The sequence below is a fragment of the Lithobates pipiens genome, unplaced genomic scaffold (genome assembly GCF_037356315.1).
Source record: "Lithobates pipiens isolate NorthernLeopardFrog02 unplaced genomic scaffold, aLitPip1_a1.2 Scaffold_10, whole genome shotgun sequence".
Taxonomy (NCBI): Eukaryota; Metazoa; Chordata; class Amphibia; order Anura; family Ranidae; genus Lithobates; species Lithobates pipiens.
Genome location: NW_027507686.1, coordinates 195,105,613 through 195,393,970, shown reverse-complemented (window position 1 = coordinate 195,393,970; position 288,358 = coordinate 195,105,613). Strand labels below are relative to the sequence as shown.

Below are 288,358 nucleotides of genomic sequence, written 5' to 3'. Positions count from 1 at the left end.
TGGTGCAAGTTCAAATGCCCATTTTTCTGACCAGGTAGGCTGCGCACTTGCACATGTGTGGCATTTCTCCCAATTGCTCTATACTCCAGTTACCCATTAAAGTATTTAGCTAGGATGGATGTCCCTGGTCTCAGTTTTAGTCTTTGCTCTTGTTATACTGTCCCTAAAGCTTTACTAGTTCCCCAGTCATAGTCTAGTTTCAGTCCCTTTACTCTACCAGTTTGTTCTCACTCCTGGCTTTTGACTGTTCTCTGTCTAATCTCTAAACCTGCCTATACTGTTAATCTGACCCTGACTCCTACTGCTTGAGCACCTCCTGCCTTGACCTTGGTTTTGGTATTGATTATGCCCCTTCCCAACCTTACAGCTTAGACCAGGGTTTTTCAATCAGGGTTCTGTGGAACTCCAAGGTTTCTCTAGAGGTTGCTAGGGGTTCCTTGAGCAATTTCCACCTCACACATAAGTTCCCATTGACACCATTGATATATTTTAGCTATCTGTAAGGGGTAATTATTCCCAATGTCCACAAGTATAAGGAGCATGCTTCCCACTGACTATCACACTAATTTATCATGAGTATAAGTTATAATCAAACTACCTACTGGCCCTTTGTGCTGATTCTTCCTACTACTTGGTTCACTCACCTGAGAACCTCTTTAGCGCCCAGGATGGGAGTGTCCGAGGCATAGAGAGTGACCACACTGACACTGCGTGAAGACAGGTTTTCTCCACTCACGCACTAGGAAGGCCGCGAGCTCCCCCATAGTTGGGTGACCACAGCCTCAACAGTTGTAAGTGCATTTGACCTTTTTTCCTTTTATTGTGAAAACACTGCAATCTAATTCAAAAACAAGTCTACTACACTATAAGGGCTTTCCTGCCTCACATTCTTTTCTTTTTGGTGGATAGTCTGAGCTTTACCAGAAACCCCTGGCCAGCTCATCAGGATCCTTTGGTCCACGATCTGCCACCACACCCCAGACTTTTTTTGCAGGGCTTCCCTGAGACCGGAAAATTAAATCAAGGCTTCTGTGTTGAAAAGGTTCAGAAAGGCTGGCATAGACGCTTGGCTTTTGTCACTCCTGGCGATGATTATAGCTAACTACCCTGCTACTCTAGTCCTTGAATCACTATTGGGAAACGGTTTCTTGTGGAGGTCTGATAATCCAATGTTTTCAGCTTTGGTGCTCAAGTCGTAGGGGCACCAAAGTGCTAGTGACGCATGTAAAGGCTTAATGCACACTGTATTCTATTGACACTTTTTTTTTCCCCTACCGGTGTTTAGTAGCAGCCAAAATGCGATAAAAAGCTCAGTTTTTGTGCGTGTGTAATGACATATGACGTTAATTAATTTTATTGCCCAGAATTCTTGCCATTAGAATGCATTAACACGGGAACACACCTTCACGCGCCTAGCATTAAGGTGTATTTAGGTATTAGCTGCCCTATGTATTTTTGATGCATTTGATACCTTCTCGGGTATTAGAATAAACTGGTCCAGGTTGGTTCTGTTCCCCATAGATGCTGATGTTGTAAAGACGACTGCCTCCTCTCCCTTGCAGTGGGTGGATTAATTATGTTACTTAGGAGTCATAATGACAAAATACCCCACTGAATATATGGATAAGAACTTTCTCCCTCTGCTGACAACCCTGAGCTAAATGTACCTCCTGAGCCCACCTTCCACTTAATCTACTGGGATGGATAAATCTCCTTAAAATGGTCTTACTGCCCAAATGTAACAATTTTTTCTGGAACTATCCGATATAGGTCCAGATTTCCCTCTTTAGAGAAATTTAACAATGGTTGAGGTCCTTCCTCTGGCGTGGAGGCATCCCCAGACTGGCACCTCTACCCTGTGGCTTCCGGCTCACCTGGGGGGCCTGGCCTTGCCCAATTTTAAGGTTTACTATTGGGCTGCGATGTTGGTAACAGTCCAGTGGTGGTTCAAGGGATCGAGATCGAATGCGGTCACCTGTTTGGAAGCAGTTTGGGCTCCTTGGCTGATCTACGAAATTTTGCATTTAGAGGCCCAAAGACATATACATAGGTTCCTGGCCAAATGAGAACCACCTGGAGGGTGTAGATAGCTGCCAGATGTAGGTTTGTACATTCCAATCAATTGTCGCTGGCCCAACTTCTTTGGGGTAATCCCAGCTTGCAACAGTTCCATACCCTGCCTAATCCTCAAGTCTGGGCCAAGTGAGATATTGTCACCCTGGGCGATGTTATGCATCAGGGAGTTTTACTCCTAATGGATGACAAATTTCAACTGCCCCAATGGATGCGGTTTAGCTTTTTTCAAATGCAACATGATGCTAGAGCACAGTTTCTCCAAGTTTTCATTTAAACCAGGATATTGTTCTGCCTTCATTTTTTCCAGAACCTTGTTCTGGTGAAGAGAGGTCACTACATTCTCTTGATGTGTTGAGAGCGGCCAAGGTCTGTTTGAAAGCGACTGCTCAGATTTGTAAAACAGATGTTTTGTTTGTGTTGCCAGATGGTCCTAATAGAGGACAGGCAGCGTCCAAATCTACTATTTCTAAATGGATTTGCCAAGTGATTGTTCAAGCTTATGGTTTAAAGAGGAAAATTCCTCCTTTTCATATTAAAGCTCACTCCACCAGGGCTCTTAGGGCTTCTTGGGCAGTGCATCACCAAGCCTCCATGGCTCAGATCTGCAAGGCCGCAACTTGGTCTTCAGTCCATACATTTACCAGATTCTATCAAGTAGATGTAAAAGGTCACGAGGATATCGCCTTTGGGCGCAATGTACAGCAGGCTGCAGTATAAGTCCTCTTGTCTCTTGGTGCCCTACTTTTGTTGTGTCTCCCTCCCTTCAATTGGCATTGCTATGGGACATCCCACATAGTAACTACTATGGCTCTGTGTCCCGTGATGTACGATAAGAAAATAGGATTTTTATAACAGCTTACCTGTAAAATCCTTTTCTTTGAAGTACATCACGGGACACAGCGGTCCGTCCCTTCTTTGGTATACACGTGTATTGCTTTGCTACAAACCTGAGGTACTCCCAGTAGTGGGAGGAGTTATATAGGGAGTGCATTTTTTGTCTTGGAGCGTGCCAGTGTCATCACCTGAAGGTGGTCTATAACCCACATCGTGACTACTATGGCCCTGTATCCCGTGATGTACTTAGAAGAAAAGGATTTTACAGGTAAGCTGTTATAAAAATGCTATTTTCTTTCATATGTTCTAGGAATGCCCAATTATAACATAATTTTGGTCAGAGGACTTTAGCGAAATTAATCTTGGGTTAAAGTTGTCCCTTCCAGTTACACCTGAGTTGGCACTATTGGGGGTTCATGATGATGCTCAGCATTCCCATCACTTGAAACTGCTGATATCCTACCTCCTGTTCTATGCAAAGAAGGAGATTCTCCTGAAGTGGCTATCCATCCCCCTCTTCTCTCTTCTCCTGGGAAGCCTTGATAAATGTAGCCCTGCCCATGTATAGATTGACCTACATTAATACAGGCTGTCAATGGAAATATAACAAAGTGTGGGCCCCTTGGGCAAACATATAGAGGCTTGAAGTGAGGGGGATGTGTATGTGTATTAGCTATGAGTTTTTCTCCTGCTCAATCCTGCAGCTGTTTTTTCCACTATTGCTATTGAATGCTTAATCAATTACTCTGTTAATTACGATTGTGTCCGTCCCTATGATATCCAAGCATTTTGTAAAGTTTTGTTCTAAGCTAATTTGTATGCTCTGTCTTGTCCATTTTGACAACAATAAAGCACCTTTGTTCTGTAAAAAAAAAAAAAAAAGTGTGTTTAGGTGCATTTGAGCACTTTTTATGCTCAAAAGCTTGTTTCCAGAATGTACGTGATTTATTTTTATTTTTTTCTGTTTCTGTATGTCCCTGCCACTAAACTCCTGTGTGTGCATGGACACATAGATTAACGTAGAGGAGCATTTAGAGGCAGAAAAAAGCTCAAGTGCATGTAAAAGCACAATTTTTTAGCTCAAGTGTGTATGAGGCCAAAGCGTTCTTAAACAGTGGTTGCTATGTGTGAAGCACGTTGTACCTGTAATCATCAGACCTCAATGGAGACCCAACATTTACACTTTGGTAACTCTTTGAAGGTACATGTTCTAGGGCTATCATTCTTATCCTTGCCTCACAGAGCCAGTGACCCAAAACAAGCATGCAACCAGTGATATATACATAAATGATTTAAATTAAGTGAATCATGCCATAGTGACAATAAGAGCACTGGAAGCTGTACCTTTTAGGACAAGTCAGCAATGGCAGCTCCCATATTTCTTTTCTGACAGGCTCTTTTAAAGAAACTCCAGTTTTGCTGACAAAACAAGATCCCCGGCAAGGTCATCTATGGACATAACAAGGATGTTGGCAAACAACATGTCAAAACCTTACCTGCTTCTTTTAGGCTTGGTTCACACTGCCGCAACCTGAAAGTCATGCAGGGACTTTGGTGCGACTTGGAAGTAACTTCAGGGAATGCCTGTGTAAACTTCTTGTAATGTCGGATCTGAATCGCATCAGTTAAGATGAGGATGCAACTTGGAGGCAATGTCCATCAAAGTCTATGGGCACAAGTCGGATAGAAGTCACCTTGAAGTATTATTATTATACACAATTTATATAGTGCCAACAGTTTACACAGCGCTTTACAATGTATAAGGGGGTACAGTAGTATAGGAACCTTTTCTAAAGTCGGAGTGACTTCAGTAGTGCTAATTAAGACAGATCTCAGTAAAATGGGATTTCACATGTCAAGGACTTGGGGTCTTACAAGTTGGATCCCAAGTCTCGGCAGTGTGAACTGAGCCTTATAAAGGAAATGAAGTAGGCCATTCCTGTCCCATACTTGGAGATTCTGCTTTCCGAAAATGACTTGTTATCAAAGTGCTGTGATATTCCTGTAGATGTGCAACCAGTATTAAACATTCAATGCAACGATATAAACATTGATGACAATACCACGTTCCCTGTAATAGGCTAATTTGACTATGTGCTATGTGAGTATTCTGGGAAATCTTATCTACAGAGTACTTTTACCTTGCTTGTAAGTAAGAATATAACTAGAAAATTCATGATGACTGCAAATAAAATGGAAAGGTTTTTTTTTTTAAACATTAAAGTATGTTGCATCATAATGTGGGGTGGCAATGGTGGGCACGTGGGTGAACATATTTCTAATATAACATGCAAAATAATGTGTTTTTTTTTAAAACAAACAAGCAAAAACATGTGAATAGGATTTTAGAATGCAATTTTTTCTTTTAGAAAGTCAAATGTGCTGTTAATCAGAAATTCTCTGAGTATTGATCACTTTTATGCAGTAATGTAAGAGCTAGGCTTCAGATATACTGATTTATCTTCTTATTGTCTCCTCAGTTGCACAGAGACTCTGAATCACAACATTACAAGAACTGGGAGAAGCTGTTTGTCAGACTAATGGTGGGTATTTTGCTCCTTTTTTCCACCGGGGAGGGAAGCTTTTAATTCAGAGTTAAGCTGGTCATACACTGGTAGAATATCATTCAAACATTGTTTATTAAAAAAACATTTATTCAAATCAACGTTCATTTTCAAATCTTTCAAATCTTGAAGTACTTTCGAATGACATTCATCAAGTCATCGGATGCAGTAAAAATTTTCATACGAATGTTCATTCGAAAAACTACTAGTGTATGGCCAGTTTTATTCTCATGGTTTATTTGACATTTCATCAAAAGCTAGAGATTGGTTTTACACACTTTTCTAATGGAATCCTTTCTTTTAAATTTAAAATGACTCTTGGGTGAAAGTTAATAAATAGAACCCCTGGGGGGGGGTTTTTATTACATTTTTTCTGTTTTCGACTGGTTTCAATTTTGATGTCTTTGTTGTAAGGACAATCTTTAGTTTTGTTGTCGTTGGCGGATGGACTGACTGCAGTATTGTCCTCAGTGGATGATCTGTCTTCAATTTTATTGTCCTTGGTGGGTGGACCATCCTCAGTTTTGTTGTCATTGGTGGAGAGACTAACTTCAGTTTGCTTATCCTCGGTTGATGAATTGGCTTGAACTTGCTTGTCCTCAGTGGATTGACTGACTTGGATTTTTTTATCCTTAGTAGATGGAGTAACTGAAGTTTCCTTGCCATCCATGGTTGCAGCTTTTGTAGTTTTCACCTCCTCAATGGTTGATGGAGTGACTTGTATGTCTTATGCCGCGCACACACGAGCGGAATGTCCGACCAGAAAAAGTCAGACAGAAACTTTTCATTGTATATTCATTGTATATTCCAATCGTGTGTATGCCTCATGGGAATTTTTTTTACGAACTTTCTGACGGACCTAGAAATAGAACATGTTTTAAATATTTCCGACAGAACCAATTCCTATCGGGAAAACCGCTTGTCTGTATGCTGTTCCGATTAACCAAAAACGACGCATGCTCTGAAGCAATTACGAGATGGAGGCTATTGGCTGCTGGCTATTGAACTTCCTTTTTCTAGTCCTGCTGTATGCATTGTACATCACCGCGTTCTTAGCGATCAAACTATGGTGTGATCGCCTGTACGCAATACCGCTTCAGCGGAGCTCTGTCTGAAAAACCTTCGGAGTGTATTCCGACGGGAAAACCAGTCGTGTGTACGTGGCATTAGTCCTCCATAGTTCTGGCCTCTGCAGTCTTCTGGTCCTCATTGTTTAATGGAATGACTTGATTTTCTTTGTCCTCCAGAGTTGCAGCCTGTGCTCTCTTCTTGTCTTCATCAGTGAATGTAGTGACTTGTATGTCTTTGTTCTCCATAGTTGAGACTTGTACAGTCTTCTGGTCCTCATCGGTGAATGGAGTGACATTTCTTTGTCCGCCAACCAAACACATAAGAACAATTACCAAGGGAGTTACCTGGGGGGGGGGGAAAGAAAGGAGAATCAAAAAACAAAAAGGGGGGGGAAAAGGATAAGGGTGGAAAGGGGTAGGGAGAAGAAACCTTCCTCCACTCTCCATACCAGTACCCCCACACCCACCTCGGACTTCTCCTTTTTCCCTTTAATTTCTCTCATTTTTGGCTAGGAAATTAAATCAGCAACATTTCATACTCCTCCGAGTAGAAGAATCCGAGCCAGTAGAACCACTTTTTAAGGAACTGTTCTCTGAGACCCCTCTCTGTGGCCACCAGGTCCTCCATTTTATTATTTATTATATGTGGGCCACCTTTTTCAAACTAACCGCCACTCCCGGAGGCTCCATCTGCTTCCAAAACAGGGGGATACAACTTTTTGTTGCTGTGACCAGTAGAGGTAGGACGGATTTCCTGTAGGCCTTACTCGGGATTCCATGGTGGTGTAAAAGGAAGAATTCGGGAGTCCTGGGAAGCTCCCGGTCTGTGAACTTCAGCAATATGAGGTGAACCTCTGTCTAGAAGGGTGTCAAGGATCCGCATGATCAGAAAATGTGTAACAGGGAGCCTGGTGCCTCCCCACAACTCCAACATAAGTTAGAGCTTTGAGGAAACATCCGATGTAGCCTGGCTGGAGTTTAGTACCACCTAGAAAGTACCTTGAATCCTGCCTCCTGATGGCCAGTGCACACGGAGGTCTTGCTTGTAAAGAGAAATATTCTCTCCACTTGCCTCTCATTTAGCTGGCTTCCCAGAGCTCTCTCCCACCTGGCGATGTAGAGAGGCCTATGTCCTCTGGGGGGGTGTGAGGAGTAGCTGGTATGCTAGTGATACCGTATGACGCACTGGCTCTCGCTCTAAGCATATTATCTCAAAGGGCGTCAGCGCCCTTCCGACGGGATCCAAAGATGGCTGTGATCCTATAAAGTGGGTCAATTGAAGCTTTTGCCAGAAGGTAAGGTTCCCCAAGTTCCTCCATGATGTTTTCTCTTGACATCCACTTTCCATTGACTATGAAGTGGCGTAGTGGCGTCCGATCTCTTTCAGACCTTGCAATCTGATGTCGCTAAGTCCCAGACTGAAGGCTGGATTCCCAATCACGGGAGTGAGGGGGAGAAGGGGGCGCGACTGAATGATCCTGAAAAGCTTTTTGAGCGATCCGCCATGTCTCGCCCACCGTAGGATGCTTTGTAGCAAGACATGGAAGATTCTTCCGGCACCAAGGCAACCCATCCAGCTCTATTCCTGTCATGAGCTGCTTGACTTGGTCCCACTGTTTTTGCGGCCCGTGGCAACACCAGTCTATAATTCGCGACAAGTGACAGGCCATGTGGTAGAAATTTGCGTCCGGCAAAGCCATTCCGCCCAACAGTTTAGGAAGTCGCAAAGTCCCCTGGGCCAGCCGCAGGGGCTTCTGGGCCCAGATAAACTTAAACGTTCTATTCACCGTTCGGGATTCTAACTGGGAGGACCTGCAGGTAATAGAGCTGCCAGGGAATAACGTTCCTGTTTATTATAATGCAGCGACCAAACCAGGAAAATACGCCTTTCTCCCAAGGTCTTTTTTGATGTCTGAGAGCGGGGGGGGGGGGGGGGGAGTTTGGAGGAAATATATCCTCCGTTCTACTGGATAGGAGGATGCCCAGGTATTTAATGTGGGATCCTGCCCACTTTAAAGGGAAATCTGCCCATAAAAGGGTATCTAGAGAGGCCGGCATTGAGACGTTTAAAGCCTCTGATTTCTGATAATTAACCTTGAAGAAGGATAACTCTCCGTACTTTTTCAGTTCCAACATCAGGTTTGGAATAGATATCAGGGGTTTGGTCACGAAAAACAATAGGTCAGCAGCAAAATCCGCTATTTTTGGGGACAAATTGTCACTTAGGCGAAGGCCCCGAGATGTCAGGGTTGTTCCTCACCATGCGAAGGAAGGGTTCAAAGGTCAGTATAAATATCAAGTGGGACAGAGATCATCCCTGTCTCATCCCATTAGCTATGCCAAAGGGGGAGGAAAGGTGGCAATTCACCTTCACTTGAGCCGATGGTCTGGAGTAGATAGCTTGAATCCAGTTCATCATCCGCTGACCTAAACCTATATGGCGGAGGGTCTCAAACATGAATGGCCAATGTACCCTATCGAATGCCTTTTCAACGTCGGACGATAGGAGCAGCATTGGGGTCCCCTCTGTTTTATCAGCATTTATAAGATTAACTGCCTTGGTGGTATTGTCCCTCGCCTCCCGCAAGGAAAACCCACCTGGTCCGAATGGATAAGCGCTGGAATCTGCTCCGTCAGGCACATTGAGAGGACCTAAGTGAAGATCTTCAGGTCCACGTTGAGGAGGGAGATTGGTCTATAGTTCTGGCAGTGCAGAGGGTCTTTGCCCTCTTTAGGAAGCACCGTAATGTAAGCCTGTGGCGTGTCTTTAGGGGGGAGTGCACCTTCCCCAGCGCTGTTATATGCTGCGTGAAAGTGTGGCATCAGCAGATCTCCAAAGGTCTTATAGTATGGGACCGAATACCCGTCAAGGCCTGGGGCCTTATCATTTTGTATCCGGCCTATGGCTAGAGTTACCTTGTCTCCGGAAAGAGGAGCCTCCAGGGCCGACAGAACCTCATCCGATTAACCTGGGGAGGCCGGACCTTTGAATATAATCCCTTATGGCCTCAAGTTCGAGGGACTTCTCCCTCTCAGATGATTTGTGAGGCAGATTGTACAATGATGTATAGTATTTACCAAACCGATCTGTGATCTCATCTGTGTTATGTATCTTAATGTTATCCTCCCCCATAAGTTCAGGGATAAAGGCCTGAGCATGCTGAGCTCTCAGGGCCCTCGCTAATAGTTTGCCACACTTATTGCTATGTTCATAGAAGGTATGTTTACATTTTGCGATGATAGTTTTGGTCCTGATTAAGTCCAGGGATTTCAATTGGTTTCTGAGGATGGTGAGGTCCACCAGCGCCTGAGTAGCTAGAGATTGTTTGTGAGTGGTTTCCAGTGCCCTGATTTTGTCCAATAAGTCAAGAATTTGCTGGACTCTTGCCTTTTTGAGGCGTGAGACAATTTTTATCAGTAGCCCTCTGATGGTGCACTTGTGGGCCTCCCAAATCGTCTGAAGCGCTGTCTGACGCTGTATTGGCATGAAATATAATGCAGAGACCCTCCTAGATACATTTCTTAACACAATTCTATTCTACACTATTTGCATAACACAGCATCTATCTATCTATCTAGCTTTCCTCATGTTGTGTCCTGCTTGGTGTGAGTGTGTGAATTCCACTTAAAGACTATGTGTAAAGCGATCCAAATACTGCTTGGGTTTGATTTTTAAAGTCAGGCCCATGTTTGTTTAAGAAGTATGAGTGATTGTGGTCAAATCTGTGTCTGTAATGTTGGGGGTTAAGTGAGATGTAATCAGATAGCATGGATATTGTGCTTGAGTAGTGCAATGTTGCTTAAGTCACCACCATCTTGGTCTGTCACACACATGCCTAGTTCCTATCCAACCCAGTAGGTGGCCTCCCTCATCCAACTCACAGGACCAGTGATAACAATCCAGCTTACCTTTAACAAAGACAAACTGACAGTGCTGCTCTTCAGAGGACTACAAGAAGTTAATAAAAAAAAAAAAAACTTTTTTATTTTTTTTACACATCTTCCTAGAGCTTAGTTCACCTTTGACACCTTGTGTTTGGACCATTGCTTAGTTACTAACCAATGCAGTGTTTAGCGTAGGAACATGAAGGCTTCACCCTACAATAGTAGCTTGCTCATGTTTTTATTTATTTTTACAGCGTATGGGACCAGATATAAGCTCATCTGAAATACCAAGTGACTTGGATATCAAAAGGTAACTGAGGCATTCATTCTCAGTCATTACATATGCTGGATTAGCTATACCAGGCATATGCTGACTTAGACCTTTCATTTATTCAGTATCCCTGTCATTTTTTTAAAATAGATATTCTACCATAAAGCAGGGGTGCCCAACCAGTGGCCGCGGAGCCCTCCGATGTGGCCCTCAACCTCCTGCTCTAAGACGGCAAGTTGGCAAGCCCAGATCACGGGTTGCCAACCCACCATCCCAGAGCAGCAGTTTTGTGAATGAAGCCACTGGTAGTGGAAGCAAGTGGCTGCGGAGCAGAGCCACAATAGCCAATGCTTCCTGTATAGTGCCTGCTCCTGTCTCAGGCGGAGTGATACCAAATGCATTCCACCTAGGACAGCAACAGCCAGCGATACCAGAATGGAAGATAAAGGTAAGTTTACTACTAAATTCACAGTATATATGGACAGTGGCGTAACTAGAACCTTCAGGGCCCCGATGCAAGAAACCATGGAGGGCCCCCCTGACCTCCAGCCAGGGTTCTTCTGACTGATCCCAGGGGCAGCAGGACCTGGATAGGAGGGGGAACAAATCCTCTCCATTTTCCTCCTGCAGTTACTTAATTCCTATCAGAGGGAGAGGAGGAGAAGCAGACTTTTAGTGGCTACAGGAGAAAAATTGAGGGGATGTGTTCCTCTAAATGCCCCCCTCCCCCATCTAGGTGTTCAGGGGCAACATGTGCGCTATCACAATTGTGAACCCTGTAGTTACGCCCCTGGGATGAGTGCCAGTGGGGGTGGTGGGGGATGGGATTAGTGGCAGCAGTGGTGTTTGAGGAGGGATAGGATCAGTGGCATCGGTGGTGGGGGATGGGATGAGTGGCAGTGGTGAGGGAGAGGTGGGATGAGTGGCAGCGGTGGGGAGGATGGGAAGAGTGGCAGCGGTGGGGAGGATGGGATCAGTGGCAGCAGTGTTGGTTGGGTGGGGATGGGATCAGTAGTAGCGGTGGTGGGGAATGGGATGAGTGGCAGCATGAGTGGCAGCGGTGAGGGTGATGGGATCAGTGGCAAGGGTTGTGGTTGGGGGGTGGGATTAGTGATGGGGGGGTTGAATGGGATGAGTGGCAGATGTGGTGGTGGGAATGGGATCAGTGGCAAGGGTGATGGTTGGAGGGGGATGGGATGGGATGAGTGGCAGTGGTGGTGGGAAGATGGGATCCGTGGTGAGGGTGATGGTTGGGGGGGTGGGATGGGATGAGTGGTGGGGAGGGGAATGGTATCAGTGGCAAGGATGGTCGTTGCTGGATGGTCATGGTGGGGTGGATCAGTGGTGTGGTGGTGTGGGGGGTATAAATGGTGGTGGTGTGGGGGAGGGGGAATCAGTAGCAGTAGTGGTGGTGTGGGGGGTATCAGAGGCAGTAGTGGTTGTGTGGTGGGTATCAGTGGCAGTAGTGGTGGTGTGGGGGTATCAGTGGCAGTAATGGTGGTGTGTGGGGGTATCAGTGGCAGTAATGGTGGTGTGTGGGGGTATCAGTGGCAGTAATGGTGGTATGTGGGTGGTATCAGTGGCAGTAATGGTGGTGTGTGGGTGGTATCCGTGGCAGTTGTGATGGTGTGTGGGTGGTATCAGTGGCAGTTGTGGTGGTGTGGGGGGTATCAGTGGCAGTTGTGGTGGTGTGCGGGGTATCAGTGGCAGTTGTGGTGGTGTGCGGGGGTATCAGTGGCAGTTGTGGTGGTGTGCGGGGGTATCAGTGGCAGTTGTGGTGGTGTGCGGGGGTATCAGTGGCAGTTGTGGTGGTGTGCGGGGGTATTAGTGACAGTAGTGCTGGTGTGGGGGTATTAGTGACAGTAGTGCTGGTGTGGGGGGTATCAGTGGCAGGTGTGGTGGTGTGCGGGGGTATCAGTGGCAGTTGTGGTGGTGTGCGGGGGTATCAGTGGCAGTTGTGGTGGTGTGGGGGTATTAGTGACAGTAGTGCTGGTGTGGGGGGTATCAGTGGCAGTGTGTGGGGTATCAGTGGCAGTTGTGGTGGTGTGCGGGGGTATCAGTGGCAGTTGTGGTGGTGTGCAGGGGTATCAGTGGCAGTTGTGGTGGTGTGGGGGTATTAGTGACAGTAATGCTGGTGTGGGGGGTATCAGTGGCAGTTGTGGTGGTGTGGGGGGGTATCAGTGGCAGTTGTGTTGGTGTGGGGGTAACAGTGGCAGTTGTGGTGGTGTGGGGGGTATCAGTGGCAGTAGTGGTGTGGAGGGGGGATCAAGAGATGGGTGCCACTCACTTGTAGATCACTTGGTTCCCCCTGCTTGCTCGGTCTTGCTTGGGTGAGCAGGGAGGCTGGGCGGGGCCTGTGATTGAAGGTGTGGACGGAGAAGATAGCGGGGCAAGTGGGAAAAGAGTATTTGGGCGGAGACTGTGCGGGCAGAGGGAATGGGCGGAGAGGATGGGCGAAGCGGGCGGGGACTGTCCCCGATGAGTGCGGGAGCAGAGGATGGGCGTGGGAGGATGGGCGGAGCAGTCGGAAAGGATGGGCGGAGCTTACCAGGACTCTGCGTAAATGACTATCTCCCGGGTGGCGGCGGGCCCCCTTACAGTGGCGGAGCTCAAGGGCCCAGTCGCAAATGCGACTGGTGCGACCCTGATAATTCCGCCACTGTATATGGATATATCTGTTTTGCAGTGGTTACTGGGCTGCTTTCAAACTGATCCACAGGTGCATTGTAGCTGCGGGTTACCTGCATTGAGCGATACACTTCTGTTATTACCTGCGGGTTTGTTGCGCCTTCAGAAAGTTTGCCACACCTGCAGGATATAATAGAAGTTTACGGCAAAGTGCAGCTAACCTGCAGAAAATTCACAGGTTCACTGCGCTGCACCCGCAGTTTGGGCAAATTGCAGCGCATCAGTGTGAAGGCAGTCTAAGGCCCCTTTCATGTAATTGGTCCGACCCAATCAGACTTACTATTCACCTCTATGGAGCAGCAGATGTAAACAGCCTACCTAAAAAAAAATAGAAAGGGATCTGTCCCTTCCATCTGGGCGAATCGGATTGGATCAGAGGGCCCATAGAGTAGAGTGGGCTGTGTCCGTGGACTTGAACCTGTCATCCTCCCACTCCGCTCATTGTGGCCCACGACCAGTTACCAATTCGCTTAAGTGGCCCTCGCTCTTCAAAAGATTGGGCACCCCTGCCATAAAGGGTATGTAAAAGTCATCCCAGTTTCACCCAGGTATGAAGGTTTCTGTGTATTTTTGATTATAACATTTAAAATGATCCTATTCCTGCTCACATTTTGTCAGGAGAACACTAAATAGATAAATTGTCAATATATAAAAGTTCACCAATTGCCACTTTGACTAATGTGACTGCACATTAAATGACTGTCATATTAATCAGTGTCATGGTATGTAATCTGTTACTGACTAATATCGCCATCTATAATCTGTCATGAATACTAATGTAGCACTGACCCCCGAAGGAGCGGCTGATTATTTTTGAGCTTACCATTTACCTGCTGCACCTCGTTGTTCTTGTCTAGGGGTTCCCGAGGTTGATGGCCGAATAACTGCAGAGACCGACACTTGAATTCCTTTTGAGAAATTTTTATTTGCATAAAACGTTGAACAAAACACAGTCTCTCAGTTGGGAATAGAGGGTATGGGTAGGAAAGCTCAGTTACTTGTTTGGTGGCACATAAAGATGTCTCTCTCTAGATGATCCAGGGAATAGCCACTCGCAACTGGACACTTCAGCTGTCGGATAAATCCTGGTTTATGGATTTAGCAGCCGACAAGTGATTCAAACTTAGCAAAGTCTCTGCCACAGACTTGGTTGTAAAACTTTAGATGAACACAGAAAGTCTCTCACAGGAACTTAATTGTACCCGAAGGATGAAATTAGGATTTTTCTTACAGTACCAGAATCTTGCAGCCGGTCCGGCGATACTGTAAGAATGTGGATTTACTTGATGTCCTTTCAGCTCAGCTTCCAGGCTCTTACCGAGCATCCAGCCTTGTGCATGGCCCTCTTCTGAAGAGTCCTCCCCTGGTTGCGTTTTGAGTTGCTGGGCCTCTCCAAACCCGAGACGGCATCGGACCACCTTGAAATCCTCCTTCCAGTTACTGCGCCTCGGACTAGCCAGTCTTGAGACTCGGAAACGGATGGATCTGCGCCCCAGGCCATGAGGGCCCCTGGAATCTGGTCAGGAGGACCAGGACCATGGAGTCAGAACATACTTCTGGACCGGAACCCAGAACCACGTGACCTTTAGCACCTTATGTACCCTCTCCTGGAATACACAGCAAGACAAGGATTGGCTCAGAGAGAGAGATTGGTACCTAATGCGTCCAACCAGACTGCGTTCCAATGCCTGTCAGAGATGATACATGCACCTATGACCAGGCAGAACATAGTACAGTCCAGCCTACCGCCGCTACACTAACATCAAAAATAGAAAGTTTGTCTTGCGCTGACCTGCTTAAAAAAAATTGTGAACTGCTGCAACCTATAAATCCTGGGAACTTAAAAATGGTGCAAAAAAGGTGCGCTGTTCCTGGAAATGTAGGTTAAACAATCAAACCAAACGTTGACAACCAAATGTCATATGAAAAGCAACCATTATATGAAAAGTGATAAAGTGCTAATGCAACTCATGAAAATTATGACGTTCTGCATTTTTTTTGCAGCAGAAGTACATTCTGATGATACATTGGTGTACTAATAAAAATAATGGCACCACAGCACAGGAGCATTTTTTACCAAGCATTACTAGCTCTATTTAGTGTGTGTGTTGATATATATATATATTATAATAAAATGGTATAAAACATAAGATTTCAGGAGATTTCCTTCTTATCTAATTATGACTTTTTTGACGACATGTATTTATTTTAACAGGTAATAAAAGGCAACAAGACTACATGATGAATTATCTCTACTGAAACAAAAGGCTCAGCTGTAGAGAGCAGCAATATTTGTTACAAGGAGTGCTAAAGACCCAAAGTACTTTACTACAATATAATTATGTCAGTAGTTATTAAAGTGGAAGTAAACCCTCCTGTCGTTTTCAGCCAAGGAAGCCCTCTGGGCTTTCACACTACAAACAATGGTGCCGCTTCTTTAGGGTGGATTGCAGGCGCTATTTCTAACGCTATAGCGCCTGCAAAACGCCCTGGTGTGAAAAGGGTGTTAAAAAAAAAAACGTCAAGCACCCCTAACAGCGGCTGTATAAAGGTCCTGTGTGCATGAGCCCTTAATCTACAACTGCCATGGTGCAGCACATGTAATCAAGGTCTCATGCAGACACCAGCTATGATCAGACACCAGCTATTGGATGGTTTGACAGTTTGTTTGAGAGCACAACCAATGGGAGTGTCACATTTCTGGCATGTGCCGGAAATTTAACTTTTTTTAAACTGTTAAATGGATAGGTTTACTTTCGCTTTACTTTACTTATATAGACCCAAGCTGTGTCTCTTGTTTTTTTCTGTTCTTTATGTTTTTGTAACATATATTTTATACATTGGATCCCTAAAAATTGTATGTGTGAATCCCGGGCTTATTCAGTAAATTGGATGCCTAAAGGCTCCATTTAATTGTGTGACTTATTATGCAACTTTGGACACCAGTTGTTCAACAGTCGCCCATTATCACTAGTCAAAGCTTAAGTCGTATCCAAGTTGCACCCATCCAAAGATGCAACTTTGAATTCGTACAAGTGTGAATGAAGCCTAAAAAAATCTAGCCTAAATGTCTAAAATATTTGGTATGGTCTTCATACCTGCTAGATACCACATTTCTTTAATTTAACCTTTATTCATTAAATTAAATGGGACACGTTGAAATTTCTTAGTTCTAAAAATAACTGTACTAAAACCAAGGAGGAACAACAATGTAAAATGCTTTGTTTAATGCAATCACTTGCATCATCATTATTTTTTTTTTCCAATTTCTTGGTATGCTTTCCAGAGAATTTTTTTAAAATATTAAATGACTTTGATGGCAATTCAATATATAGTATGGTGTTGAGCATATTTTTAAAATCCTTTTTGATGGGGGTGATTTTAGGGCAGTCCCAGACACTGTGCTTAAAATACCCCTAATTTGCCCACTTTGATAGCTTTTATTAAACATTTAAACAATAAATAATAGTGCAGCACTCAATATTGTGTATGAATGTGAAGGAATGATAAATGCAATCAACAACTATTGAAATCAACTAATGTGACAATTAAGTCATTAAGCTGGTATAATATATATAAAATTCCAAAATTTAAAGTCCATCAACAAAAAATAAAGTGATGTAAACAGTGCTATGAACAATAAAGCCGCGTACACACGGGCAGACTGTCTGGCCTACTTAGTCCGCCGAAACACATTTCAGCGGACAGTCCGCTCGTGTGTGGGCTTCAGCAGACTTTTTCAGCGTGCAGTCTGGCGGACTAAGTATTTCGGAATTTCCGTAATACTGTCCGTCGTACTCGCATTTCGGCGGACAATCCGCCCGTGTGTGTGCCAGTCCGCCGTACTTTTGAAATGAGCGGACTTTTCCCGCCCAGAGAAAAGTCCGCTCATTTCGAGCGGGTATCCAGGTAGGCGGGGCCCACGAAGGAGACGTCGCTGGCCCCGCCGCCTGGTATGGACTTAAAGGGGACCCCCAACGCTGAAAAAAATCGGCGTGGGGGTCCCCCCCAAGTCCACAACAGACCCTTGTCCGAGCACGCTACCCGGCCGGCCAGGAAAGGGGGGCGAGCGAGCGCCCCCCCTCCTGAGCCGTACCAGGCCGCGTGCCCTCAACATGGGGGGGTGCCTTGGGGAAGGGGGGGCCGCGCGGCCCCCCCACCCCAAAGCACCTTGTCCCCATGTTGATGAGGACAAGGGCCTCTTCCCGACAACCCTGGCCGTTGGTTGTCGGGGTCTGCGGGCGGGGGGCTTATCGGAATCCGGGAGCCCCCTTTAATAAGGGGGCCCCCGGATACCGGCCCCCCCACCCTATGTGAATGAGTATGGGGTACAATGTACCCCTACCCATTCACCTGTAAAATAAAAGTACAAAAAAAAAACACAACACACGAGATAAAATACTTTATTGCACAGCTCCGGGGGTCTTCCGTCTTCGGGGGTCTTCTCGCCGGACTCCTCCGCTATCTTCTTGTAGCTCTTTTACTAGCGGAGGAGTCCGGCTTTCTTCCTCGCCGCCGGTCTCTTCTCCCGACTTCGGGGGTCTTGTCCCCCTCTTCGGTTCTTCTGCCAGGCCACCGCGCCTTCTTATAGCTCTTTTACAGGCGGTGGCCCGGTCTTCTGTCGCCGCCGTCGCCTTCCGTTCTTCTTCTTCTTCTTCTCCAGGAGATGTTACCTCGACGATCTCTCCGGCCGGAATGCCAGAGCCGCGCTGCGCGGCCACTTATATAGTGACAATGGGGCGGTGTCACATGGTATATGTCACATGGGCTGGTCACATGGGTTGATGTCACATGGGGACTATGACATCGTAAGGGGGCGGGGTCACCATGTGACACCAACCCATGTGACATAAAGCCATGTGACACCGCCCCATTGTCCCTATATAAGTGGCCGCGCAGCGCGGCTCTGGCATTCCGGCCGGAGAGATCGTCGAGGCAACATCTCCTGGAGAAGAAGAAGAAGAAGAAGAAGAAGAAGAAGAACGGAAGGCGGCGGCGGCAATAGAAGACCGGGCCACCGCCTGTAAAAGAGCTATACAAATATTTTAACCCTGTGTTGTGTTTTTTTTGTACATTTTTTCACAGGTGAATGGGTAGGGGTACATTGTACCCCATACTCATTCACATAGGGTGGGGGGCCGGTATCCGGGGGCCTCTTCTCCCGACTTCGGGGGTCTTGTCCCCCTCTTCGGTTCTTCTGCCGGGCCACCGCGCCTTCTTATAGCTCTTTTACAGCCGGTCTTCTGTCGCCGCCGCCGTCGCCGTCGCCTTCCGTTCTTCTTCTTCTTCTCCAGGAGATGTTGCCTCGACGATCTCTCTGGCTGGAATGCCAGGGACGCACTGCGCGGCCACTTATATAGGGACAAGGGGCGGTGTCACATGGCTTTATGTCACATGGGTTGGTGTCACATGGTGACCCCGCCCCCTTACGATGTCATAGTCCCCATGTGACATCAACCCATGTGACCAACCCATGTGACATAAAGCCATGTGACACCGCCCCTTGTCCCTATATAAGTGGCCGCGCAGTGCGTCCCTGGCATTCCGGCCGGAGAGATCGTCAAGGCAACATCTCCTGGAGAAGAAGAAGAACGGAAGGCGACGGCGACGGCGGCGACAGAAGACCGGGCCACCGCCTGTAAAAGAGCTATAAGAAGGCGCGGTGGCCCGGCAGAAGAACCGAAGAGGGGCACAAGACCCCCGAAGTCGGGAGAAGAGGCCGGCGGCGAGGAAGAAAGCCGGACTCCTCCGCTAGTAAAAGAGCTACAAGAAGATAGCGGAGGAGTCCGGCGAGAAGACCCCCGAAGACGGAAGACCCCTGGAGCTGTGCAATAAAGTATTTTATCTCGTGTGTTGTGTTTTTTTTGTACTTTTATTTTACAGGTGAATGGGTAGGGGTACATTGTACCCCATACTTATTCACATAGGGTGGGGGGCCGGTATCCGGGGGCCCCCTTATTAAAGGGGGCTCCCGGATTCCGATAAGCCCCCCGCCCGCAGACCCCGACAACCAACGGCCAGGGTTGTCGGGAAGAGGCCCTTGTCCTCATCAACATGGGGACAAGGTGCTTTGGGGTGGGGGGGCCGCGCGGCCCCCCCTTCCCCAAGGCACCCCCCCATGTTGAGGGCACGTGGCCTGGTACGGCTCAGGAGGGGGGGCGCTCGCTCGCCCCCCTTTCCTGGCCGGCCGGGTAGCGTGCTCGGACAAGGGTCTGTTGTGGACTTGGGGGGGGACCCCCACGCCGATTTTTTTCGGCGTTAAGTCCATTCCAGGCAGCGGGGTCAGCGACGTCTCCTTCGCGGGCCCCGCCTACCTGGAGATGCGCTTGAAATGAGCGGACTTTCCTCCGCGTGTGTGGGCGAGTCCGTTCATTTCAAAAGTAGGGCGGATAGTATGGCGGACTTAGTACGCCGTATTAGTCCGCTCAAAAAGTGGTGTGTGTGGTCAAGTCCGTTCATTCGAAAGTATGACGGACTGTCCGTCGGATTGTCTGACGGACTAAGTTGGCCAGACAGTCCGCCCATGTGTACGCGGCTTAACACTCAAAGTTCATAAATGCATAAACGTTCAATGAAAAAGTGAAAAGATAGTCCACCATGAAATTGAAATCCTTGAAGTGAAAGTGAAGACACCCATGTGAGGGCACAGTAGAATAAAACACTTCTCCCTTAATGTGTGGTCCACCACCTTAGAGTAAAAGGGGCACGCTTACCCAGAGGATGTGGACTCATATTACTGGGGTGTATTGAGTCAAACGAGCATATGTGAGGTAATACCGCAACCATGACCAGCTGTATTGGAAAGATGGTATATGAACACCCCATCACCTATTAGATGGTGACATTCCACTTTAAACGAACAGACTCCTAATGCGCACAGCACACATCAATAGGAAAGGCCGCTCCCGGACATATATGTAGGGAATAAATGGCCACACATAGTATAAAACTGTATAAAATGAGTTTTATTGTAAAAATAGATGTACACTTACAAAAATCCACTTGAATAGCGCTAAATGATCCAGAGATATATCAGAAAGGATTGCAATGACATCACGAGCGTCACTCAATGCACTTCATCATATTGGACATCATCTGGAGTTCCTTAACCTCTTGGCGTCGGCGCTATAGCCGAATGACGGCCACAGTGCAGACCTGAATTTCTGGGTGGCTGGCATATGCCGGCCTCCCCTTTGCATGCGCTCTGTGCGGCTCCTGCAGGGCGTGCGCTGTGATCAAGGAGTCACTGAGTTGGGTGATCACAGATCCGGGTAAGGGCCCGATCCCAGCCCCTTACCACGCGATCAGCTGTCAGCCAATGATAGCTGATCACATGATGTAAACAGAAGCTCGGTAATCGTTTTTTTGTTTTCACGCTGATAGCGTGAGGAGAAAAAAAACCGCTGATCGCCGCCTTATGACCTCTTTCACACTTGGGCGTTTTTCAGGCGCTTTAGCGTTAAAAAAAGCCTATAAAGCGCTTGAAAGAAGCTGCAACTGCAATCCCAATGTAAAAGCCCGAGTGCTTTCACACTGAGATCCCTTTCACACTGGGGAGTTTTTCAGGCGCTTTAGCTTTAAAAAAAGCACCTGTAAAATGCCTGAAAGAAGCCACAACTGCAATCCCAATGTAAAAGCCCGAGTGCTTTCACACTGAGGCGCTGCGCTGGCAGGGCGTCAAAAAAAGTCCCGCAAGCAGCTTCTTTGCAGCACTTTTGGAGCAGTGAATACACCGCTCCTAAAGCGCCCCTTCCCAATGGGAAGCGTCTGAAAAGTGATATTGGCAGCAGCGTTTTGTGGACGCTTTTAACCCTTCATTTGGCCATTAGCAGGGGTTAAAAGCGCCCCAATAACGCTAGAAAAATGCTGATAAAGCGCTGATAAAGCGCTGCTAGTTTAAGCGGCGCATTACGAGCATTTTTCAGGTGCTGACATGAAATGGCTCTTAAAGCACTTGGGCTTTCACATTGGGACTGCAGATGAGGCTTCTTTCAAGCGCTTTACATGTGCTTTTTTTTTTTTAAACGCTAAAGCGCCTGAAAAATGCCCCAGTGTGAAAGGGGTCTATGTGCAAGGGGCAATTATGGCTCATCTGTGCCACCAGTACCCCCTGCCAGTGCCCATGAGTGCCACCTATCAATGCCCACCAGTGGTGCCAATCAGTGCCACCTATCAGTGTAACCAACCAGTGCTGATCATTGCCACTTTTTTTTTTATTCAGTCTTTTTAATTTTTTTTAAGAAAAAATAAAACCCACAGAGGTGATCAAATACCACCAAAAGAAAGCTCTATTTGTAGGAAAAAAAATGTTAAAAATGTAATTTTGGGTACAGTGTTGTATGACTGCTCAATTGTCATTCAAAGTGCATCAGCGCTGAAAGCTGAAAATTGGTCTGGGCAGGAGGGGGGTTTAAGTGCCCAGTAGGCAAGTGGTTAAAAGCACCACATAGTAAACACACGCTACTAAGAACATAGTTAACCCTTTGATTGCCCTTGGTGCTAACCCCTTCCTACCCAGTGTCATTATTACAGTGACAGTGTATATTATCACTGATCACTGTATTAGTGTCACTTGAGATGTCAGTAGCATCTGTAAAGATACACATCAGGTCTACATAAGAGAAGGAGTGCTTTGCTTTTAAAGAATAAATATATATTAAGAATTAAAATGTTGGAGACTATGCCATTAAGTAATAACGTGTACTAAATCTTCTTTGGGAATTCAACAAAACCATCTTTGTTTGGGAATTCAGAAAAAATGAAACGTGCCGCAAAAGCTGTGACACCAGAAGATGCCAAGCAACTGCGGATGACAAATTTCTTTGCAAAGATTTCTTGTTCAGAAAGTGCAGTGCAACATGTTACTGCAGAATCAAGTGGCACAAGAGAAGAACAACCAGCAGAGAAGTCCCCTTCAACAAGTTACCCTCAAAATGAAGGAAGAAGGAAGTTTAAACAAGATTGGTGCAAGGAACTCACATGGCTTAAATTTGACCATAATACAGGCATAGCCATTTGTGAGATTTGTGCTTCTTTCCCCGGCATTACTGACTACACATCCAAGATTGTGAAAGGGTTTTCAGGACCATTTAATTTGGAGACCTACAAAAAACATGGAAAGTCACTGCAGCATGACAAATGTATAAAAGCCAAACACGCCGTGTTGGCTCCAGAAGCTACGCCATTGGCTGCATGCATTAAGAAAATGGACCAAGGGATGTTCAACCACATGAAAGTTCTATTTAATGTGGCCTATTATATTGCAAAAAACAACAAGCCATATACTGACTTTAAAGGTTTGTTAGAGCTGACAGGGAAACTAGGGGTTGCTGTGAGAGAGGAGTATGCAAATGACAAGAGATGCAAGGAATTCATCTCACATATTGCAACTGTAATCCGTAAAGAACTCATCTGCGAGCTAAAGGAGGCCAAATATGTTAGTTTGATGCTAGATGGATAAACTGACAAAGGAGGAGTAGAAGAATTAATATTGTATGTCAGATACATCAAGAACAATAGGATCAAAGAAGTATTTCTATCTGTCTTACCTCTTGAAATAGCAACTGCAGATGGGTACTTAGAAACCATCACTAAAGAGCTGAAGACACATGGTCTTTTAGACTGGCTTTTTTCAAACCAGCTAATTGGAATCGGTACAGATGGTGCTGCAAGCATGATTGGAGCTCAAAATGGACTGGTACAGAAAGTACGTCAAAATCTTAGCCATGTAATTGGCATTCACTGTGTTGAACACCGATTAAATTTAAGTGTATTAAGCTCTGTGAAAGATGGAAAATGCATTGATGACCTTGACTCGGTTTTAAAGAAGCTGTACCAATTTTACCAGCATTCACCCAAGAGAATGCGACAGCTAAAGCAGGTAGCTGAAAGTTTTCATGAAAAAATCCAGAAATTTCAGTACTTGCATAACGTAAGATGGGTGTCAAGCAAAGTCAGTGCTCTCTCTGCACTTGTCAAAGATTGGAAATGTGTGACAGTCCACCTCGAAGGTGTTGCTGCAGAAAAAGACAGTGCTTCTGCAGTTGCACATGGTTTGTTGAAAAAACTAACTGATTTTAAATTTGTTTACATGCTCCATTTTCTGCTTGACTATCTAGAAATTATTAAGAACCTCTCCCTTTTATTTCAAAGGGAAGAGCTTTTCTTAAGCACAATTGAGTTGCATGTGAAAAACACAATTTCTTCTTTAAAAGCACTCAAAAATGTGCCAAAACAATATGAGGAGAGATTTCTAACTGGAACATCACTCAAAGGACAGTATCAAGATGTACAGTTGCACGGACTCAGCAATACTGTAACTTCTTTGATCCAAATTTCCAGAAACAACTTTCAATGCCTGAAATGCATGATAAATGCATGCTTGCAATCCACAATGAGTGGTATGAATTTAAAGTTCTTGGAAAAGGAAAGAAACTGTGAACTTCTGGATTTGGCACTCTCCAACACAGACAGGTTTCCAGTTTTGGGAAACTTGTCTATAGTGTGTGTTTTGCCTGTCTCAACCGCATGTTGTGAGAGAGGATTCAGCTTAATGAACTTCGTAAAAAATAAGTTCAGATCTTTAATGCAGCAAGAAAATTTAGGTGATTTGTTGATGACCAACATGAATGGACCATCAGTGAATAATTTTTATCCTGCAAAGGCTGTTGACCATTGGTACTTTAATTGCAAAAGTACAAGGCATATTCATGGCCACAAAAAGCCAAGTGAAAAAAAATGACATTGCATTAAACACTTGGTGTCACATCAGAATATATTCATTACCTACACAAGTTAAATGCCTATATATGTTTGGTTCTAGTTGTCTTTCTGTGTTAAATTAAAGATTGGTTAATTTTTATATTGAAAATAAAGCTGTTGGCCGTTAAAAAAAACCTGGCTCCTAACTTTTTGAGCTGGCTCCTAGATTCCAAGCAAATTTGTCAAGCCCTGCCTTAGGTTGTAAGCTCCTGGATATCACCATGTTCCATGCCGCTGCTCCCAGTGGGCGCTGGTCTCTGAACGCAGACAGTGTGCGTTTGGGGCCCCACACTGGATGTCAAATTGGGCGCAGAGGCTGTGGGGGTTCCTGCCAACGTCATGTAACAACTTCTAAGTAGCATATAGGAGGTGAGGGAGCCTCCCACCTAAGGTACACTGGGTGCCCGTCCATCTCCACTGTGGCATGTGATGGAAAAACAAACACGCTCCCACCTCACTATGTCTAATGGCACCGCTGGAGGGGCTAGTTTGAACATGACGCCAATGTGCTGAAGTCAAACCACCCCCCCGCCCCCCTACGTGATAGATGTTGGGGAGAGAGCTGAGCGCATCGCAACCCCAGAAATGAGAATGCTGGATATCCAGTCCCACCGCCCATAAGCTGGTTTGGCTAACTGGTAGTCAAAGGGGGATAATCCCCAGGAGATCACATGGATAGATAGATAGATAGATAGATAGATAGATAGATAGATAGATAGATAGATATGTCTAATGATAATGGTTCAAAAAGCAGACATGAACTAAAAATACAATTAAAAATATAAATGTAACTAAGGCTGTGAAAACTAAGGAACAGAAAGAACGTAATAATGATAATTTTGTATATTATGTGCGTTACAATGAAAAGCAGGTGTCTAAAACCCATGTATATTGGAAATATTAAAATCAAATGTGACCCTTTGCAACTTTAAAAAACAATGGCAAACTCCCATCCCTAAATGTATTGTAAAGAAATAGAAAATGGACATGGGACTTTAGATGGAGCGTGGCTTTGAAGGATGTTAGGATTTCAACCAAGGGTGCCCAGCTTAGCCTATACCAATCATGAATTTCGATAATATCATTTTTTGTCTGTCATCTATATGATTTATATATGTATAATATGTAATTTTTATTGATCTATATATTTATCTGTAATCAGTGTATTAATCATGTCCATTGATTGTTTGCATTAAATCTGTCATTATGTGAATTCTTTATGATTACATTTGTACTATATATTATTATATTATTTCTTGATTATGCTCTCAAAACATCATGGGCCACCCTGAGGGTTAAATCATATCAAATTAAGATTAAGTATACCTATCCATTTATTCATATATATTATCCACAATGACATGCTCCATGTAAAGTCCCATGTCCATTTTCTATTTCTTTACAATACATTTAGGGATGGGAGCTTGTTTTTTAAAGTTGCAAAGGGTCACATTTGATTTAAATTTTTATACCCAAAGGGTAAGTTCCCCTTTAAGGCCCTAGAACACAGCAGGACCATTCACAATGCGCAGCACAGTGGGCGCCTGGCTGTGAAGCCACAAGCTGTCACAGCCAGGTGCCCACAGTTGAGATGCCAGCGCCAGAATACCAAGGGAAGGGATGGCTCGGGTGAGCATATCACTGGATCCTGGGACAGTTGAACGTTTATTAAAAGTCAGTAGCTATAGTTTTTGTAGTGGCTGGTTTTTAATAAACACAAAAATGACTGGAGCTCCTCTATTCAGGCCAGAGTGGCAGTATGGCAGCCAGGTATGACACCTTTTAAGAATGTCAACAATGGAAAATTCTATCATTACAGCTCTGTCATCATTTATATATCATTAAATGTATATATTTTTTTTTAAATACAAGCAGTGCAACAACCTGAATTTAACTTGGTATCAGCCTTGCAGTTCCTGTACAGCAGAGCTAAAGTGTGAGAAGAAGAAGCAGAAACCAGTTGATGCTGAAGCAAGCTGATAAGAGAAGAAAGTAGAGGGACAGAGATATGAGCTCATCATTGTCCACCCACAGGCTGGAGTGGGTCCAGGAGACTCTGGGCTCAGAGAAAGTGGGTTCAGTGTTTGAAATCAGGCGGACATTTGGCTGTAGAAAAAGGTACTGCAGGAAAAATCTCTGGATTGATGGCAAATATTGCTGCAAGAGTCATTGGTTTTGTTATTTTATCCTTTCATGGGCTATTTATTTTTATCTTATTATTTTTGGCTGAAGTTCTGCTCTACAGAGATGCTGTCATTAAAACACTGCCTCCCGGCCCTTTAAGAACTTCTAGATACCAGGAGTTGGAGGCATTCAGGTCATGTGGCTGCCGCGATTGGTCACATGATCGAAAAGCGCCCGAACGCAAGTATGTATCGGGAGTTTTCCAGTCCCCACCGGTGACTGTGCTGGGATCGGGCAGGGCAAAATTAGAAACAAAAACAACATGCAAAAGACTTCATACTTACCCTTCCTAGAGCCTGCATTCATTGAATCTCTGCTCCATTAAAAAGCCAAGCCATCTGAATCTCCCATTAAAGTGGTTAACCCACTTTTGGTCTGTTTTGTATGTGTATAGAGTGCCCCCTGTCTCTGTGTTTCATTTAAAAAAAATACCTCCATCGTATTTCACAGCAGCTCCCGGCACTCATGTAACCAGCTGTTCCTCCTCTGTTCGTCTTGCATAAACAGGGGTGGGGCCAAGGTTTCCCCACTGATGTCAGCGGGGACACATGGAGAGGGGAGACACAGCCGGTCATGTGATCTCCAGGAAACGCTGTGAGATACGGTGAAAGAGGTATTTTTTTGAAGAAACAGACAGTAGGGGCACTCTATTAGCATACAGAACTGATACTATACCAATGTGTATGTTATTTCTGCAGCAGGAGGGGGGTGGGGCGGTGCCGTCACTAGGTGACATGGGGAGGGGGTGCACAGAGAAGACAGACACAGGATAGCAAGGCTGCAGCTGACAGAGGCACGCAAATAGACCACAATGTCAAGGGCTCAGCATCCATGATTATCGTGGTTTGCATAGGGGAGGGGAGAAACTGGCAGGATCCACCAGGTTTTTTTTTTTTTTTTTTGGCATTACAGTCCAAATTATACAGCACAAGCACTGTGCTGTATAAAATGATTTAAAGGAACAGAATGTGTTTGTTTTTTGGGTTAACAAACACTTTAACATACTTCTGGTAGTGTCAGAAACCTAAACCCCACCGTATGCCATTGTACACCTGCCAGCCGCAGCCACTGCGGTTTCCTGTGATCTATTTTCTTGTCATGGACTGTATCTTGGGAAAGTTTCATTCACATGGAATAGGAATTGTAGTTGAAGGATGCAGGAGTTCTCTTTTTGAAGACAATCCTGTCTTGGTGAAATAACACTGTTCATTAAAACATGATTATCTTCACCTAGTGTGTTTGGGAAGATGCATTTTGCTTAAAATGAAAGAGAAAAATCCACAGTCCTAAAAAAAAAAAAAAAATAGTTTTATTTCAAATCTCACAACAGAATAATCACATATTCAAATGCACAAACATACAACAACCCCTCCCTCCCCAATAAACAGAAAGGCTGCATTCAGTGATTACATCAAGCTGAAGTCTTTTCAGTAGTGAGGAAACACTTAACACTGAATGGCGGCCTAGATGGAAGCCCGTGGCTTCAGTGATTTGCACAGCAAACAGAGATGGGACATTCAGGAGTCCAGAAGAGTGATCCTGGTGTAGGTCTTGTAATACTCAATATGATGGTTCCCTGAATAGATAGAGACAATCTGTTATTCTACGTGGACAGAAAATTGGAAAACTCCAGTGAAAAAAAAACGTTATATAGTTTATTCTTTTTAAATAAAGTTAATTCCAGGCAGATATACAATGCCTTGAAAAAGTATTCATACCCTTTTAAAATTTTCCACATTTTGTCATGTTACAACCAAAAACATAAATTTATTTTATTGGGATTTTTTTGTGACAGACCAACACAAAGTGGCACATAATTGTGAAGTGGAGGGGAAAATTATGAAATTGTTTTAAAAATGTTTTACAAATAAATATGTGAAAAATGTGGTGTGCATTTGTGTTCAGCTCCCTTTTGTGTTTTACCCCTACCTAAAGTGTACTGGAACCCATTGCCTTCAGGAGTTCAATCCATCTTTTGAAAACAGAGTATGGTACAACTGCAAACCTACCAAGACATGGCCGCCCACATAAATTGACAGGCTTATCAAGGAGAGGTTTAATCAGTGAAGCAGCCAAGAGGCCCATGGTAAACTGGAGGAGCTGCAGAGAGCCACAGCTCAGGTGGGAGAATCTGCCCACAGGACAACTATTAGTCGTGCACTCCACAAATCTGGCCTTTATGGAAGAGTGGCAAGATAAAAAGCCATTGAAAGAAAGCCATAAGAAGTCACATTTACGAGAAGCTATGTGGGGGGACACAAAAAAACACGGAAGAAGGTGCTCTGGTCAGATGAGACCAAAATTTAACTTTTTGGCCTAAAAGCAAAACACTAGATGTGGTGGAAAATTACCACTGCACATTACCCTTAACACACCATCCCCACTGTGAAACGTGGTGGCAGCATCCTCTTGTGGGGATGCTTTTCTTCAGCAGGGACAGGGAAGTTGGTCAGAGTTGATGGGAAGATGGATGGAGCCAAATAAAGGGCAATCTCAGAAGAAAACCTGTTAGAGTCTGCAAAAGACTTGAGACTGCGGTGGAGGTTCACCATCCAGCAGGACAGCGACTCTAAACATACAGCCAGAGCTACAATGAAATGGTTTAGATCAAAGCATATTTATGTGTTAGAATGGCCTAATCAAAGTCCAATTAAGAATCTGTGGCAAGACTTGAAAATTGCTGTTTAAAGATGCTCTCCATCCAATCCGACAGAGCTTGAGCTATTTTGCAAAGAATGGGCAAAAATGTACTCTAGATGTACAAAACTGGTAGAGAGCCCCCTGAGACATGACCCAAAAAGACTTGCAGCTGCAATTGCATTGAAAGCTGGTTCTACAAAGTATTGACTTGGGGGCTAAATACAAGTGCATGCCACACTTTGCACATATTTATTTGTAAAAAAAAAAAAACATTTGAAAACCATGTATAATTTTTCTTCCACTTCAAAATGATGTGCCACTTTGTGTTGGTCTATCACATAAAATCCTAATAAAATTTAATTTATGTTTTTGGTTGTAACATGACAAATTGTGGAAAATTTCAAGGGGTATAAATACTTTTTCAGGGCACTGTAAAAGCCAAAGTCCATGTTTCCCTTCACCTTGAAATAGTTTCTTTGGACCAAGCTGGCCCAAACAAACTGTTTACATAACTAATATATTCTGGCAAGGACAGTGCTGTATCACACGGTATTAGTATCAGCTACATACAGCATTCAATTTGGCAGAGGTGAAAAGTATGACATCATGCACTCTCTACCTCAGTCTATTACAGGAAGGCTTGTATTCATAAAAATACAAGACTTCCTCTGAATGGCACTCAGTCTGACTCAATTTTGTTCTGGCAGCAGAGGGGAAGTCACCCATAATTCTGCAGAACACAGTGCTGCATGTTCTATGTAGCTGATGCTAATACAGTAGGATACAGTGCTGACAGCACCAGGATAACTTAGTTATTGAAATTGTTTGGTTGAGTCTGCTTAGCAAAAAACTAACTATTTAAAGTGAAAAAAGTGGACATCACTAAATGTATTTTTTAAATGCAAGCACCTGAATTTGACCAGGTATGAACCTTTTTGCAGTTCTAGGCTTTTGCATCACAATTTAATATCCAAAACTGATGGTTTATAGCAGATACAGCTCTACCATAAATGTTTGTGACCTCATCACGCATTCCCGAACCCGGTCATGGCCTATCTAAGTCTTAGGACTAAGTGTTTACCAATATCAGCAATGTTGATTTATGTTTGTGAGTATTTTACCATTCTAATAAATCCTGAATTTTATGGTTTTACACTATGTGGTACCCTCATTTTCTTTAACCCCCCTAGCGGTAATCCCGAGTCTGGCTCGGGTTGGGAATTTACTAGCAGGAGCGGTTACCCCGAGCCAGACTCGGGATCGCATCGCTGGATGCAGGGGAGGACACAGTGAGACTTACTTACCTTGTCCCCTGGATCCAGCGATGTCCCCTGCGCTGTGTGATCAAGCTGTCCTCCGCTCGATTCACAGTGCCGAATGCCGCTGAGCTCCGTTCCCTGTGGCGTTACGGCGCACGGGAGCGGAGAACGGCGGCAAATTAAAAAAAGTAAAAAGACACAAAACACACACAGCACTGTAATCTTACAGATTACAGTACTGTATAAAAAAAATTACCCATCCCCTTTGTCCCTAGTGGTCTGTGCAGTGCCCTGCATGCACTTTTATATTATAAATACTGTTTTTTCTGCCTGGAATTTGGAGATTGTCCATAGCAACCAGAAAGTGTCCCTTTTTCAGTGTTTTAGGATTTGATTACATTATTGAATAATTTTTATTATTCTTTATTATATTATAAACTTTATCATACCCGGGATGTCTGCTAGACTCTGGTTTGAAGAGATTTAAGAGAGTTATTTCTAAGAATTACAGGACTACAAAATAAAGCGCCAGATTTCCATGCAAAATAATTGTACCGCTTTCCGCACCTAATTCCAGACTGAATCATACCGCCAGGGAGGTTAATGGTGGCATTTGTGACCTTTGAATAATATGAGCCCACACAAGATGACGACAACCAAATACTAGGCTTTGTCTCTTAGTTGTAAGCGTTTTTTAACTTTTTTTCTAAGGAGTTAAAAAGTTCTGGTAAGAGTATTTTGGATCTATTGGTGACTTCATGCTGCACTGATACATGCAGAAAAATAGGATTTTTATAACAGCTTACCTATAAAATCCTTTACTTTGAAGTACATCATGGGACACAGAGCCATAGTAATTACATGTGGGTTATAGGCCACCTTCAGGTAATGGACACTGGCACACCCGAAGACAGGAAGTCCACTCCCTATATAACATCTCCCACTACTGGGAGTACCTCAGTTTTGTAGCAAAGCAATACACGTGTATACCAGAAAAAGGGGAGAGACCTCTGATTCCCGTGATGTACTTCAAAGAAAAGGATTTTACAGGTAAACTGTTATAAAAATGTTATTTTCTTAATTGTACATCATGGGACACAGAGCCATAGTAATTACTATGTGGGATGTCCCAGAGCAGTGCCATCTGAGGGGAGGGAGACAACAGAATTAGGGCAACATGAGCCTAGAGGAGTTATATTGCTGCCTGCCGCACACTACACCCAAAGGCGATATCCTCATGCCTTTTTACATTCACCTGATAAAATATGGTAAATGTATGGACTTTAGACCAAGTTGAGGCTTTGCAGATTTGAACTATGGAAGCTTGGTGATGCACTCCCACAAAGCACTAACAGTTCTAGTGGAGTGCGCTTTTGATTTGAGAGGGTGGAATCCTGCTCATTAAACCATAAGCCTGAACAGTTACTTGCTGAATCCATTTAGAAATAGTAGATTTTGATGCTGCCTCTCCATTTTGTAGGACCTTCAGGCAACACAACAAAACATCAGTTTTTCGAATGTGAGCAGTCGCTTTCAAGTAGACCTTGAGTGCTCTCACCACATCAAGAGAATGTAAAGGCCTCGAATGAAGCCACCACCTTTCCCAACAACCCCATGCAAAGTCGAATAGAAGGATTCTTCTTTGCTATAACCATCTGAAAGGAACTGATTATGGCACTGATCTACGTCTGGAGCAAGAATACCTTTTCCTGGGCTGTATCAATAATCAGACCCAAGTATTCCAATCTCCTTGATAGTTTTTAAAGGAGGATTTTCTCTAGGTTGAGAATCCGACCGTGGTATTGCAGGTAGTTAACTGTAGATCATACTTTGGTCTAAGCAGGCTAATGGCTATCAAGAGCAGATGGTCTAGGTATGCTATAATCATTATACCTTGGGGCCTTAATCCGACTACAGGAGGGGGCCAGACCTTTGTAAATACTCGAGGTGCAGTAGCTAGACCAAAAGGAAGAGCTACAAACTGAAAAAGAAAATGTTCTACCTTGAAATATAGATATTTCTGGTGAGCGGGAAATATAGGTACATGGAGGTATGCATCCCTGATGTCTATTGGCACCAGAAGTTCTCCACCTTGTAGGTCGGAGACCACTGATCGGATTGACTTCCTGGTAGAAAGAGCGGATATTCAGAACCAGTTTAGATATTTGAGATCTAGAATGGGTCTGACATACTCATTTGGTTTTGGTACCATGAAAAGGTTTAAATAAAACCCCTGCTCTTGCATGGGAACCACTAAGATCAATCTTTTGAGACAAAAGATGGGCCAATGCTTGAAAGAGATACTTTTCCTCTGGAGTCTAAGAAAAACGAGGAGATGGGGACATTTGGAACTCAAGTTTGTACCCTAGAGTTATTGAGGAAGTCATCCATCTGCAGCTTACGGCACCTGGCATTCCTAGGAGGTCTCCTATCCAGGTACTGACCAGGCCCGACCCTGCATAGCCTCTGAGATCAGACAAGATCGGGCGCTTCCAGAGTAATGTGGCCGTAGGCTCTGAGACCCTCTTCCTGCCAGACCCTTGAGAACCGCGGAAATCTTCCCCCTAGTCAAGCGAGCAGGTGTGCCCTCTCATAAGGAGGCTTCAGTTTACTTAACTTGACAGCAGAGGCTGTCATGACTGTCTGGAAGCAGATGCTCCTGGCACTGGAGAAGGAGCTCGTTTAAATGAAATACTCCTCTTCCAACTAGCAAAAGGATACTTTTTGCACAAAAACATTTTTGGATGTATTTATCAAAATCATCCCTAAACAACCGTTCACCGTGAAAAGGAATACTAGCCATGAGCTTTGCATGATGTTTCACCTGACCAATTTTTCAACCATAAGCTTATGCACCAGCCAAGCATGAGGCTTGAAGAATAAAACCTTTCATGGTGTCTATTGCCAAACATAATGCCGCTGGTAAATCAGCTAAATCCTGGCCTGCTGATCAGGAATAATGTTGAGCACCTCAGAAAAAAAAAGAAAAATGTAATTTATTTTTGTTTATTTTTTTAGGGGAATGTCCAACTTTTTATCCATTCGATCCCTAAGCATTTGAGCATTGTCTATCGGACAAGTCAAACTTTCATTCATAGGAGGATATGGCACCTGGGAACTACACTTTGATACATGCAGTTGGTCCATGCTTTATTAGCTCAGTTCCCGGAGGAGATCCCACAATTGACAGAAACAGAATTAGAGCAAAGGGTAAGGAAAAAGACCAAAAAAAAAGCAAATTTCAATTTTATATAGCTACTTATCCAAAACTACATTTTCAGATATAAGTAAGCTATGTGAAAGCTGGACAAGAGATGTTCCAACATTAGCAGATAAAAACTGGGAGGAGCTATGGAGATCTCTACTCCAAATACTAGTATCTCTGCGAGATAAATTAATACAATTTAAAATAATACATAGAAGTTATTATATGCCATACAAATTATATAGAATATTTCCAACAAACTCTCATAACTGCTGGAGATGTGCAGGTACCCCAGGAAACTTCATCAACATATTCTGGTCTTGTCCAAAGATAGTTCTGGAGGGAAGTTTTGAGAGTAATTACTATAGTAACATCATCTCTTTAAATCAAGAGGCAGAGATCTGCCTATTAGGACTAGTAGGGATTAATATCATCCCTATAGGATGGAGAATACAGGTTGGTCTGTTGCTTTTTTATGCTAGAAAGACAATAGTGCTGAATTGGAAGAAGGCGCAAGCCCCAACGTTAACACAGTGGAAAAATTTAGTAAATAGTAATCTACCACTATATAGGGAAACATATTGGAGTAGAGGACATGGAGAGAAATATGAGAGTATGGGCGAGTTGGATAGAAAATTCCATAAGGACATCAGGATAAAATATCATGGAGATAGGGCCTCTTTTTAGCTTTTGTGTCTGTCCGACAGCAAAAAATAGAGTCTTTTTCAAAATACCCTCGCGCTGGACACTGCTGCACGCTAACGCCGTGCTAAACAGTGCTCACTCCATGTTCCCACCGTGCCCCCCCATCTCTTTTCAAAAAAGAGCGTTTTCCCACGTGACTGCGGGCCTCCGATCCGACAGGATCGGCGTGTGTGTGGGGGGAGGGCGAGGGCGGCGAGGAGGAGTCCTTTGACTGCTACCCAGAGAGAGATCTGTCAGCGTCTGCTGACATACTGTGAGAAAGCATGACAAGGTACGTGCTCTACACAGCCCCCAGCGGTGACCTTTAGGCATGACAACATTTACTTTTTAAAGGAGACAATTCACAAGAAACTTTAAAATTATTTAGACGTCTCCACTTACCTTTCCCGCCGCAGGGTTTTCTGTGGTAAAACCAACAGACCCAATCTTCACCTCTCATGGTGGGCTCCGTTTAGAAAACCTTCAGGAACTGGGGCCCCCCTTTTTTTTATCGGGGGATTCGCACTCCTGGACTTGTAATAGCACCCCGCCAGAAAGAACTTATGGCTGAAAAAAAACAAAAGCACTGGATCCCAGGGTTCAGCTCTCTAGAAAGAGAAGTGTTACGGGCTAAACCTTGTTTCTTCCGCCACGAGGCCCGGGTACCATTCAGTTCAGCCAAAAAATACACTTTAAACTAATCCCCGGCTGCATAGCTAGACCCAGCAAGGATTGCTCCAGTGGAGCTCAGCACAGGACATCTTTACTCGTGACCAACACCTTAGACACTGGTGAAAAAACTGAGATAATCCCAGTAGTGGGAGGGGGTATATAGGGAGTGGACTTCCCGTCTTAGGGTGTGCCAGTGTCCATCACCTGAAGGTGGCCTATAACCCACATAGTAATTACTATTGCTCTGTGTCCCGTGATGTACAATTAAGAAATTGCTTATGTCTTGATAGGGTTCTATCTACAATCAAATATTAAGCACTTCACACATGTAGACTATTTGTTTTGGACTAGTTCACATTAAGGATGGTTATTTACCTATTCATATAGAATTCTATTTTCACAGTGGATTGTGTTTATTTACACATGGTGAAAGCTATTGTGATTTATGATTTTACTGCTGCACTTTTTGATTTGATATATTAGCTGACATTACCTGCAGAATGTTATAAGTGCAGCACAACTGAGTATAGCTTCTAAAGCATAGAACAGCAGAAGAATACAGCTCAGCACAGTCTCCAGCCGCAACGCATAAGTCTGAAGAAACAGGAAATACAGTGCAAGCAATCCTGCTGGAATGGTTAGGCCCATGCTGACCACAAGGGGGAGCTTGCGTTCACACTGGTTCCCACGACATCCTGGAAAACAAAATAATTAATAGACATAAATGACCATCTGCTTCAACAATTTGAAAGAAAAAAAAAAAAAAAGGAACATTTGAAGTGCACATATCATGTATGCAGATTTCTTGCTAAAAGACGATTTTTTAAATTGAACTTGCATATACCCTAATATAATAATCCTTAAAGCAGATCTTCACCCTCAAATCAAAAGTATCTCTTTTCTACCACTACATAAATATCAGCTTTTTTTTCCTAATGAAATTTGGTTTGGTCCCATCTCCTATACGTGTTTTTTTCTTTTTACTAGGCGAACTATGAGTACTGTGCTCTCTGTGCCTTCCATGCATATCCCAGGGGGGTTTTAATTTTTCATTCACATACGAGGGGGGGGGGGGGGTGTCAGGCCTAGTGGCGCATTATCGGGAAGCCCGCTGGCTGAGTCCTGAAACATGGTGGTGCTGGATCAGAGTGTTGGCTTCATAGATCGAAGATAGAAGAGGATCTCAGCAGGACAAAGCTGGATCTGCTGGGTGGACAAGTATCTAAACTGTGGAGAACCAGCCACAACGTGGGCAGGGGTTAAAAAAAAAAAAAAAAAAGAAGAAGGGGGGGGGGGGCACGAGGTAAAGATCTGGCTGTCTCTCTGCCCGGGGTTCTAGGCTCTTGATTGGATAGACGGATAGCAGCGCAGCCATTGGCTCCAGCTGCTGTCAATCAAATCCAATGACGCGGGGCATTCCTTGCATTAAAGTGGAAGTAAACCCATTGATTTAAACAGTTAAAAAAAAAAAAAAGGCATGCCGGGAATGCTAACTACACATTGGCTGTGCTCTCAGCCAAACTATCAAACCATCCAATGGCTGGTGTCATAATCACATGTGCAGCACCATAGCAGTTGAAGATTAAACAGAGGCAAAGATGGCAGCTTCCTTGGCTGAAAACGATAGGGGAGTTTACTTCCACTTTAGAGTAAAAAATGTTTAGGCGTGGAATGTTATCCCCCCCCCCCCCCGATACTTACCTGCACCCTCATTCGATCCAGCACTGTGCACATCTGCAGCTCTTCTCTCCACTCACTTCCTGGTCTCACTGGCTTTGCTGGGGTACCGGGAGCCATTGGCCAGCCAGTGATGAAGAGAGGCTGAGCCCCACTGTTTGTGTCAATGGACACAGCAGCAGGGCTTGAGAGCGAGCATTCACGAGTGCCCCCATTGGAAGCAGCTTCTGAACAGGGAGGAGGAGTCAGCAGCGTTGGCAGGGGACCCAAGAAGACAAGGTTTGGGGCCGCTCTGTGCAACTCAAATTGCACAGAGCAGGCAAGTATAAAGATATGTGATATTTTTATATATAAAAAAAAAATAATCCTTTACAATTGCTTTAAATATCACCCAGGTAAAAACACAAAGTTCATCACAGCCCAAGTACAAAAGCCCATCCCATGCCAGCATGTTGCAGACAAGGAATATTGCTCTCTGTATGAAGCAGTGGTCTCTCTGCAGAGGTTTGACATGCCCACTGCTGTGTCAGAGCTAGAGCTCTCCAATCAGCAAGCTTTACTTATTTCTGAGCTATAGGTCTGACTTTGCAGGGTTGACTTAGCACAACTGCTGAGTAATAAAGAGGCATCATATCATTAATCCCTTTCCAACCAGTCACACTGTCCCTTTAACAAGGTATGTCCAGGGGGTGGAGAGGACCAGAAAATCATATAACTACTGTGACTGGCTGTCATACTAGTCATGCTGGCAGGGCTGCTGATAGAAATCATGGGGCCCCGTACAGCCTACCTGACGGGGGCCCCCTTCAGTACCGCCCTTGGTCCTGCCCCTGGTTCCTCCTTTAGCCCCACCCCTGGCCCCTCCCCAGACCTCGCGTTGAAAAAAAGTGCAGGCTTGTCTACAAGTGATATTTATTTTCTTGTGGTGGTATTTGGTCACCTCTGCGGTTTTTACTTTTTAATATATATATATATATATATATTAATATATATGCTGCTGCAGTAGTATTAGTAGATCTCGAATCCCACTACAACCCCCCCCCCCCCCCCCCAAGCAAGCACACACCTGTGTTAGCCTGGCCCCAGGAGTCACTTCTTCCCTGATCCTGCTGCTGCCTGGACTAGAGTGCCGGTGTCCACAAACTATTCCAGTCAGATGCCAGCTGCTTCTTATTTTTCTTCTGCCACTGGCGGCCCCGCTCGCTTCACTGCTTCAGAGCAGAGGGAGAGGAATCACTCCGCTGCACCAGGAAACGACATGCTGGCCGGGACTTGAGCCAGCATGAGGAGCGGGCGCGGAAGAGACATTCTTCCGCGCCCGCAATAGAAAAAATAGTCCCTCCCCCTGTAGCCACCTGCAGATATTGAGCTTAAAATAAAAAACTCAAAAAGTAACCGGGGGGGAAGGGGAGGATGACTCCGACAGACAATGTTTGGTCATGGTGGCTGGAGGATTTTTTTTTCACATTAATTAGTTCTGTGGACAGGTTTCCCAGGCCCCCTGCTGGCCAGGCCCGGTACAACAGGGCCAGTTGTACTGGCCTATCAGCGGCCCTGCATGCTGGCTCCCCATGCATATATTATCTTATTCCAAAAGGAGGACAATATCTGATCACATTCACAAATATATTTGTAAAAACTTCAAGACTATAGATTAACCTTGTATTCTTGTCCTTGGTGTAGGTTTCTCTTTGTGAAAGTACAATGAATTAATAATGACTTACATAGCTCACCAGGTGCAAATGTCCTGCAAGTGTTTCACAATGAGATCTTATAGGATGCATCCAGGTCACAGTTTTCAGCTATGCAATTACAATTTAATGAATACTCACATGGGAAATAATTAATCACTTATACATCTTTATTCTGCAGCTTCCCTGGGGACCTTTCATGTTCAACAACATCGAATGCACAAAAATTAACAAGGATACATTATGTTTGACAGAACCCTACAAGCATCGTTTAGCATATTTATCTCCAGGTCATATTGCCGTAATACCATCTGGTGTAATGCACTGTATATATATATATATATATATATTTAGATTCTGTATACACTAGAAAATAGCACAGATATTATTTGCATTCGGATAGCATACTTTTGCACAGATTCCAGCTTAACCACTTGCCCATGGGCACTTTTACCCCCTTCCTGCCCAGGCCAAATTTTCAGCTTTCAGCGCTCTCACACTTTGAAAGACAATTGCCCAGTCATGCAACACTGTACCCATATGAATTTTTTTTCACACAAATAGAGCTTTCTTTTGATGGTATTTAATCACTACTGGGTTTTTTTTTTCTAAACAAACATTTTTTGTAGTTTGCTATAAAATTTTGCAAACGGGTCATTTTTCTCCTTCACGGATGTGCACCGATGGGGCTGCACTGATGGCCATTGATGTGGAGACACTGGTAGGCAGCACTGATAAAAAAAGGCACTGATTGGCAGCACTGTTGGGACTGCACTGATAATCAATGTCTCAATTACCAGATGGCTTGCACCCAGAGTACTTAGGGAACTCAGTCAAGTAATTGCCAGACCATTGTTCCTAATTTTTACTGACAGTCTACTGACTGGAATGGTGCCAGCTGATTGGAGAAAAGCCAATGTTGCACCAATATTTAAAAAGGGCCCAAAATGCATCCCTGGGAATTAGATACCAGTTAGGATAACATCAATAGTATGTAAACTCTTGGAGAAGATGATAAGGGACTATATACAAGATCTTAGTAATGAAAACTGTATCAGTTGCAGTAATCAGCATGGGTTCATGAAGAATCGTTCTTGCCAAACCAATCTACTAACCTTCGATGAGGAGGTGAGTTGCCATCTAGATAAAGGAAGGCCCATAGACGTGGTGTATCTGGATTTTGAAAAAGCATTTGACACAGTTCCCCATAAACGTTTACTGTACAAAATAAGGTCCGTTGGCATGGACCATTGAGTGAGTACAAGGGTGGTGATAAATGGGGAGTACTTGGAAAGGTCAGGAGTGGGTAGTGGGGTTCCCCAGGGTTCTGTGTTGGGACCAATCCTATTTAATTTGTTCATAAACGACCTGGAGGATGGGGTAAACGGTTCAATCTCCGTATTTGCGGATGATACTAAGCTAAGCAGGGCAATAACTTCTCAGCGGCATGTGGAAACCTTGAAAAAAGATCTGAACAAATTAATGGGGTGGGCAACTACATGGCAAATGAGGTCCAATGTAGAAAAATTTAAAATAATGCATTTGGGTGGCAAAAATATGAATACAATCTACTCACTGGGGGGAGAACCTCAGGGGGAAAGCTAGGATGGAAAAGGACCTGGGGGCCCTAGTAGATGACAGGCTCAGCAATGGTATGCAATGCCAAGCTATTGCTAACAAAGCTAAGAGAATATTGGCATGCATTAAAAAGGGGACCAACTCCAGAGATAAAATGATAATTCTCCCACTCTACAAAACTCTGGTCTGGCCGCACCTAGCGTATGCTGTCCAGTTCTGGGCACCAGTCCTCAGGAAGGATGTACTGGAAATGGAGCGAGTATAAAGAAGGGCAACAAAACTAATAAAGGGTCTGGAGGATATTAGTTATGAGGAAAGGTTGCGAGCACTGAACTTATTCTCTCTGGAGAAGAGGCGCTTGAGAGGGGATATTATTTCAATATATAAATACCATACTGGTGACCCCACAATAGGGATAAAACTTTTTCACAGAAGGGAGTTTAACAAGACACGTGGCCACACATTAAAATTGGAAGAAAAGAGGTTTAACCTTAAACTACGTAGAGGGTTCTTTACTGTAAGGCCGCGTACACACGGGCGGACTGTTCGCCCAACTTTGTCCGCTGAACAGTGTTTGGGCGGACAGTCCGCTCGTGTGTGGGCTTTCAGCGGACAGTTTCAGCGGACAGTTTGACGGACAAGGTTTTTCGGAATTTCCGAAAAACTGTCCGCTGAAACCTTGTTTCAGCGAACAGTCCGCTCGTGTGTAGGCTTGTTCGTCAAACAAAGTTGCGCGCATGCTCAGAAAGGATTTTCACGCCGAAAGTTATAATGCAGTGTATAGGACGTCGTATTTTTCGTCCCGTCGTACGTGCCGTTCACGTCATCGCGCATGGTTTCAGCAAACTGTTCGTCCGTCGTGTGTGGCCATGTCTGTCCATGCTAAGTTTGAGCGGACTGTTTGCCGAAACTGTTTGACGGACAAAGTTGGGCGAACAGTCCGCGCGTGTGTACGCGGCCTAAGAGCGGCAAGGATGTGGAAATCCCTTCCACAGGCGGTGGTTTCAGTGGGGGGGCATCGATAGTTTCAAGAAACTTTTAGATAAGCACCTGAACAACTGCAACATACAGGGATATACAATGTAATACTGGCGTATAATCGCACACATAGGTTGGCTTGATGGACTTGTCCTACCTGTCCAACCTCACCTACTATGTAAGTGTAGATGTTCCTTATACACAAGCCGGTTATCGGCTCTCCTCTGCTCATGCTGTCAGCGGGAGGAAAGGAAAGCCGATAACCCGGCTTGCGTTTACATCGTGATCAGCTGTCATTGAACACAGCTGATCACGTGGTAAAAGGCCACTGTGATTTGTGCTTTATTCCGTTCTGTGATCAGCTGTGTCCTAAAGACACAGTGATCACAGAGCACACAGGTAGTGTGATCACAGGAGGATGTCCTGTAGCTATCTTTTGGGTATAGCACAGGCAGGAAGAGGTTAAAGAACCGTCACCAGATTAAACAAATGATCGCAAAAGAATAAAAAAAATAAAGTATTTGAAATATCCTATAAATATAGCTTACCTACAGTATTTTTCTTTTCATAAATGGTTTTCTATTCACTTGCAATGTGCTTTGAACTTGCTAGATAATTTGATACCTCAAGGAAGAATTCATTCTCTAGCATTACCTTCTCCCTACTTGCACATCATAGCCCTTTTCTTCTTTTAGGAGTGTCTATATACTTCCAATGCTGGCCCAGCTCCTCCACACCTTCCTACATAGACTTGTATGTACCCTCCAGGGAAGTAGCAAAGGAGAATACCATAGAGTGTCGCTTGAGTAACAGCTCTGAATTTACTGGGGCTGCTAACATTGCAACCAAGATGGTGGCTCCTAGCATCAGTCTCGGGGGTTTTGGATGTCCACACATGAGAGGCTTTTAAAAGGTAAATGATATCCCAAAGAATTACACTAAACGTTCACTCCGCCGGCATGCCTGGCTCCTCCCCATTGATCAGTGCCCCCAATAGAAAGCCACTTGCTCTGGGGACACTGGCGGATGCTCACTTCCAAGCCTTGCTCTATGCATCCATAAGACACAGAGCTGTGGCTCAGCCCTTCCCCCTTCTCTCTCCACTCGTTGTGATTGACAGCAATGGGAGCCAATGGATTAAGAGGAAGCTCAAGTGAGTATTGGGGGGGGGGGGGGGACAGCACATAGAATTTTTTTTTTTTTACAGTTAATTCTAATTTAAACACTCCTAATGGTGCATCTACTCACCAAGAAACAATCTTGTAACTTCAATTCCAAGGTAGAGAACAAGAATCACCACTTCCAGTATGAGGTTAGAGGTGGGGTAAGGTAAAATAAGTCCTGGGAAAAAAAAATAGATTGTCAACTCCTTTCAAACCATAATGTATTTGATAGCTGGTTTTCACCACTGAATTATTTTACAGTCTGGAGTCCTTTTATATTCCATTGTTTTAAATTTGAGAAATGGTGAGAATAAAGACTAAAAACAACAAATTGACTTTATGTATCAAAATATTAAAATGGAACCCCACCTACAACTGCAGGTCAACTATATACATTATAAAGAGTTTAGACACCTACCTGCTTCTCTCTTCTGAGAGGGCACAAGTGTTAAATGGGCAGGTAACAAAGCACTCCTACACTCACCATGAGAGATATGGGGCCCCCCATTGGTAGCCTCTTGAAAATGTTAGTTGCTTGGCCAATTTTTGGCCTAATTGCAGCTAAAAATTAAAAACAGATTAAAAAAAAAAAAAATCAGCACAAGGGACGCATCCTACGGACTGTAAGTTATGTCCCTTGTGTGGATTTTTCTGGTTTTAATTTTAGCTACACTTAAGTTTTAACTTTGAGTCACAGGCAGAAGCATGCAATAAGTTATTGTAAAATGATTATATTTACACATGTTCCAGGTTAGTGACTCTGAAAGCAAAAAAGAGTCAGGGCACCAGTATGATAGCCAAGCAAATAACATTCTCAACTGGAAAGGTCAGCATGGCTAGCCTACATGACAGATTTCCTGCATCCCCCTAAAGGAAACCTGTCCTGGCAGAAACGCCTATTGCTGACCTCTCCTGAAAATATTAGGCTCAATGATGCAAACTGCGACCAATAAACAGGCCAAAATGCTCACATATTATTTTATTTTTTTAAAGTGGCTTTTTATTTCACTGTTGTCTAGTAATAAGTTAACAAAGCACCTTCTCCACTCTATCACTAAATCTGTATGGAGATGCCCATGAATGAGCAGTTTAATCCCATCTAATAGTGATATATATCAAATATGGACCCTAACTGACCATAGGGGCACACATAATCTGAGAAAGTCATAAATGTGTTGTAGATACTCATTAGAACTTTGTCTTCCAGTAATGTGGCAGATTCATGTACATGTTAGTAAGGTGTCGGACTACATCCACACCCCCAGATATATTTCACAAATACCTTATGGAATCACCCCCATCAGAAATGTAGTGCTACAGAAAGTTTTCAGAGGCCAGAGCCAAGCTATAAGACATGGGTCTCCAAAACTACGGCCAAAGGGCCAAATCCGACCTGCTGCATGTCTTTCTGTCCTCTGATGTAAGGGGGGAACTTCGATGTGGACTCTGATACATGGGAGGACTCCGATGTAACGGGGGCCTTTGATGGGGACTCCAATGTAACTGGGGCTTTTGATGGGCACCCCGATGTAACGGGGGCCTTTGATGGGGACATCAATGTAATGGGGGCCTTTGATGGGGACCACAATGTAACGGGGGAATTTGAGGGGGGCCTCGATGACCCCGATGGGGGTCTTTGATGGGCTCGAGTTTTATTTGGAAAGTATGTGCTTTGTTTTTCGTTTTACTGAAGTTGTTTTTCTGTTGTTCCAAATAATATCTTGCAGATTACAAAAAATTCCAAGTGAAACGTATTCATTCATTTCAAATTGATTGATTTATTTCTGAAACTGATTTATTCTGGCCCTTGAATAGCTGTAAAATATACAATGTGGCCCCCATAATGAAAACATTTGGAGACCCCTGGTCTTTAGAATACCACAAAGCAAACATTTATTTTAGCATAATTCAATGGGCACCACTGCAATAAACTGACTGTGATGGCTACTTACCTTTATATATAAATATGAGGACTTCGATCAAGAAGTAGGAGGCACAGTACCATCCATTGAGGAAGAACAGAACTTCCAGAGGAGTAGAGGACAGCTAATCTTGTAAAGGAAATCTCATTATAATGCTGATAGATCACATAAGCTGCTACAGCGCCTAAAAATATATCAATTGCTGGAAACGTTATATTGTGTGAATTCCAACTACAATTCTGCATGAAAGTCGGTGAGCCGGTGTTCTGCCGAGAAAGCTCCCCCCCCGGCGGATAAGAACCCCCCTGTACTGCGCAGGCGCAGCACTTGCGCAGTACGAACCACAACGGAACCGCCAAAAATAGCCAAAGCTGAACACAGCGAGTCAGCTGTACCAGGCTTCGGGCACTGCCTCGCTGCACTCGGCATATTATTATTCTAACTCTATGTCCACGTGGATGGTGGAGATTGAACCTGGACATAGGGCAGAATGTAGTGCGCAGGCGCCGTGTACAGCTGACTCACTGTGTTCAGCGATGGCTATTTTAGGCTCCGTAGTTGTTGGTGCCGCACATGCGCACTACAGGGGGATCCTTATCTGCCGGGGGAACTTTGTCAGCAAGACACCTGGGTCTGACACAACACAACATATAAAACCTGTTCTATCCATCTGACCAAAATCTCATGTTCATATGTTCTACAACCTGTAGATTACTGGATCCTTCATTATATTACAACATATCACTCTGTGCATTATTAAGATCACAATACTTATCTAAAGCTGGCCATACACTAGAAGAAACCTGTTTGAAAATGTTAAGATCATTTGTTGGACTGGAAACTGTGAAATGCGACTGTAAAAAAAAAACTGATAAGACAAGGATCAGTCACACAATAGGATGATGATCATCTAATTCCTACTATACAGGACATCTTGTAGATCTGTACAATCACAGCACACATTACAATATGCTGAAATCTAATGAAAAACATTGCCGCTCATCACCCTTAAAATAAACTGCCAATTAAGGATGAACTTCTGCATGTTCGCATGCTCCACGTGCAGAGCCCGCGAGGAAGTCACGTTGCGCTAATCACAGGCAGTGAGACATTTCCTGATGTGTGTCTGCAGAGATTGGGCAGTGTCTCACTGCCTGTGATTAGCGCTGCGCCGACTTCCTGGCGGGCTTTTTACGTGGAGTGTGCGAACACGCCAGAGAGGCCAAATTTTCAGCTTTCAGCGCTCTCACACTTTGAAAGACAATTGCCCAGTCATGGAACACTGTACCCATTTGAAATTTTTTTCACACAAATAGAGCTTTCTTTTGATGGTATTTAATCACTACTGGGTTTTTTTTCTAAACAAACATTTTTTGTAGTTTGCTATAAAATTTTGCAAACAGGTAATTTTTCTCCTTCGCGGATGTGCGCCGATGGGGGTGCACTGATGGCCATTGATGTGGAGGCACTGATAATCAATGTCTCAATTACCAGATGGCTTGCACCCAGAGTACTTAGGGAACTCAGTCAAGTAATTGCCAGACCATTGTTCCTAATTTTTACTGACAGTCTACTGACTGGAATGGTACCAGCTGATTGGAGAAAAGCCAATGTAGCACCAATATTTAAAAAGGGCCCAAAATGCATCACTGGGAATTAGATACCAGTTAGCCTAACATCAATAGTATGTAAACTCTTGGAGAAGATGATAAGGGACTATATACAAGATCTTAGTAATGAAAACTGTATCAGTAGCAGTAATCAGCATGGATTCATGAAGAATCGTTCTTGCCAAACCAATCTACTAACCTTCGATGAGGTGCGTTCAGATATGTAAATCGGGTCTGAATGGAGCTATATGGTATTGTATAGAGCCCATGCACAAAGCTACACACATAACTGCACTTGTAAGGATCTGTAAAACCAAAATGTAAAAATCTGTTTCTGTAATTTATGCATCTAAACGCATGTACATACAGTATGTACACATGTAAACCTGACCTAGTAAATGGAAGAAGTTACAGATCTGTACTGTACTGTCAGTGCCCAAGCAGGTGGTCCAGTGATTTGGGGAATAGAAATCTGTGTTCTTCTTCCTCTTCTCTGTGCAGTTTACAGGATAGATCACAACGATGTCCTGTGCTGACATGGACCAATCAGCATTGCTCTGATCCATCTGGAAGCACTGCACAGAGAAGAGTGATTTCAAATTCCCAGACCACTGGACCAGCTACATGGGCACTGACAGCTCATCACCCACAAAGGTAAGTACAGCTGGCAAAGGGGGAGGCAGGGAGGGTGTACAGTGTTCATTTTTCTGCAAAGTTGAATATGCACTAGTAGAATTTCGAACGAAAATTATCGGAATATTTTAATGTCATTCGAAAGTTGTTCAAGATTTTGTTTACTTTTAACATTTGATTTTTGAATGAATGGACTTTACCAAAAAAATTTAAAATATAAAACACATTCACTGTTTGATTTTTCTTGAACCAACAAATTTCTAACTTTTATACTATTAAATTTTCTCGCAACTGAGGTTAAAAAACTAATGTTGATTTGACTCCACTAATTATTAGCAGAACAAATTAACCTTCCTACAATGAAAGAGGTCCAATTAAATTCTTCTAGTGTGTACCCAAAAGGTGAACTAACACATTAAGCCAAAGCCCTTACTGATCATTAGATGTGTTTTTTTTATGCAGGATCCTGTTTAGATATCAGTAAATTAAAGTGAAATGTCACCCAAAGGGGGAAGTTCCACTTGTTCGCATCCTTCCCATCCACTGCCACATTTAGCACTTTTTGGGGATGAGCGAGTACCTGGTTTTGACAGATACCTGTTCCCACTTCTGGTCAGATCGCAGTGGCTGTGCACGGTGTGCAGTAAGGGCTTCCTGGTGGGATTGCCCAAGTGGGTTGGCACTATGACCTGAAAACGCCTGAGCCCATCCTTCTCCATTTTTAGGCACTGCCGAGTTATTTAGGCCCCCTTCACACTGGGGCGGTGCGGGTGTCGGCGGTAAAGCGCCGCTATTTTTAGCAGCGCTTTACCTTTGTTTTAGTGGCAGTATGTGGCCACTAGCGGGGAGGTTTTAACCCCCGCTAGCGGCCGAAAAAGGGTTAAACCCACCTGCAAAACGCCGCTGCAATGGCGCTTTGCCGGCAGCATAGCTGCACTGCCCCATTAATTTCATTGATCTTTCTCTGCTCCAAAGATGTGGCTAGCAGGACTTTTTTCATCGTCCTGCTAGTGCACCGCTCCAGTGTGAAAACTCTCTGGCTTTCACACTGGAGTGAAAGGGGCCGTTTTTTTCAGGCGCTACACAGGCACTATTTTTAGTGCTGTAGCACCTGAAAACCGCCCCAGTGTGAAAGGGGCCTTAGAGGCCAACCTGCTGACAGCCTTAAAGCAGAATTAAACCCGCCTATTCTTTACAGCCAAGGAAGCTGCTTCTGTTTAATCTGCAACTGCCATGGTGCTGCATATGTGATCAGTTATGACACCAACCATTTCATAGTTTGACTGTTTGGTTGAGGAAACAAGAAAATGCGACAGTTAGCAATTCTGGCATTCCAGGAATATAACTTTTTTTAACCACTTCAATACCAGGCAATTTCCCCCCTTCCTGCCCAGGCCAATTTTCAGCTTTCAGAGCTGTCACTATTTAAATGACAATTGCGCGGTCATGCTACACTGTACCCAAACTATATTTTTTATCCGTTTGCTACCACAAATAGAGATTTCTTTTGGTGTATTTGATCATCTCTGAGATTTTTATTTTTTGCTAAACAAATAAAAATAGACCTGAAAATTTTGAAAACAAAATGTGTTTTTCTTCGTTTCTGTTATAAAATTTTGTAAATAAGTACATTTTCTCCTTCACTAAGGAGGCTGCACTGACGGGCACTGATGATGGTCACTTATGTACACTCATAGGTGGTACTGATAGGCATCACTGTAAAGGCACCACTGGCAGGCATTACTGAAGGGTACAGTGTGGCATCATATATGGGCACTGATTGGCATACTTTTTGGGCACAGATTGACATCCCTGGTGGCTATAGATGTCATACCTGGTGGTCATCATTGGTGGCCATCCCTAGTGGTCCTGGATGGGCATCCTCGGGGGTGCTGCACAGATAATCAACCAGCGCACACTGCCCCCCCCCCCCCTCCCCGTCAGGAGAGCAGCTGATCGTCTCTCCTCTATCAGATGCGAGTGAGGAAAAGCCAATAAACAACTCTTCCTGTTTACATCTTGATCAGCTGTGATTGGACACAGCTGATCACCTGGTAAAGCGTCTCTGTCAGAGACTCTTTGCCGAGATCCGTGTTGCCATGTGTCAGACTGTCAGACTACCACCAGCGGGCGCGCGCCAACTGTCATCCTGAAAGTCTTCATATGATGTCCAGTTGACAGCATACACTAATTTTGGTAGCATAATTATGATGCATAACGCATATGAATAAAAGGGTTAAAAGCTCCACCACCCAGGCGCTGCCCATTGATTTCCATGGGCAGGGGTGCTTTAGCCAAAGGGCCCAAAAGATGCTGCTTGCAGGACTTTTTTTGACGTCCTGCCAGCACACCGCCCCAGTGTGAAAGCACTCAGACTTTCACACTGGGACTGCAGATGAGGCATTTTGCAGGCGCTTTACAGGCACTATTTTTAGCACTAAAGCCCCTGAAAAATGCTTCCCATGTGAAAGCGGTCTTAGATACCAATGCCTGCACTCAAAGCCAATTGAAGAATTTAGCTCAGGTGGGACATCACTGGACAGGTAAGTGTCCTCATATTAAAAAGTCCGCTGCTACAGTATTTGTAGCGGCTGACAATTTTTTGGGGGGGAGCCTGGAGCTCCTCTTTAATTACAGTTATGTAGATGAGACCACGTATGACCACCAGGGATGAGCTCCGGCGTGTTCGCATGCTCCACGTGCAGAGCCCGCCAGGAAGTCAGCGCTGTGCTAATCACAGGCAGTGAGACATTTCCCAATCTCTGCAGCCGTACATCAGGACAATGCCTCACAGCCTGTGAGTAGCGATGCGCCGACTTCCTGGCGGGCTCTGCACGTGGAGCATGCGAACACGCCAGAGCTCATCCTGAATGATCACGTATAATCAGGGAGAATTCTGCATTTGGGAATCCCCTGTACTGTGTAGTCCCCCATACACATGAATGGCTGTGTGCGGCTGTACACAGCGTTACTCGTGTATACGGATGCGTAGTATACGGGCGGATTATTCAAACACAGAAATTCCTCATGCTCTGTGTACACGGAAGGCGCAGCAGCGGTGCTCCTTTTCCTACATCTTTTCTGCTATAACATCTCTCTCACACATCATTCTATGTTCACTTTGTGTAATATCATCTCTCTATACAGCAATCAGCACACACAGGGCTAAGCCTGGCAGTCTGCTGGGACTTGTAGTTCTCCAGCCTGTAGGATGCGGTGACACCTCTCTCACACATGTCCTCCTCTGGTGTCACCAGCCTCTCCTCCATCACAGCAGAAGGATACAACCCCGCGTCTTCTCCCTGCAGAGGAGACACAGATCACACTGGTTACATGCTGGAGATCGCCGGTACACAATGACTGCCCGCTGCCTCCAGTATGATGCCTGCCACGGGAGTCTCACTTCACCGGCGGAAATGTCAATAAACATCGTTTTGTATGAATGCTCACCTTTAGACGCCATCTTTGTTGCTCTAAGGACGCGGATTTCGTCACTTCCTGGATACCGCTGACAGATCTGTAGCGATGGGCGGGAGAGGGGCGTGGTCACTGTGAGGCTCCTGTACCAATCTTATTCTGTGTGATCTAGCTGGTTCTTGTGGTGCCCACACACAGCTCAATCTGATTGCTGGGTCTGTGTGTCTGGGCAGACTCAGGCTGATGTGGCAAAGTTCACCCAAAGCCTTTCCTTTACAGGACTTTTATAGTTGTCACCCATCATGTACACAACGTTCTCCTTACATCCATTTACAGAACTGTGTGATTCTTGGGTAAAAACATTGATAAATAGATCCCGAAGAGGCTCATTTAGATCTGTCTTTCGTTTCTGCATAGAGTAAGGGAGGGGTATAACCACCATCAGTTTATTTTTTGTTTGTTTTTTGCCATCTGTGTCCCATTGGGGAGATTTTCCTTCACTTCCTGCCCCATAACCACAACAGGAAGTGAGAGGAAATCCCTCTAAAGTAAGGGAAGCCCTGGTAGCCATCAGAAATAGTGCCCATGTTTCATCAGGTTAGGCGACCCGTTAGATTTTGTAACGGAAGTGACTAGGGTTGCCACCTGTTTGGGATTCAGCCAGACAGTCCAGGTTTTGAATCATGGGTCCGGGTTTCTGCTGGACTGGACCCCGGACACATGATTCAAAACCCAGACTTTCCGACATTATTCAGACAGGCATGTGGCGTGGCTCAGGGCCTCATCGGAGCCTCACCCTACACCGAAAAAACTGTGTGGGGGTCCCCCAAAGGTCTATACCAGACCCTTATCCGAGCACGCAGCCCGGCCGGTCAGGAAAGGGTGTAGGGAAAAGCGAGCCTCTCCCCCGAACTGTACCAGGCCGCATGCACTCAACATGGGGGGTGGGTGCTTTGGGGAAGGGGGGTGCCCTGCGGGCCCCCCACCCCAAAACACCTTGTCCCCATGTTGATGAGGTCAAGGGCCTCTTCCCGACAACCCTGGCCGTTGGTTGTCGGGTGGCTTATCGGAATCTGGGAGCCCCCTTTAATAAGTGGGCCCCCCACCCTATGTGAATAAGTATGGGGTTCATTGTACCTCTACCCATTCACCTGGGGGGAAAAAGTGTCAATAAAAAAAACACACTAGACAGGGTTTTAAAGTAGTTTATTAGGCAGCTCCAGGTGTTTCTTCCGTCTTCGGGGGGGTCTCTTCTGACTCCTCCGCTCTCTGGCTTTCTCTCCCAGTATTCGGGTCTTCTCCCACACTATGGTCTCTTCTCCCACTCTCCAATTCTTCTCCCAGGCTCCTCCACTATCTTCTGCTCTTTTGCCACTATTTTCCTAGCGGTGGCCTGGTGTTTTCTGTTGTCTTCTTCCCTCCGGTCTTCTTCCGATGTTGACACGGCGCTCTCTCCCGCTGTAATGCTGTGTGCGCGGTGCGCTATGACTTATATAGGGGCATGCTGGGACTGTGCCGTCATAAGGGGCAGGGTCACTGGGCATCCTGGGACTGTGTCATCATAAGGGGAGGGGTCACTGGGCATGCTGGGACTGTGCTGCCATAAGGGGCGGGGTCACCTGGTGATATCACCCGGTGACCCCGCCCCGATGCCTATATAAGTCGTTGTGCACCGTGCACACAGCAGGCCGGAGAGTGGGAGAAGAGGCCGGAGAGAGCCAAGGAGTCGGAAGAGACCTCCGGAGCTGCCTAATAAACTACTTTAAAAACCTGTCTAGTGTGGTTTTTTTTATTGACACTTTTTCCCCCAGGTGAATGGGTGGGGAGCCCCCTTATTAAGACCCTGACAACCAATGGCCAGGGTTGTCGGGAGGAGGCCCTTGTCCTCATCAACCTGGGGACAAGGTGCTTTGGGGTGGGGGGCCCGCTGGGCACCCCCCTTCCCCAAAGCACCCACCCCCCCATGTTGAGGTCATGCAGCCTGGTACGGTTCAGGAGGGGGGTTGCTCACTCGTCCCCACCACCTTTCCTGACCGGCCGGACTAAGGGTCTGGTATGGACCTAGAGGGAACCCCCACGCTGTTTTTTCGGCATAGGGGGTTGCCCTTAAAATCCATACCAGACAAGGGACATTGTCGCTTCTCTCTCTCGCTCGCTGCAATAGGAAAATGTGTTTTTCCTATTGCAGCGAGCGCATGATGTACAGTACCATGCAGACAATAGGATCGCGCTGGAAACATTCTCGCGGGCAGGTGCTGTAGCTTCTCTTGCGTCGTATTTTGGTTCATCGGACCAGCATACAGACGAACGGGTTTCCCGATAAGAACTGGGTCCGGCAGAGTTTCGGCGAGAAGATTTAAAACATGTTCTATTTCTAAAGTCCGTCGGATTTTTGGACAGCAAAGGTCCGATGAAGCCCACACACAATCGAATTGTCCGACGGATTTGTTCCATCTGACCTTTGCTGTCGAAAAGTCTGATCGTGTGTACACGGCATAACAGGTTTTCTTCTAAGATTGCCCTGTATTTGGCTTCCCATTAACTCTGACCAGCTTCCCTGTCCCTGCTGAAGAAAAGCATCCCCACAACATGCTGCTGCCGAAACCATGTTCATGGTGTGTTCAGGGTGATGTGCAGTGTTAGTTTTCCGCCACACATAACGTTTTACTTTTAGGCCAAAAAGTTCAATTTGGGTCTCATCTGACCAGAGCACCTTCTTCCACGTTTGCTGTGGCACCCACATGGATTCTCGCAAAACTGCAAACTGGACTTCTTATGGCTTTCTTTCACCAATGGCTTTCTTCTTGCCACTTTTCCATAAAGGCCAGATTTGTGGAGTGTGCGACTAATAGTTGTCCTGTGCGACTAATAGTTGTCCTGTGGACAGATTCTCCCACCTGAGCTGTGGATCTCTGCAGCTCCTCCAGAGTTACCATGGGCCTCTTGGCTGCTTCTGTGATTAATGCTCTCCTTGCCCATCCTGTCAGTTTAGGTGGATGGCCATATCCTGGTAGGTTTGCAGTTGTGCCATACTCTTTCCATTTTCAGATGATGGATTGAACAGTGCTCTGTGAGATGTTCAAAGCTTGGGGTATTTCTTTTCTAACCTAACCCTGCTTTAAACTTCTCCACAGCTTTATCCCTGACCTGTCTGGTGTGTTCCTTGGCCTTCATGATGCTCTTTGTTCACTAAAGTTCTCTAACAAACCTCTAAGGGCTTCACAGAACAGCTGTATTTACACTTAGTTTAAAGTGGTTGTAAACCCTCCTGGAAAAAAAAACACCCTGCAACATAAAGGCATAATGAGCTAGTATGCATAGCATACTAGCTCATTATGAATTACTTACCAGAGCACGAAGTCCCCACAGCCACCCTCGTCTCCCCCTCCAGCCAGCAACATCTATCCCAGAGGTTACTTCCAGGTATCGTGGCTCTGGCACTGTGATTGGCCAGAGCCACAATGACGTCACTCCCGCGCATGTGCGGGAGCTGCCGGGAACGGCACCGTACAACTGAAGCAACGGCACGTACGTGCCGTTGCTTCAGTTGGCTTAAGTGCACATGTGCTGCATGATGTCGGCACATGCAAATACAGGGATATCCCCTAAACCGTGCAGGTTTAGGAGATATCCAGTGCAGCCTGTAGTTTAAAGTGGTTGTAAAGAGTTTACAACCACTTTAAATTACACACAGGTGGACTCTATTTACGAATTAGGCAACTTCTGAAGGCAATTGGTTCCACTAGATTTTAGTTAGGGTTATCAGAATAAAGGGGGCTGAATACAAATGCACACCACGCTTTTCAGATATTTATTTGTAAAAAAAAAATTGAAAACCATTTTATCATTTTCCTTCCACTTCACCATTATGTGCCACTTTGTGTTGGTCTATCACAAAATCCCAATAAAATACGTTTACATTTTTGGTTGTAACATAACAAAATGTGGAAAATTTCAAGGGGTATGAATACTTTGTTATATATGTATACAGTATATATTTATATATACGAAACATATACACACACTCTTATAAATTATTATAAAAACATTTTAAAATGTAGCAGGACAGTGGATGGTGTCAGTATTTGTTTATTTTTTTAGTAGCCCCGTTGGCACACCCCCCTGCACACACCTATTGTCTGTGCCTTTACCAGTCAAACAAGAACAAGTCATTCCTAGAAGATAATTTAGTCAGCACTTATGAAGCAGAGTGTTATCCTTGGAGATCAGACCACTCTTTAGAGGTAAACCCCAAACGAAATAAGTAAAACAAAAAAAATGTAGGGCCCCAAGACAGGTTATTCAATGGAACACTGCTATGGTAAGATCCATTGAAGGTTTGAGTTCAATCGGCATCAGAAGGAAAATTCTTCGTATTGACACTTTGATTCAGTCTTTTTGAAATATAACAGTAATAAAGTTGCATCACCTTAACATAGCAACAGAAAATCAAATAATGAAGTGAATAATAAATTGAAACATCCATGTGCATAAAAACAATGGGGGGTTATTTATGAAAGGCAAATCCAGTTTGCACTACAAGTGCAAAGTGCACTTGAAATTGCACTGAGAGAGCACTTGGAAATAAAGTCGCTGTAGATCTGAGGGGGACATGCAAGGAAAATAAAAAATAGCATTTTAACTTGCACACAATTGGATGATAAAATCAGCAGAGCTTCTCCTCATTTCAGATCTACTCCTCAGATTTACAGCGACTGCACTTCCAAGTGCACTTTCAGTGCAAACTGGACTTGCCTTTCGTAAATAAACCCCAATGTCTCTGTGCCAATGCACGTCTTCAGGGGACACTAGCCCCCTGAAGACATGTGTTGGCACGAAATCCGTTGAAGTGGAGCTATACGCCAATGTCACGTGGGCACTTTCAGTCCCGGAGCTGGCGGCCATCAGAGTAAGTCATTATTTGGCATTTGGATGTTTTCTTTATGATTTTTATGTCATTCTTACAGATTAGTAATAAATTACTACACTATAATGGCCCACTTTGGCATTCAGCTCCTTGCACGAGCGCTTCTATTCCATCTATTGGCATTGTGAGCTTTTCCAAATCTCCCCCCAATGGTGGTCTGCTGCTACAGTCAAAGGACCTCAGGTGGATGGATGGAGCTGGATGTCCAAAGAGTGGAAGCTGAGCTTGATCATTCCCAATGTGCGACTTGCATACGTCCCAACTGTCCCTGATTTCGAGGGACTGTCCCCAATTTGGAACAAAGTCCCTCTTTTCTCCTCATTTGTCCCTCATTTTGGTTTGATCTATACAGTTTCAAATAAAATGCACTATTTATCTATCAAAAAGTGTCTTACAGTAATAAACTTTTCATCTAGTTTCTAAATTTCTGCATTTGTAAACTCTAAAATACAAGCAATATATATATATATTTCAACTCTCTACTTCGTCCTCCACTGCCTCCACCCGCCAACTCACTCACTGCCCAGGAGATTGCTAATCACTTCAAACAGAAGATTGATACAATTTGCGTGGAGATTTCTACTGTTCTGATACCCTCCAAGCTTTACACATCATGCCCACAGGCACAATCATTACTTCCCTCTTTCAACCCCACCACTATAGATGAAGTTGCTAAACTACTTGGTAATGTCCACCTTCCCACCTTCCCTCTGGATCCTGTTCCCTCGCAAATGCTGCGTTCACCCTCTGACTCTATGCTACACTCTCTAACTCACATCTTCAATCTCTCCCTCTCTTCTGGCATCTTCCCCAACTCTCTAAAACATGCACTTGTCAAACCCATACTTAAAAAACCCTCACTGGACCCAACCAATCCAAACAACCTACGCCCCATCTCCTTGCTCCCCTTTTTATCCAAACTACTCGAACGTCTGGTCTACAACCGACTGAGCGTCCACCTCGCTGATAATAGCCTTCTTGATCCCCTTCAGTCTGGATTTCGTCCTCAACACTCCACAGAAACTGCTCTCCTAAAACTAACAAACGATCTACTAACGGCCAAAACCAATCGACATTATTCTGTACTCCTCCTCCTGGACCTCTCTGCTGCCTTTGATACGGTTGACCACCCACTCCTTCTCAAAAAACTCCACACCTTTGGTCTCCGTGACTGTACTCTACGATGGTTCTCTTCCTACTTATCCAACCGCACCTTTAGCGTTTCTTACAACTCTACTTCCTCCTCTCCTCTTCCTTTCTCTGTTGGGGTCCCCCAAGGTTCTGTTCTTGGACCACTCCTATTTTCAATCTATACCTCCACCCTGGGTCAACTGATAGCCTCCCACGGCTTCCAATACCACCTTTATGCTGACGACACCCAAATCTATTTCTCTACCCCTCAGCTCACTCCCTCTGTCTCCTCACGTATCACTAATTTACTATCAGATATATCAGTCTGGATGTCACACCACTTCCTCAAAATCAATCTATCCAAAACCGAACTTATAATTTTTCCTCCCCCATATGCCCCTTCCCCTGATCTCACTGTCAAAATTGATGGCACAACCATAAGCCCATCCCCTCATGCCAAGGTTCTAGGTGTAGTCCTGGACTCTGAACTCTCCTTCAAGCAACACATCCAATCACTGTCCAAATCCTGCCGCCTCAACCTCTGCAACATCTCCAAAATACGCCCCTTTCTAACCAATGACACAACAAAGCTCTTAATTCACTCGCTGGTCATCTCCCGCCTCAACTACTGCAACTCCCTTCTCACTGGCTTACCTCTACATAGTCTATCACCTCTTCAATCCATTATGAATGCCGCTGCCAGACTCATCCACCTTACCAATCGCTCGGTGTCTGCTACTCCTCTCTGTCAATCGCTCCACTGGCTTCCACTCAGCCAAAGAATTAAATTCAAAATACTAACAATTACATACAAAGCCATCCACAACTCTGCCCCCAGCTACATCACTAGATTAGTCTCTAAATACCGACCTACTCGTTCTCTTCGTTCCTCTCAAGACCTCCTGCTCTCTAGCTCCCTCATCACTTCCTCCCATACTCGCCTCCAGGATTTTTCCAAAGCCTCCCCAATCCTATGGAATGCCCTACCCCAATCTGTCCGCTTATCTCCTACTTTATTAGCTTTTAGACGATCCCTGAAAACACTTCTATTCAGAGAAGCCTACCCCACCCACACCTAACTGTATTTTCATTTTCTCCATCAGCTCATCCCCCCACAGTTATTACCTTTTGTTTCAACTTGACCCTCCCTTCTAGATTGTAAGCTCTAACGAGCAGGGCCCTCCGATCCCACCTGTATTGATTTGTATTGTAAGTGTACTGTCTGCCCTCATATTGTAAAGCGCTGCGCAAACTGTTGGCGCTATATAAATCCTGAATAATAATAATAATATATATATATATATATATATATATATATATATATATATATATATATATATATATATATATATAGCAATAGTAGTGTTAAAAAAAAGCACTTGTGGGTCTACTTAATCATTTTTTTTATTTAATTCCCCTTTTAGGGGGTGAGTCCTATACCTACATACTTTTGCTAATTGGTGTCCTTCATTGCCATTTCAGAAAGTTGGGAGGAATGGACCAGCTGTATTGGCAGATGGTGAGCGCAGTCTTACCCTCAGTTGCACATAGTGTTCCCCTTCTTTTGGATGGTGAAAGCAATACACAGACATTTCTGGAGTCAAAAGCTTTTTAGTTTATTTATGCATTTTCTTATGCGATTTTCACCTTCACGTTTTTATGCACATGATTTATAGTGGATGTTTCATTTTATTATTCACTGGATTATTTAATTTGCGTCGGCAAAATGGCACGGGCAGGCAGAATGGCACGGGCAGGCAAAAGGGCATACCCGTCCTTTTAAATTTGGTGCGGGAGCGTGCTAGCGGGTCCCACAAACTCAATGTTCACCAGCGGCCCGTGATTGCGGTAAGGAGAGGCAGAACGGGGAGATGTAAACAAGGCATTTCCCTGTTCTGCCTAGCAACATGACAGGGATCTTCTGCTCTCTGTCATCAGGAGCAGTGATCTCTGTCATGCTGTAATGAGTCCACCCCCCTACAGTTAGAACACATCCAGGGAACACACTTAACCCCTTGATTGTCCCCTAGTGTTTAACCTCTTTCCTGCCAGTGTCATTTATACAGTAATCAGTGGCTATTTTTAGCTCTAATTGCTGTATAAATGTAATTGGTCCCAAAATAGTGTCAAAAGTGTCCGATCTATCCGCCATAATGTCACAGTCCCGATAAAAATCGCAGATCATCGCCATTACTAATAAAAAAGAAATAATGATAAAAATGCCATAAATCTATCCCTTATTTTGTAGACGCTATAACTTTTGCACAAACCAATCAATATACACTCATTGCATTTTTTTTTAACCAAAAATATGTAGAATAACAATCGGCCTAAACTGTGGAAGTAATTTGTTTTTTATATATTTTTTTGGGGATATTTATTATAGCAAAAAGTAAAAAATATTGCTTTTTTGAGGGCCAGATGTGGCCATTTGCTAGCCACTTGCCTACTGGGCACTTAAACCCCCCTCCTATCCAGACCAATTTTCAGCTTTCAGCGCTGATGCACTTTGAATGACAATTGCGCGGTCATACAACACTGTACCCAAATGTAATTTTTATCATTTTTTTCCTCAAATAGAGCTTTCTTTTGGTGGTATTTGATCCCCCCTGCGATTTTTTTTTGTTAAAAAAAAATGTAAAAAGACCGAATAAAAAAATAAATAAAATTTTTATTTTTTTATTTTGTTATAATTTTAAAATGGGGCATTTGTCATTGATGTACACTGATGAGGCGGCACTGATAGGTGGCAGTGATGGGCACTGATCAGTTACACTGATAGGCAGCACTTCTAGGTGGCACTTGTGGGCATTAATAGGTGGCAGTTGTGGGCACTTTCATATGGCATAAACGAGGCATAATTGCCTCTTCCTTTTCGGGACCGATGTCCCTTTAAGATGAGCCGGTGATCAGCATTTTTTTTTCTCCTCCGCTGTCAGTGTGAGGAAAAAAAAAAAAGCGATCGCCAAGCTTTTGTTTTGATCATGTGATCAGCTGTCATTGGCCGACAGCTGATCACATGGTGAGGGGCCGGGACCGGTCCCTTACTCGGATCGGTGATCATCCGAGTCTCAGTGACCACAGTGTGCGCAGGGAGCGTGCACAGGGGAGGCCGTCATATGCTGTGGCCGTCATTCGGCCATAGCGCGGCTAGACTTTATCCGACACTTGGAGCTCTATTCCTCCCACTAATATAATGCACTATTCTTCCCACTGACACCAACAAGAGGGCACTATTTCCTCCACTGCTACCAATGACGGGATACTACTCCTCCTACTAATAGAGGCACTACTCCTCTTACTGACCTCAATCTCCAAGGCCATATTTATTCTCACCTATGCTGGGCCCAAGACATTTTCTACCCTGACTGGCCACAATCCATCCCTCATAAAGTCTGAAGGACAATAAACTGGACATGGGACCTACAGGGAAAACCCTGCTAAACCAGTAGGAAAAGGCAAACCACCTCATCCATCTTTACAGCCTGGAGACAGTGCCGACCCAATGGCCATCCATCAGGAAATCAACAAATGTTACAAAGCCTCCTGAACAAAAGGAAACACAATCTAAACTGAGGATTAAGGGGAGTGGGAGGGGGAGGGGTTTCCTAATTGTCTGCATTGTGTTTCCTGTAGAGAGGAGACCAATCATCTCTCAGGTTGCGGTCTTTGAAGACCATTGGGGAAATACCAATTCCTCCCATGCTTTATGTTCAGAAACTCCACACAGGACAAAATCACCAACTTTTAAAAATATTTATTAAAATGATCAAAACGTGATCTAAAAAAACACAAGCAATTTTCAGGATCTATAAAAAAATACTTTCAATATCTACAAAGTACATTTTTTTCATTGTAAACACAATTTACATAAATATTGAAATCTTAAAAATACTGGAAGAAACATGAAGAACCCATTCACACTACTGCATTGTGGCAACACTTGCAGCAACACATGTTAAATGCGTTGGTGTAATGCAGTGCCATTCATTCAGAATAGGCTGCCAATGCACCTCGTCAATGGATCTGTGCTGCGAGAAATGGTACTTAGGCCGCGTACACACGGGTGGACTGTTCGCCCAACTTTGTCCACTGAACAGTGTTTGGGCGGACAGTCCGCTCGTGTGTGGGTTTTCAGCGGACAGTTTCAGCGGACAGTTTGACGAACAAGGTTTTTCGGAATTTCCGAAAAACTGTCCGCTGAAACCTTGTTTCAGCGAACAGTCCGCTCGTGTGTAGGCTTGTTAGTCAATCTAAGTTCGGCGCATGCTCAGAAAGGATTTACACGCCGAAAGTTATAATGCAGTGTATAGGACGTCGTATTTTTCGTCCCGTCGTACGTGCCGTTCACGTCATCGCGCACGGTTTCAGCAAACTGTTCGTCCGTCGTGTGTGGCCAAGTCCGTCCATGCTAATTTTGAGCGGACTGTTTGCCGAAACTGTTTGACGGACAAAGTTGGGCGAACAGTCCCCGCGTGTGTACGCGGCCTTACACTTTTTTTGGTTCATTATTCAGAGCATTTAAATGAACAGGCTGCCTTAATGTAATGCAGATTAATGTGTGGCATAACATGTGTACCGCAATAGCGTGAAAGGGCCCTTAAAGGGTAACTCCACTTTTGTGGGAAAAAATTTTGCAAATAAAAATAAATAATATAGCATCAAAAAATTGCAACACCGGCTATAGGGGTTGATTTACTAAACCTAGGGAGTGCAAAATCCGGTGCAGCTGTGCATGGTAGCCAATCAGCATCTAACTTTAGCCCGGGTAATTAAAGTGGTTGTAAAGGTTGTGCAGCAACCCCCCCCCCCAGCCTCCTAATAATTACCTGGGCCCCATCTAAATTCATCAATGTTGCAGGAGTGTCTCGGCTGCCCGGGACTCCCCTCCTCACTGGCTGAGACAGCAGTGTGGCGCCATTGGCTCCCACAGCTGTCAATCAAAGTCAGGCAGCCAATGATCAGAGAAAGGGGCGGGGCGACAGCTCCGTGTCTGGTGCTCCAATAGCAAGCTACTTGCTGTGGGGGCACTCAACAGGAGGGACCCGAGAAGAGGAGGATCTGTGCTGCTCTGTGCAAAACCATTCCACAAAGCAGGTAAGTATAACGTGTTTGTTTTTTTGTTACAAATAAAAAAACACCACACAAGACTTTACAATCACTTTAAGCTTTGACAAAAAAACTGGACGCTGATTGGTTACCAAGCAGAGCTGGGCTGAATTCTGCACGCTCCAGTTTTAGTAAATCAACCCCACAGTCTAATTTAATGTCATTACAAATTACCTTTCATTTTCAATCTTCAGCCCCTGTGAAATTCAATGCAACATAGCAACCCAAGAACCTTCTGTACATTGTTGATGTACAGAATTTCCCCAGAAATGTAATTTCCTTTTTGTGTGAGTGGTGAACTCATTTTCCCAGAACTCTGCACAAAGTCAGATTTGAAGCAGCCTCTGCAACAAAATATTTATTTTTTGCTGAGAAACTTCCAAAAGGTTAATTACTTATAAAGAGATGCAGACACTGCACATTTCTTCAATAGAACACTGAACATGCATCGCCTGATTAATAATGAAAAAGTCACCCCCATTCAGATTGACTCTGACATCATCAAAGAGCAGAAAGAGGTGAGAATTAGTAAAAAAAAAAGTTAAAATCCTTATAATGTACACTGACCACCCAGAGGGGATTGTTTATTTTTCTCAACAAAAGTGAAGTTACTCTTTAAGCTTTGATCAGTTTATAAGAATGCATACATTAAGGCATGGTTATTAAAGCAATTTTTTAAAACGGCACTCCACTCAAGAAATGTGCTGACATGTCGTGGTTTAGCAGCTCACCTATTGGCTGTTCCAGCTTTGTGTAGCTTGCAACTGATGGGCTTTTCAAAGCAATGCAGCCCTCACCCCAGAAACAGACCAAAAGCATGAAAGTAGGGAGTCCTATTTGAAATGAATTCCTACTTAAAGTGATAATGCTTCAGCAGTTAAGTATTTCACCAGCACAAGAAAATTCTTGGTAATGGCAAAATCTGATTACATTGCAGGGTCAAAAGTAAAGTACGGTTTCCTTAAAACAGGAAATTCCATATAAAAGATCGTACCACATCATTTTAGAATTCTAAGAAGCTGTTGGGAGAGCTAAATTTGACAACATGCTATTGCCTGCTATCAGCTGATGTAGCACAACCGCACAAGGCTCTGGAAGGATGCCGACAATATTGTCAGGATCTACCTAGCTGCCTGATTGACAGCTGGCTCTGCCTCTCCGCATTGGGCTAATAGCTGGAGCCAGCTGTGCGGACCCCTGACAATGAGTGCAGGAGGGGCAGAGCGGAGAGCAGTGACTGACAGTCACTGCTCTCTGCGCTGAGCAGACTGAGCGATTAGCAGTCACGTACTCACTCAGTTCTCAAACATAGAGCTGGCTGTGGATAGCTGCAGCATCACATTGATGTGGCAAGCATACATGGGAACATAGATGTTTTTTTTTTCTTTAAAGTGAATTTCTACCCCCCAAAAAAAAAAATATTAATGTGCTTTAAAAAAATAAAAAAATACAAATTTGGAGAAAAAAATATTTTTTACTCATCTCTAAATGCCTGTTGCTAGGGGGTCCCTTGAAGTCTGCCTCCTTCGGCGCCTGGGCTCCTGACGTCACTTCCCTCGGCGCAGGAAGGGAGATCGCCTCTCCCCCCTGCCTTATTAATCATCTGAGACCTCTGACAGGTCCCAGATGATTGCGCGGCCAGTCATGGCGCACAGCGCAGCTTGCGCAAGCGCAGTGGGTGCCCGGCTGTAAAGCCACAGCCGGGCACCCACAGATAAAATGCCAGCGCTGCCAAGCTGATGGGGAGATGAGCTGGGCTTCGATCTGCCGAATCGCTGGACCCTGGGATAGGTAAGTGACCGATTATTAAAAGTAATCATCTGCAGTATTTGTAGCTGCTGACTTTTAATTATTTATTTTTTTAAGCAGAACACCACTTTAAAAACCCATATGTCTTCTATAAATAACTAAATTTCTATGTCTCATTGGGCCCATAGTGACATAGTTGTGAATGCCCTGTTTTATACAACAGCTGCCCAGGAATGGAAAGAAATCTATTTTAGGTGGAAAAGAGATACTCAAATATGGAGGTGCAAGAAAAGAGCCAGTTACAATAGTAAGGAAATCATTACACCGGTTCCTATGTGGCATAAGAAGCCATCATGTGACTCAGCGGACCATGCTTTACCTATAAATGACGTTTTGGAAATACAACAGACACCCTTTACACAGAAAAATAAAACTATTTGAAACTGGAAGTTTTCTTTACATCACATGTGTAAAACAAAAGGCCCGGGGGCCGAATCTGGCCCTCTAGGTAATTTCATGTGGTCCTCACACCTCTTCAGCAGCTGCGGCACCCATCTCATCTCCACCCCAACCTCGTCTCAGCAGTCGGCAGCAGAGAGGAGGACAGAACTCATCCAACAGATTCTGTGCAGCCACAGCACCGCCTTCTCTACTCCTCCCCTGTTCTCAGCATTTAGCAGACTCCAGCAGGAGACTCTAGCCCTCCTCTGGTCCTGTACTTTCTGCTTTCCAGCCCCACCTCCAGCTTCTTCCCGGCAGCAGCACATGGTAAGGGGGATGCACTGTGATGTAAGGGAGGGTGGAGGCTCTTGACTTTTGATGTAAGGGGGGGGGGGGGGTGCTCTGGACATCTAGCAACCAGAATGATGTGGCTTGTATTGAAATTGAGCTTGACACCCTTGCTCTAGATTTAGTGAAAAAGTGGGAAATAATCTGCTTCAAACCTGCCATCCACATGTAACAAAGGCAGTTGCCGCACAAGGGGGGCATCTACAAGGTCATAGTCTAAATACAATAACCCCACAATATTACTCTAAAGCCTTGAGTACAAAGTGTAAATGTCTTATGCCTTGGCGATTAATTAATGCCGAAGCTCCTTCATTGGACTTCCAGATAAAGACTAGTTCCTGCATCGACATGTTCTAAAAATTTGAATTATTTCTCCAAAACCACTAGCCTATCAGATTCAAACGTCTATGTTATGTTTGAATCTCATTTTTGGCAATCTCTGATTTAGTGAAAACACCAATACTTCATGCCATTTGTTTTATGGACAGATGAAGTCATCGTAGCAGCTGAACAAAAGCAGGACATGTGTCTCATTATGAAAGGAAATCGTCCTTATTAGTACATAGGTAGGTCTAATGCTGATGGGGTATTTCCATGAGAACTGTACGTAGATAGGGTATACATCATGAGTGCACAATCAGCCATGAATAGGCACATGATACAGGGTCTGGCTCTAGATAAAAAGGAGAAAAAAAAAAAAATCTAAAAACAAAACAAAAAAAGCCCATACATTTGATTCTGCCACTGACCCCACTGGGCAACTGAGCAACCACATGGATGCTGATTGCTCAGTTCTCAGTCTTCACTGAGCAAAGAGTGGTGACAGTAAGTCACTGCTCTGTGCTCTGTCCCTGTAGCACTCACTGGAGTGCTGGGCTGTGCAGGGTGCAGGCTATTAGCAGAGCCTGGACTGGCTCTGTGGCATCAGCCAACAGTGAGCTTTGCCCTGCTGTCAACTGAATTTGGGTCACAGGAATACAGAAATCCCTGCAGTCCTGTGACCAAGAAGAGCTTTTTTTTGGCCATACTTCTATTTTTAACTATGTGTGTGCATAAAGATGTATATTTAAGTTCGGTCTTTCATTGGGGGTTCAAGACAAATGCATTTTCCACAAAATAAGGGTTGTGCTGTCTTCTATGTCTGTGATTAATGAAGTACCCATCAAGACTTCAGCTATTAACACACAAGGCAGAAGATTGTTCTCTTGGGGACCGGGTTCAACCTTGCACTCTTGCAAATTCATTGCGGAGCCAGAGAGAATCGTGATAGAAGCGAGAATCCCCCAGATTCAGAGATGTTCTCTTGTAGAAGTAGAAATAAAACACAGCCGCTGAAAAAAAGAAAAAAAGAAAAAAAAGAACAGAGTTAAGAAACCAAAGTCAGGATAAAACGGCTTAGCTGGCAGGGCAAATGACATCTGTAACTAGGGCCAGATTTACCATAACCATTTTCTTTATTTGTAATTTGGATTGCCATCTCTAAAAACTTTTGGGTAGATCCAGCATGGGAAATGGCAGTTCACTATTTTGGCCCATTGACCAGCAGAGGTGCCCTGGGTGGTTCCTCTCAATCTTCCTTTATTCTGCTGTAGAATCTGCTGTAAATGGTGACAGTAGGCAGCAGGTAAGTTGAGCCTTTGGCGTTATGCGTGTTCTCCAAGCCTGCCAAAACTCAGCTAATTAATGATGGCAGGGGAGATACTTCTTGTTGTCTTTCCCATGTCAATAGCAAAGTGCAGTTCTAATATAAACAGAGCTCATGTCTAACACCAAGGGGAACCCAGCATGAATGGTAAGTGTCCAAATAATTGTGCTCCATGAGCCACTTTCTGTATTGGATGGATGGAGAAGTTGTGGGGGAGCACTGTCAAGAGGAGTATCAGAAGGTTGGGGTGGCCCCATTACACAGACACTGTAGAGGCTCCCTCTTAATGTACTGGGATTCAAGGAAGAACCTATTAGTACAGCTCAAGCTCCAATCCAGCATTGGAGGCTGCCATTACCGGACTCAGGAGCAGTGCTAGTTCTGTGAAAGGCTGTTGCTTCTGGGACTCCACAACAGATCAGAAGCCTCAGCTGTAACAGATAACTGTTGTCCTGACAGGTCTGCTTTGCATCTCAAATAACCTGCTGGGTGATAAAAAGAGTAGAATCTGTATTGTACGGGTGCCAGCATTCCTTTCTAATGAACCACAAATAAGAAATCTACCAACTCAAATTCCAGGCCTGATCTTCATTTTTTTTTTTAAATGATTTAGATTTGAGTGGAGGGAGACTTAGAAAGTTAGAACTACAAGAGAATCAGCACCAAATACATGACTTTCCCTGGTAGTCAGATGGATAATGCTGCGGTTTGGTCACATAGCAGAAACGTATCCGTAATTAGTTTCCGCCGTTGACTCAAATGGATAAAGAGATTAAACAAGGACGTAAGAGACCTGTAGATTTATTTTTCTATTTTAAGTATACTTTTGGAAGATTAAACTGAAGAGATTAACCTCACAGAAACCACCTAACAAACCTCTAGTAAAGTAAAAGAAAAACAAAACAAAAAAAGTTGTAGAAAATATCGTCTAAATCTGCTGTAGAAGAATAAAACAAAAATGATGTCACTACTGAGACCCCAATGACAGCCGGGGGGGGGGGGCAATTTTTTTTTTTTTTTTTACGGGGAATTGAAAGAAACAAATGAATTGGCTGCTCCCCTAGATCAGGTCCTGAATACCTAATACATACAAGAAAAGACAAGCAAAGTGGGCGCCTCCACCTAGGTGCAAACTGTGTATGGAAAGTCACATAATAAATGAGAATATTGCACTCTCTCAGTGAAAGATGATGGTGTGCATATCATCCTATAAACTCCAGGGAGATGTAGCGATCGACAGGTCAGCGGCCACTGCAGGCAGAGTTGTGCTTGGAAGTGGCTCAATGTCTATGTCGGTCCTAACACCACTCATAGGCTGACATCCAGCTGCTTGACCAAGACCATGTTGCAATCACCAATTGTAATATAACTCTTTTTTTCACTTCTCTGCCTATTGGCTAAGATCAAGTGTAGTATCTGTTGTCACCAGTGTCCATTAAGGGGTGCTGCGCCTCTATTTTGACCTTTTGTTAGAAATGGCTGGCCGTATGGTATACCTGCTGGTGTGATGGGCGGCTCTGAAGGTTGGACCAGCTGGAACCGAACTGGGGTACCCACAGGATGTGGGGCATGGGATTAATTCTCACAGGAAGACTGGGGGGGGGGGGTCCAGTGCCTCCTGACTTGAACGGGCTGGTCTGGCCATGGAGTGGGAAGGCAGGGAACCTGCGGTGTCATTGCCTCGCTGGGAGTTGGTCGCCCCAGGGGTGCCTAGGCTCACATGGGCCTGGGAAACCCACGGGAGATTGAGAACATGACCACGTCGCTTAATGCTTTTTTCTGCACAGCACCTCTCTGGGCTAGGCCTTTTGGCTCAGTCTGGTGCAATTTTTGCTACCAGACTGCAAAGTCTACTACATGCACTGGCACTATTTATTTTTCTCACTTGCACTTTTGTCTAAATTTCTTCTTCTCATTGTGATGGACAGCATGGGTCCTCAGGCCTACCTCGAAGACTGTCCATCTTATTTTGATGGACAGTGTGGGTCCTCAGTAAAAGTAGTAATAGGTAGATGTGGCGCTATACATATATAAATCTAAAGGAAGCGATTTACTGTCTAAAAATATAGGAGAAACCTCTATTTATTTTTCACTAAAATAAGAGATTAATTTTTTTTTAATTTTTTTTTTTTTAAGTTTTGCAATTGTGGTGTTGGACCCCCTAGTGAGTTTTTTTGGATTACTTCAAAGGCTTTGGTCTTTTAAAAGCCAACCTCAGGGTTTACTGTGTGAAAAAATCTGTGCAATACCTTTGAAAATTACTATCAGGGATATAAATAGAAATAAATAAGTGTGCAATGATTAAATGTCAACATGTGCTCTTATGATCGGGTCTAAAGAGTGATAATTATGAAAATAAATAAGCTATTATATTCCTGATAGTAATTTTCAAAAGGTATTGTACAGCTTTTTTTACACAGTAAACCCTGAGGTTGGCTTTTAAAAAGACCAAAGCCTTTGTTTGGAGTAATCCAAAAAAACTCACCAGGGGGTCCAACACCACAATTGCAAAACTTAAAAAAAAATTCAAAAATTCATCTCCTCTTATTTTAGTGAAAGTAGACACCCTGGCAAAAAATAAATAGAGGTTTCTCCTATATTTTTAGACAGTAAATCACTTCCTTTAGATTTATTAGGGTATAGCGCCACCCCTACCTATTATTTCTTTTACGTATTTCATTCCAACCAAATTGGTTGTAAATATTTAGTAGAGGCAGCTTTTATCCCTGTAGCATCTACCATCCGTAGCGCAATCCTACCTTCTTTTTCATCTAGTGTGGGTCCTCAGGCCTACCTCCAAGTCTGGGGTGAGGATGTGCAGCCTTAAGGTTCCTTTGAACCTCTGAACTGGGGGGATCTTTGGCTGACCATAAGGAGAGGGCTTCACCAGGCCTTTTGGCTAGGTGGACAATGTTGAACCTTGCCCCTGTCGTGAGCTTTCCACCCCCAAGGGGTCAGGGTAGAGTTCTGCCTCTTTGGGAGGTAAACTAGAGACACACCCTTGGGTGCACTTTTTTGTGTGTTTTTTAACTTTTTTTTGTTACTTGTAGATTTCGGGAAAAACACCGTGGGTTTAAAAAAAAAGAAAATATATATAAAACTGAACTTTCTCAGCAGTATGTAATAGTGGTGAAATAGAAAGCAGGTGCCTAGCTTGACCCACTGACACTCACACCTCTCAAATGACACCTCACCCGACCCTCCTTTGTCACTTGAAGCTTTAAATACCTGGTGCTTTCAGATATGAGGGAGCATGTGATCTCCTCCCATGATGCAGTACTAGGGCCTAGCATCTATTTGCTAATTCCAAGCTTAAAGCGATACTAAAGTTTTTTTTGGGCTTTTTTCCATTTAAAAATAAACTACTGGCGCTTCTGGCCCCGCTTTCCTGCCTCCACAGCAAGCAGCTTGCTATGGGGACACCAGAGCTGCTGCTTGGTTTGTCCATTCAGACACAGAGCCGTAATTCGACCCTGCCCCTCTCTCTCCTCATTGGCTCACTTGCAGCAGTGGGAGCAAATGGCACCCCGCTGCTGCCTCAGCTAATGAGGAGGGAGAGTTCCGGGCAGCCAAAACTCTAGTGCAACATCGCTGGATCAAGACGGCTCAGCTAAGTATTAGGGGGGCTGCTGCGCACTGAAGGTTTTTTATCTTAATGCATAGCATTAAGATAAAAACCTCCTGCCTTTAGAACCAATTTAAGCCCCATACTCGGGGGCCAAATGTCAGCCGGTACAATAGAAACCGGCCAACATCTGGCCCATGTGCTTTGCAGCCGGTCTGACAGTAACCTTCTGTTGAAGGAACATGACCGAAAAACACCTGCCGACTGGCTCCTGATCTGTGCTCTTAGCCAATAGCTGAGATCGCTGACCGGAGTGTTCTGGTGGGGGCGGGGGCATCCCCCTGTCAGAACACAATAGAACAGCAGGGTAGATCGTTGCACTAGTATTGGATTGTTAATACAGAGGCTCCAACCCGAGATGTCTTTTTTTCCCGTTCAGCCTGCTGGGTTAAACAAAAAAAATTAAAAATAGTAGTGTATGCCAGGCTTTATTCTCATGAGAGAGGGGTGACATGACTGCCCCCTCTAGGCTGTGACACCTACAGAAACTGGGTATTCTGGTGGTGGCTGTAACAGTGGGAGAAGCATCCGGGGGGCACTGGCAAGATGAAAATCAGTGATCTGGAGTGCCCCCTTTACAGACACTGTCACTCTGCCCTGAATTGGCTCTATTTAACACTTATATACTAACATTTAAATACACACAGACTCACCGACTCTCTGCAGAACAAACAATGCCTGGAGCCCATCAGACCAAATGAAGGCATTTTCTGTGTTCCACCGTAAGTTCTAAAAAGGAAAATGTACAGCAAATCAGATGTTACACATATCAGCTTCAATAAATTTCTTAGAAATAGAAACCTTGTAATGAAGAGGATCGTACCATGAGCCATACGTGCAATGCCACGCTGAGCCCTAAATGCAGAGCGCACAGGATGACGGTGACCTGAAATCGCTGACACAGGAGGCCAAGGAGACCGGCTTGGAAGACAAAGGTGTTAAACAGCATGAGAAACAAGACGATGGCTGCAAATAGGATGCCCACATCCTGCAATCTGAAATGGAAAAGGACATTGAGATAACCATGATGGCTTCAGAACTAATTTACGTTATTTATTAAAAAAGACAACCATGACTTACATGAAGAGCACAAGCTGGATAACTGGAGCTGAACGCAGCAATTCAGAGAATGAATTGACAAATAAGTCATATATCAGCAATAGGGACTGCAGGGAAAGCACCAGGCTGTAGTTCCCAGGCTGCAGCATCCTCCAATACACTGACCTGCACAGAGAGACATGGAATGTTAGATATGGAGACAAGAGGAGCAAAATGGAAACCAGAGCTGGGTACAGAAAGGAGCTTGTAATGGTAATGACAGATGTATTCTGTTCTTCATGGGACAAAATTCAGGTAGTACTTTGTCCCATCTTCTTATGTGCTGTCTGAGGCTAGCTGTGAGGTCAAAGAGTGCGCTCTCTTCCCTCCAAGCCCATCTGACAACAAAGCTAGAAAACAGAGGGCAGCTTTTACAGGCGGCACTTTTTTTCCATCTCCATGCACTTGCCCAAGTCAAGCGTCTCCCTAGGAGGAGAGGGGGGCTTGTCAGCTAAATGGTCCAGGCAAGAGGACAAGTGCTTGGAGATGGAGAAAAGTGTGATCTGTCAAAGCAGCCATCTTCTTGCTAGCTGTGTTTTCAGATGGCTTTGGGTGGCAGAGTAGTACCCTGTCCAAAGTCACAGCTAGCCTTAGCACATAGAAGATGGGATAAAAGTACTACATTTTTTTGGTTGCAACTTACACAGTTAAAGAGGAGGTCCAACCTGGGTGAAAAAAAATTAAAAGTTAGCAGCTACAAATATTGTAGTTGCTGACTTTTAATATGCGGGCACTTACCTGTCCAGGGATCAAACAATGTCGGCACCCCAGCCGATCTTCGGATGGACTCCCGGGTGCTGACGTCGCCATTCCTGGTAAGGGAACCAGTCAGTGAAGACTTTTGGCTTCACTCCTGATTGCCTACTGTGAAGCTCGCTGCGCTTTCTAATTGACCCGGCAGGGGGAAGGAGGAAGGGGGCTGAACTTCTGGGAGATCGGGCAATGTTCCATCTCCGGAAGTAGGGAAGGGGAACGGAGGGGGGAGGGGCATATAAACAGAAAATTTTCTATCAAATACTGTAATTTTCCTTTACTGATAGACTCCATGGCAGCAACGTGTGGGTTAGCGCCACCTCCATAAGTCTTTGCTCTGGCCTACCAGCCGTGTTTCGTAACTAGCCTACTCCAGGCATCTGGGAGGGAACTCCTGCTGCCATAGAGTCTATCAGGAAAGGAAAATTATGGTAATTATTTGATAGGAAAACTGAAAATTTCCTAACAGACTCCATGGCAGCAATGTGTGGGAAATTCGTCCTACACACCCGGGTGGGAAATACTGAGCAAAGAAAATAAAATGTATTTAACACCATCAACTGACAGTACTTTCAAACCAAAACTGACAGCTACAACACAGCAGTGAGACATAAATGTATTGATGGAAGATCAGGAAGCCACCCTTCAGGAGCGACATGCCGTGAAGCTGCCCAATAAGTCGAGATTCTCCGCGTTGAGCGTGCCTTTACTGCTTCTGAAGGAGCCAAGCCCTTTGTTTTATAAGCTCGTTGAATGGTCTGCACAATCCATGCTGCAATGGATCTAACCGAGGGCCGCCTTCCTCTATTATTCCCGTGGGGAAGGATGAAAAGAAAATCTGATTGCTGAAAGGGAGCCGTGATCTCCAGGTATTGTTTCAGAGTGTGCCCAACATCAAGGGGATGGACATCTTGATTTTCTGTTGATCTAAAAGGTGGGGAGCACAATTTCTTGATTTTAGTGGAAAATTGTGGTCACTTTAGGATTTGACCCCAGCAAGGGAATTACCGTATATACTCGAGTATAAGCCGAGATTTTCAGCCTCTTTTTTGAGGCTGAAAGTGCCCCCCTCGGCTTATACTCGAGTCATCTCCGTCTGACTGCTCGATCAGCGTATCGAGCAGACAGACGGCGGACATACTACAATTTGAAAGCCGCGCCTCCTTCTCCGCCTCCGCCTGTGATAGGCGGAACACTGAATTTCCCAGCAGCCTGTGTTCCGCCTATCACGGACATCGTCTCATCCTCGTCCGTAGTACGAGGATGAGACGATATCGGTGATAGGCGGAACACAGGCTGCTGGGAAATTCAGTGTTCCGCCTATCACAGGCGGAGGCGGAGGCGGGGCTTTTGAATTTTAGAATGGCCGCCGAGGCGATCCTGGCAAGGCACGGGACGGAGGCAAGGCACGGCACGGGACGGGACGGAGGCAAGGCACGACACGACACGGGACGGAGGCAAGGAGGCAAGGCACGGCACGGGACGGAGGCAAGGAGGCAAGGCACGGGACGGAGGCTCGGGACACAGGTAGGCTGGACACACACACACACGGACACACACACATGGACACACACACACAGGGATGGATGGATGGAGACACACACACACAGGGATGGATCGAGACACACACACACAGGGATGGATGGATGGATGGAGACACACACACACAGGGATGGATGGATGGAGACACACACACACAGGGATGGATGGATGGATGGACACACACACACACAGGGATGGATGGATGGATGGATACACACACACACAGGGATGGATGGATGGATGGACACACACACACACAGGGATGGACGGACACACAGGGACGGACACACACACAGGGATGGACAGGCATGTCTCACCCTCGGCTTATACACGAGTCAATAAGTTTGCCAGTTTTTTTGGGGGTAAATTGGGGGCCTCGGCTTATATTCGGGTCGGCCTATACTCGAGTATATACGGTAACACAGCTCTGTCTGGAAAGAAAGTTAGGCCGCGTACACACGTGGCGGACTGTCTGGCCAACTAAGTCCGTCAGACAATCCGACAGACAGTCCGTCATACTTTCGAATGAACGGACTTGCCCACACATGGCACTTTTTGAGCGGACTAATACGGCGGTCTAAGTCCGCCATACAATCCGCCCTACTTTTGAAATGAACGGACTCGCCCACAAGAAGAAGAAGAAGAACGGAAGGCGACGGCGGCGACAGAAGACCGGGAGGGGGACAAGACCCCCGAAGTCGGGAGAAGAGGCCGGCGGCGAGGAAGAAAGCCGGACTCCTCCGCTAGTAAAAGAGCTACAAGAAGATAGCGGAGGAGTCCGGTGAGAAGACCCCCGGAGCTGTGCAATAAAGTATTTTATCTCGTGTGTTGTGTTTTTTTTGTACATTTTTTCACAGGTGAATGGGTAGAGGTACATTGTACCCCATACTCATTCACATAGGGTGGGGGGCCGGTATCCGGGGGCCCCCTTATTAAAGGGGGCTCCCGGATTCCGATAAGCCCCCCGCCCGCAGACCCCGACAACCAACGGCCAGGGTTGTCGGGAAGAGGCCCTTGTCCTCATCAACATGGGGACAAGGTGCTTTGGGGTGGGGGGGCCGCGCGGCCCCCCCTTCCCCAAGGCACCCCCCATGTTGAGGGCACGCGGCCTGGTACGGCTCAGGAGGGGGGGGGCTCGCTCGCCCCCCTTTCCTGGCCGGCCGGGTAGCATGCTCGGACAAGGGTCTGTTGTGGACTTGGGGGGACCCCCACGCCGATTTTTTTCGGCGTTGGGGTTCCCCTTTAAGTCCATACCAGGAGGCGGGGCCAGCGACGTCTCAGTCGCGGGCCCCGCCTACCTGGATACCCGCTCGAAATGAGCGGACTTTTTTCCGGGCGGGAAAAGTCCGCTCATTTCAAAAGTAGGGCGGACTGGCACACACACGGGCGGACTGTCCGCTGAAATGCGAGTCCGACGGACAGTCTTTGCAACATTCCGAAAGACTTAGTCCGCCAGACTGTCCGCTGAAAAAGTCCGCTGAAGCCCACACACGAGCGGACTGTCCGCTGAAATGTGTTTCGGCGGACTAAGTTGGGCAGACAGTCCGCCCGTGTGTACGCGGCCTTAGAAAAGGCTCCTTCGAACCCAAGTTTCTGATTTCCGACACTCTTTTGCTGAAGTAACAGCAACCAGGAAGGTGTTCTTGAGAGTAAGATATTTCACTGAGAGTGGCTTGTCTGGATCTGATCCGAGCTGGAAAGGAAATCCAGAACAAGTACAATACCTGTACTCAAAGTGAGCTAACTGAAAAGAGATAGGTCTATACCTGATTGCAGGAAGCTAAGAATGTCCTGGACTGCTGCAGCACTACAAGTGTTGGACCTGGAGGACATGTGGTCTATGAACCTGGTCCATATTCGTTCATAGACCTTGTTAATGCTCATTGTTTTAGGCCGCGTACACACAGGCGGACTGTTCGCCCAACTTAGTTCGTCAAACAATCCGACAGACAGTCCGTTCAAAATTAGCATGAACGGACTTGACCACACACGATGAACGAACAGTCCGCTGAAAACGTGCGTGATGACGTGTACAGCACGTACGACGGGACTAGAAAAACGACGTCCTATACACTGCAATGCAACCTTCGGCCGTGTAAACCCTTTCTGAGCATGCGCGATACTTAGTCCGTCCAACTTGCCTACACACGAGCGGACTGTCCACTGAAACCAAGTTTGGACGGACAAAACCAAGTTTGAACGGACTGTCTTACGGAAATTCCGTAAGACTTTGTTCGTCAAACTGTCCGCTGAAACAGTCCGCTGAAGCCCACACACGAGCGCACTGTCCGCTGAAACACTGTTCAGCGGACTAAGTTGGGCGAACAGTCCGCCCGTGTGTACGCGGCCTCAGAGTTCAGGAGGGCAGCCATACCTGGCCTTGTTGAGGTCAGAGGGGAATGGGCAGACTTCCAGATGATAGAAAGGCAACAGTAATTCAAAAACCCATTCGTTACAACCAAGGTATGCAAAATACCATCTCTGAAAGCACAATGCATCGAACCTTGAAGCAGATGGGCTACAGCCGCAGAAGACCGCACTGGCTGCCACTCTTGTCAGCTAAGAACAGGAAACTGAGGCTACAATTCACACAGGATCTCTAAAATTGCACAATAGAAGATTGGAAAAACGTTGCCTGGTCTGATGAGTCTCGATTTCAGCTGCGACATTCAGATGCTAGGGTCAGAATTTGGTGTAAAAACATGAACGCATGGATCCATCCTGCCTTGTAGCAACCGTTTAGGCTGGTGGTGGTGTAATGATGTGGGGGATATTTTCTTGGCACACTTTGGGCCCCTTAGTACCAACTGAGCATTGTTTAAACACCACGGCCTACCTGAGTATTGTTGCTGACCCTGTCCATCCCTTTATGACTACAGTGTACCCATCTTCTGATGGCTCCTTCCAGCAGGATAATGCACCCTGTCACAAAGCACAAATCATCTCACCACTGGTTTCTTGAACATGACAATGAGGTCACTGTACTTCAATGGCCTCCACAGTCACCAGATCTCAATCCAATAGAGCACCTTTGGGATGTGGTGGAACGGGAGATATAGCCAACAAATCTACAGCAACTGTGTGATGCTATCATGTCATTAAGGACCGAAATCTCTGAGGAATGTTTCTGACACCTTGTTGAATCTATACCACGAAGAATCTAGACAGTTCTGAAGGCAAAATGGGGTCAAGCCCCGTACTAGCAAGGTGTACCTAATAAAGTAGTTGTTGAGTGTATGTGCCTGCACCAAGTTGGTTTTGTTGAGGCATTCTGCTAAGGGGTACAGGAACGTTCATCAGCAGAGATTGTAATGGGCCTTATAATGGCAACACACAAAAATGCCACATGTCCTAGTTAAAAAGGGCCTGCTCAGGGGGCTGAGGGTAGGTGAATAGGTCATTCTAGTCTAGGGAGTGTGGGGGTGTGTTCTCCCCCCAAAAAACCGACCGTTATAGAGGGGGGGGGGGGTGAATGCACCCAGTCCCCAATTAGGTGCAAGAACCCCAGCAAATAGCTGTAAGGGGCAGCCCCATTGAAAGTGATGGGAGGCTGCCGGTGTTCTGCCGAGAAGTGTCCCCCCATCGGATAGCGTCCGCCCCGTACTGTACAGGTGCATCGCTTTGCACAGTGCAGAGGACAAGGAGACGTCGAAAGTCTCAGAAAATGAATGGCGCCTGTGCACTTAATAGTACCTTCTGCCTGGAGTCCAGGTTCAAGCCCACCATGCAAGTGGACATACGGTATTCACTTAGTAACAGGGCCCCTCGCGGGCTCACTTCGCTTGCCATGCTTCGGCATGGCCTCGCTTCGCTCTGCAATTTTTTCTTTTAACTCTATATCCACTTGGATGGTGGGGCTTGAACTCTGAGACTTTCAGCGTTTCCTTATCCTCCGTACTGCGCAAGCGCCGCACAGGGCAGACAGTATCCAACGGGGGACAGTATCCGACAATACACCGGCTCTTCCAGATATTCACGGCCACTCTCCTGTAAACACTCATTCTGCAATGCAAGTGATTGGCCCTACCACTGGGGTTCTTGTATCTAATTGGAGGAAGGTGCGTTTGCAGGGGTGAATGCCCCTAAAGGTGCGATTTAATGTACAAAACTTCATTGCGGAGATTCATACACATGAAAGAGAGACTAACACACACCTGTGAGGGCTCATTCATACAGAAAGCAATAGGTATGGTGGGGAAGCAGCTTGTCCTACACATTCATATGTATGGGGGTCATTCACACAACATAACACAGGAGACTGCAGGAGAAAACAATGCATGCTTGTCTGATCATCCTGCAGAACACAGAGCTGGGGGGAGGAGTATAGGTTGGGATCTGTCACTCTCTGACTGTTGGAGTACTAATAGCCCCAGCACACCAATAAACCCAGAGCTCACACAGGACACCAGTCCCCATAAAGAAGCAGACACTTCCATTACAGGGCGTAGGGGAGGAGAACAGTCCTGATCTCACATAACATACAGGAGAAGACATGGATACACACGCGATTGTAGTGAACAGCCCGCCGTCTCCAAGGCCCGATCATACAAGCTAAACTTCCACCGCCATCATCCTGCTGTGAGCGATGCCATGACAACAGTGATCCCAAGCCATGTGATCCCGACGCACGGCGACGTTCTCCCGAGGGCGGCCATATTGGATATGGGTACTGCGGGCAGCTGTTTTGTATTTCGTACCCCCTGCTCGATGGAGATCTTGCCATGACCTGTTCCCCTGCCACCGGCGTAACATGCGGGCTGGAAGGGGTTACATCAAGTTAGAAGTAGGGCCAGCAATTGCAGGAAGAAATCCTCCATTTCAGGGGAGCCCTGGTGTGCTGTATGATATGCACTGCATTGCTAATAACAGAGTACAGATCATGGGCAGGGGGACAGACAGTGGGTAGGGGGGGAGTGTCTTCTTATTCATTCACAAACTGAAGCATAGGAAACAGTTTCCTATGCTTCAGTTATGAATAAACACAGTGAGTGTGTTCATTTAGAAAAGAAAGGTGCCAGTAAATTACATATTTACCAGCCCCTTCCCCCGTTCTCCATTCTGAAAGGGGGGGGGGCCCAGGCAAAGAGGGGGAATCTATGCCGCACAGGAGTGATTAGGGTGTGCGCAGGCACGCCCCCTGCACATGCCTATACCTATACCCCATAGCACAATCGATGCATGCCCCATACACTCTCCTATACCCCATAGTGCACCCCATGCATGCCCCATATACTCTCCTATACCCCATAGCTAGGGTTGCCACCTTTCCAGGATTCACCCGGACAGTTCGGGTTTGGAGTCATGTGTCCAGGTTTCAGACTGTCTGCAACCCGGACACATTATTTAGACTGGTCTATGGCTTCCCAGCAGGTTTGCTGGCTGCAGTTGTCTAAGCTGAGAGTGTGTGTTACTCTCTTTCACACTCCCCAAAGCCAACACTAACAACCACCCCCCAAACACATACAGACGGGAGAGGAGAGAGGGCTCGATCTGCACCTCTTCCCCCCCCCCCCCCCACCCCTGCCCCTCTTTGCCTGCCCACACTCCAATCCCTGGCACTGTGCCTCAGAAAAGGAAAATTTGGGCCAGAAATTTGAAGTCCAGCAGTCTCAGATCTAACTGGATGAGAGGCGCTGACTGTCAAGATTTGAGTGAGCTCACCATCCATCCATCTGTGACTGAAGTCTCCCCCTTCACTCTCTTGCCTCTGAGTAAGTACACTAAGGAAAATCAGGGTTCTTAGAGCACCCCTTATATCAGAGTTCCCCTTTACACCAGAGGTTACAGTCTTTCCCCTTACATCAGAGTTCTCAGTGTCCCCCGTTAGATGAGGGTTCCCAGAGCATCCCTTATGTTAGAGTCCCCAGAGTTCTCCCTTACATCAGAGTCTGGAGAGTCCCCCCTTACAGTGAAAGGGAACTCTGCAAGTTCAGATGTAAAGGGAGAACTCTGTGGACTCTGATGTAAAGGGGAACTCTTGTTATTAACTTCATATAATTAGAAATGTTATTTAGTAGCAAAATATATATATATATATATATATAGTTTATACTATAAAAAAAAGATTGCTGTGCGCCGCGAAAGTGTTCGGGTGTGACTTGAAGAAAAGGTGGCAACCCTACCCATAGCAGTATTACATGCATGCCCCATACACTCTCCTTTACCCCATAGCGCACCCCATAGTGCACTCCATTCTTGCCCCATATACTCTCCTATAACCCATAGCGCACTCCATTCTTGCCCCATATACTCTCCTATAACCCATAGCGCACTCCATTCTTGCCCCATATACTCTCCTATAACCCATAGCGCACTCCATTCATGCCCCATATACTCTCCTATAACCCATAGCGCACTCCATTCATGCCCCATATACTCTCCTATAACCCATAGCACAATCCATGCATGCCCTATATACTCTCCTATACACCATAGCGACATTACATACATGCCCCATACACTCTCCTTTACCCTATAGTGCACCCCATGCATGCCCCATCTACTCTCCTATACCCCCAAAGCGCACCCCATATACTCTCCTATAGTGCACTCCATGCTTGCCCCATATACTCTCCTATACCACATAGCGCACTCCATGCTTGTCCCATATACTCTGCTTTACCCCATAGCGACATTACATGCATGCTCCATACACTCTCCTATACCCCATAGCGCACCCCATATACTCTTCTATACCTCATAGCACAATCGGTGCATGCCCCATATACTCTCCTTTACCCCATAGCACAGTCCATGCATGCCCCATATACTCTCCCATAGCACAGTCCATGCATGCCCCATATACTCTCCTTTACCCCATAGCACAGTCCATGCATGCCTCATATACTCTCCTTTACCCCATAGCACAGTCCATGCATGCCTCATATACTCTCCTTTACTCCATAGCACAGTCCATGCATGCCTCATATACTCTCCTTTACTCCATAGCACAGTCCTATAAGCTGACAATGTGTTGAGTTATCTAACTTCTTTGACCATGGGAGCTCGTCTAGTAAGACTGGAGTCACCTGCTATCCAAGAGCCTGATGTGTTAGTATTAAACCCCTTTTTACACTAAAGCCCCATACACACTATCAGATTTTTTCCTTCAGATTTACCAAAACCATATAATATGAGGTCAAAACTTAGGCGTTTCGATTTGTATGCAATCAGGCAAGCCCTTGCACTACATGGTTTTGGTAAATCTGAAGACCAAAATCAGCAGAAAATCTGATAGTGTGTATGGGGCTTGAGGCGTTTTTCAGGCACTTTTGGGCTAAAAATAGCGCTTGTAAAGCGCCTGAAAAACGGCTCCCCTGCAGTCTGAGTGCGAAAGCCCAAGTGCTTTCACACAGGCGATGCGCTGACAGGACGATAAAAAAAAACTGCAAGCAGCGTCTTTGGAGCGGTGTATACTCCACTCCTTTACCACTACTGCCCATGGAAATGAATGGGCAGCGGCGCTTTGCGGGTCTTTTTAACCATTTTTCGGATGCTAGTGGGGGCTAAAAGCGGGCCGCTAGCAGCCAAAAACCCCTGCAAAAACTGCAGTAAATGTTTACCGCCGACGCCCCAGTGTGAAAGCAGCCTTAGACTGTGTGCTTATTAGGACATGTCTCCAGTTGTTTATACCTTGAACCTGATGCCACTCAGTTTCAGCACTCAGTTTCAGCACTCAGTTTATGGGATTTACTTACCAGTTACATGCTTAAAGAGGAAGTAAACCCTGATGAGTTTACTTCCTCTTTCATTCCCTGCAAAGGTAAAGCATAATGGATTACTATGCATCGCACAGTAGTCCATTATGTGTCACTTACCTGACAGAGGAGCCAGCGTCCCCTGTAGTCCGGCGCATCCATCTTCTCGGTGGGTCTCGCCGCTCCGCCGCTGTCATTCGGCGAAGCCGTGATGATGTCACTCCTGCGCACGGGAGCTGCCACGCGCGGCATATCGCCGTTGGTGGGTGCCGCGCTCAGTGCGCCGCTGTCTACGGTGCATGCGCGGTAGACAGCGGTGCCTGTCTTTCGGCAAATATCTCCTAAACCGTGTAGGTTTAGGAGATATTTATTGGACCTACAGGTAAGCCTTAATCTAGGCTTACCTGTAGGTCAAAGTGTGTTGTAAGGGTTTACAACCACTTTAATTTCCCAACAGCCAGCATGGCATTTCTATTCATCCATAGATCTTAAGTTTTTGGGACTATGATTCAAACTACAGAAGTGAACTGTCCGGCTTTGGATATATGCAATCTGCTGTATATATTAAGCCCTACTGGATAACTTACAGAGGAAGTAAACTTCCAACTTTAAGTTATAGGTAGTGTAAATACAGTATCTCCTAAATATGTACAGTTTAGGGAGGAGTGAGAACGGAGCCATCATCGGTGTTCGGTGGCTCGATTCTCAGTGCAGAGACACCGGGGGACAACTGCAGCATTGGTCTGATGCTCCATCCACCTAGGTAAGTAGGATTAGCAAACAAAAAACATACTTCTCTTGTAAGTATTACCTTGGGAAGATGCAGACTAGAATTTTGCAATCACCGAGCAACAAAATGATATCCCCTGTGATGTATTTCAGTTATCTTGCAAACCTGGCGTGTTAGTGCGTCCTGAGGACAGGAGTTGAGAAGCACTGCTATAGAGCATTGTCAGTGTATCTGCTCATATGGACAGGCAGTTACACAGCTAGCTTGTCCATTTACTGCCCTAGCCTGTCTATATACTACCAAAGCCTGTCCATATACCTATAGCTCCCAACTGTCCCTGATTTGGAACAAAGTCCCTCTGTCCCTCATAGCTCCTCATTTTGGTCTGCTCTATATAGTTGTATATAAAATGTACTATCAAAAAGTGTTTCCCAGCGCTAAACCTTTCATCAAATTTCTAAATTGCTGCATTTGTAAATTACAAAAGCCAATATAAAGGAATAGCAGTGATAAAAAGCACTTGTGGGTTTAACCAGTCAATTTCTTTGTATAATTCTCCTTTGGGGGGCGTGGCAGGGGGTGTGTCCTATGCCTACTGTGAGGGGTTAGCTCGGCAGCGGGTGTGTGTGACCCCCTGGATGGGTTCACAACACAAAGTCAGGCACAGCAGACAGCGGTGTAGGTTCAAAAAACAAAAGATCCGGTTTATTTAGGCTACATGCAGTGATACATATAACAGCCAAACAAAATAAAACAAGAAAATAAATCCTGGTCAGCTTGACCTCTAACTACACACGTAGACTCCCTGTCTAACAACTGGGTACAGCCTTGTGCTGTACCAGTCCCTGCCTTTGTTGTAAAGGTTTTGCCACACAGGCGTTAAATCACCGCACAGTACAGGTGACACACTCCCCAGTCTATACAACACAAAACTGGTTCCAGGATGGAGCATCTCCCTATGCATGCTGGGGTTTTTTGTAGAGGCCTTAATGAGCCCACTTGCTTCAGCTGGGCTCATTAACTCTTCCCCTCTAATTGTAAAAGTCTGCATAAAGCCTGAATCTAGGACACACATATTTACCATCCTGGATACAACCAGGTGACTTCACCTGCCTGCTGCCACACTACATACTTTTTCTAATAGGTGTCCCTCATTCCCCTTTCAGAAAGTTGGGCGGTATGCATATACCTGCGGACCATGGCTGGCATGAGGAAGCGAGCTGGTGCCACCACTATTTGTCTTCAGACCGGGTCCAGAGGTGTAGGTGCGGGCCTGTGGACCACAGCTGAAGAAATAGGTGGAGAGGCGCTGCAAAAATTTCAGTCAGGGGTGGCAAAACCCATTCATTTCAATATCATCTGTTCACATCTGAGCGTTTTGTCACCTGAAGCAAAATGCCTGAAGCTCAAAAAAGTACACAAGCTTCTTTTTAGGCAGATAGCAGACGTTTTTCTGCTTTTTACATTGGTGAGCTTTTGACCTGTACAAAATCGCGGTAAAAAAGCTCAGGTGTGAATGCAGCCACAAAGGAGGAGCGTGATTGGCTGACTATAAGAGGAGGAAAGAGGTCGGATTTTTTTTTTTTTTGAAACACTAAACAATATCCTTATTTTTCTGTAAAAATCAATACTCATCCATTAGGAAATGGCCCTATTATCTATTTTTTATTCATTCCTCCATGAGCTCCAGCACCTCTCATTTTCCCCTTCACTTCTGTTTGTTTGGAACAAGCAGTGCACGTTACTTGCAGTTATGTACACGGCCTCATGTAAACTCAGGGCTGGTGCAAGAATTTTTGACACCCTAGTCAAAACCTCATTTTTGCTTGTTGGCCGTTTTCAGGGTTTTTTTTCTGGTGTTTTATGAGCATTTTATGAGCTGAAACCACTCAGGTGTGAATGCAGCCTGTAAGATTTTAACCACTTCAGCCCTGGAAGATTTTACCCCTTCCTGACCAGAGCACTTTTTACAATTTGGCACTGCGCTGCTTTAACTGGTAATTGCACGGTCATGCAATGCTGTACCCAAACAAAATATGCGTCCCTTTTTCCCCAACAAATAGAGCTTTTATTTGGTGGTATTTGATCACCTCTGCGGTTTTTATTTTTTGCGATATAAATGAAAAAAAAAAAAAAAAAAAAAAAGACTAAAAATTTGAAAAAAAAAAAAAAGATTTTCTACTTTTTGTTATAAAAAATACAATAAATTCAATTTTAGTCATACATTTAGGCCAAAATGCATTCAGCCACATCTTGGGTAAAAAAAAAAAAAAAAAAATCAATAAAAGTATATTTATTGGTTTGTGCAAAAGTTATAGCGTCAAACTAGGGTACATTTTCTGGAATTTAAGCACCTTTTAGGTTATAACTGCCTATCTCATTTCTTGAGATAGGCAGTTATAACTGAGGTGCTATAATGGCAAAACGCCCAAAATGACCCCATTTTGGAAAGTAGACACCCCAAGGAATTAGCTGAGAGGCATGTTGAGCACATTAAATATTTAATTTTTTTGTCACAAGTGATTGGAAAAAAAAAACAAAAAACAATTTACACAAAGCTGTCACTAAATGATATATTGCTCACACATGCCATGGTTATATGTGGAATTACACCCCAAAATACATTCTGCTGCTTTTAGTTTTAGTCAGTGCCTTTAGTTTCACTTTACTTTAAAGGCTGGTTTACACCAGATGCAGTCTGGTGCGTCTTCAATCTGAATTCTAGAAGGCACGTACAGTGTTGCATTGACCCTAGTTCACACCAGTGCAGTCCACAAAAGTAGAACCCGATGCATTTTTTCTATATGGAACATAGCTAAATGCATGCAAATGCAACAGAATGCACATTGTCCAGAGATTTTCAGGTGTCAAAAAATAAATAAAAAGAAATGCATCAAAAACATGTGCAAGTCCATATGCAAAAACACATCCATAACACAGAAATTGTGGTGTTAACCAGCCCATAGTGTTGCACCTTCTGTCACATATTTGAGTGTTTTCATTTTAGGATAAATAGGAATATTCAGAGCATTATAGCTGCCTTTTAAAGTTCAGATGAGTGTAGTCAATAATGACATGCACAGCACACCACACTGATGACTGTGGCATACCACAGATATTCAATTGTTAAGTATGTTTCACTGATTTGCAATGTAATATTTATTACCAACTCCAGTGGAAACACTCTGGCTTCTCCCCAGGCTCTCTACCTACCAGTGGCAGGCCGTGCATTAAGGGCGCACGGGCGCCATCCCTATCCATCCTCCTGGCCCCTTTCAGGACGCCAGGTGCATGGATTCCTATGGCGGGGGTCTCTCTTTTTTTTTTTTTTTTTTAAGAACCCGATTAGAGCCAGAGGCTCTAATAGGCTTTAAAAAGGGTGGGCTCTGGGTGCAGAGAGTGTGTCCTGACCCCATCCAATTGTGTGACCATAGCGAATTAATTTTACCTATTTTCACACTACAGTGCCTCCCCGCCAATCAGGAAGGCAGGTTGTGATACCTGTCATTCAGACAGTCGATCCTATTGGATGCCTAGTGCTTTGGCAGAAGGGGAGACACAGAGGGGAGGAAGCATGAGGAGCGGACACTGTAGTCGCTGCTTCTGTCCGCACTGTGGAGGAGAACTATATACCCTATTTTTAATGCTGACCTATATACCCTGATGTGTGAGGCTGAGCTATATACCCTGGTCTGTGATGCTGAGCTGTATACTCCTTTCCTACATGTAAAAATAATATTTTTTTCCAAAACATTATATTTTTTTTTTAGCAGAGACTGTAGGGAATAAAATGGCGATCGTTGCAACTTTTTACGTCACACTGTATTTACGCAGGAATTTTTCATTTTTTTCATGAATAAAAAAAAAAAACTGTGAAGTTAGCCCATTTTTTTTTGTATAATTTGAAAGATGATGTTACGCCGTGTAAATTTATAGCTAACATGTCACACTTTAAAATTGCACATACCCGTGGAATTGGTATTTAAAAATCTCCATAGGCGACACTTTAATTTTTTTTACAGGTTACCAGTTTAGAGTTACAGAGGAGGTCTTGGGCTAGAATGGTTACTCTTACGCACATGGCAATACCTCACACATGTGATTTGAACGCAGTTTACATATGTGGTCAGGACTTAAGTATGTGTTCGCATCTGTGTGCGAGCACACAGGGGCACTGAATTTTTTTTTTTAATTGTTTATTTTACTTTACTTACATTTTTACACGCTTTCATTTTTTTTGATCACTTTTATTCCTTTTACAAAGAATGCAAAACATCCCTTTTAATCGGAATGGTGCATGACAGGTCCTCTTTATGGAGACCCCCAGATCTCTCCTCCAGGCTGGAAAGACCGAGAGAAAAAAAAAAAAAAATAATAAAAAAAAAAAAAAAAAAAAAAAAAAAGGATTGATCCTTCTTTCCAGCCAAGTTCTTGGCTTTGTTTACTGTCGCCGGCCGGACGTGATGTCATATACACCACTCCGAAGGTCATAGAGATGACAGGGGACCATCTGGTCACTGGAAATCTCTATGTTCAACTTCCGTCAGTGGCGGATTCATTCAGCGGCTGAACTGCATGGTGCACAGAATCACTGGCTCTAAAAGATGATATCTGAAGGATGCTGGCATCCTTCACATAGCCCCATTTAAAAGCAAAGACGTCATATGACACCCTTGGCCTGGAAGTGGTTAATAAAATAATTACACTTTTTATATATATTTTCCCTCTATGAATAAATCACAACAGCATGACATTTCAACAGTATTATTTATTGGAATAATGTCAGGAATGTAGCAGAAAATATTATGTTGGCTGATGTTACAAGTGTCAACTGCACAGTTTGGTCTGAAGTATACATTTGGGTCTAATTAAAAAGTATGCATATTTAGAGAGCAATTTCCAGACAGTCATTAATATATATGTTGCCACCTCAACAAAATTATACCAATACATCTGGTGATTTACACTTGCATAGTGTAAGTTTGCAATGTTTGGATTTGTAATCCTTTTTGAAAGCAACAAAACAAATCAATTGTGTGTTACTTCGGATAAAATTTTAAAGAGGAACTGCAGTCTGCTCACATAATTTGTAATAAAAACATCTTTGCCATTCTGAATTTTCCCTCCAACCACTTTGCATATTGGCTACTGAAGTGATAGTGTGATAGATCTATAAAAATAATATAAAAAAGGACTTCTGCGCTATTTTTTAAATTATTATAGGATATATAATATTAATATATATTATTTTATATATACTGAAATTCTGTACTTGCTAAATATGCTGCAGAAATCTCCCTCCACCGAGTATGACTGCATCCATTTTAACTGTGGGCAGCTGAAGCTGCTGCCTGTTCACTTCCTGGATTTATAGAGGCACACCTGCAGCTCTCATTGGTCGTCTTATGACTAACCCCCCCCCCCCTTACTGGCAATCTCACGCTCTCATGTATGTATGTGATATATATAAAAAAAAAAGGAGAGAGGGAGAGAGAGGTGTATGATGTCATAAGCCGAGGCTTTTTACCAGACAAGAAATAGAAAGTGGGCTGTATAAGGTATTTTACGATCCAAGGTTAAAACTACAAGGGCAGAAGATTTAAATAGATGGAAAGTTGAAAAAACTACTGAAGTTCTACTTTAACTATGGGTGGAAATATTTGGTACTCCATTTCGTTTGCTTCTAAAAAAAAAAAAAAAAGACCAAATACATTTTCAAGCCAGAAGAAAGTCAAAAGGGAGAACTCACCCTTAAACCAACTTTGAAAACATGTACTTGCATTTGCACACATGATTTCTTCCATTCACTCCCAGATACCACAATATGCAATTGGTCAATGGTCTGGGAGAGGTCACCATAGCAAAAGGAAGTTATGTTACCAAAGTTATAAAACCAGGCGGACATTCTAACTCTTCCTACTCTAACATCAAGCAAAAATATTTGGCAAGAGTTGAAAAACTGCTAACTATGAAAAGATGAAAGGGAGAACTGGATAAATCAGCAGGAAAAGCAAAAGCCACATTAATGTTAATATGACAACAAAACCATATTCTAAGCATTTTCCTTTAACCCCTCCCATATAGCCTTCAAGATGGCAGCAGCAGCTTTGGCTCCAGGGTCTGGTCGGTTGAGAGTAGAAGATCCGATGTAACTGGCCCTGCCTGCTCCAGCCGTCATGTGTTTTGTGTCTTCCGCAGCATCAGAAGCTCTCTGTAAAGAATGTCATTAGGTGACCACAGTACATTACCAGAGATTGCTCTTCAACATACCGTATATCTGCTTATAAAGGTTACCTTCACTGCATTGCTGAGGGTCTCCATTACATCAGAGCCAGGGTCTTTTAGTGATTTGAGGACACCATTTGCAGCACACAGAGAGTCTAGCTACAATACAAACCATACTGCGTAAAATATTCGGGAGGCAAATGGCCAGAAATAAAAGCTGAAAAGGTACTTACCATCGTCCTATCTCCAACCTCTGCTCCTCCATATCTAAGTGGGCACAGAAAGAAAAACTAATAAGTATACTGCAGCTTAGAATAATAACCATACAAAGGCACCTGCTCCCCTATGAAATATGAAGCTGCCTTCCTTAAAGTGAAATACTATTATAACATTAAACCCAAAAAAGGAAACGGCTCTAACACAACCTCATTACCATATGTCAAAATCAACTATAAAAGTCCATAAATAAATGTGGTATATCCCACACCATGAAATGTGATTTTCTTAAATTCTGGTGAGTGATCTTCTAGTAAAGCACCAAAAGCCAACAACACTGTGAGAAGTGAACACTCACTGTCACTCCAGTGACCTCTAAAATGAATGAAGGTCAATAAGAACTTTGGGATATTTGATGACCCATCCAAATCCAACTCACCATCAGATCTTCCAATATTGTCCTTTATCTGTCATTCTCCCTGCAAAAGGAGAGGACCACAATAAAGTAAGCTGAAGAAAATTGATGGTATAGTATTCTATTGCACTAGATTTTGAGATAACAGAGTATTGCACTTATTTCTTTGGCCGCTAGCGGGGGTTAAAAGCGCTCTGCTAGCGGCCAAAAAGCACCGTTATAACAGCGGTAAAGCGCCGCTAAAAGGGCGCTGTACAGACAACGCCTGCACCAACCCAGTGTGAAAGGGCTCTTACAGTACATGCAACTATGCTCTGACTCTGCACAAATGTATACAGCTTTAATGGTCTAAATACCACCATTTCTCCCTCCCGGGATCGGCGTGCGTTCCACCACCAGGAAGTTCAGTTTGGACATGACGTCAGAAGTAAGCTGGAAGTGATGATGCCCCCGAGGCTTCCATCTAGTTTCACATAAACCGCATCTTCAGGAAAGCCACAGTGGTGGTGGCGGCATTTGGTGCTTTACTGGAAAATCACTCACTAGAATTTAGGAAGATCACATTTTATGGTGTGGCATATACCATGTTTTTTAGTTGATTTTAACGTATGGTACTAAGGTTGTATTAGCGCCATTTCCTTTTTAGGGTTTAATAATTTACTGCAGCTTAGAGTAGGTGACCTGTTGTAAGTACAAAAAAAAAAAAGAAGAAGTGGGGGGGGGGGGGGGGGGGTGGCAGGTTTGTATGCTAGGTGTCCTGGAAAAAATTGTGTACATATACCAGTCTTTGACATACAGGTCTGAAGTACAAGTGCAATGGCATTGCACATGGAACTGTCAGTGTTAACACAAACTCTAGGCCAGGTCAACGAGTGCAGCACCACTAGTATTCCACCCACTGACACATTTCACCCTCTCTCTGCGATTGACCGGGCAGAATTTTTGAGAGGAAGAATGACTCTCGGGAGTTGCCCTTGACCTGAATAATAACATTTATTTCAGATCTTGTGACCTATACAATGAATGTGAGAGCTGATGAAGTCCCTGGGAACTAACACCTACAGCTGCTGTGTATGACCGATTTTTAAAGCACACAAACCATGACTCTGACACACTTACAATTGTCTCTTCAGATATTTCCTCCCTGCAGTTTTTGCCTTTTACCTTTTCATGGCTTCAATCCCAGCATCCATTGCAGCTGCCCAGGCCTCTGCTCCCGAGTCATTCTCCAAAGGCCTAGTTGCAGCCATCAAAAACAGACTATACAGCTAAAGGAACAAATGACATTTTAGTTATTACACATCTACATGCATGATGAAATCTAGAATTTCACATCTCAAATATAGACAATTGTTACTAATCAGTTCAAAAATTATAAAACTACAATTTTTCTGCCATGGCCAAATAAAACTTGTGGGAATGAAATATAACATCAGCTATTTATCACATTTTCTCTTTTGATTTCTAATGTGTTAAAGAAGTGGTGAATGGAAACTAACTTGTTTCATCCACAATGTGGCAGATAGTTCCTGAACACTCAATCTTCTGGGGCAGAGAGAGGGTCCTTATTCTGGTGTAAGCTCACGTGTACAGAATTTCAGTTATTTTTTTTTACTGATAAGGTCTGTCGCTCTTCTGCCTCTTTAGGTACTCTATATGTAAAATTAGACTGCCAACCAAGCTTGGTGGGACAAGAGGCGGATAGACCACACTTGACATCTTCAGGAAAAGTTCAAATTTGCATGTAGATCTAGCTGCACTTATCTCTACATCTACTTAGCATTTTGACAAGGGGTGTCATAAGAACCAGACAAGGTAATAACGAACATCATACATTGCATCCTTCCACCTTAGGTCCACCCCCTAATGCATTTCTCTCAAACAGCTTAAAGCAGATCTCTACCTGGAAGAGGAAGTTCCACTTTAAGGCTTCCTCCCCCCCTCCTCGTTTGGGGGAGGGTACCTGGTTTCCTCTCCCCCTTCCTCCCGGCAGTCATCTGGGACATGTCACAGGTCCCAGAAGACTATGGGACCATTCAAAATGCACAGGATGGTTTGTGCATGCACAGTGGGCACCCGATTGTGAAGCTGCAAGCTGTCACAGCCGGGTGCCCACAGTTCAGATGCTGGCACTAGGGAATGAAGACTGAACAAAGGGACGGTTACCCAGCATGCACCTCTCGATTGGTTATCCGGGAAGAGGTTGCAATTGGGCTTCATATACCTGGGAAAAAAAAATTTGGTGGCCAGAACTCAGCTTTAACCTAAAATAGTAGTAGACACGGCACAAATTGGTATCTTTGTAAACATTCCTAATTCAGTTTGATCTTACCGCACCAGATGTGCCACCCATCTTCTCCAACAATACATTTGACAAAGCAGAAAGGAGGCGCGATGGCTGAGAGGGAAGATTTCCGCTGTGTATCCACTCACCGATAGCTGCAAAGATTCCACATTTTAGCATTTTGTATGCCAAATCCATGTCAAATCCATATTATACAGCAATACCCACCCTGCGCTGCCCGTGCATGTGTGTTTCCACAATCGCCATCACCAGAAGCTCGGTCTAAATCATTCAACTCATCTTTTAGCGCCAGTAGGGAACTGCACACATGCTTCAACACACGCTGGTAGACCTGCACATTAATGGCTAACATACAAGAAAATACTGTATTTTAGTAACATTATAAAGGCACAATACTGTGCTATTTCAGAAAATAGAATAGTAATAAACAACAAAAAGAAAGGCCAATGCAAAAAAAAAAATACTTCACAGTATTTGTAATGATCAGTCTTTTAATGGATTACTTTTGTAACTTTTCTGCAGTCATCAACTCTACCGGTAGGTTCTCCCTTCACTCTTAAAGCGGAGTTCCAGTCATATTTTGTGCTGGAACAGAATGGATTCTCTCCAGTTCCATCACATCCTGAGAAGGGCAACTAAATGAATATGGGGACTGGAGGACCTCAATTATGAGGAACGACTACAAGCTCTAAATTTGTTCTCCCAGGAGTAGAGATGCTTGAGAGGGGATTTGATAGCAACAGTCATCTCTAATATGGGCACCTGGCTGTGAAAGCTTGCGGCTTCAGAGTCAGGTGCCCACTGCACTCTGTGACTGGTCCTGAAGTCTTCTAGAATCTGTGATATGTCCCAGAAGACTATGGGAGGGAGAACTTCCACTTCCTATCGCCTAGGCGACCGGAACGAAAGTGGGTTCAGGTACCTGACAAAATCCGGTACCCCCCCCCCCTCCTCCCAAAAGCTCTGTTTCACAAACAGGAGCTGGGGAGGAGGCCTTAAAGCAAAAGTTCCACTTTTGGGTGGAACTCTGCTTTTTTTAAGCTCACCACACATTACAAATTGGTCTAAAAAATAAAATAAAAAATCTTTTTTTTTCTACCAGATGCTTATATTATATAGTTTTGATGCTTATATTATATAGTTTTGGTAAACCCAACGTTGATTGTACAGTCAGACTGTAATATGTATGGTGAGCTTGAAGTGGTTCTGAAGGCTAAAGGTTTTTCTACCTTAATGCATTCTCTGCATTAAGGTAAAAAACCTTTTTAGAAGCAGCCCCCCCCCCCCCCCAAATACCTGAACCCAAACTCGGTCCAGTGGTGCTGCCCTCAATTTCTTTCCTCACTTTCCTCGCAGCAGGAGCCATTTGCTACTACTACTACCAATCTAATTCAGTGACAAGGGAGCAGGGGACAGGGCTGAGTAGCATTGTACGTGCCAAGTGCGGCTTGGGATCGAGCCCGCAGGGGTCGCGACGGTGGGGGACCCCGTAAGAGAAGAAACTGGGCTGCTCTTAGCAAAATCAACCATTGCATAGAGCAGGTAAGTATGATATTTTGTTGTTTTAGAAAAATAAAATCGGAACCTTTAATATCACTTTGAGCATGACAGGGAGGTCTCTAGTCAGCCAAACTACTGGTTAATATCAGTGAAGTGCATTTTACACAGATCTTTAGAAAATCTGGTAAAGAGTTCAGTATCATCATAGCATTTTTTGATACTTATCCTCCTTATGCAATTATTATTTTAAATTATGTGTACATAGATTAATACAGGGGTCCACTCTAAACACAACATGCAGCTTTACGCACCAATGGGCTCTGTTCTTTCAGGCAGAGCATTTTCAGGAGCACACTGGATAGTGCGCGTCTGACCTGTTACTGGAACACATTGGACACGGGGCCATGCATGAGCAGATGTATCTTTATCTGTAAAAACAGAGTACAAAAAGGGGAATTAGACAATCAGGTGAAATAGAAGATCTGTGTCACTCTGGGACTATAATCAATGCTAACAAAATACACACAGATTCCTGTTATTACCAAAGAGCCGCACAAGCTCTGCTGTCGTCTTCATTATGGTGAGAGAGACGCCACTCATTTCAAGAGCAGTCATGAAAGCTCCAGTCATTGCTCGTTCTATCCGCAGCCCCCGACTCTCTAAAAAGAAAGGCTCAATCTCAAATAGAATCATGGAAGTACTTTACTGATAGAACGATCAGATAGGTCAAATATTACTTTTTTTTAAACAAGAAAATCAAATATTACTTTTACTAACCCAGTAGGTGTACAACTGTACTGGCTACAATCTGCAACTCCAGACAAGATAAGCCTCCCAAATTATTCACAATTATGATAACGGAGTCACCTAAAAAATACAAAAAGCTATCAAAGAAGAAATGCACACAGATATTGTGATCATCTTTAATTTAACTTTTTAGTATGTTAAATAAATAAGATTGGTCACTGGTTTGAGCCACTGTACATCTTGTTTCTTTGTTGTACAACTGACAAAAATATTTTCAATAAAAAATTACTTGATGAAAAAATAAAAAATGTTCAGCATCGGCGCCTCTACAAAGTCAGCAAACACAACTGTTTGTTGTTTCTTTCCATTACAGTACATAGTGTAAAGATGCCCTTTACTTCATTTGCAGTTCACTCACTTATATAGTTACATAGTAGGTGAGGTTGAAAAAAGACACAAGTCCATCAAGTCCAACCCATGTGTGTGATTATATGTCTGTAAAGGAATGTAAAGGTAAGTATAAAATCTAACTTTTTTCTTTTCAGGTACACCTACACACCAGAAAGTGTGAGTGGATCTTGAATTTTACTGCAGGGTCCACGTTGACTAAAGCAAATGCAGTGATGTCCTCACTGGTTCTACATACTTGGTTTCCAGGCCTTTACTAAATTACCATAGTATATAGTTCACTGTATAGTGATGATAAAGCAGAACTAAACCTTTACAACCAACGAAGCTGCAATTTTACTCTCTGTTTGATGATGTTGCACATATGATCAGCTATGATACCAGCCATTTGATGGTTTGACAGCTCAGGTGAGAGCTAACGTAAGCACACTAGTAACTAACAGTTATCATTCTAGGCATGCCTTGAATGTAATTGTTATGGGCGACAGTTAAATTGATGGGTTTAGCTCTGCTTCAAAAAGAATCTAAAGAGTAGAAGATACCATTCTATATGTAGATCTCTGGTTGACCATAGAGTGAGGGTACAATACAAGGCCAGCTCCTTGCTCATACTCACCTGGGTGCAAAACCACTCTTGATTTGCTGGCTTCATTGGTCATGTGATCTATCATAATCCTTACAACCTCATCACAAGACATCATCTGTTAAAGAAAGACAAAATAATGGTGGAGAAACCAATGATCTCAATTAGATATATATATATTTTTTTACTTTGTATATATAGCCATGTATTTTGTCAGATGTTTCCAAGTTGCTAAGACTGTTGACTGCTAGAGCCAGAATGAGACTAAGGAAACCAGCCGATGTCAGGATTCGTATTGATGGCCATTTAGGAGGCAGTCTGAACTTTGCCTGTATGAGCTAGAGCAGGGATATGCAATTAGCGGACCTCCAGCTGTTGCAGAACTACAAGTCCCATGAGACATAGCAAGACTGACAGCCACAAGCATGACACTAATTACATATCCCTGAGCTAGAGCAATCTACAAGACCCATTTTCTGTTTACTGTGTAGGGTTTATCAAGTACTACTAGCTATCCCTCTGAATAGGTCTGCTTTACATCCCATTCAGCAGAACAGTCTGAGCACAAACTCAAACACATATTAAAAGGAAAACAAACTGTGGTCTTTTTACGGTTTTTAGATATGTGAAAATGTGCAACCCAATATAAATAATTATATCTACAATTGTTACAGTTGAAAAACTGTGCACATTTTGTAAATAAATGGATATGGGGCAGCCATATTTCCCTATTATAAATGCAGGCTCCGCTTCCTACCTACGCGTCAGGTTAGAAAGTCTGAAAGGCTATACCATCATTAAGGCCTCATGCACACAGGACATGTTTGACATTTTATTTTTTTCTGCCTCTAAACACCTCTCCGTGTTAGCATATATGTCCATGTACACATAAGCATTCACAGGCAGAAAAAAATCCCTATCACATAGACCCGATACACACTATTAGATTTTATGCAGCTTTTTGTCTTCAGATTTACCAAAATCATGTAGTGCAAACTGCCTGATTGCATACAAGTTGAAACTCTTAAGGTTCAACCTCATATTACATGGTTTTGGTAAATCTCAAGGCAAAAAGCTGCAGAAAATCTAATAGTGTGTATGGGGCTTTACACATTCAGAAGCAGAGTGTCTGGGTGAAAAACAATATAAACGTGCATAGACAACGTATTGAAGATGAATGTTATGCCCAGGTTGCTATACTTGCTACAGGCCTTACCACTCAAGCTTTCTTTCACTAACACTGCGTTCAGCTTTCATACAGTTTGTGTGGCACTGTATACACCCCTGCCTCAGCAGATATCTGTTACTTCGGCCCAAACTAAAAGGTGGCATAGGCTTTCCTGACCCCTGACTATACTACAAGCCAGTCCAGATGACTAGAGTAGTGGAATGGTGTAGACACCAGAATCTTAAACTATAGGTCATGTTGGAACAGGAAGCAGCGGGCGCACTACTTGCAGGGCTGCCATGGGCAGGTAAACAATACGTATCTCACCTTACCAGTCACCCACTAATAGGTCCTATCTTAGCCAAAATAGGTAGGTTTTTTAAATTTTTTAAAACTTCAATGGAGAGCTTCCCTTCTCCTATGACACCGATAATATGACATCCAAGATTTCTACCCGCACTTCAGCTCATTATCACCTTAAGGCCCAATGCGTGCCTCTCAACTCCTAGGTGCCAATGGCTGGCTTGCGACGAGGACTTTGTTCCCCAGTTCGTCCACTTCTTTTCAGCCTTAATGGAGGGCACTTCGGTTGTCCCATTTCTTGGAATCTTTACCTAAACATACACTGTTCCCTAGAGAATTCCTGGCAAAGGACCCGATTTGACGATCTTTCTACTTCTTACAAATACCTTCTGGAACTTCATGCCTGCTCTGACCCCTCCTTCCTTGTTAAATAGAAAAGGGAGCTAGGGGTGACTTTCTCTGGCCCACAAAAGGAGCGTAAACTCTTTTTTGCACATAAATCTTCCCTGTGCAGCAGACACCAGGAAAATACATACAAGATAATGACACATTGGTATAGAACTCCGTCGGGTCTTTGCCAAGTTGTTTCCTCAACAAAGCGATCAATGTTGATGTGGCTCATCTGAAGGCACTCTCTTACACATTTTCTGGGAGGGTCCTGAGCTTTGCACTTTCTGGCAACCTGTGCTAAGACTTATCCAAAAATTTACCGACATTTCTCTACTGCATGACCCAGCTGCAATACTGCTTAAACTCGCACCACTATCAAAGAAGCGTTACTACAAATCTTTACTGAAGCACCTGTTAAGCGCAGCTCAAACTTGCATCCCTGGTATGTGGAAACAACGATCTGTGCCAACAGTCACACAATGGCTCACAAGGGTGAATGATATCGAGCAACTGGAAGACCTTACCTCTGCCCTTCATGACAAAACCGAGGAACACAAGACCAGATGGTTCTACTGGAATCTCTTTCACTTCTCTGATGAATACCTGCAATATGTTTAATACAAACAGTGTCTGGGCCCTTGCTCTTCATTGCGTCATGGTCTAGAGCAGTGATGACGAACCTTGGCACCCCAGATGTTTTTGAACTACATTTCCCATGATGCTCATGCACTGTGCAGTGTGGTTGAGCTTTATGGGAAATGTAGTGCCAAAACATCTGGGGTGCCAAGGTTTGCCATCACAGGTCTAGAGGCTCCCCCAGCGGGTGACCTTCTCTGCTCTCTTCTTTCTTTTTCTTATTCTCTCTATTATACTAACAGGGGAAAAAATAAATAAACTTGGATATGCACAGATTAAGGCACATATAGCCTTATCTGACATCTGTACATTTATATATACTTTACTGTTCACTTTCAACTGAATCCTATCACCTTGTGTAGTTATAATTAATAATGTACCCATCTGTGATTTTTCTGGGTTCTTTTCTTTTTTGCAAATTTGCCTTGCAAATAATTAAGAACAATTGTCAGACTCATGTATACAGTTATGTATTCTTTTGTTAACTGATACAAATCCTCTAAATAAAAATAAATAAATAATTGTGCATAGACATACATTAATGTTAGATGTGTTTAGGCGTGCTTGTTGCTAAATGCATTCTAATGGCCAGAATATATTTATATTCTGACCAATAGAATGCATTAATGCCAAACACTTTAACAAACGTGCATAAACGCTCATGCAAAACTCAGCTTTAGGTGTGTTTTTTAAGCTGCGTCTCCCTCTCCTGAAGCAAAGGCATCCAGGGGAGATAAAAAAAAAAAAAAAGAAAAGTACTGTGTTTACAGGGCCTAAATATGTTAGAAAAATAAACTCTGCAAATACAAAAAAAAAAAGAACTGTTCATTCTACCTGAAATCCAGTAATTGCCTAACTTCCCGAATACCCAAGCAGAGTTATGAGCCTGTTAAATTCTCTTCTATGGACTACAGAAAGCTTTTCACTTTGTTATCAGATGGAGAAAGGGAGAGATATTCTGTGGTCCAAGCACACTTCCTGTACTAGGGTGACAGCCCTGCTTCTCCATAGATAACATTCAATGAGTAAGAACTCTCAACACAAGACAGGAATGGGTTACCGGCAGGATGATCCAGCGATAAAAAAAAATAATAATAACGAACCCAAGGCTGTAAGCTTAAATATATTACATTTCTTTACATTTTCTACATGTCCTGTGTTTTTGGGTTTAGATTCACTGAAAGCAGTGAATGATAACCCCATTATCTGATATAATAATACATAATATCAATGACTAGCAGAGAAAGCATTTATTATTCTGGAGATGAAATACGATAATAAAACGACAGAACAGAACATTTTCAGGCAAATGTTACAACAGAATTAGCATTCACTGAAGTTTCCTCTTAACATACTACACCAGTTGGTGTAAAAGTAGAACCATAGGCAAAACTCCTGTCCGATAGCCAAACAGGAAGTGAGAGGAAAACCCTGCAAATTAGGGAACTCCTTGGGGACCCCATGGTCACCAGAACTAGTGTCCCCAATAGAAAATTTTCTCCCTACTACTTTTATGGGGGCAGCCCCAAATGTGGGATTTTCCTTTACTTTCACTGATAATGGTAAACAAGACAAATGAATCTCCTTAACGGGGACACAGACAACAATAAAAACACGACAGGGGGTCTAATACCACTCCACCCTATCCAAAAACTAAAACAAAAGTTTTGCATTTAGTGTTGAAATCCAGGCAATGGGGAGATTTTCCCTCATTTCCCATTCTGGCTAAAACCTGGCAGATAAGACAGACCGCAAAATTTTTATATATTATATATATATATATATTTTTTTTTTTTTTTTTTCCTTTTTTTTTCTTTTCCTAATCACTCCACAGCCAAAAATACAAAAAATATTTTTGTTTTGAGCTGGTTTTTAATTATTAACAATTCCTGTATAATGACACATATAAACAAGAAGGAGGACACCTATTGTACACACCTTGTATCTTTGTACCCCAGCCTCGCCATGTATACCTGCACAAACAACAAAACTCCAGCCATGAATTCAAAAACAGACATGAATAAATATACATTTAAACAAAAATTCTATTACCAGAACTATGGAAAAGAGCCAATCAGTTCACTAGGAATCAGATACACTGCAGATACGTGTCGATTTGACTGAAGGCAAAAGTACTTTCCTGAGTCGGTTTTAACTGCCAATATGACATAACCTGCTGTGTTCAGCAGGTATAGATAATTTAAATGTATGTTAGTGGCAGTTTAAAAAAAAAAACAAAAAAAACATAAGACCCCTTTCACACCACACCGCCCATAGCGTTTTACCACCGGATTTTTGGCGCATTTCGGCCGCTAGGGGGGCGCTTTTACCCCCCGCTAGTGGCCGAGAAAGGGTTAAAACGGCCAGCAATATGCCGCAATAGCGGCGTTTTGCCAGCAGTATTACAGCGCTGCCGCACTCATTTCAATGGGGAGCAGCGGTGGAGGAGCAGTAAACACACAGCTCCTTCACCGCTCCAAAGAAGCTGCTGGCAGGACTTTTCCCTGACGTCCTGCCAGTGCACCGCTGTAGTGTGAAAGCCCTCGGGCTTTCACACTACAAACAATGGTGCAGCTTTTTTAGGGCGGATTGTAGGCACTATTTCTAATGCTATAGTGCCTGCAAAACGACGGTCTAACTACGTATAAATGCATCAGTTTTTATTTCAATGGAACAATGGACCATAAGGCCCCTTTCACACTTGTACGACTTGGGACTGCAGAGTCGCATGACAAGTCATACCCCATGATTTTCAATGAGTACCATTCATATGTGTGCACTACTTTGGTCGGACTTTGAGGCGACTTGAGGTTCCTAGACCTCAACATTACACAGGCATTGCTTCAAGTCACGTCAGAAAACGATGGCAAAATTGCACGACTTTCAGGTCACACAAGTGTGAAAGGGGCCTAATTGGTCATACATGCTCTATCATTTCCAATGGCTGGCACCACAATAATTATGTTCATTAGCAGCGTTTCTTCAGTTTACACCTGGTATTTCTGGTACTGTGACTAGTCTTAATATTGATATATTTTGCGGGCCTTTGATAAGAGAAAGGCTTACTTGGTTCTTAGCAAGGGGATTCTTGCTACACAAAGATGTTTGGAATAGAGATACATAATTTTTCCCTTCACCCTTTAAACTTTTAAAGAAGAGATGTTATGTTTTTGCATATATCTTTTTAAAACCATATACCCTGGAATTGATAAAAAGTGACACCCTTTAGAATATGGTTGTGCCTCCACACCACAAATGTTGGTGCCTCCAACAAATTCATATACCTGTTGGACACTGGACCCTCTCCATGCTTAGTGCAGGCTTAGCACCTTCTTCCCCCAGCCAACCAATGACTCCTTCCCAGCTCCATTCAGCTGGGTAATGACACCAGCCAGCATCCATGCCCCTGTGTCTACCTTCAGCTTTCAGCTGGGGAATCTCCTGGCTGGCCGCTGAATTTGGCTGGGAATGAATCACTGGTTGCTAGGCTTTATAGCAACAAAATGAGCCATATGTGAGAAGCTGTCATATTTATGACAGCTTCCCAGCACAGACATGCCCCACTCTGAGCAGGATCCCCCAAGTCCCCCCTTATAGTTACCTAAGCTCCATCCCGATCCAGTGATGTGCACTCTGGCCGCTGTCCCCCTCTTTCCTGGGCAAAACCATTGCACAGGGCAGGTAAGTTAAACACGTTAAAATATCATCTCCCCATAGTAGCTTATATGCACTCTGTTTTCCATTTTCCACTAGCAATGTTTACTCAGTCCCTAGGAATGAGCTTCGGCGTGCAAGCGGAGCTCATCCTTATCAGTCACCAATCGCCAAAAATGAAATCCAGCATTGTAACCCAACTGTGTAGGACCACTGCCTAATTTCCCCAAAAATATTAATGAAAAGTATTTTCTTACCTAATCCCAATTCAAACTCATCTGCTGCAAGTTGAAAAGTAGGCCCTGATCCTGGCACACTGCATGGAGATAGACTGACACCCAAGGTACCTAGAACATAGGAGAGACTAATAAAAGGTGAATGCCAAGAAACAAAATGTTAGGTTTTTACCATCATGAAATGCCAGCTAATAACATACAACTGATATAAGCAAGGTCTCATAGTACATGCTAGCTCTGGTATAGATGCTACAGCACCACCTTGTGACACATATTGGATACAGCAATTTTTTGAAGCAAAGAGAAAGATCCTTTGTGAAAACATAACCTGACTCATCCTAAAATGAATATTGAAAAAGAATTCCCTGTAATAGATACCTATACAGCAGAAATTCAGGAAACCAAAAAGGCTTTTTAGGTTATCACATGTCTAGGTCAGTTCCCAGCCCATTTAGCAGAGATCATACGACTATATGCCAATATAGTACAAAAAAAACAGGATGGAGGGGGGGGGGTCACCAGAATGTATTTTTTTTGCTATAGGAGGTTCTGTTTGAAAATGTATTCTCACTTCCCGTCATGCTGAAAATTTTGACAACACAAAAAGTGAGGAAAAAAACTAATGCAGCTTACACACGACCGGACTTTCCGGCAGACTAGGTGCGATGGAATCAGTCTGGACAATCCGATCGTTTTTCATTTAAAAGTCCAACGGACCTAGAAATAGAACATGTTTCAAATCTGTCCGACGGAAAACCGTTTGTCTGTATGCTGGTCCAACAGACCAAATACGACGTAAGGGAAGCTATTGGCTACTGAACTTCCTTTTTTAGTCCCGCCTTACGTCATCATGTTCAAAATGAACAGACTTCCAAATGGACTTAGTTCGTTCGGGTATGGCCAAGTCCATTTGTTAAGTCCGTCGGAGCTCTGCCGAAAGTCCATCGGAAAGTCCGGTCGTGTGTACGTGGCATGACAGCAACACAGAAATAAAAATCTATTCTTTAGTACAGAGGTAATGCTACATTTTTATCTCTGTCTGTGTCCCAGATGCAGATTTACCCTTATTTCCGGTCTAGTAAAAATGTCAACAGGACAGGAAATGGATAAATCTCTCAGAGTCCCAGTTAAAAACTGAATCTGTACCAGTGTAGCACTTACAATCAAAGAAAGCTGTACTATTGACTTCCACAATAAGAAGCGCTCTATGAATGGAGGACAGTTGGATGAATGAAAGGTTCACCTCCACCATTCATAGACTACTTTACATTGTTGAACCTGATAGTATGGCTTCTTTGAATGGAGCAAGCGTGCGAAAAGGACAGACATAGTCAACACTTTTGAAGAGTACCTGTTACAGGTACACTGGCTTTTATTAACCTCCACAGCACCAGAAGATGACAGCTGCAGAGGAATGAAGATTTCAAGCACCATAGGAATCTTCACCACAAGGGACAATTTTCATTCATTGTATTTCCCTGGTGCCAATTTAAAAACAAAAACATTTTAATGAAATGTATCATTTACATTTGTGTAGCTGGTCCATCACAGAAGTTTAGGGAGAGTATGTTGTTTTGCTCACCAATTCCAGTTGCAGCTTGTCTGACAAATGAAGCAATTTCTTTCAAACTTTTTCCTTCTTCAGCCAGGGCTCCAGCAATCTAAATTAAAAACAAAACATGCTAACATAATACCTAAAAAGTTGCTTCCACTTGTGTTTGCTAATCTCATATTAGCTAGTGCTCCATTTATACACATGTGCAACAACCTCTACACCTCTCTGGTTATGCAATTATTTGTATGTCTGCTATACTGAACAATACTTGTCACCAGTTCATGTTGTCAAACTACAAGTCAAAAATTAGTTAATCTTACTTTATGAATCAGGACAATTCCACACAGGCCCCGCCTTCCAGCCTTGCTTGGCGAGATGAAAGCACAGTCATCTGCAATCACTACCATCTCCACTTCAATACCTTCCTGAAGTGCACGCTCTAAAGCCAAGCCAAAGTTCAGGCGATCACCTGTGTAATTCTTCACCAGTAGGAGCACACCGGCTTGGAGGGAGAAAGAGGAATGGAGAAGACACATTTGAAAATACAACATATAGTTTGTGTTTTCTAGTTTACTAAATTGCACGCTATTCCAAGCTAAAAGTAAATGAACAACTCAACCCAGACACATATCACATATTAAAAAGAGGATGCCTAGGTTTACTTTCCCTCTATAAAGTTTGTTGGGCCAAGCTGGTCCACAGCAACTATTTCCTTCACTAACATGTGCTGCCACTGTGTGCTGTATATACTGTATGCAGTCCCAGCTACATACAGTATTGCATTCTGGGTGTGAGACAAGACCTTCCTGTCTCGCACCCGGAACAAAATAGTGTCAGGCTCAGCGGCACTCAGCCACTCATAGGCAGTTTCTACCAAACTATATGTGCACTATAGTCAACATAGGTTATATACTGTATATACTCTTAAAGTGGTTCTAAAACCTAAATTTTTATCTCAATGCATTTCTTGCATTAAGATAAAAAATGTTTTGGCATCAGTATTCCTTCTAACCCCCTCTTTTACTTACCTGAGCCTTCATTCGACCCAGTGTTGTGCCTGCCTGCAGCTCTTCTCTCCCCTCACCTCCTGGTCTCATCGGCTTTGCTGAGGCAGCGGAAGCCATTGGCTCCTGCTGCTTTCTGTCAAAGCCAGTGATGAGAGAGCAGGGGGTGGGGCCAAGTCCCACTGTCTATGTCTATGGACATAGGCAGTGCGGCTAGGGAGTGAGCCTGCACAAGTGCCCCCATAGAAAGAGGCTTCTTATGGAGGCACTTGCCAGGAGGGGAGGAGCCAGGTGTGCCAGCAGGGGACCCAAGAAGAGGAGTTTCAGGGCCACTGTGCAATTCCATTGCACAGAGCAGGTAAGTATTAACCTGTTTGTTATTTTCAAAAAATAAAAAAAATGCACTTACAATCATTTTAGGGATGCAGGTGCCATTGTATATGCCGAGTAAATTGACTACAAATTTTGCCGCAGTCTGAATCCCAAAAGATTACTGAACAGTGGGATTGTAAGTAATTATAACTTATATTGATAATACTGAAGAGGGGGAGGAGAAATATTGGTAGCCTCGTTTTCTAAATAAAGATTGGAAAAATAAAAAAAAGAGAAGAACAGGTGGAATTTGCTGTGGGCAAAACATATGCTTTTTTTATTTTCTAGAAAAATAAATTTATTGGTATTGTACACCAGTGGCCTAGGCATTGAATACCCAGTTGTTTCATAGTTTAAGCAGCTTGCAAGATTTCGTAAAAAATGGTCAGACTGAGTAGCACGATAAGCCTGCAAATGCACAGTGGGACTACTTAGAAAAATAAGGCAGACAAAACCGAATATTAATACCTGCTCCAGCATGGGCCACTGTCCTGACTGCAGCTACAATGCTTCCAACTGGTGGTGATGTGAATACAGGACCAGCAATAACTCCAGTGAGCATTCCCCGACCAACATAACCTATTAAAACGAAGAAGAGCAAGCCATAATTTTACCAATCAAGAAGAAGCCAATGATATATTTGCAGTATGTATTATTCTGAAAAAATGACCTGCATGAGCTGGTTCATGCCCAGAGCCTCCTCCAGACAGAAGTGCCACATGTCCCTTTATATGACTGAGATCTGCACGTAGTATGACACGATGACCTTCTAGCACCTTCAGGTCAGGATTGCAACTTGCGAGACCATGCAGAACATCATCAACACAGCCAGGTACAGAGTTCAGCAGCTTCTTACTGACCTAACACACAGAAGTAGATTATACTTGTTATGGCAGGATAGTGGACAGTGTGTAAGTTGATCATATTAAAACAGATAATAAAACTGGAAAAGAATATGCATAAGACCAGACACAAAGGGGGAGATTTACTAAAACTGGAGCACTCAGATTTTGGTGCAGCTGTTCATGGTAGCTAATCAGCTTCTAACTTCAGTTTGTTCAATTAAGCTTCGACAATGAGCACATGTTCACATCGGTCCGTTTAGACATGCGATTTGCCGGCAACTGCATCGTCCAAATAGGTGCAACGCCGACTTTGATTCTCAAAAGTAGTTCCTAAACGACTTTTGGTGACTTCGGGAGCAATTTCAATGGACATCTGTGCAAAAACCTGCACAGATGTCTCTGACATCACTACCGGAATCGGACCGAAATGCAAGTTTGAAATTGAGTTCAGCTGAACACGCACCATTTCAAACCCGCCTTCAGTGTGAACCCAGGGTTAGGCATTGTTTACACCAGTGCGACTTTGAAGCAGACATCCCTGCGTGACTTCATCGCAGCTTGTCATGCGACTTTGAGCTCGCAAGTGGCATTACAAGTCGTGGCATCGTGAATGGAATCTAAAACCTGAAAGCAAACTGGTTTTTATGCAGAGCAGCACCAGCTAAATCTCCCCCGAAATCTCATACCAGTGTAAAGTTATCGTATGAAGTGCATTTTAACATAAAATAAGTAAAGCAGTCATAGCTGAACAGGTATTGTATACAAAACAGATAAACATGAATAATTAAAGACAGGTTACAAACCTCCATATTTCTAGGGTCTGTTAGGTAGGCCTAGTATGATCTGCAATAACAGATACAAAAGAGATCATACAACATAACATAGTAAATATCACATATCTACAGTATAATATACATATATATATATATATATATATATATATATAAAAAAGACAGTACTCAAATTGTTATGTATACAATTTTTTTTTTTTTAAATCACATTAATTTTATTAGGAATTTTCAAATATAAATACAGAGCAAGAGATCTAGGGATCAAATTTGTGCAGTTATTATACACGTCAGACAATATAACTGTAACAGAATTGCATGCAATAGAGGTATGAGTAATAAACAGGTTTGTAAGCAGTTAAGCATACTACATATCTAGAATTACAAAAATGAAAGTATCTGAAGTCAAGATATAAATCTCAATATACAGTATCTCATAAAAGTAAGTACACCCCTCACATTTTTGTAAATATTTTATTATATCTTTTCATGTGACAACACTGAAGAAATTACACTTTCCTACAATGGGACGACAGCCCTGCAGACCAATTTGATGCAGTATGCAGCGTATGGTCTGAGCACCGACAAGCTGACCCCCCCGACCCCTTCAACCTCTGCAGCAATGCTGGCAGCACTTATATGTCTATTTCCCAAAGACAGCCTGTGAATATGACGCTAAGCATGTGCATTCATTCTCTTTGGTTGCCCATGGTGAGGCCTGTTCTGAGTGGAACCTGTCCTGTTAAACCGATGTATGGTCTTGGCCACCATGCTGCAGCTCAGTTTCAGATTCTTGACAATCTTTATTATAGCCTAGGCCATCTTTATGTAGAAAACCAAAGAAAAGGCGCCTCTAAGTGTAGAATTAAAAGCTGTTTAATTTCCCCAAAAAGGGTTAAACACAAGATATGTAGACTGGCAGAGCATATCATTAATATCCATGTAGGTGGTCCGGCATGAATGCAGTGGTCACTGGCATATACCAGTTCTTTAGGCTGTGTGTGTCCAGTAGCAGGGAGGTCCAGGGGATGCCAACAGGAAAAACAGCAGGGAGCTCCAAGAGAACTGACAGGCCAGTCCGCAATCACAGTCTCAAAACACGAGGATCCTGGAAGTGACATCAGCGGCATTCATGCGGGACCACCTACATGGATATTAATGATATGCTCTGCCAGTCTACATATCTTGTAAGTGTTTTTAACCCTTTTTGGGGAAATTAAAAAGCTTTTAATTCTACACTTAGAGGCGCCTTTTCTTTGGTTTTCTGTTTCCTATTCAGAGATTGCTTCTCTCCATAAGTGCAGCCCTAAGTGTGGAAGATACCCTATTATAGACTTTCTGGTTCATAAAGACATCTGTTTTTTGTTTGGTCCTGAAGTTCAGAGCGCCCTTACAAACTGTATCTGCATCTTTATGTAGAGCAACAATTCTTTTTTTCAGATCCTCAGAGAGTTCTTTGCCATGAGGTGCCATGTTAAACTTCCAGTGACCAGTATGAGAGAGTGAGAGCGATAACACCAAATTTAACACACCTACTCCCCATTCACACCTGGGACCTTGTAACACTAACGAGTCACATGACACCGGGGAGGGAAAATGGCTAATTGGGCCCAATTTGGACATTATTACTTAGGGGTGTACTCAGTTTTGTTGCCAGCAGTTTAGACATTAATGGCTGAGTTATTTTGAGGGGACAGTGAATTTACACTACTATACAAGCTGTAGATTCACTGTCACATGAGAAGATATAATAAAATATTCAAAAATGTGAGGGGTAAGCAGGTGAGATTGTGAGTTTTTTTGGTAGGCAAAGAAACCTCAATCCCTCTTTCTCTTCCCTTTTCCTCCCCTCAAACCAACCAAGAGAGGGGATCAAAAAGAAAAGAAAAAGACAAAATCATAACTTGGTAACCTTGTAGGAAAAATAAAAAAGTTGTACACTGCAGTTAACCACCATGTACTTTACAGATTGTAATAAAACAACAAGAAAATAATTTTTTTTTTTGATAAAATAGAACAACCAAACTCTGCATGTCTGGGTAGGAGAGTTGTAAGGGGTATTACGTCACAAAGCTGTGATTCTGTATGTAATAAACAGAACTCTCAAAGCACAAGATGTAAATTACCATGATAATTATACATGGAATGTGCAGTCAATGCAAAGTAACAACTTTAAAATGTACTTGTTTCAGTATAAATGGTATGGAGTAGGAGGTGGAAAGCAGGGGGAATTTAGTCACAGGAAACATCAAAAAGAAATTAAGTTAAACCAGACTAGCAGAGTAATGGACACAGAATGCATCGCAATGGGGGGCTCCTGACCAAGAATGCTTAGTGACAAGGGACCTAAAAGGCCAAAATACTTATAGATGAGGGACAGCCAGGACACGTTAAGTGACAGCGGCCTGGCAAAGCATTATGTACAGTAACAGGAGTATGAGAGTGGAATACTCAGGGACAAGGAACTGACAGATCAGAATGCACAGTGATAGGGGACCAAGAGCAGAAATATCAGTGACAGGGCGTGGATCAGAATGCACAATGATAGGGGACCAAGAGCAGAAAGATCGGTGACAGGGCATGGATCAGAATGCACGGTGATAGGGGACGGAGAGCAGAAAGATCGGTGACAGGGGGTGGATCAGAATGCATGGTGATAGGGGACCAAGAGCAGAAAGATCAGTGACAGGGCATGGATCAGAATGCACGGTGATAGGGGATGGAGAGCAGAAAGATCGGTGACAGGGGGTGGATCAGAATGCACAGTGACAGGGGACGGAGAGCAGACTACACACTAACATGGAAATAACAGATCAGACTACTCAGTGACAGGGGACTGACACATCAGAATGTACAGTGACAGAGGCTGAGAGCAAAATGATCAGTGACAGGAGGCTGACACATCAGAATGTACAGAGACAGATAGCAGAATACACAATGACACAGGAGGGACAGATCAGAATTAACAGTGACATGGGACTAGCAATTCAGGTTGCACACCGACAAGGGGCTGACAGATCAGAATGCCCAGTGACAGGGAGAACAGAATGCACAGTAACATGGAAAAGATCAGAATGCACAGTAACAGTGGACTAGCAGTTCAGGCTGCACCATGATAGGCAGTGTTAATTTCATCGACTAAAACATTTTAGTAGACTAAATTAATATTATTTTAGTCGACTAAAAAACTACTAAAACAACTGAGATGACTAAAACTAAAATGGCATTTTAGTCAAAAAACTAAAATGGGAGTAAAACTAAAATGGCGTTTTAGTCAAAAGACTAAGACTAAAACTAAATTGAAATTTGACTTCAAAATGAACATTGGCCTGTAGTGCATGTTCATATCTCAATGCCATAATAAATAACAAATTAGACTTTTCACTCCAGCAGTATATAACGAGTTTGAAAATTGTAGAGAAATCTTAACTAATGCATTACAATTTAACTACACCTATTAGATTTTAGATGACTAAAATTTGTTTTAGTTGACTAAAATGTACTGGAGATTTAGTCGACTAAATACAACTAAAACAAATTGCAGAAGACTAAAACTAAAATGCCATTTTAGTCCTAAGACTAAAACTAAGTCGAAATTTGCTGCCAAAATTAACACTGATGACAGGGGACTGGAGATCATAATGCACAGTGACATAGAGAAGAATACGCAGTAACACAGAAATTACAGATCAGAATGCACAGTGACAGGGGACCGAGGGCAGACAGTGACAGGGGACTGACAGTTTACAATGCATAGGGTAAAACAAGTCTGACACAGAATGATGCCCAGTAACAAGGGACTGACAGTGCCATTATGGACAGTGACAGGACTAAAAGCACAAATGTTTTGCAGTGGCAGAGTGGCAGCACACAGGCTGAACCGCTGAGACTGCCATTAATCAAGGCAGCTGGTGGCAGTGACATCGGCGGAGAGCGGTATTCAGACTGATCTCCGCTGAAAACAGGTAACAGCAGTGCAAAACTAATTGCACTCCTGTGACCCAAAGGAGAAGCCCAGCCTAAAAAGCTCAGGCTGGACTTCTCCTTTTAGGAAGACAAAGTAATCCATGCATGGAGGAGGTGCAAGATAGACTGACATAAACTGTGACAGTATTATTATTATCATTCAGGATTTATATAGAGCCAACAGTTTGTGCAGCGCTTTACAATATGAGGGCAGACAGTACACTTACAATACAAATCAATACAGGAGGGATCAGAGGGCCCTGCTCATTAGAGCTTACAATCTAGAACAGAATAGGCTGCAGAGAGACATAAAGTGTAATCACAAAATGTAGTGAACAAAAGATTCCTTGTCACAAAGGGTGCTTCAGTATAAGATGCACAGCGCCAAGAAGCCCATAAAACAGAATATACAGCGATAAAAAAAGGTTTAAACCCTGGATAACAGTGGCAAAAGACTATGAGGGCTGAAGCATGCAAGAGATTGTGTGTGTGTATTATATATTAAATATAATATATATATATATATATATATATATATATATATATATATATATATATATATATACATATATACACACACACACACACACACACACACACACACACACAAATGCAGAGAAGGAGATGGAACTTACTGAACAGAGTTAAAAAGGTCACATTCAGAAATGGGAATCTTCGGTGAAGAAGTAATTGCTGAGGACCTTTACACCTGGTTCAGAGTATGACAATTTCGATACGTGACAGTAAGATTGGACAAGAGTTGTGCAACTGGCTACAGTGCATGCTGGGTAGTTTACAAAGCTCTTCACAAAAAGCCCCTTTTAGTCCTAGAAAAAAATAAAAAATAATAAGAAGCAAATAATAAAAAAAAGCTATTATCAGTTTGATTATGCAGCTGTACAATCCTATATATAGCTATAACTAGGTGTGTTTTCATATGTCCTCCAAAATATGTAACTCATTAGAAGCCGGGTGCAGGTAAGGGCACTGGGAAAAAAAGGTTGTTGTTTTCGTCTGCAGTTTGTTTCTGTATGTCACCTTTGATACTTGGATCATTTATTAAGCTTCAATTAGTCATTGATAATTACCCGCGTTTGCTATTTTTTTTTTTTTATGTTTCCTATTTAAAGGGAAATACAAAAATTAGAATGAACACTAAAGCAGCAAAAGCATTTTAAACCCATCCCTCATTCACCTCTGTAGCCATAGGCATTGTGGGGAAATTACATTTTTGTGCATCTGACTGAAGTTTCTCTTTAAAGTCAGCAGCTGCAAAAACTGTAGGTGCTGACTTTTAATAAACAGACACTCCCCTGCCCAAGGATCCAGCGCCGTCTTCATCCAGGCCAGTTTCTGCATTGGTCTTCAAGTGGTTGTAAACCCTCTTATATTACTTTAGCTCATCTTAATCTATATAGCACAGGCAGCTGATGGCTGCCTGTGAAAGTGCGCTCACAGTTTCGGTTTCAATATAAATCGTCCTATGTGCTGTGACAGGTCCCGCTCTTGCGCACTGTGTATATCCTTTAACGGCACACAATGTGTGCCGTTTTTGTCTCCTCCGCTTTCCAGATCATTAGCTGACAATGAGAACAGCACAGAGCGAAGCCTCGTGATGCTACAGTATGATCCACTCCGCCTTGCTAGTGATTTGCCATCCTCAATGTGTTTGCTCTGTTGCCATAGTAACGGCAATCGAGATAGAGGCTTGATCCCGCCGATACACCACATGCGCAAGATTTCCACAAGGAAAAGAACTAAGGGTGGAAATGACATCCACAAAGACTTCAGCATACAAGAGAATGAATGGCGTGGGCAAAAACCAGAAGAGTCTAAATAATAAAACTGATAAAAAGTACCAGTTACTTACCGGTAACTGTCTTTCTGGGAAATCTTCCAGGACGGCACACCTGAGATGAGAGGCTCCTCCCTACAGGAAACACAATCAATCGACAGCTGTTTTAAGTCCCCACCCTTCCCCTTGATCCTCAGTTTGTAGAGAAGTAACTCCTGAACCAGGTTCACAAGGGAAATCATTCCTCATAGGTACTCACCTTCTAGTGTTCTAGAATTTTCCCTCCTCCAACGGGCGGGAAGTAGGCCTGCCGTCCTGGAAGATTTCCCAGAAAGACAGTTACCGGTAAGTAACTGGTACTTTTCTCAAGTCATCTTCCAGGACGGCACACCTGAGAGGATAAACAAGTACCTCAGGCCTACCTTAGGGTGGGGCCACTGCAAAACCCTCTTGGCGAACCTTGGCTCTGCAGTGAGCTTTACCTCCACTCCATACGCTCATATGCTTGATGAAGGCATGTTAGCTGGATCATGCGGCTGATCTGCAGGTCTGCTCCACAGATGTTCCTGCCTTTTCCGCTTCAGATGCAGTATCTAGGTGAAATGGGCTCTTAAAAATGGAATCAGAAAACATGTTAAACTTGTAGGTTAGCAATGTTGCCTATCTCACACATCTAACAACCATGGCCTATTATGCCTGTAGGTGCTACTTAGAACCACTAAAAAGATAAATAAGAGACCTGTGTAAGACAAGGACACTACATTAATCAATAAGAGGGCCTGTCTTAACACTATCCTGTTGAGGGAAATAAAACTGCTTCCTTTTTATCTTTATGTCAGCAAAAGACTAAAGGGAAGCCTACTTAAGGGAAATAGATTAACAGAAGCTTGAACCCTGGGTTTAAGGCATGCCCAATCTATGTCCTTACTTACGCCTGAGAGCCTTCTTCAGGAGATTAAAGTCCCTAGCAGGAGTAGACTACCCATATTGCTATGTCTAGTTTTGCTAAAAGGGCAAAATGAAGGCCATGCACCAAGCTGAAACCTATTCGATCGGGTATACATCTTTATACTTCATCCTTAGGCCCTAATACTCCTCTGAACAGAACTCTCCAAGTTCTTACTAAACAGGGCGATTCATTATCCCCTTCCTCCAGTGTCCCATAACCCTACAGGGCTTCAACCCTAGGAAATGGTTCTGGCATCCCTGAATGCAAGTGGTCAAGGTTTTCTGACATGTGGCAGCTGCAGCCCGAACTCCTGGCCCCTCCATGGAAAAGAAGGCTGAAATACAAAAGGTGATACATGCATTATTAATATCACAAATAAAATGATCATAGATTGTGGGCACGGCACAATAGATTTAGACAGAAAGGACACAAGCATAGACAACAATGTTGTGTGCCTGAGTGTGACTAGCTAAACCAATATATCAAATATGGGAAGAGACCCAAATCTGAACCTCAACGTAGACAAACAGTCCTCATAGTCTGGTTTTCTGATGTGCTGCCAAGACGTAAAAACATTAAGACTCAAGCAAACCCTAAATGCTGCGTATTTCTTTAGTGCAGCTAGCTAGGTCATAACTGATATATAAATACGGAAAGGACAGGAACCCCCTTTACTGTTGTGCTTTACCTATGTACAGCAAAACAAGGCTATAAAGACAGAAAGACCCAAACTTCTATGTTGTGTATTTCTGACAAACCACCACAGTTATAAGATCAATATGAACACCAACTCCCGTGTTGTGCATTTCTGCTATGCCACAGGGTAAAATATGGAACACAAGACAATCCTTTCTGTCATGCACTTCTGTAGTGTAGTTCAGATAGAACCAACACTGAGAAAGGACACGAGCAACCTGCAGCATTGTGTTTTTCTGAAACAGAAAGCACCAACAAGCTTCAATCTTGAGTATTTCTGCTGTGCAACAACATAAAAGCAGACACTGAGGAAAAAGACAGACAGCCTTTACAGCTGCAATCTTTCTGGTCTGCTGCAAAATAAAACAATAACGCCATGATGAGTATTCCTGCTGTGTAGCAAAACCTCAATCAGAAGGGACAGATAAGTTTAGGGTTCCCACACCCGTGCGACCCAACCTGCGACTTGGGACTGCAAGACGCATGAGAAGTCATATACTATGGCTTCCAATGGGTACCATTTGTGTCTGTGCGACACCAGCAGTCCCTGATTCCTGGATCCACAGACCTCAAGATTACACAGGTCGCAGGGAAAAAAAAAACAAATAGCAATTTTCAGGTCGAACAAGTAAGGGGTCCCCAATGCTGTGACTCCCTGGAGGATTGCAGCCAACAAACCCCTGCTGTGTATCCCTAAGATGCAGAAAGGTAGATCCATGAGAAACACTGCTTAGCCTGATATACAAACGATAAGGCAGTAAATATAGGACATACAGGACACAAACATTCAATCTTTGTGTATGTCTGATGTGTAGTAATATACCAATACTGAGCAGAGAGGCCACCATCCTCAATGTGTCTCTCAGCTGAGCAGCAAAAACAAAATCAGAAAAAGACAAGCAACCTTCACTGCTGTGTCCTTTCTGATATGCAGCCAATAAGGCAGTATATGCAAGACATAAAGGACAGACAACCTTCAATCTTGTATATGTCTGATGTGCAACAATATAACAATTCTGAATAGAGATAGCACATGCATATTGAAGCGATTTGGCCTTGCGACTCAACATGTCAAATCGCATGGCTAAAATCAGCACAACACCACTTTGTGGTGCTACATGGATTACCAAAGGCAGTATATGTACTACACCTGGCAGGGGTTCAATTTGTATTTCTACTATGTAGCCCAACAAATTCGAACCATCAATTTTCACTGCTGCCTTTCTGATAAGGCAGTAATACAGGACACAAAACCTCACAGACCTTAATGCTGTATAAATCTGATGTGCAACAATAAAACACTATGAATAGAGATAGCACATCCATATTGAAATGATTTGTCATGCGACTCAACATGTCAAATCGCATGTTTAAACTCGGCAGCCATTGCTGTTAATAGCACTGTCTGAATCAGCACAGCGCCACGCAAATCAGGACCATCAGACTTCACTGCTGCCTTTCTGATAAGTAACCAACAAGGCAGTAAAACAGGACACAAAGCCCCACAGACAGACCTCAATCTTGTGTATGTCTGATGTGCAGCAATATAACCATTATGAGCAGAGATGTCACCAGACACAATGATGTGCATTTCTGCTGTGCAACACAAAACCAGAAAGTACAGACCACCTTCACTGTTGTATTTTTCTGATCTGTAGCCAAACAAAGCAGTACCTTTAGTATATAAAGGACAGCAAACAAGCTTCAGTGCAGTGCATTTCTGATGTACAGCAATATAGCCCTTATAAGCAGAGATGTCACAAATCTCAATGTGTATTTCTGCTGTGCCACAAAAACATCCCAGCAAGCACAAACCTTCACTACTGAGGTCTACTGGTGTGCAGCCAATGAGGAGTCATGGTCTATCCCTTTATGAAATAACCAACAGGCAATTTATTTCATAGGCATAGCCTGGGCTGTAGATACTAAACCTTCACCACCAGAGAAGGAACAAATCCTAAAATGGTTGGACACCCTACTATTAGTAGTAGTTGTTGTCCTACCTTACCTCCATAGACTGAGCAAACGCTAGCCAGCACATATCCAGGTGGTGCTGATTAGCAACTAAAGTCTCAATGAGCCCAGCCCTAGAGACCAATTTAAGACCTCTCTAGAAGAGGTGGTTACCAGTTTAGCCTGGGAGGTAAATAGCTATTTGCAGGCTTCAAACAATTAATTATGTAGCTCTTGCATAGGTTTGCACAGAAAATCCTCAATTAAAAGGATGTAGGGAGCGATCTATGGTGAATCGCCTTTAGATCTGCCACTGCGTGGATTGTAGCCCAAACCAATAAAAAAAGTTTCTTCTTACCTCCTACACTATAATATAAACACAGTGTAAAGGTGGAGTGGGAGGTTGGAGCTTATGAAAGTTAACTATAGCAGGCAACCCCCAAAAGGAGGATCTGTGACAAGGGAACCCCTACTGTGCCACACAGTAGCTTGGTCTCTGCCCATCCTTGAATGTTAGGTCAGCTTTTAAACATTGTGAAGCAACTTCAGATTCCTAGCAGCTGGGCTAATAGGGCCGGTAACCTAGTGCACCTGCTGACCAGGGGAGCTTCTGAATCCACCAACCACTGCCCAATTAATAACCTGTTCAGTGGTATACCTGGCCTGTAAGTAACTTTGTATCTACCAGGTCCCCTCTGTACGCTATATTCATCCCTACTAAATGTACCACAACTGGGCATGTAGGGAGAGGCTGGCAACCTACTGCTGCGATAACCACAGTGTCTCTGCTGTAAGAGGGAGCTGTGGCTGGTGGTTTTAGCAGTGGCATCTGCGCTATTTGTATCCCGACCCCAGGTTCTGCACTGGGCCAGTCAGTATATACACGGGGAAGGGGGAGCAATGGCCTACCTACCTCTTTCTCATCTGAAGTGGTTTAGGCACACTCGTTCCTCTGCACCACCTGTCCACCATACAGCTTCTCTGATGTAAGAGGGAGCTGCGGCTGGTGTTTTTAGCAGAAGCTTAAGGGCTATTTGAATCCAGACCCCAGGTGAGATCTCAAATGCCCAGAAACCCTCTGGCTGGAATTGGGGATTTTGCAGCTAAATTCCCACGGCAAAAGGAAAGTAAAGTACTCACCGTTGTCGTCTTCCTCTTTTTGCCACAGCCAGCGGGCTTGCTTTTCCATCCTTATGGTCCACACGCAAGGAGGATAGCCGCCAAAGTGCTCCCCCCCCCCCAACTGCTGTCCCCATAGGGAAGTCAGTCTATATACATGGGGGGGGGGGCAATGCCTTCCATTCCTCATTCCCATCTTCATATCTGAGGTGGTTAAGGCAGACATCCACCGTAGTAAACTGGTGCCTCCTCGCTCTATAGAAAGGAGGATGTGGGCGCCTGCTCCTACTGACTCTCAGCCTTCCCTCCTGGGTAAGAACGCCGCTGCCATTTTCCCGAAGTTTGAAAATGACGCGGGTGCTTGTTGCCACGCCCTCTCCGGCAGCCCACGCGAGCTACCGGGGACCCAGGAGTCGGGGACAAGCCCCCTGGAAAGAACCGATGGCCAGCACCCCCGTCTGAACAGCCACCTGTACAGGTAAGGAGGGGGGAGACAGGATAATGGCCCCTGAAGTTCTGGGTACACCACTGTACCCAGGGTCCTTCAGCTCTCAGGGGGGCTCTTCCAATTTCTGCTGCCCGCCCTGAGGAAAAGATAGGGGAACCCCCCAGGAAGGACAAGAATATCCTACCAGACCCAGAGGCTTCCCAGGCTTGTGGTCCGGCTCCCAGGGGGAGACCACCAGCCCCAGGCTTCGGGTCATTTGGAAAAAAACAAACAGTTTCGCTGTGTAGGGAGAAACACAATCAAAAACTGAGGATCAAGGGGAAGGGTGGGGACTTAAAACAGCTGTCGATTGATTGTGTTTCCTGTAGGGAGGAGCCTCTCATCTCAGGTGTGCCGTCCTGGAAGATGACTTGAGAAAAGGGTATTTACAAAGCTTGTTCAGGACAAATTTAAATATATATGGCTTAGCAATGTTTAACACCACTTATACATTTTTAAAAAATGAGATAAGTTACAGAATTTACTTCCTCTTTCAGTCTTGGCACTGGCATGTTAAAATGGTTGTAAACCCATTATGCCGCGTACACACGAAAGGACTTTCCGGCAGACTTGGTCTGGCGGAACTGGAATCCGGACAATTCTATCATGTATGGGCTCCAGCAGACTTTTTTTTCCCCAAAAGTCCGATGGACCTACAAATAAAACATGTTTCAAATCTATCCGATGGACTAAAAATCGGGAAAACCGTTCGTCTGTGTGCTAGTCCGACGGACCAAATACGACACAAGGGCAGCTATTGGCTACTGGCTATTGAACTTCCTTGTTTAGTCCCATTTAAGTCATCACATTCAAAATGAAAGGGCTTTCGAACAGACTTAGTCCGGTCGTGTGTGGTCAAGTCCGTTTCGTTCAAAAAAGTCAGTCGGACCTCCGCCGACCTAGTCTGTCGAAAAGTCCGGTCCTGTGTACACGGTATTACAACCACTTTAACCTATGGGTAAGTCTACATTAAGACTTACCTGTAGGTGCAAGAAATATTCCCCAAACCTAAAAGGTTTAGCAGATATTTGCAGAACTAGCTGCACTGATGTCTACGGCGCATATGCCGTAGACATCAGGCGCAGACACACTGAGCGTGCCGTTTCTAACGGCGACCATGCCGTTAGTGGTGGCACCAGCACGCATGCGCAGGAGTGACGTCATCGCGGCTCCAGCCAGTCACATCGCCAGAGCCGCAATAATCGAAAGTCATTCCAGGGTAGATGGCGGTGTCGGAGGAGGGGAACGAGGACCTCTTCGTGGGCTTCGATCTGAGGTAAGTAATTCATAATGAGCTAGTATGCTATGCATACTAGCTCATTATTCCTTTGTCTTGCAGGGGTTATTTTTATTTTTTTTATTGCTGAGGCTTTACTTCCTCTTTAACTGCGGGCAGCCAGCTGTGATTCCTTGCAGCTGCACTGAAATTTGTGAATAGTCCCGCAGTCTTCTGGGACCTGTGATGTGTCCTAGAAGGTTGCAGGCAGGGTGGGTGGTGCAGGTTTTGAACTTCTACTCAGATTGCCTAGGTGGCCCGAGTGCAGGTGGGAGCGGGTACCTGTAAAAACTAAGTACCCACCAAAAAAGTAATATAATCCAAACACAGGGAGGAAGAGAAGGAAGAAATTCAACATGAATCTTCAAAGTTCACAACAGAAGCACAGAAATGTTAGCTTTTTTCTTTGCGAGTAGATCCTGGCATTCTGTCAGTCTTCTAATGTGAACACACAGCAGACGTTTCTATGCCAGCCTTATACATTCTGCTGGAGAGTTTGAGCTGTGAAAAACAGACTTGCTGGCTGGATTACCAGATGAAAAAAAGAGGAAGGAAGCCTAAAAAGGAAACTAATACAGCCATCACATCTAACAATTGGTAAGCTGCAATAGAATAGAATAATTGCTTTTGGGTTGAATAGTGTTTTAAAGAAGATCTTACATTATATATCCATTAGTAAATGATCATCTTTAGAGGTGAGTGCTTGTACTGGTGAAGCTTTGGTGTCCTGAGCTGACAGTAAGGCCGCGTACACACGCGGGGACTGTTCGCCCAACTTTGTCCGCTGAACAGTGTTTCGGCGGACAGTCCGCTCGTGTGTGGGCTTTCAGCGGACAGTTTCAGCGAACAGTCCGCTGAACAAGGTTTTTCGGAAATTCCGAAAAACTGTCCGCTGAAACTTTGTTTCAGCGAACAGTCCCCTCGTGTGTAGGCTTGTTCGTCAAACTAAGTTCCGCGCATGCTCAGAAAGGATTTACACGCCGAAAGTTATAATGCAGTGTATAGGACGTCGTATTTTTCGTCCCGTCCACGTCATCGCGCACGGTTTCAGCAAACTGTTCGTTCGTCGTGTGTGGCCATGTCCGTCCATGCTAATTTTGAGCAGACTGTTTGCCGAAACTGTTTGACGGACAAAGTTGGGCGAACAGTCCCCGCGTGTGTACGCGGCCTAAGTGGGATAAATGACACTGGGTGTTGTTCAACCTGGAAAAGAGGCAGCACTGGATAAGTGACTAGGTGAGTGTGCGGGGGCAGCGTCAGACTTGGAACGAGTATTGCAGATGGAGCTGCTCTGTTTATGTTCTTCTCTGGATAGAGCCTACACTTGTATTTTGCACCCAAGCTGGAGACACAAACGGGTCAATTCACTAATGTTTACCTCATGCGATAACATGGTCATGCGTCAAATTTGCATAAATTATCGAATGCAGTAAATAAAGTCCAATTAAAAAATATATATATAATGATGATTATGCGGTATTTACCGCAAAAAAGAAAAACGTGTCGGTAGATATAGTAAAAAAAATAAATAAATAAAAAAAATAAAAATAAAAGGATCGTGTTCCCTTAAAGCATGTTACGCAGCGCAGTGCCTGTGCTGTGTAATTTGGCCCCCTGTATTACCTGAAATACCTGGCAGATCCTGCCCGTTTTGCCCTCCCCTTAGCCACTTCAGCCCCGAAAGGATTTACCCCCTTAATGACCAGAGCACTTTTTGCAATTCGGCACTGTGTGGCTTTAACTGACAATTGCACGACCATTACACCAAAACAAAAATTGACATTCTTTTTTCCCCACAAATAGAGATTTCTTTTGGTTGTATTTGAATAACTGTTTTTTATTTTTTGTGCTATAAACAAAAAAGAGCAACAATTTTGAAAAAAAAAAGCAATATTTTTTACTATAATAAATATCCCCCAAAAATATATAAAAAATATGTTTTTCCTCAGGTTGGGCCCATATGTATTCTTCTACATATTTTTGGTAAAAAATATATTTTTTTTTTATTATTATTATTTTTTTATTATTAGCAATGGCGAGTTTTATCGTAACTGTGACATTTAGGGAGTGATTATAAATGTAGGGGGGATGGGCTCATTACAACATGACAGAGATAACTGCTCCCGATGACAGGAAGCAGTAGATCTGTCATGTTGCTAGGCAGAACACGGAAATGCCTTGTTTGCATAAGCTTCTCCTTGTCTGTCGCTCCGTGACATGAATACAGGACACTGGTAGACATCGAGACCCACGGTCACGCAGAACACAGCCAGCGTGGGCATGCCCTAGCCTAATTAAAGGGGACGTACCAATATGCCCATTTGCCCACCGCTGCCATTGTGCCAACGTATATCAGCATGCCGCGGTCGGCAAGTGGTTAAGGCTGGGTTCACACTAGTGCGAACTGGATGCAGGAATTTGCAATAGCAGGAGATTGTGACCAGCTCTCTATGGAGCCGGTTCACAAATCTGCACAGCAGCTCTGGTGTGATTTGTGCGTCTTTTGGTCCGTTTCAGGTCCGAATTCAGCCAAAAATTCGGGCTGAAACAGTGAATGGAGATGCACCGGACTCCTGCTGTGAGATCATATGTGAACCCAGCCTTAAATTGTCCGCGATGTATCATGGCTGCTGAGCCCTGACACTGTGGTCAGTTTACGTGCCTCCTTCAGCCACTGCTCTCTTCTGTCCTCTCCCCCCTCCCTGCCTGTCAGCTCCATCCACTCCCCAGCCCTCCCCTCCTGCTGCTAGCATAATGCAATAACCTTGCTAATCCCCTCTGCTATATGAAATAAGGTCCCCAGTGCATGTGTTTTTTTTTTTTTTTTTTTTTTTAATGCAAGCGTTTACCTAATTTCAGAGCACCAATAGGCGCTCACATGACTGACCGGCTCTGTCCTCCTGGCTGATATCTGTGAGGGTGTGTCCATATACGAAAACTCAGCAGCTGCAGTATTTGTAGCTGCTGACTTTTAATATTTCGTGGGGTGGGGGGACCTCCGCTTTAATCACAAAAGTCACATTGATGATTTTTTTTCCACTTTTTGTTGTCTTTCTAGGAAAGGAAGAAAAAAAAAAACACAGAGACCACAGCATAAATACATCTGAAAAGGCTTAAGATATACAGTATATATAGAGAAACACGCCCCTAGGGGGAGGAGATGACGTAGGGACGTTCTGTTAGGAGGAAGGGGTTCCGTGGAGGCTGCCGGAGAGGTTTGTTCGGAAGTGAAAAACGGGTCAGCCGGAAGGTGAGAGGCTCCGGCAGACCCGCTGAGCGGTAACATGCACTTTTGAAACCACCGCTCGAGACCTCGCAGGTACCCATCTGTCCGCCGGCCAAACAAACAACCACCGCTGACGAAGGCTCTGTCCCCCTCGCTCTCCCCCCCCGCTCCTCCCCCCTGCCGCTACACCTCCTCCGCACAGGATCATCAGTGAATGCCGGAGAGACACTGTTACCAGCACGGAACACAGAGGCAAAAAAGGACATCAGTACGTGGAGGAGCAACGCTTGCATTCAGATAAGTCCAGCTGATATTTTCCATTCTGCTCTGATTTATTGGCTGATGAACTTTGTTTGACACATAGACAGTAAGTTGCTAAATGTGTGCAGTTCAATAGCAACAGGAACAGCAACCTGGAACACCATTAAAAAGGCTATATAGATGGACTTCTAATGTGACGGTCTGTATGTAGTTACCTGGTTGGTGAGAACCGTGATCGCAGAGGGATATCTTGTATGGAAGTGGTGTCGTATCGTAGTACATGTTACTGATGGTTAATAATATCTAGGGGCTGCAGGCTAAGGAAACTGGGTATGAGAAACTTGTTGTGAAATCTTCCTAGTCGCTGTGAAATTCTCCCCAGTTGCCTGTAAACAGATCTCTATGGAGATACTAAAAAGAGGCCACTGGGCTGAGGTTATTATGAAATCTTGAGGAATAATAATTGGAACAAACACGTGTAGTAGCGACTTTGCAGACATAAGATTTATTACTACATGAAGATACACAAATTTGTTAAAAGGCCTGTCAACACCACAGTAACAGAAAAGGAACTACATGAATGACAGGATAGTTTGGAAATTCTACTAGATGTTCCGTAGCTGTATGTAACAGATCATCTTTGGCGATTAACTAGCACATATGCATCGGCCAGCTGATCTCTGAGTAGCACGATAAATCGCATAAAAGACATGACTGGTGGGAAACAATAGGTATGGCGCAATAGCTGGAAAACACCTACCGCCGATAAGTTAGAGAATTTTAAAACCCTGAAACGTTATATATCTAATTGACTGACTAGATGGAGGGAATACCTGGCTGTGAACATTATATCTGATATAATTACCTAGGAATCTCTCCGAGCGACTGGACCGCAGAGCAACGCGATAGATCTGCATAAGAGACTACCTGGTCTTTAGTTCCCTGGAACGAGAGGAATGATGCCTAGGCCAGAGAAACCTAATACAGCGGCTGTCTATTCGGATAGTATCAGGAAACGCTGTGCGGCAACGCAGGAATAGCCTGGTCCGGTCTCTGTTTTGAATGTTTATCTGCCTAGGTATGAACTATATTTAATCGTCAGATGGTTTACATAATAGTAAAATGCGGGAATTGTACGAATGATATATCTGGGACACCCCCTGGTAGATGGTGACTGGAAACTTATAGTTGAAGCACATAGGGGGTTGTTAAACACTGGACTCCGCCTCAAAATATAAGTCACGAGGACTCAACAGACAAGGGGGATATAAAAAGACCATCAAACTGGGGAGACGACCACGGGTGATAAAAAAAAAAAAAAAACATCATGAGTAGAACCTCAAAACAAACCGCTAAGGGAGGTGGCCCTAAGACCCCAAAAAATAAAGTTACCGAAAGTACTATAAAACAATACATGACCCGAGGAGCTAGCCCGAAGGGTGGAGGGAAGGAGAAGCAGTCCTCTAACCCTGAGAAGAGTAGGGGGATGGAGGGAATCTCAGATCATTCTAGAGAGGAATTGATGACAGAGAGTGAACCAGAATTAAGTAAATCTGAAGACCCCAGACCGGATGACTATGGGTTAACAAAAGAGGTGATGAGGGAGATGCTCCTAAAATTGGAGAATGCCATAAAATCAGAGATAAGTAAGCTAAGATGCGACTTGGGACATCTATTAATAAAGAGTCGAGGCAGCAGAAGAAAGAATTAACACCCAGGCCCAGGCGCTCAATAAAGCGCAGGAACAAGTAAAAGATATATATCGAAATCAGAGCAGAATTCTCTATCGACTCGAAGATCAAGAGAATAGAAATAGAAGACAAAATCTGAGAGTAAGATCTGTCCCAGAAAATAAGAAAGAAGAGCTAAGGGAGATCATGGAAGACATATTCCGGCCAATAATAGACAGAGGAGGAGAGGCATTCCCCAAGATCGAGAGGGTGCACCGGGTCAGGAGAAAAAAAATCAGATGAGACAGGAAGGCCGCGATATATCATTGTCAGATTTGAACATTATGAAGATAAGGCAGAGATCTGGAGAAAATTAAGGGGGAAAACCCCATTAAAATACTCTGAAACAGAAATACAAATTTTCCCAGACCTAGCGCCTGAGACTCTGGCCAGGAAGCGTCTTTTAAAACCCCTGCTGGAACAGCTGAGAATACAGAACATCAGATACAGCTGGGGGTTCCCGGCGTGTCTGTTAGCATTCAAAGAGGGAAGAACTGCTAAACTGAGTTTCCCGGAAGAGTTAGGGGGCTTTTGCGAAAAATTGGAAATTCAAATTCCAACCCTTCCAGGTTGGCTGGACGGGATGGATGAAATGCTATGAGAGCTTTGTCGCAAAATACAGGAGGGGGTGGCGGGGGTGTGGGGGGGGTGGGGAGGAGATCGTCTGAAGATAATGGCTGGATGGGAGATGGGCCCAATATCCCCCCTCTTTCCTCAGAAATACATCTAAAGAGGGTGGATATGGAGGCCAATGGTAGAACCCCACCTTAGAACACCAAAGACTTGGAAATGGCCAAAGAATGTTGGCTGATTGACAAGTCGAGGGCCGATCAGTGGCTAAAAGATGGGGGGAGGGTGGGTCGGGGTGGGAGGGGTTTAGGGTGGGATTAGGGGGGGACGAGGGGGGTAAGGGGACATGTCAGTAGTAAAATCCTCCAGGAAAAAGAAAGTAATCTGGTGAAAAAGATAAGATATGGATAACAAAAAAAAGGATTTAAATTTTTTGTCTTACAATGTCAAGGGGCTCAGTACTGCAAAAAGGAGGCACAAAATTTTGGCGGAACTGACACACTATCAGGCGGACGTGATCTTTTTACAAGAGACGCACATTCCACATACGTCTAAGATTAGGCTCCATTCTAAAGACTATCCAAGCTGGTATTACGGGGATACGATTACTAATAGAGCGAGAGGAGTCGCAATAGGGTTCGGGAAAAAAACCCGTTTCTTAGTAGAGGGAAGAGAAACAGATCCAGAAGGAAGATATCTATTTTTAAAAGGCAAACTAGGCAATATAACCTACACATTAGCTAATATCTACTCCCCGAATAAAAGCCCCATAACATTTTTGAAAAGAACCTTAGCTAAACTACAGGAATTTAAAGGTGGATATGTGGTTTTGATGGGAGATCTGAATCCTGAAATGGACAGTACGTCCCATGCACGGGGAGGGAGCAAGGCCCAATTGAAAAAGATTATTCAAGATCTGAATAAGAATCAATTAGTAGATGTTTGGAGAGCACAACATCCTAAAAAATTGGATTATACGTTCTTTTCTCCTGTGCATGGGACGTACTCCAGGATTGATTATATCCTGGTGGAACATAGAGTTCTTGAAACAGTTTTGGAAACAAGCATAGAAATAATAACACAATCAGACCACGCTCCAATAAAAATGAAGATACAGATCCCTGGGTATAGCAAACCAGCCACTAAGTGGCGGTTAAATGATGAATTAATTTGAGATAAAGAAGGGGGTTATGTCGTAGGAAGAGAATTAGTAAAGTATTTTTCCATAAACGATACCGCGGGCATCTCTGGGCAAGCCCTCTGGGATGCCCATAAGGCTTACATCCGTGGGATCCTGATAGCTAGAGGTATACAGAAAGAAAAAAAGAACGGGCCGAAAGAACTAACAAACTTAGCGAGGAAATCTGTAAGATAGAACAACAACATAAACTAGGGATCGCGGATAAGAAGGTATACCAAAAACTACTAACTAAAAGGGAAGAACTACACGGGCTAAGAGAACAAGAAACAAAAAAATACCTTAATCAACTAAGGAAAATAAGTTACCAAGACGGGAATAAACCCACTAAATATCTGGCTAATAGATTTCAAAAGAAAAAAGCTATTAATTATATAGAGAAAATACAAACAGAACATGGGGACTTGGTGCATACGTCAAAGGAGGTGGGAGAAACATTCAAAATATACTATGCGAGATTATATGCAATAAAAAACAAGAAGTCCGAAAAAGGGGGGGATATAAACGAAATAGACAGATACCTTAATAATGCGAGACTCCCTCAGATAGGGGAAATAGATCAAGAGAATTTAGAAAGCCCCATAACAGCTGCAGAAATAAATAAGGCACTGGCAGAGTCAGCCTTAGGGAAGAGCCCAGGACCTGACGGATTAACAATCTATTATTATAAAAGGTTCAAGGAAATTCTGGTACCGGAACTTTGTCGGTATATGAATGGAATTGGAGAAAAATATGATATAAGTAGAGAGGCATTGTCTGCCTCTATTACTGTCATATTAAAGGAAGGGAAAGATGAGACCAAGTGTGCCAGTTATAGACCAATCTCACTTTTAAATGTAGATACCAAACTATTTGCAAAGGTATTGGCGAATAGAATGAAGACAGTAATGAACTTCCTAGTACACCCTGACCAGGTGGGGTTTGTGCCCCGGCCGCGAGGGAAAAGATAACGGGGTTAGAACCCTACTACTGCTATCTCAAAGGGAGAAGACGGAACCCCCCGGCTTTATTATTATCAACAGACGCCCAAAAAGCTTTCGATAGGGTGGATTGGGAATTTATGTTTCAGACAATAGAAAAAATGGGTATTGGCCCAAGGATGGTTAAGTGGATTAAAACATTGTATCAACATCCCACTGCGACTGTAAACATCAATGGGTTACCCTCCCCTCCCTTCGAGATGGAAAATGGAACTAGACAGGGCTGTCCGCTTTCGCCCCTTCTTTTCGTGCTCTCATTGGAACCTCTACTCTCGATGATCAGAAATAACCCAGAAATAACGGGAATTATGGCAGGACAGGAGGAGCACAAACTTGCTGCATATGCAGATGATGTGCTATTTTACATCAGTAACCCTCAAAGTTCATTATTAAAAGCTATAGAGGCCCTTGACGAATACGGTAAAATATCAAATTTTAAGATAAATCAAACAAAACCGGAAATCCTTAATATAAACGTTAGCAAACAGTAAGAGCAATCAATTCAGGGAAAATGCTGATTTAAGTGGGCAAAAGATCTGAAATATTTGGGAATAAAACTCGCACGTACGCTGGATAAGATGTTCCACTTAAACTATATCCCATTATTAAACGAAATTAAAGCGGAACTTAGGAAGGTAGCTAATGGATCTATATCTTGGCTGGGCCGAATAAATGTATTTAAAATGTTCATCCTTCCCAAAATATTATACAAATTCCAGATGTTGCCGATTAATATACCCTCCAGTTATTTTTTAAGATTAAATTCGCTAATGAGTAAATATATATGGAATAATAAAAAACCTAGGATCTCCCACAGGGTATTAAAACAGGAGAAAAGGAAAGGGGGGCTGGCAGTACCGGATTTGTACTACTATTATCAAGCAATCTTATTGTCTAGAATAGTCGAATGGGTAAAAGGAAAAAGGTATGAAAAAAGGTGGGTGAATCTTGAATGCATATACAGCAAGGCACAACTTGGGGAGATAGTATGGAATCCCACGAAATATAGGGCACTGGATATAAATACAAATGAGTTGACACGGTTGGCACTTAAGATGTGGGATGGGGCATACAAAAGATTAAATGGACACTATAATTCACCAATGATAGTTTTAAGGGAGAATGAATATTTTCCCCCAGGTAAAAGAGAGATAGCGGGGAATTGGATAAAAAAAGAAGGGTCACTATTAAATGATATAATCAAAAACGGGAAACTAATCTCACTTGAAGAATTAGTATGCACTGGATTTATGGTGAATGATAGATGGCGATATCTCCAACTGGCTCACTTTATACAAAGACTGCCTCAGCCACCTAGAGTGGAAAATGATTTCATGGGGTTAGAGCAACTTTGTAAGGCAGATCGGAGTAGGGGTATAATATCAAGGTTATACAAACTATTGATACTGGCCAGCCAGAGGGAGATACCGCCTTATTTAAAAAAATGGGAACAGGAATTAGGGTCACAAATAAATCAAGAGATGATAAATAAAATATTGATAATAACACATAGTTCGGCAATAGATAATAAGACAGCCGAGATGAATTACAAACTCACCTCGCGGTGGTACAATACTCCAGATAAAATGGTGAAATACCAACAAGGAATAACGGCTGAGTGCTGGCGGGGGTGTAAAGCCATAGGAACAATGACACACCTATGGTGGGGTTGTGTAAAAATTAAGATATATTGGGATGAGATCCTTCAAAGGATAAAGGAAATAACTCAAACAATCATAAAACCGGACCCCTGGATAGTGCTTTTTCACGGGACTGAGGGGGGAGTTAAACAATATCAAGATACAATTATTCCACATCTTTTAAATGCCGCAAAAAAACGGATCCCCAGGAAATGGTATGAAAATTTAAAAAAAAAAAAAAAAGATATACAGTATATATACACACGTACACACACTCTACTTCACGCAGAGAGGCTGTGATTGATCTCAGCAGAGATGATAACACAATATTCTGATTTGAGCAGGTCCACTTTACCTAACCTCATTTTGTAGCATGTATTATGGCTCTGACTTCTGAAAACACCTCCTCTACACTTACCTGTCCTCCTATATACCCAGGACTACCCTCTCCTCGCCTGTCCTCCTATATACCCAGGACTACCCTCTCCTCACCTGTCCTCCTATATACCCAGGACTACCCTCTCCTCGCCTGTCCTCCTATATAAACAGAAATTTCACCGCTCCAGCTCAAACCACTGACAGGCTGCTAGCTTTCCAAGTAGGTAGGGGTTCCAGGTGCAGGCTGATTGCATAAGCTAAATGTGCAGAAACAGAACAAAACTCTGGATAGCCGCACTCCAGGTTGAGTAAAAAATGAAGTGCCTTTATTTCTTCAAATGCAAGTGCAAAACTCCATTGAACAACACATCACAGCAAAGGGGAACAAAAAGATAAAACAAGATTGCTGACACGTTTCACACTACAAACAGCGCTTACTCATAGCTATATATACCCAGGACTACCCTCTCCTTGCCTGTCCTCCTATACACCCAGGACTACCCTCTCCTCGCCTGTCCTCCTATACACCCAGGACTACCCTCCCCTCACCTGTCCTCCTATACGCCCAGGACTACCCTCTCCTCACCTGTCCTCCTAGATCAGTGATGGCGAACCTTGGCACCCCAGATGTTTTGGAACTACATTTCCCATGATGCTCCACTGCACTGCAGCGTACTGGATCTGGAACTACATTTCCCATGATGCTCCACTGCAGCGTAGTGGATCTGGAACTACATTTCCCATGATGCTCCACTGCAGTGGATCTGGAACGACATTTCCCATGATGCTCCACTGCACTGCAGCGTACTGGATCTGAAACTACATTTCCCATGATGCTCCATTGCACTGCAGCGTACTGGATCTGGAACTACATTTCCCATGATGCTCCACTGCACTGCAGTGGATCTGGAACTACATTTCCCATGATGCTCCACTGCAGTGTAGTGGATCTGGAAGTACATTTCCCATGATGCTGCACTGCAGTGTAGTGGAGCATCATGGGAAATGTAGTTCCAAAACATCTGGGGTGCCAAGGTTCGCCATCACTGTCCTAGATACTCAGGACTACCTTCTCCTCGTCTGTCCTCCTATACGCCCAGGACTACCTTCTCCTCGACTGTCCTCCTATACGCCCAGGACTACCCTCTTCTCGACTGTCCTCCTATACGCCCAGGACTACCCTCTCCTCGCTTGTCCTCCTATACGCCCAGGACTACCCTCTCCTCGCCTGTCCTCCTAGACACCCAGGACTACCCTCTCCTCGCCTGTCCTCCTATACGCTCAGGACTACCTTCTCGTCGCCTGTCCTCCTATACACTCAGGACTACCTTCTCGTCGCCTGTCCTCCTATACGCTCAGGACTACCCTCTCCTCATCTGTCCTCCTATACGCCCAGGACTACCTTCTCCTCGCCTGTCCTCCTATACGCCCAGGAGGACTACCCTCTCCTCGCCTGTCCTCCTATACGCTCAGGACTACCCTCTCCTGTCCTCCTATACGCCCAGGACTACCTTCTCCTCGTCTGTCCTCCTATACGCCCAGGACTACCTTCTCCTCGTCTGTCCTCCTATACGCCCAGGACTACCTTCTCCTCGTCTGTCCTCCTATACGCCCAGGACTACCTTCTCCTCGTCTGTCCTCCTATACGCCCAGGACTACCTTCTCCTCGTCTGTCCTCCTATACGCCCAGGACTACCTTCTCCCCGTCTGTCCTCCTATACGCCCAGGACTACCTTCTCCTCGTCTGTCCTCCTATACGCCCAGGACTACCTTCTCCCCGTCTGTCCTCCTATACGCCCAGGACTACCTTCTCCCCGTCTGTCCTCCTATACGCCCAGGACTACCTTCTCCTCGTCTGTCCTCCTATACGCCCAGGACTACCTTCTCCTCGTCTGTCCTCCTATACGCCCAGGACTACCTTCTCCTCGTCTGTCCTCCTATACGCCCAGGACTACCTTCTCCTCGTCTGTCCTCCTATACGCCCAGGACTACCTTCTCCTCGTCTGTCCTCCTATACGCCCAGGACTACCTTCTCCTCGTCTGTCCTCCTATACGCCCAGGACTACCTTCTCCTCGTCTGTCCTCCTATACGCCCAGGACTACCTTCTCCTCGTCTGTCCTCCTATACGCCCAGGACTACCTTCTCCTCGTCTGTCCTCCTATACGCCCAGGACTACCTTCTCCTCGTCTGTCCTCCTATACGCCCAGGACTACCTTCTCCTCGTCTGTCCTCCTATACGCCCAGGACTACCTTCTCCTCGTCTGTCCTCCTATACGCCCAGGACTACCTTCTCCTCGTCTGTCCTCCTATACGCCCAGGACTACCTTCTCCTCGTCTGTCCTCCTATACGCCCAGGACTACCTTCTCCTCGTCTGTCCTCCTATACGCCCAGGACTACCTTCTCCTCGTCTGTCCTCCTATACGCCCAGGACTACCCTCTCCTCACCTGTCCTCCTATACACCCAGGACTACCTTCTACTCAGCTGTCCTCCTATACACCCAGGACTACCTTCTCCTCACCTGTCCTCCTATACACCCAGGACTACCTTCTCCTCGTCTGTCCTCCTATACACCTAGGACTACCTACTCCTCGTCTGTCCTCCTATACACCCAGGACTTCTAGTCTAACCTTCCTCCCCCTCCCGTCATACAGCTCTATACCTTAGTCGGCTAGCTGAAGCCGCTCTATCCTCTCTCCCCGCTCTCTATGGCCTCCGAAGCACTCTATCTCCCCACTTGCACTCTATGGTGTCTGGGACGCTCGCTGTTCCTTGGCTTCGTACGCCATGGGGGCGCTCTAGCAGTACTTTCTCCTCTCTCTGCTTTCCTCTTCCGGTTCCGCTAAGTGACGGCCTGTTGCGGTGTGTTTTCGCGCCTGTCGCTCAGTAAATCGCCGCGGCAGGAGCTCGGCCCGCTTCCAACATGTCCTACAACTACGTGGTGACCGCGCAGAAGCCCACTGCGGTCAATGCCTGCGTGACAGGTCAGTGTGAGCCCGGGGAGGGGAGTCGGTGCTCTCCCCGGCCAGTCCATGGAGTGTGTCCCTGTGCGGGGCTGTGTACTCTGCAATGTTCTGTATAGGGGGTGATCTCCCGCCCTCATAACACTGACAGTGCCGGGGGGTATGAAGATAGGCTGACCTTGGTCTTCATGCATGGTGTGCTTCCTCCTCCTTCGTACTGACAGTCTTCTCAGGTGTCATGGTCACATTGGCTGCAGGTGATGTCCCCGGCACGACATGTGTGTGGGAATGTCAGCCAATGTGTGGAGAATACACCTCAGCCCATTGCACATAGTGAGAGTTACATGTAGGGATCATTTAAACATGCTGAGAAATGTGAATGGCCAATAATGCACCTAATGCGTTTACATGGATTTCCATATTGGCATCTCGGCTGGCAACACGTTCTCACATATACTGTAAACACCACAGAGGAGAACATTTACATTGACATCAGTGGAAGCAAAGAAGTTGTCACCCCCCCCCCCCCCCCCCAAAAAAAAATGCTCCTGTTCCTTTTTAAAAGCATTACCAGTAGCATAGTGTCATTCTAGTGTAATCCCTTTCTGGGATCTAAAATACCTGGTTGATCCTGCCAGTTGCGGTGTCCCCCTTAGTGTGCTGACCACGGTAATCATGGCTGCTGATCCATGATACTGTGGTCAGTTTACGTGCCTCTGCCATCCCGCTGTGTGTACAAAGTCTCTCTCTCCCTCCCTTCCTTCCTGTCAGTTCTGCAGCCTGTGTGTGAGAGCTGATCTCCCTTCTGCCTCCATTCCAGTGTAATACATCACTGGTTGTCAACCCTGTCCTCCAGTACCCCCAACAGGACATGTTTTGGGAATTTCTCTGAGATAAAATAGCTGTCCATGCTACCAAGCCATTAACTCTGAGTTAAAGCATCTGTGCAAGATGCAAGAGGAAAACCTGTTGGGGGTACTTGGGGACAGGGTTGAGAACCACAGTATACATAACAGTTACTTGTATTTGTATCCTCTGTATTTTAGAAAGATATTCAGTATAGTATGTCTTTTTTTATTATTATTATTATTATTATAATCCTAAATACCTTTTTGCACAGCTCCTCTGTGCAGTCACATGATCTCCCTCTGATAGCTGGCTGACATCAGTGGGGAATCTCAGCCCCTCCCTTTGCTGTTCTAAGATCGAGGAAGGAGAGCAGATTGAGGGCATGTGACTGTACAGAGGAGCTGTGCAAAAAGGTATTTAGGATTATAATTTTAAAAGAAATGCACACTGCATTTTTATATCTTGCTAAAACAGAGGATACAAGTAATTGTGTTATGTGACTTTACAACCTCTTTAAAGTTGGAGTAAACCCGCTGATGTTTTTTTTTTTTTTTTTTCCCTGACCTGCAAGGGAAAATTCATAATGAGCTAGTATTCAGCGCATACTAGCTCATTATGAAATATTTACCTTAGAACGAGGCCCCGACATCTCATCCAATCCACGCCGAGGGAACTTCCGGGTATCGTGGCATTGTCACTCCCGCGTATGCGCACGGCAGATTTCTTTCCTGCAGGGTCCGGCTTCTGCCGGACTTACAGCCGAGAATCCCCTGTGCGCATGTGCCGCTGCAGTCAGTGGTGCATTTCGAGGGGAATATCTCCTAAACCATACAGGTTTAGGAAAGATAGATATATAGATATATATATATTTTTTTACCTACAGGTAAGCCTTATAGGCTTACCTGTAGGTAAAAGTTATAAAAAAAAAGACTATACAACCGCAAAGTGAGTGGGGAGCGTTAAAGTCACTCACACTCACTCACACTCATTCATTCATTCATTCATTCAAAGTCAGCCAAACTAAACATTGGATCAATATTGATGCAATGCAAACACAACCATGTGAACAACACTGGGCACTGCCATGCCTTACAATTTTGACAGGTGTTCCTGGAACTTCTAAAGTACCCATGAATTCGCTTTTGAAGTTCATCATGGGGTCCCTACAACTTTCCTGACGGGGCTCAACCTCTCCCCAACCTGGGTGAATGTAGGTGTATGGCCCTGAACACAGCTCCAGCTGCATGAACAAACCACTCATTCATGCAGCCAGAATACCTGTGTGAATGAGCCCTTGGTTATTGGTTTTCCTTTTTCTTTTTTTTTTTATCACCACTGTTTGGGGGGGGGGGGCTTTGGTGAAATATCAGGTGTCAAACAGACCCCTGATATCTCACTTTTTAGACAGAGAAAGTGATTAACCCAAATTTCCCATTCTCTTTTCCCAGCAGCCTCAGCTGCACTGCAGGACGAATGAACGGGAAGTGCTCTGTACAGAGGCTTCCTGCTCATTCACAAACTGAAGCATAGTAAACAGTTCGGGACTAGCAGTGCACCTAAGTTGCGATTGTGTGCACTGCTCTTTGCACGCTACACGTCCCTAGTCCATCTCAGGAGCAAGCAAGGGAGGGTGTCTGCGTTCCTACATACAGTGGGAGAACAAATGTAGGCACCCTCTAACACGAAGTCAGATCACAGCAGCAAGAAAAAGAGGAACTTCTGGGAGAATACTGCAATAAAATTTTTCTCTTTTTTTTTTTTTTAAACCAGAGTTTAGTTTCACTTTAAACACTTGACGACTACACTACTGCAAAAGGATGGCTACAGCGCAGTCGGCCAGTTCTGGTCACATATCGGGTTATAGAGCCAATTACAGCAGTTCTTTAACACGTGCGTAACTGTTTCTGTTAGCTGATCATGATGTAAACACACTTTCCTGTCAGAGAGAGACTGTAACCAGCTAGTGTGAAGGGACATCTACATTGATAATCAGGGCACTAATTCAGGGCAGTCCCAACAGTGCCCACCGGTGCTGCCTCATCAGCCCACTTTGAGGTTGCCTTTCCCTCATCTAGGTGGTCATGACGTCACTTCCAGTGTAGGGCAGATTTAATTTTTTTTGTGGAAAGTATCGGATATATTTTTTATCTCGTGTTTTCAAGGGTAGAGCAGAGATCTGGGGTTTATAGACCCTGGGTGTCTCTATAACGGAAACCTGTCATTCTTTGTTATCACAAGAAATGTTTACATTCATTGTAATAGCAATAAAAGTGATTGAAAAAAATAAAGGGACAGTGTCAAAATATATTTTTTTTTAAGCGCCCCCCATCCCTACATGCTCACATGCAGAAGCTAACGCATACGTAGGCTGTGCATGCATATGTAAATGGAGTTTGTACCACATATGTTGGGTAACGAGGCAAAAATTCTAGCTCTAGACCTCCTTTTTTACTCTAAACTGGTAATCTGTAAAACTTTTTTTTACATATCAGTTTGTTCCCATTCCATGAGTGTGCTCAGTTTTAAAGCATAATATAGCTATTTGCTCAGCATATCGCCATCTTGCATCTCATTGTACCAAAAAAATACTGATTTAGGGGTATGTCAGTAGTCTGACCCCCTCCTCCCTCCAACCCCTGCTGCCGGGCCAGTAAGAGAACGCAGCACGTTTCACGCATGTGCGGTAGAGACCTGGATTCCAGGACAGGTAAGTGTCCTAATAGTTCAAGTCAGCAGCTACAGTATGTGTAGCTGCTGACTTTTAATTTTTAAAGGGGGAGGCCAGAACACCGTTTTAAGGTTTTATTGCAGTCTCTGTCCCCAGTGGGTGGATAAAAGTGTATGTAAAGTCAAAGTATGTTGTGTTTTTTTTTTTTTTTTTTCTTTCTCCATCATTTACACCGTCAGAAAGAGTTAAAACACCAATTGGGTTACTTTTTGTTGCCTATGTTTTTCCTTCTCTGCCTGTCGTCAGGCGGAAAAGAGAAGAAATCTGTCCTAACATGAATGTTTGCTTAGTCCAGATAAGTTACCTCTAATGCTAGGTAGGAAAAGGTCTGGGTATATCCGCTGGGTGTCAGATGTTGCTGTCAGTCGTATCTAAATGAATATACAGTTTTTTCCTGAAGTTTCATTTTAACTCTTACCCACTCGATCCAAAAAAAAAGTTACCTTTACATACACTTCAATTTTTTTTTTTTAATGACTAAAGTGTCATCACAAATTAATTTTTTTTAGTTGTGAGCAAAACAGGAAAAGAATGGATTTTTTTTTTCCATGGAAACATTTGATTTGCCTCTCTTTAGGAAGATTTTGTCTCACATTCTGTTTTCATTGGACACAGATGACAAAAAAGAACTGGAAATGGTATTAACCATTCCTTATGCTAGCCAAAATGAACTAAAAAAAAAAAAAACAGGTCCTGTAATGACCACTATATGCCTGTCCTGATGTGTACATCACCATTCACACATGTATGGTGTTGGTGCAGTGCATTCAAAAATAAAATCGTAACGCTTGGCCAGAAAGAATGCTTGGGTGGGGGGGGGGGGGGAAGCAGGGTAGGGAGTTTGTAGTCTTGGTCAGTGGTCCACTGAAAGTGCTGCTCTGTATAGGAATACAGTCATGTAAATTGAGTGGGCTTCCTGACTTTAGCACCACTTCACTTTTTTTATGAATTAAATTCAGTGAATGATTTTCCTAGACCAAATATAGCAACTGACATTGTAGACTTGTTTGTAAAGAAGCTTAGTGCTGCCGTTCATGGTTTGCTACTTGGTTAGTTGTTAAAACATATCTAATGCATATTGGGTGTCCCCAAACATATGAGCTGCAAATCTTTATATATTTTTTTTTTTTGCCCCCAGACGGTCAACTGACTCTCTAAGTAGTTACTAAACCCAGGTCCCTGCATTCACTATATTTGGTCTCCCACAGCTCATGGAAATGCAGTAATTTTAGTAAATATAAACTGCTATATACCTTTTCTCATCAGAAGTATTTAACAGTCTTGTGACTTATATCATTGCCTGGTTAAAACTTGTAGGAGGAGTTTTCATACTGCACTGGCTGTCCTATCAGGATGCAGTACCCATGACCCTCTATTTGGACAGTGCTGATTGGCCCTGTGCTGATCACATGCACTCTCCCAAGAAACAAAACTCTCTAGCATGTGCAGCCTGACTCCACTAACTTTGTCTTATCCAGACATGTTCTGGGGGCAATGCAAGCAGGGGAGGATCAGAGAAGACAGGATGAAACAGCCGTTTTACACAATGCAGAGGATTAGCCCCTTAGGTCACACAGTGAGTATAACAAGCATGCTTTACTGCATATACAGACTGTTTTTACTGTTGTAGGTTTAGTAACACTTTAAGCTTTTCCTGAGAGAAACCTGAAAAGCTGACCACCTTGCCTTCTGACTTGCTTCTGGGAGCTTTAGGCTCCATTCACACTTGGTGACTTGTCATGCCACTTTGCACACATAGTCGCATGACAAGTCGCAGACCATGTATTTTAATGGAAGCCGTTCAAATCTATGCAACTTAATCGCATCGACTTTAAAAAGATTCCTGCGCTATTTTCATGTGACTTGAATGCATTATAGAGATTGATTGTATCAACCCACAGAGGCGTACTGCGCATACAATATCAGTATAAAGTGGCACGTCCTTGAATTTGGAAATAACAAAAAAGACATGGGACTTGGACTTTTTAGGCAGTCAACAATTATTTTATACAAAAATAGTAGATTTTATTTTATTTATATATATATATATATATATATATATATATATATAAATTACTATTTTTGTATAAAATAAAAAGTCCCACTTCTCTTTATTTTTTGCTATTAAATGCATTATAGACTGCAATGTAAACGCATGAAAGTCCCATCTTAATGTTATCAATGCGACAGTTGTGCAGCAGTCAAAACCAAAGTCAACAGTCAAAGCTGCATCCAATTTGCACACATCCAAAATTGCATCAATGTTGCAATCTAAAGTCTCAGTGGAAATCACACGACTTTGAAATTGCTCAAATGTGAAAGGGACCTTACTGTGCAGTCTTAAGTGGTGCCGCACTGGTTTTGCAACAAAATAATCTAGTTCAAGCCTTGTACTTGGTGTATACCTTCCTTTGGTTACGTAGTTTACTGGGTGGGTAAAGGCTGCTATCGGTACAAAACAGCCATAGAAATTAAAGGGATGAGCAGTAAACTGGACATAGCACCCTGCCAGGATATTTTTGTTGCAGAGGCTGTCAGAACGGCACAAGTGAAAATTTTGTAAGTAGGGATGCACCGAATGGGTTTTTTGGTGCCGAAACCGATACCGAAAATGAAAAATACACTAGGCCGAAAACCGAAACCGATACCGAAACAGCACCGATACCGAAAATTACTGTTTTAAAAAAATATTTTTATACAGGAGGTGGTCAGAGACTGGGGACATGGTACAGGAGGTGGTCAGAGACTGCATGCATGGTACAGGAGGTGGTCAGAGACTGCATGCATGGTACAGGAGGTGGTCAGAGACTGGGGACACGGTTCAGGAGGTGGTCAGAGACTGGGGACACGGTTCAGGAGGTGGTCAGAGACTGGGGACACGGTACAGGAGGTGGTCAGAGACTGGGGACACGGTACAGGAGATGGTCAGAGACTGGGGACACGGTACAGGAGATGGTCAGAGACTGGGGACACGGTACAGGAGATGGTCAGAGACTGGGGACACGGTACAGGAGATGGTCAGAGACTGGGGACACGGTACAGGAGATGGTCAGAGACTGGGGACACGGTACAGGAGATGGTCAGAGAACGTGGTACAGGAGGCATCCCCCATTGCAGGCCAGTGTCCCCCATTGCAGCCAGTGTGCCTGTGCATCATTGCAGCCAGTGTGCCTGTGCATCATTGCAGCCAGTGTGCCTGTGCATCATTGCAGCCAGTGTGCCTGTGCATCATTGCAGCCAGTGTGCCTGTGCCCCATTGCAGCCAGTGTGCCTGTGCCCCATTGCAGCCAGTGTGCCTGTGCCCCATTGCAGCCAGTGTGCCTGTGCCCCATTGCAGCCAGTGTGCCTGTGCCCCATTGCAGCCAGTGTGCCTGTGCCCCATTGCAGCCAGTGTGCCTGTGCCCCATTGCAGCCAGTGTGCCTGTGCCCCATTGCAGCCAGTGTGCCTGTGCCCCATTGCAGCCAGTGTGCCTGTGCCCCATTGCAGCCAGTGTGCCTGTGCCCCATTGCAGCCAGTGTGCCTGTGCCCCATTGCAGCCAGTGTGCCTGTGCCCCATTGCAGCCAGTGTGCCTGTGCCCCATTGCAGCCAGTGTGCCTGTGCCCCATTGCAGCCAGTGTGCCTGTGCCCCATTGCAGCCAGTGTGCCTGTGCCCCATTGCAGCCAGTGTGCCTGTGCCCCATTGCAGCCAGTGTGCCTGTGCCCCATTGCAGCCAGTGCCCCATTGCAGCCAGTGCCCCATTGCAGCCAGTGCCCCATTGCAGCCAGTGCCCCATTGCAGCCAGTGCCCCATTGCAGCCAGTGTCCCTTTGCAGCCAGTGCCCCATTGCAGCCAGTGTCCCTTTGCAGCCAGTGTGTCCCCCTTTGCAGCCAGTGTGTCCCCCTTTGCAGCCAGTGTGTCCCCCTTTGCAGCCAGTGTGTCCCCCTTTGCAGCCAGTGTGTCCCCCTTTGCAGCCAGTGTGTCCCCCTTTGCAGCCAGACAGCCAAGTGTGTATTGCAGCCAAGTGTGTGTCCCATTGCAGCCAGACAGCCAAGTGTGTATTGCAGCCAAGTGTGTGTCCCATTGCAGCCAGACAGCCAAGTGTGTATTGCAGCCAAGTGTGTGTCCCATTGCAGCCAGACAGCCAAGTGTGTGTCCCATTGCAGCCAGACAGCCAAGTGTGTGTCCCATTGCAGCCAGCCTGTGCAGGGAAGAGAGCCGCCTCCGCCGCCTGTTTGATCACAGCGCCGGGAACATCACAGCTTTCATTTCAATAGCTGTGTGTTCCCGGCCGCGCGCCGTCACACACAGCCCCTCCCCCTTGTCCGGGCACTTTGATAGACAGATCATCCGTCCAATCCTGCGGATGATCTGTCTATCTAAGTGTCCGGACAAGGGGGAGGGGCTGTGTGTGACGGCGCGCGGCCGGGAACACACAGCTATTGAAATGAAAGCTGTGATGTTCCCGGCGCTGTGATCAAACAGGCGGCGGAGGCGGCTCTCCTGCGCTATGCACCCCCCATGATGGGCGTCACCAGGGGCGGGGGCGGAGCCCCGCCCCCACCCAGGCCACGCCCCATTTTCGGCTCCATTATCGGCCGTTTTTCTCTTTCGGCAAAATGCCGAAAAGGGCATTTTCGCCGATATGTTTCGGCGGCCGAAATTTCGGTGCATCACTATTTGTAAGCATTGGCATGTAAGCTACACTTGGGGAGGAAGGTATAATTAAAGGGCAGTTTAAAAAAAAAAAAAAAACTTTAATTACTACTTGTAGGGCAGTAATAGAAATCTTTTTTCTTTTTTTTTTTTCAAACCTTAAGCCCCATACACACTATCAGATTTTCTGCTGATTTTTTTTTTTTTTTTTTTTTTCCTTCAGATTTACCAAAACCATATAATATGAGGTCAAACCTTAGGAGTTTCAATTTGTATGCAGTCAGGCAGGCCCTTGTATTACATGGTTTTGGTAAATCCGAAGACAAAAATCAGCAGAAAATCTGATAGTGTGTATGGGGCTTTAGTAACCACCAGCAAGAAAAGTCAGTAAACTGACACTACCTTTCCAGTCTAATTTATATTGCATATGGCAGCCTTCCTCCATGATGTTTTTCTGCTTCTGGGTAAGAATGCAGTCTACTGTCATGGTGTCATGTTGTGCAACCTCCCTATATTACCTGATTGTTTATGGGTGAGGCAGCAGTGTGCTTGGAGGAAGTGAAGTACTAGTAAATGAACCTGCTCTCAACTGGCGCTGCATATTTGCTTTTAAAATGGTCCCTACACACAGCGCCTAGAGGCGATTCAGTTCGCATTGTGCGCTATACAAGTATTTCATTCATTCATTCATAAAAAGGTCTTTATACCACTTGATAATGCCCCTGATGCAATATGTCTGTCGTTTTACAGACCTCAGATACAGGGAGAAGATATGTTTTCTGCATTTCTGACCGACTTAAGTTTGTATTACACTCTTGGCGATCGGGAATAAACACCTGCCCATACCTAGATCAGCACAGGCATCCTCTTAGCTGTTATTTTTAAAGGATTTTTTTATTTTTTTCACTCTGTATTTTCTACTAGCAACCTCTTAACCTGTAAGTATCATTATACTTGCAGTGGTAAGTAGTTATTGGTCTACACGGCCACGTGAGCATGCTGACCAATGAGAATCTCTTCTGAGTAGGGCCGAAACAACTAATCGATTATGAAATTAATCGATTACTATTTTCATAATCAATTAATCGGCCAGTAATGGGGTTAAAAAAAAAACTAAAATTAGCCCTTTATAGTACAAAAAGAGCAAACCGCTACTGTAAATATTACTTTCACTGTCCCATAGTAAAAAATGAACCCCTTATAGTAGCGATTATATGCTCCTTTTATTTTACCAATTTTATTTTTTTGACCCTATTATGTTACTAAACATCTCAGGCCTGTGTCACACCTGTGTTTTTTTGGTGCTTTTTGCAGAAACACACTACAGTTCATTTACATGGTTTCCTATGGGACACATTCGTATCCATGATTTTTTCAGCTGCTGCATATTTGGAAAAGACTGGGACTTTTTTTTTTTTTTTTTTAACGCAAAACGGTGCTATTTTGTTTTTTTGGCTCAATATACTTCAATGGAGAAGCTGCAGAAAAGCATGTAATAATGCATTTTTGCGGCAATTTGTGTTTTTAATCTGCCCAACAACAAACTGGGCAAAAAAATGTAAAAATGCAAATAGCAACAAAATGACCCTTTTTTTTTTTTTTTTTTTTTTTTTTTTTTTTTTCAAATAACAGTTTATTTTTCGTGGTCGTATAACAAAAGTAATAGTACAGGCATACAGCAATAGCAGTATGGCTCCCAAAATATAAGGGGCCTAGTGTAGATAGACAGGGCAGAATAACACAGTATTGGGAGGTGCAGCGAGATCAGGCAATCCGACCAAGGGTGCACAGCGGGACGAAAGACACCAAAAGTCAGTTATCCGTGCTGGGAACCAAAAGGCCACCCAGGGTCTGCTGCCTAGCCCACCCAGAACAAGGACTACCTTTTTTATTTTAAGGTTATTAATCAATTATTCGAAACAATAATCGGCCAACTAATCGATTATGAAAATAATCGTTAGTTGCAGCCCTACTTCTGAGCCGCCTTATTCTGGAACTTAGTCCCAGAAGAAAAAAAGAGATTTTCACTGGTTAGGGTGAACATTGATTGCTTGCCACTGCAAGCCGTGATATTTATAGGATCTGGGGCTTCTAGTTTACTATACAGATTACAGATCATCTTTTGTAAAAGTAAGCTTACCCTTTAACGGTTAGAACAAAATTGATGCCGGGTCTTTATAAATTAGTCGAATGGCGCGTACAGACGATCGGACATTCCGACAACAAAATCATGGATTTATTTCTGACAGATTTTGGCTCAAACTTGTCTTGCATACTCACGGTCACGCAAATGTTGTCGGAAATGCCAAACGTCAAGAATGCAGTGATGTACAACATGTGCGACGAGCCGAGAAAAATTTAAGTTCAATAGCCAGTGCAGCTCTTCTGCTTGATTCCGAGCATGCTTGGAATTTTGTGCGTCGGAATTGTGTACACACGATCGGAATTTCCGACAACGGATTTTGTTGTTGGAAAATTTGGGAACCTCAAATTTTGTTTGTCGGAAATGCAGACAAAAAATGTCTGGAGCCTACACACAGTCGGAATTTCCGACAACAAGCACACATCGAACATTTGTGTCGGAAATTCCGACCGTGTGTACGGGGCAGAAGAGGAGTTGTTCATTTCTAGTTTGGCTTTTTTTCTTATGCTCAACAAAAAATATGGCAGTAGTCGGTTTACTATAGCCAACACCTTTTTATTATTTTCTTGTTTACTGGTAGTAGCCACTTTCACTGGAGTGTATACAGTATCTTTTCATTGCACGTGCACTCACTACACTTATTTTGCAATCGACTTTGCAGGTCATTTTACATCTGAGGATGACCTGAATCTTCTGATCGCAAAGAACACGCGACTGGAGATTTATGTTGTAACAGCAGAAGGTCTTCGACCTGTGAAAGAGGTTGGGATGTATGGCAAGATTGCAGTCATGGAGCTTTTCAGACCCAAGGTAACCTTGTTTATTCCATTGTTGACTTTTTGATGCCTAATGATGTGGAATGTGTTGGATGTCTTCAAAAGGTTGTAAAGTCTACATTGAGGACGTATGGTATCTACCCTCACTTCCTGTCTGTCTCCTGTCTGCCATTGTTAGAAATACAGGAAGGGAGAGAAAATCTTTTCTGAACGGCCCAAATAGCAGTAAACCTGATATGGATCCCAGCCCTTCCACTTTATCTGAATACCCCCCCAACCAAATTACTTTTACCAATAAGTCCTTTTTCCCTAAACGTATTTTAAGACAGCACCAGAGAGAGTGGCTCCTCCCACTTCACCACAGGAAACACCAACTTCCAACTTTAAAAGGAGGCTTCTCCCCGCAGCTTGTCAGTTTTTGTGTTTCCTCCTGCAGGGGAACACCTAGTGGGGAGTCAGGAGCTTGTGGGTGCTGTCCTGAGAGACCAGGCTTCCTGCTACACCATCACCTACCATCACCTTTTCTTTCTTTTTTTTTTCTTCCAGAGAACCCGTTCCTCCCATACCACATCTGGAGGTGGCTGATGTATTGGCTCCTCCTACCTCTTCAGTTCTGGGAGAGCCCGTACTGTTCCAACGTGCGCCGCTCTAGGCAGCTGCAAGGCCGGCACAGGGTTTATCTTTTTTTTTTATTTAATTTTTTTGTATCGACCCATCCGCGTAGAGTGCAGCGCCACCATCTTGTTGTGGGCAGACAGTCTCGCCCAGCCAGATGTGAGGTATCTGGCAAGGGTTGGCGCTCGTAGAGCAGGCACGCGGAGTCGCTACGCTGCAAGATTTGTGGAGGGAGGAACAGGGCTGGTGCCTAGTTCCAGCGCAGCGGTGCTAATGAAGCCTGGAACCGGCATTCTAGCCACAGATGGACGCTGCAGCACCATTATGGAGATGTCTGCGACAGCGAGTGGCACGGGCACCAGCAAGGCCCTGGTAAGTGGCGCACATAGGACCGCCCTGTTTACTATAGGGTCTCTCTCCATTTTCGGCTTCCCCTGGTGGCCGGGGGCCTGTCTGGGCATATAGAACTTTTAGCTATTTTTCCTGTGCACCTGTGGTGAGCCTGTTGAGGAGTTGGGATGACTGTTTTTTGTCGTTATGACAGACTAGAAGCTCTGATATGGCGGTCAAAGGGAAATGCCCTTCATGTAAAGCAATGTTACCTGAAAGTTGGAAGAAGACTCTGTCAAATATGCATCAACTCCCTGGTGAAGGAAGAAGCTTCTACATGCAGTGATTTTAATGCATCAGTTAAGAGCTGGATGTTACCATTCAATCTTTTTCTTCTTCTCTTACAAATCCATCCCTGAGTCAGCCGTCTACCTCAGGATCCTCTCAGAGCTCGCAATTGATCCCAGCGTTGGAGGGTGAGATGGGTCTTCCTACCCAAGAATCCCCCCTCGTTCCAAAGAGGTTTTGGAGGAAGGGGTAGAAGATGCGCTCTCAAAGTACAAACTGTCTTTAGAACAAGGCAATGGTCTATTAAAAGCAGTTTACGCCACATTGGGTTTAGGCGAAGGGGGAAAAGAATGATCTCTACATGACCGGATGTACGCGGGACTTGGTGAGCCAAAAAGCCGCACTTTTCCAGTACACTCAGTAATCTCTGAGGCCATTAAAAAAGAATGGGCAGAACTAGAGAACTTTTTTTTTTCCCCCAGGAGCACATAAAAGGCCTTTTGTTGAAGAGCCAGAGGCACTTTGGAACAAGGTTCCTAAACACGATGCAGCCTTATCCCAAGTATCCAGATTAACTGACCTGGCATTTGAGGACATGGGAATACTGAAAGATCCCATTGACAAAAGGACGGATCATCAACTAAAGAGGGCTACTACTATCTAGAAATATGGAGTATTGGGTAAACCAGCTAAAAGACCACATTATAACGAATTCACCCAAACAAGAAATCCTTGATTCTATCTCAACCCTGTCAGCGGCGGTAGCCTACATTGCAGATTCATCTGCAGAATCGATTAAGGGTGACAGCAAGATCTGCAGCCTTAACTAACTCAGCCAGGAGAGCTCTGTGGTTGAAGACTTGGCCGGGGGATGCGGCATCCAGAAGTAAACTGTGTGGTATTCCGCTTATGGGAGATCTTTTATTCGGTCCTGATTTCGATTCAGTTCTAGATAGGACAGCTGACAAAAAGATATCTTTCCCCATTAAGAAAAAGCAACCAGCTAAATGGCTTTTTTGACCTTTTAGAGGCCTCAGGAACAAAGCAGCAAGCCCCAGGAGAAAAGAAGAAATTTGTCAGCGGAGAAGGGCAAAGGTAGAGGGAATGTCCTTTTTCCATCCTCCTGCAAAATAACAAAACGCAATGACTCTTGATTGCCTGTGGAAGGAGGGCTTCAAGAATTCATCCCTCACTGGACAGAAAACCAATATATTCTAGCCATGTTGTCCCAGGGATACAAAATAGTTTTCAAATCCTCCAGAAAGATACTTTGTAACAAACCTACCAAGGGACACAACAAAAGCCCTAGCTATGAAGAACCTGTTAAAGGATCTGATGCAACAGGGGTTGTGATTCAGGTATCTCGGGAGAAACGTCACCAGGGTTTCTATTCCCATATCTTTCTGGTAAGGGAGCCACCCGGAAGCTTCCGTATCATTCTCAACTTAAAACCATTAAACTAAAGTCAGTCCTATGCAGAAAATTTCACATGGACTTGGTGTTCACTGTCAGGAATCTGTTGACCAGGGGGTGCTTCATGGAATTGATCGACTTTAAGAGTTGCATAGCTGTATGTTTCTATAGCCTCTCAGTCCAAAAATTACTCAGGTTGGCAGTAAATATGGGGAAGGAGGTCCTGCATCTACAATTCAACGCCCTCCCTTTTTAGTCTTTCATCTGCCCCACAAATCTTTATAAAGCAGCTATGCTAGACAAATCAGGAGGCATCAGTCAGGTTATGCCAGCCCTCGGAACCATAACCTCAAGGATGCCAGCCATTCAGTGGGCGAGGCTGCATTTCAGGCCACTCCAGAGTTTCCGCTTTTATGGCCCCTTTCACATTTAGGCGCTTTGCAGGTGCTAAAGTGCTAAAAATAGCACCCGCAAAGCGCCCTGCAAGAGCCTCTCAGTGCACTCCAGTGTGAAAACCCTGAGGGCTTTCACACTGGATCGGTGCGCTTGCAGGGCGGTCAAAAAAAGTCCTGCAAGCCGCATCTTTGGAGCGATGTAGGAGTGGTGTATTTACCGCTCCTAAAGCGCCCCTTCCCATTGAAAACAATGGGGCAGCACTCCAAACCCACCTGCAAAGCGCCATTTTTAACCCTTTTTCGGCCGCTAGCAGGGGTTAAAACTGCCCCGCTAGCGGACGATCAGCGCCGCTAAAACGACGGTATGGTGCCTTTTTACCGCCAGCGTGCTGAGCGCCCCACTGTGAAAGTAGCCTAAGGGTATGGGACCATAGTCCAGAAACCTTAGACATAAAAGTGGCGATCCCCACCAGGGTCAAGAGGACCCTTTTGGTGGTGGAGAAATTGGTCAATCTCATCAAAAGGCTTACTATGGTCTTTCCTGACTGAAAGAAGAGTAACGACAGATGCCAGCAGGTGGGGATGGGGGATCCACTGGGATCAGAATCTAGCATGGAGTTTGGCCCTGAATCAAGGCAGAAAAGTCCTCAAACTGGAGGGAGTTAAAGGCAGTTGCTTTAGCATTGGCTCCTCTCCATACCTCCAGGGGTCCCATGTGCATATTTTAGCAGACAGCGCCACTACCGTAGCATACCTGAACAAATGGGGGCACAAGCAAAGCTCTTCAGTTGCTGTCAACAGAAATCCTGGAGCAGGCAGAGAAACATTTATTCTCACTGTCCTGGTCTCAAAGGCACACTAAACAAAGTGGCAGACTTTTTGAACATACAAATTCAGGAAGCAGAGCGGAGCTTGAATACAGACGTTTTTTCATTGATCACCAGGAAGTGGGGGTGTCAGCAGGTGTTTGCATCAAAAGAAAACTAAAAACTCCCTCAGTTCTTCTCTCCACTGAGACAGCTGTTCTCTAGGGATAGATGCCTTAGTACATCATTGGGACTTTCAGCTGGGTCATGCCCCCCCACCCCCCCTTCCAGTTACAAAAAGAGTGTAAGTAATTCTTACTACTCCTTTCTGGTCTAAGAGAGCTTGGTTTTCCACCAATTTGCAAATGGCAGTCATATCATTTTGGCAGCTTCCTCTCAGACAGGATTTACTATTTCAGGGTCCAGTGTATTACCCGGTTGCAGCCAAGCTAAGGCTCACCGCCTGGTATCAGGAGTAGCTATTAACCACTTTCAGACCGGACCATTTTGCTGGTCAATGACCAGAGGTCTTTTTACAATTTGGCACTGCGCTGCTTTAACTGGTAATTGCGCGGTCATGCAATGTTGTATCCAAACAAAATTTGAGTCCTTTTTTTCCCACAAATAGAGCTTTCTTTTGAAGGTATTTGACTGACTCTGCGATTTTTATTTTTTTGCGATATAAACTTAAAAAGGCCGCAAATTTTGAAAAAAAAATGATATTTTCTACTTTTTGTTATTAGAAAAATCCAATAAACTCAATTTTAGTCATACATTTAGGCCAAAATGTATTCAGCCACATGTCTTTGGTAAAAAAAAAAAGTCAATAACTGTATATTTATTGGTTTGCGCAAAAGTTGTCACATCTACAAACTAAGGTACGTTTTCTGGAATTTACGCAGCTTTTAGTTTGACTGCCTATCTCATTTCTTGAAGTGCTAAAATGGCAGGGCAGTACAAAACCCCCCCAAATGACCCCATTTTGGAAAGTAGATACCCTAAGGAAATTGATAAGAGGCATGTTGAGCCCATTGAATATTTTATTTTTTTGCCTCAAGCGATTGAATAATGACAAAAAAAAAATTTTTTTTTTTTTTTTTTTTTTTACACAAAGTTGTCACTAAATGATATATTGCTCACACATGCCATGGTTATATGTGGAATTGTACCCCAAAATACATTCTGCTGCTTCTCCTGAGTACGGGGATACCACATGTGGTCGACTTTTTGGAAGCCTAGCCGCGTACGGGGGCCCCCGAAAGCCAAGCACCGCCTTCAGGATTTCTAAGGGCATACATTTGTAATTTCACTCCTCACTACCTATCACAGTTTTGAAGGCCATAAAATCCCAATATGGCACAAAACCCCCACAAATGACCCCATTTTAGAAAGTAGACACCCCAAGCTATTTGCTGAGAGGCATGTTGAGTCCATGGAATATTTTATATTTGGCACAAGTTGCGGGAAAATTACAAACTTTTTTTTTTTTTTTTTTCACACAAAGTTGTCACTAAATGATATATTGCTCACACATGCTATGGGCATATGTGAAATGACACCACAAAATAAGTTCTGCTGCTTCTCCTGAGTACGGAGATACCACATATGTGGGACTTTTTGGGAGCCTAGCCGCGTACGGGGCCCCGAAAACCAAGCACCGCCTTCAGGCTTTCTAAGGGCGTAAATTTTTGACTTCACTCCTCACTACCTATTACAGTTTTGAAGGCCATAAAATGCCAAGGTGGCACTAACCCCCCCAAATGACCCCATTTTGGAAAGTAGACACCCCTAAATTTAGGGGTACACTAGTGAGACTAGGTAATAAATGGCGGGTGCCCTGAAACTATAAAAAAGAACTAACCAACCAGCGTCACCTGTAACAGTTATATGGTGATCACTGGTGAAAGGGTTAACTAGGGGGCAATCAGGGGGCTTTATGCGGTAGTATATGGGGGTCCCTGGCGCTATAAAAAGCTGCGGCGAACCTAAATACCTACCTGCCTAACTAGCGTCACCTGTGACACTAATACAGCGATCAGAAAAACGATCGCTTATTAGGCTGGGTTCACACTGGAGCGATGCGGGAACGCCACGAATCCGCGGCGGGTTCCCGCATCGCATGCCTCCCGGCGGCAGTTCACACTGCCCTATGCGAACTGCTGGGAGTGTCAGTGAAATGTTAATGACACCCCCAGATCAGTTCGCATATCGCAGTGCGATCTGCAAACTCGGATCGCATGGTGTGAACACCCATGCGATCCGATTCTGCTGCGGACCAAAAAAAAGGTCCCGTGCGAGTTTGCGGCGGGTGCGGCGCGAATTCAGCCATACTATCTGTATGGCTGAACTCGAATCGCACAGAGATCGGATGTGATTTGCACTGCAGTGCGGTGCGAATCACATCCGTTCTCATAAACCGCTGCAATGTGAACCCAGCCTTAGTGACACTGGCGACGGGGGGTGATCACAGGGTTAAACCTTTATTGGGGGGGGTTAGGGGGGTACCTTAGAACTAAAGGGGGCTAACCCTAACTGCCCTAACAGTTATTACAGTCACAAATGACACCAATGCAAAAAAATAAATAAATATGCATTTGGTGTCACTGTGACTGGGGGGGCAGGGGTAATTGGGGGGGTGAAGGGGGGTGTGAGTGTGCCTGGCATGTTCTACTGTGTAGTGTCGTGTTGGTGCAACTCACCGATCCTCTCTCCTCGGTGCCGGAACGAAAAATACCGACACGGAGGAGAGATTACATCACTTCCTCTGCCTGTGTTTACATTACAGGAGAGGAAGTGATGCAATGCTTCACTTCCATTCGTCAGGAGCGATCGCGAGGGGGTGGCCATGAATGAATGGCCGCCCCCTCATCCCGGATCGCTCCTGAACGGATACCGACCGCCGCTGGCACCGGGGGGGGCCCGATCGGGCCCCCAACCCGCGGGAAGGCAGGGACGTACAGGTACGCCCATATGCCTGCCCGTGCCATTCTGTCGACGTATATCGTCGTGCGGCGGTCGGCAAGTGGTTAAGGAACAAAGGATTGTCAAAACCTCTAGTAACCACTTTGTTTCTAGTAGGAAGAAAGTAACTAGAGCGATTTATGCTTACTTTTGGAGAGTCTACAATACTTGGTGTCATTCAACAAATCGAACCTTGGAAGATTTTGGGGTTTATTTACTAAAGGCAAATCCACTTTGCACTGCAAGTGCACTTGGAAGTGCAGTTGCTGTAGATCTGAGGGAGACATGCAAGGAAAATAAAAAACAGCATGTTTGCTTGTACATGATTGGATGATAAAATCAGTAGCGCTTTCCCTCATGTCAGATTTTTCCCTCAGATCTAAAGCAACTGCACTTCCAGGTGCATTTGCGCTGCAAAGTGGATTTACCTTTAGTAAATCAACTTCATTGTGTCCGTTTTTTGTAATTCCTACAAAGTGGTGCAGGCAAAGGTCTTGCAATTAGCACTCTTAAGGTGCAAGTGGCTGCCCTGGGGGAGTATACCTAGAGAGACCCATTTCTTCAGTATCTTTTGGTAGCAACGTTTTTATTTTTATTTAATTTTTTTAGGGCACTTGCTAGTTCCAGACCAGCTCCTACTAAACCTTTTCCTAGGTGGGATCTGTCAGTAGTTTTGCAAGCCTTCACAAAGCAACCTTTTGAACCATAGCAATCAGTTTCGTTAAAAGATCTATCTCTCAAGGCGGTGTTTTTAGTTGCGATTACATCCACAAGAAGAACTTTTTTTTTTGTTTACCCAGATAGGATTGTACTAAAAACAGATCAGTGTTTTTTTCGCTAAAAGTAGCGTTAATTCATTACTGGTCACAGGAGATTATCCTGCCAACTTTTTGTTCAAACGCTTTGAGGGGAAAAGGAGAGTCTATTTCACAATTTGGATGTTAGAATTGTTGCATTACCTAAGTGACTTTAGGTCTTCGGACTCTTTGTTCTTTTTCTGGCAACAAGAAGGGCCGCCAGGTATCAAAGGGGCCAATTGCAGGATGGCTAAAATCGGCTATTTTGGAAGCTTACTTCCAGATGGGATTGTCTCCCCCACTGGGAATTCACGCACACTCAACTAAAGCTCTGGCCACTACATGGGCAGAAAAAGCTGGTGACACCCCAGATCAAATTTGTAAGGGGCCTACGTGGTGATTAGGCATGTGGCACAAAGGACCTGCAGGCTGTTGTCCCTCCCTAGTTGGTAAGTCTTGTTTTATTCTCTCAGGTGCTGTCCTGAAAGACTTTTAGGGAAAATTCGAGTTGGACTTACCGGTAACTTGTTTTCCAGGAGTCTTTCAGGACAGCAACGACCCGCTCTTGTTTTCTTCTGTGACTAACCCATATTGTGATTTGTGTTCCAGCTTGGGCCAAAGGTACTTCAATACAACTGACGAGCTGTGGGGAGAAGCCTCCTTTTCAAGTTTGTGGAAGTTGGTGTTTCCTGTGGAGAAGTGGGAGGGGCCACTCTCTCGGGTGCTGTCCTGAAAGGCAAGTTACCGGTAAGTCTAACTTGAATTTTCACGTAGTCATCATGACAGAAAACCGGGGAGGGAGACTGCTCACCCAATAGGGGACAAGAATTCCTTCAGTGGATAATATACCATATTAGAATTAAATATCAAGGAAGGGAATAAGTCTGTGCTGTTTACTATGTGGCAAGAGAATTACTGTTATGGTTCACTATTCATGTTACAATGTGAGTGAATAAACTGTACAATCAAAATTAGAGCTACTAAATCTTTGCAATATGAGAACCTAAACTATCCACATCCAGTCTGTAGTGCTGGACAAAAGAATGAAAACTTGACCTCGTTGCAGTTCTTCATTTCTGATTGTAGCTGCGGCAGCCTTGGCCCATGAGATGGTGATCGATCACGTAGAATGTACTTTGTTTTTTTTCTTATTTTTGAAGGAGGTTTTCGTAATGGTTATATGACTTCAACAGATGACTTGGGTAATCCATCTCCCTATAGTGATCTTGGAGGCTTTATGGCCTTTTATTCCCTCCCTGGAATATTTTTCTTTAAGATCTGTAGATACTGGAGCAACCACCTCCTCACCACCAGCTTGTGAAGCGCATTGAAAGGGGGTTATTGATATCTAAATGGAAATGTAGGAAGTAATATGTTAAAGTAAGAATTGTGCATGGAGAGAGCCTGAATATCTCCCACCCTTCTGGACAGGGAGATGGCCAAGAAGAAAACAGTCTTGAATGTTAAAAATTTGAGAGAGGCTCCGTGGGTGCTTCTGTTAAACCTCTTAATACCCAAGAGAGATTCCAGAAAGGAGCTCTTTGTCAGGTTGAGGGTGTTGGACAAGAAGCTGCTCTCATGTAATCTAAAAGTCTATCTGTCAGTCTGAAATAAAAAAAAGAATTTGCAGAGAAGAATCTGGACTTTTGGGTGCTTGGCCTCAGCCCCTTGTCCAGACCCACTTGAAGAAAGTCAGAATCGACAAAGAATTTGAGGTACTCAAGGGACCAAATTCCTGTTGACAACATCGTAAAAAATGTTCCAAATATGATTTTTTTTGCAGTGCCCATATCATGACTCGATGGGTAGAGATTATCGGAGAGACAACGTCTTGTGAGGATCTCCTACCTAAATACCAGGCGGTCAATCTGAGTCTGTACTGCTAAATGTAGAAGTTGTCCCTTCAGCAGAGGTTATATCTGCATGGGAGAGGAATTGATTTTGGCACAGACAGGCACTGAAAAAGTATAGACTGTGCTCTTCTCTGCCACCAAGGTTTGTTGACTGACTCCTGCCTGCTCCTTCCAGATTTTCTTTAAGGCAGGCCATACACAGTGTAAATGTTCTCCCTGCAACCACAGGTTGCAGGAAAGAAATTTAGCACTATTCCCCCATCAACACACAGTGCTGAACAATTGTCTGCTCCCGGCAGGTGAGGAAAGCTGTCCCTGCCATGAGAGGACAGTGTTTATCGCCAGCTGCTATCATCTTCTAGCGAGAATTGTAAGAGATTCCGGCAGGCTGGTTGTGCCAAAGTTTAATCAATCAACTTGGTACATACAGCCTGCCCGTTAACAGTTCGAAGGAACCAGCTAAGATTCGAACCATGTGTGGGCGGCTTAAGACAAGTGAGAGACTGGGCAGAGGGGGAAATGCATAGGTAAGAGCAATATCTCACCTTTTGGCAGAGGGCATCCAACCCCTGCAGAAGGTTGCTAATTTTAAGGAAAAGAACCTTGGTAGAAGGGAATTTCCTCTTGTGGCAAAATATCAATCTTGGGAGCTGTTGGAACACCACACATTTCAGGCCCCATTCTGCTTGATCCAAATTCCTCTGTCTGAGAACTTTGGTACACATCTTTTTCTTTTCCTCTAAGATGTATCACTTTTATAGAAAGTACTTTATGTTATGCCCAGGTACAGATCTTTTGGCTTAATTCCCATAACAAGAGACTCCTCATCTCACTGCTGAATTGCAAAGGCCACTGATTTGGTATTGTCTGAAAAAGATTCTCCTTTTTTTTGGAAGATACGACTAATGCTGCGTACACACGACCAGACTTTTCGACGGAATTGGTCCGGCAGACAATCCGACGGACTTTGCAGCTGAGGTCCACCGGACTTTCAAACTAATGGACTTGGCCACACACGATCACTCCAAAAGTCTGATGGATTCGAACGTGATGACATAGAATAAGAAAGTTCATAGCCAACAGCTGCCCTGGTGTCGTTTTTTAGTCCGTCCGACTAGCACACAGACGAACGGATTGTCCGCCAAAAGCCGAGTCTAGCAGGCAAATTTGAAGCCAGTCTTATTTCTAGTTCTGCCGGACTTTTGGGAAGAAAAAGTCCGCTGGAGCCCACACATGATCGAATTGTCCGACGGACTCTGGTCTGCCCGACCAAGTCTGATCGTGTATAAGCGGCATTAGACTTACAGTTGTTGTAATTTTGTGATTGGGTTTTGTTTCTAGTAAACTCCCTTCAAGTTTGTCAGGGACACTCACCAGACAATGGATCTCTGGAATTGTGGCAAAAGATAGAAGAATGTATCAAGGGTGCTACAGTACCATTCCAGAGGATTAATCTGACTGAAGGGCTCCTCTGTGAGTCTGTCTAATCTTCTACGGGACTGCAAGCTGTCATAAAGCCAAGAATAGACATGGCCTCTAGGAGGTGCCTTGAAATAAGTGCCTGGCAGAAAAGGACATAACTATTGAACCTCTGACCAACAGAATAGAATTCTAGAAAAAAAAATTCTGCTACAGTGCACCTAAGAGAATAACTCTCCTTTTTATACAAAGAAGAAAAACATAATTCAAAATCCTCACTTTTTATTTTGTCAGACGAGAGCTACTGTGCGTTCCATGGAGATTCTAAAGGAAGGAGTAGCCAGAAACCATGCAGGGTACTAAACAGCTGCATTCAAACATTGCTGAGGCTCTTGGCCACCATTCTGAACTTATGATATAGGGAGTTGAATGACTGCAAGCCAGAACTCTGGATCTGCCTGACCTCCTGTAGGGCTTATGCCCAGGAGCCAACAGCCAGGTCACTGTCCCTCTGTACACCCAGTCTTCTGCATCTACCTCCACCTTGGACCCTGACTGGCTCCCTCTCCTGTGAGTTAACAGTCAGGGCAAAGATGGGACCAGCTAAAGTGGAGCCCCCACCCGAGGGTCCATTGCAGAACGCCTTTTGTTTCTGCCATTGCCATGGACAGGAAATCACAGAGGGGGTGTTGATTTTTCTAAATGGATTAACCCTATTTCCTGTCCCTTGTAAGTGGGCAGTCTCTCTCAGGTGTATTCTGACTTGGTGAAAACTTTTTGTCTGGACATAAACTTTAATATTTGTGTATTATGAAAGGAATTTTATAATGCGCATCCATACCATTGCCGGGTATTCAGATAAGTTGAAGTGGTATTAGTATTAAAACCAAAAATGTAATCTATTGCAGCTTACCAGTCATTGATGTGAGGCACGAGAGGAGAAGTGTTAAATGTATTAGCAGATTTAGTACCACCAACAAATTGAAGCCAAACTCCAGCTAATACTTTATCAGCAGTTACAATAAACAGGTTTATTTCCTTTTGGGATAAAGGTTTTGCATGAATAAATAAAAGGTGGTCATTTGAATTGCCCATGCCAGTGTTAAGTGGTTTGTCTCTTCTGTGAAAATAGAAGAAAGATCCTTAAAAAGGACGGCCATCACATCTAAGAATTTATTAAGGTGCAATATCATATTTGCTTTTGGGTTTAATACTGCTTTAACAGTAGGGATTTATATTACATATGTGCTAAATGTTCTGAATACTGGAAGCAGCATTTTGTGTTTAATAAATCTGTTGTCCTTAATTTTTACTGTTAAACCATTTTGTTTTCTGTCAAATATGCAGGGAGAAAGTAAGGACCTGCTCTTTATACTGACAGCCAAGTACAATGCCTGTATCCTTGAATATAAACAAACTGGGGACAGCATTGATATCATCACCCGAGCTCATGGCAATGTTCAGGTATTGTTGAAAGCTGAATGTGGACTTGGCATTGACAAGCTTTTTTTTTTCTTGGCCATTTATTTTATATATTTTTTTTTGGCTTTAGGATCGCATTGGCCGGCCATCTGAAACCGGGATCATTGGCATAATCGACCCTGATTGCCGAATGATTGGCCTGCGCCTTTATGATGGTTTGTTTAAAGTGATCCCTTTGGAAAGGGATAATAAAGAGTTAAAGGCTTTCAACATCCGATTGGAGGAGCTTCATGTTATTGATGTCAAGTTCCTGTATAGCTGTCAAGCTCCCACCATCTGCTTTGTGTACCAAGACCCACAGGGCCGTCATGTCAAGACTTATGAGGTCTCCCTCAGGGAAAAGGAGTTCAGCAAAGGTCCCTGGAAGCAGGAGAATGTTGAAGCGGAGGCATCCATGGTGATTGCAGGTAACTTAAAGATTCCTATGAATAATAAAGGTTGAAACTTGGGCGAGTTCTGTTGAATTTAAATCCCTTATTTTTGAGAAGACTTGTGTACTTTTGAGTTTTTTTTTTTTTTTAAGATAAAGATAAGCCTAAAAGCCTTGTGAAGGTGTGTTAATGTTTTAAAAACCTTCTTTGTTCTGATATGTATGTGAGGGAAACCATATTTTCTCATGACTTCCTGATACTCTCCTTTCACTAAGGTCTGTCTGAAAACAGACAACAGTCTCTAATATTGTCAAATATTCAAAATTCACCTAGTAGAAGTAGACTGTTATCTGTGTTTAAGCTGTAAATGTATCCTGTAACTGAACCCCTCTGCGATCTCCCTTCCAGAAGCCTCCCTGAGTCTTATACTCTACAAAAATGTTTTTTTTGGCTCACCCCCCCACTCTCATTGCTCACTGGCTGTGATTGACAGTAGCAGGAGCCAATGCCTCCCACTGCTGTTTCAGCCAATAAGGAATGAGTTACCTGGGAGAAGCTCAGCCTCTCGTGCACACTGCTGGATTGAGAGGGAGCTCAGGTGAGTATTAGAGGGGCTGGAGTGGCCGCTTCACACAAAGCCGGCTCAGGAGCAAGCGCGCACGAGTGCCCTTATAGGCAGTCGGCTTGCTATGGGGGCACTTGGCCGGGGAATATCCAAATGTGCTGGCAGGGGAGCCAAGCAGGAGGGGGATTGGGGCTGCTCTGCGCATAACCATTACACAGAGCAGGTAAGTATAACATGTTATCGTTATATTATTGTGGCAGGGCCTAGAAGGAGGATGTGACTCAGAATTCTCAATCAGACGGGTTGAGGGGCTCCAGGGAGCATGTATCATGAAGAGGAAACTGGCCTTTCAGTTTACTCAGTGTTAGTCCACTTCAGGACTTGGAGATCAGGGATTTCTGAGAGAATCCAGGTGGGATGAAATCCCTAGTCCTGGGTCCTGATTTTGAGAACAGCCAGGATACTGATTGGTCAGGTGTGTGCTGGGCTTTTAGTAGTAACTTGACCATGGTTCTGGGCCCCACCCCGGCAGATAGGAAGTCTGAGTACCAGGAGTCAGGAGGGCTCCACGGGGGAGCCAGTGCAGCAAGAGGCTGTTGGCTGTGTGCACCAAGGTGTGCACCAAGGTCTGTATGAGACAGACAAGGGCCTGGAGGGTAAGGCCAGAGCTGCAGTGCTGCCAGTGAGAGCCAACTAGGCTGAATGTAGCTTTGTTGATGAAAATGTATGCTGAAACCCCTGCAAAGGGAAACCTATCTTTGGACTTTCTTTTAATAAAAATGGGCAAACAAAGCCCTTTAAAAAGAACCAGCGAGTGGTGGAGTCCTTCAAGCTCTACATCTGATGCTAATCCTTTACAAAAATAAATATATATATATATATATATATATATATATATATATATATATATATATATATATATATATACCGTATTTTTCGCACTATAAGGCGCACCGGATTATAAGGCGCAGTCTCAATTACGGGTACTATTTCTGTACTTGACCCATAAATAAGGCGCACTGCATTATAAGGCGCATGCTAAACAATACACTCTATAAAAAAAAGGTAACGGAAGCAAAACAGTGAGTTCACTTGTACTTTATTCCACTATTTAACAATACCACTCACATTATTTGTTAATCAATCTTCTCCCACAAATCCATCAAAGTCCTCATCTTCTGTGTCTGAATTGAACATCTGGGCAATTTCGCCATCAAGCATGCCAGGTTCCCTGTCATCATTGTTGGTATCAGTCTCGTTGCCAGGTGGCTGTTCAGCAATGATGCCGCATTTCAGCAATGTTCTCTGATTGGTTTATGCCTGCCAGCGTACGTCCCTCTGTCAGAGAGGGAAATGATTTGATTTTATTTTTTTTTATTTTGGAACTCCGTGCACACATAAGGCGCACCGGATTATAAGGCGCACGGCTGATCTGGAGGAAAATATAAGGCTTTTAGGTGCGCCTTATAGTGCGAAAAATACGGTATATATATATATATATATATATATATATATATATATATATATATATATATATATATATATATATATATATATATATATATACACACAGGTCCTTCTCAAAAAATTAGCATATTGTGATAAAGTTCATTATTTTCTGTAATGTACTGATAAACATTAGACTTTCATATATTTTAGATTCATTACACACAACTGAAGTAGTTCAAGCCTTTTCTTGTTTTAATATTGATGATTTTGGCATACAGCTCATGAAAACCCAAAATTCCTATCTCAAAAAATTAGCATATCATGAAAAGGTTCTCTAAACAAGCTATTAACCTAATCATCTGAATCAACTAATTAACTCTAAACACCTGCAAAAGATTCCTGAGGCTTTTAAAAACTCCCAGCCTGGTTCATTACTCAAAACCGCAATCATGGGTAAGACTGCCGACCTGACTGCTGTCCAGAAGGCCATCATTGACACCCTCAAGCAAGAGGGTAAGACACAGAAAGAAATTTCTGAACGAATAGGCTGTTCCCAGAGTGCTGTATCAAGGCACCTCAGTGGGAAGTCTGTGGGAAGGAAAAAGTGTGGCAGAAAACGCTGCACAACGAGAAGAGGTGACCGGACCCTGAAGAAGATTGTGGAGAAGGACCGATTCCAGACCTTGGAGGACCTGCGGAAGCAGTGGACTGAGTCTGGAGTAGAAACATCCAGAGCCACCGTGAACAGGCGTGTGCAGGAAATGGGCTACAGGTGCCGCATTCCCCAGGTCAAGCCACTTTTGAACCAGAAACAGCGGCAGAAGCGCCTGACCTGGGCTACAGAGAAGCAGCACTGGACTGTTGCTCAGTGGTCCAAAGTACTTTTTTCGGATGAAAGCAAATTTTGCATTTCATTCGGAAATCAAGGTGCCAGAGTCTGGAGGAAGCCTGGGGAGAGGGAAATGCCAAAATGCCTGAGGTCCAGTGTCAAGTACCCACAGTCAGTGATGGTCTGGGGTGCCATGTCAGCTGCTGGTGTTGGTCCTCTGTGTTTTATCAAGGGCAGGGTCAATGCAGCTAGCTATCAGGAGATTTTGGAGCACTTCATGCTTCCATCTGCTGAAAAGCTTTATGGAGATGAAGATTTCATTTTTCAGCACGACCTGGCACCTGCTCACTGTGCCAAAACCACTGGTAAATGGTTTACTGACCATGGTATTACTGTGCTCAATTGGCCTGCCAACTCTCCTGACCTGAACCCTATAGAGAATCTGTGGGATATTGGAAAGAGAAAGTTGAGAGACGCAAGACCCAATACTCTGGATGAGCTTAAGGCCGCTATCGAAGCATCCTGGGCCTCCATAACACCTCAGCAGTGCCACAGGCTGGTTGCCTCCATGCCACGCCGCATTGAAGCAGTCATTTCTGCAAAAGGATTCCCGACCAAGTATTGAGTGCATAACTGAACATAATTATTTGAAGGTTGACTTTTTTTGTATTAAAAACACTTCTTTTATTGGTCGGATGAAATATGCTAATTTTTTGAGATAGGATTTTTGGGTTTTCAGGAGCTGTATGCCAAAATCATCAATATTAAAACAAGAAAAGGCTTGAACTACTTCAGTTGTGTGTAATGAATCTAAAATATATGAAAGTCTAATGTTTATCAGTACATTACAGAAAATAATGAACTTTATCACAATATGCTAATTTTTTTAGAAGGACCTGTGTGTGTGTGTGTATATATATATATATATATATATATTTTTTTTTTTTTTATTATTATTATTATTATTTTTTATTATTATTATTATATATTTTTTTTTTTTTTGAATTTCCAAGCAAAAACTAGTCACAAATACTAAAATGTACAGGACTATGAAAAGATAGATATTTGAGTCTTTAATTGTGTACCAATAATCCATGTCACTGGTCTACTTTTAAGGCCAGAAGTAATATTTACATTTTTGGAGACTGTTTCCTGGCTGAATTTTCCAGATGCCTTTTTATAGTGCCAAGGAACAATGGTGGCAAGATTTTTCCTGGAACGTTTTCAGACCTACTTTTCTGACTATTACAGCTGTAAACAAGAGCTCACCTCCCCCACACTGCCTGTAGCTTTAAGACCCCTTTCACACCAGGGCGTTTTTGCAGCGTTTTAGCGTTAAAAATAACGCTATTAAAACGCTCATAAAACGCTCTCCATGCATCTCAATGGACCCTTTCACACCAAGGCGTTGCGCTGGCTGAGCGTTGAGAAAAGTCCTGCAAGCAGCATCTTTGGAGCAGCTTTTGGGCGTTAAAAAAAGCGCTTCAAAAACGCTCCTCTCCATTGGAATGAATTGAAAGCGCTGTAAAAACGCCCTAAAAACGCCTATAATCCGCCCTGAGCTGTAGAAAAAGTCACATGATCTCAAAAAAAGTAAACATGCAAGTAGAAAGAGAGCATCTACAACAACAGGACTGAAATTGTGGAAAGGTCACAATGATTTCCAAGCCATCAAAGTGCCAAAGAAATCGTAGAAAAATGTAGATTTGAAGTAAAACAAGACACTGCATTTACTTTATATAAACTGCTTGTTTTTACATGATCTCACAAACAAAAGATAAACATGCAAACAAAAAGATAGCATCCACAGCAACAGGACTAGCTGTGGGGAGGTAACATGATCTCACTGAAGCGTAGGATGCTGGTAAATCAGGAAATCCTGTTTGTAGAGGTGGATAGGAGCTAAGAGAAGATGGAGGTTGAAAGAGACCAGGGATTTGGGACCAGTGGGAGTGGGATTAGGGTTGGAGATTAGGGTTCTGGGACCAGTGGGAGTGGGATTATGGTTCTAGATTTGGGTTTTGGGACCAGTGGGAGTGGGATTATGGTTCTAGATTTGGGTTTTGGGACCAGTGGGAGCGGGATTATGGTTCTAGATTTGGGATTTGGGACCAGTGGGAGTGGGATTATGGTTGGAGATTTGGGAGCAGTGGGAGCGGGATTAGGATATAGATACTTACGTTCCAATGCTCATTCGAGTATAGTTTCGGAATTTGTCTGGGTGCACTCTTAGGTGCTCATATAGCAACACAAATTGCCCGATAGAGCTGTGTGTTTGTAGGATGGGATGAACCCAATACCGACGTTGCTGCCTCTGTTGGTGGATATTTTCCCAATACAGTAGCACAAACATCAAGAACAGCTCCATGAACTCCATCTTCTTTCTGTATCCTCTGTCACCTCACAAGATCCCAGGAAGTAAACAGGAAGTGATGTAGGGAGGTGAGGTGGCTCTTTGACGCCCAACGCTTGTAAAACGCTGTAAAAACGCCCACAGCGTTGCAGTAATTTTAACGCTAGCGCCCCAAAAACGCTGTAAAAACGCTCTAATAACGCTGTAAAAATAGCAGCGTTTTACCGCTGACGCTATGGGCGGTGTGGTGTGAAAGTGCTCTTAAAGGTGGGGTGTCCACATACCTTTGGTTATATGGTAGACGTGTGATGGACCGGTCTCCACAAACTTTTGGCTATATAATGTATTACTTTCCTATCCACCTCTTAACCACCAGGCCACAGTTTTTCATATGTTAGCACATGTATATTGTGTGAATCTTTCACTGCTGTTAAAACTAAACTGAGGGTGAAACCCATGGGAGTAACATTTGATAAAATATGAATTTCCTACGATTTTATATGAGAGAAACATTTTATTAAATCATGTAGCTTGATTAGTGTTTTAACTGTAAATCGTGATGTTTATTTGTATAGAAGCAGTATATGTATGAGATCTGTATGTTTTAGTTCCAGAGCCTTTTGGAGGTGCCATTATTATTGGACAAGAATCTATAACATATCATAATGGAGAAAAATATTTGGCAATAGCACCACCTATTATTAAGGTGAGCAGCTTCTTTTTGTTTTTTGTACCATTGTCTGGTTTTGGGGCGATGTCCGCTCTTAAGTAACAATAGGAAATTTGATAAAAAGATTATGCTACATAAAGGTCAATAAGGTCTGGTTCACACTCGTGCAATTTCATATGGATCTTGAGTTGCAGAGAATTGCATAACAAAGATAATCATAGATCTTGTGCCCCAAAGTACCCCCACTCATGCTCCAAAAAAAACTCAAATGTAAATAAAAACGCAACCCAGTTTTTGACAAGTTATTTATTGGAATTTTTTTCATAAATTGTCCCTTCATGTAGATCCATTGTCAATTGTCCTTCAGCGATGTATGTCCACATCAATCACGAACGATGGCTGCTGACCCACAGGGAAAAAAACACCCATGCCAACACCTTACTGGATTTCATGGGGTGGGGTCAACTGTCCCTGGGTCGCCCTGCTCCCTTTTGACGTCATTGACCCCTCCCCAGCAAGTCTGGTCAGGTGTCAGCAGGTTTTTTCCCCCCCCCATATTTGGTCAATGACATCACAGCAGGGTGGGGCCACCCAGCGACATTACCGGGTTGCCCTCACCCCTTGTGGTGTCATTGCCCCCACCACCCTTTATTTACGTGGCTGTGGGGGGGGCGGAGCTGTCAACCGGCGTTCATTGTGGTTGACGAGGACTTGAATCTCTGGACAACGTTTTTGAGGATGGATCTGTATTTGGGGGGGGGGGGGGGGGGTTTAGATCTTTTTGGTGAGTGAGTAGGAGTACAATGTACAACATGCTCATTAACATGAGGTGGGTGCCGGGATCTGGGGACCCTCTTGTTAATGGAAGCTGCCAGATTCTGCACCCCACAACCTCCGTACCAGGGTTGTGGGGAAGAGGCACTTGTCCTCATCAACATGGGAGCAAGGTGTTTTGCAGGGAGGGTTGCCGGCTCCTTATCAACCAATGACTGTCAGAGCAGGGATGTGTTACTGGTGGTTAGGACGCCAGCAGGTGCAGGTTTCTTAACGAATGACTCATCCCTGCTGGCTGACAGCTGGGATGAATCAAAACACAGTAGTATCAAAAAAACGCAACCAAGCTCTACTACATAATTGCACTGAAAATCTGATCAAATCGCGGCTGCACTAGTATGAACCTAGTCTTAAATGTTTTGTCCTTTCCAGCAAAGCACAATTGTGTGCCATAATCGTGTTGATGTGAATGGATCAAGATATCTTCTTGGCGATATGGAAGGTCGTCTTTTCATGTTGCTGCTTGAGAAAGAAGAGCAAATGGATGGAAGTGTCACTTTAAAGGACCTAAGAGTTGAGCTTCTTGGAGAGGTGAAAGAATCTTCTTTTTTTTCTGTATTGTAATAAGATATTTCTTATCCTAATTTGTTGTTTGTATGTGATTATTTTATACTCATCCTTTTACAGACTTCCATTGCTGAATGTCTCACTTACCTGGATAATGGAGTAGTGTTTGTGGGTTCTCGGCTTGGAGACTCGCAGCTAGTTAAGGTATGTGTGTTGTGTTTGTAACTTGCACTTTATCATCATTGTTTCGTCTGTCTGTGGGGGTTTTGTCCAAGTCTGAATGGATAAATTGTAGTCTGCCATACTCGTTATGGGCCGCCATACTGTTCTTTAACACTTTGACTTCTTGTAATGATAAAACTGCGGTCTTTGTGTCTCAGGTTTTTATCTAAAATATTTTTTCTTCTTTCATGCACTGCACTTGTCTCTTGCTTTTGGTCTCTGTGGGATACCGCGCTCTAGTAACCTACTAGACAGAGGCATTCCTTCCCTAAAATCTGTTTTCTTTACTGTTCATTGAGGGACATGGGATTCAGAGATTATTGGGTTATACTGCCCAGCACAGGAGGATTTGGACACTGGCAACTAAGTGAGGAATGTTCAACCAGCGTGCTTGTTTTCTTTATTTTTGCTAGCAGTTTTTTCCTACTGTTCAAGATTTTTATTTATTTATTTTTTTCAATAAAGATTTTTCCTAAATGCCACTTGAAATGGTCCCTTGGCTATCTAGATTGCCTTATCGGCAATCATTTTGAAGGCCATACCCTGACCCCGCTGGACTAGACGATTGCAGGGCTTACTTGGAATGTGACATTTGGTCATCGTGCACTGCTTTGTGCCATTCTCCAGACTTAAGTGTACAATATTATCTAGCCCTATGTGGGTTTTGAGTCTAGGGCCATGGCAGATGCTAGTGTGACCCTGTTTCTGAAGACTTTTTGTCAGTAGGCCATGTGGGTTGTGAATCGAATTACTTTCTAATGAAACAATTTTTCCTCATGTGTCAAGTCTGTGTGTGAATTAGATAAAGTGAGATTATGTAATATATTTTTATGAAGTGACTAGAAAATAAAATAACATTAAACCTTAAAAGAAAAAGCAATACTTTGTCCCCTAGCTTACAGAGCAACACCTCCATGTCCCAGACACACCAGGAGCCAGTCCCACTCCAGTTTACTAACGGTTCCAGTGTTTCCTGTAGTGGCCCTTCTTAGGGTTCTAACAAAAGAAAACTTGGAACATTGTCTTCTGCTTAAGTCCCTACACTTCTGTCTTGGCTCCATCAGGTGTGATTCCCCTCCACTGTTCTATCCTGGGAGAATTTTGCTGCAGTTATGTAGGATTTCATGGACGAAATTCCAATTTGATTGCTGGCTGATCAGAGGCTATAAGTATCCGCGCCTTCTCCCACAGTAGTATCTTATCTCCCTGCAGCCTTAGTGGCCTCTGAGCTTTCTGCTGCTTGTTTACTCTGACGAGAAGTCTCCTAAATCCCTAAGAGCCCTTTCATACTGGAGTGGTGTGGGCTGTAGCTGTTTAGCGGTGCGGATGTTTTTAACCGCCCAAGAATGGGTTAAAAACGCCCTCGGTGCAGCGCTTCCGACTTTTTCCCCATCCTGAAAGTGCACCACCCCAGCGTGAAAGTACTCAGGCTTTCATACTGGGGCCGCAAGGGAGGCAGTTTTCAGGCACTATACAGGAGCCATTTTTAGAGCTAAAGCGCCTGAAAAATGCCCCAGTGTGGAAGGGGTCTAAGGGCACTTTCACACTGAGGCCATGCCGCTAAAACTACCGACGCTTTACCATCTTTGCAGCGATTTTAGGCCGCTAGCCAGGTGCTTTTAACCTCCGCTAGCGGCTGAGAAAGGGTTAAAAGTGCCCGTGCTGCAACGCTGCTGAAGCGCTTTGCAGATGCTTCAGCAGCGCTGCCCATTCATTTCAATGGACAGGGCATTTTGGGAGCAGTGTATACACCGATCCCACACTGCCTCAAAGATGCTGCTTGCAGGACTTTTTTTCCATCCTGCAAGCACCCCAATGTGAAAGCACTCTGCATTCACAGCGAGGTGCTATTTTTTTAGTGCTAAAACACCTGAAAACCGCCCCTGTGTGAAAGGTGTGTAAGGGCACTTTCACACTGGGGCCACGCCTCATTAGCGGTAAAGCGCCGCTAGTTTTAGCGATGTTTTAGCTGCACTTTTTGGCTGCTAGCAGGGAACTTTTAACCCCCCGCTAGCGGCCAAAGGGTTAAAAGTAGGGATGCACCAATACCATTTTTTTTTTTTTTAAAGTAATCGCCGATACCAATTGCAACTGTTTAGTTTTCACTTCAACTGTCAGCAATGGTACAAAGCATTGAAAAGTTATTTACAAATGAGATTATTATAACATTTTTTTTTAAATTTTGCGCTTTTTCAATGTGAAGTGTGTGTGTGTGTGTGTATATACAGTACCTTGCGAAAGTATTCGGCCCCCTTGAACTTTTCAACCTTTTGCCACATTTCAGGCTTCAAACATAAAGATATAACCTTTTTATTTTTTGTGAAGAATCACCAACAAGTGGGACACAATTGTGAAGTGGAACAAAATCTATTTGATTTTTGAAACTTTTTTAACTAATAAAAAAATGAAAAGTGGGGCGTGCAAAATTATTCGGCCCCCTTGCGTTAATACTTTGTAGAGCTACCTTTTGCTGCGATTACAGCTGCAAGTCGCTTGGGGTATGTCTCTATCAGTTTTGCACATCGAGAGACTGAAATTCTTGCCCATTCTTCCTTGCAAAACAGCTCGAGCTCAGTGAGGTTGGATGGAGAGCGTTTGTGAACAGCAGTTTTCAGCTCTTTCCACAGATTCTCGATTGGATTCAGGTCTGGACTTTGACTTGGCCATTCTAACACCTGGATACGTTTATTTGTGAACCATTCCTTTGTAGATTTTGCTGTATGTTTGGGATCATTGTCTTGTTGGAAGATAAATCTCCATCCCAGTTTCAGGTCTTTTGCAGACTCCAACAGGTTTTCATCCAGAATGGTCCTGTATTTGGCTGCATCCATCTTCCCCTCAATTTTAACCATCTTCCCTGTCCCTGCTGAAGAAAAGCAGGCCCAAACCATGATGCTGTCACCACCATGTTTGACAGTGGGGATGGTGTGTTGAGGGTAATGAGCTGTGTTGCTTTTACACCAAACATATCGTTTTGCATTGTGGGCAAAAAGTTGGATTTTGGTTTCATCTGACCAGAGCACCTTCTTCCACATGTTTGGTGTGTCTCCCAGGTGGCTTGTGGCAAACTTTAGACGAGACTTTTTATGGATATCTTTGAGAAATGGCTTTCTTCTTGCCACTCTTCCATAAAGGCCAGATTTGTGCAGTGTACGACTGATTGTTGTCCTATGGACAGACTCTCCCACCTCAGCTGTAGTTCTCTGCAGTTCATCCAGAGTGATCATGGGCCTCTTGGCTGCATCTCTGATCAGTTTTTTCCTTGTCTGAGCTGAAAGTTTAGAGGGACGGCCAGGTCTTGGTAGATTTGCAGTGGTCTGATACTCCTTCCATTTCAAAATGATCGCTTGCACAGTGCTCCTTGGGATGTTTAAAGCTTGGGAAATCTTTTTGTATCCAAATCCGGCTTTAAACTTCTCCGCAACAGTATTACGGACCTGCCTGGTGTGTTCCTTGGTCTTCATGATGCTCTCTGCGCTTTCAACAGAACCCTGAGACTATCACAGAGCAGGTGCATTTATACAGAGACTTGATTACACACAGGTGGATTCTATTTATCACCATCAGTCATTTAGGACAACATTGGATCTTTCAGAGATCCTCGCTGAACTTCTGGAGTGAGTTTGCTGCACTGAAAGTAAAGGGGCCGAATAATTTTGCACGCACCACTTTTCAGTTTATTTGCTAAAAAAGTTAAAATTATCCAATAGATTTCGTTCCACTTCACAATTGTGTCCCACTTGTTGGTGATTCTTCACAAAAAGTAAAAATTTTATATCTTTATGTTTGAAGCCTGAAATGTGGCAAAAGGTTGAAAAGTCCAACACACATATATATAGTGTGTGTATGTAAAAATATTCACTAACAAAGTAAACAAAAAAAGCAGGAAAATAATTAAATGAGAATAGGGAGTTGATTAAGGCTGATTAAATTAGAGTAAATGAAGAATAAATTAAGGGTTAATAAGGGGTTAAACAGCAACATTTGTTCATCCCTTTTGATCTGCAGATGAAATGGAAAGATACAAAATGAAACAATGTTTCTTTTTGTTTTAGTGTTAATAAACATTGCTGACTGCTTTTTTTTTTTATTTTTTTATTTAATAGCTCCGATTATGGAACTTATTTAACACTTCAGCTGTCAACAGGGGATACCCACTGACAGCTCAAAAAACCAAGCCTGAAAGTATTGGTTTCAGGTATCAGTGAATTTTTCATGAGTACCGATACTTGTGCAAATAGTTGGCACCGATACTAGTATCGGTGCAACCCTAGTTAAAAGCGCCCATGTTGCTACACTTCAGCAGCGCTGCTCATTTCAATGTGCAGGGCGTTTTGGGAGCAGTTTATAGACCACTCTCGCCCCGCCCCAAAGATGTTGCTTACAGGACTTTTTTCCCGTCCTGCAAGTGCTCCGCCCCAGTGTGAAAGCACTTGGGCTTTCACACTGCGGAGGCATGAGAGGCGCGTTACTGGCACTATTTATAGTGCTAAAATGCCTGAAAAGTGCTCCAGTGTGAAAGTGGTCTTATGGGAGGATATTGCTTTTTTAAGGAGCTACAGGCAGCTTCCATTGCTGTCAGACTTAAGCTTGCCATAAAGAATATGGTTTTAATTCCTTACACCCCTGGTGGAAAAAAAATAGCTTGATTTCCCCCTTCAAGAGTGACTGTGTTGATGGGAGAATCGAGCGATTTTCTTTTTACCAGGGGTACAAGGTATGAAAATTGTATCCTCTATGGCCAGCTTAAGTCTGACAGCAATGACAGCTGCCTACAGCTCCTCAAAGGCAATATTAACCATTAGGGATTTATGAGACTTCTCGTCAGACAGCATAAACAAGCAGCAGAAAACTCAGAGGCCACTAAGGCTGCAGGCACATGAGATAATGCTGCGGGGGAAGACTCGGAGACTTATAGCCTCTGTGGTCAGTCTGCATTCAAGATTGCAATTTCGTTCATGAAATCCTGCATAACCGCAGCAAAATTTTCCCAGGATAAAACTGAGGAGGGGGCAATGCCTGATGGAGCTAAGAAAAACTCAGAAATGTAGGGACTTAAGCAGAAGACAACATTCCAGGCTTTCTTTGTTAGAATCCTGAGATGGTGCACTGCAGGAAACACTGGAACCGTTAGTTGTTGGTAAATTGGAGTGGGACTGGCTCCTGGTGTGTCTGGGACATATGTTGCTCTGTAAGGCAGGGACAAAATAGCTCAGGGTCCTGAAAAATATGGATAATACCAGTGCCTTGCTTTTTTTTTTTTTTTTTTTTTTTTTTTGGTTTCTATTCACATTATAACATTATAAAAATACATTACATAATCTCACTGTATCTCATTTATACAGACATGACACATAAGGAGGAAAATTTGTTTTATTACAAAGTAACTTGATGCTTAGCCCACACGATCCACTTACAAAATTAGACCTCCCAACGAACTGAACAGGTTTGTCTCCAGATATAAAGAACCTGTGGAGGAAGCAGTGCTTGCTCTGGAATCCAGTGCAGTCTGATCCAAGCCTTTTCTTCCCGAAACGCTTTCCTTGTCTTTTCCTCCGGGTCAAGATGGAGACCATTACTGTAATCCTCATAGCAGTGGAGTGGCCCATGTGCTTGTGGTAGTCTGACCTGATCTGGGGATGGGATCATGGGATCTTCTAGATTGTCTGTCTGATCTTCTGCCCCAAGGACCAGTTTGGCATCTGTTTCACAGTGCTGGCTTTAATTACATTGGCTGTTGAAGTCTTAAAGGAACAGGGACCTCTCCAGATCAGTGGTTTTTAGAATGTTAAAAGCTAAAAAGTCCACCTGTGTGCCCAACTGTAACTCTGTGGAATTTTAATTTAGATCTCTTGCCTCTAAGCAGTTCAAAAACCACCCTTTGGAGCCAATCGGTAGGGATGAGCTCAGGCGTGTTCACATGGTCCACGTGCTGAGCCTGCCAGGAAGTTGGCGCATCGCTGCACTAATCGCAGGCAGTGAGACATTGCCCCGATGTGCGGCTGCAGAGATCGGGCAATGTTTCACTTCCTGTGATTAGCGCAGCGCTGCATGTCTTCCTGGCGGGCTCAGCACGTGGACCTTGCGAACACGCCTGAGCTCATCCCTACCTATCGGGGATATTCCTTGCCACTATAACCTCTGCAAGGTGTGTGAGCTGACAGCTTTGTCCTGATTTTGCAAAAGGGGAAATTTGTTGAGGCCTAGAGCCTCCTTCCTTACTCTGGGCTTTCACCTCAACTGGGACATTTTACGTCTGTCCCTCTATCTGGCCTTAGTACATCAGAACGAGATTTCACTTCATTGCCTGGATGTAATTTTTTTTGCTGTATGTGTGTGTCTACCTTGCAGCCATTACTTCAATTAAAAAGACTGATAGACTTGTGACTATTAGGGAAATCCTATGTTTCCAAACCCTACAGAAAGAGTTACACCTTTCCTGCCTCTGCAATCTTCTGCTATCTACAGGTTAAAAGTTACCTGTCGCTTATACTTGAAGGGTCGACGCCCCTTGATCCATCCCATACTTTGAGCAGAAGAAGGGCCCTGCACTCCCCTGGTTTTTAAATTCTCCCTGTCTTCTTCTAATAGCTAAACTATTTGCAAGTGTCTCCCTAGTCACAAAAGTGGACAGAAGACATCAATACCCCTTTGTGCAAGAGGATTAGGACCAGATCTGGGAAACCATGAAATCTTCTCCAATAAATGAATAAGAAAGGTAGTGGTGCGCTGTACACAAGGAGGATATATCTATTAATAAAAGCAGTATATAAAATTCGCAATGGGGGGATATCCAGTAAACAATACAGGTCTGGGTATGTCTATGTGACTAGTTTAATCAGCAACACTCATTTCTACTAATAGTCCACAACATAAATACATAAAATAGTGAAAATTCATATAAAATCCAAAGTGCAACGTGTTGCGATCCTGTAGTCGCATAAAAGTGCAAATATTCCAATGTGCCGCTGTGGCTGATAAAACAATAATGCTCGTTGCTATTAGTGTAAAATCTACAACATAAAACCGTGAAATAATAAAAACAAGAAAAAAGAAAAAACACAATATAACATTCAAAAGTGCAGCGTGTTGCGATCCTAAAATCGCATAAAGTGCAGGTGTTCAGCTGTGGTGCACATAGGCAAACCTTCAAACACAAATGATAATTAAGTGACAAAAAATATAAGTGTATTAGACAAAAAGTCAGTTTTCAGTGCAAAGTGCTGCGATTATTCTCAAAATCGCATAGGATGTGACTTCTACACTTCAACAAAATATACGATGTGGAGCTGTTGCAATGGGAAGGGCAGTGGTGCTGGTGGAAGGGGATATGGCCTTGGTGGTCCCGTATATACCAGTAAGGGATGTTCCCTTAGCTTACCGCTGTAAGGTAACAGCATATATATAGAGAGCTTTTTTGGGATCCTTTAGCGGAATTTTCCCTTTAATGTGGGGTGCCCAGGTCCTGACCAATGATATGGTCCCTTTAAGGGGGTTTCCTCTGTGGTATTGCAGTCAGGGTTCCTCAGTGGTATGGCATATGCATGGGTTTAAGCAGAGATGGAGGAAGAATACTCCATAGTGTAAAGTGCTTCAACAGGTTTATTGTTATTAAAACAGTTTAAAAATACTCACAAACAAACAGTCTGTACAAGCAGTGTATAAACGAGCTGCGGGCTCGGTCTACGTCACTTCCTGGTCGCTGTGTCCCTCACGGGTCACGTGACTTCATCAGGGGATATCCCCTGATGAAGTCCCGTGACGAACACGCGTCGGGACACAGCGACCAGGAAGTGACGTAGACCGAGCCCGCAGCTCGTTTATACACTGCTTGTACAGACTGTTTGTGAGTATTTTTAAACTGTTTTAATAACAATAAACCTGTTGAAGCACTTTACACTATGGAGTATTCTTCCTCCATCTCTGCTTAAACCCATGCATATGCCATACCACTGAGGAACCCTGACTGCAATACCACAGAGGAAACCCCCTTAAAGGGACCATATCATTGGTCAGTACCTGGGCACCCCACATTAAAGGGAAAATTCCGCTGAAGGATCACAAAAAAGCTCTCTATATATACGCTGTTACCTTACAGCGGTAAGCTAAGGGGACATCCATTACTGGTATATACGGGACCACCAAGGCCATATCCCCTTCCACCAGCACCACTGCCCTTCCCATTGCAACAGCTCCACATCGTATATTTTGTTGAAGAAGTCACATCCTATGCGATTTTGAGAATAATCGCAGCACTTTGCACTGAAAACTGACTTTTTGTCTGATACACTTATATTTTTTGTCACTTAATTATCATTTATGTTTGAAGGTTTGCCTATGTGCACCACAGCAGAACACCTGCACTTTATGCGATTTTAGGATCGCAACACGCTGCACTTTTGAATGTTATATTGTGTTTTTTCTTGTTTTTATTATTTCACGGTTTTATGTTGTAGATTTTACACTAATAGCAACCAGCATTATTGTTTTATCAGCCACAGCGGCACATTGGAATATTTGCACTTTTATGCGACTACAGGATCGCAACACGTTGCACTTTGGATTTTATATGAATTTTCACTATTTTATGTATTTATGTTGTGGACTATTACTAGAAATGAGTGTTGCTGTTTAAACTAGTCACATAGACATACCCAGACCTGTATTGTTTACTGGATATCCCCCCATTGCAAATATTATATACTGCTTTTATTAATAGATATATCCTCCTTGTGTACAGCGCACCACTACCTTTCTTACTCATTATTCCCCGGGGTTCAGATATTTCCATTTCAGTGTGTGCAGCAGTACCCTATCTCCCTCTATTTCCCTGACGTGGCGCAGGAATACTTCTTTTCCACTTCTCCAATAAATATTGCCCCGCTGGAGGCAAATTATAAAGTGCTCTCTATTTGATGATATTTTCAACTTTGTTCCTAATTATCCATCGATCTGTGTGTGAAGTTGCGCTGACATGGGTTCCATATTACACGTGTTCTGATCTGCCTGATAGCTCAGATCTGTTAGACCCAAATGATTTTACGGTTATTGCTTATTTCACTTTTGTGTTCTTAAACAACCAGCAGAAGAATTAAAGAATTGTGTTCTACAATTCAATATACAACCCCAATTCCCAAAAAGTTGGGATGCTGTGTAAAATCTACATAAAAACACGTAAAAAACACGTAATAAAGTTGGGATGCTACGTAAAATCTACATGGTGCTTTTGCAAATCCCATAAACCCTTAAACCAATACAAAACGTCAAATGTTTTGTAAAAAAAATTAATAATTTTGAAATTGATGGCAGCAACACATTGAGCAGCAAAAAGTTGAGATAGGTCGACAGCTTTTTGTTCCCCTAAGTGGTAATAACATGGAAAAGCTGTACATTTTGCAACTAATTAGGTTAATTGGCAGAAAGTCATGATTGGGTAAAAGGGCATCTTACTCAGAAAAAAAGATGGGCAGAAGGTCACCAATCTGTGAAAAGCTGCTTCTAAAAATTATCGAACAATTTCAGAATAAGAGGCTTTAAATATATCATCTACAGTACATAATATCAAAAGGTTCAAAGAATTTGGAGAATGCTCTGTGCACAAAGGGCCATGGCTGAAATGCAATATTTAATGCCTGTGATCCTCATGCCCTCAGATGGTACTACATGAAAGTTGTTGTTAAGGCACTGAAGTAAAAAGCTCCCATTCTCTGTATTATAACAATAGGTTTCCCTGTGCCTTTGTTGTATACCGTATATACTCGAGTATAGGCCGACCCGAATATAAGCCGAGGCCCCCAATTTACCCCCAAAAAAACTGGCAAACTTATTGACTCGTGTATAAGCCGAGGGTGAGACATGCCTGTCCATCCCTGTGTGTGTGTCCGTCCCTGTGTGTCCGTCCATCCCTGTGTGTGTGTGTGTCCATCCATCCATCCATCCCTGTGTGTGTGTGTGTCCATCCATCCATCCATCCCTGTGTGTGTGTGTGTCCGTCCATCCATCCATCCCTGTGTGTGTGTGTCTCCATCCATCCATCCCTGTGTGTGTGTGTCTCCATCCATCCATCCATCCCTGTGTGTGTGTGTCTCCATCCATCCATCCATCCCTGTGTGTGTGTGTCTCCATCCATCCATCCATCCCTGTGTGTGTGTGTCCATGTGTGTGTGTGTCCAGCCTACCTGTGTCCCGAGCCTCCGTCCCGTGCCTTGCCTCCTTGCCTCCGTCCCGTGCCGTGCCTTGCCTCCGTCCCGTGCCGTGCCTTGCCTCCTTGCCTCCGTCCCGTGTCGTGTCGTGCCTTGCCTCCGTCCCGTCCCGTGCCGTGCCTTGCCTTGCCTCCGTCCCGTGCCTTGCCAGGATCGCCTCGGCGGCCATTCTAAAATTCAAAAGCCCCGCCTCCGCCTGTGATAGGCGGAACACTGAATTTCCCAGCAGCCTGTGTTCCGCCTATCACCGATATCGTCTCATCCTCGTACTACGGACGAGGATGAGACGATGTCCGTGATAGGCGGAACACAGGCTGCTGGGAAATTCAGTGTTCCGCCTATCACAGGCGGAGGCGGAGAAGGAGGCGCGGCTTTCAAATTGTAGTATGTCCGCCGTCTGTCTGCTCGATACGCTGATCGAGCAGTCAGACGGCGATGACTCGAGTATAAGCCGAGGGGGGCACTTTCAGCCTCAAAAAAGAGGCTGAAAATCTCGGCTTATACTCGAGTATATACGGTAATAAATATGCCTATTTGTATCAATAACACATCAGCTCCCAGTGCTCAGGTGCCTTCTCTCTCCTCTGCCTTACTGACAGTTCCAGTGGGTGGGGCCAAGCACTGATGTCAGGTGGGGAGAGAGAGCCGAGGAGTCACATGATCGCAGGGAGCTGCTGTATTTGTACAGATAAGCATATTTATTATATAACACAGACACAGGGGAACTTATTGTTACAAGAGGAGATGGGAGCATTATATATTTAGTAGGAGACTAAAGGGGGAGAGGACACAGGAGACAGCAGGGCTGCGGATGGCGCATGTAAACTGACCGCAATGTCAGGGCTCAGCACCCTGACAGCACCTCACATATACTGACCACTTACCGGGTGGAGGGTATAGCCAGGCAAGATCAGCCAGGTTTTTTTTTTTTTTTTTTTTTTTTTAGGTGTTACAGGGGGCCAAATGACATGGCACAAGCACTGTGCTATATAACATGCTTTTTAAGGGAACAAGATCTCTTGTTTGTTAACCCAAAAAAAACACACGTTTAAAACGGGCACGATTCTGCATGGGCTCCGGAATACTTTCAGAAATCACTGTCTGTGAACATAATTTGCTGTGCCATCAAAAAATGCAAGATCCAGAAATGCAGATGTCTTTTCTGGGCCAAAGCTGATTTAAAATGGTCTGTTGCAAAGTGGAAAACTGCTCTGTGATCAGACAAATATAAATTTGACATTCTTTTTGCCACAGCATTCTCCAGACTAAAGAGTAAAAGGACCTTCTGTCCTGTTCTGTTAGCGATCCATTCAAAAGCCTGCATCTATGGTGGTATGGGGGTGCATTAGTGCGTATGGAATGGGCAGCTTTCCCATCTGGAAAGGCACCATTAATGCTGAAAGATAATTTCAGATTTTAAAGCAGCGTATACTCCTAGCCAGACATTTTTGTCAGAGGAAGACCTTGCATATTTCAGCAGGACAATGCTAAAATGCATACTGCATCTATGATAGTAGTAGTGTCCGAGTGCTTAACCAGCCTTTCTGCAGTCCAGACATTTCACAAATTGAAAATATTTATTGCATTTTGAAACAAAAAATACAACAAATAACACCCAGGACTGTTGAGCAGTTAGAATCCTATATCTGGCAACAATGGAACAACATTCCTCTCCCAAAACTCCAGCAACTGGTCACCTTAGTTCCTTGATGTTTACAATGTTAAACCTAACCCTGTCCCAACTTTTTAGAGAGGTGTTGCTATCATCCATTTCAAAAGTACCTTCTTTTCTTAACCATTCACCTACTGGGCACATAAACCCCCCTTGTGACCAGACCAATTTTCAGCTTTCAGTGCTCTCACAGTTGGACAATTACACAGTCATGTAACGCTGTAACCAAATGAATTTTTTGTCCTTTTTTTCATACAAATGGAGCTTTCTTTTGGTGGTATTTTATCACCTCTGGGTTTTTTTATTTTTTGTACTATAAATGAAGAAAGACTGAAAATTTTGAAGAAAAACGCATTTTTCTTAGTTTCTGTGATTTAAAATTTTGCAAATCATTAATTTTTCTTCATAAATTTTGGCCACAATTTATACTGCTACATGTCTTTGGTAAAAAATAACTCAAATTAGTGGATATTTGGTCTTTGTGAAAGTTTATAGAGTCTACAAGCTGTGATGCAATTCATAAAAAAATGATCACACCTAAAGTACTGGTGACCTATCTCATTTCTTGTGACCTGAACAAGCCAGGAAAGTACAAATACCCCCCAAATGACCCCTTTTTTGAAAGTTGACATTCCAAGGTTTTTAGTAAGATGCATGGTGAGGTTTTCGATGCTGCCATTTTTTTCACACAAAAGGCCCTGGAGGCCCTGGAGCACCAGGACAATGACACGTGACACTGATGTGGCACTGGGGATAGGTGGCACCTATACGTGGCACTGACAGGTACTGTGAGCACTGTATTCTTTTTTTTTTTTTTTTCTCCTCACACGCCATCTGTCTCTGTCCTGTCGAGAAATTTCCCCCATCGGATAGCGTCTGCCCTGTACTGCGCAGGCGCATCACTTGTGCAGTACAGAGGACAAAGGAGACGCCGAAAGTCTCCGAAGATTAACAGCTGTTCATCAGCTCCACACGGCGCCTGCACACTTAATACTACCTTCTGTCACACGCTCGCGCATGCTCCAGATGCTCGTACAACTATGCAAGGGGTGGTGTGCCTTCACACTGGCCAGAGATGGGGTGGTGATAAGGTAAGGTAGTTCAATCCAACAAACCCCCCCCCATCAACATTGCTAAACCCACCCTTCAGTTCTGTAAACACGCCCCGCAAAGATACGCCCATTTGACAAATCCACCCCCACAAGCATCGGGAGCGTGTCACAGAATATAGTATTAAGTGTGCGGGCGCCGTGTAGAGCTGATGAACAGCTGTTCATCTTCAAGAACTTTCGGCGTCTCCTTTGTCCTCTGTACTGTGCCTGTGCAGTACAGGGTGGACACTATCCGATGGAGGACCTTTCTCGTCTGAACACCGGCAATGAGAGATGATTACATTTGAGATCATCTCTAATTGGACACTAGGGGTGCAACGGTCCGTCACCGATCTGTGATCTGAACGGGTCACCCTGCTCGGATCGGCACATGCCGCGCTCCGCGGTCTCGGCCTTAGGAAAGGACGAGGCTTTGGCCTAGCTCCAAAGCGGCAGCCATCTTTCTACACCCAGGCCGTTTACAATGTGATCGCTCCGGCTCTCTCCCCTCTCTCTGTACTAATCTGTACAGTGGAGGGGAGAGAACGGATGGAAGCAGTCATCCCTCCATACCCTGCCAATACCCTCCCAATACTCTGCCATACCCTGCCAATACTCTGCCAATATTACCGTGGGGGAGATTGTGGATATTACCGTGGGGACTATATGGTGGTGGTTTTTTGCAAATTAAACTATTATTTGCTGATCCGAAAAATGATCCGAGGAACGAACCAATCCATGAGTATTTTGATCCGTTGCACCCCTATTGGACACTCAGATCGAGTGCTAAATGGCCGATGTGATTGGCCATTTAGCACGATCTGTGATTGGCCGTGTCACAGTATTTTTCTGATGTGCAGATCAGGGAAGTAAACAGAAGGAAGTGCAGGGACGCCCTCCTGGAATTTGGGCGCTGCGCTGTAGCGCAGAAGCCTAGTGGTTAAATTGGTACATTTCTCAATTTTAAACGTTTGATATGTTTTCTATTGTGAATAAAATATGCATTTTGTGAGATTTGCAAATCATTGCATTCTGTTTCAATATTCAGTTTTCTGTTTGGCTGTTCTCTAAGCTTTTCCAGGTGAATATTCAAGCGTTGGTTCAAAGAACCACCTGATGGACCTGCTGGTGGACCCAAGTAACTGTTGTTGTGTGGGCCTGTTGGTGTTTTAGTAATGTTGCCCATCTTTCTGTTGGACTGCCGTTGGACATTCTAATAGTCTATGAATCTTTTTTTATTTTTTTTAACCGTCTAAGTACCCTTCAATGGAATTTGAGGCACGGGTCTGGCCCCTCTGTGTTTGCCAGTATCCAAATACTTCTGTTGGGAGCAGTATAACCCAATATTCTCAATCCGTTTATCTCTCAATGAGCTTCAAGAAATAGATTTTACAATAAATCTAAAAATCCAGTTTTATTAAATTAGACTAGGACTCCTACCAGTGCAATATCCCTTTTCTTCCAGTAGGTGGCTACATTGTATTATTTTATTGTGTCAGTAATAAAACCACTCTTATGACTGCATTGGGAGATTCATCATCCATGCACTGATTCACATGATGAAAAATGACCTGTTGGCTGGGAACAGAAAATTCACCTTTTTTATTGTGTGAGTTACTCGATCAAAAAGTCTCAATGTAAAATACTTGATGTAATTGTAGCCATATTAGTGCAATTGTGACAGAGAAAATTGAGTACTGTCCGTGATACTTTTTTTATTTGCACTAACATACAGTTTTTCAGGACAAGCTTTCGGGGTATGTCCCCTTCTTCAAGGTCCAAGCAGTACTCAATGTAAAAGATATTTGTAAATCGTTTTTCTCTTTCATTGACACACAGCTCCTTTAATTCTTGACCTTAGGGTTGTCACGCCACTTCACTAGGCAGAACATGTAACACATGTAAAAACAGCAAGACTGCACAGCGCCGCCCAGGGGACATTCCCTTTGGCAATAACCCCTCACCTCGCTTCCTCGCAGCTCAGTTTTTTTTTTCTGCCTAGTGTAGAAGGACCTGGCTCCCTGAGTGGACCATTGGTCCTGGAATTTTTTTTCATTTTTCTACAATTTTTGATCCTGTGATCTACTATCAACAGCCAGCTGGATAATATAGATCCTTGTAGTCTTCCCAGCCTGGCCATCGAGCGTGAACAGTCCCTAGCTACGCGCTTGGTCGTCCACGACGTGCCCCTTCTGCTCCAGGGGCGGCCGGTGAGCTATAAGCTCTGGGGCACACATATGACCGGATTTGCCCTTCTAGGGTAAGAGGCTTTTTTGAGCTTCGCCGGATGATATTATTAAAAATGTTACCCGTAGGAAGAGCACGTTGCTCCCACAGTCCAGGAAGGGTAAGGAGTCACGCCGTAGGCAAGGGCCCTCTCTTTCCACTCAAACTGCTTTTTTCCCCGGCCAGATCGGCAGGTAAGCGTTCCCAGTCTGACAAGGCGTCTGAGGGTTTCGCAAGCCAAACAAGTCGGCAAACAAAAATGTTACTGCATGAAGTTTTGCCCTCGCCCGACTCTCTGGTGGGGGGTCGCCTTCGGGAGTTTGCAGCCGGTGGATCTTTCTACTGTCCGACCAGTGGGTTTGCGACTGGTTTCATTGGGATACAAGATAGTTTCTTTCTTGTCCACCAAACAGATTTTTTCCCTCCAACCCTACCTACTTCCAGCTCATCGGGAAGCCCTGTTCGGGGCATTACGGGACCCGCTACTGCGTGGGGTGATCCAATCTGTTTGTAGTCCCCAAAAAGGAAGGGGTACGTCCAATCCTGGACTTGAAGGCCCTCAACAGCTTTGTGAAAGTGCAAAGGTTCAGGATGGAATCCGTTCGCTCCATGGTCACTGCACTCCATCAGGGGGACTTCCTGGCATCCCTGGATATCCAGGACTAGTGATGAGCTCCGGCGTCTTCGCACACTCCACGTGGAGAACCCGCCAGGAAGTCGGCACAGCCCTGCGCCAACTTTCTGGTGGGCTCTGCACGCGGCGTGTACGAACACGCTGGAGCTCATCTTTATCCAGGACGCCTACTTGCATGTACCCATATCCCTCAGGCATCAGAGGTTTCTGCGATTTGCAGTCGGGCAAGAGCACTATCAGTTTGTGGCTCTCCCTTTTGACCTGGAGTCAGCACCCCAAGTCTTTACCAAAGGGTTGGCTCCAATTCTGGTGCTGTTAAGGCAACGTGGGATCACAGTCATGGGTTACCTAAACGACCACCTGAGAGCAGCTTCCACTTCAGAATTAAGGGAGGATATAGCGATCACCATGCAAACTCTCCAAGAGTTTGGTTGGTGGCTGAACCTAAAGAAGTGTTAGTGCCGACTCAATGCCTGGAGTACCTGGGCTTGCTGTTGGACTCCCAACAAGCGAGCTTTTCTCCCTTCAGACAAGCTGCACACTCTTCAAGCTGCAGTGAAGTTGTTGCTGAACCGCAGGTGGTCGTTTCTGCACTTCTGCATGCTCATTCTGGGCCTCATGGTAGCCACTTTCGAGGCGGTACCGTATGCTCAATTTCACACTCTAGTCTTGCAGAAGGAGATTTTGTGAAAATGGAACAAATCTCCATTATCCCCCTGGATTGTCAAATTTGGGTGAGCCAGTTAGTCAGGGATTCTCTTCTCTGGTGGCAGAGGCCTCTGGCCCTTTGGTCCGGGAGATTGTTCCTTCCTCTCAATTGGATGGTGATCACAACAGGCGCCAGCCTGACCGGTTGGGGTGGAGTACTGGGACTACAGTCGGCCCAGGGCCTTAATACGCGGAAAGAATCCCAACTGCCGATCAGTGTGCTCGAGCTTCGGGCGATCAGACTTTGCCTCTCCATATGGTCAATGAGGCTACAAGGACATCCAATCAGTATCCAGTCAGACAACGCCACGGCGGTGGCGTACCTCAACCATCGAGGAACAAGGATCTCAGCTGCAGCACGGGAGGTCGCTCACATCCTCCAGTTGGCAGAGCGACATATGCCAGCCCTGTCGGCCATATATATCCTGGGCATAGAAAACTGGCAGGCAGACTACCTAAGTCAGATGCTGGACCCAGGGGAATGGTCGTTGCATCCAGAGGTGTTCAGGCTCCTTTGCCTATGATGGGGCACACCAGATGTGGACCTCTTGGCCTCTCGGCTCAATCGGAAGGTGCAGAGGTTTGTGTCCAGGACAAGAGACCCCTGAGCAGATGCATCAGACGTGTTGGTGGCTCCATGGGGGCATTATCGGCTGATTTAGAGTGGGGGCCAAGGGGGGATTCCAGTAATTCTGATTGGCCTCAGCGTCCTTGGTACGCCGACCTAGTACATGGTGGCGGATGTTCCTTGGCTGCTACCTCTGCGAGAGGACCTTCTAGTGCAAGGTCCGATAATTCATCCTGTTTTAACGGCATGGCTGTTAAAAACCAGGTGCTAAAGGACCGAGGTCTGTTAGACTCGGTAATTTCCACTATGCTGAGGGCGTGGAAGTCTTCTCTGAAGATTTACCATGGTACATGGAAGGCTTACATCTCCGTGTGTGAGGAGATTGGGTGGCGTCCTCGTGCTTATTCAGTTTCCAGGATCCTGCTGTTGTTGCAGCGAGGAGTGTATCAGAAACTTGCCTTAAGCACCATCAAGGGACAGATATCAGTCTTGGCTGTCTTTTTCCAGTGCCCCTTGGCGACTCACTCATTGGTGAGTACCTTTTGTGGAAGGGGTTCGGGATCTGGTGCTATCGGCTAACCGCTGTTTGAGAGCATTAGGGAGATTCCCTTGTTAACACTCTCTCAAAGTAGTTTTTCTAGTGGCTATTGCATTTGCTAGGAGGGCCTTGTCACGCAAGTCTCCCTATCTGGTCATCCACAAGGATAAGGCGGTGCTACGTCCACAGCCCTCTTTCTTTCCAAAGGTGGTTTTGACTTTCCATCTAAATGAGGACATTGTGTTACCTTCCTTATGTCCTAAGCCGACACACCCAAAAGAGGTTGCCTTACATTCCCTGGTTGTGGTCTGGGCTTTACGGGTGTATCTGTCTGCTACGGCTTCCTTCCGGAAGTCAGACTCTGTCTGTCTCGGCTGGTCCAAAAAAAGGTCTGGTGGTTTCGTCATCCACCATTTCTCGGTGGATCGGACAGATCGTGGTTCAAGCCTATGCCTTAAAGGGGCAGGTGCCCCCTTTTCCTGTCACGGCTCTTTCCACCAGAGCAATTGGGACCTCCTGGGCTTTCCGACATCAAGAGTCTGTCTACCAGGTGTGTAAGGCATCGACTTGGTCGTCCTTTCACACTTACGCTTACGTTAACTTTGTAGAATTTAGTGCATCTTCGGATGCTTGCTTTGGCCTGAAAGGTTTTGCAGGCGGCTGTGTGATGTTTGCCATTTACACTTTCTTTACTAGTTTGTTGTAAACGCAACTTTTGGTGCACAAGTTGGCCGCTGGTTTTGATGGCGGCCGTTTTAAGATGGCGACTTCTCTGTTGAGTTCCTCTTGTTGTGGGTGAAGTTATATTTTGCTTTTTCCACCCCTCGTTTTTTTGACACTGCTAGGGGACGTCCCTAAGATCAAAAATTAAAGGAGCTGTGTCCATCAATGAACGAAAGAGAAAATGGGATTTTTGTACTCACCGTAAAATCCTTTTCTCTGAAGTTCATTGACTGACACAGCACCCATCCCTCCTATTTATGTTTGTACTGCTTTTTGACGAACTGAGCTGCAGGAAGCAAGATGAAGGGTTATAGCCAGAGCGACTGCCCCCTGGGTGGTGCTGTGCAGTCCAGCTGTTTTTACATGTTCTGCCTAGTCCATTCCTGAAGTGGCGTGATAACCCTAAGGTCAAGAATTAAAGGAGCTGTGTCCGTCAATGAACTTCAGAGAAAAGGAATTTTACGGTGAGTACAGAAATCCCATATTACCAGCAAAATACTTTTGGAATTATTTTCAGACAATTTTTTTTATTTTTTTTGTCTTTTCTCTAGCTAACTGCAGACAGTAATGAGCAGGGCTCTTACGTTGTGGCAATGGAGACTTTCACTAACCTGGGCCCAATTGTGGACATGTGTGTAGTAGATCTTGAAAGACAGGGACAAGGACAGGTGAGATTGTCTCTCCCCTAATTCTTCATGTTAATATTTTGGTGTCTGTCCTTGAGGCTAAGTCACCGTCTTTTATCTACAGCTTGTTACCTGCTCTGGAGCGTTCAAGGAAGGGTCGCTGCGAATCATCAGAAATGGCATTGGCATTCATGAGCATGCCAGCATCGACTTACCAGGGATCAAAGGTGCGGACAATATAGTTTAGATTAGGGCTTTTTGTACACATTAACTGGTTCTGAACATTGATTTTATTTGGCGTATTTGGATTAATCTTTTCATCTATTTTACATAATGTCAGATTGTTAATGTTAGCTGTACAATCGGTTTCCTTTTACTCTTGTGTAATTTTCTGTGCTCCCTTTATCAGGCCTGTGGCCTCTCAGAGTTGCTGCCAGTCGTGAAACAGATGACACATTGGTCCTGTCTTTTGTTGGACAGACCAGGTGAGCTGAGCTGCGAATTGAAAATTGTTCTCCCTAGGCCCCTACTCTCTATTAGAAGACTAAACACTGACTTGTTTGCAGAGTTTTGACCTTGTCTGGAGAAGAGGTGGAAGAGACCGACCTTGCTGGTTTTGTCGACGATCAGCAGACCTTTTTCTGTGGCAATGTGGCACATCAGCAGCTCATTCAGGTAGGAGACTCTCTCGTTAATTTTTTTTTTTTTTTTTTTTTTTTTATTAACATTATATTTAAACTTCTTGTGGATCAGCTTGTTTTTGTTATAACATCTCTGTTTATATACCTATACAGATAACCTCAGCGTCAGTGCGTCTGGTGTCTCAAGACCCCCAGAGCTTGGTGAGTGAGTGGAAGGAGCCCCAAGGTCGTAAAGTCAGTGTCTGTTCCTGCAACAGCCGTCAAGTTCTTCTTGCTGTGGGAAGAGTCCTTTACCATCTAGAAATCCACCCTGGAGAACTTAGACAGATGAGGTGCATCAGTAAAATTATTTTTCCTTCTGTTACGCTCCTCCCTTCTCCTACTCTTCTCCCTTTCTCCCTGTTTCTCTTTATCAACCTTACTATATTTTTACCTTTTTATACTGGTGCATTTTTATAACACTTTTTTTGTTTACTGCACAGCTGTACTGAAATGGAACATGAAGTTGCCTGTTTAGATGTGACCCCGCTGAAAGGCAGTGACACCCTGTCCTCACTTTGTGCTATTGGCCTTTGGACTGACATCTCTGCCCGAATCCTAAGTTTGCCAGATTTTCAGTTGTTGCACAAGGAGATGCTGGGGGGCGGTAAGACAAGTTGACCTTGTAGTTGAAATGTGTTATTTTTAGAAATTTTCTATGCAATTCAACATATAAGATTTTCTGCTGTGATCTTTTAGAACAGGGGTGCCCAACCGATGGCCTGCGGCGCCCTCTGATGTGGCCCTGCCACATCTTGCTATGAGATGGCAGGTTGGCAAGCCCAGATCGCAGGCACTCGACCCACCATCTCTGAGCATCAGCGCGAAGATCGGAGCCGCCGCTAGAGGAAGCAAAGCCGATGCTTCCTGTATAGCGCCGGCTCTTTCACAGGCGGAGTGATACCAAATGTACTACGCCTGTGACAGGAAGCATAGACTCTATCTACTGCAGCTGCATGCTTCCTGTCACACTGATGCTCGGGGATGGTGGGTCGTGACATGGGAGCCTACGATCTAGGACAGCAGCCAGCAGTATCAGTACCTGCAGTACCAGTCATCAGTGCCAGCAGTATCAGTACCAGTCATCAGTGCGTACCAGCAATACCAGTCATCAGTGCCAGCAGTACCAGTCATCAGTGCCAGCAGTATCAGTACCAGTCAGCAGTACCAGCCATACCAGTCAGCAGTACCCGCCACACCAGTCAGCAGTACCAGTACCCGCCAACAGTACCAGCCAGAAGTACCTGCCACTAGTACCAGTACTGGCCAGCAATACCAGCCAGCAGTACTAGTATCATCATTACCGGCCAGTAGTACCAGTACCCACCGGCAATATTAGCCCTGGAGGACAGTCGGCAGCAGCCACCAGCCATACCCAGCCAGCTGTGAGAGTCCTGAGGAAGAAGTGAAGATTGAGGTCAGTTGTGGAGCAGGTAAGCCACAGTACATTAGTGTGAAAGCAGCCTTAGGCCCCTTTCACACGATCAGTCCGATCGGGTCCGCCTGTCTGTTTTTCAGGTGCACTCAAACTGACTCTCCATTCACCTTTATAGAGCAGCAGATGTAAACTGACTTGTGTCCATTAACACCTGCCTATCTGCAATCCGATCTGCTTAAAAAAACAGAAGATGATCTGTCCCTTTCTGTCTGAGGGGATCGGAGGGCCCTTTGGGTAGAGCGGGCGCATCTGTGTTTGCTCTGCATATGCAGAGTGTACACAGACCTGCCAACCCCCCTTTACGCTCATTGTGGCCCACGACCGGTTACCAAGTCGCTAAAGTGGCCCTCGCTCCTCAAAAGGTTGGGCACCCCTGTTTTAGAAAGTATATCATTTTTAATTCTTAATGCTGAAAATGAAGTTGGGTAAAATAATGGTCACTATACCTTAGTGAAATGAAGCAACATTCTTTCACTGTGTTGTGCTCTGTATTAAAGTTAACATTTTTTTATTCTCTCTTTTTCCAGAGATTATTCCAAGATCCATCCTTATGACTTCATTTGAGAACAGTCACTACTTGCTGTGTGCGTTGGGTGATGGTGCTCTGTTCTATTTCAGCCTCAACACAGAGACAGGTAACCAGAGAATTATGATGTAGCTGTAATGTTCAATAGAGCAAAAAAAAAAGTGTAAGCATAAGGTAGTGCTGCTTATAACAACAATTCTAAAAAAAAAAAAGTTACTAAACCCAGGACCCTGCATTCAATATATCTGGTCTCCCACAGTACTCAGAACATGGAAATGCAGTAGTTGTATTAAATAAAAACTGCTAAATACCCTTTTTCATGAGCAGTATATAGCAGTCTTGTGACTCATCAGTATTTGGTTAAATCTTGTAGGAGTTTTCATTCTACTCTGACTGTCCTATGAGGCTGTAGGGCCCCTGACCCTCTGTCTGGAAAGTGCTGATTGGACCTTTGCTGATCACATGCACCCTCCCAAGGGGGAAAAACAAACTCTAGCAATACATACAAAACCTGAGCATGTGCAGAGTGACTCCAAAGGCTCTGTCTTATCTGGTGATGGTTTGGGGATAGTGGAAGAAGGGGCGGATCAAAGAAGATGACAGCCTTTTACAAAATGCGCCAGATTAACCCCTTAGGTTCCACAGTGAGTAGAACGAGCATGCTTTTCTGCATATAGACACTGATTTTACTGTTGTGGGTTTAGTAACACTTAAAAATATTATTTCGCTTTTGGGATGAGTAAAGTATTCTAAATCTGAAATTTCCAATTTGAGATGGTGCTGTGACCCCCCTACAAATCGAACATAAGTATATTCTACACCTGATCCACAGTGATTGTATTCTAAGCCCTTGTACACGTGGTCGGAGATTCCGACAACCAAATCCGTTGGATTAATTCCGGAAGAGGTCCGGAAGTGATGTTGCATACACACGGTCGGACTAAGTTGTCGGAAAATCCGCTTGTACCTAACATGATGACGTTATTTCGTTAGGACGGGACTACGCTCAGGCTAGTAGCCAATAGCTTTGGTCTAGGAATTTGATCTGAGCATGCGTGGCACCTTGTCCGTTGGAGTATGTCCGATCAGAGCATTTTGTCGGAAAATTTTACCGGCAAGTTGGAAAAATGGGTCCGTCGGATATTCCGACGGAATCAGTCAGATGCAGACCACACACAGTCGGAATATCCGACAAAACGGTCCGATAGGAAACATTCCGACCGAATCTCCGACCGCGTGTACAAGGGCTTAGGGGATTAAAAATATCTGCCATTTATACACTGCACAGGGTTTTAAGTCCATTTACCAATTCTGCGCAGACTTTGACCTATCACGCACCTACCTGTTTTGCTACTACTCCTACCTGTTTTACTACTACTTTACTTCAACTCCGACAAGCTGTCCGTGTGCAATTTGGTTCTCAAAACAATCCTATTAGAGTGCCCTCACTGAAGAAAATGTTAAGACATCCAGATCCTACCAAACTTATCTCCCACATATTATGTTGCCCTCACCACAGACTGTAACCCTAGATTCTGGGTTGCTCAGATGAAGTGGACCTCCTTTGACATTCCTTTCACGGAGGCTGACTGGTCTGAATTTAGTGACCCGTATAAGTCCTCAGTCATATCCTCTAGGGACCGCATTATACAGCTTAAGATCTTTCACCACTCCCACCTTACTCCTGACAAGCTATATAAAATGGGGTTGTCCCTCTCTGCTGAATGTTTTGGATGATGCTGCCAAACTGTTTCACGTGTGATTGCATGAGATGTATGACATGATGATTGTTTGATCTGTAGGGGTCACAGCACCACCTCAAATTGGAAATTTTTGTTCTAACTTATTTTTGTATGGTGGCAGTGGTGTTTTATATGTATATACATAGGAGTGGTTGTGTCTCCTGGGTGCAGAGCATATTTAGTTTTATGAAGTGTTGCTTTTATACAGCAGTTTTTTTTGGAATGTTGTAGATGTTGTAGGTCAGGTTTCATTCATGATTTTTCACTAATTAAATACAGATTTTAAATGTTTACTCTTATCAAAAAGTGTCTATTTTCAAATCAACATGTGGTTTGTTTAGTATTAAAGTATTGTTTTCACTGTACTAGTTTAAAGCTGTACCACTAAATACATGTAAATGAGAAGGGATCTTAGATTTCCATTGGCTTGTTAGAGGATCTTTGCTTACACTATAGAAGATATTGGTATCAATATATACAGTCATGGCCGAAATTGTTGGCACCCCAGAAATTTTTCCAATCATGTATTTCTCAAAGAAAAGTATTGCAGTAACACTTGTTTTGCTATACTCACGTGTGTTCCCTTTGTGTGTATTGGATCAAAACAAAAAAAGGTAGGAAAAAAGGCAAATTGGACATAATGTCACACAAAATTACAAAATTTAGCTGGTCAAAATTCTTGGCACCCTTAATTATTTGGTTGCAATAACCAAATTTGGAAAAAATAACTGAAATCAGTCGCTTTCTATAACCATCAATAAGCTTCTTGCACGTCTCACTCGGAATTTTGGACCACTCTTCCTTTGCAAACTGCTCCAGGTCTCTCTTATTGGAAGGGCGCCTTTTCCTAGCAGCAATTTTAGGATCTCTCCACAGGTGTTCAATGGGATTTAGGTCTGGACTCATTGCTGGCCACTTTAGAACTCTCCAGCGCTTTGTTGCCATCCATTTCTGGGTGCTTTTTGACGTATGTTTGGGGTCATTGTCCTGCTGGAAGGCCCAAGATCTCGGACGCAAACCCAGCTTTCTGACACTGAGCTCTACAGTGCGACCCAAAATCCTTTGGTAAACCTCAGATTTCATGATGGCTTGCACACATTCAAGGCACCCAGTGCCAGAGGCAGCAAAACAACCCAAAGCATCATTGAACCTCCACCAAATTTCACTGTGGGTACTGTGTTCTTTTTTTTTTGTAGGCCTCATTCTGTTTTCGGTAAACAGTAGATTGATATGCTTTACCAAAAAGCTGAATCTTGGTCTCATCTGTCCACAAGATGTTTTCCTAGAAGGGTTTTGGCTTACTTTTGGCAAACTGTAATCTTACTTTGTCTCTGTGTCAGCAGTCGGGTCCTTCTGGGCCTCCTGCCATAGCATTTCATTTAAATGTCTATGGATAGTTTGCGCCGACACTGATGCTCCCTAAGCGTGCAGGACAGCTTGAATTTCTTTGGAACTTGTTTGGGGCTGCTTATCCACCATCCGGACTATCCTGCGTTGCAACCTTTCATCAGTTTTTCTCTTCCGTCCATGCCCATAGAGATTAGCTACAGTGCCATGGGTTGCAAACTTTTTGAGAATGTTGCGCGTTGTGGACAAAGGCAAATCTACTGGAGATGGACTTGTAAACTTGAGATTGTTGATATTTTTCCACAGTTTTGGTTCTCAAGTCCTCAGTCAGATCTCTTCTCTTTCTGTTGTCCTTGCTTAGTGTGGCACACGGACACAATGCAAAGACTACGTGAACTTCTCTCCTTTATCTGCTTTCAGGTGTGATTTTTATATTGCCCACACCTGTTACTTGCCCCGGGTCAGTTTAAAGGAGCATCACATGCTTGAAACAATCTTATTTATCCACAATTCTGAAGGGGTGCCAAGAGTTTTGACTAGCTCATTTTTGCAATTGTGTGACATTATGTCCAGTTCGTTTTTGTTCCCCCCCCCCCCCTTTTTTTTTTGTTTTGTTCCAATACACACAAAGGGAATAAACGTGTATAGCAAAATGTGTTACTGCAATACTTTTGTGAGACATACTTGATTTTCTGGAAAAATTTCTGTTTTTTTTTAACAATTTCGGCCATGACTATAAGTGTCTTTAGTATGCTTGTGGTCAAATTTAATGTAATTTCTTTGTGTTCCAGGTCTTTTGAGTGACAGAAAAAAGGTCACTTTGGGCACACAGCCCACAGTGTTGAGGACGTTCCGTTCTCTGTCCACAACAAATGTATTTGCTTGTTCTGATCGGCCGACTGTCATCTACAGCAGCAACCATAAACTTGTTTTCTCCAATGTTAACTTGAAGGAAGTCAACTATATGTGTCCATTAAACTCAGAAGGTTATCCTGATAGGTAAACCTTTTCTGTTAATATAATGGTGATAGGACATTCGTTACCTAAAGTCTGTTAAATAAACAATTTGTGATGGAAGCAACTGCGATACCTTACTTGCCCCACATTTAGCATTGGAATATGCTGAGTCTGATGGCTGTTAGTCTTTTTTTAACGTGTATCGTTAGAGATTTTTTTGTAGGGTGGTAAAGACTTTTAGGTTTTTATTACAGCCAGTGTCCCCTTTAAGGGAGGATCATAGCTCTATTTTTACTGCTGACCATTGCTACTGAGAGTGAAAGTGGGGGGAAATGCAAGACTTTAGAATTGTCCCCAGGACAAGAGGTAAGGGGAAATGCTTCAAATGCAGGCACCTGAGGAATTCCTGTAATGTAGGGAGCTTTTTTCTAATTCCCACTTGTGTATGACACAGGAATTGAGGTGAAATTTCCCCCGATGCTACATAGACAGTAATAGCTGTTTTTTAACCTTTCTTAATCCAAAACCAAAAAAAGTGTCTGTAAATACTTTAAAACTGTGTCACGACAATGGTATACATTTTTATTAACCTATTTTGGAGGGTCATCCTTTTTGTCAAAACTTTTACAAAATAAAGTGCTATCATGTATTCATAGAAAATAAATCGCCATTAAATCTAATTCTGTATTTTGCTACGTTCTGTTCTTTACAGTTTGGCCCTAGCAAACAATAGCACACTGACCATTGGAACTATTGATGAAATCCAGAAACTGCACATCAGAACTGTACCACTCTATGAGTCTCCTAGGTAGGTCTGTTGAATAGTTTCATTAGAAATTGTTACATGTAATGGTTTAACTTGCACTAATGATGGTTTTCTCATGCTTGTAGGAAAATTTGCTATCAAGAGGTGTCTCAATGTTTTGGCGTTCTGTCTAGTAGAACAGAGGTTCAAGACGCTAGTGGTGGAAGCTCTCCTCTACGACCAAGTGCAAGCACTCAGGTGAAATGATGTTCCTGGTCATTTTGTATATTGGCCAGAATAGCCTTCAACAAAATCAACTCATGTGGCTGAGTGTGCAGCAGTTGTGCAACGAGTGTTTTTGTTCAACTTGTAAAGAAATCTTGGTGCTATTATCTGATTATGCTATAAACACACGTATACTGAGCAAAGGAAAATGTATAGCTGGTAAAAAGGTTATACGTTCCTACCAAACAGAGTTCCTTTCATTTAGGCATTTTTGATCATGGTGTTATATACAGACGCTAGAAGGTTTTATTCAGTGGCCAGTGTGTGTAGAACATTGGTGTATGTTGCTGCAAAGAACCCAAAGAAGCCTATTTGGAAACTGCAATTTAAAGGAGAAGTGCAGCCAAAGCTCGTTTGACTGGACTTCTCCTATGAATCACAGGTGTGCAGTTCATTTTTCACTCCTGTGACCCGTTATCAGCAGAGAGTGAGCTGATGTCAACTCTTTGCTGACATCACGGATGTTAGTCCAGGCACTGCGTCATAAAGACAGTCTGGATTTGCCAGGTGCCTGGACTGACACCCGGCTCAGGCTCTGAGCATGCCCTCCTCCAGAGCTCCAGTGAGCGAGAAGGGGGCGGAGCAGAGAGCGGTAACTGACAGTCTGCAGTTTTTAACTGATCTTACAAGTAGGGTTGCATTATTTATTGGGGAGTATGAATACCGACGCATTCTGTCAAGTACTCACCGATACTTTGCGGGCCAATTTTTTTTTTTGCATCAAATCACACTGGAAAGAATCGCATGTATTTTACGTGTGTATATGTGCATATAGAAGCTTCATCTAGTGGGCAGTTTAGAACTCACAAAATTCAGCAAAGGGAGCGCTTTTCCGGTAATTAGGTAGAGACGGATTAAAGCGGCAAACAATGTAATGTCCTGCGAGCCACCTAAAAGCCCAAATCGGGTCTCTCAAATGACACTTCCTGTCCCCTTTCCCAATGCGTGTCGATACAAGGGGTTCATTCATATCTTCCTTGGGGTGGGCTGAGGAAGATACGAATTAACATACAAACATTTTATTTAGGTACAGCGTTGCATTACTGCACAATTGTCAGTTAAAATAATGCTGTGCCATATCGCAAAAAATGACCTGGTCATGAATGAGGGTAAGTCTTCCAGAGGTCAACTGGTTATACTTGGAAATGCCTAACAGCTTCTATGGAAAAATTTGGGAACTTTCAGCAGGCTATGCTGCAGTTAATATTTATGTCCACTCTCTGCAGCTTAGCTGAAATATATATAGATGGAGTTTGTGTAGCTGTGGCTTGAGTGTGGATGGGGACATAGGGGGCCCCTCCATCTCCTATTGCCCTGGGGCCCCACGAGTTATCATTCCGTGCCTGGTAGGGTCTGCTCAATCTAAAATGCCCAGGCCTATTTGTCCCAGTCTGGGCCTGCATACAGGTAATGTAAAGCTGAATTCAAGAAATTCAGCCACTTTGTAAAAAGTAAAGGCACACTGAGTTAAGTCCAAGGAGCTGTATGACACCTCTTGGATTTAATGCTTTGTTGGGAATTACACTCAAGACACTCAAAACACTGGGTTGTGAGAGGAGAAAGGCACACAGAGCAGCTATGCCTGCCCCTCCCCACTGCTGCTCATTCGGAGAACCCTTTGTATTATGTGAACACATTCACAAAATACAGAGACTTCTGTGAATGGGCAGAAGGATGGGAGGGCAGGCATAGCAGCTGACCTGTTCAAGATGCATAGCTTAGATGGAAGGGTCAGCGTTGCTCTCCCGGAACTACAGTGATAGTTGGCTTCCAGGAGTACTATAAAGCTGTCAGATATAAATATTAGAGCTATGCCCAGGAGGTGTCGTGCACCTTGCTGAACTTGGTTCATAGTATGCCTTAGCTTTTTGCAAAGCAGCTGAATTCCTGGAATTCAGATGTAAGCATTGCTTTCCGTACATTCACATCAGTCCCTGCCTTCAAAGAGCTTAGTCTGAGGTCCTTATTTTGTATACATACTAGGGCTAGTTACCTGCATGTCTTTGCAATGTAGGAGAAAACCCACACAAGCACAGGGAGAGCATGCAAACTCTTCAGGTGGTGTCCAGTGTTTCTCTTGGGATTTGAACAGAGAATCCCAGTAGTGCAAGGCAGTGCTAACCACCAACTTTTCTCTTTTTACGACTTGCTGAAAAAAGACATGTAACATTCCATGATGCAAGGTGAAATTTACACCTAATTAAATTACTTATTGCCATGTCTCATCAGTTATCAGATGGCTCCGTCCAAAGTTTCAGGGAGTCAGATTCTTCCTGTAAAGATATTATTACTGATGCCTCTTTAGATAAGTGTCCCAGAAATCAATTGTCATTTATAAAATTTTCATTTGTTAAAACTTTTGATTAAACGGATGATGGCCTTCAAAGAAAGTTTGCTGGGTCTTTGAGTACAAGCAACGTACATTGTTTGATCGTCCAGCTAGAGGAGCAATTGTGAGGTCAGGCACTGATGTACAATAAGACATGGCTCGCTATCAGTGTTCTAATTCAACTCAAAAGTATTGACCTAGCTTTGAGCACAGGGGCACAGTCTCCTTGGAACAGAAAAGGGCCTTCTGCAGACTTGCCACAAAGTTAGAATCACACAATTGTCTAAAAGGTCTTGGTATGCTGTTGCACTAACAATACCCATCACTGGAAACACTTTAATGTGTAGCTAATTTTTTTTTTTACTGCTGCCTGTGTCCCTGTTGGGGAGTTCCACTCTCGGTTTACCCTGAATACCCTTATCAGTGAAAGTAATCGAAAATCCCACATTTTGGGTTGTCACTAGAACAGAAATAGAAGGGAAATCTGGTTATTGGATGGGAAGTGAAGGGAAATATTCAAGTTCACCACAAATGGCAAAAACTTTAACCTGGCTGGTTAAAATCCTCTCCTATATTTTATCCATATCTGTTTTTGTAAAAAAAAAAATACCGCCCTGTTACTCTCCGGAATTAAACCTGCTAGCACCACACTTAACAAGTCATTGTGAAAAATATATCTATAGTACAAGTGCTGTGCTGATATAAAATGATTCACTATATACAACATATGTACCAAAATTTGCTTATTACAGCTACAAAAAATTAATAACGTTCAGTGCATAATTGCAGAAAGTGTCACGTGCATACACAAATGGAAATATATAACACTGTGTTAGTCCCAATAAATGGTGAAAAAAAAGACTGGTTCAATTAGTGTTCCATTAGTGAATAGCAACCACGAATATCCACCACCACAGGGGGAAAAATGCGCTTACCAGAGAACGTGGATACCAGTGGCACCGAGTTAGACAAGATGACATAAGCATGCAGCGGTCTAAAAAGTCTACACACCCCTGTTAAAATGTCATGTTTCTATGATGTAAAAAAAAAAAAAAGACAAAAATAAATCCTTTCATAACTTTTTCCACCTTTACTGTGACCTATAAACTGTAAAACTCAGTTGAACAACAAACTGGAATCTTTTTGATTGAGGGAAGTAAAAATTAAAAACTAACACAATATGGTTGCATAAGTGTGCACACCCTTAAACTAATACTTTGTTGAAGCACCTTTTGATTTCATTACAGCACTTAGTCTTTTTTGGGGTCTGTCAGCATGGCACATCTTGACTTGGCAATATTTGCCCACTCTTCTTTGCAAAAACACCCCAAATCTGTCAGATTGTGAGGGCATCTCCTGTGCACAGCCTTCTTCAGATCACCCCACAAATTTTTTTAATCGGATTGAGATCTGGGATCTGGCTGGACCATTCCAAAACTTTAATCTTCTGGTGAAGCCATTCCTTTGTTGATTTGGATGTATGCTTTGGGTCGTTGTCATGCTGAAAGATGAAGTTCCCCTTCATGTTAAGCTTTCTAGCAGAAGCCTGAAGGTTTTGTGCCAATACTGAGTGGTATTTGGAACTGTTCATAATTCCCTCGACCTTGACTAAGGCCCCTGTTCCAGCTGTAGAAAAACAGCCCCAAAGCATGATGCTGCCACCGCAGTGCTTCGTTGTGGGTATGGTGTTCTTTTGGTGATGTGCAGTGTTGTTTTTGTGCCAAACATTTCAGCCAAAAAGTTCAACCTTGGTTTCATCAGACCATAACACATTTCCCACATGCTTTTAGGAGACTTCAGATGTGTTTTCGCAAAATTTAGCCAGGCTTGGATGTTTTAAGAAAAGGCTTCCGTCTTGCCACTCTACCCCAGTTCCCAGACATATGGAATATGGGAGATTGTTGTCACATGTACCAAACAGCCAGTACTTGCCAGATATTCCTGCAGCTCCTTTAATGCTGCTTTAGGCCTCTTAACATCCTCCCTGACCAGTTTTCTTGTCTTTTCATCAATTTTGGCAGGACGTCCAGTTCTTGGTAATGTCACTGTTGTGACATATTTTTTCCACTTTATGATGATTCTCTTCACTGTGTTCCATGGTATATTTATTGCCTCTGAAATTTTTTGTACCCTTCTCCAGACTGATAACTTTTAACAATGAGATCCCTCTGATGCTTTGGGCGCTCTCTGCAGACCATGGCCTTTGCTGTAGGATGAGACTAAGCAAATGCCAGGAAAGACCTATTAGAACAGTTGAACTTTTTTTGGGGTTAATCGGAGGCACTTTAAATGATGGCAGGTTTATACTGATGATTTAACATGAGTTTGAATGTGATTACTTAATTCTGAACACAGCTACATCCCCAGTTATAAGAGGGTGTGCACGCCTATGCAACTGCATTTATTTTATTTTTTTATTTTTGGAAGTTGTCTTCGGATCATCCTCCTGGCGTTATGCGCTTATGTCTGATTGTCTGACTCAGTGTTGCTGGTATCAGTGTCCACGATATCTGGTAAGAGCATTTTCCCCCTGTGGTGGTGGCTATTCATGGTTGCAATTCACAACTATTGGAGTAACCCTGGGATTGAACTATCAGACTTTTTTTCACCATTTATTTGGACTACCACTGTTTTTATATATTTACATTTTTATATGCATGTGATACTTTATGCAATTATGCATTGAATGTTAATGTTTTGTAACTGAACTATGCAAATTTTGCTACATATGGTTTGTATATTGAATCACTTCATACTAGGGCACTTATAATAATGTAATATGTATACTTTTATCCATAAATGGGGAAAAAACGTTTTTTGCTTTTTTTTTTTTTTAGTTCCGCTTTAATAATTTGATGGGTTGTCCACATACTTTTGGCCAAATAGGTAGGTGTGATGGTCAGGTGTCCACAAACATTTGGTCGTATGCATATGTAGTACTTCCCATTTTCCCAAGAGAACTATGCTAGAACAGGCTGCCATTTTTAATGAGCTGTAAGTACGCCCTATGGCATTTTTTAGTTGCTGTGGTTTGAGAGCTGGGCTTTGAACATTTATGCAGCCTTCACATGCATGTGTCTTGAATCCCGCAGGCATTGTCTTCCAGTGTGAGCAGCAGTAAACTTTTTTCAGGAAGCACCTCTCCCCATGAAACCTCATTTGGAGAAGAAATTGAAGTTCACAATCTACTTATCATAGATCAGCACACTTTTGAAGGTAAAAAGTTAGACATTACTTACACCTACTGTACATAAAGAGGCACCAAGTAAACTGGAAAATCATGCTTTTGTTTTTCTTTTCTCTTTAGTCCTGCACACTCACCAGTTTCTGCAGAATGAATACACCCTCAGCTTGGTGTCCTGTAAGCTGGGGAAGGATCCAAGCACTTACTTTATAGTAGGAACAGCTATGGTATATCCAGATGAGGCAGAACCAAAGCAAGGGAGGATTGTGGTTTTCCAATACAGTGATGGTAAGCATAAAAAAAATAGCTTGGTATGTTTTACAACTGGTGTTCTAAGGATTAAGATATAAATTCCAGAGGGGATAGCAGTTGCCCATTTCATTCCAGGTATGATTTTTTCAATGCAGATTTGAAAATGAAGGCAAGCATTAGATGGATTGCGTAGGGTATCAGACACTTCTGCTTCTGTGATGTATTGAGTTTTGAATCTCTGAACTGATCATAAAATGTGTGTTTTTTTGTCCAGGGAAGCTTCAGACTGTTGCTGAGAAAGAAGTGAAAGGAGCTGTGTACTCTATGGTGGAGTTTAATGGGAAGCTGCTGGCCAGTATCAATAGCACGGTAATAATGGATAATGGGCACCTTGTGATGCTATGCATTTAACATTCTGATTATGGGTTGTATGGTAACTGCATATTCTGCAGAAGTTTCAGTTGGGATGGTGGGGTTGCAAATAAGTATTAAATCAGATGTGTCAGAATGGTGAAGTCATGCAAACATAACATAGTAGGGAAAAGATATAGGTGGTGCATGAGCCCTGAGAGTTTAGAGCTGCGTATGTGCTAGAACCCTCCTGTACCATTGTAAGGAAAAGGCAGTGCTCCTCTGGAAGTTAGAGACTAGAGGGGGAGTGGAAGACTGAAGAGGAGAGCAGAGAGAGAGGAGAGTGCTCACTGTAGCTGAATGGAAGCAAAAGACTTCAGTGCTGCTGACAGGGAAATGCTCTTCTTTGTTTTACATGCAGGTTGGAGAACATGCTAAAAGAGGCACTCCAGGCATTATTTTAAAAATTAAAAGCCAGCAGCTACAAAAACTGTAGCTTCTGACTTTTAACTTTTAAACAGGTAATGTTTATTGAACATTATTGCAGAGATTACAATCACAGTGGCATACACCGAACATTCAAAAGGCGTTGCATCATAACCATAGCAGCAGATAAAAGACATTTTTCCATTACAGTATGTGTCACAGTCAAGGAAAGTCCAAACATTGACATGTTATTTACTGTAACAGTACATCAAATTCCCTCATCACACGTGGCAGCCTCCTGCAGCCATTTATCCCATATTCTATGATATTTAGCTGGGCAACCCCTATTTTTATATAAGAATTTTTCCCCAATCGTCTTTCAGGACAGCCACCTTAGAGAGACACCGGCTCCTCCCCTCTGAGGAAACACCGCCTTCAATTTCATAATTTAAGCCTCCTCCTCCCTTCGTTCCTCAGTTATGGTGTTTCCTCCGGCGGGGAGACATCGCCAAGGAACCTTAAGGCTAAATTCGGTTGGTGAAACTGAAGCCATCCGAGCGGAGCCCTGGCCCCGTTCGGCTATCCGACCGTTCATCGGTCGGTCCAGGACAGTCCTATCAGCGGGGAGCTGAAGTGTTCGTACTGTCCATATACCCTAAACTCCGCTTGGGGAAAGCGGGAAGTTTATGGGGTCGTCCGTTCGTTCACCCGCGGGGGTTTCAACGGAACAAACAGTCCAGTCGGCTGGGGAAGCTGAATACTTGACTGACCTTTACACGCACTCCAATCTTCGCTTGGGGAAAGCAGGAAGTCTTTGGAGAGGTTCATCCTTGCGTTTCGCCCAGTGGGGTGCTGAACGAAGGCGTCCAGGGCCCCCCTGTGTACGCAGCCGGCTGGGAGCTGGAAGCCGGACCGGTAGGCGGGCGACGTCAGTTCCGGTGGGGGCGGACCCCTTCGTTCGATCCGCGTCTTCCGGTTCCGGACGCGGCACGTGAAAGGGAACCTAGCGTTCGGCTGGTGCAGCCTCTCTTTTCACAGTTGCACAGGTAGCTGTTAGAGGCGCGTTCGTACCACGCTTCCTCAACGGGAGAATGTCCGAGGCAGAGGCTTCAAAAACTCCTGGAGATAATAGCACCAGCCACTCGAAGGTAAGAGGAAACCTGGGGAGGTGTTCCCTTACTTGTATCCAGTAGCTCCACTGGTGTTCCTCCTTGGTGGTCGGGGGGAAGGGTAGTGTGTCTGGGATCCTGGTGATGGTTGATCCTAGGGGGGGCACTCCCGGTGGTCCTCTATGTAGCGCTGGTGTTGCTGTTTTTTAGGCTCATGCTGCCCCTTCCTGTGTTTTGTGTCTTTCAGAAAGCCACGAGCAAGTCCCCCCATGGTTCTAAGAAGAAGTGCCCTTCATGTAGAACGTCTATGGGAGACTCTTGGTCTAAAGCTATTTGCAAACAATGTATTGAGGATTTACTTAAGGAACAGGCAGTAGAGCAGGGTGCAGATCTGGTAGCTTCTATGAAGGAACTCTCTGGTACCTTTCAGTCCTTCCAAAACTTTTTTTCCAGTTTTCAGTGGCCCCAGCCTCCGAGCACTCCTACACCAGCGCAGCAGAGTGTACCATCCAGCCCTGTGGATGTTCCTCCTGCAAGGGGAGAGAATTCAGAGGGTCCCAGGGAGGAAGCTGAGGAGGAAATTGACAGTGTCGTTTCAGACTCCCAGGGGGAGTCTGACGCAGAGATGTTGGATGGGGAATCCAGCAGAATCTCGCGGTATAAGCTTTCCCTGGAGGATGTGGATGAGCTCTTGGGAGCGATTCATACCACTTTAGGCATTCAAGAAGAAACTAAGACATTGTCACTCCATGATCGGATGTACAAGGGCATGGGGGAACAAAAGAAGCGGGTGTTCCCAGTGCATAACGTCTTGATCGATACCATCAAGAAGGAATGGCGGGATCCCGAAAGGAAACCTTTCTTTTCTGGGGCATTAAGACGTAGGTTTCCTTTTTCGGAGGAAGAGACTCTCGTCTGGAATAAATCTCCCAGACTAGACGCTGCTTTTTCCCAGGTGTCCAGACACACTGATCTATCCTTTGAGGATATGGGGGTACTGTCTAACCCTATGGATCGAAGAATGGATTACCTTCTTAAGAAGGCCTGGGATTCGTCACAGGGAAATCTTAAGCCAGCCATGGCAACCACGGTGGTGGCCCGCAACATGGAGTATTGGCTCACCCAGATTAGCGCACACATTGAAGCAGGGACAGCAAAGGAGACTATTCTATCCTCCTTTCCCATGCTTCTTAAAGGGATAGCCTACATAGCGGACGCTTCGGCGGAATCCGTGAGGATGTCGGCAAGGTCCTTGGCCCTGACCAACTCTGCCAGGAGAGCCTTATGGTTGAAGACCTGGCCTGGAGACAATGCATCCAAACTTAAACTTTGTGGAATCCCCTTTACAGGAGATCTACTGTTTGGACCAGGTCTTGAAACAGTGCTAGATCGCACAGCAGACAAAAGAAAGGCCTTTCCTGTTAAAAGGAAATTTGGGGAATAAACCAAAAGAAAGACTCGTCCCCAGAAAAGGGTTGTACCACCCCGTACGGTTCAGCAGAAGAAAAGTTGGGGACTCAAAAGCAAGGGCCCCGGGGGAGCAATTTTTCGCCCTCCTGAACAGCCCAAAAAATCTCAGTGACAGGGTCACGGTGGGAGGAAGATTGGGGGCCTTCCTCCCACAGTGGGAAATGATTTCCTCCAATCAGTTTGTCTTGGGGATCGTCAGAGGAGGTTACCATTTGGAGTTTTCTGAACTCCCTCCTCTGAGGTTCCTTGTCACCGAGCTGCCAAAATGCGCAGAAAAATCATCTGCCCTTCTTTCCTCTCTTCAGGAGTTGGAAGAACAGGAGGTGGTAGTACGGGTTCCAGTAGGAGAGACAAGCAGAGGCTTCTACTCTCACGTCTTCGTGATTCGCAAGCCTTCGGGAAAGTTCAGGCTCATCCTGAACCTGAAGCCCCTGAATGTCTCAGTTACCTACAGAAGGTTTCGGATGGATTCGGTTTACTCAGTAAAAGCACTCCTACCTCCGAACTGCTTCATGGCATCAATAGATCTGAAAGATGCATACCTGCATATTCCAATCGCAGAGTCCCACCAGCGTTTTCTCAGACTGGCAGTGAGAACTCCAATGGAAGTACTACACCTTCAGTTCAGAGCGCTTCCTTTCGGACTATCCTCTTCCCCCCGAATCTTCACCAAAGTGATGGCAGAAGTTCTGGCATTTCTGCGTCTCAGGGGAATCTCGGTGATCGCATATCTCGACGATCTCCTTCTGTTTGCCCTTTCCCCAGCACAATTAATTCAGGATTTACAGGTCACAAGAAACCTGTTAGTAAGCCTGGGTTGGCTCCTGAACCTGGAGAAATCCAACTTAATCCCTTCCCAGAGGGTCACTTTCCTAGGGTACGAGTTGGACTCAACAGTACAAAGGGTCTTTCTTCCTTTGGAAAAAATTCAAAAGATAGACAGGGCTCTGTTGTTTCTTCAGGGCAACCACCAGATCTCCATAAGGAAGATCATGTCAGCGCTAGGGTTGCTGACATCCGCTCTTCCAGCGGTTCAGTGGGCAGGGTTACATTACCGCCCTCTACAATTATTTGTGCTGAAGGTTTGGGATCACAGCCAGGAATCTTTGGATTCTCTGGTTTCGATTCCAGATCAGGTAAAGAGGTCCCTCTGGTGGTGGAGGAAGGGAGCAAATTTGTCCCAAGGTCTAGAGTGGGTCATGCCAACCTCCAGGGTGGTCACGACCGATGCAAGCAGCTCAGGTTGGGGGGCACACCTAGACTCCCAATTAATACAGGGTATTTGGGAAAAGAGGGACTCGAGGAGATCCTCGAATTGGAGGGAGCTGAGGGCAGTAGACCTAGCTCTCAGAACCTTTCAGAAGGAGCTCCGGGGGAATCACGTAAGGGTAAGGTCGGACAACTCCTCGGTGGTAGCTTACATCAACAGACAGGGGGGCACCAGGAGCAAGTCCTTATGGGCCCTAGCGGAAGCCATCCTCAGATGGGCCGAAGCAAATATCCTGTCCCTTTCAGCAATCCACTTGAAGGGAGAACAAAATCAGGTGGCAGATTTTCTCAGCAGGAGAACTCTGAGAGAAGGCAATTGGGTTCTCAAGCAGGAAATATTCGAAATGATCACCCGGAGATGGGGGATTCCTGCAATAGATCTCTTTGCCGCAAGGGAAAACGCGAAGGTAGCAACGTTCTTCTCCATAAACAGGGGGGACGGGGCATTGGCGGTGGACGCACTAGCACAGAGTTGGGGGTTCTCCAGGTGCTATGCTTTCCCCCCTCCAGTGCTCATTCCAGCAGTATTAAGGAAATTTCAAGTGGAGAATACTACCCTCATTCTAATTGCACCTCACTGGCCCAGGAGGCCGTGGTTCTCGATCTTGAAGGGCCTGTCTGTAGAACCCCCCTGGATTCTCCCAGTGCAGGAGGATCTCCTGTCTCAAGGTCCGGTGTTCTGCCCTCAGGTAGGACGATGGAACCTGGCAGCGTGGCTTCTGAGGAAGAATTGCTAAAAGCCAAGGGCTTCTCAGACCGGTTGGTAGCCACTCTTCTAAACTGTAGGAAAAAGGAAACCCAGTCCATTTACTTAAAGGTATGGAAACGGTTTAACAGCTGGTGTTCAGAGGGTTCCTTCAACGTGCATAGCCCTATAGCCGTTCTAGAGTTCCTACAGGCAGGGGCGGATAAGGGGTTAGCGCTTGGAACACTAAAAGCTCAGGTTTCCGCTTTGAGCGTGTTTTTAGAGAAACATCTAGCGTCAGATCCTTGGGTCGTAAGGTTCTTCAGGGCCCTAGGTAGGCAAAGACCAGCTTCAAGCTCCCCCTTCCCGGTTTGGGATCTTTCTTTAGTTTTACAGGTTCTCACAGGGGAACCTTTTGAGCCATTAGAATCTTGCTCATTAAAGCTGATCACTCTCAAAACGGTGTTTTTGGTGGCGATCACTACAGCAAGAAGAGCAAGTGAACTCGAAGCCCTTTCTGTCAGGGCTCCCTTTTTTCAGGTTTTTCCGGATCGTCTGGTTTTGAAGATGGATCCGGCCTTTTTGCCTAAGGTAGCCTCTAGTTTCCACAGGATGCAGGAGATTGTGCTACCTACATTTTGTTCAAATCCAGTTAGAGAACAGGAACACATGTTTCACAGACTAGATGTTAGAAGATGTGTTCTTTATTATTTAGACTGCACAAGTCAGTTCAGAAAGACAGATTCACTTTTTGTTTTATTTTCAGGGGCCAGGAAGGGTTCCAAAGCCTCTAGACGTACCATAGCTAGATGGTTAAGGTTAGCCATTGGGCAGGCATACGTGGCAGGGGGATTAGATCCTCCAGCTGGCATTAGAGCACACTCAACCAGGGCCGTGGCAACTTCTCAGGCAGAGTGGGCTGGTGCGTCTCCGGAACAGATCTGTAGAGCTGCAACGTGGTCCAGTTTTTCTACGTTTGTGAGACACTATAGACTGGATCTTCTGTCAGCCAAAGACCAAGCCTTTGGTCGTAAGGTGCTACAGGCAGTAGTCCCACCCTAAGGTAATATACTCGCTTATCCTCTCTAAGGTGGCTGTCCTGAAAGACGATTGGGGAAAAATGGAATTACGTACCGGTAATGTCCTTTTCCAGGAGTCTTTCAGGACAGCACCGGTTCCCACCCAAATTGTTGCAGATCATCGGGAACTCATTACATGAGATCGTCAGGTAAGACTTAAAAAGTTTATTTGTTTGACGTGTTCTTGTGTCTCCCCAGTTTGGCCGGAGGTACTCTGGAAGAACTGAGGAACGAAGGGAGGAGGAGGCTTAAATTATGAAATTGAAGGCGGTGTTTCCTCAGAGGGGAGGAGCCGGTGTCTCTCTAAGGTGGCTGTCCTGAAAGACTCCTGGAAAAGGACATTACCGGTACGTAATTCCATTTTTTGTATGGGAGCGTAAGATTAACTTCCCGTTTCCAGTCCTCAACCCGGGGTGGAAGGGGCCTCATCCACTGTCTAGCTATCACTTTTCGAACAGAAAACAAGGTTTCCTGCAGGAAAATGCCAGTAGTTTTATCTAATACGTCAGGAAATATCCCTAGTAGACAAGGTTTGGGGTCTAGAGCCAAGGGCGAGCCCATAACATCATGTAGAAATGATACTACTTGTTTCCAAAGTTCCTGCAGTTTGGGGCAAGACCAGATAAGATGGAAGAACGTCCCAGTCTCAAGAGTACACATCGGGCAGAGCACAGATTGATTCATATTATATTTGGCGGTCCTGAGTGGGGTGAGGTATGCTTTATGCACTATGTAAATCTGAGAAAGCCTGTCCTGGAGCCTAGGGGACACCAACTTGCACGTCTCCAGAGCCTCCTCCCATTCCTCGTCTGTCAGTTCACCCACATCACCCTCCCTGCGGGACTTCAGAGCATACGCTAGTCTCGCCGAGACGGGGGCCGTAAGCATACCATAAAAGCACGAGATAAGCTTTTTGGGATCAGTGTCCTTCACTATGGCAACAATAGGATTGGGAGCAGGCCGAGGCAATGACTGCGGGAATTGTGTTCTAAGTGCATGTTGAACCTGTAGGTACTGAAATAGCATAGTGTTTGGAATACCATATTCCTCCTGCAGCGCCTGAAACGTTTTAATAGTACCATGGTGAATCAGGTGATGCAGGTAGTATATTCCCCTCGATACCCACAACTGAACACTCTGGATCTTTTGAAGTTCCGGCAATTGTTTGTTATGCCAAAGTGGGGTATAGTCATTTGGTGATGCAACATTCAGTTTAGTGGATGCCAGATCCCAAATCTTTCTGTAATGAAACAGCATGGAGTGTTTACCTGGCTCCACGACTGAGCTCCCCGCCCCCATCGAGATAGCAGCTATTGGATCATCTGCCATTTGTGCCCAAGTAGGGGAGAGAAGGGTAAGAAAACGTTGTTTATCAGTCTTGTCTATATGGAAAAGCTGAGACAGTTGTGAGGCAACATAGTAATGATTTAGATCTGGAAGAGCCATGCCCCCCATATCAGTCGGGCTTTTCAAAGCCTGCCAAGCAACCTTGTGTCTATTATTCCCCCATACAAAGGGTCTAAGAAGACATTCAAGGGATTTAAAGTATTTCAACGGCAAATATACCGGGGCATGCCACAACACATAAAGTATTTTAGGTAATAGGACCATTTTAATCAGATTAACGCGCCCCCAAACCCCAAGGGGGAGAGGAGACCAGGCCTGAATCTTAGTACGCACTAGGGAGAATAATGGTTCTACATTCAGCGCAATGTAATCTGCTGGATTCCTAGAGACATATACCCCCAGATACTTAATAGTACCGACTCGCTGGAGAGGCAGACTGGCCTGAGATTCTGACTGTGGGAAACTGTCAATAGGCAAAATTTGGGATTTTTCCCAATTTATATGAAGACCGGAAAAGCTACCGAACCACTCTATCTTTTGTAGGGCCTTTGCGAGGGAAGGGCCCGAGTCCGCCAGGTATAACAGCGTGTCGTCAGCATATTGACTGATTTTTTTCGGTTAGTCGACCCATCGTCAGTCCCCTGATCGCAGGGTCCTCACGAATCGACACCGCTAAAGGTTCAGCAGCCAAGGCATATAGCAGCGGGGACAGTGGGCACCCCTGTCTGGTACCTCTACTAAGGCCAAACTCCCGGGAGGACCACCCATTCGCCACCACCCTAGCCGTTGGGTGATGATACAACAGCCTCACCCACCGGATAAAGTTCGGGCCAAAACCGTATCCCGCTAGACACTTCCACAGATACTCCCATTCCACTGAGTCAAATGCCTTAGCCGTGTCAAGTGTCACCACCACACGCTCACCCACTGCCTCATGCGTTGCCTGCAGATTTATATAGAGCCTGCCTAGATTGAACGATGTATCCTGCCCCGGCATAAAGCCTGCCTGGTCAGCCTGAATCAGGCTAAGGATCACTCCGTTCAATCTAGTAGCAAGTATTTTAGCAAAAATCTTAATATCTACCTGCAATAGGGAGATTGGGCGGTATGATTCCGGGAAACCCGGATCTTTGCCAGGTTTGGGAATCAGAACTATCGTTGCCTCCCTCATGGACGGAGGCAATGTCAGTGTATCAAAAAGACTCCCGTAGAGGACAAGAAGCTTAGGTGCCAGCACGTCTTGGTAACGGGAATAAAATTCAATGGGGAGACCATCTGACCCCGGCAACATGGATTTTGCAAATTCCGCAATAGCACCCACTATTTCATCGGTGGTCAGGGGGGCCTCCAGAGCCTGCACCTGTTCCTCCGTAACCTGGGGGAGGGAAACCTGAGCCAAAAAACCGTCCATCGGAGTGGTGTCGTCGGAGACTGTAGTGGTGTATAGGTCCGCGAAAAAGTCCCGAAATCTAGCTGTCACTTCAGAAGGGTCCGTGACCATTGTATCACCCTGACCCCGCAAAGAAATAACAACCGGGGGCCTGTCTTCCCTGTGTACCAAATATGCTAGCAACTTACCAGCTCTTTCCCCGGATTCAAAGTATTTTTGTTTGGTAAAAAAAAGGTTTCTGTCGGGCCTTGTCTTGGTGTAGCTGGGAAACCACCCTCGACTGTAGTCTAAGTGCATCTGCGTTTGTCGTAGACGGGTCATCTATGTAGGTGCGTTCCCTGGAGCTCAAATCAGCCTCAGCCTCAATAATGGTAGTGGCCGAGTCAGCTTTGAGCCTATTAATGTGGGCAGTCAGCACTGATCGAGCGTGTAGTTTAAATGTATCCCACACTGCTGGGACTGAGGCCGTGTGGTCATTATCCTCAAAAATTTTTATCCACTCCGCTTCAATAGTGTCATCTTCAGGTAACAATGTCAGCCAGAACGGATTTAGTCGCCACGCCCGCGGAGGCCTACCCAGGGGCACGTCCAGCACTACAGAGTAGGGGCTGTGGTCCGAAAGTAGCCTGGGGCAGAACAATACTTCTCTGAGTCTGGGAGTGAGTTGTTTAGATATTAGTATAAAGTCAATACGGGAGAGAGAACCATGTGTGGGTGAGAAGCATGAATACTCCTTCTTTTGAGAGAATTTGTGCCTCCAAGTGTCCACAAGGTGAATGGTGGTTATAAGCCTGGACAACCTAGTGGTCTCAGCTTGCCCCACCATCAACTTTGAGCCTATCCAGGGAAGGGTTAAGCGTAGTGTTGAAATCCCCCAGCCAGATAACAGGGACCGCCGGATGTCTGGACATAAAAGATAGACCCTCAACCACCAACGTCATGGTAAATGGAGGGGGGATATAGAAAGCCATAATAAGGTAGGGTTCCCCATACAATTTAGCATGTAGAAAAACAAACCTGCCCTGTGGATCAGTAAGAATTTCGCAACGTTCAAATTGGACAGACTTAGCTACAAGTACTGAAACCCCCCTTGAATGAGACGTGTAGGTGGAATGAAATGCCCACCCTATCCAAGGGCGTTTAAGGGCCATCTGCAGTCCACCCTCCACATGCGTCTCAACCAACACCATCACCTCCGCCCTTTGCTTTTTGAGGAACGTGAAGGCTGCCGCGCGCTTAATTTTATCGCGCAGGCCCCTCACGTTCCAGGTAAGAAACCGTATAGATGCCATAAAGATTCATATAAAGCAATAGGTGCAGTCTGCTTACCCCCTAACAGCCCTCCTAGAAACACACCCCAATACAGTCGTGTTTGATCAAGCCCATACAGGGGCTGTATAGGCAGTAGTGGTAAAAAACATTCAGTAAAAGTAACACTTAGTTCAGATACATACTTCGATATATTTATAGTAATCTTCTGCATAACAACCCTAACCAAACCATCCCCCTCCCCCCACCCTACCCTGCACCAACCCCAACTTGTGCGGGTATGTTCCCTGAAAAACCAAACATGTCTGGCTGGGAAAACCAGTTTCATTAAATCAATAAAAAGGTTTAGAACAATAAGTCTGGAAGAGGGTCGTGGCCATCGGCACCAGACGGCTAGGCAAAGCAAAGCCCCCTGTATAACAGTACACAGTGGTGACCCGGGTAAATAGGCAAAAGTGCCGGCTGCCGTCCAGTTCCAGTGATCAGCTCCCTCTTGACAAGAAGAAGTCCCAGCAGACAATGGAGCAGTGTTCCGCTGCACCGTGCAATTAGCCCGTAGGCCTAACATGTCTCCCCTTGCTCCGGGAGAAAAAAAAGGGAAAATCAAAATTGTTGAAATAAAGCAAACAGGTATGTAGTGCAGAAAAGGTCCCCCAACAGGGACACTAAGAAAAAAGGAAAAAAGTTGATCCATGAACGTTGACACCATCAGCCGGCGCAAATGTCCCAGAATCGGAAAGTTCAGCAGATCTCAAAGTAGAAAAGGGCATAAAGGTAACATACGCCGCAGATGCAAGCACCCTGGCGATAATAGAGCAGCAAGTAGAGATCAGGCGACCTGTCACAGTTCCAGAACACCAGGGGAGGGACGGAGAAAAAATTTGTTAGCTCACACGTCCTGATGGGTCTCAGGCAGCTCCATCTTGAGGCCCTCTACGTTCCAACCATGCTATGACCTCTCTGGGTTGTTCAAAGAAAATCGCCCGGTCTCCTGCCTCCACCCTGAGGCGTGCTGGGAATAGCGTAGAGTATTTCACTTGCTGTGCACGCAGTAATCGTTTGGCCTCCATGAAACTCTGTCGGCGTTTCTGGACGTCCGCGGAAAAATCAGGGAAGATTGCAACTTTAATATTGCCCACAGGAATATTACCCTTTTCCCGAGCCATGCGGAGGGCCGCGTCTCTGTCCTTATAGTTCAGGAGTTTTGCAATGAAGGTGCGTGGAGGTGCACCCTGAGGTGGAGGCCTGGCAGGCATACGATGCGCGCGTTCAACCGCCAGCATGGGGGAAAAAGACTCTCGGCCATAGGTACTTATCAGCAATTGTTCCAGAAAAGTTGTGGGGTCCTTACCTTCAGCCCCCTCCGGGAGACCAATCAATCGGATGTTGCATCTGCGTATACGATTTTCCATTTCGTCCTGTTTAGCAATCAGGATATCTATTTGCTTCTGCATGTGGTCAGCATCACTTTGCAGTGGTGGGAGAGCGTCTTCCATATTACTGATACGGGTCTCAGTCTCCCTCACCCGGTCGCGCAGTTTCTGAAAGTCTTGCCTCAATAAAGAGATGTCCGTTTGCACTTCCTCAATTTGGGATGTAAGGGACGTGCAGCACAATGTAATGGCTTCAAGAAGCCTGTCCGTGTCTCCCGCCACACGCGGCCTTCCCGGCTCCTCCGCGCCGCCATTTTCCTCCCCCTCCTCACTCACATGTCGGCGGTATTGTGACAATCGCGCCGCCGCCGATTGTCGGGATTTCGAGGGAGACATACGTGCCGGAATGGAGGGACGCCTGCCAGACGTGGTTAGGTGAGTATCGGTGCTGTGGTGTCACAGGATCAGCGTGGGAGACAGGATTCCTCGGCGGAGCTCCGGAGACACGCGTCCTACTCCATGCAAGGTCAGGCCACGCCCCCGTAGCTTCTGACTTTTAATAAGCACACTCCCCTGTCCCAGGATCGAGCATTGTGCTCACCGATCCCTTTACTCCACCCGTTTTCAGTCCTTGGTTCGCTGTGCATTGTGAATAGTCCACATTCTTCTGGGACCTGTGATGTGTCTCAGAAGACTTCGGGAGGAAGAAGGGGGAGGAAAACTTCTGCTCGGATCATCTGGCGATCCGAGCAGTAATGGAGGTGGGTACCTGTCAAAACCAGGTACCCACTCCCCCCTAAAAGTTCAATTTCTGAAAGAGTCGCGTGGGAGGAGGAAAGCCTTCTGTGTGCTTCAGCCCCCCTAATACTTACTTGAAGTCCCTCTAGTGCCAGCAATGTTGTAGGAATGTCTCGGCCTGCCAGAACTCCCCTCCTCATTGGCTGAGACAGCAGCGTGGGGCCATTGGCTCCTGCTGCTGTCAGCCAATGAGAATAGAAAGGGGGCGGGGCGGGCTGCAGCTCTATCTGGATGGACACAGATGTGACTCAGCTTGGGTGCCCCCATAGCAAGCTGCTTGCTGTGGGGGCACCCAACAGGAGGGAGGGGCCGGGAGAGCCAAAGAGAGACCCGAGAATAGGAGGATAGGGGCTGCTTTGTGCAAAACCAATACACAGAGGAGGTAAGTATAACATGTTTGTTTTTTCATTTTAAAAAAAGCAAGACTTTACAATCACTTTAAAGCGAAACTTCCCTTTTTGGATGAAGTTCCGCTTTAATATTTCTAAACTATTCCATTTAGTTTAAATCAATTTTTCTGCAAACTGGGGGACACGGAAACAAAGAGTGCTGCTCTTTATATTTTATGTTTGACTACATGTTAGTATTTCCAAACTGTATTTTATTGTGTATTTTTTTTAGTTTAATAAATTTTTCTTCAAACATTCACAGGGGACTTTTGGGGGCGTAGACCCTGCCTCTATGGAGTTTGGACACTAAGCTAAATAAGAAGTGTATTGCTCACCCCCTTGTGGCCCATACCCCTCTATGCAAGCAGCAAGAGCTCAGGTTTAGCTTTTAATAGGCACATTCTAACTGTTGGAAGTTAGAGGGTGGTTGAATTGTTCTGAGTAGTGAATGTAATAGAACAGACTAGAATGTAACCCTGGATATAAGGAAGGTGATTAGCTGCTTGGCATGTACAGGTAGGTCGTTAGCTGGACACAGTTGTAAGGTTAAGAAGACTTTCTATGTAAGGTCCAGAAGTTTACATTTTTCTGCACATACTGTTGGCTATAGTTGGTGTACTTTTAATGTCAACAACTGCCACTTCTACCTAGGTTCGTCTGTATGAGTGGACAGCAGAAAAAGAGCTGCGTACAGAATGTAATCACTACAACAATATCATGGCTTTGTATCTGAAAACCAAGGGCGATTTCATCCTGGTGGGAGACTTGATGCGTTCAGTGTTGTTGCTAGCTTATAAGCCGATGGAAGGAAACTTTGAAGAGGTAAGCATCTCTGCATAATGATGCCAAAAAAAGCCTATAGAGAATTATAAATCAATGATTTCTCTATTCTGTTCATGTATATCTGACTCTGTATTCTGTGCTCCAACAGATTGCACGGGATTTTAATCCCAACTGGATGAGTGCAGTAGAGATTCTTGATGATGATAACTTCCTAGGAGCGGAGAATGCATTTAATTTATTTGTATGCCAGAAAGACAGGTAATGAGAAATTCTTATTCTGCAGTATTTGTAGTGGGGATCTTATTGAATAATACAGTAACAGTAGAGTAGTTAATAGGCAAAACTATACTAAGCGTAGGCTAACCATGCAGCGACTATGACATTTGCAGGAAGGGCTGAAAAGGTCTGATTGTTTGTAGATGCTATGAATTAGTAATGGTGGCCATGAACGGTGTGATAAAACTGATCGATTTCTGATAGAGCAGAACAGTTGAATCAGACTTTGATCAAACGAAACAAATCATGGACAAGTGACGGATAGTGATGGTTCCAATAGACCCAAGTCAATCAGTTGTGGTGGGAGAAAAATCAGTAATTCAGGGTCTATCAATGGCAGTTATTGCTCCCTTGTGGTACTTGTATCATTGATCAACCCTGTACAAATGATTTTTTTTTTTTCCACCACAGCTGATCAACTTGAGTTGTTTGAAACAGTTCAAAAATTTGGGAAAAAAATACTGCGCTAAAGAAATCTCTCAACAATCAGTCTAAATATCTAAAGGCTGCGATTGATACGATGTGATACACACCTATAAAGCATACAAGTCAGAAATTTCAACCGCGTTCACAATTACAAAAATCTAAAAAAAAATATATCTAAAACCTATAACAGAATAATATGTATACACTATAACTAGTCAAAAATGATAATATAAAAACTAAGTGAATAATAAAAATGTACTCTATAACTCATACAATAATCAAGTGTACAGAAAAAATATATATATATAAAGTGCTCAAAAATTATATATAAGTAACAGTTCCTCATAAAGACCTTGCCATGCCCCAGACGATGCCACATATGGCTAAAGGTACGTAGGGTGGTCTTGACGTGCTTGACGCAAATCGCGTGACATTTGGGCGTTCGCTTTGCCGGCCGGCTTTTCTTAACGCTGATTTGACCTTTGTTTGTGAGTATGTTTTTTATTATGGAATAAAAGATTTTGGTTTACGGTTTTACGCTATGGGAGTCTTTGCTTGCCTTTTATGAATGGTCCAACCACGTTAAAACGAGGTGATGTCCCTGTGTGATGACCCCTAAGATTTCTGATATCAAATGCCTTTCTGATTCTGGGATTTGGTAAGCGCAGATTTTTACCATTTATCAGCACGGTGTTGGTGAAGGAAATTCTATCTCTTGTACCCGCATAGGATTTCTTGAGAAGAAACACTTATGATTATTGGGCTGTTATGCCCACGATTACATCTTGATGAAGAACTGTTTTCTTATATATAATTTCTAAAAACTTTATTCATAATATTTCTGATTGTTCACAAAAATTCTGTGCACTTTACCACTTATGCTCATTACTACGTCTTTATGAGGAACTGTTGCTTATATATAATTTTTGAGCACATATATATATATATATATATATATATATATATATATATATATATATATATATATATATATATATAATTTTTTTTATTTTAATTTTTTCTGTACACTTGATTATTGTATGAGTTATAGAGTACATTTTTATTATTCAATTAGTTGTGTTTTTATATTATAATTTTTGACTAGTTATAGTGTATACATATTATTCTGTTATAGGTTTTAGATATATTTTTTTTTTGATTTTTGTAATTGTGAGCGCGGTTGAAATTTCGGACTTGTTTGAAACAGTTACTATGTGTTGCTCATCTTTTGGCCATGACATTTCTTTCTCTCTTAAACCCTGTCCGATTCTATGATTTTGTCAAATCGGACATCCGTGAGTTATATCGCACGGTGTATGGCCACCATAAGGCTTTTTTTTTGCTTTGGCTATTTTTAGAACTAGTCTGCCTTGCCCTAGGCTGAAAACCTTCCAAGCCATACACTACAGTCATGTGTGCCATAGCTTTGGATGATCAGCGCCGCTCTGCGTGTACATTGACACCCACAGCCATGGCTCAGCCTCACCCCCTCTCTCCTCATGGACTCACTTGCTGTGATTGACCGCAACGGGAGCCAATGACCCCACAGAGGAAGCTGCTGCTCCCCCAAAAAAAACACACTGCTACACATTTTGTTTGCCAAAGAGCTCCAGTAATTCTGGGAAAATGTTTTGTGGGCTAATGAAACAAAAGTAACATTTTTGGGAAGAATACTGAACATTATGTATGGCACAAAAAGGACAGTACCAACATCAAAATATCATCCCAGCGATGAGTTATAGTGTTGGGGACATCATGATTTGGGTTTGCTTCACTGCCTTAGGGCCTGGGCTACATGCCGTCATGAAGGAGAAAATAAATTCCCAAGTTTACCAAAATATTGTACAGGATAATGTTAGGGTGTCTGTCCACCAGCTGACACTTAGTAGAAGTTGGTTGATGCAGCAGGACAATGACCCTAAGCGAAGTAAATCCACCACAGACTGGCTTCAAAAAAAGAAAATTGTGCCTTTTTGGAGTTACCCAATCAGAGCCCAGACTTCTGCTGTGGCATGACCTCGAACACCATTCACCAGACATCCTACAAATGTGTTTGAGATGAAGCAGTTTTTGTAAAGAAGAAAGGCCAAATCATGAACTGTGCTCCTGAGCGTTGTGCAGGTCCAATCCAGTGCTACCAAAAGCGCCTGCTTGAAGTCCTTTCTCAAAGAGGTCGACCAGCTATTAAAGGGGTTCTAAAGCCGTAGGCAAGGGCCCTCTTTTTCCGCTCACAAATGGCCCGACAGGATGACTTCTGAAGGACAAAAGCGTCCCTGGAACCACAAGCCTGCGAGCAAAAGTGCTACCGCTTGAAGGTTCACCCCCACCCGCAACTCAGGTGGGAGGTCGCCTTCGGGAGTTTGCAGCCCGGTGGACCTCTCGGCTGTCCGACCAATGGGTCTGCGATCAGATTTCCTCCGGCTACAAGATAGAGTTCCTCTCTTGGCCACAAAACAGATTCTTCCCCTCCAGCATACCCGTACTCCCGGCTCGCCGGGAGGCCCTCTTGGGGACGGTAAGGTACCTGCTGAATCGTGGGGTGATTAGTACCTGTTCCGGAATCAGAAAGTTTCTACTTAAACCTGTTTGTAGTTCCCAAGAAGGAAAGGGTACGTCCAATCTTGGATCTAAAAGCCCTCAATTACTTTGTAAAAGTACAGAGTTTCATAATGGAATCGGTTCGCTCAGTAGTCGCTGCACTCCATCAAGGGGACTCCCTGGCGTCCTTAGACATCCAGGATGTGTACCTGCACATAACCATATGCCTCCAGCATCAAAAGTTTCTGCAGTTTGCAGTCGGGGAAGCCCACTACCAGTTTGTGGCTCTCCCTTTTGGGTTTGGCATCAGCCCCCCGAGTCTTTACCAAGGTATTGGCTCCTGTTTTGGCATTTCTACGGCAACGTGGGATCGCGATCGTGGGTTACCTAGACGATCTCCTCCTGAGAGCATCTTCCACTTCCGAGTTAGAGGAGGATGTGGAGATCACCATGCAGACCCTGCAGGAATTTGATTGGCTGTTGAACCTAAAAAAATTTGGTGATCGTACTGACTCAGCGTTTGGAGTACCTAGGCTTGCTTCTGGACTCCATGGAAGCGAGGGAGTTTTTCTCCCTTCAGACAAGCTTTAGACTCTCAGAGCCGTGGTAAAACTGCTGATGAACAGCAAGTGGTCTTCGCTACGCTTCTGCATGCGAGTCCCGGGGCTCATTCTGGCCTCCTTCGAGGCAGTACCGTATGCCCAGTTCCACACCAGAGTTCTGCAGAAAGAGATTTTGACAAAGTGGGACAAATCTCTGTTGTCCCTGGATCGACAGATCCAGGTGAGCCAGTTAGACAGGGATTCCCTGATCTGGTGGCTGAGGTCCCTGGTACTTCAGTCCAGAAAGTTGTTCCTACCTCTGAAATGGACGGTGATCACAACGGACGCCAGCCTAACCGGCTGGGGTGGAGAAATGGGAGTTTAGTCGACTCAGGGCCTCTGGACGACGGAGGATCCAAGTTGCCGATCAATCCGCTCGAACTGAGAGCGATCAGGCTGTGTCTCCACACATGGTCGGGGTGTCTTCAAGGGTGTCCGATCAGGTTACAGTCGGACAACGCCACAGCTATGGCATACATCAATCACCAAGGAGGAACCAGAAGCTCGGCCGCCGCACGGGAGGTCGCTCACATACTTTGGTGGGCAGAGCAACATGTACCGACCCTGACGGCCATTTACATCCTGGGAGTGGAGAACTGGCCGGTGGACTATCTAAGTTGCCAGATGCTGGACCCAGGAGAATGGGTATCATCTGGAGGTGTTCAGGCTACGGTGCCTCCGGTGGGGCACACCAGACGTGGATCTTGCCTCCCGTCTCAATCGGAAGGTGCCGAGATTCATGTCCAGGACAAGAGATCCATAGGCAGATGTGTCAGACGCGCTGGTGGCTCTGTGGGACCAGTACCAGCTGATCTATGCCTTTCCTCCACTGAAACTGTTACCACGTCTCCTTCGCAGAGTGGAGGCCGAGGGGATCCCAGTAATACTGATTGTCCCAGATTGGCCCCAGCCTGGTGGCAGATGCTCCCTGGCGACTGGCATTGTGCGACCTTCTGTCCCAAGGTCCGATTCTCCATCCTGCTTTACCATCGCTGGCTTTAACGTCATGGCTATTGAGAGCCAGGTGTTGAGGAACTGGGGTCTGTCAGACTCGGTGATCTCAACGATGTTGAGAGCACGAAAATCTTCTCGGAAGATATATAATCGTACTTGGAAGGCCTACATCTCCATGTGTGAGGAGAAAGGATGGCATCTGCGCTCCTTTTCTATATCCAGGGTCCTGCTGTTTCTTCAGCAAGGAGTAGACCAGAAATTGGCCTTGAGCACCATTAAAGGATAAATATCAGCTTTGGCTGTCTTGTTTCAGCGACCCCTGGCGTCTCACTCTAGTGAGTACTTTTGTCCAAGGGGTCCGGGATGTTTTTCCTCTGATGCGTCCGTTACCTCCGTGGGATCTAAATCTGGTGTTGTCTGCGCTGCAAAAACCGCCATTTGAAAATACCGGAAGGGGTCCCTCTGTTGACTCTTTCCCAGAAAGTGGTCTTTTTAGTGGTCATCACATTGGCCAGGAGGGTTTCGGAACTGGCGGCCTTGTCCTGCAAATCGCCCTATCTGGTTATCCACAAGTTTTCTTCCGAAGGTGGTCTCGGCGTTTCACATCAATGAGGACATTGTGTTACCATCTCTGTGTCCTAAGCAGACACATCCTAAGGAGGTGGCCCTCCATTCCCTGGATGTGGTTCGGGCTCTGAGAGTGTATTTGTCTGCCATGGCTCCCTTCCGGAAGTCAGACTCAATTTGTCTCGGTGGATGGTCCAAAAAAAGGCATGGCGGTCTCGTCAGCCACCATTTCCAGATGGATCAGGCAGATTGTAGCGCAAGCCTACGCCTTGAAGGGGCAGGTGCCCCCCTTTCTGGTCACGGCCAACTCCACAAGGGCAATCGGAAACGTCTTGGGCCTTCCGACATGAAGCGCCTGTCGCTCAAGTGTGTAAAGTGGCGACCTGGTCGTCTGTTCACACTTTTACAAAGTTCTACAAGGTAGATGTCAGTGCATCGGCTGATGCCTGTTTTGGCCGCAAAGTTTTGCAGGCAGCTGTATAGTTGCAATTGCATGTGCAATTTTTTTTTTTCTTCCTGTTTTTTTGGGTAAAAACGCAGTACCTTTTTAAGTTAATGCACTGTTGCATTCGTTACCTCAGTTTTGGTGCGGTTTGAGGGTGGTGCCTCTCTGTTGAGGAGCACTCTGCTTTGTGGTAGTTTTTTCCACACACTGTCGTTTTTGTGGGTAATGTTACACTAGTTCCCACTTGCCATGGTGCGTGAAGTTTTTATGCTGTTTTATCGCGCTTCGTTTTGGCACTGCTTGGGGACATCCCAATGACTAAGAGGCACTGTGTCAGTCGGTGAATATAAACGAAAATAGGATTTTTGTACTCTCCATAAAATCCTTTTCTCTGTAATTCACCGACTGACACAGCACCTGCCCCTCCTAATTTTCTTTACGTTGTACTGCTTGTTGACGTACTGATGGCTGCGTGGCAGGCTGGGGGGTTGTTGCCTAAGGGACCGGAACTAAAAGTTCTGTGGGTTTTTTTTCATAACATGCCTAGTCTTCTCCTAAAGGTGGCATAATAACCCAATGGCTGAGAGGAGCTGTGTCAGTGAATTACAGAGAAAAGGATTTTACATTGAGTACAAAAATCCTATATATATATAGATGTAGAGAGAGAGAGATAGATATTATATGGATAGATATATTATATATATATATATATATATATATATATATACATATAGAGAGAGAGATATTACACTAAATAAAAAAATATATATATATTTATTCCAGTGGCCCTGCCCAGTTTGGCCAGAGGAGCAGGAGAATGATTTGATTGCTTCCACCCACTATTCTAAAATGATTATTAATAATTCACTTTGTTTTTTGGGATTTGTGTTGAATGCGGTGATGTGCAAATATCTTTTGTGTTAAAAAGGCATACTGTACATAAAGGTGTCTTGTAGTGACATGGGGGTCAGTGGGGAACTGCTGCACACGTTGATGAACGTCCTATTAAACACACCCAGAAGTACAGATAGCAGCAGTACCCAGATCTCTTTAAGAGAATTAACGCATCAACAACAGGACAGGCATATCTCTTCTTTTACATGGAGTTGCTAGTTTAACTTCTCATGGCAAAAGGACTATTTTATTAATCAAACCTCCTTGAAGATTGTAACAGGTACCCTATGCTTTAAAATCTTGAATGCCATACAGAATATGAGGGTCACCTATCTGGATAACATGACCACAAATTTAACAGTTTAGAGGGAGATGTAAAGATTGTTATTTACATTTTTAGTGCTGCCACAACAGATGAAGAGCGACAACACCTGCAGGAAGTTGGACTTTTTCATCTGGGCGAGTTTGTCAATGTGTTTTGTCATGGCTCCCTGGTGATGCAAAATCTTGGGGAGACGTCCCCACCAACACAGGGTTCTGTACTTTTTGGAACTGTTAATGGGATGATCGGTGAGTCTAATTTACTGCTTCTGTTTTGTTTGCTTGAATGGCTTAGTATGTCCATATTAATATTTCTTTTTATCTATGTGTATCTCAGGTCTTGTGACATCGGTATCTGAAAGCTGGTACAATCTTCTGCTTGATGTTCAAAATAGGCTCAACAAAGTCATCAAGAGCGTAGGCAAAATAGAACACTCATTATATCCTTTGTAGAAAACAATCCATATCATCATGCACTTAAAAAGCAAAGCCAGTTATTTGTTTTTTTTTTCCTTGAAGAGAATGCTGACAAGAGATGGTATTTCTTTAAAATTCCATGGGTTACTGTTGTGTGTGTTGTTTTTTTTTTTTTTTTTTTGTCATTTTTTAGTCCTGGGCCTTTGGTAAGCTTGTGCCTATTGTGTTTAGGATAACGTGATCAAAGCTTTCACACACTTTAAATCAAATTTTTAAAAAAGAGAGAGAGATGGTATAATGCATACTCCAGCTTTTTCTTTGGAATAGGATTGTAGATTTAATGGTTATACTGGAGTTAAATTGTTATACCTTCTATGGTGCTAAACTGTCTATCCAAATGACTGAAAATAGCATCCTAATGGCAGGTATTGCTAGATCTATCTAAAGGAGACTTCTAAAGTGTTGTAAAGTGCTGCATAAACTGTTGGCACAATATAAATCATGTATAATAAACCCACAACAGTATAATAAGTATGCAGTAAAGCATACTTGTTATACTCTCTTTGGAACCTAAGGGGTTAATCCTCTTCATTGTGTAAAAAGGTTGTTTGATCCTGTCTGCTGTGATCCTCCCCTTCATCCACTGTTACCAATCAATTTCCTGCATGTTTCAGCTCCTTCCATAAGGCTCGGTCACATTGCCACGACTTGGGACCCAACTTGTGAGAACCCAAGTCACGTGACATGTTAAATTCCATTTTAGTCAGTGAAAGCTATCTTAATTAGCACTACTGAAGTCGCTCCGCCTTTAGAAAAGGTTTCTGTACTACTTGAAGGCGACTTGTGCCCATAGAGTTTAATGAAAGCTGCCTCCAAGTCGGATCCTCATCTTAAAGCGGAGGTCCACCCTAAAATGGACCTCCGCTCATCGGAATCCCCCCTCCGGCGCCACAATCGGCACCTTTCAGGGGGGAGGGGGTGCAGTTACCTGGATAATCCAGGTAACTGCACCCACTTCCGGGCTAGCTCTCTGCGGAAAGGGGCGTACGTTACGCCCCTTTCCGCAAGCGCCCGCCCCCTTCAGCAAGTGCCCCGCTGCCTGCTGGGAAACACACAGCTCCCAGAGGCAGCGGGGACCGTCCGGATTGCGCCGCGCGGCTCGCGCATGCGCAGTAGGGAACCGGGAAATGAAGCCGAAAGGCTCCATTTCCTGATTCCCATACCCAAGATGGCGGCGGCAGGACCCGCCAGACTAGTGAGTGATCGGCTTCGGGTGCCGACATCGCGGGCGCGCTGGACAGGTAAGTGTCACTATTTAAAAGTCAGCAGCTGCAGTATTTGTAGCTGCTGGCTTTAAAAAAAAAAAAAAAACGCGGAGTCCCGGTGGACTCCCGCTTTAATTGATGTAATTTGAATCCAGCATTACAGGAAGATTACCCAGGTATTCCCTGATGTTGCTTCAAAGTCGCTTCCAAATTGCCTCGCAAAGTCGCAACTATAGGATGCGCAACTTTCAGGTCGTGGCAGTGTGAACCATGTCTTAAAGTCAGATCAGGGGTAATAGAAGGCAACAATGTTTTGTGTGTGTTTTGGGTCATTATCTTGTTGTATGACCTACAACTGAGCTTTCTGACGCCGGGCAGTATGTTTTGCTCCAGAATTCCTTGATCTTGAGATTTCATTGTGCCCTGCATGGGTTCAAGGCATGCCAAGTCAAATGAACATCAAACTGCTTGGCGATGGTCTTATATCCTTTACCACTGACATGCCGGTCTATAATTTTCTCTCTGATCTCCTCAGACAAGTCTCTCCTTTGCTTTGTCTGGTCCATGTCCAGTGTAGTGCACATAATGCCAAATCGCAGTGACTACTTGTCTCCATTTAAATAGGCTGACGGGTTACAAGATTGAAGATGTGCGATACTCATTAGACAAAACAGTTTGAAATATCACTGTCATCCAATAGTTTATAATCCTTTTTTTTTAAGGGTACCACCAAACCATCAATGTCATTTAAGAATATCTTTGTACAACAACCTATAATCAATCACTTTTCACTCTTTCTTTGCTTTACACTATGACATACCAAAGGCATGCAGCTATACAAGGGACATAAGTTTTAATTTTCTAAATGTGATCAAGGAAATCTATAAAATTTCCCCACCAAAGAAAGCAAAGCACTTCCAGACAGGTGACAGTGCCTAGACACACCCCACCCCCCATTCCTCTATCCTCATAGGGCCCTATCAGGGGTTTTGTGAGGCATAACCTGCCCGTTTCTGCTTCTAACCTTTTTATTACATTTATGATATCGTCGGGAGCAGGTTCTGGAACAGTTAAAGCTAAAAGCAGTGGAGTGGCTGTAAAAGTGTTCCTGGGCAAAAGAGCAACTGTTATATAATGTTTACAACTGATTTTTGTCTCACTGTTTGAAGAATAAGGTTGCCTGAGTTGAGGTGCACTTTAATGCCTTTGGGTTTATTTAGTAAAAGACAAAATTTAGTAACCTATAGCAAACAATCCCAGATCCTTCATAGTGGATTGTCCCTCGGAATGCATGCAAAATTTATTTGCACCGATGATGGTATCGGGTCATCTGAAAATGTTTGAGGGATGAATTAATATTTCAAAATCTTTTCTGAGAAATTCATCTGTTCTCCACTATTGCAATATAAAGAACAGGCTGTGTGGCTACTTATTGAATGTCTCTTGTAATGGGTCATATATTCTCATCTAGTCTAAATTGCAGGTTCCTCATAATGCAAATTCACAATAAAGCTCATTCACTTTTCTCTTTTATTCATTTGAGACATTATCCTTAACTATTTATCACTTGGAGATCATTCCACACAGAAAGGAAAACTGAAGCTGCAACAGGATTTATAGATGGAGATCTGATTGAGAGCTTCCTGGATATCAGTAGGTCAAAGATGCAGGAAGTAGTAGCAAATTTACAGGTATGTTGTTTTCTAGTGCTGCATGTTATCTATAAATGTTTCTTTACATCATGGGACACATTATCTTCCTATACATGATATAAGAATTATGCTGCTACCGTCAGGCGATTGGACAGGCATAACGCCTCCCAACTGGTCATTTTGGTGCAATGTTGGCATGAAAAGATAGTTCGATTCTCAACGGTTCCAGCTGGGATTAGGAAATATGCTTTTTCCAGATCCATTTTCCTTCAGCTTTTCTGCACTCAGCGGAATGACACCTAGACCTTGCTCTAGACAAGTGGGGATGGCCTGCAACATGAGATAAAGTAAAGATCAGGTGCTGCAACCCAGCAGAATAAGGAGATCTTCCAGAGCTGCCGGGTGCAGAAATGCAGTCGCACAGTTGCAATAACGATCAAGAAAAGAGATAATCCGCATCTCATTGCTTGCTTTTTAAAGTCTACAAATTGTATTTGTTCTCCACAAAAGACAGTGTCCATACAGCAGATGTTAACGTGTTTCAGCCTTGTGGGCCTTGTTTACAACCTGAACAAGGCCCCCAAGGCTCAAAAGCATTAACATCTGCTGTTGGGACATTGCGTCTTTTATGACTAATACTTTTTAAAAAGCAAGTAAGGAGTCGCGGCTTATCTCTTTTCGTGACTGAAACATGAGACCCTGTGCGATTTAATATATTACTGACCATTAGGGTGCTATACAGGGTCCAGGGCAGTGATCCTCAGCCAAAGAGTCGAGCCCCTGAAGGCCCTTGTGTTGGAGCCTGCCGCAGTGGGTGAAAATTGGATTCACCCAATACTCCCCCCTGCCCAGATAAAGAAGAAATTTTGTGGCCAAAATATTTTTTTTTTTTCTCAACAGTATGAAGGGGTTTCATGTAACTGTACAGCCTCCGGGCTGCCTCTAGAGCTACATAGCCGTAGCATAGCTTAGGGGCAGTCTGGGACCCTCTGCCCATCAAATGTACTCCACCCCCTGCATTCACTGGTACTGATTAGACCACATGCTCACTGGGGCCAGTGATATCACGGTGGGGGGGCGCTGATCTAGCGACGGCCATCTTGGATCTCCATGTGAGAGCAGTAGTGGTCTCAGAAGTACAGTAAATTCAGTTGCCGCAGGAGTGTGGAGCCCTATGGGACTACAGATCCCAGCAGACCAACTACTGGTGAGATTACAGTTTGCAGCAAAGCATTCATTGTGGGACTACTGGTTGCAAGCACATATTAAAGGGCCACACACTTCTGCTGGGGTAACCAGCACTGTGTTGCTTACTGGCACAGTGCCTTCTTAGCTGACCTTAACAGTTGTTCTCAGGGTCCCTATATATGTGTCTTCAGGCCATGTCTCAACAGCAGAGAGAAGGGGGATGTATTGAGTGAGGGATCCCAAATACCTTTGTTGGGTAGGAAGGAATCTGGAAGCGGCCCCCCACGCAATGTATTCCCTGGGGTCTGTATGTTCCATGCAGCTCTGACTCCCACCACCTATCTGTTTTTAGTTTATTTCTGGGGCTCCTTCCTCCAATTCCTTTGTGGCGAGGTAGGAATTCACATCTGGTATTGTGGGGCTACAGCAGCAGCTTTCTGGAATACTTGCGATCTTGTTCTGGCTTGGACCACCTTGGTTGCAAGCAGAAATATTTCCCTCTACTCCTTAAAAGAAGGAACCAATGAAGGATGAGGTAGTGGAAGATGAGAATGTTCTGGAAGAAGGGAATGCAGACGAATTCTCGTCTGAAGAATCTACCTCTGAAGAACCTCCAGGTCAGGACTTATCTAAGACCCAAAAGGCTTTTGTGAGTTTTTTCACGGACACTGTCCAAACTAATTTGAAGTTACTACTTCCCAAATCCTTTTACTCCAGAGGTTACAGGATTTGGATCATGGCTGCTTTTACAAAATCATCAATTCATTCCTGTACATCCTCATTTAAAGCACGAGGTGTTCGTTAAACCCAACAGGTTAACGCATCAATACACCATAGAGAGCGAGTTCACTAAAAATAGGGTATGCCTTCGGTGGATCTGGCAGTCTCTTATCTTAATAAGACGCTCATGCGTCCAGTGGACTAGCTCCCAGTTTAAAGATGCCTCAGACCAACATCTTTAGGCCTTATTTAAAGCTTCATTTGCTGTAATAGGGGCAGCTTTACAGCCAGCAATTGCAGCTGTTGGAGTGTGCTAAAACCTTAAGGCTCCTTGTATGGCGAGAGAAAGCGGGATCCTATTAGTGGAGATACCCAAACAAGCAGGAACCTGTAAGATTTCTCACTTCCCCTTAGCTTCTCGTCTGGGGGTCTTGTCTATACACATGCGCATGATCTTGTGGCTGAAGTGTCGGCCAGTGGAATTGGCAAGAAGCATGTGAAGCGTTTACATTTTCAAGGAAAATGTTTGGCCTTGCTTTGGGTGATTACATCCAGAGGTTGACTGGATAAGAGTACCCTGTTACTGCTTTGACTTTAAAAAAAGCATTCCTTTCACCAATTTTGGACCTCTGGCTCCAAATCCAAACTTCAGTCCCAGTTTCATAACAAACCATGGACTCCAAAAGCTGCTAAGCTGGAGAACATGTTCTCTTTAAGAAACGCCCCACTTGTTTGGGTGGGGGTACATTTGCAGTCCTTCAAAGACTGCAAAAATTGGCAGGCAGATGCGTGTCTTTATGCAAGGCGTCATGTACATTGTTCCACTGGTAAGGATTCTGATTCAGTGGGACCTCAACTTGGTACTTTCTGCGTTTCAGAAATCTCTAGTTGAACCCATCTGGGATATTCCTTTCGCCCTCCTGGCATAGAAGGTTCTATTTCTGTTTGCCATTACTTTGACTCGCAGCGTTTTAGAATTGGCTTCTCTTTAATCTAAGGAACCATTCCTGGTGTTCCACCATGACAAGGTGGTTCTGCAGCCTCAGCTGTCTTTCTATCTACAGTGCCTTGCGAAAGTATTCGGCCCCCTTGAACTTTTCAACCTTTTGCCACATTTCAGGCTTCAAACATAAAGATATAAAATTTTAATTTTTTGTGAAGAATCACCAACAAGTGGGACATAATTGTGAAGTGGAACGAAATCTATTGGATATTTTAAACTTTTTTAGCAAATAAAAAACTGAAAAGTGGTGCGTGCAAAATTATTCAGCCCCATTACTTTCAGTGCAGCAAACTCACTCCAGAAGTTCAGCGAGGATCTCTGAATGATCCAATGTTGTCCTAAATGACTGATGGTGATAAATAGAATCCACCTGTGTGTAATCAAGTCTCTGTATAAATGCACCTGCTCTGTGATAGTCTCAGGGTTCTGTTGAAAGTGCAGAGAGCATCATGAAGACCAAGGAACACACCAGGCAGGTCCGTAATACTGTTGTGGAGAAGTTTAAAGCTGGATTTGGATACAAAAAGATTTCCCAAGCTTTAAACATCCCAAGGAGCACTGTGCAAGCGATCATTTTGAAATGGAAGGAGTATCAGACCACTGCAAATCTACCAAGACCTGGCCGTCCCTCTAAACTTTCAGCTCAGACAAGGAGAAGACTGATCAGAGATGCAGCCAAGAGGCCCATGATCACTCTGGATGAACTGCAGAGAACTACAGCTGAGGTGAGAGAGTCTGTCCATAGGACAACAATCAGTCGTACACTGCACATATCTGGCCTTTATGGAAGAGTGGCAAGAAGAAAGCCATTTCTCAAAGATATCCATAAAAAGTATTGTCTAAAGTTTGCCACAAGCCACCTGGGAGACACACCAAACATGTGGAAGAAGGTGCTCTGGTCAGATGAAACCAAAATCCAACTTTTTGCCCACAATGCAAAACGATATGTTTGGCGTAAAAGCAACACAGCTCATCACCCTCAACACACCATCCCCACTGTCAAACATGGTGGTGGCAGCATCATGGTTTGGGCCTGCTTTTCTTCAGCAGGGACAGGGAAGATGGTTAAAATTGAGGGGAAGATGGATGCAGCCAAATACAGGACCATTCTGGATGAAAACCTGTTGGAGTCTGCAAAAGACCTGAAATTGGGACGGAGATTTATCTTCCAACAAGACAATGATCCTAAACATACAGCAAAATCTACAAAGGAATGGTTCACAAATAAACGTATCCAGATGTTAGAATTGCCAAGTCAAAGTCCAGACTTTAGTCCAATCGAGAATCTGTGGAAAGAGCTGAAAACTGCTGTTCACAAACGCTCTCCATTCAACCTCACAGCTCGAGCTGTTTTGCAAGGAAGAATGGGCAAGAATTTCAGTCTCTCGATGTGCAAAACTGATAGAGACAAACCCCAAGCGACTTGCAGCTGTAATCGCAGCAAAAGGTGGCTCTACAAAGTATTAACGCAAGGGGGCCAAATAATTTTGCACGCCCCACTTTTCATTTTTTTTATTAGTTAAAAAAGTTTCAAAAATCCAATAGATTTCTTTCCCCTTCACAATTGTGTCCCACTTTGTTGGTGATTCTTCACAAAAAATTAAAATTTTATATCTTTGTTTGAAGCCTGAAATGTGGCAAAAGGTTGAATACTTTCGCAAGGCACTGTATGTTGGTTCCTTCCTTACACCTCCATCAGTGCATTGTGTTGCTGACTTTGATGTGAACCTCAGATGTTAGGGGGCACGACTCTTCACACTTTCGATATGGTTTGTGCTATCATGTGTTACCTGAAGTCAACTGCTATAATATGTCAGATAATTCCCAAAGGCCCAAGGAAGGGTCACACAGCTTCCATATCTACTAGTTATTTCTCAATGGGTCTGTCAACTTATTTCTCAAGGTTATCTTCTAAAGGGCAGAGTTCCACCATTTTTAGTGGCAGCTTATTCTTCCAGTGCTGGTGCTTCTTGGGCTATTCAACATCAGCCTCACGTTTGTAAATGTATGCACTGAAGACCGCTGCTGAGGACCCCTGCCTTTGGTTGCCATGTCTTGCAGACTGCTGTATTAGGTTCAAACTTTTTTTTTTTTTTTTTTTTTTTTTTAGTAGTTTGGTCCAGTGGGCCATTTTGCCCTCTCATATTCAGTGATTTTGGGACATCTATATCTCATGAATATGAAGATGCTCTGTGTCCTGTGATTTATGATAAAGAAATTACATTTTTATATGAAATCCTTTTCTTGATGTACATAGGGGGACACTGAGAGAAGGGGACACTGAGAGAGAACTTCCTTTTCATGGCTTGCTACAAAAACTGATGCCTCACCTAGCTGGGTGCGGTTATGCCTAGGAGAGGATTTCCTGTCTTTTTGCCAGAGTCCAATTACCTGAAAGTGGCAGCATAAGCCTATTGTCCTATATATGATGATACTCCGTGTCCTAGGATGTACTCCAAGAAAAGTATTTTTACAGGCAACCCAAAATTCAATTTTTATATCCATTAACTGAACAATGTTTTACTTATCTTGCAGATTGATGATGGTAGCGGTATGAAGAGAGAGACAACTGTTGACGATTTGATCAAAATAGTGGAAGAGCTAACCAGGATTCACTGATTCTGACCCTCTCCATGTTTACCCCTTAGGCTTCTCCAATATCCTTTGTGGGAGTAGCCTTTGTTGGCCTGATGGACAGTGAGATCAGCTTGCATTAATCCTGTCAGTGCCTATAGAGGGAATACCTTGTTTTGCAGCTCATCTGGCAGTTATATATTTTGCGTCTAGAATTGGCCAGTGAGAGGCTTGTACCAGCAAATGGAAATGTGTGTATTTGTACAGGTTATTACCCACCTACTACCCCCAACATCCTCTTTCTGTGCTGAAAGCTGTCCCTTATGTTTTTTTCATTGATTGCATTGTGAAGAGGGGTTTCTCCCCCCCAGGAACTTTCTGCATAGCTGGCGTGAACTGTGGCATCAGAGCCTGTGCAGAAACCAGGCATGTGACGTCATCTGCAGCAACTGTAGGGTGTTTCACGTGCAAGTTGGTGTTCTAATGCAGTGTCCCTCTCTCCAGTTCCTGTGGGCAAACAGTAAAATGGAGGTGGTTATTTTTTGACATTTTAGGAAATAAATTAGACTGGAAATACAATTTCTTTAAAGCTTTTTATTGTAAGCACTTGGGTATGGTGATATTCTCTAAAACATTTGCTTGGGATATTTGCAGAATGGCTTTTATTCTAGTTGATTTACGTTGTATGCAGTTAAATGTGTGCTTACTTAGTAAGGTAATGATGACAAGCAAAATACAGTAACAATCAGAAAAAATGAGAATAAGGTGAAATATCATGCCATCTTTGCTTTTTGCACCATCTTACTAAATAAACCAATTTAAACCTTCTTTATTAAATTGAGTACAAAGAGTGGAGGAAGTGCCAATAGCAGCCAATCCTTCCAACTGTAATTTCTCCATCTTTAATGATTTGGCACTACATTAAAGTCTGATTAAACCCCATGGGGAAAGCACTAGTGGGTGCACGGACACTGAAAAGGCTATTGACAAAAGGCAATAGTATTTGATCTAGAGTATGTACAGATTACCACAGCCCTTGTGGTCGCCATAGGGCTTGTTTACTCTGTTGGATAATCCAAACCATGTTCTGTTATTTTGATTATGGGTTGTATAAATGTGTATTCATTCCTGAGATCTCAAAATCGGATAAATCTAAGCCAGGCCCAGATGGGTACGCAGTCCTTTAAGTGTTCAGGACTGCATCAATGTTATGCAGTTGACATAAAATAAAAAAACAGATTAACGCTGAGACTTTATGCTTGTGGTATATTTAAGATGAACTTTGCCGCCCCATGATAGCACTGAAAACCCTAGTATATTACCTTTTAAAAGATATATATACAGCAGAGCTCGACAAACCCCAGGTCACCAATGCGACCAGAAATCGCGACCTGGCGCCTAATCTGCCACCAGCCGACTCGCTATCGATGCCCCAGACATGCAGCAGCATTAACACTGACTGCCGTCCTCCTTCCTCCTCCACACTCTGCAGCACCGCGCTGTGTGTGAAACTGACACGCAATGGAGAGAGGAGGATCTGTCAGCCTGATGTCGGGGTGGGCGGGACCCGGCTGGGGTGGGGGCGGGACACAGCAAGCTATCAAACACCAGCCAATGGGATCTGGGCGGGCCGCTACGTGTATGTGGCCCGCCCCTTTTCTTAAGCAGCCCAATCGTTGGCTGGTGTTTGATAGCTGCTGAGTCCCGCCCACAGGCTGAAATCTGACATATCCACCTCTCTGTTACTTGTCAGTTTCACACCCCGGCAGGGTCCCGCCAGCTCCTCTGTTACATTTCAGTAACAGAGTGCTCTGTGTGAAACCTGCCAGTGCCAATCAGTGCCACCTGCCACCAATCAGTGCCAACCAGTGCCACCTCCAATCAATACCACCTGCAACCAACCAGTGCCACCTGCCAGCGCCAACCAGTGCCACCTGCCATCGCCAACCAGTGCCACCGCCAATCAATACCACCTGCCACCAACCAGTGCCACCGCCAATCAGTGCCACCTGCCACCGCCAATCAGTGCCAGTGCCAACCAGTGGCACCTGCCAGTGCCACCACCAATCATTGCCACCTGCCAGCGGCAACCAGTGCCATCTGTCACCGCCAATCAGTGCCACCTGCCACCACAAATCAGTGCCACCTGCTAGTGCCAACCAGTGTCACCGCCAATCAATACCACCTGCAACCACCACCCAGTGCCACCTGCCACCACCCAGTGCCACCTGCCAGTGCCGAGTGCCACCGCCAGTTAGTGCCACCTGCCACCGCCAATCAGTGCCACCGCCAACCAGTGCCACCTACCAATGCCACCGCCAATCAGTGCCACCTGACAACACCAACCAGTGCTACCGCCAATCAGTGCCATCTGCCAGTGACAACTAGTGCCATCGCCAACCAGGGCCACCTGCCATCGCCAACCGGGGCCACCTGCCAGTTCCAAACCGGGGCCACCTGCCAGTTCCAAACCGGGGCCACCTGCCAGTTCCAAACCAGTGTCACCTGCCAGTTCCAAACCAGTGTCACCTGCCGGTGCCATCTGGCAGTTCCACGTGCCTTCCAGTGGCAACCAGTGCCACCTGGCAGTGCCAGCCAGTTCCATCTGTTGCCAGCCTTACTCTTTCTGGTCAGCCCATACCCCTGATGTAACAGCGTTTCAATGGAGTTATTGACTGGGTGCTCCATTGTGAGTTGGGGATAGGGGGTGAAAATGAGTGGCCTTACCCCAGGAGCTGAAAAAAAAAATGGCTCCTAACTTTTTTAACTGGCTCCTAAATTCAAAGCAAATTTGTCAACCCCTGATATACAGTCTATGTTGAATTCAAGTTAAATGGAATGGAAGGCAAGACCGCCTAAGCACATATGACTTGAATCTGTACTCGGTTGTTGAAAGGCTATATAGTTTTGCTGGGTTAGGTTAAAAGATGGTAATAGAGGGACTAAAACCCTTTTTTTTTTTTTTTTTTTTTTTTTTTAAGAAAATGCTGATTCAGACTCCCTTCAGTGATGGCACGTCTTAATAGAAATTTGTACTTGGGGAGCATGTAGCCAGTTATTACTAACCATCCCTTCTCAAAATGTAATTTTCCTGGTTTCATGATTGTCAAGTAGGTAGCCTCAGTACTTTTGGCCTTGCTTACCCTGGGCACACATTCCCATTAGGAGTTTCGTGTTTGATTCAATGAACCAGAGCAACAGTGGGAGGCTATAATTCTTTCTCAGTAAGGGTATACTTGAAGTTTATCAACTTAGTTCAATGTACTCTGCTGAAGTTTAGGATCAGAATTTGGACTGGCTGATCATTTCCTATGGTGAAGATGTGACCAAGCCTTGGCCAGGGGTGCTCAACACTTAAAAGCGCAAGGGGCCACTTAATGTGGTTGTACACCCCGCTTGGTGATTTTTACCTACAGGTAAGCCTATGATGCTTAGCATATTGAAGATTGTAAACAGTCAGGATCATCATTTTCGGTGGCACCAATCCCCACTGGATGTTTAATCACAAAAATGTGGATGACACTAGTTTGAACCCTAGCTTTTTTTTTTACTTTTTAAAAGAACTCTGTCTTTTTCAGCAGTTGCAGGTGGAAAATGGAGAGGATTGGTTCCTGTATACTGTATGACACCCCTCCTGTCCAAATGTAAAACTGAATGTGACAGGGTGGCCCGCATGGAGTGAGGTCGCTGTTGCGACCCCTGATGCTACACCAGTGTGTGGTAAAACCTGTCTCAACTATGGGGTTTTAACCACCAACCCCCCCCCCCACCGTAAATGTGTTCTTCCTGTCCTGAGCCACCTATAAGGCTGCTTTTACACGGTTGTGCTGCACTTTACCTGCATAGCGGGTGCAGCACAGAGCTCCTGCGGGTTAGCTGTGCTTTGGCATGGACTTCTATTATATCTTGCTTAGGCCTTCACAAAATTGTAGCACTGAAAGGACCCTGTAGCAGCATTTTTTCAGCCATTTTGTTATGTTGCTTTTTGCTAGCACTCCACTACACATTTGAATAAAGATCCATGAAAAGTAGAATTGCTAATGAGGTCATAGGGTGTTGCATTTGTTTTCATTTTCTAATCTGCAGTAGAAGAAATAAAGACAGTCCTTGTTTATTGTAACACTTCAGTTATGTAATCTCAGTGTCAAGAGAATTGTTCACAAGATAGCCAAGCCACTGCTTTCTATGGGGGCTACAGAAAAGATTTTATTTGTAGAAACCAAAGAAATTCTGGGATCCAATATTTGTCTTGCAAGCCAATTGATATAAATTGCAGCTGTTAAACAACCATTGAAGATGTGATATGAATCAAAGTGGGGGGGGGGGGGGGGGGGAGACGTCACGCTATCATTGCAGACATTGTACTGCTTCAATCAAAATTTAAAGGAGAAGGTCACCTTTTGTAACAGATGCATCGGCCAATGCTCATAGCTAGTGGGGGATCCTCCCCCCCAGCTGTCACAATCTGCAAAGAATGCAGGTGGAGCTGATTGGCGAATCTTATTCATTGGGACAACTTGTGTTTTGCTTAGTGTAAGGGCTAAAAGGACATCTTGAACTGCTGACGTTTGTTTTTTGTAGTTGAGATGAGGACTTTTTTCACTATGACAACTATCACTGAAACTGGCACCACACATATGTGAATGGAGGCTTAAAGAATAAGTTACTTTGTAACATATTACATATTGCACCCACATTCGGGGTGTACCATGTTACAGATACACTGGCCTCCGCTTCCCCTGATCCCCCATTTTGACAGCTAGCAGGGGATGAACTTGAAAATACACCCCAAAACCCAACAAAACTAGCTTTTGCTGTACTTGGCAGCCATACACAGCTCAGTGTACGTTCTAAAGCTTTTATTGCCGAAGATACATAGGATGTCTTTTCTATTGTAAAAAGCCTGCCTGTTTGCAACTTTTTATTAATATTAAAGTTCCTCTTTAAGGGCTAGTTCACGCCACATGTGTTCCGTGTTCCAGTGCTTTTTTTTTTCCTGCATTCAAAATGCATAAAAAGTAGGTTACATAGTTTTCAATGGCATAGTTCACACCTGTGTTAGCAGAGCCAGAAAAAAAAGTAGTACATGCTGCATTTTTCCTGCACAGAATTGTATTGGAATGTTGTAAAATGCATTAACGAAAATGCACCGGACCCCAGTACAGTGAACAAAAGCCAGGAAGAGGATGAAAAGTACCTGAGTGTCGGGAGTACCTGAGTGTCGGGAGTACCTGAGTGTCGGGAGTACCTGAGTGTCGGGAGTACCTGAGTGTCGGGAGTACCTGAGTGTCGGGAGTGCAGGTGCACGCAGGTCCCTATGTATTGTCTTGCTGAGTACCTGTGTAGTATATTGAATATTAGTTTCAATAAGCTAGTTGTTAGGCATTTTGGACAGGGTATATTCGCCAATCCTCCATTAAAGTGGTAGGTATGATGCCTGGTGGCTTTGGAGATGCGACTCAATGTACATCTTGCGGCATGTATGCATTCCTTGATCATCCGATCGAGGGAGAACACTGCTGTGCAAAATGTAAGCATGTTGTTTCCCTGGAAGCCCTGGTTCTGAATCTAGGGAAGCAACTGTCAGCACTGAGAAGACCCTCCAAAGGAGAGCTTGGAACGTACTCGGCAGGGGCCAGCGCAGGGGCGGGTGGAGACAAAGCGTTGCAGGCACTAGAAAAGAGTAGATGTGTGACAGGAAGGCTGGAGCATCCCACTAAGTACCCTCAATTGAGTGACATTGGTGAAACCAGTCAGAGATCAGCACTGCTGGAGCTGAGGGACTCTGCTAGCTGCCAGAGGAAGAACACCTCCAGTGAGAGGCGGACAGGGGCACGAAGGGGAAAGCATAGACAGATTCTGGTGGTGGGGGACTTAATTCTTAGGACAGAGAGGGCAATCTGCGACAAAGACCTGAAGCGCAAACTGGTATGCTGGGTGCTCGAGTTCAGCACATCATGGATCCGGTGGACAGATTACTGGGAGGGGCTGGGGAAGACCCGGCTGTCGTGGTGCACGTTGGCACCAATGACAGAGGCAGATGGAGTGTCCTAAAGAACGATTTTAGGGACTTGGGAGCTAAATTGAGGAAAACTACCTCCAATGTAGTATTCTCAGGAATACTACCAGTACCTTGAGCCACACAAAAAAAGGCAGAGGGAGATTAGGGAAGTAAGCAAGTGTGGGTTCCTGAAGGACTGGGCCGACTTCTCAGTCTTATTATAGAAGGGACGGACTGCACCTAAATGAGAAGGGTGCAGATCTGCTGGGAGTAAAGATGGCAAAAAAGTTAGAGAGGTTTTTAAACTAGGCAATGGGGGGAAGGTACAGAGGTAGAGATGGTCAGCGCGGAACATAGTCCAGAGGGTAGTATTGAGGGCATTAGTGGTAGGTTGACTAAAGCGCATAAACTCAAGGTAAATATAGTAACAAGTCCTAGTTGTGATCTTGAACACCCAGTAAGAGAATAGTATGCGACTAGTCTAAACTACTTGGCATGTTCACCAATACCAGGAGGCTGGCCTACAAGATGGGCGAACTAGAGATACTGTTGTACGAGGATTTAGATTTTGTGGGAAATTCAGAAATCTGGTTCAACAGCTCTTGATTGGCTGGCAACTATTCAAGGGTATACCCTATATCGCAGGGATAGAGGGTAAAAAAGGGGGAGGTGTGTGTATGTATGTGGGTCAGGTGGTAGATGCACCAACTATAAATAGAGCTACTATGGGGGTTATTTACGAAAGGCAAGTACACTTTGCACTACAAGTGCTAAGTGCACTTTAGGAAACAGGAATCACAGGTCAATTGGTTTTAGTTTAAATCACACAAATGGGAAACATAAGGGGAATACAAAGATGCTGAATTTCAAGAGCCAAATCCTTAAACTACGAACCTTGCTAAAGGCATAAATTAGGATTAAATCTTAGGAGCAAAGAACATGGGGGACAGATGGGATCACTTTAAGAGCATATTAAATAAGGGCATTAGCCAGTGCATCCCATTGGGTAATAATTTTAAATGAGCGAACAAAAGTCCTGGATGGCTTAACTCTAATGTAAAAATGCATATAAAAGAAAGAAGGCCTTCAAAAAAATACAAAGTTGAGAGATCATCAGCAGCATTCAGACTTTATAAAGAATGCAACAAGAAATGTAAGGGGGCAATTAGGGCGGCTAAGATAGAACATGAAAGATATAGCAGAGGAGAGCAAAACAAAATCCCAAGAAATTCTTTAACCACTTTCAGACCGGACCATTTTGCTGGCTTAAGACCAGACCACTTTTTGCGATTCGGCAGAGCGTTGCTTTAACTGACAATTGCGCGGTCGTGCAACGTGGCTCCCAAACAAAATTGACGTCCTTTTTTTCCTCACAAATAGAGCTTTCTTTTGGCGGTATTTGATCACCCCTACAGTTTATAATTTTTTTGCACTATAAACAAAGAGCGAAAATTTAAAAAAAAAGCATTCTTTTTTACTTTTTGAAATAATAAATATCCCCCCAAAAATATATTTAAAAAAATATTTTCCTTAGTTTAGGCCGATACATATTCTTATACATATTTTTGGTAAAAATAATCGCAATAAGCGATTGGTTTGCGCAAAATTTCTAGCATTTACAAAATAGGGGATAGTTTTATGGCATTTTTATAATTTTTTTTTTTTTTACTAGTAATGGCGGCGATCAGCGACTTTTATTGTGACTGTGACATTATGGCAGACACATCGGACATTTTTGACACCTTTTTGGGACCATTGTCATTTATACAGCAATCAGTGCTATACAAATGCACTGATTCCTGTGTAAATGACACTGGCAGTGAAGGGGTTAAGTGTGTCCTAGGGGCGTGTTACTAACTGTGGGGGGTTGGGCTGTGTGTTAGTGAACACTGATCTCTGCTCCAATCACATGGAGCAGAGATCAGTGTCACTTGTTGCTAGGCAGAACGGGGAGATGCTGTTTACGTCGGCATCTCCCTGTGAGACGATCACGGGTATCCCCGCGGCGATCAAGTCCACGGGACCCGCGACTGGACTCACGGGGGTCCCAGGCAGCACGCACGCGATGGCAGGGCAGCAAATACAAATGGACGTACCTGTACGCCAATTTGCCTGCCCATGCCATTCTGCTGACGTACATCATCGTGCGCCTGTTGGGAAGTGGTTAAGTATGTAAACAGTCTGTCCTTTTTTTTACTATCTTGGCCCCATAAAGAATGAGGAAGGACATCTGGTTACAAAGGATGGGGAGATGGCAAAGGTATTGAATTTTCTTCATGAGGGAATCGGAGCTTTAGTAACCAAAACTGCAGTGTTTATCCTCATGACACATCACAGGACGTAACCCCTGGCTAACAGAGGACAGAATTAGAATTGGATTTGGGGAAACTTAACATTAATAAATCTCCGGGACCGGATGACTTGCACCCGAGGGTACTTGGGGAACTTGGTCAAGTAATTGCCAGACCATTGTTCCAGCGGATTGGAGAAATGCCAATGTAGCACCAATATTTAACCACTTAAGCCCCCGGACCATTTTACTGACCAAAGACCAGAGCACTTTTTGCGATTCGGCACTGCGTTGCTTTAACTAACAATTGTGCGGTCATGCATATTTGATCACCTCTGCAGTTTTTATTTTTTGCACTATAAACAAAAAAATAGCGCCAATTTTGAAAATACTGCATTATTTTTTGCTATAATATCCCCAATCCAAAATTTTCCTCAGTTTAGGCTGATATGTATTTTTCTATATATTTTTGGGGGGGAAAAAATCGCAATAAGCGTTTGATTGGTTTGCGCAAAAGTTATAGCGTCTACAAAATAGGGGATAGTTATAGTTTTATGGCATTTTTATTTTATTTTTTTTACTAGTAATGGCGATCAGCGATTTTTATCGTGACTGCGCCATTATGGCCAACACGTTTGACCATTTTGATGCGATTTTGGGGCCGTTTACATTTATACAGCGATCAGTGCATTTTAAAATTGCATTGATTACTGTGTAAATGTGACTGGAAGTGAAGAGGTTAACACTAGGTGGTGCTGTAGGGGTTAAGTGTGTCCTAGGGATGTGTTCTAACTGTAGGGGGGGGGGGGGGGGTGGTCTAGCTGTGACACATCACTAATCATAGCTCCGATCACAGGGAGCTATGATCAGTGACACTGTCACTAGGTAGAACAGGGAGATGCTTGTTTACATTTAGCATCTCTCCATTCTTCTTTCCCATGAAACGATTGCGGGTATTCCCGCGGACATCGAGTCTGTGGGACCTAACTCGTGAAGATGGCACGGCGGCAAATTTAAAGGGACGTACAGGAACACCCATTTGCCCAGCCATGCCATTCTGCCGACGTACATTGGCGTGCGCCGGTCGGGAACCAGTTAAAAAGGGCCCAAAATACATCCCTGGGAATTACAGATCAGTTGGCCTAAAAGCAATAGTATACAAGCTCTTGGAGGGGATAAGGGACTATACAAGATTTTAATGAAAACTGTATCATTAGCAGTAATCAGCATGGATTCATGAAGAATCGTTCTTGCCAAACCAATCTATGAACCTTTTATGAGGAGGTGAGTTGCCATCTAGATAAAGGAAGGCCTGTAGACGTGTTGTATCTGGATTTTGTAAAAGCATTTGACACCGTTCCCCCTAAAATTTTACTGTACCAAATGTACCAAGTTCCGTTCACATTGACCCTAGTGTGAGTACATGGATTGAAACCTGTCTACAAGGGTGAGTTCAGAGGGTGGTGATAAATAGGGAATACTCAGAATGGTCAGGGGTGGGTTGTGGGGTCCCACAGTTCTGTGCTGGAACCAATCCTACTTAATTTGTTAGTAAACAACCTGCAGGGTGGGGTAAATGGCTCAATCTCTGTATTTGCGGACGATGCTAAGCAGGGAAATAACTTCTCTGCAGGATGTGGAAACCTTGCAAGGAGATCTGAACAAATTAATGGGGTGGGCAACTACATGGCAAATGAGGTTTAATGTAAAATAATGCAACTGGGTGGCAAAAATATAAATGCAATCTATACATTAGGGGGAGAACCTCTGGGGGAATTTAGGATGGAAAAGGACCTGGGGGTCCTAGTAGATAATAGGCTCAGCACTGGCCTGCAATGCCAAGCTGCTGCTAACAAAGCAAACTGAATATTGGCATGCATTAAAAAAGGGATAAACTCCACGGATAAAGCGAAAATTCTCCCGCTCTACAATACTCTGGTCCAGCCGCACCTAGAGTATGCTGACCAGTTCTGGGCACCAGTCCTCAGGAAGGATGTACTGAAAATGGAGTGAGTACAAAGTAGGGCAGCAAAGCTAATAAAGGGTCTGGAAAATATTAGTTATGAAGAAAGGTTGTGAGCACTGAACTTATACTCTCTGAAGAAGAGACTCTTGAGAAGGGGATATGATTTCAATTTACAAATAACGTACTGGTGACCCCACAATAAGGATACAACTTTTTTGCGAAAGGGAGTTTAACAAGACGCGTGGCCACTCATTTAAAATTAGAAGAAAAGATTTTTTAACCTTAATCTACATAGAGGGCTCTTTACTGTAAGAGCAGCAAGGATTTAGAATTCCCTTCTATAGGTGGTGGTCTTAGAGGGAGGCATCGATTAGTTTAAAAAAACTATTAGATAAGCACCTGAACTACCACAACGTACAGGGATATACAAGGTAACACTGACATGTAATCATACATATAGGTTGGACATGTCTTTTTTTTCAACCTCACCTACTATGTAACGAAGAAAAAGTGCATCTGGAACTCATCAAAAATACGCATGTAGAAATGCTTTCGGAATGGATCTGGAGGACTCTTTTATTTTATTTCTTTGCAGTGTGGACTAGCCCTAAGGGCCCATTCACTCTAAATGAAGTGCACTGTTAACCACTTGAGATCCGCGCTATTGCCAAATGACGGCATTAGCGCGGACCTACATTTCCGGGACTACGTCTATTGACGTCGTCCCGGTTACGAGCGGCCTGCGCGCCCCCTGTGATCGGCGAGTCCATGAGACTCGCCTGATCACCGATCCGTGCAAGGGGTCGATCCCGACCCCTTATCACGTGATCAGCTGTCAGCCAATGACAGCTGATCATGTGATACAACGGAGCCGGTAATCGGCTATTATTCAGCGCGAGGAGAAAAAAAAAAGCCGATCACCGGCGGCCGTGATCGGGACATCAGTCCCGATCACGGCCATCAATACAAGGGACCACCTGCCAGTGCCCACCTGCCTCCCGCAGTGCCATCCTGAAGTAAAATAAAAAGCAAAAGTAAGTGCCCCCCGTCAGTGCCCATAGTGCCCACAGTGCCACCCAATCTGCCTCAAAGGTGCTGCACCCCAGTGCCGCCCATCAGTGCCCAGCAGTGCCGCCCATCAGTGCCACCTATCAGAGCCACCTATCAGTGCCCATCAGTCCCATCTATCTGTGGTACCTATCAGTGCCCATCCGTGCCATCTTATCTTTGCCCATCAGTGCCGCCTTATCTGTGCCTATTAGTGCCGCCTTAACTATGCCTATCAGTGCCCACCAGTGCAGCCTATCAGTGCCCACCAATGCAGCCCATCAGTGCCCACCAATGCAGCCCATCAGTGCCCACCAATGCAGCCTATCAGTGCCGCCTAATCAGCGCACTTCAATGAAGGAGAAAAATGACCCGTTTGCAAAATTTTATAACAAACTATTAAAACATGATTTTATTTTTTATTTTTTTTTGCATCTTTTTTTGTTTGTTTAGCAAAAAATAAAACTCCGAGCTGTAACTAAATACCACCAAAAGAAAGCTCTATTTGTGGGAAAAAAATGATAAAAATTTCATTTGGGTACAGAGTTGTATGCCCGCGCAATTGTCATTCAAAGTGCATCAGCGCTGAAAGCTGAAAATTGGTCTGGGACTAAGGGGGGTTTAAGTGCCCAGTAAGCAAGTGGTTAAAGTAGGTCATATGGGTTCCGGTGTCATAGATCACACTAGTGCAGTGCTTTCCAGGGGAAAAATAGTACAACATGCTGCTTTTTTCCTGCACAGAACTTTACTGGAACGTAGTAAAAAGCATAACAAAAATCTAAAATGTACTGGACTCCAGTACAGTGGGAATAAAAAGCATCTGGAATGCATCCTGAAACATTGGGACGCATTGAAAATGCGCATGCAAAAACTGATCTGGAGGACATTTTTCTGGCCAGAGCAGCCACTCAACTAGATTAAAAAAAAGTACTTTAAAGCGAACATAAGCAGAAAAGTGCCTGCAGTCCCCTTGAGACATATGCAAGCATGCTGTGATCCCCTCAAATTCCCAGGACACTCTAATCTGAACTTTTTAAAAAACAATAGTTTGAAGGCTAGCTCTCACCCCACATGCACCTTCTGAGGTGGCCCATAATATTGACTGTCATACAGGAGAGTGTGGACAGCAGGGATGAGAACTGGACTTGGACACACTGACTCCCCTATATTGCCAATGAGAAAACATCTTCCCAACGGTAAAGCTTCAACAAAAACCAGCCGTTCCATTTAACATCTTAAAAAATAAAAAAGATTTTGCCTGCCTTTTTTAAATTTGCAAGAGCTGCTGATATGGCTTGAAAGCCGAGACTTAATGGCTTATTTAGCAACCCTTTTGTCCCAAGGGTTGTTCAATGATTATATTTTTTTTTTTTACAAGCACTCATGGGCACATTTTGCCTTCAAAACCGTGACCCAGCAAGCATTTAAGAATGTCATTCCCCCCCCAAAAAAAGGATTTTTGTGTTTTCATTTAAAATGCTTTTCTTGTCGTACTTCACGGGACACAGAGCCATAGTAGTTGCCAAGGATGAGCTCAGGCATGTTCGCATGGACCACGTGCAGAGCCCGCCAGGAGGTCGGCGCTGCGCTAATCACAGGCAGGGAGATATTGCCCCAATGTGTAGCTACAGAGATCGGGCAATGTCTCGCTGCCTGTGATTAGCGCAGCACTTCGCCGACTTCCTGGTGGGCTCTGCACGTGGTCCATGCGAACACTCCTGAGCTCATCCCTAGTAGTTACTGTGTGGGTTATAGGCCACTTTTAGGTGATGGACACTGGCATGCCCAAAGACAAAAAGTGCACTCCCTCTATAACCCCTCCCACTCCTGGGAGCGCCTCAGTTTTTTCGCCACTGTCTAAGGTGTTGGTCACGAGTAAAGATGTGCTGTGCTGAGCTCCACTAGAGCAATCCTTGCTGGGGCTAGCCATGCTGCCAGATCCATTCAAAGTTTCTTTTAGGCCAAATTGAATGGTAACCGCACCTTGTATCCAAGGAAACAAGATTTTGCCTGTACATGCTTCTCTTTTTAGAGAGCTGGACCCCGGGATCCAGTACTTTTGGTAGTAAGGCCATTTACTGGTGGAGGTGCTATCAAAGGTCCATGATTGTGGGTTTCCTAGAGGATCACCAGCTCCTGAAGGTTTAATGGAACCTACCGAGAAAGGGTGAAGATTGGATCTGTTGGTTTACCACAGAAAACCCTGCGATGGGAAAGGTAAGTGGAGTTTTCTAAGAAATTTTTCTCATGAAGGTCTCCTCTAAAATCAGTAAATGCTGTCATGCCTATGTGCCACTACTGGGGGCTGTATTGAGCACTCACCGTCTCACGCTCAGAGCCACGCTGTGTCTGGAGAGCTGTGGGTGCTTCTTCCTCCAGCAGACAAGACCTCCAGTAAGCTGGGGGGGGGGGGGTTCTCCCCACCAGAGGCCCCCCTGTGCTTATTTTCTTCCCCTCTTCTTGTAGAAGAGCTCTGCAGGTTTTAAAAAAATAATAAAATGACGTGAATGGTGCGCCGCCTGGCGGCTTTCAGGTCCGTCCGTCCCCCCACGCCATTCTGCTCCATCCCGTGGATCCCATAGGACCTGGAGCCCACCACTCGCATGGGAAAAAGTTATTTTTAAAAGTAAAGGGAAGAGCCGTAGGCAGGGCGGGCTGATACTTTAATCGCATCCCAGATTGGACCTAAGTGTAGCAGATCCCCATCCACTGCTCAGGACCATCATGCTGAGGAACAAGGGGCGAGAGATAATGGATTTCTCTCAAAATATCAGGAAGAGGCTGATGACTCCTTCTGAAGATCCTAATATGGACGGATTGGCTTCACAGGAAAGACTGTTGGTACAGTATCACTAAATTGGTCAGCTTGACTTTTTTTACTGCCTGTAATGCAGGCAGTCGATGAGCCCACCTCTGGTTTGGGTTCACACCGCTGCGGCAGTGAGAAACGGATGTGATTCGCACTGCAGTGCAAATCACATCCGATCTCTGTGCGATGCGAGTTCAGCCATACAGATAGTATGGCTGAATTCGCATCGCACCCGCCGCAAACTCGCACGGGACCCTTTTTTTGGTCCACAGCAGAATCGGATCGCATGGGTGTTCACACCATGCGATCCGATTCCTGTCCGAGTTTGCAGATCGCACTGCGATATGCGAACTGATCTGGGGGTGTCATTAACATTTCACTGACACTCCCAGCAGTCCGCATAGGGCAGGGTGAACTGCCGGCGGGAGGCATGCGATGCGGGAAAACGCCGCGGATTTGCGGCGTTCCCGCATCGCTCCGGTGTGAACCCAGCCTAAAGCCTCCCCAATCTGTTCATGCCTTTCCTATCCATTCATGGCTAAAAAAGCTTCTGCATCATGAGTGGGAGCATCCAGTTAAACAGTTTTTCCCTCCTAAAAAGTTTTCTATACTTTATCCGATGGAGGAGGAATTCTATAAGAAATGGGGGATTCCAGCAATTGATGCTGCTATATCCTCTGTAAACAAAAATCTGACTTGTCCTGTAGACAATGCTCAAATATTTAAGGATCCAACAGATAAGAAGTTGGAATTTCTTTTTAAAAACATTTCTCTCGCAGATTCAGTCGTTCAGCCTGCATTGGCAGCGATTGGGGTATCTCAGTCCTTAAAGGACCAGTTTGTAGAGGTACTCTAAATTATTCCTGATCAGCAGGCCCAGGGTTTGGCCGGTATATCAGAAGCGTTGTGTTTCACAGTAGATGCCATGAAAGATTCTTTTCTCCAGGCCTCACGGCTCAAGCTAGGGCTGGTGCATGTGGGTAGAATCCTGTGGTTGAAAAATTGGTCAGCTGATGTAAAAAGCTCTTGGCCAGTTTCCCATTTCATGGTGAACGGTTATTTGGAGACAATCTGGATAAGTATATTGAAAGAATTTCTAATGGGAAAGGTTCTCTTTTACCAGTTAAGAAGTTTAAGCGTTTTTCCTTTAAACGTTCATCTTCTCCAGTTCCAGGGGCCTCAGCCTCCAGGCAGTCTCGACAGCCTCCACCATTCAGGTTCAAAAGGTAGACCTCAAGGTCAGTCCCAGGGCCAAAAGAGGACCTGTGGCAGGAAACACGCAAAACAAAATACTAAAGCCTCCTTATGAAGGAGTGCCCCCGCTCGCTCGAGTGGGGGGAAGGCTTCTACAGTTTACAAAGATCTGGCAGGAACAATGTCAAGACAGATGGGTGGCTTCCTCAATTTCTCTAGGTTACAAACTAGAGTTCCGAGAATTTCCGTCTTCTCAGATCAAACGTTCCCAGGGAAAAGGAAGTTTCTCTCTTTCTGGCTTTGGATCATCTCTTGTCTCAAAAGGTGATATCGTGCTTCCCGTAGAAGAGCAAGGCTTAGGGTTTTATTCAAACCTCTTCATGATACCAAAACCAAACGAGGAAGTTAGACCCATTTTACATCTCAAGGATTTAAATCGGTTCTAGAATATCCTTTCCTTTTGCATTGGAGTCAATCCGATCAGTAGTCTCCATCCTACAAGGAGGAGAATTTCTGGCATCAATTGACATCAAGGATGCTTATCTCCATTTGACAATTTGGCCCGCTCACCAGAAATTTCTGCTCTTCGAAGTAGAAAATCTTAATTTCCAGTTTGTAGCTCTGCCTTTCAGTCTAGCTACTGCAGCTCGAATGCTCTTTAGGAGTGGACAGGGGCCAGTTTGGAAGCAACATATAAGACCTCCGGGTACTAAGATTTTATTCAAGGGGTGACGTTCTGTAAAACAGGATAGAATGGGCAGAAACCTGACCCCGATAGTGCTGAGACCCAAACACTGATCAGCACATGGCTAAGCCCATCTACCTTACTCATTAAGTGAGTCTTCAGAGACGAGGCAAGAGAGTGGATACCTGGCCTAGGAGGACCAACGCTATGCTATTCTTCTGTAGATGAGAAAGTACCTGCTACCGAAAACAACTTGCTTATGCTGCATTTCCAATTAAATTAAAAATAAAATGATTTTGATCGCTATAATTACACAGTAAAACAGCAGGTTTGTGTGGCTAGTCAAATTCATCACGGATAGAAATGAAAATCATGACTTCATAAAAATCAAATCTGCCTTATATATCTGTGTTTCTTAGCCTTTTTACCTTGGAGGAACCTTTGGCAAAAAGTTTGAGATCTCGGAGAACCCCCGAAGTAATGTTCAGATCTACAGCTCACAGGTGTGATCAGCGAGCTGTTGATATAACAATTATTTATTCAAATTGCATTAAAAACATTGAATCAATATTAAAACCTACTTGTTTATTGTAAAACTTGTGCTTTTTTTTTTTTTCTTCACAGATGATTAATTTTGAGTCCAACTTCAGATAAGCAGTGTACAGAGAGAGGGGGGGGGGGGGCAGGAGGGCATAGTACATAGACTCAGAGCACCTTACATGGGATCGGGACACCTTACATGAGTTCAGGGCAGATGGCAGAGAGGTGTTTGTCATTATTAGAGCAAAGCGGGAAAGTGGCTGTGATGAGTCCTCTTCTGCCATGGTGTCCCCCCACCCCGCCGGCGCCTGTTCCAATTCCCCTTCCTGTCCATCACCTACAAAAATGCGGAATGGACAGGAGGGGCCGGTGAGGAGCACTGCTGCACAGGTACATGAGCAGAGCGACTGGCTTGTTTAGCTGTGTGTGAATCAGCAGACTGGATGCGATCTACCTATCAGCTGCTTGTGACTGACGGGTAGATCCCTGTGGAACCCCGCTTGGGAAACATTACTATATATCCTTGGACATGGGAAATCCAAGAGAGATCATGGAGAGCCATTCGGAAAAAATACAAAGTTTACGTCTAATTTACTGCATCTTAAATGTCAATGGCGGAAGCTAGGAATAAATATTTGTGAACATTTTTCAACTACGTCTTTTTATAATGGGACAACTTGTGTTTTGCTTATTGTAGTGCTAATAGGACATCTTGAGCTGCTGACTTTTGTTTTTGTAGTTGAGATGAGGATTTTTTTTTTCAGTACTCCACCATCTATCTGAACTTCTGTGTAGATGATAAAATAGAAAAAAACATTTTGTAGCAATTAAAATGACTACATTTATCCCCAGTTCACATATATGCAAATTGGATGTGTTTTGAGTCGCATCCGATTCAAATGACGTGATCCAAACCAGCTTTCTATGGTGCTGGTTCACATACAGTATGTGCGGGCTGGCTGCAGTGGGTTTTTAACAGAGTCCTGTATGATTTTCAGTCCAGTTCAGGTGCGTTCTCAAGTGTCATACGCTTAAAAAAAATTTGCACCTGAACCGGTGAATGAAATGGCACCGGACTCACTAAAACTGGCCCCGCACATACACTATTTTACCAAAGTATTGGAATTCCTGCCTTTACGTTTACATGACTTTAATGGAATCCCAGTCTTGGTCTGTAGGGTTCAATATTAAGTTGGCCCACCCTTTGCAGCTATAACAGCTTCAACTTTTCTGGGAAGGCTGTCCACTAGGTTTAGAAGTGTGTTTGATCATTCTTCCAGAAGCGCATTTGTTAAGGTCAGACACTGATGTGGACGAGAAGGCCTGGCTTGCAGTCTCCACTCTAATTCATCCAAAAGGTGTTCTTTCAGGTTGAGATCAGGACTCTTTGCAGGCCAGTCAAGTTCCTCCACCCCAAAGTCGCTCATCCATGTCTTTATGGACCTTGCTTTGTGCACTGGTCCAAATCATTTGGTGGAGGGGGGATTATGGTGTGGGTTGTTTTTCAGGGGTTGGGCTTGGCCTGTTAGTTCCAGTAAAGGGAACTCTTTAGGCGTTATCATACCAAGACATTTTGGACAATTTCATGCTCCCAACTTTGTGGGGACAGTTGGGGATGACCCGTTCTTGTTCCAACATGACTGCACACCAGAGCACAAAGCAAGGCCATAAAGACATGGGTGAGCGTGTTTCAGGTGGAGGAACTTGACGGGCCTGCACACATACCTGACCTCAACCTGATGGAAGACCTTTGGGATGAATTGGAGTGGAGACTGCGAGCCAAACCTTTTTGTCCAACATCAGTACCTGACCTCACAAATATGCTCCTGGAAGAACGGTCAAACATTCCCATAGATGCTCCTAAACCTTGTAGACAGCCTTTCCAGAAGAGTTGAAGCTGTTATAGCTGCAAAAGGTGGGCCAATATAATATCGAACCCTACAGACTAAAGCTGGCCATACACCTATAGATTATCTGCAGATTTTATATGGTTAGATGGAAAAAAGTGCAACAGATTTCTCCATGTATGCTAAACTGTGTGGATGGAGGAAGCTCCCACTGGGCCAAGCTTCAGTATCTTGCTAGTTGGCTCCGCTGCCTCTCAACCTAAACAATGCCTGTATCCAATCAGAGTGTTCAGGTATTGTGAGAGCCAGCAGGGCCGACTAGCAAGATATGGAAGCTTGGGCCAGTGGGAGATTCTTCCATCCACACAATTCCGTATAGATGGAGGAATCTGTTCCACTATTTCCATCTGACCATAGAAAATCTGCAGATAATCTATAGGTGTATGGCCAGTCTTAGAGTGAGATGCCACTAAAATTCATGTGCGTGTAAAGTCAGGTGTCCCAATACTTTTGGTAATATAGGGTATGTTGATGGAGGCTTAATGTATAAATTCTCAGACTGCATTGGTGTATGCAGGCCCTCCAACATAACCTGTGGCAGGCTCCATTAAGTAGAGAATAGCTTCTGGACTCCATAACCTCTTGCAAAGTATTTTTTACTGTTAGAATCTGTACATGGGAAAGATAAAGATAAGTCCATGTGGAGTATAGGGCTGTAACTAACGATTTTCATAATCGATTAGTTGGCCGATTATTGTTTCGATTAATCGGTTAATAACCTTAAAAAAAAAAGTGGGTCAAATTGACGTTCAACCACAGTGATGGGAAAACTTCTCGGTCAAAAGAATTTGCAGACCGTGTATGTGGTTTTTGTTCAGAGATTAAGTGAAAATTTCAAACAAAATTCATTCAGTGAATGTACAAAGATTTTTCTTCTGAATATTCTCACCTGGAAATTGATCCGTGAGGCAAGCATAAGGCTTGGTACACATCTATGCAGTTTTTGCTTTTGATCTGTTTCTGCAGTGCTTTTTGCTGTGCGTTTTTGATTATTTGCGCATGTGACTTTACTGCAATTTGCATTTTTTTGGGGGGCAGATTAAAAAAACACAAATTGCTGCAAAAATGCATTACATTCTTTTCTGCAGCTTCTCCATTGAAGTATATTGAACCAAAAAAAGCACAGTTTGCGTTAAAAGTCCCCGACCCTTTCCAAATATGCAGCAGCTGAAAAAAAAGCACAGATATGAACGTGTCCCATAGGAAACCATGTAAATGAACTGTGGTGCGTTTCTGCAAAAAGCACCAATAAACACATGTGAACCAGGCCTAAGATGTTTCGTAACATAATGGGGTTAAAAAGACTAAAAATTAGCCCTTTCTAGTACAAAAAAGCAGATAACTACTGGAAGGGGTTCATTTTTTTACTGTAGAACAGTGAAAGTAATATTTACAGTAGTGATTATATTTTTGTACTATAAAGGGCTGATTTTAGTTTTTTTTTAACCCCATTATGTTACTGACCGATTAATCGATTATAAAAATAGTAATCGATTAATTTTACAATCGATTAGTTGTTTCAGCCCTAGTGGAGTATAAAGTTTCTGGGAGTATGTCATTGTTGTGTGTCAATAGTTGGGTTTGAGTAGTGTCTAACCTGCCTCCTAATGTTACATAATTAGTCTGGTTGAAAAAAGAAACAAGTCCATACAGTTCAACCAATAAATGTTATAATTATAATAATGACTTAAAGGCAGAATTTAATCTTTACCAAAAAACTGCCAACGCAGGTAAGGGGTTCCTCTCAAAAGCTGAGCTCAGAGCTGCGGCAGAAGTGAGAAAGCACATGTTGAGGGGATTTGAATATGAGGAACCGCTCGCTGCTGTGATGGTAGAAGTCGACCATAACAGCTTAGAGTGTTAGCAAAGTCAAAGAAACAAGGTAGAATGGAATAATGCTGAGTTTTTCAGTCATTATTCAGTATTCTAAAATGCAATCTCTGACAGGTCCATATGTTCCTTATCCCCTCTACATCAATACAAGGATACCTATTTAAGGGAACTCCACTAAATCTTCCTTAGTACAATGCTGTGTGTCACCGTTTTTGGTTACATTCCTACCCACTGAAGAGATAGTCTAAATATTTGGTATTGGTTTCCTCTCTGCGTTGTAGTGTCATGCCACCTAATGGCTGTGGAATGGTCTAAGGGTCTGTGTCCACAGGCTTTGGGCTTTTGGTAATGGAATCAGTTGGACACCATTCTAAAATCGTTCAAAATTCAGTGCCAGGTGCATTTGACTTGTTTCAAGTGGGTTTTGTATTTTCATAGACAAAATCTGTGTATCGCCTAATTAGTCTGTGACACAATTTGTCTGTCACGTAGTTGGTCTGCAAAAGAGTATCGTCACACTAAATTCCTCTCTTCACTCTTCTCCAGCGAGCTGTCAAAATAATGGCCACCCCCAACCATGGTAAGAATTGCAACTTACGGTAATTGTGCTGGACCAAGCATACTGTATATACTCCAGTATAGGCCGTCCCGAATATAAGCCGAGGCCCCCAATTTACCCCAAAAAAACTGGGAAACTTATTGACTCGTGTATAAGCCGAGGGTGAGACATGCCTGTCCATCCCTGTGTGTGTGTCCGTCCATCCCTGTGTGTGTGTCCGTCCATCCCTGTGTGTGTGTCCGTCCATCCATCCATCCCTGTGTGTGTGTCCATCCATCCATCCCTGTGTGTGTGTGTGTCCATCCATCCATCCCTGTGTGTGTGTGTGTCCATCCATCCATCCCTGTGTGTGTGTGTCCATCCATCCCTGTGTGTGTGTCCATCCATCCATCCCTGTGTGTGTGTCCATCCATCCATCCCTGTGTGTGTGTGTGTCCATCCATCCATCCCTGTGTGTGTGTGTCCATCCATCCATCCCTGTGTGTGTGTGTCCATCCATCCATCCCTGTGTGTGTGTGTCCATCCATCCATCCCTGTGTGTGTGTGTGTCCATCCATCCATCCCTGTGTGTGTGTGTGTCCATCCATCCATCCCTGTGTGTGTGTGTGTGTCCATCCATCCATCCCTGTGTGTGTGTCCATCCATCCATCCCTGTGTGTGTGTCCGTGCAGCCTTGTGTGTCCAGCCTACCTGTGTCCCGAGCCTCCGTCCCATGCCTCCTCCGTCCCGTGCCTCCTCCGTCCCGTGCCTCCTCCGTCCCGTGCCTCCGTCGTCCCGTGCCTCCGTCCCGTCCCGAGCCTCCGTCCTTCTGCCATGCTTCGTCGGCGTCTCGGCAGGCATTCCTCTGTTCAAAAGCCGTGCTTCCGTCTGTGATAGGCGGAACACTCAATTTCCCAGCAGTCTGTGGTCCGCCTATCACGGACATCCTCTCATCCTCGTCCGTAGTATGAGGATGAGCGGATGTCCGTGATAGGCGGACCACTGACTGCTGGGAAATTGAGTGTTCCGCCTATCACAGATGGAGGCGCGGCTTTTGAATACTAGAATGTCCGCCGTCTGTCTGCTCGACACGCTGATCGGGCAGGCAGACGGCGATGACTCGAGTATAAGCCGAGGGGGGCACTTTCAGCCTCAAAAAAGAGGCTGAAAATCTCGGCTTATACTTGAGTATATACGGTAATATTGGCTGTACGAGGAATTATTATAGCAGTGTTTTTTTTAAAATGCATTTCATTTTTTTTATGATTGCATAACCATAGAGATTAAGAGAAATAGTGTTTCCTGTGCAATGTCCATATTTAAATGTCAGCCTTTTAGAAACCGTCACCAGAACAACAAAAACACGTATACCTACAGTGCCTTGAAAAAGTATTCAAACCCCTTGAAATTTTCTACATTTTGTCATGTTACAACCAAAAATGTAAATGTTTTTTATATGATAGACTAACACAAAGTGGCACCTAATTGTGAAGTGGAAGGAAAATTATACGTTTTTCAATATTTTTTTTTTACAAGTAAATATCTGATATGTGTGGCATGAGCCCTCCCACTCTGATACCCCTAGCTAAAATCGAGTGGAACCAATTGCCTTCAGAAGTCACCTAACTTGTAAATAGAATCCATCTGTGTGTATTTTACTCTCAGTATTACAGCTATTCTGTGAAGCCCCTCAAAGGTTTGTTAGAGAACCTTAGTGAACAAACAGCATCACAAAGGCCAAGGAACACACCAGACAGGTCAGGGATAAAGTTGTGGAGAAGTTTAACCACTTGCTTACTGGGCACTTAAACCCCCCTCAGTCCCAGACCAATTTTCAGCTTTCAGCGCTGATGCACTTTGAGTGACAATTACGCGGTCATACAACACTGTACCCAAATGAAATTTTTATCATTTTTTTCCCACAAATAGAGCTTTCTTTTGGTGGTATTTAGTTACAGCTCGGAGTTTTATTTTTTGCTAAACAAACAAAAAAAGATGCAAAAAAAAAAAATCATGTTTTAATAGTTTGTTATAAAATTTTGCAAACGGGTCATTTTTCTCCTTCATTGAAGTGCGCTGATTAGGCGGCACTGATAGGCTGCATTGGTGGGCACTGATGGGCTGCATTGGTGGGCACTGATGGGCTGCATTGGTGGGCACTGATGGGCTGCATTGGTGGGCACTGATAGGCTGCACTGGTGGGCACTGATAGGCATAGTTAAGGCGGCACTAATAGGCACAGATAAGGCGGCACCGATGGGCACAGATAAGGCGGCACTGATGGGCACAGATAAGATGGCACGGATGGGTGGCACGGATAAGTGGCACGGATGGGTGGCACGGATGGGCACTGATAGGTACCACAGATAGATGGGACTGATGGGCACTGATAGGTGGCACTGATAGGTGGCTCTGATAGGTGGCACTGCTGGGCACTGATGGGCGGCACTGCTGGGCACTGATGGGCGGCACTGCTGGGCACTGATGGGCGGCACTGGGGTGCAGCACCTTTGAGGCAGATTTTGGGTGGCACTGCTGGGTGGCACTGCTGGGGGGCACTGTGGGCGGCACTGTGGGCACTGCTGGGTGGCACTGTGGGCACTATGGGCACTGCTGGGTGGCACTGACAGGGGGCACTTACTTTATTTCAGGATGGCACTGCGGGTGGCAGGTGGGCACTGGCAGGGGGCAGGTGTCCGTTTAAATTGCTGGCCGTGATCGGGACTGATGTCCCGAACACGGCCGCCGGCGATCGGCTTTTTTTTTTCTCCTCGCGCTGTCAGCGCGAGGAGGAATACTAGCCGATTACCGGCTCCGTTTTATCACATGATCAGCTGTCATTGGCTGACAGCTGATCACGTGATAAGGGGTCGGGATCGACCCCTTACACGGATCGGTGATCAGGCGAGTCTCACGGACTCGCCGATCACAGAGCGCGCCGCGCGCGCCCCTCAGGGGGCGCGCAGGCCGCTCGTAACCGGGACCACGTCAATAGACGTAGTCCCGGAAATGTGGGTCCGCGCTGTTGCCGTCATTTTGCAATAGCGCGGATCCCAAGTGGTTAAAGCAGGGTTAGGTTATGAATAAAAAATATCCTAAGATTTGAACATCTCACAGAGCACTGTTTAATCAATCATCCAAAACTGGAAAGAGTATGGCACAACTGCAAACCTACCAAGACATTGCCATCCCCCTAAACTGACAGGTCAGGCAAGGAGAGCGTTAGAGAAGCAGCCAAGAGGCCCGTGGTAGCTCTGGAGAAGTCTGAGATCCACAGCTCAGGTGTGAGAATCTGTCCACAGGACAACTATTTGTCGTGTAGGTCACAAATCTGGCCTTTATTGAAGAGTGACAAGCAGAAAGCCGTTGTTGAAAGAAAGCCATAATAAGTCCCGTTTGCAGTTTGTGAGAAGCCATTTGGTGGACACAGCAAATGTGGAAGAAGGTGCCCTGGTCAGAATGGAACTTTTTGGCCTAAAAGAAAAACTCAATGTGTGACAGAAAACTAACACTGCCCATCAGCCTGAACACACCATCCCCGCCGTGAAACATGGTGGTGGCAGCATCATGGGGATGCTTTTCTTCAGAAGGGACAGCGAACCTGGTCAGAGTTGATAGGAAGATGGGTGGAGCCAAATATGGGGCAGCCTTAGAAGAAGACCTGTTAGTCTGTAAAAGACATGAGACTGGGGTGGAGGGTCACCTTCCAGCAGGACCACAACCATAAACATACAGCCAGAGCTACAATGGAATGGTTTAGATCAAAACTTATTCATGTGTTAGAATGGCCCAGTCAAATTCCAGAGCTAAATCCAACTGAGAATCTGTGGCAAGACTTGAGAATTGCAGTTCAGATGCTCTCCATCCAATCTGACAGAGCTTGAGCTATTTTGCAAAGAAAAATGGGCAAAAATGTCACTCTAGAAGTGCAAAGCTGGTAGAGACATCCCCAAAAAGACTTGCAACTGTAATTGCAGCAAAAGGAAATTTTACAAAGTATTGACTCAGGGGCTGAATACAAATGCACGCCACACTTTTCACATATTGATTTGTAAAAAATCTTGAAAATCATTTTCCTTCCACTTCACAATAATGTGCCACTTTGTGTTGGTCTATCACATAAAATCCCAATAAAATACATTTACGTTTTTGGTTGTAACATGACAAAAAGTGGAAAATTTCAAGCGGTACGCATACTTTTTCAAGGCACTACCTCGGACAGGATCAGAGGTATAAAATAACAGGGTGACGCCCTGGATTTAAACTGACACCGCTGTATAACTACACTTAAAGGTGGTTCATGATATCCTTGTTTAGAGTTTCACTTTAATGCGTAGAATGCACTGAGGTGAAGAACCTTGAGACTTTACAGCCACTTTAACTTTGTTATTGGATAGTTGTGATGGATAGGATTCAGGGGACACGATGGATGTGTCAAACTATTATATATCAATTCTAATGGGAAACAATGTGGGAGATTTACTAAAACTAGCAAATAGAATGTGGTGCAGCTGTGCATAGTAACATTTCAGCTTGTTTAAAGGCTTGCCGACCACGCACTGTAGCTTTACCACTACAGTGTGGGGCAGCTGCGCAGAATCACGTGTATGATTGATATATATATAATCAATTTATTAGGGCTGGGAAAATTAAAGATTAATTCCTCGATTAATTGTTCATTTTTTTGATTGGTACTCGCCTCTGCCAGCTTCCGGGTCTTCAGGGAGTTCCGTTGGAGATTCGGTGACGTCACCGTCGACGTCACCGGACTCCTCCCCCCTTCCCCAAGTGCCTCCGTCTGCTAACGAAGGGAAGGGGGAGGAGTCTGGTGACGTTGATGTCACTGGACAGCCTGAACGGTGATGGTAAATATGGATGTGGTTAACTGGGATCATTCAGTGAGCTAAGTGTGGGCAAATTTGATAACCTCCGTTTTTAACATTGTTGTAAAAAACAAAACAAAATGTAAGCAGTCTGGTATGTCTGCATGACTGGCTAAAGTGATGCCTACTTGCCTACTATAAAGTGACTGACAGTCAATATACTAGATAAGTTTTATAATTAAAGTTAAACTAACTCTCTACGTTTTTTCTTAATGTTTAATAAAAAAAAAAAAAAAATGACTTGCGTCAGTGCTACAGTTTGAATTTAAAACGTATTTGTGTGAACTGTGAAGTTAAGTCATGGATTGTGGAAACTAACTAGTATCAGGTGATTGTATATAGTGTATACCACATTTACCACTGACTAATGCAGAGTTGCAATGCAAGGAGATCAGCTAAAAGTAGTTGGATCTGTATGTGCATTATAATTAATCAAAATTAGTCGATTAAAAAAAAATAGATTCAAACGAAAACTTTAATCAGTAACAGCCCTTATAAATATATATATATATATATATATAATCTGTGTGTGTGATTCCACTTTTCCAGGTGGGGGGCCCGGCTGTGTTGTGATTCTTCATAGCAAATGCTGATAACCGGGTCCCTACCCATGATTGACCACTGACACCCAGTGATCGGCTCTGATCTTCCCCAAACAACTGAGTGTAAACACAGAGCTGTGTTCATTGACAGGGGATCTTGTTGTGTTTTCATTCCCTACTAAGTGGAATGAAAACAACTAGCTCTCCAGTAAAAAGCAGTACACACATTTAACCCTTTGATTGCCACAGATGTTAACCCCTTCGCGTCATTAGTACAGTGACAGTGCATATTAACACTGATCACTGTAATAAGGTAACTGGTGATGTCAGTGGAATTTAGTTCTCCCGTCAGTATCAGGTTTCCCACCGCAGTGGGAAATGCCGCCGGACCCATTGATTGGCTCCCGCTGTGTCCTGGCCAGCGACACACGCCCCTGCTCGCATCGCTCCAGAACCGAGGAGAGGAATCACAGGTAGGTGATTTTGCATGTAAGGGCTGCCCTGCCACAGTATATGTACGTGGGGCAGTACTTAAAGTGGAGGGCCACCCTGAAAAAAGAAAATACATAAAAAATTAGAAAAAAAATCATTAAAAAAAATGAAAAAAAATTATTTTTTTACTTACCAGAAATGCCTGTTGCTAGGCACATCATCCTAATCTGCCTCTTCCTCCTCCGCGGAGATCTTCTTTCTTCTCTCCTCCGTGCAGTGTCTTCTGTTTAATGGGTTGCGCTGTGTTCTGGGAACTGTGTCTCCCAGACAGAACACAGCGCGTCCCATTCACAAAGCGCTGCACGACTTGCGCATGCACAGTAGGAAACTGGCAGTGAAGCCGCAAGGCTCCACTGCCTGTTTCCCTTATACAAAATGGCGGCGCCGAGACCGAGGGACGGGTCAGCCTCGGGCGGCCGACATTGCGGGCGCCCTGGACAGGTAAGTGTGCTTATTAAAAGTCAGCAGCTACAGTGTTTGCAGCTGCTGACTTTTACATTTTTTTTTTTTTTTTCAAAACCGGCCCTCCTCTTTAAGCTGTTAATCACCCCTGCAAGGGTTTTAGTGGTTTGTCTCATCCATATAAACTGATACATTCTCTTGGAGAGTTTGTGTTGTGAAAAAGAAAGACAGACTCTCTGTATTACCAGATGACAATTGAAGAAAGAAAGCATGAAAAAAACGAATTCCGCCATCACATCTAAGAGTTGGTAAGCTGCAATAAAATAAATTGTTGCTTTTGGATTTAATATTGCTTTGACAATAAAAGCTAATTAGTCATTGTACATAGCTGCATTGAATTCTGTGTGCACCCGTTCCAGTAATTACCCCTCCCCCACAATGTTTCCAGTCAAATACAAAAACAGGTTTTAAAGTATCTTGCAGTCAGATGACCGTTAACCTACCGTTAAGCCTGAATAAGTGCTGATAACCTGTCAAAGTAACAGATGTATTGCCCACTGTGTGGTAGCACATCCCACAAGATATAGAGATCATGAAAGGAGTTGTACATGCAGAAGGTTTTTTATCTCAAGGCATGCGTGTTGCAGCCCGCCCAGCACCCCCCAATTACCTACCCGAGATCCTCTCTCCAGCGATGGCCACGATCCCCTCAATCATCCAGTACACTCCACCTGATTGACTGAGACAGAGCAGCGGCGCTATTGGCTCCTGTGTCTGTCAATCAAAATTAGCCAATCCAGGGGGAGGGGCGGGGTCAGGTTGGGGCTCCGTGTCATAATGGATACACAGAGCTCTGACTCGGCTTGGGGGGGGGGGGGCCTGTAGCAAGCTGCTGGCTGAGGGGTACTCAAAGGAGGGAGGGGCCAGGAGCAACAAAGAGGGTCACGGGAAGAGGAGGATCAGAGCTGCTCTGTGCAAAACTAACTGCAGAGAGGAGGTAAGTATAACATGTTTGTTATTAAAAAAAATAAAACAAGCCTTTACAATCACTTGAAACACTCTGTACTGTCCTACAGAAAGAGGAACTTTTGCCATTGCCAACTATGCCTGCAATCTTGGCATAGCAAGGCAACAATTCAAACTACTTAGCAACCATGCTGCCCAATTACAAGCAGTAGTAAATATTACTACTAATAATTTTTGCATTGTGATATTAAAGACCACAGCGTCCTTTAAGTTTGCATTCCAGAGATGTAAATACTGCTTAACACCTCTCCTTATTACCTTAAACCCGCATGCTGCCATGTGAGTTCTAATGAAAAGATTTAATTGTTTTGACGAGTTTCTCAACCTGTGCTATGTGAGTCCCTAGGGCACTGGAGAGCAAATCAAATAATATTTTTTTGCCTTAAATTAAAACCCTCGTATTGGCGCACAATAATAGTGAAAGGGTACTTCATAACAAACAGCTTGGCAGTTACAGCTGTAAAGAAAATAATTTTCGAGGTACATCATGGCCAATTCTAGCTTATTGTTTCAGGATTAAAGGATAATTTCAATTTTAGTTGCATGTTACACCTATATTTAAGGTGTAACATGTTACTTTGCAGCTCTCCCTCGCCCCCTCTGCTCCGCTCACATGGTGCGTCGTTCATTCACAGAAATCTGTGAATGACGAAACTACAAGTCCTGTCTTCCACCACAGCAGACAGCTTGTAGTTCTCTATGGACTGGGAGGCCACTGATGAGCACCCTCAAAGTCGATTCACTTTTTCTCCAGCTTTGTAACTGTAAGCCCCCGTACACACGGTTGGACATTCCCACAGCAAAATCTGTCGGATTTTGTCCTAAACTGGTGTTGCATATATACGGTCGGACAAAGTTGTCGGAAAATCCGATCGTTCCGAACGTGATGATGTTCATTTGTTGCGATGGGACTACGTTGAGGCTAGTGGCCAATAGCTTTGGTCTCGTAATTTGATCTGCACTTTGTCCGATCGGAATTATCTACAAACGATCGGAAAAAGTCAGATCGGATTTTGTTGTCGGAAAATTTGAGATCCTAATCTCAAATTTTTTTCAGTCGGAATTTCCTACGGAAAAATGTCCAATAGGGTCCACACACGATCAAATTTTCTGACAACATAGTCCGATCGGACCTTTTCCGTCTGAATTTCCGACCGTGTGTACAAGGCATAAGCCTGTGCAGAGGTATGGGCACAAGGCTGGAGGGAGAGTGTGCAGGAGCCTGGCAGTACAGCTGCTGATAGTGTGTGCAATGCTCTGCAAGCTCCTGAGAAAAAAAAACGAATGAATGCACATTTGTTACATGCAAAAACTTGCTTTTATTATTATTTTTAAATATGAACTTAGCCATTCACTGATATCAGACAGCAGTCAAATTATCAGTAAATAGATTGTATTAGCCATTGTGTTCTGATACGCTTGAATACTTTCTGGAACTATTTGTCCCTGGGAGATGTTCAGGTTTGCTTGTTGCTATATTTAGGTATATTAAAGACTGGCTGAACTCTGTTTGGGGCCTCTGTTAATGGGATTTTTGCTTCAAGCTAGTTTTGCATTTTTATACAGTTCTATAGTAATGCAAAACACACATAAAGCACAGAAAACAGGTCACCCACCACTGAGTTCTGAAACATTTCAAACTGATGCTTGACACAAGCCCAAAGCCTGACAATACAGGCCCTAAACTAACCAATTACCTTTCAGATGCATCAAAAACAAGACCCTTGCTCTGTGTGGAAGCAGTAATCTCTCTGCAGAGGACCTACATACCCCCTGTTGTATCAATGGCAGAGGTCTACAGTCAACAAGGACTATGAGCTTTGCTGATTGGAGGGTTAATAGGGCCGAATCAGCAGGCTGTATGTCAGAACACAGCAGGGAGACCGCTCCATCCACATAAAAAGCAAGGGTCCTGTTTTCCTCTACCTAGAATGTATTAGGCTGAATTAGAGACTGTGTTGATGTGCTTTGGGCTTGTGTTTATGGCTGTTTTCCAAGCCATTATTGCTTATTTAATATAGCGGTGCAAAGAGGAAGAGCCCAGAGCAATCAATTATGTTTCACTTTATTGGTATCAGACCAGTCATGGGAAAATTTCTCAGCATAATACCCCCTTTACGCTGGGGCTGCCCATGCGTTAGCGGTAAATCGCCACTCATTTTAGCAGCACTTTTCGGCCGCTAGAGGGGCACTTTTAACCCCAAAGAAGGGGTTGGAAAATGCCAGTGTTGTGGCACTTCGGAAGCACTGCCCATTCATTCCAATAAATATAGCGCTCCCTAACTGATCCAAAAATGCTGTTTGCAGGACTTTTTTTTGAATGTCCTGCAAGCACACCGCCCCAGTGGGAAAAGTCACACTTGAATGAATGTGTAAAATGGACCCTCGCGCCACTATGTGCTAGACGTGAAATAAATCTACGTGCATAACAAAGTATAATGTAACAATCTGTGGAATAACAAAAGTGCAAGTGCTACTAAATGAAACAGAAAATGCAGCGGGACAAAATAGTAAACACAAACTATCACTTGAATAATTAAAAAAGAGTCCTGCGCAAATAATGCCACAAAAAATAAATAAAAAATGTGAAGAAAACAAGAGTCAATGTAAATATTTCAAAAATAAACACACCAATAGTGTAAGTGTGTAGTGAAAAAGCACTGGAGAAAGAACAGGACACTTGAATGAATGGGAGTCGGTATTCAGGCGCTTGGCAGAGGCTATTTCCAGCGCTAAAGCGTCTGAAAACCACCTTAGTGTGAAAGGGGTTTGAGTGTGTGTTTGTTTAGATATAAAAAAAAACATAAATACCTTTTTCCCTTTTTTTTTATAAGTGATCACATTCCGTCTGTTCTCAGCTGCATAAGAACCGGGGGAGGAGAAGAAGCAGTGCACTGCACTTGCCAGTGAATGGCTGTAGGGGGGGGGAGAGGAGGTGTCAGGACAAGTCAGATCATTGGAGGAGAGAACTGATCATGCTGTACTCTCCTGCCGATCCTAAGATCAGACACCTGGATGCAGAAATATTTCTGGCACCCCCAAATGGGCATGGTCATCTTGCTAATGCCTCCCCTTTACGAATGTTGCTATGGCAATGACTCCACCTCTCCATCTATAAGTCCCACCACTTTTTGTAATCTGAATGCTTTGACAATAACTTAATATGCATAAATAAATATTTTACTTATTGACAATTGCCACAATCTCTTAACAAAAAACAAAGTACAGGAAGAGAAGCTGAGTACTCTAATGGGACCTGGAAGGGGGTCTCTCTAATGGACACAGAGAGGGCCTCTGTTAGAGAGCCTGTTAGAAAGAGCCCCCACTAGGCACCATTACAATGGGGTCTAATGGGACTTGGAGGGGGGACTCTCGAAAAAGAGGCTCTCTTGGTGTCTATTGGAGCCTACAATGGGGTCTAATGGATCCTGGAGGGGTCTCTCTAACAGAGGTCCTCTCTGTGTCCATTTGAGAGTCCACATTAGAAAGAACCCCCACCAGGCCCCATTAGAGACTAATGGGACCTGGAGGGGGTCTATCTAACAGAGCCCCTTTCTGTGACCATTGGAAAGTCTCTGATAGAGTCGAGATTCGTTGCCCCCCCCCCCCCCACCCCCAGGCCCAATGAGAGACTACATTAGAGTGTCACTGAACAATAGTAAAAATAAGCAATATTATATTAATAACACTTTGATGCCCAGGCCCAGCCCTAGGAGACGTAACTTACCTTAAATAATGGGTACCGGGACTGGCTACTGGGGCTCGGGCTTGGCTGGCCGGCCCTCTTTGCTGCTGGCACTTTGGGAGGGGAAAGGGCAAACAGAGCGGATCCTTCCATAGACTGTTTGCCCTTAAGTAAAGGGCCCATGCAGGCTGCACACGCATATGACATTAAGACGTTGCGTGCCTCTGTGCACTCTCTGGGACCCCCTCCCTGCTCCACTACTCCCTACCGACTAGAATCAAAGCGCCAGGCCGGGGGGAGGCAGTGTGCAGCTGAATGTAAGTGCCCCTTGAGCTTCAGGGTACCCATCCTCTGCCTCAGCTTGCGGCGCCTGGGCGCGGTGTACCCATCCAGGATTAGCCGCACACTGCAGCTTAAAAAAAAGCTGCTTTTACAGGCATTTTGAGCTTTTATTTCTCTGCCTAAAAGCTTGAAGAAGCTTTTATGAGCTTCTCTGAGCGTAAGAGTTTTTTTTCGCAAACCTTCCCCAAGCTAATTTTTGTCCATTCTTTTTGTGCTTTTTTACGCTTTGTTGTGCGTTTTTGGGTGCTTGGGTGTCTTTTCTGATTAAAAGCACCTCTCAAAAAACACGTGTTTGGTAGTGTTTTTTTCTGCCTGTAAGCTCGTATGCCTGAACACATTGGCCAACATGGAGGCGAGTTTCCAGGCAGAATAATGGGAGCTCAAAAAAGCCCAATAGCTTGTAGGAGCCAATTCTTTGTGATGCAGTGTGCATGAGCCCTAAGTTTGGTCAGTTTTTAATAGGAAAACAGAGGGACTGGCAGAAATTCCAGGGATTTCACACAAAGGAAGCAATACAATGAGAACAGGCTACTCTCTCATACCAGTACATGGTACAGTAGCCACATCAGGAATATGAAATGTTGGGGGTAACAAACGCTTTAATGAATCCACACAAAATATCTAGTGAATTAAATTTCAACCAATATACTAAATAATGACATTTACAACTTATAATAAGCTAAAGCCCATGTAAAGTGATTATGTCAATTAAACTGTGATATAAACAATCGCTTGTATCCAGATATCACTCCCCAAATTCGAAGCTATACATAAAAGGAGATCGAATAACTCCAATCCAGTGCTCTCGGTTTAAATATTAGGTTTAAAAAGACGAATTGCACTTACAATTAAAAGCTGTATAAAGCATGTGCGATTCACTTGATATTTTGTGTGGATTCATTAAAACGTTTGTTACCCAAAAAAAAAAAAAAAAAAGAAGAAGAAAAGGGGATCCTGTTCCCTTAAAGCATGTTATACAGTACAGTGCTTGTGCTGTGTAATTTGGCTCTTTCTATCACCTGAAATACCTTGTTGATCCTGCCTGGTTCTGCCCTCCCCCTGTAAACGGACCACGGTTTATCATGGCTGGTCAGTTTACATGCCTCTGTCATCCGCCCCTCACCTTTTGTTCTTCTCTTCCCCCCCTTCCCTCCCTGCCTGTCGGGTCTGATTGCTCCCTGGCCCTCCCTTCCTGCTGGTATCATAACTTAGTGCTGGTGCTACAATCCCCTCTGTTATAATAAATGATGTGCTCCAGTGTAGGTGTTTTGTAAAAAAATATGCCGCTAAATACCTTATTTTATACCCTATAGGCGGTGAACGATCGTCTCTCTCCTACTCCTGGCCGATGTCAGCGGGGCATCCTTGGTCCTGCCCACTTTGCTTTCAGATCAAGAGAGGGGGCCGGTCACGTAAGCACCAAGCGGTGCTATAAAATAAGCTATTTAGTGGCATATTTTTTACAAAACACATACGCTGGGGCACATCATTTATTATAATGGGATTGTAGCACGAACACTAAATAGCTTAATAACCATTTTAAGTGTTTTTATCATTTGAAGTTGCACTACACTGATTTATTGTTTGGTTACGTGTACTTAATCCCCTACACCCTGAGACCAACTTGCACAGTACTTAAACTGGAACTACATTGCATCTGAGTACCACAAACGCTATTTAATTCATTTTTAATAACCGAATGACGACTAAAGCGCAGGCCTTAATTGCTGGGAACCTGTCATATGATGTCCTCCCATGCATGAGCTGCCTGCACGCCCTGCGTTCGCTGAGTCGATGAGTCAGCTGATCACAGATTGGAGTAAGGGGCCGATCTTGGCCCCTTACCACGTGATCAGCTGTCAGCCAATGACAGCTGATCACGTGAAGTAAACAAAAGATCTGAAATCAGCTTTTTTTTCTGCCTGCACTGACAGCAGCTGATCAGCGGCTAGTGTCAGAGGGACAGCGGTCCCAAAGAGGGTGAGGCATCACCCGAGTAGCTGTGCCCACCAGTGCCACCTGTCAGTGCATAGCAATGCCACCAATCTGTGCCCACCAGTGCCAACTATTAATGCCCATCAGTGCTGCCTAGCAGTGGCACTTATCTTTTTTTTATAATCTTAAACTTTATTGATTTTTCTTTACACATACCATACAAAATATACAGAAACAGGTATATCTACATACATAAACAAACAAAAAGTGTGGGGTAACCCCCCCTGATGTTTTCCCTAATTCTCCCTTGTAGGAAAAAAAAGGAGGGAGAGGGTAGACAGTTCTCTTAGTGATCTTTAAAGGCATTTAAATCTGATAGTGTGTATGGGGCTTTAAAGATCACGAAGAGAACTGTAAAGAAAAATCAATAAAGTTTAAGATTATAAAAAAAAGATACGTTTCTTTCGATTTACCAAAACCATATAATATGAGGTGCACTACATGGTTTTGGTAAATCTGAAGACAAAAACCAGCAGAAAATCTGATAGTGTGTATGGGTCTTTAGTACTAGTGCATGATGATGGTTACTTCAGTAATTACCTGTGATGTGGAAAAAAAAGGGAAGGAGAAAAGGGGTGATGGGGGGGCCATCTCTACATCCTTCCCCCCCCCCCCCAATCCCAATTCTGTGCTCATGTGTGCCTTAGTGTTGCAAACATTGTGTGTATATACACAATAATTCTTACAAAATAAATATTACATTGATCTTAAAATATTCCTAATGTGTATTTTAATATGCTGTCTCTCATCCTCCTCCCCAACGGGAGCCAGGGCAGGAGAGAGAAAAAAAAAAGGGGGGGGGGCTGGTAGGGGGTCCCTCCCCTTATAAACAACATATAACACTTAAGCAAGTACATACTTCTAAAAATGTTGTATTTCATCCCTTATTTATATACTTAACTTCAGGTGTCTCTTAAACAAGTGTCAATTTCTGATTTTCTTTTCCTTCTCCTTTAGTCAGAGGAAGAGTAAGTTTTATATCTACTTTCTAGTGTATTTTAAGCTCACTCTATCTCTGGGGCATAACGCTTTCAACCTGCCCATGTTTTCTCAAATTTCTCCTGTTGGTTTCTGGTCTCATGCACCCACCTTTCCGCCTCCATAATTACATCCACTTCGCTTTTCTGTTCCGCAAGGGTGGGGCATGTTACCTGTTTCCGATGCCTGGGTATTAACATTTCAGCTGCATTTAATAAGTGTGGGATAACACTTTTTTATTTTTTTATAAGATTTTATAGATCCATTAGTCCCATGAAACAAGAGGTGTAAGAATGTTACATTTATAAAGTTTTCAGACATTTTCCTGATCCATGGGGCCACTTCTTCCCAGAATACTCTTATCTTCGGGCAGGACCACCATATATGGAAGAAGTTTCCCCTTTCTTTACCCCCCCACCAGCAGCCACCATCCGATGCTGGGTATATCCTTGCTATTCGCGCCGGGGTCCGATACCATCTAGTCATGAATTTATATGACATCTCTTGAATAAATGAGCTTATAGAACAGGGATATGCAATTAGTGGACCTCCAGCTGTTGCAGATCTACAAATCCCATGAGGCATAGCAAGACTCTGACAGCCACAAGCATGAAACTCTGGGACTTGTAGTTTTGCAACAGCTGGAGGTCCGCTAATTGCAGATCCCTGTTATAGAAGTTGAATACTTTTTTATTTTTTTTTTATTATTATTTGTGATGGGGTAAATGTGTGATTTAATTCTTTCTCCCACTCTTTAAGGCTGCTTTCACACTGCAGTGGGAGCGGCGTCGGCGGTAAAGTGCCGCTATTTTTAGCGGCGCTTTACCGTCATTTTAGCGGCGGTCTGCGGGCGCTAGCGGGGTGGTTTTAACCCCCGCTAGCGGCCGAAAAAGGGTTAAACCCGCCCGCAAAGCGCCGCTGCAGCGGCGCTTTGCCGGCGGTATTGCCGCGGTGTCCCATTGATTTCAATGGGTAGGAGCGGTTTAGGAGCGGTGAATACACCGCTCCTTCACCGCTCCAAAGATGCGGCTAGCAGGACTTTTTTCACCGTCCTGCCAGCGCATCGCTCCAGTGTGAAAGCCCTCCGGCTTTCACACTGGAGAGAAAGGGGCCGGTTTTTTTCAGGCGCTATACAGGCGCCATTTTTAGCGCTGTAACGCCTGAATACCGCCCCAGTGTGAAAGCAGCCTTACCACCGCCGCATGGCAATGTACGTCGGCGCAATGGCACCGACAGGCACAAGCACGTACATGTACGTGCCCGCCTTCCAGCGGGTGGGGGGTCCGATCGGACCCCCTCCTGCTGGATGCGGCGGTCCGTTTCACTGCAGGAGCGATCCGGGATGAGGGGATGGCCGTTGGTTTCTGGCCACTCCCTCTCGATCGCTCCTGGCGAATGAGAAGCTTCCCCCGCTGTGTATAGGAAACACTGGCAGGGAGGAAGTGATGTCATTCTCCTCGGGGCGGTCTTTTTGACCGGACTGCGAGGAGAGCAGAAAAAGTAAGTGTGCACCAATACTACACTGACATGTAGGTACACATAGGCACACAAATCCCCCCCCCCCTCCCAGTCACAGTGTCACTGATTGCAGTGATCATTTATTTACTGATCGCTGCATTTAGTGTCAGTTGTGACAGTAAAAACTGTCAGGGCAGTTAGTGTTAGGTTTAACCCCCTGATTGCCCCTAGAGTTAACCCTTTCACCCCCTTTTGCCAGTGTCACTAAGCAATCGTTTTTCTGATCGCTGAATTAGTGTCACTGGTGCCGCTAGTTATTTTTTTAGATTCACAGCCAGGTTTTTATAGCGCTAGGTACCCCGATATACTACCCAATAATGGTTTTAACCCCCCTGATTGCCCCTAGTTAACCCTTTCACCCCATTTTGCCAGTGTCACTAAGCAATCGTTTTTCTGATCGCTGCATTAGTGTCACTGATGCCGCTAAGTAGCTAGTTATTTTTTTAGGTTCACTGCCAGGTTTTTATTACGGTTTTAACTCCCTGATTGCCCCTAGTTAACCCTTTCACCCCCTTTTGCCAGTGTCACTAAGCGATAATTTTTCTGATCGCTGCATTAGTTTCGCTAGGTAGCTAGTTATTTTTTTAGGTTCACCGCCAGGTTTTTATAGCGCTAGGTACCCTGATATACTACCCAATAATGGTTTTAACCCCCTGATTGCCCCTAGTTAACCCTTTCACCAGCGATCACCGTATAAGTGCCACTGGTGACGCTGGTTAGCCAGTTAGTTATTTAGGTTCCCTGTCAGGTTTTTATATAGTGCCAGGGACCCCCATATACTACCTAATAAAGATTTTAACCCCCTGATTGCCCCTAGTTAACCCTTTCACCAGTGATCACTGTATAAGTGTTACGGGTGACTCTGGTTAGTTTGCTTTTTATAGCATCAGGGCACCCACCATTTATTACCCAATAAAGGTTTAACCCCCTGATCACCCGGCGGGTGATATCAATTAGGTTTTAGGGTCAGGGTCTGCGTCGCCCCAGGCAGCGCTAGGTTAGTGCCAGTACTGCTAACACCCACGCACAAAGCATAAACCTCCCGTAGTGGTATAGAATCTGAACAGAGCAATATATCATTTAGTGACAACTTTGTGCAAACATTTTTTTTTTAAATATTCCTTCAACTTGTGGCAAAATATAAAATATTTCATGGACTCAACATGCCTCTCAGTAAATAGCTTGGGGTGTCTACTTTCCAAAATGGGGTCATTTGGGGGAGGGGGGGTGTGCTATTTTGGCATTTTATAGCCTTCGAAACTGTGATAGGTAGGGAGGAGTGAAATCAAAAATGTGCACCCTTAGAAATCCTGAAGGCAGTGATTGGTTTTCGGGGTCCTGTACGCGGCTAGACTCCCAAAAAGTCCCACATATGTGGTATCCCCGTACTCAGGAGAAGCAGCAGAATATATTTCGGGGTGCAATTCCATATATAACTATGGCATGTGTGAGCAATATATCATTTAGTGACAACTTTTTGTAAACTTTTTTTTTTGTGTGTCATTATTCAATCACTTGGGACAAAAAAAAAATATTTAATGGGCTCAACATGCCCCTCAGCAATTTCCTTGGGATGTCTACTTTCCAAAATGGGGTCATTTGGGGGGGGGGGGGGGGGTTGTACTGCCCTGCCATTTTAGCACCTCAAAAAATTAGATAGGCAGTCATAAAGTAAAAGCTGTGTAAATTCCAGAAAATGTACTCTAGTTTGTAGACGCTATAACTTTTGCGCAAACCAATAAATATACGCTTATTGACATTTTTTTTTTTTACTAAAGACATGTGGCTGAATACATTTTGCCCTAAATGTAAGACTAAAATTTAGTTTATTTGATTTTTTCTTATAACAAAAAGTAGAAAATATCTTTTCGGTCTTTTTCCATTTATATCGCAAAAACTAAAATTCGCAGAGGCAATCAAATACCATCAAAACAAAGCTCTATTTGTGGGAAGAAAAGGACTCAAATTTCATTTGGATACAACATTGCATGACCGCGCAATTACCAGTTAAACAGTGCAGTGCGAAATTGTAAAAAGACCTCTGGTCCTTAGACTGACAATTGGTCCGGGGCTGAAGTGGTTAATAAAGTAAGGGGTTCCCTATATTAAAAATAAATAAAGTAAGGGGTTGTAATGTTTTGTCCACTTAAAACCAGTTTATACATTTGAGATAATAGGTTTCAGTGCCAACCATCAGGGCCCACCAGTGCCACCTATCAGTGCCGCCTCATCAGCACACGTCAATGATGGAGAAAAACTATTGCCTGTTTGCAAATTTTTATTTAAAAAAACTATGAAATTGTTTTTTGTTTTGTTTGTTTGTTTTTTTCAAAGTTAGCAGTTTTTTTGTTTTTTGCAAAAAAATAAAAACCCAGCAGTGATTAAATACCACCAAAAGAAAGCTCTATTTGTGGGGAAAAAAAATATATAAAAATGAATGCTAGCAGCATACGGACTAAAAATAGAGCATGCAGTTCCACTTCACTTTGCTTTCCTGAGATTTTCACCGTGCAGCCCTGCCTGGTGTAACATGCAGCCTTTGCTCCTGAAACTTCCTGGACAGGTCCTCTTTCTTCCACAAAAGGGGTAAAGAAAGAGGCGCCTTCTAAGTGACAGTATGCAGGCTTAGAAACAGCATTGAAAACACTTCTGGGAATGTCAGATGCCCCTGCGGTCTACGAGCGCCTCAGACCTCTCCTCTGTATTGCCATCTAAGCCAGTGGTCATCAACCCTGTCCTCAGGTCCCAGTAACAGGCCAGGTTTGCAAGATAACTGAAATACATCGCAGGTGATATCATTTGCTGCTCAGTTATTGCCGTATTGTAGTCTGCATCTCCCCAATGTAATACATAAAACCTGGCCCGTTAGTGGGACCTGAGGACAGGGTTGATGACCACTGATCTAAGCCATGGAGTGTACAGAGCCGATGAATGGCTTTCTTTGAGTTCCTGAGTGACACAGCCTGTTGAACCAGCGAGCAAGGAGACAAACCACTGCAGGATTTTCCTCATGCTGATCCTTTATAACCTCAATGTGAGTGTTTTTATTTATTGTACCATAAAGTTTCTACAGTTCATACTTAGAAGGTGCCTCTTTCTTTACCCTTTTTCTACGTGTCTTGGAGTGTGCTTCTGCTATCCTGGAGAGGTCTAACCTGAGTTATGGACCGTTTCTTCTTCACCCCTGGATATCCCCATCCATCTTTCATGGTTTGTGCTCTCCTCTGATCCACACCCATTACAATAACACAGACTCCGGTTCTCTGGCATCATTTGACTGCAGTTTGCACCAGAACCACCCTCATTTCCTCTTCCTTCTATGCCCATGCGCCACTGCCTCATTCAATCCTATAAGGCTGGGTTCTCACCACTGCAAATTGGATGTGGGTTTCCCTCGCATCCAATTCGCATAGCAGGAGATTGTGACTGGCTCTCTATAGAGCCAGTTCCCACATCTCCACAGCCGCTTCAGTGCACATTGCACAGAAGTCCTGTGCGTCTTTTGTTCTGTTTCAGGTCCGAATTCAGCTCAAAATTCAGGCTGAAATTGGAACTGAAATGGTGAATGGAGACGCACCGGACTCCTGCTGTGAGCCGCAGCGTGTTCCTGTGTGATCCCAGCATAAATGAGCCATATTCATGGCAGTTCCATCCATCTAGCGTAGTTTGGCTCATCCAAAGAAATGAATGGGGATGCAGAGTATGTGCGCACGTTGGCCAGGATGTGTTTTTTTTTTTTTTCACTAGGCAGCAGCACTAGTTAAATGTTCAGTCGCACACTTTCAGTACATTTATGTTCTACTCTCCAGTACTTCCTTTTAAAGTGAATGACTGCGGCGGCACACATGTACAAGGCAGATCAAAGGATTTCCTAAGGATTCAGGCAGAGGCAGATCCTGGAGACTGTAATATACTGGTCAAAGTGCTGGGGAGTGGTAGAGGCAGAAGAGAAAAAAATGCACTTAGTCCACACTTATCTGCTGGGACAATACGGCTCTAGACAAAACCATGATTAAGTCAAATAAACAGGCAGATTAGATGATTTCATGATGATTTCATCTTTATCAGCAGTATTCCATCATTCTTGAAATAGATGCAGGTTTTGAATATTTGCATGGGCTAAAATATATGTAATGTTTTGTTATGGAAAGGACATGTTTTCTCTAGAGCTCTTATGCCTCATATACACGGTCGGCTTTTCAGCCAACAGCCTTACATCGAACATTTCCCGTCGGAAAGTCTGTGGCTTTATTGTTACCAGTGAGACCGGGTCTGTTAAAAATTTAGAAGAGCACACCTGGGGCTGTGTGGAGGTGACAATAGCACCGGAAAGCAATGGAGTCAGGAAGATACTGGATACAAAGAGAAGGGGTCATGAAGTGACTCTGGATGCCATCCATACGGGGCGCAGGGGTCTAATGCATGTGCCCGGGCCCCTAATCATGCAGGGTGCTGGACGCCTGGATTTCAATTTCTTATTTTTTTAAGCACATGATTAGAGCCTGAGGCTTTAATTGGCATCAAAAAAGGGTGAGCTCAGGGCGCAGAGCACTGTGCCCTGAGCCCACCCAGTTGTGTGACAATAGCGATTTAATATTCGCTATTGTTTCCTGATTCTCCTCCCAGCCAATCAGAAAGCGGGTCCTGAGACTTGATTGGCTGGAAGTCTTAGGACTCACTTCCTGTTCAGCCAGGAGGAGAAGCAATGGCCCCAGAGTGAGGAGTAGCAGCAGCCCTACCCCAAATCCTTGTCATCTGTCTCCTAAGGTAAGAGGAGGCCTCTGATTGTCTCCCAAGCGCTTGGGGGGGGTCGCCCCCTTTCTGTCTGTCTCCTGTGGGGGGGGGGGGGAAATGGCAGCCCCCCAAATATTGAGCACCAGCCGCCACTGCTGGATGCTGTGGGGACACAGGAGGTACAAGATAGAACCTCTATGCCATATACACATAGTAAATGTGTGAGCCCTAAAAAGGCTGAGATGCAGGGTCTAAGGAGCTGCCTATTGTTCATCAGCTCACCTCCCAAAGGGTGCTGCTCTTTACTGCAAATCAGCAGATTGTGACCCTCAGACATACCCATGTAGGCAGCAGCAGATCTGGATGCTGTGGAGACACTGGAAGCACAGAAGTCATTGGAGACACTGAAGAACAGTGAGAAACAGGGAATGCTGGAGACCCTGAGAGTACACAGGTGTGCAGAAGGGCAGAAGATGGTGGCACTACAGGAATACACAGAGGCACAGTGATTAGTGTGGCCTCACTGTCATACAGCTGCATTTTTTACAGTTGAAGGAACACTTTACTTAAATAGGTACGGAACTCTGCAAGCTGTGTCCAAAAAAACGCAAGTAGATGGTAAAAGATTTGTCACTTTTATTGTCTGTGGTCTGCCTGCAGCTGATCTTTCCCCATTACTGTTTTACCAAGCCCTTGTAACGTACAGTGAGCAGTGTCACCGTAAGGGCATCATGGGTCCTTGGGCAAAGTAATGCACTGGGGCCCCTACCAGAGACATGGTGACCTGGGGTTTGCAGTGGGTGTGGATAAATTATGCCACATATTGGGCATGGCTTTTTAGTCTGATTGGAAATTTTATTTTTTACAGATTTTTTATTAAAATGTAAAATGATTTTTTTTTTTTAACTATTTTATATTTATTTTTTTCACAATGCTCTTGGGGGGGGGGGGGGGGTTGGGCTTTGGTGAGATATCAGGGGTCTAAAAAGACCCATAGCATCTGACTTTCTGAACAGGGAAAGGGACTGAGGAAACATTCCTCTCTAAAGCCTCAGTTGCACTGCGGATGAAGAACAGAGCCCCCTGTCCATTCGTTAACTGAAGCATAGTAAACACAGTAACTATGCTTCAGTTATGAATGAATACAGTGAATTGTGTCAATTGTGCCAAAAGGAGTTTCCTGACTCCTTTTGGTGCACTTGAAGCTTGACTGTGTATAGTATCTCACAATGGAGTTGCTGCTTTGGTTTAACTTTTTTAATGTATGCATTCACTTTATAGTGCAGTTTTTTATGATGGCTCTCACTGCAGCAGCTGGATGAGATGTCCGCCTTCAGCTACTGCAGTGAGAGCCACAAAAGATTGGTTCCAATTATTTCCTTCACCCACTGCACTGAACACCCGCCATCCACTCCACACTCGATCCCCCTGTTTGGGGGGGGGGGTGCAGGTTCCCCCCATGCACCTGGCCCAGTGGTACTGGTGCAAAAAGATGGCCCTGACTGTGGGTGGGATTTATCAAAACTGGAGCAGATGTGCATGGCAACCAATCGGTTTCTATCTTCAGCTTGTTATGTTAGGCTTTGAAAATAAAAAATGCTGCTCTACATTCTGGCTTTCCCCATTTTGATAATTTCGCCTCTGTGTTATGTCAGCCATAACCATGCCTAATGTTCCATATAACATTGCAAATCCTTTTTTTATTCACTTTATAAGGTAAGTGCAATCTAAAGTGGACCTATACATGCCTCCCCTCGCTCCATAGCCATTGTGATTGGCCATGCCACTATGATATAACTAGAGGCATAACTAGAGTCTCCAGGGCCCCGGTGCAAGAAACCATAATGAGCCCTCTGCACCCCCCTCCCCCCTTTCCATCCACACCCCCAGGCTTCCAATTTTGGGAGGGTGTCCATGGACATCCTCTCAGAACCCTGCCTCCCGCATGCCCCCTGGGATGTGCATCCAGCATAATCACAGCAGCCCTTTACCATGTGATCAGCTGGTCACATGTAAACAGCCTTGCTGGTTATCTGCAGCCCTTTCATCCTACGCTGTGTTTGTTGAAGGAAAGGACTGCCATCAACCATCAAGTATGTCAGTTACTATTTTACACTGATAATCAGTGCCCCAATTATCATAGCCACCTATCAGTGCTCACCAATGCCATCTATTAGTGCCCATCAATGCTGCCTATCAGTGCTCATCAATGCCGTCTATCAGAGCTGCATATCAGTGCCCATCAATTCCGCCTACAAGTGTTACCTATCAATGCCGCCTAACAGCGTCCATAAGTGCCACCTATCAGTGCTCTTCAATGCTGCCCATCAGTGTCATCTATCAGTGCTCATCAGTTCCACCTATTAATATCTATCAGTGCTCGATGCCCATCAGTGCTACCTGTCAGTGCTCATCAATGCAGCCTATCAGTGCTCATCAATACTGTCTACCAGTGCTACCTACCAGTCCTCACCAATGCTGCCTATGAGTTCTGCCTATCAGTGCTCTTCAGTGCTGTCTGAGTTCTGCCTATCAATGTTCATCAGTGCAGCCTATGAGTTCTGCCAAGTGCTCACCAATGCCCAGCAGTACCACTTATCAGTGCACATTAGTGCCTCCTATCACTGCAGCCTATCGGTGCTCATCAGTGCAGCCTGTTAGTTCCTCCTATCAGTGGCCATCAATGCCTCCTATCAGTGCTCCCCTGTGCAGCTTATCAGTGCCCATCAATGCCACCCATCAGTGCTCATCAGTACAGCCTATCATTGCCCATCAATGCCTCCTATGAGTGCACATTAATGCCCCCTATCAATGCAGCCTGTCAGCATCGGTGCCATCTGCCTTCTCAGCACAGCTCTGAGCTGAGAGCATCTCTCATGTGGCAGCACAGAGCTAGCATTGACAGTTCTATCTCCCCTCCATCCTCTCTTGCATAGGATGGGAGAGGAGACAGCCGATCTGCTCCCCTTTCTCCCCCACCCTTCTCCTGTGTGTGGTCCACCAGCAGTCAAGTGTGAAGCTAACAAGCTCACATTTCCCCCGGAGCACACTCAAGAGAGTGGAGGGGGTAGAAGAGGGAGCAGATTGGCTGTGTCATCTCCCATCCTGTACAAGAGAGGACGGAGGGGGGAGAGAGAGCTGTCAGTGCCGGCTTTGTGCTGTTTCATGAGAGAGTCGCTCTCAGCTCAGAGACCTGCGATTGGCAACCCCACTGGGGCCCCCCGGCAGTGGTGGAATGCCAGGGCCCCGGCGCAAGGGCGACTGTTGCAACCCTGGTAGTTCTGTCACTGATTTAACTCTTAGGCCGCGTACACACGGGCGGACTGTTCGCCCAACTTTGTCTGCTGAACAGTGTTTCAGCGGACAGTCCGCTCGTGTGTGGGCTTCAGCGGACAGTCTGACGAACAAAGTTTTTCGGAATTTCCGTAAGACTGTCCGCTGAAACTTGGTTTGAGCGGACAGTCCGCTCGTGTGTAGGCTTGTTCGACAAACTAAGTCTCGCGCATGCTCAGAAAGAATTTACACGGCGAAGGTTGCATTGCAGTGTATTGGACGTCGAATTTCTCGTCCCGTCGTACGTGCCGTTCACGTCATCGCGCAAGTTTTTAGCGAACTGTTCGTTCGTCGTGTGTGGTCGAGTCCGTTCATGCTAATTTTGAACGGACTGTTTGTCAAACTGTTTTTTGTCGAACCTAGTTGGGCGGACAGTCCGCCCGTGTGTACGCGGCCCAACATTCATTCTGGCACTAAGGTATCTGTATATTTGCCTCCCCTCCTGCAGTTTTCTATAGGAGGCCTGTAGTGGGTGGGCCTGCTGGGTTTCTGTACAGGCTATAAGCGACATGGTAATGATATCACTGCTGCTATTGCAAGGTAATAAGTGAGCTGGTAAAGGCATTTTTGTGCACACAAAGTGGATTTATATCCTTTTTGACTGTGAAGGAATATATTTAAATGTTACGTTTTTTTTTTTTTTTTTGCCTAGAGTTCAGCTTTAAAATGATGTACAATATCTATATTGTGTAAACTACCATCCCCATCAATTCACCATATGATAGAACTGAACCCTTTCGCTGCCAGAGCCTTTTTTCTGTGTTTTTTGCACGTTTGAAAAAAAAAAATAGACCTGAAGATTACCTATAAACCCCAAAACATATTTTCTGAGAGCAGAGATCCTAATGGTCATAATTCCAGATTTTTATGTCACATCATTTCAGCAGTTTATCAAGCACAACATTTCTGTAGAAAATACACTAAAGTTAATTTTAAAGCACAGAAATGTAGAAGATGAGGTTGTGCGGAGTAAACGGATACCCAACATATCAAACCTTAAAACTGTTTGCCCTAAATGTTGCATTGGTGATGCTTTAAAAGCCCTTACAGGTCATTAGTTTAGAATAGATATATTTAAATAATAAATAATGGCCTTAGTGCAATCGAGGAAAGTTTTGTGTTGATGGGAAGGAGTTTGTGTTAATTTAACAAGCGTGACAGAGAGGTATTATCCTGATGTACATATTACAAGGGAAAATATACATTTATTTGGTACTTTATATACATATCTGTGTACCCTGAATTAACCATAAATTGAACTAGAAAAATGATCTAAAATTTTTTATTTTATTTTAAACAAAAACGAAAATTAGCACAGCTATATACAAATACATTACAATAATAAGCGCTCTAATCCTTTCAAAGGGTCAACGCGTTTCATAGTTACATAGTTAGGTTGAAAAAAAAAGTCTAGCTCAACCAATAAAAAAATTAAAATAAAAAAAAAATACAATCCCATATACACAATTCTATATACACAGTTCATCCAGAGGATGATGAAAAACCCCAGCAAAGCATGAACCAGTTTGATACAGCAAGGGAAAAAAGTTCTTCCTGATCCCTCGAGAGGCAATCGGATATTGCCTGGATCAGCTTTATGTTTCGAGGATGCCCTGCTTCTTTAGGACCAATAAGGTTTAGTACATTAGGAGAACCTAATCACAATGTTAAAAACAAATCTACAAAAAGAGAAAACAAAAAATAAATAAAAATAAACTCAATACAATGTATATAGTTAGATATATTGTAGTGCAATCATTTCTGTGTATGTGGGGTTGGAGCGGGGCTCAATATTTTTTGGGGCATTTAAGTGCTTGGGTGTTTTTTTTTTAGCTAAAGTTATTTTTCATCACATAGGGGACATGGCATACCCTATGTGATTTTATTTATATATATATATATATATATATATATATATATATAATATTATTATTTTTGGTGACAAGTTCTCCTTAATGAAACATCAACTCCTGTCCTCAAGGCGCCCCGACAGGTCATGTTTTCAGAATGGCGGACATATCGCTTTTGACACTATTTTGGGACCACTGACAGTTATACAGCAATCAGTGCTATAATTATGCACTGATTACTGTATAAATGTCACTAGCAGTGAAGGGGTTAATGTGTAACCTAGGGAGTGATTCTAACTGTGGGGGTCTGACTAGGGGACCCGTCATGCGTGCCCCCTATCCTGCCGGGAAGCCAAGGACGTCATATGACGCCTGCCTAGGATGGGAGATCCCATCTGCAGACGTCATATGACTGTGGGCAGGTAGGGAAGTGGTTAAGGATTGGTATGCTACAATATATTTTTTGTTTTAGTGTTTAATACTGCTCTAAGAGCTCTTTCACACTGGCTGCCAGGGGGCAGTAAAAACAGATGGTTTAACTGCAGTTTTACTGCCCACTCCCCCCACCTCCAACTTCCCACCTAAATTCTATCATTGCAGCTGGTAATGCCATGGTTGTACCAAGTCGATAGATGTTTTTCTTTTTATCACTAAATGGTTTTGAGGTATAGCGCTAGGCTGGTGCACCCTCTCTTTTTTGTGCTTACTCCAAATGCTCCCTGGTTTCCTTTTGACAATAAAGAAATGGCTTTCTACACTTCATCTCATAGCTGTAAGAGCATTCATCCGTAGATCCTGAAAACCCACAACAGCTCCAACCATGCTTCAAATGGATAAATGCAATCACATGATACGAATGGAAGAGAAGGACTCAGGGCCCAACTATATGACAGATATCCCCAATTCTATTGGGCTCCCTGGATTCTAACATGCACACAAAGGGGTTTGAATAGTTAATAAAGAAAACTATCCTCATCTATGATTTGTTTGCTCCTAACTAGTGTGTATATAAAAGGTCAAATCGTTTCTGGACTCCTGACAGACCCTTGCATCTTTCATCAAGTGCTGCACTAACGTTTCTGGATTCTGTGATAAGGAAAGCAATAGAATTGTCAAAGGATGTGCGGGAAAAGGTAATTGAACTGTATAAAACAGGAAAGGGATATAAAAAGATATACAAGGAATTGAGAATGCCAATCAGCAGTGTTCAAACTCTAATCAAGAAGTGGAAAATTAGGGGCTCTGTTGAAACCAAACCGCGGTCAGGTAGACCAACTAAAATTTCAGCCACAACTGCCAAGAAAATAGTTTGGGATGCAAAAAAAAAAAAAAGGACACAGGATTCTCAAAGGTGTAGTTTGAATGGTGTTATTAGGGCATTTTTATTTATTTTATTATGATTATTTTTTTATAATTATTTTAGGAGACCCATTTGGGGGCTTTGGTGAAATATCAGGGGTCCAAACAGACCTCACTTTTGAGACAGAGAAAGAAACTAAGCACAAAGACTCTCTAGCTCCTTTCTCTACAACCTCAGCTGCACTGAACAGTGAATGAATGAGAAGAGATCCGTGCTGAGGGTCTTCCTGTTCATTCACAAACGGAAGCATAGTGAACACAATTTACTATGCTTAAGTTATGAATGAACGCAGGGAGTTGACCTGTGTACCCGCAACAGAAGCTGGCAGGAGAAGAGAGGGGACATAAGGGTCAAAGCAGCCGGGGGAATCTGCACCGCACAGAGTGATTAGGGTGTGTACCCAGGCACATCTGGCTCACCCCATGCACACGCCTATGCATGCAACCTATTTTTTTTTTATCATCCTACACTAACCTTTCTAGTTCACCATCTTCCATTGTTTTGCAGTCTTTTTGTCCAGGTTGGCTTCCATATTGTGTTTCAATATTCTGGAACTGGACAACTGTTATTTTTATTTTATTTTTCGCTTTGTATGTTTAGTACTTTGCTTTCCAAATTGTAAAAATCAATAATGTTAAAAAAAATATAGTTTTGGGGTTTAGATCTGCTTTACTGTCAGAATAATTTGAAATGAGTAGCCCTCCCCCAACCTAAACACGAAAGCAAAGCCCATGAAAGCTTTTGTGTTATGTGTGCGGCCAAGCCGTATGATCTGTTTCCAGCATTTGTTCAGTACTGTATATCTAGGCTATCAGATTTAGATTATTCTGTGTGAAAGAACCATTCATTATAAAGGTTCTGAAAAGATTTTTTTTTAATCAAATGTGATATAATCACAATATGTGTGCGAGAGCCTTTCACCTCTGTGAACACCATCTGTGTCTTGCATTCCCCCTAGTATAATAGTACAGGGTGGTCCGCAGTGGTCACACCAGCTTACCAAAAAATTTGTATTTGTATTATCCATGTACTGATTATGTTTTGCAAGTGTTACATGAGAATTTAGTGTTGCTTTCAACAACCGTTTTTATTATTGCCTCCTATTAGCCCCCCATTTATAGTTTACTGCAGAATTATTTTTTAATGACTTCCTATTTAGTATTTCTCTCTATTTTTGACTACTGTTACTACAGCTTTGTTACTACCTCCACGCTGTAGTAACAGGTGTAGGGATCCTTGAAAAAGAAGAATGTAATGCTCCAGGTTGTCCACCATTTAATGCCCAGGCACAACACAGGGCACAGGTTCGGTTCATGCTGGAGCTACTGCAAATGATATGAATGGATGACGGCACACCTTAAATAATGGCTCTAGATCCATCTTCTTTATTTCCATCAGCTCAAAGTAGGACATCGGCAGGACACCAGCACACACAAATAGCAAGACTGACGCATTTCACATCTTGCTCAGGACCGATGCAAGGATTTTGTTGTCTACTCCGGCGAAGGTGCATTTTTGTCAACAGCCCCTATGTGATAACATAGGGGCTATTGGCAATATATACATATACATAGGTGTACCAATATAACATAGGTGACAGATTTTCTTTAGAGACACCCGGAATTAATTAACAAGCCCCCAATAAAATAGTATTATACAGCATAAAGAAAACATAGAAAAATCTCATAAAACTAATGTCACTATAAAAATATAAGCCTACCTTAAAATTTTGCTTCAGTGAGAAACTCGGCTTTCACTTTCATTTACAATTTTTTTTGTGTCTGGGGAGTAATTGGTCACCCCCACAAGGCTGATGCCGGAGTCCATCATGAAAACATAACATCTGGTACTTCAGGCTGATTTGCTTGACTAGTTTCAGGTCTGGCTATCTGCTTTGAGTTCTGGCCAGTGTAAGTAGTATGTAGGTCAGTGTCCATGGGTTAGTAGTAGGTAGAACAGTGTCCATGGGTCAGTAGTATGCTGAGCAGTGTACAGTAGTATGCAGAGCAGTGTACAGGGATCAGTAGGATGTAGGGCAGTGTACAGAGGTCAATGGTATGTAGGGCATTGTACAAAGGTCAGTAGGATGCAGGGCAGTGTACAGAGGTCAGTAGGATGCAGGGCAGTGTACAGAGGTCAGTGGTATGTAGGGCATTGTACAAAGGTCAGTAGGATGCAGGGCAGTGTACAGAGGTCAGTCAGACGAAGAGAAGTGTACAGAGGTCAACAGTATGAAAAACAGTGTCTAGGGATCAGTAGGGCAGAGGATAGGGGGTAAGTAGAGAATAGTACTGGGGGGGGGGGGGGGGGTGGTGTGGCTCGGAGGGAATAGTAATGGACGTTAGAGGGCAAGAAACTGGGGGTCAGGAGGGCATGGAACTCAGGGTTCAGGAGGTCAGAAGAGTATAGAATTGGAGGATCTGAAGATTATGGTATTGGGGGTCAGGAGGGAATGGTAGCGGTGGATCAAGAGGGTACAAAAGTTGTTATCTGATCCAGAGTGTAGCAAGGAAGCTGCTGTGGCCTAGCTACAGTGCATTTAAAAGGTATTCTTATCCCTTGAAATTTTGCACTTTTTGTCATGTTACAACCAAAAACGTAAATGTATCTTTTTTATGTGATAGTCCAACACAAAGTAGCACATAATTGTGAAGTGGAAGGAAAATGATAAATGGTTTTCATTTTTTTTTTTACAAATAAATACCTGAAAAGTGTGGCGTGCATTTGTATTTAGCCCCCTTTACTCTGATACCCCTAACTAAAATCTAGTGGAACCAATTGCCTTTAGAAGTCATCTAATTAGTAAATAGAGTCCACCTGTGTGTAATTTAATCTCAGTATAAAAATGGCTGTTCTGTGAAGCCCTCAGAGGTTTGTTAGAGGACCTTAGTGAACAAACAGCATCATGAAGGCCAAGGAACACACCAGGCAGGCCAGGGATGAAGTTGTGGAGAAGTTTACAAGCAGGGTTAGGTTAAAAAAAAATTATTCCAAGCTTTGAACATCTCACGGAGCACTGTTCAAATCATTATCAGAAAATGGAAAGAGTATGGCACAACTGCATACCTACCAAGACATGGCCGTCCGCCTAAACTGACAGGAAGGGCAAGGAGAACATTAATCATAGAAGCAGCCAAGAGGCCCATGGTAACTCTGGAGGAGCTGCAGAGATCCACAGCTCAGGTGGGAGAATCTGTCCACAGGACAACTATTTGTCATGCACTCCACAAATTTGGCTTTTATGGAAGAGTGGCAAGAAGAAAGCCATTGTTGAGAGAGAGACATAAGAAGTCTATAGTTGCCAACATTGCAAAAAAATTTACAGGGACACTTTTTTGTCTGTAGGCGAAGTCTTGTTATAATTAGGGGTGGGGCATTCATTTGAACGTATCAAGGAAAGAAAAATGTGGTGTGAAAAATGGGCATAGTTTACACAGAAATGGGCGTGGCTTAAATTAGTTAGCATCTGAGATGAACGAGTGATGGAGGGAAAGTGTAAGGGAGAGAGAAAGAACAAAAGAAATAGGGAGGGAAGGAGAGAGAAAGAAGGAAAGAAAGAGGAATGGAGGGACAGCAGGCCCAGATCCTACACCACAATAGAAATATGTGTATTCCATAAAGTTTAACAATCAGCAGATAAAGATACTCCATACACCTGTTGTTAGCGCTTCAATCATCACGGCACCATGGTTGGTATGGTGTCAGGACAATTGAAGCTCATTATTTCTATTATTACATTGTAATATAAAATGAAATAGTTCAACTCACCATAATGCAGAATCGGTGGGAGCCCTGAGCGTGTCACTTGCCACTGTCATCTGCCACCAGGTGTCCCCAGTAGAGTCCCTCCTTACACCAGGCATTCCCAGCAAAGTCCCTCCTTACACCAGGCATTTCCATTAGAGTCCCTCCTTACATCAGGTGCCCCCAGCAAAGTCCCTCCTTACATCAGGTGCCCCCAGCAGAGTACCTCCTTACATCAGGTGCCCCAGCGGAGTCCCTCCTTACATCAGGTGCCCCCAGCAGGGTACCTCCTTACATCATTTGTCCCCAGCCAGCGGAGTCCCTCCTTACATCAGGTGTCTCCAGCCAGCGGAGTCCCTCCTTACATCAGGTGTCCCTAGCCAGCGGAGTCTCTCCTTACATCAGGTAATGGTTCTACGCATTGACTCAGGAGGGCTGAATACAAATGCACGTCACACTTTTCACATATTTATTTGAAAAAAAAAATTAAATTTATTTATAATTTTTTTTCCATTTCACAATTATGTGCCACTTTGTGCTGGTCTATCACATAGAATCCCAATAAAAGACATTTAAGTTTTTGGTTGTCACATGAAAAATTTTGGAAAAGGGGGTATGAATACATGTTCTGGCATTGAACCATGCCTGCTCTCCACTCTCATCCATCCCACAAGCACTTTGGATGGATCAGAGAGGAGAAGGGGCGGTGGGGATGAGTGTACTACACTCAGCACTGGTAACGATTTTGGGGGGGACATTTTGATAGCTATGGCTGCGGCCTGCAATTGGACAGGAGAGGCATGTTTATACAGAATGTTTTGAGGACTTCTGACCGCTTGATAACACTTCTCTGGGAAGTTCATTTGTATTAATGTCTATGAAAATGTGACAGACTGTTGGTTTGCCAATAAATACTGACCCAATGGTATTGGATATACCGACACACAGGGGTGGACTGGCAACTCATGGGGCCCCCAGGCAATAGGAGAAGATTATGGGGCCACAGGGCAATAGGAGTTTATGGGGGCCCCAGGCAATAGGAGATTATGAGACCCCAGCAATAGATTATGGCCACATAGTACAGTGCCTTGCGAAAGTATTCGGCCCCCTTGAACTTTTCAACCTTTTGCCCCATTTCAGGCTTCAAACATAAACATATAAAATTTTAATTTTTTGTGAAGAATCACCAACAAGTGGGACACAATTGTGAAGTGGAACGAAATCTATTGGATATTTTAAACTTTTTTAGCAAATAAAAAACTGAAAAGTGGTGCGTGCAAAATTATTCGGCCCCTTTACTTTCAGTGCAGCAAACTCACTCCAGAAGTTCAGCGAGGATCTCTGAATGATCCAATGTTGTCCTAAATGACTGATGGTGATAAATAGAATCCACCTGTGTGTAATCAAGTCTCTGTATAAATGCACCTGCTCTGTGATAGTCTCAGAGTTCTGTTGAAAGCGCAGAGAGCATCATGAAGATCAAGGAACACACCAGGCAGGTCCGTAATACTGTTGTGGAGAAGTTTAAAGCCGGATTTGGATACAAAAAGATTTCCCAAGCTTTAAACATCCCAATGAGCACTGTGCAAGCGATCATTTTGAAATGGAAGGAGTATCAGACCACTGCAAATCTACCAAGACCTGGCCGTCCCTCTAAACTTTCAGCTCAGACAAGGAGAAGACTGATCAGAGATGCAGGCAAGAGGCCCATGATCACTCTGGATGAACTGCAGAGAACTACAGCTGAGATGGGAGAGTCTGTCCATAGGACAACAATCAGTCGTACACTGCACAAATCTGGCCTTTATGGAAGAGTGGCAAGAGGAAAGCCATTTCTCAAAGATATCCATAAAAAGTCTTGTCTAAAGTTTGCCACAAGCCACCTGGGAGACACACCAAACATGTGGAAGAAGGTGCTCTGGTCAGATGAAACCAAAATCGAACTTTTTGCCCACAATGCAAAACGACATGTTTGGCGTAAAAGCAACACAGCTCATCACCCTCAACACACCATCCCCACTGTCAAACATGGTGGTGGCAGTATCATGGTTTGGGCCTGCTTTTCTTCAGTAGGGACAGGGAAGATGGTTAAAATTGAGGGGAAGATGGATGCAGCCAAATACAGGACCATTCTGGATGAAAACCTGTTGGAGTCTGCAAAAGACCTGAAACTGGGATGGAGATTTATCTTCCAACAAGACAATGATCCCAAACATACAGCAGAATCTACAAAGGAATGGTTCACAAATAAACGTATCCAGGTGTTAGAATGGCCAAGTCAAAGTCCAGACCTGAATCCAATCGAGAATCTGTGGAAAGAGCTGAAAACTGCTGTTCACAAACGCTCTCCATCCAACCTCACTGAGCTCGAGCTGTTTTGCAAGGAAGAATGGGCAAGAATTTCAGTCTCTCGATGTGCAAAACTGATAGAGACATACCCCAAGCGACTTGCAGCTGTAATCGCAGCAAAAGGTGGCTCTACAAAGTATTAACGCAAGGGGGCCGAATAATTTTGCACGCCCCACTTTTCATTTTTTTATTAGTTAAAAAAGTTTCAAAAATCCAATAGATTTCGTTCCACTTCACAATTGTGTCTCACTTGTTGGTGATTCATCACAAAAAATAGAAATTTTATATCTTTATGTTTGAAGCCTGAAATGTGGCAAAAGGTTGAAAAGTTCAAGGGGGCCGAATACTTTCGCAAGGCACTGTATACACACACACACCCACAGACGCACAATATTTACACACACAGAATACACATACACACATTGAAAAGGAGAGGTGGGACAGCTATAATCTTATATAAAAAAATATAAAAAAGCTATAAGACCCCTTTCACACCAGGGCGTTTTGCAGGCGCTATAGCGTTAGAAATAGCGCCTGCAATCCGCCCTAAAGAAGCTGCACCATTGTCTGTAGTGTGAAAGCCCCGAGGGCTTTCACACTGCAGCGATGCGCTGGCAGGACATCAGAAAAAAGTCCTGCCAGCAGCTTCTTTGGAGCGGTGAAGGAGCAGTGTGTTTACCGCTCCTCCACTGCTGCTCCCCATTGAAATCAATGGGGCAGCGCTGTAATACCGGTTTTAACCCTTTGGCGGCCGCTAGCAGGGGTAAAAGCGCCCTGCTAGCGCCCGAAATGCACCGCAAATCCGGCGGTAAAACGCCACTAAAAATAGCGGCGTTTTACTGCCGACGCAATGGGCGGTGTGGTGTGAAAGGGGTCTAAAGCTATAAAAAACAGACATTTTTACATACTGTCCCTGGTTTTATTGAGGCTGGTTGATGGGGCCCCTTGGTGGCATGGGGCCCTCAGGCAGTGCCCGAATGGTCAGTCTGCCCCTGCCGACACGCATATTGTTGTGGAATCCCTTTGTCTTCCTCTGTGGTTTCACCAAATATCTCTCTTACATAAATATCCTCCTGACATTTGAGCCGCATTTTCCAATTTTTAAGATATTTATCATCATTCAGTGATTAGACATGCAGTACTTATCAAGGGTCTCCTGAAGAAACCATTGTATGACGAAACATGTAGAGCAAGGAGTTACTGCTGTTTCTTTAATCACATGGACATTATATGATGATACTATAATGATTTTAATCATAATTAAATAAATTTTGATATTTTTATATACCTATGTTGTGGTGTTTTTTTTGTTACCTTAAAAGTCCCATCCTTTCTTTAAACTAAATTCTTGTTAATTTAGGGATGTGGTGCTGTTAGCTTTCTACCATCCAGCAATTAATAATATATTATATACTTTTTATGGCAATAACTTGTATATAAGCCTTTAAAATTAGGACTTTTGATTTTTCATGTTCGTGTCCCAAAGACTTTAATAGGGTTTGCATGTTCGCTAGAATTTTTTGCCAGTTCGATGTTTTCTGGTGCGAACCGTTAGATGTGTGGCCCATCCCTAGAGCTGTATATAAGAGACTGTAAGTAGGAAGTCGTCCCCAAAGCTCTTGTTCAAGTCAAGTGGACATCCCGTAACCTCCCGCCCCTATCCAAGTTATTAGCCTTCAATAAATAACAAAGCTCTGGACTGTTCTCTGACTCTCAGTGCCTGTGAAGATTCGGTGTGCCTGGCTGTGCAGGAGTGGGGGAATCCATGTTCAATTGCAGCTCCTATGTGAGGTGTGCTACAATTGCATCACAAAACACCACATTGGGTAAAAATGCAGAACGTTCTATCCAGGGGTCAAGTCCTGGGGAAAAAAGTGTGGGAACTCCCACCCAAGATCCACTTCCCCACCAAAAAATAAATAAATGATACGCTCATATGCACGAACACTTCAAAAGTGGTATTTTTCATCCAATTTTTGTATTGTGTGTATGAAGCTTAACTGTTAGTATATAAAAAAAAATCCTCAATAAACATAAATACTGTAATTCTCTGAATAATCAGCATTCATTCAATTGTGCTTCCATGCAAATGTAAACATCATGTTCTGATCTTTGTGGGGAATTTTATTTTGTATATAGAGTGTTTATGTGGTGAGTTTACACTTTTCATTGAACAGAGTTTGGATAACACAGGGTTAAACGGAAAGGTCATAAATGAACTGCACATTATCTGGACAGAATGCTTGGAGATAGTGATGTGTTCCTGCTTAGGAGATGTATGTTAGTTTGGGGGGCTGCAAACTCTGCAGGGCTCCAACACACACTCGCTGCTATTCCAACCCTTCACATATTTCCACATAAACTTCCCTCCTGGCATTAAACTTTGCCAGGTATTGTGCTCAGCTTACCACCCCAAACTGATGTTCCTCCCTCAGCTCACCTCTCTCACTGCATGTCCTGTGAGCAGAATAGCTGATCTACCCTTCAGCTAGACCTAAACCTGATCTACCCGTCAGCTAGCTGTTATTGACAGGTAGATCGAAGCGGAAGCTGTCATGGGGCCCCCTACTGGCAATGCCTGAATTGGTCAGGTTTGTGGCATTTACTATTGTGAGCTGTGTCGGCACCTGCTGGTGTAGCACCTGCCACACAGCTCTCATACTTAAAAGTCTTGCAGGACGCGGCTGCTAACGGGAACTGAGTTCCTGTTGTGGAAAAAGTACAGGAACTCCATTCCCATGTGTTCCCGCAGGACTTGAGCCCTGGTTCTATCCTACTTTTTTTAATGCTTGTCTATGCTGAGCATTGGTGTGAACTGGAAAATGATTTGCTTTGCCTGTATGTTGGGATTGCATTGGGCAAGGCTGCACAGTGCATATGGTATAAAGGGGCTCTTAGCCCCATTCACATCTGAGCGTTTTGTTGCACCATTACCAAAGCACAACATTCAGAGTGAATACCATTATTCTCATTGAGCTTATTCACACTTGAGCATTGTGTTGCCTGTTACCTGAAGCTTCCAAAAGTACACAAGCTTCTTTGGAGCAGTGTTGTTTCATTTTGACCCCATGGGCTTATATGAGGATGCCTGAAATCAGTGGCAAAACTAGAAATTCTTTCACCCTGGGCAAAAACTCAGTTCAAGCCTAGTTTTCATTGTTTTCCAGTTTGATCAAATCACACATCGATTGGATAATAAAATTGACGTGTGCATGGCCACCCTACGTCCCTAATGATCGGATTCATTCCACCCAGGGTGCAAAATTATAAATTATTTTGCATGGATCGGCAGCACTGAGATGCTTTGTTCATAAATTAGAACGTATCTTGATTTATTGTATTCTAAAGCCTAGTACACACTGTGAGAAAACTGGAGGAACAATTTCCACGAAGGTGTATATCATAATGTGACCAAAAAGTATATTAACCACTTAAGCCCCGGAACATTTTGCAGGCCAAAGATGAGAGCACTTGTGATTCGGCACTGCGTCGCTTTAACTGACAATTGCGCGGTCGTGCAATGTGGCTCCCAAACAAAATTGGCGTCCTTTTTTTCCCACAAATAGAGCTTTCTTTTGGGGGTATTTGATCACCCCTGCGGTTTTTATTTTTTGCGCTATAAACAAAAAAAGAACAACAATTTTGAAAAAAACTCATTATTTTGTACATTTTGCTATAATAAATATTCCCCAAAAATATATATAAAAAACATTTTTTCCCACAGTTTAGGCCGATACGTATTCTTCTACATATTTTTGGTTAAAAAAATTGCAATAAGCGATTATTGATTGGTTTGCACAAAAATTATAGTGTTTACAATATAGGGGATAGTGTTATGGCATTTTTATAATTTTTTTTTTAAATGGTGGCGATCAGCGATTTATATCATGACTGCGACATTATGGTGGACACATATGGTGGACATAAAGCAATCAGTGCTATACAAATGCATTAATTCCTGTGTAAATGACACTGGCAGTGAAGGGGTTAACCACTAGGTAGTGTAGTGGTTAAGTGCGTCCTGGGGAGTGTTTCTAAATGTGGGGGGGCATGGCTGTGTGTGACACATCACTGTCACTAGGCAGGAAGGGGAGATGCTTGTTTACATTAGCATCTCCAGTTCTTCCTCCCCGTAAGACGATCGTGGGTATCCCCGCGGCGATCGAGTCCGCGGGACCTGCGATCGGACTCACGGGCACTTCCGGACTGCCCGCCCGCAATGTACTTCGGATGGATGGCCCATGCAGGCAAAGCAATGTACTGGTACTTCGCTACCTGCTTTCGGGTTTAGGGCGCACGTTTGCTGACACCCACGGTGGTTGTACACACCCAGAATCTGTCAGCAAAGCTCCAGTCACTACTGATCCACTGTGTCCAATCACAACCCAGAGCCCTGTGTTGACAATCAACACAGGGCTCTGTACAGAGGGAATGATCTCTCTGTTTCTTATCCCTGCAAAGGATCTCTCTCCTGCAGGGATAAGAAACAGAGAGACATGTTAAGCCCTGTACACATAATCAGAAAACCGTATTGAAAAATACTGCTTTCTAAGTGATTGTACGATAATCGGATCATTAGTACAGAGCTTTTGAGAGCCGGTCATGGCAGTTCATCCGATATTATTCTATCAGACATGAACAAAAAAAATTTCCGTACGATGCCAGATCGCACGATTTTCATTTAATCAGTACAGATGTCATTCTAAAATGCGATACAAATGCATTACAACACATGACATCACTTCCGAATTTTTATTCTGTCGTACGAGAATTTTCGGGACATTGGTAAACGCATCAGATTCAATCTGCGATTGTCATGCAAAAAAAAAAAACGGACGATAATCTTATCATGTGTACCGCGCTTTAATAATATCAGTGTGAAGTGGAAATAATTATTGCGCCTTCCCTAACATAAGCAAAAAAAGAAAAAGGAAAAGCTGCTACACTGAATGTGACACAAATTCAAACAGTGATAGAAATGGATGTGTAGCGCTAAGTGATCCAAACAGTGATATATATATAAATCACTAAATAATATAGCTCAACAGGGGTGACGAGTGAAAACTACTCATAAAAAAACAATATTAAAATGAAATAAATATTTCCATTGTGAACAGATGAATCACGAAAGGGATGTCATACAGCCATAAGGACCATCACACTGAAAATGTTTTCAAAATAGTTGATATGTTTTATGCACGCTTACCGGAACCGTTGGACCCGACTGTCATATGACAACGAGTCAATCAGGCATGAACAATCCCAAACGACAGAAGAACTGTGGCTGGACAGCTGGTATTGGGGTACACCCTGCTCTTCTTCAGAAGGTGTCAACCATAAGCCCTTGTACATACGGTCGGACATTCTGACAACAAAATCCATCGGATTTTGTCCAACGGATTTTGTCCGAAACTGGTGTTGCATACACACGGTCGGACAAAGTTGTTGGAGAATCCGATCGTTCAGAACGTGATGACGTTATTTCCTTACAACGGGACTACGTTCAGGCTAGTAACCAATAGCTTTGGTCTTGTAATTTTATCTGAGCATGCGTGGAACTTTGTCCGATCGGAATTCTCTACAAACGATCAGACAAAGTCCGATCGGACCATGTTGTCGGAAAATTTTATAGCCCAGCTCTAAAACTTTGTCGGTCGGATATTCCAATGGAAACAGTAAGATGGAGCCCACACATGGTCTAATTATTCGACAACACAGTCTGACCGGACATTTTCTGTCGGAATGTTCCGACCGTGTGTACAAGGGCTTAGAAGAACAACTGGACTGCCGTAGCCGGTCTCTTATAGATGTCACAATCCAAAAATGGCAAATAGATGGTGGTAAAGGTAAACCCTTATAGAGGTAATAAGGCCCAATGCTGGAACCCAAAACACTTAATCATCCATAGAGCATGAAAAAGAAGGAAAAGATGGGGGCTCCAATGGTGCAGGCCAAAAAAGGTAGGTCTTAATTGATAAAACCGACATACAATGGTAAAAAAGTCATCACTATTAACTAAAAGCAATATTGGGAGTAGAGTACCTGGCCCATAAACCATATTACCTATTTTGAAGAAATTTTCAGTGTGATGGTCCTTATAGCTGTATGACATCCCTTCCGTGATTCATTTCTTCTCAATGGACATATTTATTTCACTTTAATATTGTTTTTTATGAGTAGTTTTCATTCGTCACCCCTGCTGGGCTATATTATTTAGTAATTTATATATATATATATATCACTGTTTGGATCACTTAGCACAGGGGTGTCCAAACTACGGCCCTCCAGTTGTTCAGGAACTACAATCCCCATCATGCCTAGTCATGTCTTTGAATGCCAGAGTTTTACAATGCCTCATGGGATGTGTAGTTCTGCAACAGCTGGAGGGCCGTAGTTTGGACACCCCTGACTTAGCACTACACATCCATTTCTATTAGTAATATCAGCACAATAATACACACATTACACATTGTTAGGCACATGTTTAGGCTCCATTCACACCAATGGGTTTTATCATGTTTTTTGCAGAAACGCAGGACATTATTTTTAACATGGGTTCCTATGGAACACGTTCACATCAATGCATTTTATGTGCCTCTGCATTTTTGGAAAGGGTCATGGACTTTTATAAACGCAAAAGGCTGTTTTTTTTGATTCAATAGTCTTCAATGGAGAATCAGCAGAAAAGCAAGTGGTGCATTTTTACCACGATTTTCATTTTGCATTTTTTAAATCTGCCCAACAACAAATTTTCCACAAAAAAACGCCCATAAAAAACGCAAAATACATGTAGCAAGGTCCCAGGCCTCCTTTGATCTGATGATAACCACCAGGACCAGGGATAGCTGACATCCTTCTCTATGTAGTGGGTTTTAAGGTATGGTGGGTGCAGAGTAGTTAAAGTTATTGGGTGCCAGACACTTCTTGAATGCAAAAGAAAGTTTATTTCTCTTAACAAACTTTTTTTTGGGGGGGGGGGGGGGGGAGGTTTAGGGCCAGGACACCCTTAGCTTAATTGGCAGACTCCAAGACTTCAATAGGAATACAGCCATGCAACCAAAGGCATCTAGCAAGACGCCACATCTGCATGTGTAGGAATGCTGTCTCCTATGACAACAGTCTTTAACAGTTCCAAACACAAGGCTCAACAGTTCCTTCACTTTTACTACAATCTCTCCTTGTCGTTCTTCCATACATTGAGCTCCCGGTCTCTCACTAGACTAGATGATTCACTGCCACTGAATCCACTGAGCATTTCCAATCTTCATGATGGTATCTTCCTCAAGCGTCACCCCCGCTTCTCTGCTGGGTCCCTAGCTTGGCACTCTAGATACCTCTCAAGCTTCACCCACACTGGCACACTTGGTCCATGGCTTGACACACAAGGCTGCTCTGCTAGCATCACCTCCGGTGGCTGGGTCCCTGGCTTGCTACCCACTGAAGTTTCCCGATTCTTCACTGTCCCCGGTTGGTGAGAATGCTGCTCTGGTACTTGCTTCAGTTACTCACTGTGGTCCCTGGTACTTAGGCGGATAGTCTCTTACTGGCAACAGCTTCCCCTCTACCTCCAACCATGACAGGTTCTCTGGCCAACAGAACCGTCACTCCTGGTTGGACTGCAAGTCGCAATACCAACTCTGCGCTGCTCTCTTGCTTCTGGATAGGCCCTCAGACAGCCTAGCAGATGTGCCAGGATAGGCCCAATCTCCAGCCTAGCAGCCCGGGCAGTAAAACACGCGTCCACCCAGACAGCTATCCAGGTGGCACAGAACACAGATCACCTGACTCCACTAGAATATATAGGTTCTCCCAGCAGGCCAAGGGATTCAAGAAAACCCCTGCCCATTGGCTGAGTCACCCCATATACCCATAACCTAACCTTGGGTTGTCCTTCTCACATCTAGTACCACCAAGTACTCAGCCACCTAGTGGTACAAGAGAAAAGTGCAACAAGGCCAAACTTAGGGAGAAATAAATGGATCTCTAACAATAAAGGAGGACTACTCCTGGCAAGCAAATTTGTGAGGAACTCCCTGCCTAAACTCCAGAGTGCTACATACAAATTACAGCAATAAAACGCGGAAAGCACAGCAAAAAGCTCTGGAAAATGCTCAAAAGAAACATGCATATATGTGAATCGAGCCTTAACCCCTTTATCGCCTTAGATGTAAACCCCTTCCCAGTATACAGTGACAGTGTATATTTTTCTGGTAAAATATTTTTATACAAATATAAGAAAAAAGTATAGCAGTAATAGTCCTGTGTAGGGGGATATGAGCAGTAAGTATAATATATTTCAAACAACAATAACCCTCTGGCCAAAGCCAGGGGTCAACATAGGGTGTCTGAGCTAAATTGCTCAGGGACTGGGGTGTGGAGCGGTCCACAAAATTTGAGAAAATGAAACTCGAACCAAGCTCATAAGAACAAAAAGAAAGGTGGAAAAAAAGGGGGAGGGGGTGTCAGATGGCAAAGAGGGAAGCGAGAGGTGAGGGGAGATTACAGAATAGGAAGAGGAAAAAGAAGCGCAGAAGAGGGGAGTAGAAAGTTCCCCCAGAAGGTCAGAAGGCTGAGAAGGTCAGTTAGAGAGACCCAGGCTGGTCGGGTGCCAAGTTGGAAGAGTGTAAGACCACCACGGGCCCCACAACTTGCGGAATTAAACGCGGGAGTCGTGGAGGATACTTGTCATCTTCTCATTAATCATGAGAGTCATTAAGATGCTCTTCACCTCCGCAAACAAGACAGCTGGCTTTTACCAGGCTCTTGCTATTGCACACTTGGCGGCAATAAATAAATAGGTGAGTAATAATAAAAAAATGGCCTGGTCAGAAAGAGGGTAAAGCCCTCCAGAGGTCAAATGGTTAACAAAAATTCTTGAACGACGTAGATAAACATAACTATGTACTAGAAGTATCAGAGAAGGTGATATTCCAGCCACATCCATCAAAAATGTCATATCGTTTGCCATATAACACACACCTTTTCCCCCTGAAAATTGGGTGCAAATAGCGCGTGCGTGTTATACGCCAATACTTCAATTTTAGCTGCCTTGGAGGGGACAAGGAGGGGGGCGGGACGAGCATCATCAGATTACATACAGTGAGAATCTCCATGTTACTTGGCGGCCTCTGTAATAGGAAGTCACGTCTCTTGGGTCACCATTGGACCACTGTTCTGTCTATAATAAGAGATTCTCACTGTATGTAATCTGTCGGCGCTCATCCCGCCCCCCTCCTTGTCCCCTCTAGGCTGCAGATGGGCATCTATCAGGCTGCACTGATGGCAAAGGTGAGGCTGCAGCATTAATGGCAATGGTGAGGCTGCTGCATTCATGGCAAGGGTGAGGCTGCTGCCTTCATGGCAATGGTGAGGCTGCTGCATTCATGGCAGTGGTGAGGCTGCAGCATTAATGGCAGTCATGAGGCTACTGCATTGATGGCAATGGTGAGGCTGTTGCATTGATGGCAATGGTGAGGCTGCTGCATTCATGGCAATGGTGAAGCTGCTGCATTGATAGCAATGGTGAGGCTGCTGCATTGATAGCAATGGTGAGGCTGCTGCATTGATAGCAATGGTGAGGCTGCTGCATTGATAGCAATGGTGAGGCTGCTGCATTAATGGCAATGGTGAACAGTATATATTAGAGGATTGCGCCTCCTGTTAATATTCCCCCCCAACCTATAAAAATACTTTAACTCAATATGTGCCAAAACTCACTAGTGATCACTATGCTACCTTAGTACATTGTGGACCCCCAAAGTAGCCCCCGAATATACAAAAAAACTCTGTTTATATCATTAAATATATATGCAAATTAGTGTCTGAATGAATCATAGTCCTTCATAAGCAATGGTTATTTCAATCATCTCCAACTGTGTCATCTCAATCCCCGTTCATCTTCTGATGAATAATCCACATGTGTCACCAAAGGGAAACCAAAATCGTGCCACCACCACCTTGTAGAATGGCCACTCACCAGACTTCACCATACAGTAGCCTTCGGTTCATTCAATGGATAACCAATCCTCAATGTACTTCTCCCGTTAGCAAGTCCTCATTCCTCCTTGAGGAATTGCTAACGGGAGAAGTACATTGAGGATTGGTTATTTCCCCTCTAATATTTTATTTATTTATTCTCCCAAATTAAAAATACCCTTTCCAGGGGGTCAAACCGTTCCATGTAAAGAATAGATGGATTGGTGTGAAGTTGCAGTGTGCTGGCATGGAACATCCTCCAGTGACAGCTCCCCCTAATTGGCCGGGCTACACTCCATGGTAAATGAGGTCCCTTGTCACCAGATTAGGTGACCCTAGTGGATGATTTCCCCTATGATAATATGTTTTCTTATTCTCTCAAATGAAAAAATAACTCATCCAGAGGCTCTAGTCTACCCCTTCCATGTAACTAATAGAAGGATTGGGGTGGACTTGCAGTGTGCTGGTGTGGAACATCCTCCAGTCCCCCTAATTGGCCAGTATACACTCCATGGTGAATGGGGGCCGTTGTCATAGATCAGGTGACCCTATTGGACGATTTCCCCTATTATATTATCGTATATTTTATTTTATAATTCTCCCAAATGAAAAATAACTCTTCCAGAGACACTAACCCTTCCATGTAACTAATAGGATTGGGGTGGAGTTGCATTGTGCTGGTGTGGAGCATCCTCCAGTGACAGCTCCGACTAATTGTCCTTGCTATGACCCCGGGTGATTGGGGGCTGTTGTCACCAGATCAGGTGACCCTATTGGATCATTTCCACTTTGTTATTATATTATTCTCTCCAATGAGAAATACCCCTTCCAGGGGCTCTAACCCTTTCATGTAACTTATAGAAGGATTGGTGTGGAGCATCCTCCAGTGACAGCTCCGACTAATTGTCCTTGCTATGACCCCGGGTGATTGGGGGCTGTTGTCCCCAGATCAGGTGACCCTATTGGATGATTTCCGCTTTGTTATTATATTATTCTCCCCGATGAGAAATACCCCTTCCAGGGGCTCTAACCATTTCATGTAACTTATAGAAGGATTGGTGGGGAGCATCCTCCAGTGACAGCTCCCCCTTAGTTGGCCTGATTACGCTCCATGGTGAATGGGAGTCAATGTCACCAGATCAGGTGACCTTATTGGATGATTTCCCCTCTATTATTACATTTTATTAGTCTCCCAAATGAAAAATAATCCTTCCAGAGGCTCTAACCCTTCCATGTAACTAATAGGATTGGTGTGGAGCATCCTCCATTGACAGTTCACCCCCCTAATTGACCTGGGTACACTCCATGGTGAATGGGGTCCCTTGTCACCAGATCAGGTGACCATATTGGATGATTTCCCATATGACATGATATTATATTATTCTTCCCAATGAAAAATACCATTTCTAGGGGGTCAAACCCTTCCATGTAAGTAGCAGAAGGATTGGTGTGGAGTTGCAGTGCGCTGGTGTGGAACATCCTCCAGTCCCCTCTCTAATTGGCCGGGCTACGCTCCATGGTGAATGGGGGTCATTGTCACCAGATCAGGTGACCATATTGAATGATTTCCCATATGACATGATATTATATTATTCTTCCCAATGAAAAATACAATTTCCAGGGGGTCAAACCCTTCCATGTAAGTAGCAGAAGGATTGATGTGGAGTTGCAGTGCGCTGGTGTGGAACATCCTCCAGTCCCCCCCCCCCTAATTGGCAGGGCTACGCTCCATGGTGAATGGGGTCCCTTGTCACCAGATCAGGTGACCCTATTGGATGATTTCCCCTCTATTATTATATTTTATTATTCTCCCCAATGAAAAATAATCCTTCCAGAGGCTCTAACCCTTCAATGTAAATAATAGGATTGGTGTGGAGCAGTCTCCAGTGACAGCTCCAACTAAGTGTTCCTCGCTATGACCCCGGGTCATTGGGGGTTGTTGTCACCAGATCAGGTGACCCTATTAGATGACTCCCCCTCTAATATTATATTTACTTATATTATATTATTCTCCTAAATGAAAATGAACTCTTCCAGAGACTCTAACCCTTCCATATGACTAATAGAAGGACTGAGGTGGAGTTGCAGTGTGCTGGTGTGGAGCACCCTCCAGTGACAGCTCTCCCCAATTAGCCTGGCTAAACTCCATAGTGAATGGGAGTCATTGTCACCAGATCAGGTGACCCTATTGGATGATTTCTGC

The 288,358-nt window shown here is 44.2% G+C and overlaps 5 protein-coding genes and 2 pseudogenes across 10 annotated transcripts in view; 3 read left to right on the top strand and 4 right to left on the bottom strand.

Moving 5' to 3' along the window:
* Positions 1–16,716, top strand: part of LOC143937760 (uncharacterized) — a 50,381-nt gene extending 33,665 nt beyond the window's left edge. The window contains exons 7-9 of the mRNA XM_077460833.1: positions 5,391–5,453; positions 10,684–10,739; positions 15,604–16,716. Of these exons, the coding sequence (XP_077316959.1) occupies positions 5,391–5,453; positions 10,684–10,739; positions 15,604–15,607 (123 nt within the window). The 3' untranslated portion in view covers positions 15,608–16,716. The remainder of the gene's footprint in view (positions 1–5,390; positions 5,454–10,683; positions 10,740–15,603) is intronic.
* Positions 16,717–27,626: 10,910 nt separating this feature from the next.
* Positions 27,627–49,570, bottom strand: TMEM216 (transmembrane protein 216). The gene is made up of 6 exons (XM_077460826.1): positions 49,496–49,570; positions 49,331–49,347; positions 43,833–43,926; positions 41,966–42,058; positions 35,287–35,488; positions 27,627–27,909 (listed from the first exon to the last, which is right to left on the bottom strand). The coding sequence occupies exons 1-6, from the start codon at positions 49,506–49,508 to the stop codon at positions 27,894–27,896; spliced, it is 435 nt and encodes a 144-aa protein (XP_077316952.1). The 5' UTR covers positions 49,509–49,570; the 3' UTR covers positions 27,627–27,893.
* LOC143947270 (5S ribosomal RNA) lies at positions 32,628–32,746 on the bottom strand (annotated as a pseudogene).
* Positions 49,571–59,262: 9,692 nt separating the features above from the next.
* On the bottom strand, positions 59,263–76,438 carry TMEM138 (transmembrane protein 138). 3 transcript variants are annotated; one of them, XR_013263736.1, is made up of 6 exons: positions 76,335–76,438; positions 69,518–69,661; positions 69,261–69,432; positions 69,091–69,166; positions 60,009–64,498; positions 59,263–59,566 (listed from the first exon to the last, which is right to left on the bottom strand). XR_013263736.1 is itself a non-coding variant. In XM_077460824.1 (5 exons), exons 2-5 carry the CDS (start codon positions 69,643–69,645, stop codon positions 64,386–64,388), a joined length of 489 nt encoding a protein of 162 aa, XP_077316950.1. In that variant the 5' UTR covers positions 69,646–69,661; positions 76,335–76,438; the 3' UTR covers positions 59,263–64,385. The 3 variants fall into 3 exon arrangements, 2 of the variants coding, with proteins under 2 accessions (XP_077316950.1, XP_077316951.1); XM_077460824.1 differs by having other exon boundaries at positions 59,263–64,498; XM_077460825.1 differs by having other exon boundaries at positions 59,263–64,498; positions 76,313–76,432.
* On the top strand, positions 66,190–66,347 carry LOC143956086 (U2 spliceosomal RNA; annotated as a pseudogene).
* Positions 76,439–85,005: 8,567 nt separating the features above from the next.
* On the bottom strand, positions 85,006–128,625 carry TKFC (triokinase and FMN cyclase). Of its 4 annotated transcripts, none has more exons than XM_077460820.1 (19): positions 128,494–128,625; positions 108,209–108,400; positions 103,623–103,662; positions 102,645–102,834; positions 102,443–102,553; positions 100,919–101,100; positions 100,626–100,704; positions 99,065–99,154; positions 97,092–97,126; positions 92,690–92,774; positions 91,696–91,785; positions 91,461–91,577; positions 91,230–91,346; positions 89,626–89,763; positions 89,446–89,552; positions 88,278–88,381; positions 86,716–86,749; positions 86,552–86,641; positions 85,006–86,468 (listed from the first exon to the last, which is right to left on the bottom strand). In XM_077460820.1, exons 3-19 carry the CDS (start codon positions 103,626–103,628, stop codon positions 86,310–86,312), a joined length of 1,734 nt encoding a protein of 577 aa, XP_077316946.1. In that variant the 5' UTR covers positions 103,629–103,662; positions 108,209–108,400; positions 128,494–128,625; the 3' UTR covers positions 85,006–86,309. The 4 variants fall into 4 exon arrangements, with proteins under 4 accessions (XP_077316946.1, XP_077316948.1, XP_077316947.1 ...); XM_077460822.1 differs by lacking the exon at positions 128,494–128,625 and adding an exon at positions 125,372–125,449; XM_077460821.1 differs by lacking the exon at positions 128,494–128,625 and adding an exon at positions 118,698–118,902.
* A 20-nt stretch (positions 128,626–128,645) lies between these two features.
* On the top strand, positions 128,646–222,716 carry DDB1 (damage specific DNA binding protein 1). The gene is made up of 26 exons (XM_077460819.1): positions 128,646–128,815; positions 139,811–139,959; positions 152,150–152,266; positions 152,355–152,691; positions 158,460–158,557; positions 159,728–159,886; positions 159,983–160,066; positions 178,998–179,114; positions 179,197–179,299; positions 179,482–179,557; positions 179,639–179,747; positions 179,867–180,045; positions 180,196–180,359; positions 181,718–181,825; positions 185,597–185,804; positions 186,475–186,570; positions 186,654–186,765; positions 192,214–192,337; positions 192,429–192,593; positions 192,832–192,926; positions 206,164–206,334; positions 206,444–206,553; positions 213,398–213,567; positions 213,656–213,758; positions 216,568–216,691; positions 222,099–222,716. The coding sequence occupies exons 1-26, from the start codon at positions 128,755–128,757 to the stop codon at positions 222,180–222,182; spliced, it is 3,423 nt and encodes a 1,140-aa protein (XP_077316945.1). The 5' UTR covers positions 128,646–128,754; the 3' UTR covers positions 222,183–222,716.
* Positions 222,717–288,358: the final 65,642 nt, after the last annotated feature.

What these genes read in the sequence shown, in the direction of transcription:
- TMEM138 (XM_077460824.1), bottom strand. Translation starts at nt 69,645, where the DNA reads ATGCTGCAGCCTGGGAACTACAGCCTGGTGCTTTCCCTGCAGTCCCTA. An exon ending in ATCCAGCTTGTGCTCTTCAT is followed by an intron (nt 69,433 to 69,517) that starts GTAAGTCATGGT and finishes TTTCCATTTCAG; the next exon opens with ATTGCAGGATGTGGGCATCC. An exon ending in GTTTGTTCTGCAGAGAGTCG is followed by an intron (nt 64,499 to 69,090) that starts GTGAGTCTGTGT and finishes TCTTTTTTTCAG; the next exon opens with CGGCTGTGTTTTATTTCTAC.
- DDB1 (XM_077460819.1), top strand. Translation starts at nt 128,755, where the DNA reads ATGTCCTACAACTACGTGGTGACCGCGCAGAAGCCCACTGCGGTCAAT. An exon ending in GGAGAACTTAGACAGATGAG is followed by an intron (nt 180,046 to 180,195) that starts GTGCATCAGTAA and finishes TTTACTGCACAG; the next exon opens with CTGTACTGAAATGGAACATG. An exon ending in CAGCCTCAACACAGAGACAG is followed by an intron (nt 181,826 to 185,596) that starts GTAACCAGAGAA and finishes TTTGTGTTCCAG; the next exon opens with GTCTTTTGAGTGACAGAAAA.
- TKFC (XM_077460820.1), bottom strand. An exon ending in TGGGTGGCACATCTGGTGCG is followed by an intron (nt 88,382 to 89,445) that starts GTAAGATCAAAC and finishes TTGTTCCTTTAG; the next exon opens with CTGTATAGTCTGTTTTTGAT. An exon ending in CCCTCAGCAATGCAGTGAAG is followed by an intron (nt 86,469 to 86,551) that starts GTAACCTTTATA and finishes CATTCTTTACAG; the next exon opens with AGAGCTTCTGATGCTGCGGA.
- TMEM216 (XM_077460826.1), bottom strand. An exon ending in CCTCATATTTATATATAAAG is followed by an intron (nt 42,059 to 43,832) that starts GTAAGTAGCCAT and finishes TTTTTTTCCCAG; the next exon opens with GACTTATTTTACCTTACCCC. An exon ending in AGTTACAAGATTGTTTCTTG is followed by an intron (nt 35,489 to 41,965) that starts GTGAGTAGATGC and finishes TTTGTTTTCCAG; the next exon opens with GATGTCGTGGGAACCAGTGT.